The following is a 239,886-nucleotide window of genomic DNA, read 5'->3' on the forward strand; positions in this document are numbered from 1 at the left end:
AGCTCACAGAGAAGAGGCAGATGTTTCTCAGTACTCACAAGGGCCCAATCTCTTCTGCTGGCCAATCTTGAGAAGTGGCTGCTGGTTCAGAGGCTCCCAGAGTCACTGTATCAGCCAAGTAGATGCCCAGGGGAGCTCCAGTGAAGCCAAGGAGAGCTTTTATCAGCAGCAGGGGCAGGAGGAGAGACCAGCTGAAAAGCAGGAAGCCCAGAACCCACAGGAAACATTAGCTGGAGAAACAGTGTGCTCGGAAAAGCCCAGCCCTGAGTGAGGACTGGAGGCTTGAAGCTTAGAGGCAGGAAAGGGAGCCCCACAAAGAGTTCAAAGTAACTCATTGCTCCAGAGTTATTTCTGTACCATTTTCTCTGACTACCGAAGTAATACATTGGTACTTTACAGAGCTTTATATAATGCAAACAGCAAAAGAGTCCCCTACCAAAGTTTTTAAGTATCCTTTTATTGAAGTTTAATACCTGTAGAGAGATGCACAAATCATACTCAATGAATTTTCTCAAAGTGAGGTGCACGTGGGAAGCCAGTACCTAAATCTTAGAATATAACATTATCAGAACACCAGAAGTTCCCCTATCTTCCCCCTTCCAGTCATTATCAATCCCAATAGTAATCCCTTTCCTAATTTCTTTCCCCATAGATGGGTTTCGCCTGTTTTAAAATTTTAAATAAATGGGATCACACGGAACGTATCCTTTTGTGTCTGGCTTGTTTGACTCAGCAGTATGTTGTGAGATTCATCCATACTGCTATTTAATATTTCATTGTATAGATATACCACAATGTATTTATTCATCTCACCATCAAATACTGATGAGTATTGGGGTAGTTTCCAGTTTTCAGTTATTGCAAATAATGCTAAGATCACTCTTGTACATATCTTTTGGTGAGCATATGTACTAATTTCTCTTGTGTATATCACTGGAAGTGGAATTGCTGGGTTATAGGGTATGCATATGTTCAGCTTTGGACAGTCAAAGTACATGTAAGATCTCTCTGTGGGCTCCCGGAGAAACTTCACAATGTCACAACTCTCAAAGAGAAGAGGATGAGGAGGGGGCATCCAGTAGCACTTGTCTAACGGCCTCCCAGTGGAGGTCTCTGCTTCCACTCTATCCAGGACAACATGACCCGTCCCAAATTCCATTCATCCTGTCATCCCCATCCATCCTCCCCAGCAAATGCCCTTCTTTAAACCCAATCACACTTCCAGGGCAGCACTGCATCACATACCTGTCCACTTGCTGGCCTTGGATTGGATTTTAGTCATTTCTTGTATTCATTCATCCACATAACAAATATTGTGTGCCTACAACTCAATTGCACTCTTTTACCATCTGGGATTGGAGCAATGTACACACCCCTATCTTCATGGAGCTAGCATTCTAGTAGGAAGAGGTAGACAAAAACAAATAAGAATATGTTAGTGGTGATGAGGGCAATGAAGAAAAATAAAGCAGAATAATAAGGAGAGTAAGAGGAGTGGGGTGGGAGAGGAATGTGTTATCGTATAATAAGGTAGTCAGAGAAGGCCTGCAAGATCTGGATTATGTTTTAAATGATCACTGGCTATTATGTTGGAAATGGGCTATATGGGAGTAAGGTGGAAGAAAGGAGACAGGAGGCCACCACAAGAGTCTGGGTAAGAGGGAATTCTCTGGTGGTCCTGTGGTTAGGACTCTGCGCTTTCACAGCTAAGGGCACAGTTTCAATCCCTGGCTGGGGAACTAAGATCCCGCAAGCCACGTGGCGCAGCCGAAAGTTAAAAAAAAAAAAAAAAGTCTGGGTAAGAGATGATGGTGAATTGGACTGGGGTGATGATAGTGACAGTGATGAGAAGTGGCTGCATTCAGCAAATATCCAAAAGGTAGGTCTGACGAGATTTGCTGATAGATGATAGATGGAATGTGGAGCATGAGAGGGGAGTCAAAGGTGACTTGTTTCCTCCAGGAGCAATGCCTGCTTGCACAGACAGCATAGGCCCTGATGCCAGGGTCTGCCCACTGAATGGGCAGATGTCTTTCCCGGTTACAGCCAGCCCAACTTCCTATGTGAAAGATCTATTCTCTCCTGTCTCAGAGATGGTATGATATAAGTACTAAGACAAATGATTAGAATCAGATTACCAGTTGCAGCTCTCTCACTTACCAACTGTGTATCCTCGGGCAAGTTACCTAACCTCTCCAAGCCTCAGTTTCCGATTCTGGAAAAATGGGACAATAGTACCTCCTACATAGGGTTGTTGGGGATACTGAGATAGTTTACATAAATAGGCCTGGGCTATTTATGGGCTTAGAAAATACCTACGTTAAACTAGCTCCCAGTTAAAACAAGCAGACAGAAGGTTATGGAGTAAGGGTTATCTTTATTTGAATTGCAAAGTATAAATATAAACCAGGTTTGGAAATTCAGGTTTGTAACAGTTCAGTAATGGCACCAGAAACTTCCAGAAGGGACCACGACAGCATACCTTTGTAGTTTTGGTTAGGTGGGTGGGTTTACACAAAAGCCCTCCTCACCTCCAACCTTCTCTGTAGCAACTGGTAGGTTATCAATTACTAAGAACAGTCAGCTCCAATGTTTCCTGTTCCTCCTCAGCCTTTTTCTTTGTTAATACCTTTTCTAGATTATCCTCTGCTGCATTGACCCCTGCATGGAGTAGCACCAGAAGAATGGCAGGATAAGAGAAATGTCTTGACACAAAGGACAGTGAGTTCCCACTCTGTGGACCTGGGCCCATGGAGGGTGAGGGGCCAGGAAAGCTGCAGGCATGGAAGCCCAACTTCTTCTGAGACTGGGCAGGGAGAGGACACAGGGGAATACCGATATCTGTTACATCTTGACATCAGCACCTTGGGCTTTCAAAACACAAACGGTAGACACAATCGCCTAGGCAAGACTGCCGTCCAACTCATAGAGTGGATCTGACAAAGTTAGTTCCTACATCACATCCTGACCATACAGAACTCCCCCTGTGGCACTCAGATCGTGGAAGATCTTCCGAAATGTGGACAGACAATAGATTACTACAGATGGATCACAGAGCCATCTCACATTTGCAGCAGAGGAGAGTAATGCTGAGCCAGATGGTGGGGGATGCAGGATGGAGGGCCAGGAAATTGCCAAAGTAACAGTCTAGGCACTTGAAATATTATTGTTAGATTGTTAAAAACTAAATAAATTAACATACATAGAATAAAATAAATATATAATTTAAGAGGCATTTTACAAACAAACAAACAAACAAAAATAGTTGTTATTTTTCCATCTGGGTAGAAGTCCCAAAATTCAGAGTTCTCAGGTTTATGGTATTTCACAGTTAACTCATCAAATCCAGCACTGAAGGGTCCAAATGGCAGATCCCTTGGTGGCCTCTTGAGTACATGGCTTCTCAATCTTTGTTACTTTCTTCCAGTCCCCGAATCTTTTTCTTCCTCTCCTTCTTTTTTTTCAGGCAAAGATCCTGGAGCATATGGAATTTAACTGGCATTTTAATCCAGAAGATAAGTGTTTAAACAAACTTATGGGGGTAAGTAGGGCTTGGTGGAGGAGAATCAGAAGGGCACGAAGGTCCCTCACTTTTGCTTTCTTCTGACCCAGATTCCACTGGACATATTCTGTTTGGCACTTGAAGGCTCTCGTATTTTGGCAAAGCAGTTATGGGAGGCCCAATTTAGATGGCAACTGGGGATGAAGGAATCTTCATGGCTAGTTGTGAAGTCTTTCCCCTCTGCAGAGTCTGTGATCAACTTGTATCTTCTCAGAGGTAGCAGTCCCCAGCTGATTCCTAAAGCACAAGAAGAAGGCATTTAAAGCTGCAGCCAGCTCAAGAGGTCTTAAGAGTCTCCTGGGTCCAGCTTTAAGAAGTGGAAAGATCTTCTGGGAAGGGGTGGGAAGGAGAAGAGACGAGGACGAGAGAAGCTGTCTTCTCAGGCATTGGTCTTGGGTATCTCTCTAGCAACTTCCACCCTAAGTGGAGATGCAGCACCGAGAACTTTTTGAAAACAATTCTGCAGTGGGACCCTGACTCCATAGTAGCCCGCCCCCTAACTCCTAGGTCAAGAGAAGACTTCAGCACGCCTAGAAACAGATCTGGGAAAGCTGGTGATGGTACCATGGGGCAAAGGATGGACCATTACCTTGAGCACAGGTTTCTCTCAGTGGGACGTAGTCATGCCCAATTTCACTTTCTCTTCATTTTCCACATCATAACCTCCTCTCCTGTGGTACCTGAGGAAAGTAAGTTTTCTGAGCAAGCTCTGCCTGCTACAACAGGGTGCAGGCCCCAGAGCTGTCCTTCCAAAAGATTCTGGCCCAGTGATTCTCTCCATACTTGGAAAAGCCCAGAGGATACAGCAGCTCAACAGACCTCTGGCCAAAGGTCCAACTGCCCCAAAGGATGCCTCTCTCTAATGGCAGGCTACAATTTGCTAAGAACCTTCACCTCATTTATACAATCCTCACAACATCTTTATGAGGTAGGGGAACAGAGATTACAATCACTGAAAGATTACAACCCTTAGAAAGACAGGTAACTTGATCCAGGTCTCACAACAGATGAGTTGCACTGCTTGTAAATGGGCACAGAGTGCTTAGTAGGTCTCCTCAGTCTAGAACATAAGCTGGATTGAAAGCATGGCCTGGGGACTAGATGCCTCAGATTTGGAAGGATACACCAATAGCACCACCCATGCCCTGACTACCAAACCACACCCTAATGCCATCAGAGAACAGAGTCAGGAAAACGAACTGTGTGAAGATGTGGCTCCATGGGTAGGTTGCTGAGCCTGCTGTGAGAAGCAGGACCTCCTGTGGCCTGACAATTTTTGCCCTGGGCTCTAGACACTGGACATATGTCATACCAGAGAAGCCAGGTTCTTGGAGAGCCTGTACCCAGGAATGTTAGTCAGACTCCTAGCCCAGGATTTGGGGGTTTAGAGGGCTCATGTGACCATCAGGTAGAAGATCCTGGAGGAGGAGGAATAGAAGTGATTTGCAAAAACAGCCTGTAACACTCACCAAAACATGAGAAGCCCCACGATGACCAGCAGACAGACGGATGACAGCACCACGACCACCACAACCAGGATGGTGGTGTGATCATACGTATATAAACGATTTTTCACTGGGAGGCTCAGCCCATGGCACCTCTCTCCATGGTAACCCGGGTGGCAGCTGGTTCAAAACAGAACAAAGCAGAGATGAAGTTAGTGGTTTGGCTTCACTCTTGGCAATGGGCCACCTACATAAGCCACAGCCCACTCCTCACAGCTTCAGCCTGTCAGTCCCCAACTGTGATGCCTGTCCTTCCTCTAGCCTTCTCTAGTACAAGACTCTTTAGAAGCCCCTCTAAAGGCTCTGTGGCCTTCCTCCTTCACTCCACGCCCTCCCCTTCTTCATTCCCTTTGGTTCTCTGGCACAAAATTCCTGCTCCAGGCAGGGAAAAAGCAAAGGAGGACTTCAGGTCTTGGCTAGATTGTTCCACGCGTGGATGATTAATTACATGTGTGTTAAAATGTTCAGAGGACTTGGGCTAAAGAGCTGGTGGGTTGAACTGAGGGGATTCAGTATCACTCCCTGTAGTGAGGCCCCTCAACGCTCTGACCCAGAAATAAACCCAGCCTTCCCCACCAATGCTTCCAGCGTCCAGTCCCTCTGCCACTGCCCAGCCTATTAATAGGCCCTGTTCCTTTGCCAGAAGTCATTTTTCTCAAGTTTCCTTCATTTAACTCCCAGCTCCCCCTGGGTGCAAGGCCCAACTTGAAAGCTGAATTTTGGCCTTTGGCCTCTGAACGCTGGGCTATCAGGCCTACTTCATCCCAGGACAAAGCAAACAAACCGAGAAAACATCTTCTTGCCTAGCTGTCCTGCCAGTACATTTTAGAATGTCAGAAAAAAACCCTTGGCTTTTCTTACTCAAGAAATAAATCAGATGGCAACCGCCTCTTCTAACACAAAACTTTTCCTGGAAGCCCTTGGGAAGACTGAGAAGTGCCTACAGTTGAACAAGCACATTCACGTCCCTTTCTTTTTTTGCGGGGGAGCTGCACGGCGCGGCTTGTGGGATCTTAGTTCCCCGACCAGGGATTGAACCCAGGCCCTCAGCAGTGAAAGCGCGGTCCTAACCACTGGACTGCCAGGGAATTCCCTCACATCCCTTTCTTTATCTGAGCGTCCCAGAGATCCTTTGATGTAGGCAGGAGCCCATGTTACAGAAAGGCAGAGCTATTTTCTCCACAGTCACACAGCAGGGCAGAGACATAGCCACAGATTGTCTGACGGTGAGCTCAGTGTGCTGCCCACACACATCCATAAATGCCCATTCGGGGATGCAGTGGCACTGTCTGCCTGGGGACTTTAGGCCACTAACTGCTGAAGGAAGCACCGAGAACCCGGTGGCCCTCTAATCTGAACTGCACATCCTCTGGGGAAAAGGTTAGGCATCTGGTTCCTTAGAGCAAGGAATCCCTTCTTCCTGCCGAGAGGTATCAGGAAAGTTCCAACGAGCAGACCTATCAGACCCAGGGGCCGGGCCGCCCCTGCCTTCCTGCCCAGCACCTCTTCCCTTCCCAGCTCCTCCTGGGTGTTTCGGGGAACCATCTCACTGCAGGATAAATGTAGGTCAGGCCCACAGCAGAGCACACAGCTCCTTGCGCAGCCTCTCCATGCATCTGTCCCATTGGCCCAGGTGGACAAAACAATGACCCCTATCCTGCCAGGACATAGAGGATGCTCTTAGGAGCACCCCTGGAAAATCACTTGTTCAAAGCACTTTACAGTTTATAAGACACTATCCTTATCGACTAGCTTAACTGAGACTCATAACACCCTGGTAGCCAGGTATAACCTCTTTTACGTATTGAAAGACTAAGATTAGGGTCAGAGAGAGTAAATGATTTGCGAAACGTTTCACAACTAGGGAGCAGAAGGGCCAAATTCCAAATTCATAATTCTTTCCATTCTGAACAGTGTAGGTTACCCCAAGGAAACACATATCTAATGGGCTTGATGGGTTTCTGGAGCAGAAACAGAGAGCGGTCTAACTCTGCTCTCTCAGTTATTATTACTGTTATCTTGAATGATAAATAACAATTAATAGCACACATTACTTACTTATAGGCTTATACATTACTTACATAGGCTTACTTACATTTTACTTACATAGGCTTACTATGAGCCAAGTACTCTGTGCTAATTGCTTTACAAGGATCATTTCATGTAATCTTAAAAACATCTCTATGAAGTAGGAGTTACTATCCCCATTTTAAAGATGAAGAGACTGAGGCTAAACTTCTATTATATAACCTGCCCAAGATTACACAGGTAGTGAGTGGTAGAGCCAGGATTTGACCCAGCAGTCTGGCTGACTTCAGAGACTGTGCTTTCCTGCGGGGAGGGAAGCTGAAGTTGAGTCTGTTTTTCACTTCCAGCCCATCATTCAAACCCCACAGGTACTTACTCAGATGATAGAAATAAAGCTTGGCCTCAGAGTCCCGCAATTCAGTTACATAATCCCTCCACCCCCACCCTGAGTCAAAAGGATAATAATGTAAACATCCTAATATTACCCACGTCCCCCTCCCTTTGCAGACAACTTCTGGCTCCCCCAGGGAAGGAGCATTCCAAGCATCCCAGGGTGAGGGTAAGATCGTGTGTCTTGCCCAGAGCCAGTGACCCATCAAACCGGGATGTGTTCCTCCTACCCACATCTGTGGCCCATTTCAGAACTTGTATTACAGCAGAAGCAAGGACCCTCTAGAGTACAGAGACATCTTCCAAATTGGATTCCTCCACCCCAGGAGGTGGAGGGGGCACCATTTGGTGGAGGGGACTCAGAATACATGAGTTCCAGACTGGTCCTGCTGCTATTTCTAGCCAGGTGATCTGGAGCAAGTTACGGTCGCGTTTCCAAGCTTCAGTTTTCTCATGTGAAAGGCAGGAATGATAAATGCCTATCTCACTAGAGCTTTGTGAAGATCAAATGAGATAATACAAATAAAAGCACTTAATAAAAGGCCAAGTCCCACATGTGTGGGAGTTACTATATAATCAGATTCCGGAGGATACTGCCCATATCCTGAGGAAGGGAGCACCAAAGTCAGATGGAGCCAAAGAGAAGGGGGCTCGCCATTCCTTCTTGGCATCTGGGCAGTGAGGCCAAGTAGAGCCTTCAGGCCTGTCTCTCTTCCAGCTCTGAGTCCTCGTCAGGCTAACTGTCCCCAGGTTTCCTCCAGCCACAGGAAACTTTGCAGCCAGTTTCTGGGTCAGCAGCTCATCAGGAGCCCCAGGAAACTGCTCTTTGAGGGCAACTTTTGGCTGGTGACACAAAAGGGTTTTCCTGTGGGTGATGGCTGCAGAGGGCGGTTTAGGAAGCTGGCCAGCCTCAAGCTCACCACGGCAGCCTGACACACCCCGGCTGGTGGTTGCTGGGTCTGGAGGCAAGAAGGAGCCACAAAGCGTCCCAGATGTAGGTGCCCAGATGTCACATTCTCCCAAACCAGGAGCTCTGTGTCTTCTTGCTGCCTTCTGCCCTGAGTACCAAGGGCAGGAGGCAGGAGGCAGCCAAGCCAGACACAGAATCCAGCCCCTTGAAAATCTGCCTAGGAAGCAGATACAGAGTCTTCACATCAGATTCCATGCTCTTCAATTAGTAAAAGCCTTCGGAGACCTCTAGTATAATAGCTGCCCTCTGTAAAGTCATGCTCCAACTCTGTAAGAACAGACAGGGAAGAAGGACGCAATCCAACACCCAGTGCAGCCTGGGGGCATGAAAAGCATGTTGGACTGGAAGTCAGGCACCTGAGTGCCTGTCCTGTTTCCACACACTTTATTTAGCTGTTGATCTCAGACAAATCACTTCCTACTTCCGGGCTCCAGTTTCCTCATCTTTTTTTCTTTCTTTTTTTTTTTTTTTTATTTATTTATATTTTTTAATTTTGGCTATGTTGGGTCTTCGTTTCTGTGCGAGGGCTTTCTCCAGTTGCAGCGAGCGGGGGCTACTTTTCATCACGGTGCGCGGGCCTCTCCCGTTGAGGAGCACAGACTCCAGACGCGCAGGCTCTGTAGTTGCGGCTCACGGGCTTAGTCGCTCCGCGGCATGTGGGATCTTCCCAGACCAGGGCTCGAACCCGTGTCCCCTGCATTGGCAGGCAGATTCTTAACCACTGCGCCACCAGGGAAGCCCCATCCTCATCTTTCAAGTACAGACAGCAAGCTCTGCCTACCCAGCAGAGGGCTTTTGAGAATACAGGGCTGTATTTTCCCGTCCCCTAGAATAGCTGGCACCAAGTAGGTGCTCAACAGAGACCTGTTGGGCTCAACTCATATTAAATGTAAACTGTAAAGCTCCAGGGCAAAGGAAGGAAGGCACTGTCACAGTTACCATCACCATCCCTAGGGTCACCTTGACCCTGGACACCACTATCTAGGTTCTCTGGGATTAGGTCGTCAGTCAAGCTCAGCTCTCCAGGAGAGCAGCCTTAAAAGGGTTCTCAGCTGAGCGGTGGAAGTCCGTCCACCAACGCCCTGGACCAGTTCGGCCGAGACAGATTTCTGGCCTCGATCCATCTTGACTACGCTCAGAGTCACTGCCTCCACCCTGTGCTAATGAGGCCAGTTTACAAATTTAGGACAAATATTCCCTACCCTGTCTCAAGACTTCTGGAAGAATAATTTGGGGACTGTCTAGGTCACTCTTTTTTTTTTTTTTAACATCTTTATTGGAGTGTAATTTCTTTACAATATTGTGTTAGTTTCTGCTGTATAACAAAGGGAATCAGCTATATGTATACATATATCCCCATACTTCCTCCCTCTTGCATCTCCCTCCCACTGTCTAGGTCACTCTTAAGCAACCCCCTCCAATACCAAGCTCTTGACACGGATATGAAAGGAGAGGATGCACAAGTGACTGTAGACATGGAGGGGGGTGATGGGTCTGTCTGACAATTGCCAAATACAGGGCAACTCTGCTATATGAGATCAGATGGGACAAGGAAGCTTTAAAAAAACCCCGAAGGAGCTGTACCAATCACGGCAGAAGAGACGCGAGGCAGCCAGCCTTCTTGACAGGCTGGGAAGCGGTGTGCACACAGCAATCTCCTGACTCTGTCCAGAGTCTCCCAGGTCACCGAGGCTGCCACTCCACAGAAACTCAGGCCCAGCAGAAGAGAGTGCATGTTTACAGCCTGATGTGGGTGTTGGTCTCAGGCACAGTGGCGACATTATGCCTGCCACAGAGCATGGCAGTGTCGTCACCCCTGAGGGGTTGCCAAGGCAGCCATTTGCTGGGCTTGGCCTAGCAGAGTGGCTGGGGAACCCATGGCCTCTCCACCCACACCCCTGCCCAGGGAAGGGGTGGTGCTGCCTGACCGGGGGCTGATGCCTACTGAGTTGGGTTCTATTTTCCGTTAATCTTACACAAAGGAAGTGTTCTCCCACCCCCATAGCCAAAGGTCAATACCCACCATGTCCCCCACCTCCTGGCCCTCGCCAGGGTGAGGAAGAAGGGAGGAGGGGCTTCTCCTTGCTCCACAATGATTGCTTTCTCTACAGTCCTGCCATGTCTTAGAATCAACCCACATTTGCTCACTCACATGCACATATGTCTGAGTACACATACCTGCATAGCACATATCCAAATGCACCTCATACCTACCTGCAGGACTTGGGAAAGAAGGCCACGGGAGCTCCACTCCACCCAGGAGCCCCACTCTGCCATGTTTCCTACTGGCTTCTCCCATCTGGAGTAGGGCATGAGGCAGAAATGAAGAACCTGCCTTCAGGTGTCAGCTCTCCTAGCATGTGCTCATTTCTGAGCAAGCAGGAAATGCCCCCAAAGATGAAAGAGCGTCACAAACCCACGCCACAGGAAATTGCATCCTATGCTGGGGGGAGCCTCTTCCGCTGACTAAAAATATTTCCCCTCCTCCCAACTTCCTCCCAGAGGTTGAGAAGAAACTGAGTGGATTTATGAATTCAAGGAACAGTGACAACCAGGAACAGCCACCAGGCTGACAAAGAGTGAGCTGTTAACAGTCAGCCCCGGGGAAGAGACACTTACATGCAGGATGGAGCCCGGAGCTCCTTCACGTATTTGCATTCTCCGTGGATGCAGAAGTCCTTGTATTTCCGAAGACATGGGTCTCTCTTCTTCCCTAACCCCTTGCCTTTCTTCTTTCTTTTCCCACGCTCCTCCTTGCTCGGTGTGGCCAGAGCTTGTGGCTTGGAAGAGAAAGCAGCTGCAGTAGAAAAGTACCCTGTTAAGTCTTTGACTTCCTCAGGGGAAAAAATCAGAACAGCACAGTGTCTGGAAGGACATTTTGATCCTACCTGAAGTCAGAGGCCTGGGAAGGCCTCTCGGCTCAGTGCCTCCCAAGAGCTGAAGGAAGACTGGGCAGACCTCCCAAAAGTGGTGGAGGAAGTAGAGGCTGGGGGGTCCCAAGGAAGGCATTTCATAAACTCAGTTTAAGGACCTCATTCTATGGACTTGAGGACACGGGGAGTGGGATGGGTAAGCTGGGACGAAGTGAGAGAGTGGCATGGACATATACACACTACCAAATGTAAAACAGATAGCTAGTGGGAAGCAGCCACATAGCACAGGGAGATCAGCTCAGTGCTTTGTGTCAACCTAGAGAGGTGGGAGGGAGACGCAAGAGGGAGGGGATAAGAGGATGTATGTATATGTATAGCTGATTCACTTTGTTATACAGCAGAAATTAACACACCATTGTAAAGCAATTATACTCCAGTAAAGATGTTAAAAAAAAAAAAAAAAGACTACTGGGTCCAAGTGACACTAAAAAAAAAAATAGGACCTCATTCTAAGAATGCTAGCTTCTGTTGAGTAACTGCAGCTGATTGGGCAATTCTACTGACCTCATCCCCACCCCACTGTCCATCCTCATCTCCTACTCCCCCACGCCCACTTGGTTCTATTTTGGCCTTAAATCAGCCTCATTTCCTGATGCTGCACTCAGTGACCCATTTGTAGGAAGACAGCGTCAGAGATAAAAAATTGCTTCTGGAGAAGGTACTTGGAGGGTATTTTAGAGGGAAGAGGCTCCTAAAATAAGAACAGTGCCCATGTCCAGGTGGTCCTCTCTGGGGTACCCATTAGCAGCAGCGTACCATGATCCCAGAGCAGAACCAGGCTCAGTGACAGCAAGCAGGCCACCCCTGGTCAGAGATTTGCTGTTTTAGCTTTTTAAATTTTTTTTAATTTTAAAAATATTTTTATTGATCTATAGTTGATTTACAATAGTGTGCTAATTTCAAAGAGCCTTGCTTTTTTGATATCAAGCAAAAATTTACCCTGCTCTGTGTGCTATTTGCAGCTTACCACTTCTCTCAAAGGTCCATTTACATTTATCCCCAGATGTCCTGTTTATAGCTCCCTAGGATGGGGAGTACAGTGCACAAGAAGCAGAAAGATGGAAAGTAAAGAACTATCAGAAGGAACTAGAACAATGATAACTCTCCCCATTCTTTCCACACTTAAAAAGGGAAAAACAACCTCACACAGACATCCAGCTGGGACTGATCATGGGCTATGCCCATCAGCCCAGGGGTCTGACACAAGTCTCCCCTCCCCTGTCCCAGCAGAAAAAATGTGCCTGCTGTCTATGGCTATAGCCACATGTCTGGCAGAAGGATGAGCATCATACATTAGACTGGAGTCCTAGGATCCTCAAGGTGGAATTGACTTCAAAAAATATGGCTTTCCATTTTCAGATGAAAAACTTGAGGTCCCGAAAGGCAGTGACTTGCCCAAGGTCCTACAGTTTGGGGATCTGAAATGTGGTCTCTGGACTCCATATCCAGTGCTCTTTCCCAGCACACCAAGCTGCCTCACACAACCCAGTCCCCTCTTCCAGACAAGCCCAGAGCACCTGGGATGCTGAGCCAGGAATGAGACAATGAATGGGCTCTGAAGTCAGCAGACCCGTGTTCGAATTTCAGCCATGTGATCTTGGGCAAGTCACTTAATCTCTCTGAACCCTGGAGCTCTCAGTAAAAAGTGGAGAACAGGTGTTCCTATCTCAGAGGGTTGCAGCAAGGATTAATTAACCCACAATAACATGTTAAGTGCCTAGAATAGAGGAGGCACTTAATAAATGATAACAGTTATTTATTTCAGGTGATAAGATTCCTAGACCTGAAAATTAGTCTTTGCCCAGCAAACCCAAGAAAAAAGAAGAAGCAGATGCCAGTAGTCCCATAGACTCTTGTTTCCTCTGGTGCAGACCCAGGCCCTTTCAGAACTCAGAAGGTGAGGCAGATGCTCAGAGGAAACCAGTGACCATGGCTGTGGTGAAATTGAGGCAGGAGGGCCCAGCCGATCAGAAGAAGGAGGGAGAGGGACTTCCCTGGTGGTGCAGTGGTTAAGAATTCGCCTGCCTCAAAAAAAAAAAAAAAAAAAGAATTCGCCTGCCAATGCAAGGGAAACGGATTCGAGCCCTGGTCTGGGAAGATCCCACATGCCGCGGAGCAACTAAGCCCGTGCGCCACTACTGAGCCTGCACTCTAGAGCCCACGAGCCACAACTACTGAGCCCGTGTGCCCCAACTACTGAAGCCCACACGCCTAAAGCCCGTGCTCTGCAACAAGAGAAGCCACCGCAATGAGAAGCCCAAGCACCACAATGAAGAGTAGCCCCCGCTCCCTGCAACTAGAAAAAGCCCACGCGCAGCAACGAAGACCCAGCACAGCCAAAAATAAATAAATAAATAAATAAATTTATTTTAAAAAGAAAGAAAAGGGAGGGAGAGAGTGACAGGGTAACAGCCAGGCTCCTGAGGGGAGAGGGAGCAGTGAGTCAGGTCTGCAGAGCTAGGAGGAGCAGCTGTGTGGGTGGAGGGTGAGTCACAGCCCAGCTCTGCCCTGCCTATGAGGAGAGGGCCAGGAGAATCCAGGTTGTTCAGGCCAGGAGTGACCCCCCAGAGGGCCACTGTGAGAGGATGGAAGGTGGGAACCCAGCCTCAGCTTTGGAGCAGACCCTTGATGTATACTAAATAGAGACAGCACCTAAGGGAAGCTCTGGGTAAGGAAGAAGGGTGGCAGAGGAGCAGACGGAGCTAGAACAGGTGGATATCTTTCCAACCAAATATAGTCATTCCGGGGCTCCAGGGCTCAGTCCCTGCTCCACCCTTAAGAATCTCTGCAGGTGACTGGGGGCAAGGAAGCAGGCAATACTGGAGGCTCTGGACTCTGCCCTGTGCTTGTATTTACTTAGCCACAGCACCTCTGCCGGTTGAAGGATCCCATTTGGCCCTTCCTCCCTTGGAGTCTCTCTCAGGGACTCAAGGTGGTCCGGAAGTATCCAGGCTTGTGTAGGATTTGTAGACACCCAGCATATCAATACAGCTCTCTAGGGACCCAGTGCTCAGCATTCACAGCCTCCCGAGGAGGTGCTGGCCTAACCTGGGGGGGACCAAGTGTTCCTCGTTCCCCTGTTTCCCCAACCTGGAGACAGGTGGATGGAGGAGACTAACACTGCACACCTTGTATGTGCCTAGCATCTCCACATCTGTTACCTTATTTTGTACATAATAGTCAGTTGAGGTGGGAATTAGGACTTGTGCACATTTTTTCATAGAAACTCTAAGGAAAGCATCTCAACCATTCCTTGTTCCTATCACCCAGCTTACCTCAGAGGAATGTACCAACCTCACACACCTTGCCTGTTTCAATTTGCCTCAGAGTATCCAGAAAGGCAGCAACGTGGCATGTGAGACCACGTTGGGCAAGAAAGACAACAGGATCTACATTCTAGGACCCCCCAGTGAGTTTGTCAGGCCAAGTGGCTTTTCCTTGAGGTCCTCCATGAAAACCCCCAAACCACAGGTGTGCCCAATCGTTATAAATGCCAGATCCACTTATTCTTCAACTGTCCACCGGGGTCCGAGGATGGGCATCCCTCACACCCACCTCTGAAAAGGTCCAGGTCTGTCTCTTCCAAGTCCAGGACTTCCCGGCCTCGGCCACCTCCCGGGGGCAGCAGCTGGTCCGTAGATTGAGTAGGGGAGTCCAGATTGCTGGTTCCAGCCGCCAGCCCTCTCCGAAGCCGCTCCAGGCTGTCGCCGGTCACCAACACCGAGAGCACTACGGGTGAGGGGCGAGGCCGCTTCAGAACCCCCGCCCAGACCCCCGTCGCCACGTACCGCTGCCGGCGCCCGCCTGCCGGGGAGCACGGGCCCCACCAAGTGGCCCGCGCCGGGGGTGCTGCAGCGATCTTCCTCCGTGTCCCCAACAGAGCGTCCCCATCCCCCCCGACCCCCGGCAGCCCTCTTACCTGCAGCCAGAAAGAGCTTCAGCACCACCGACGGCAGCAGCTTCATGGTCCCGGACTCGGCGGAGGCGGCGAGGCAGCAATCACTTCGGAGGCGGCGGCCACCGGGCGCTGGCACGGGAGCCGGGCGGTAGGAGCGCAGGAGACCCTGCCGGGCACGTTCTGCTGCCGGCCTCTGGGTGCAAGCCTGGCTGGGATCTGCGCGGAGCTCGCGGCCGCTGGGCGTCTCTGTATTCACTCCGTCTGTCCGTCCGCCCGAGCCCTTGAGCCTCACTCAGAATGGCCAGCTGCCTTCCGCGCGGAGCTCCCTCGGTAGACTGAGCGCTCCCGGGCTTGCGGCCGGGAATAAGGCTCCTGGAGGCGCCGAGGCTCCGCCCCGCCCCCTGCCGCCCCGCCCCCACCTCCTCCCGCGCTGGGACTCTCGCCCGGCTCCAGGCGCCTGCCGCCCAGCCCCGGACCCCGTGGGCGCGGCTGGGAAAAGGGGCGGGAGAAGGGGGCGGCGCTCACATATTTCGGGACTAGGCCAGGGCAGCCGCGGCCTGACTGTGGGTAGGGCTGCTGACCGGCAGGTGGCGGGGACCAGCTCCTACCTTTCCCCAGATAAGCTTGTCACGCTGCAGCCTTGGGACTGCTGAGCTGCGCTTCGCCCTTGGACACCCCTCATTCCTTCCCCTCTTCCAGGCCTGGTCCCTCCGGTCATCCCTGCTCTAAACCAGAGATCTCCACCCATGTCATCTTCTGAGCTTCAGAAACCCTCTTCTTTGCCCACCGATAAATCAAGTAGTAAATAATAATTAATTCATTTATCATTTAAAATTAGAAACATGAATGCCAGGAGGTCTCGTGAGCCCAAGGTTACCAGAGTTGCAGTTGCAGGCACCTGGTATCAACCCAGCAAAAGCAAAGGAAGTTAGTAGTAGTCTTCCAGCCACTGGAGTGGCTTCTCCCCATCTTTGTCCCAGAGGACAATGTCTCCATTAGGATTTTTGAACTATTGAGTATAATCCCCAGGCTTCTGGGATTGGAGAGACACAGGCTGTGGAACAAGCCTCCTACTTTTCCTTGCCTTTGAACACCACCTTCTTCTCCAACATAAAAGCTGAGCCCCCTCCCACAGGACCCAGCTGGCTAGCTTAGGTTGCCACGTTCAACAGGTGCTAGGAGATTGATGTGTTTTTCTTCCAACTTATGAATTTTTACAGGGGTCTTCTGGAGTCAATGTCCTGACCCAAAGAAATGACTCTCTCAGTAGGCATTTCAGCTCCCAGGGACACGCTGGGATGGGAGTTGTATGACACAGGGCTGGGTTGGCATTCAGAGCCCTCAGATTGTGCCAGATAGAGCTGCTTGCCTGATTCAGCCCATGTGTAGGGATAAAAACAGGCCTGCTATTTATACATAGTCTATCCCACTCTCCCTCCCCATCCCCACTTCTGCAGGGGTCAGTGGGGCTTTGCCCTCTTAACTTGTCCCTAGCAACTCTCCCCAGGTTTAGGTTTCCATAATGCCCTGGAATCACTACAGATCTAAGCTGGAATCCTAACTTTGCTTCTTACTGTGTGACCTTGGACAAGATATTTAATCTCACTGAGTCTCAGTTTCCACACCTCTCAAATGGGAATAACAATAATAATAATGCCTACTTTGTAGAGAGCTCCGTGAAGATTGAACGAGGGAACACATATAGAGCAGTTAGTACAGGGCCAGACATATTGTCATAACTGTGACCTATTATTATCATTATTATTACTAATCATTCTATACTGACTGTTCCATTTCCTTAGAGACCTCTTTTCTCTCCTTTCCCCACAGGTCTGAGGCTCCATGTGTGGTTGGGCTGGTTTTTAGGAGGAAGCTCACCTGTCACCTATTTGGCCAAGTGCCACTGTGGGATTGCTCCTTTTGGTGATCAGTATTGGGCCTAGGACCTCAGTAGATTGTCACCACCCAGGCCACACCTTTATTCTCCCTCAGCAGCTGCCTGACAACCTGCTTCCCCAAGACGAAGCCACCTTGGGGTCAGGGCTCTCCCCAGGGGAGGGTGGAGGGAAACACTTCCTGACACACAGCCAAGTCACCCTCTTCCCCTCACCACTGCCAGTTTCACACCCTGCTCTCCTGTCCCAGCCTGCCTCTCCCTTCACACACTCTGACCTTCCGCCTTCTCACCCTCACATCAGTCTTAGCCCATTCATGGGGCAACTCCAGGCTTTCATCACACCTGTGAGCCTCACCCCAGCTAGGTTTGTGTGTCAGCCAGGTTTTATGGGAAAGACCTGAAAAAAGAATATAAAGGGCCTGGAATGGTTCTGGGACAGTCACTTCTCTCAGAACTTTGGGTGTCCTCTAATCAGAAAAAGGAATCACGATTCATGCTGGAGCAAAGTCATTAACTCATTTATTCCACAAACAATCACTGAACACTTTTCAGGCACTAGGGACACAGCAATAAATAAGACAGCCAAGGATATGCTTTTATGGAGCTTGCATTCTACCGTAGGGGGAGACAGGCAACACATTAAGTAAATTAAAAAGGAAACTAGATCCTATGATGACAAGTGCTAAGATGAAAGTTAAAATTCAATGATATACTATAGGATGCTGTGTCCCAGTGCTTGGGACAACACGTTAGACTTGGTGACTGATTAGCAAAGGTCTCTCTGAGCCTGTGACCTGTAAGCTGATGCTTCAATAAGTAGAAGGAGCCAGACTTGTGATGATCCATTGCCAAAGTATTCTAAGCCGTGCAAATAGGGCAAAAACTCTGAGATGGGAACAAGCTGGGAGCACTCAGGGAACAGCAAGAGGGCCAGAAAGGAGGGAGGGTTATGAGATAACATTGAAGCAAAGGCTAGTGACAGATAACAGAGAATGTTACAGGCCCAAGGTAGATGCTGGATTTTATTTCCTATCACTGTGAGCATCAAAGGAGAGACGTCAGTGGGAAAACACAGTTATGCAGGATTCTTTCATCTCTTCCCCTTGCTCTACCCAGGCCTCTCTACCCCACCTGCTCTCTGGCAGTCAAGTGCTAGGGACACACTCCTGAGGAAGCAGACAGGCCACTCTTCTTTTCCTGACTATCTGTGGACCATGGGCAGCTGAGGCTTAGAAACCTACTGGCCCTGGGCCACCAGTGAGTCACAACGGGGCAAATCTACAGCAGAAACCTTGGCATCCTGCTTCCCAGCTCTGTGCTGGGTTCCCAGGCCTCTGGAAAGACAGGCTCTTTGGGACACTGTCACTGACTCTGCTAGGCCATACAGACCTTCATTTAGGGAGAGCACTTGCAAGCCAGTGGGGAGGAGGTGCTGGTGGTGACAAGAAAGGGGAGAAGGGGACTTGGAGAGGGGACCCACCTGAGTCCCTTCCCCACTGTGGCTGAGATGTCTATGCTAATAGATTGGTTCTCCCACACCTGGCTGTGCATCAGAATTACCTGGGAATTTATTTAAAATAAAGAGGTCCTCCTAATTCAAAACTTCCTGGGGTGGGTCCCAAGCATTTACACTTTTGGCAGGTAATTCTGACATCAGCCAGTTTCTGAAGCACTGGTCTGCATAATTAGGATAACGAGTTAAGCATCTGAACAAAATCTGAACCTCTGAGGCAGAGGCAGAAGAACTTTAAGTAATGACACTTCCCATGTGCTCATGATCTTGCGTGATCCTCACAACTGCCCTAAGACTAGATACTCCTCCCTATTTTAAAGGGGTAAGGCTAAAAACAGGTAACAGCCCAAGGCCACCCAGTTAGTAAGAATCTCAGCCTCAATTAGAATTCCTCTCTTTTTCCTGGGCCTGTGCTCTAAAGCTCAACACTATTCTGAACAAATGCATGAGACGATGGCCGCCCTCTCTCTGCCTCTACCGACAATAACACCCTCAGCTTTACTGAGGCTCAGTGCTCCATCTTTCTTGGGGGGAGGTGCTAAGAATCTCTGCCTCACAGACTGGAGGGAGGCCTAGGTAAGGGCAGCAGGGCAGCTAGTGAAATGGGTACGCTCTCGGGAGCCAGACTGCCACGGGTTCAAATTCAGGTTCTGCTATTTTTCTAGCTTTCTAACTTGGGACATGTTAGTCAATTTCTCTGATCTACAGTTTGCGTATCTGTAAAATGGGGATAATAATAGTAGCAGAATATGATGCCTGGCCCATAGTAGGTGCTTACTTGGTGACAGCTGCAGTTAGGAAAAATGCTTCCTTCTTTCCTTCTTCCTTTCCCCCTTCCTTCCTTTCTTCCTTCACTTCTCCCTCCCATTCTTTGTTCCTTCCTTCCTTTCTTCCTCCCTCCCTTCCTTCCAGTGGGAATTTAGTAAGGTGCTGCTTTCACCTGGGCCAGTCATCCTCAGTTGAAGTGGTCCCTCTCTGCTGCAAGATGGCCATTCTTACCAATGAGTTGGTGGATCTGCAGGGCCACTCCAAGTTTTAGAAACCGCTACCCAAGAAAGCAGCCCTCATCGCTCAGAGAGAAGCATGTGCCCCCTGGGGGATGGGATTCAGCTGCCTTCTCCTTCCATTCTGACCAGAAAAGTGAGTCCCAAGTAGACCCAGAACTCAGCTGGCTGGGGATAATGGAGGGGCTCCTCCACTGAGGGTACTTCTATCACCAGGTGGCCATGAGCCTGGTTACCCAAACTTGGAAGCTCAGGGTAAGGGGTCATTTCTCTTACCCCAGGCTGATTTCTCTCATCCGCGTCTCTATCCCCATCAGAGCCAGTTGATCAGGCAATTTGGGGGGTGCAGCGGGATTTGAACTCAGGCCTGACCTTTGGAGTCCCCTTGCACCTCCTATGCTGACTGGGGCCCCTGGAGGAAGTGCCAGGTAATACTTCCTGTGCACCTGGGGGTGGAGAGGCTCTTATGTCTTATTGCCTGGGGTCAAGATCCATTTGAATAGGATGATAGATAGGAATGGATGAGGTGGGGGGGGGGATGTGTTAAGGGGACATCTGAAATCCCTGTCATCCCCAGAAGATGTTGAGGAAATGATATTTATGATGTGCTTGGCGAATGCCTGGATTCCAAGCCATCCTCCTCCATTTCTGGGCCCATTTCTGTGGCTTCAAGAGATTTAAATCTCCAGTCCCAGGACTTTACCCCTTCCGTCATCCCCTAGCACAGATGGCTCACTGGAGGGACAGGCAAGTGATTCTCATCCATCGCACAACCCGCCTCCTTCCTCAAGCCTCAGGTTCCTCCATATAAAATGAAGGTTTGAAACAATTGTTCTGTATTCAGGCACTGGCCAGTGATGTCCATAGTGAATTGTTAGCAGTCGTGCTGCTGTGAAAAGTCTTGCTGAGACAATTCTATGACGATCAACAGTGCCTGATCTACAGGGTGTGATAATTTTCTCTCTGTGCCTCAGCTTCTTCATCTTCAGATGGGGGGAGAATAACAATCTACTTAGGGGGTTCTTGTGACAATTGAAGGAGATAGCATCTCTGAAAGTGCTTGGCAAAAGGGAAAGCCCTATATAAATAGGTCAGTACTATTATTAACGTCTCCAGAGCTCAGCCTTGGAACGAGGTCACATCACATCCTGTACCAGGCATGTATAAGTTTGGTTCCTCTTAGAAATGTGGTCACAGAGCTGCAATTTAACAATATCCATTTGCTCTTTTTATATTTATTTTATTTATTTATTTTTTGGCCGCGCCACGTGGCTTGCGGGATCTTAGTTCTCCGACCACGAATCGGGACGTGCTCCCTGCAGTGGAAGTGTGGAGTCCTAACCACTGGACCGCCAGGGAATTCCCATTTGCTCTTTTTTATAACTTAAGGTTGATCTAAGACAATGGTTCACAAAGGAAGAGAAACTACCTCCTAGGGGATATTTTAGGAATCTGTGGGAGAGTTTTTGGTTGTCACCGATTGGGGAGCCCTCAGGCACTTGTGGGGGAAAGACATCAGGCACACACAGTTAAGAATTGCCCCAACTTCCACTGCTTTTGAGTGTCCCGCCAGATACTCATATGGGTGAAACTCTTGATTATAATTACTTGAGCCTAGACTTATCTCTAATTCACACAAAAATGCAAAAAGAGTTTTTGCACTGACTTTTCCAGGAATGAAATTAGCATGAGTTTTCATTTTGGTGTTATTTGAGTTGCCAAACGACAAACCTGTGTCAGTATTTGTAGTTGTCACACTCAAGGTAAGTCTGTGTAGGTGCAAACAATGGGCAACTTCACTGAGATTTCTAGAGTAGTCTGACCAAGCATTTGCCTATTCAAATAATATTATTTTATTTTAAATCACCCCTTTTATATTAATTAGGGTATTCACTTTCTTTAAAGAGTAACTGTGCAGTTAGGATATTATTTGTGAACTTCATTTCAGAATAGTAAAGGGACATTAATGTATTTGTTATAAAAAGGAAATATCGATTCTGAAAGGGTTGAGAACCACTAACATAAGAGATGTTCACATGGAATATGAATATCTGTATCCTTTGTAAAAGCGCTGTTCTAGATATTATTAGATATAAGGTCCCTGGCCAGTGCCTGAATGAGGTGTAATAAACTCCTCTTGTAGTTCAGTGTTAGGAAGTTTGGCTCATCTGGTATCTGGTATAGGTACTTCCTTTTATGAAATAATGCAGGTGTGAAATTCATATGTTCCCTTTTTGCATCCACTGCCAGGAAGCTCAAAGTTAAGTTTTGGTGCTCAGTTGCAGTGATTATCCCCAGTCCAGCATTTTGAAGACAATTATTTCTTACTTCTCCAATCTGATTTCATTATGGGGCTCTTTAATCATTCTTTAAATATTTACTTGTTTCTATGTCTCTTGTTGTCTAAATCTTTTCTGGAAGTAAGGGGAGCACAAGTAATTAGTTTGAAACTCAATAATCACATACCTGCAGTTGCCTTCCCAACACTTCCTGAGTCTGGCAGTCTAGGTCAGAGGCGCCCGGAAAGCCTGAGGTAAAGCGGTTTACTGTGGGCTTGGGTGGTTTTGCTCTACAGACTCAATCTCTCTTTTTCCTCTGCCTCTTCCTTTCAAAGGCTCTCACCCCTCCACTCCAGATGGAGTGTCGGCATTGTGACAAGTGGAAGCAGGCTCCAGCTGTCAGGGTCCACTCCAAATCTTGGCTGGATCTTGGTGTCTGGGGTCAAGGTGGGGTCAGAGAAGGGCCCCCAGCTCCAGGATGAGAGACGCCCAAAGCTCCAGCTGGAGAGACTCTCCCTCCCCAGACACTCTCCTAGCATCTTGTCTGAATCCCTCAGAAAGGAGGCTTTAAGCTTGGGCTGAGGCATGTGACTGACACCTTTCTGATCCCTGGGTCCACCGGCCCCTAGCTCTGACCTTGAGCAAGATATCTATCTGAGCCTCAGTTTCCTCATCCAGAAATGGGAACGTTAGCTACCTCAAAGGGCTACTGTGAAGACTCACTGAGATAACCTGCAAGGTGCTCAGGCAGTGCTCGGAATATAGCAAGTACTCAGAAACCAGCAGTGGCTGTTCATTCCAGTCTGCCCTGGATTGGTATGACTCATAGGCCTGTCTGCTGGCCCCAGCTGTGAGCTCCTGGAGGCAAGAGCGTGCATTCAATCTCAGCTCCTCATTCATAAGTTCAGTGACTGTGGCAAATTGCTCAACCTTTCTGAGTCTCAGTTTTCTTATGATAAAGTAAGAATAATGAAATATACCTCAAATTTGTGGTATGAGTAAAATTAACAGTGGTTATTTTGGGGTAAAAGGGCATTTGAAAATTTATTTTATGTTATTTTTACTCTTATGAGCATTTTCTGTTTTCTCTAGAACAAATGCGAATTATTTATGTATTATAAGTCATTTTTCAAAAATGTGCTTTTTTTCTGGAAAAAAAACTCTTAAATTTATTGAGCACTCACTACATTTTAGGTATTGTTCTAAGAGTTTTACATACATTATTTCATTTAATTCTCACAACAGCTCTCTGAGGAAAATAGTATCTTCACCCCCATTTCTATTTATTTATTTATTTATTTGGTTGTGCCGGGTCTTAGCTGCGGCAGGCATGCTCCTTAGTTGAGGTATGTGAACTCTTAGTTGTGGCATGCATGTGGGATCTAGTTCCCTGACCAGGGATCGAACCCCGGTCCCCTGCATTGGGAGTGCGGAGTCTTAACTGCTGCACCACCAAGGAAGTCCCCACCCCCATTTTATAGATGGGAAAACCAAGGCTTAACGAGGCTGAGCAATTTGCTCAGCTGGTTGTAAGTGAATCTATACATGTGATAAAATTTCATAAAACTATACACCCAAACACACACAGACAAATGAGTGCATATGGAAACAAGTGAAATCTGAATAAGGCCTGCAGTCTAGTTAACAGTGTTGTGCTTATGTCATCATCCTGGTTTTGAATATTATACTATTGTTATGAAGATATTACCATTGGGGGAAGCTGGATGAAAGGTACCAGCCAGAGACCTGCTTTTTTTTACAACTTCTTCTATAGTTCTTCTTCTATGATTAGACTCACATAGTTTTTTTAAAATAAGTTAAATTAAAAGTTTTAAAAAACTGAGTTTTTTAAAAGCTTGTCATAAGGATTGCATGAGATAATGTGCCTAGCACAGTGGTTGGATGCAACTGACATTTCACTATATGATATTTTCTTTCTTCCCCACTCTGGAAGTGGCTATTTTCATAGCTTTTAATTATAACAGCCTCCCTCTATTGTGTTTACTATGTACCAGGACTATTTTACATGCATTGTTTCATTTAATAAAGCCTATGAAGTGGGCACTTTTATTATTCCCCTTCTGCTGTTAGGAAAACTCAGGTTCTGCAAAGGTAAATCTCTTCTCCACTTGCTAGAAAGTGACCAAGCCCGGATTTACACCCAGGCAGCCAGTTGGTGATACCGCTTCCTCCCCCTCAGGGCCAGTTCAGTGTACTGCTAAAGATCTACTTTGAACCTTGGAAATCATCTACTCCAACTGTCTCAGTTTCGGTGGAAGAAAACAGGCTCAGAGGGGGGAGGGGCTTTGCCCAAGGACACCCAACAAGTCTGTGTTTGAGCTAAGATGAGAACCAGGTCTTTGAATTCCTGGGCCAGGGTATTTTCCAGGGTTCATGCCCAGGGCTGCTCTCCCAGACAGCACACCTTCACTGGCCCTGTCTGGGAGACCACTGATGCCCACAGACAGACCCTCACTCACCTCCGTCACCAACCTGTGCAGCTCAGGACACTTGAGACCCAAGAGGGAGAAGGGCCCAGGGAGGGTAGAGGCATGGTGGCCCTCTATTTCAGGCAGCCTGGGGAGCCAGAGTAGTTGGGGCCACAGAGAGGGCAAGGGCAGACCCTCTGAACTTTAGCTGGAATGGGGGAGGGAAGGGAGGCTGTGCCTGTGAGGGGCTATTCATGCCAAATCCAGCGCCTGTCCCCCTCAGGCTCCCTTGAGTCACTTGCCCCTGGGGTTGGGACACATTCTTGAAGGGGTGGTCACAGGGATTCCCCGCCCTCTCAAGCCCTAGGCCAGTTTCTATTCTTCCTGGGACTGAAACCAACTTCCCCATCAGACTCAGCACCCAATTCCCAACCGGTAATATAGTGACTCGCTCCTCTAATTCCTGCCCTGGGAACTCCTTGGACTTGAGATATTTGCCCCAAGTCCAGACCTGGGGTTGGTGAGGAGGGCCAGCCTGAGTCCCATTTTTCAGAGAGGAAATGGGTCCCAGGATCTAGTGGAGAGGTTGACCCGCATTCAGATGAGCCTGATGGGTCTCTCGCCCCATCGCTGTTGCGCTCCCCCGCACCCCATCCCGCCAGGCCAGTCTGCAGTGGCTCAGGGCAAGGCGGAGGATCAAGGACCCCTTCCTGCCATCCCCACCATCTCTGCGCCCTAGTGGGTCCGCTCTGGGAAGCAAACCCAGCCGCTTGGCCCAAGGGAGCGGCCCTAGCGATCGTTTCCGCGGGGAGCAGCGCCCTCATGTGGTCTCAATGAGAAGCTCAGCTCATTTCCCAGCCCCTCCCTTGCTATGACCTCATTGAACAAGTATTTATTGAGTGCCACCAGGTGCTCTAGGGGCAGTGGTGAAGAAGATAGATAAAATACCTGCTCCGTGGATGGTACATTCCTCTGTGTGTGTGTGTGTGTGTGTGTGTGTGTGTGTGTGTGTGTGTGTGTGTGTGTGGAGGGGCAGGCAATAAACGATTGAAAAAATAAATAAACAAGGCAGTTACTAGTAGTGATAATTGCCAGGAAGAAAAACAGAGAAATGTGATGGAGAAACTTAGGACTCCATGAGTAGGTAATATCTAAGATGAGACGTAGGTGACAGGGATCCAGTCCTGTGAAGATCTGGGGTAAAAGCCTTCCGTGCAGAGAGAAGAGCCACTGCAAAGACCCTCAGGCAGGAACAGGCTTCACATAACAGAGGGAGGCCAGTGTGGCTGGAAAGGAGGGAGCAAGGACAGAACGGTATGAGAATCCATCAGGGAGGCAGGAGGGCTGGAGCCAGACTATAGACCAGATCTTATAGACCATGACAGAGTTCGATTATTCTTCTAAGAGTAATGAGAATGTATTGGGTGGGTTTTGAGCAGAAGAGTTGTATGGCTTGATTGCCTTTTAAAAGAACCTCTATGTTTGAGTGAAATGAAAATGTATTTAAAAAAATAAAAATAATAATAATAAAATGAGGGTCCCTATGGCTGCTGTGTGGAGAATGGAAGAGTGGAAGCAGAGAGATCACCGTAAAAGGTTAGAAAGCTATTGAAATAATTCGGGTGAGACATGATCGCAGCCTGGAACAGGGTGACCATGTTGAAGTGGGGAGATGTGGTTGAATTCCGGAACTACTGTGAAGGTAGAGCCAACAGGACTTGCTAATAGACCACGTTCTCCCTTGCTCATCTAGTGCCAGGAACTCCTCCACACACACACCCTAGCTGGCTCCTCCATCCTCACTGGGGGGCTGAGTTAGAGAGGTGGACCCCAGGCACACAGCTAAATTAGGAAGTTTCCAGGTGTTGTTGGACAAAGGAATTTAAGACTCAGGCATCTGTTCTTCATGAACTGCCTCCACTTTCCATCATTAGCCCATTTAGTGGGCAGGGCCTCTGCCTGCTATCTCCCTTCTCCATTAGCCTGCTTGACTTCTATAGACCCAGTTATTTATTAGGTCTCTGTTTGTCCAAATGGGTGCCCTCAGGGTGTGTTGGTGACACTCAAAACAGTCCACGGTATTTGGTGTTTGTATTTGGTACAGAGTAGTGGGTAGTATAATCTGGGGGTCAGTCCTAAGACCCAAGCCAGCGATGTATTCTTGTTAATTTACACAAAATGCAGTGGGGTCAGACTGGATCCCACAGGAAATGCTCACCACCCTTTTGCCCCAGGTTGGGCATTTCTGGAGAGCCTGGGAAACGTCAAGCTAGCCTCACACTCTCAGGCTAGCAGGGAATGGGGAAAACAAGCAGGGGAGGAGGTGACTGGTTGGCTCTGGAGTCAGTAGGCCTTGCTGTTTGTGTTGTGCTACATGCGGGGTGCATTATAACTGCAGCCCCTGGGCCCCTGGGGCTCAGAACCTAGGCCCCTGGCCTCAGAACCTAGGACCACACCAGTCCCTGAGAGTCTGTGCAAGCCTCACCGAGATGAAGCTGCCAGGCCAGGAGGAGTTTGAAGTCTCCAGTGCTTGTGAAAATGTACCCACAGGAGAGCTAGACAGTGGCCCTGGCGGCCCCTTAGACACAGACAGCAGGGAACAGGGGGTACCCAAGGACCCTCTGCCTTTCATTCAGCTGAATGAGCTGCTGGGCTGGCCCCAGGCCCTGGAGTGGAGAGAGACAGGCAGGTGAGTGGGACCCAGGCCAGTTTTATGGGGCCCTTCCCCTTCCCCCACTGGGGCCTCCTCCATGTCTCCCAGCTCTTCCCGTGTGTGGGGTGGTATTCTCACTCCCAATCAGGAGTTCCTTCCTGTGTTCCCCACTTCAGACCCTCACCCTCTATGGTGCTCAGCCTTCTCTGCAGTCTGGTTTTGAGTTCCCCAAGACCCAAGGTGAGGGCTGACTGCCCGGGAGGGGCATACTCTGTACCACTGGGCCTGCACCTTCCCCACCGTCTCACTTTCCCTAGCTCTCCTGTGTCCCCACTCCTGAACCTGGGAGAGAGGCCCTCAGGAACACTGTCCGCCCCTCTTCACCACAGGTGGGTGCTGTTTGAGGAGAAGTTGGAAGTGGGTGCAGGCAGGTGGAGCGCCCCCCCGTGCCCACTGTGGCACTGCCTAGCCTCCAGAAGCTCCACAGCCTGATGGCCAAGGGCCTCGTCCTGCTGGACTGTCCAGCTCAGAGCCTCCTGGAGCTCGCGGGTATGCTGGGACCCTTTGCTGGGAGGGCCTGGACATCCAGGCCATTTCTCTAAGATTTCCCCCACAAAGTTTTGGAATTTTCCAGAGCCCACCCCGCCCCACCCTGGGGGATTACCCATCCCTGTCACAGGGGAGAGATAGAAATGCAGAGTGAAGAGAAAGTTCACTGGCCCCTGCGTTCCCTAGACTCTCAGAAGGGAAAGGGACCTGAGCAGAGGGCAAAGGGGAGAGTTCAGGGGCAGGGAGCTCACAGGAAAGGGTGGGAGCCCCACCTATGTTCTCCAGAGCAGGTGACCAGAGTGGAGTCGCTGAGCCCAGAGCTGAGAGGGCAGCTGAGAGACCCCTGCATCTCATCCAGACCACAGGCACCAGCCCCTGCTGAGGTGAGAGGCCCCTCCCTGGGCCCAAGACCAAAAACCCTGGGGTGGGAGGGTCCCAGATCTCCCCTGCACCTTCCTGGACCAAGAGTGGCCTAGCCTCAGCTTGGACCTCAACCCAGGACTCATGAGTGAGAAGAAGCAGGGGTAGTAGTGAGGGGAGAAGAATGGAGGGGCTAGAATCACAACAGCCAGAGCTCTGTGAAGGGATGTTCTTGGTAGGCACTGTGCCAGAGGTCTACGCACAGTATCTTATTTAATCTTCACAACCACCCTGGGAGGTAATACCACAATTATCCCCATTTTAGTGATGAGAAAACTGAGGAGCAGAGGGGGAAGTTGTGCTCCAGTTTTCACAACTTGGCAAAGCTGGTCAGGGAGCCCTGGTGGATCCACCCCAAAAGCCTGTGCTCTTAATCATCGCATAATCCTGTTTTGTAGGATCTGCTCGTCCAAGAGAGGCTTCTCACGAGGAGGAAGCCCCCCTGAAGGAACAGGTTTGTGGCACTTCCTTGGGCAGGGCTGGGAGAGGAGTTAGGGATTAACAGAGGTCCACCCTCCACTGGACTCCTCCTCAGGCAAGATCCTGCCAACATCCCCTTCCCTGAATAACCTTTCATTCTCTGTGTCTCCTTGAACCCCAACCCAGCATCAGAACCCTCTGAGACAGAAGCTCCCACCAGGGGCTGAAGCAGGGGCTGTGCTGGCAGGAGAGCTGGGCTTCCTGGAACAGCCAGTGGGGGTCTTTGTGCGACTGCGGGATCCAGTGGTGCTGGGGCCCTTTACTGAGGTGCCTCTCCCCAGCAGGTGACGCTGCTGAGTGGGGGTCGGGTATCCTGGAGCCCAGAGAAGGCCTTTACCAGCGAGGGGATTAGGAGGTCTTTGGGTCTAGTTCTCTGGGGGTGGGGATGGGGACTGGTACTCAGGGAGGGGTGGCGGTCAGTGCTGCAAAGAAGGTGTGCACAGGAGCGTGTATATGGGGTTGGTAGTGAGGTCAGAGGCCAGGGCTGCCCTGTGAGATAGCAGCCTCTGTCTCTCTCTGGGACCTGGTTCCTTCCTCAGGTTTTTCGGCCTTCTCCTTGGCCCTCCCACACAGGGAAGGGGCTACCATGAGATGGGCCGGGCAGTGGCCATCCTCCTCAGTGACCCGGTGAGCTGGGCAGGCACGTGTGTGTATGTGTGTGTGCGTATACGTGTGTGCACGCTTGTGTCAGTGAGTATATGGACTCTCCACGTGCGATCAGTACAGCAGTGAAGCAGAGTGTGGTTTCATGTCTGGGAGCATGAGGACTGAAGTTCCCTTGGCTACCACCGCACCTCCACCCCTTACCTAGCACAGGGCTGGCACACAGTAGGCACCCACAGATACTCACTGAATGCATGCATGCGTGAATAAATGCTTGAATGACTCGTCTGCCTATGTGACTTGTGTCTAGTTTTGAAACTGTGAAAATGCATGTAAGGGTGCAGATCTGTATTTAGTGCCCCTCTGTGCCCCTATCCCAAGCAATTCCAGTGGTCAGTTCAGTGGGCCACCAACTTTCATGACCTTCTGGCAGCTCTGGATGCTTTCCTAGAGGAGGTGACAGTGCTCCCTCTAGGTCGATGGGACCCAACAGCTCAGATTCCCCCACCTAAATGTCTGTCCTCTGAGCACAAAAGGTATCTGGGGGTCATCATGCCCTAGAGATCCTTCCCCAAAGGCCTTGGGTCCAGTTCCACTGTTGAGGAGGGGCAGTGGGGTAGGGGAGGGGACAGGAAAGGGGCAGACCTGAGTTCTGCTGGACCACTCTGTCGCTGTGAGACCTTGAACCTTCCCCTGCCGGAGCCTGGCTTTCACTCCTGTTAGAAGGTCAGAATGTGACCTGGACCTTGTTGAAGCGAGGCCCAGGTCTCCGCGGTCAGAGCCGCGCTCCCAGCCAGCAGAGACACGAGCCGCCGCCAGGGGGCAGGGTGCCGCGAACTCCGGCGCCGAGTCGCGATCTGGCCGGGGATCCTCAGCCAACTCGGGTTCCCCTTGTCCTCAGGCTCCCCTCGCAACTGTGGGAGCCCAAGGGCACCTCTGCCCGGCGAAGGACCCCGGCTGAGGACAGGCACGGCCGCGGGCCGCACGCGGCCAGCCCGGAGTTGCGGCGGACTGGCAGGTGAGGCGAGCTGGGGTGGGAGCGAGGGTAGCTGTCCTGGGTGGGGGGAGGAGTCACACAGGCCCCGAGGTGGGCGCTCACTGTGGGGGGCGGGGGAGACTCACCTGGCCCCAGGGACGTGGGATGCGGGAACCTGGATCACTGATGACCCACGGGCGGGAGGCTCCTTGTCCAGGACGTGCGCCGGAAGGCCTCGTGGTACCCCAGCGACTTCTTGGACGCCCTGCGCCCCCAGTGCTTCTCGGCCGTGCTCTGCATTTACCTGGCCACCGTCACTAACGCCATCACTTTCGGAGGTCTGCTGGGAGAAGCCACCGACAGTGCTCAAGTGGGGGGCGGGGGTGGGCGTGTGGGGAGTAGGCGTAGCTTTGGTATTCCACCAGCCATGCCCTTCCCCCTCCTCTGGGTCTATGGCTGGGCTGAGGAGGCTCCTCGGAAGCTTGGCTCCTGGGCTGAGGAATCCAGGGTCCTGTGCTGACAGGGCCCACTGTTGGCTTCTAGGGGGTGCTGGAAAGCTTCCTGGGCACGGCAGTGGCTGGAGCTGCCTTCTTCCTGATGGCTGGCCAGCCCCTCACCATCCTCAGCAGCACCGGGCCAGTGCTAGTCTTTGAACACCTGCTCTTCTCCTTCAGCAGGTAAGAGAACTCCCCCACCTCACCTGACCTCACCTGACTAGCACACCCTCAGCCTGGTCTCAGCTGGGTCAATAGGGGAGGGCGGAAACTGGTTCCAGGGGCACCTGACCCGGATTAGGTTGGGAGCAGAATGGGCACTTCCAAGCCCTGCCTGTCTCTCATCCCCCAGAGATCACAGCCTGGACTACCTCCCCTTCTGCCTGTGGGTGGGCATCTGGGTGGCCCCCTTCTGCCTGGTGCTGGTGGCCACAGAGGCCAGTGTGCTGGTGCGCTACTTTACCCGCTTCACCGAGGAAGGCTTCTGTGCTCTTATCAGCCTCATCTTCATTTATGATGCCGTGGGCAAAATGCTGACATTGACCCGTGCCTATCCCATCCAGAGACCTGGCTCTCCCGCCTATGGCTGCCAGTACTCAGACCCAGGAGGTGGGCGAAGGAAATAGGGAGCTTGGCAAAATAAGGGAGGATGCAGGAAGGGTTGTCCCCGTACTGTCCCCCTTAGTTAAGTTCAGCAAAATGCTGAGTACTTACCCAGTAACCAGCAGCACTCTTCCCTATTGTGGTTCTGAGTCAGATGAAAAATAAGTCAACAGAGCAGGCCCAATATCTTTATTTCTGCCAGTGCTGAGAGAAGAACATGGTTGTATCTATGGGTATATGGGCTTCCTAATGATGAAACCAAAATTGGATCGACTTACCCACCCAGTCGTGGCTGCACCGGAGAGGGACTGTCTCACCCTAGAGGAGCAGAGCTAAATGCACGCAGGGTGCAGGCAGCTTACTCCCTAGAGAGGGAGAGGAAGGGGCAGGGCCAGGCATGCCCAGCTTCTTCTCCCAAACTCACCAATCAAATAAATCACTGCTCTTCTCCTGGGCTGAGTTACTGACTGGGTGGAGAGGAGCGTGGAGTATTACACTTGCACATTTCCCTCCACGTGGACCAGGACTGAGGAAGAGGTGTCCTCTCAAGAGTTCCAGGCTCTGCACTAGGCATGAACAAGACTAATTCTGGCCCTGGTGGAAACACACAGATTTGTGTGCTCATCCATTTGTTGGGCGTCTGCTTTGGCCAGTCCTGTGCCGGGCACCTGGGTTACAGATAGGTAGGGAATTTGAAGGGACAAGGGCATGAGGCAATGTCCTGAGGACAGACTTGGTAGTGATCGGAGTCAGCAGACAGATGAGTCAGAACTAAGAACTCTCTGGTTCAGCTGGACCTGTGAAATTAGGCTCCTGATTTGGGCTGGAGAAGGTTCCCAGGGGAGGAAAAATCACCTGAATTCTTTTTTTATTTTTTTTAATAAATGTATTTATTTTATTTATTTTTTATTTATTTATTTTTGGCTGCGTTGGGTCTTCATTGCTGTGCGCGGGCTTTCTCTAGGTGTGGTGAGCGGGGTCTACTCTTTGTTGCGGTGCACGGGCTTCTCATTGCCGTGGCTTCTCTTGTTGTGGAGCATGGGCTCTAGGCACGCGGGCATCAGTAGTTGTGGCTCACGGGCTCAGTATTTGTGGCTCGCGGGCTGTAGAGCGCAGTTTCAGTAGTTGTGGCACACGGGCTTAGTTGCTCCGCAGCATGTGGGATCTTCCCGGACCAGGGATCAAACCCGGGTCCCCTGCACTGGCAGGCAGATTCTTAACCATTGTGCCACCAGGGAAGTCCCCACCTGAATTCTTCTCTCCTTCCAGGAAATGAGTCTCAGTGGACAAGCACAAAGCCAAAAGACAGAGATGGCATCTTCAGCGTGGTGAGGGCCTGTTCCTGGGAGGGCCTGGGAAAGAAAGGGTGGAGACCAAAGAAGTCAGTAGTACCAGGCTCTTCCCACCCCTCATAGGTCACTGAGGCCCAGCCATTTGCTATGGTTGCAGATCTCCTATCTTGTGTACTCAGTCTCAGTGGACATCAGTGGACATTTATTTCACTGCCCATAACCCCATCCTGGACCACCTCTCCACACAAGACCTAGGCCTAGTCAATGCATCCTTGCTGCCCCCACCTGAGTGTACCCGGCAGGGAGGCCATCCTCGTGGGCCTGGCTGTCATACAGTCCCAGACATTGCCTTCTTCTCCATTCTCCTCTTCGTTACTTCCTTCCTCTTTGCCATGGCCCTCAAGCACGTAAAGACCAGCTGCTTCTTCCCTTCCATGGTGAGTGTCACCTCTCTTTCTGTGGGAGAGAACTGGCTCTTGGCCTTGGGCCCTGTCTGCAAATGGGAAAGGGGGCAGAAGGAAGGGGATGGTGGCCTGAACCTGACTGAGTGTCTGCTGGGTGGCCAGGTGTGCAAGATGCTGGGTGACTTCTTCTCAGTCCTGGCCATCCTGCTGGGCTGTGGCCTCGATGCCTTCCTGGGCCTAGCCACGCTGAAGCTCACGGTGCCCAGAGAGTTCAAGGTGAGAGCTGGGAGTGGAGGGCAGAGGGCAAAGCAGGGCCAACAGAAAGGACCCTAGAGGAGGAAGATGAATAGATCCCATACTTCTTCTCTAGTCTTCTGTTTTCTCACTCATAAAATAGAAATAGTATAATAATGGTCTCACAGAGTTGTTGTGAGGACACATCGTGTGCCAGATACATAGCAAGCACAGAGTAGGTAGCTACTATTATAGGTAAGGGGTTAAAAGAATGGGTTCTGGTCAGCCAGCCCTAGGTCTGAGTTCCACTTCTGTCACTTCCTAGCTGTGTGACTTAGGGAAGTTAACCCGCATTCTGAGCCTCAATTTCTTCATCTATAAAATGGAAATAATAAATTACCATAGTTTCTACCTCACAGGTTGTTTTGAGGTTCACAGAAGATCATAGTGCAAAGCACTATCACATTTCTGGGACTGGCACATACCAAGACCTCAATACATGCTAGCTATTGTTGTTATATGTTCTCCCTACTCTTGGCATGGCCCTACCCACTACACTACTCCCCAAACTCTTCTGGGCACCCACGATTGCCTGCTCTGATCCAGTAAAGCTGGAGCTCCCTGCCCAGGGCATGACAGTGCACAGGACAAGGCTCAGCACTGACTTAGCACCTAAACTTTGCCTGTGCATTTGGAGACCTCCCCTCCAGCTTCCCTCAGGGCAGGAGAGCACGGGGGCTCCAACTGAGGCAGCCTCAGGGGCTCAGAACCCAAGGCAGCAACTGGAGCCCTGCCCCCCACAGACGCTTGTAATCAGAGCAGACGCAGACACACCCAGCCCTGCCCCTGCCCCAGATCAAGGCAGGTCTGAACCTGAGTTGCCCAGCGCTGGATGGGGGTGTGGGGTGCCTAGGGAGAAGCTCTCTGTACATCAGGAAGTGTGGGCGGGCCTAATCCACCACCTCCTCCTCTTGCAGGGAGGGAAGGACCCTGAGAACCAAAGTCCAGAGCCCCCAGCTCCAGCCCAACCCCCAGGCTGGTCCCCCTCCTTCTGCCCTCTGCCATCCTTGCACTGGGATGCTTTGAACCAGCTGTGCACATACAGACTGCTCCCACCTAGCATTCAGTGTCTTAGAGCATGCGGGGGGGGTGGGGGGGATGAGGGGGGGCGTTGTGGAAGAGTGCCAAGGCTGGAGTGTGCAGGTGAGGTGCTCTTGAGATACCCTCTCCAACCTGTCCACGGACTGCCCTTCCCTAGCCCACACTCCCTGGACGTGGCTGGCTGGTGTCACCTTTTGGAGCCAACCCCTGGTGGCTGAGTGTGGCAGCCGCCCTGCCTGCCCTGCTATTGTCTATCCTCATCTTCATGGACCAGCAGATCGCAGGGGTCATCCCCAACTGCACCGAATATAGACTGCGGGTAAGGCCTGCTGGGTAAGACCCTAGGTCCCTAGCCCAAGGGACAGGAGCTCCAGGGTGGGGTCCAGGCTCCCCCTCTCCCACCCCAGAGGACAGAGGGCTCAGATCTGGGCTAGCTTCATCCTCATTGCCCCACCGCTACCTGCAGAAGGGAGCTGGCTTCCAGCTGGACCTCCTCTGTGTGGCCGTGCTGATGCGGCTCACATCAGCTCTTGGGCTGCCCTGGTGTGTCTCATCCACTGTCATCTCCCTGGCCCACATGGACAGTCTTCGGAGAGCGAGCAGAGCCTGTGCCCCAGGGGAGGCTCCCAGCTTCCTGGGCATCAGGTGAGGCCAGTATTCAGGAGGCTGGAATGAGACGTGGGCAGCAAGGTGGGGTATTGGGTACAGGGCAGAGTTATTTGGGCAGCTTAAATTGTAAGCTGGCGACTCCAGAGGGCTCTCTCACTGCCCCATGAGCACTGCTGTGGGGCGAATGGGTGGGTTCTGGGCTCTGAGGTGGGTGAGTCAGGTCTTCCCCTCTCCTCCTTCAGCCATGAGACTGGGAGGGGCCTCCAGAGGAGCATCATGGATATGAGTGTGGAGGCAGCTGGGGCTGAGCAAGGATGAGGTGGTACCTAATCATCCCCACTCAGTGTAGAAGCACCTCATTGATATTACAAAGTAACCATCACAAAAACAATTTTGTTGGAAACACAGTCTAACTGTCGAAAGTATGTGAAATCAACTTTGCAAATTATGAAGCAGAAGTTTTTATGGTAGTGTAAAATGCTAATTTTCCATCAAAATAAAAGATAAAAACAAAGAGCAGCTCTGAGCTTGAGCTGCTGAAGAGGACTGGGACCCCCGTATTGAAGTGACCTGTCCCTTCCTCTCTGCCAATTTTTCACACCAAGCTAAGGTCCCCTCCCTGCCAGGTAACTCTCAGGGGATCCCTCTGCTTCCCTCCTGCCAGGGTCTGTTGTGATGTTTGGCCAGTGTGCCCAGCCTGGGCACCCCAGGGGCTCTCCCAGACCCTAGCTAACTCCTCCTTTCCCCACAGAGAGCAGAGGCCGACGGGCCTGGCGGTGTTCATCCTCACAGGAATCTCCATCTTCCTGGCACCTGTACTCAACTTACCTTAGTCAGACAAGCCAGCATCAGGGGCAGGGCAGTAATAATAATAAATGTAGGAAGAACTGACATTGGCTGAACATTTACCGCATGCTGGGCACTGTGTTAAGTTTTCTCCATACATAGTCTCATTTAATCCTCACATTACCACTGAGAGGCATATGCACTTTAAAAATGAGGAACCTGAAGATTAAAGAGGTTAAGGAGCTTACAAGAGACCACCAAGAGGGCTTCCCTGGTGGCGCAGTGGTTGAGAATCTGCCTGCCAGTGCAGGGGACACGGGTTCGAGCCCTGGTCTGGGAAGATCCCACATGCCGCGGAGCAGCTGGGCCCGTGAGCCACAACTACTGAGCCTGCGTGTCTGGAGCCTGTGCTCCGCAACAAGAGAGGTCGCGATAGTGAGAGGCCCGCGCACTGCGATGAAGAGTGGCCCCCGCTTGCCACAACTAGAGAAAGCCCTCGCACAGAAACGAAGACCCAATAAAATAAATAAAAAGTTTAAAAAAAAAGAGACCACCAAGAGACCTAGTTTCTCAGACCTATCTGAGAACCCAAACTCTGACCCAGTAGGCTTTCTACCCAGTGGAGCAGGGTGCAGACATGCCACCATCCCCAGGGCCCAAGTACTACCCTTGCTCCAGACTCTCAATGAGCCTTAGACTAAGAGTGTGATCATCACAACCCAGAAAAACTTTGAGGCAAAACCCCTTCACTTCTCCCTCACCAGATGTTTATAAACACCTACTGTGTGCAAGGCTCTGCGAGGCACCTGGGAGAAAGGGGTGGGGAGGGGAGTAATATTGAAGAAGAATATGGAACCAAGCCCCTGTCAGCAACACATACACATGAATAAAAATTAAGCAACAAGTAACAGCAGAAAGGTTCAACAAGCCAAGACAGCAAAGCAGTCAAGGAGGATGTGGAGAATGGTACACAAATTCACAGGCAGGACGACAAGAGGTTAGCGGAGGGAAAGGTCATGGAGGCTGGGTGAGAGTAGAGTAGTTGAAAGAGTCAGATGGACCGGATCAGCCGCTGACTAACTAGGTGACTCTCATTCAGCAGATTTTTACCGAGCATAAGCCATGTGCCAAGCACTCTTGCAGGGACTGGGGATATAGCGGTGATCAAAACAGATCATCCACATCTTGCATTCTGGTGAGAGGAGACACATAAAAACAATTAAAACAATAAACTAGGATAATTTCAGATAGTGATAACTTCTACGAAAAATAAAAGAGGGCAAGGTGATTAAGAGCACCAGGGGTCTACTTTATTTATTTATTTATTTATTTATAAATTTATTTATTTATTTTTGGCTGCATTGGGTCTTCATTGCTGCGTGCAGGTTTTCTCTAGTTGCAGCAAGCAGAGGCTACTCTTCATTGTGGTATGCGGGCTTCTCATTGCAGTGGCTTCACTTGTTGTGGAGCACGGGCTCTAGGCACGCGGGCTTCAGTAGTTGTGGCACATGGGCTCGTAGTTGTGGCTCACGGGCTCTAGAGCGCAGGCTCAGTAGTTGTGGTGCACAGGCTTAGTTGCTCTGTGGCATGTGGGATCTTCCCGGACCAGGGCTCGAACCCATGTCCCCTTCATTGGCAGGCGGATTCTTAACCACTCAACCACCAGGGAAGTCCCCAGGGGCCTACTTTAGATTGGCTGGTCAATGAAGGCCTTTCTGGGGTGTTATGACATGAGTAGTGAGAAGCATGAGTAGTGAGAGGGATGTTAGGGAAGAGCATTTTAGGTGGAGGGAATAGGGAATTCTCTGGCAGCCCAGGTTTAATCCCTGGTCGGGCGGAAAAAAAGAGAAACATAAGTGGAGGGAATAGCAAAGCAAAAGGCCTTGCAAGGGGTAGAAGTAAACTTGGACATAGTGAGGAAAGGAAAGGGGGCCAGTATAGCAGGAACAGAGAGAGCAGAGAGGAATGTGAGAGAGAAGAGTGGTAAGAGAGGTAATGGGCAAGTTACTTAGCCTCTCTGAAATCCAATTTCTCCATCTGTAAAATGGAGAAAATTATAGAATTTACTGCATCTGATTGACGTGAAGATTCAATGAAATCAGGCAATACAAAGTGGGTATGCTTACATGCTGGAGGCTGGAGGCTGGGGGTGGAGCCTGGGGGGGTGGGTATCTGGGCAGCTGGCAGAGGTGAACTACTTTGCCAGCTCTCCACTTCTCTCTACCAGTTCATCCCAATGCCTCTGCTCTATGGCATCTTCCTATACATGGGGGTGACAGCAATTAGCAGCATCCAGGTGAGTCCATTAAAATCACCAAGTAACCCCACTCTTCTCCTTTTCTTTCCCGCTGGTACTTCCTGCCTGCATTTGCCAATTCCCCTCCTCTCCTCTTTTCCTGCTTCTCCTGGCCACAGGGACTCTGCTGCCACGCTGTGGTTGGGGAGGGGACCAAGGGAGCCTTCTGACCGTTCCCAACGCTGGGCTTGGATAGCTAACAGTGACACCCTCCAGGCTACCTGAGCACCCTGCTTTCCTCCTCCTCTTGTTCCCCCAGTTCACGAAGAGGGTGCAGCTATTATTGATGCCAGCAAAGCACCAGCCGGACCTTCTGCTCTTGTGGCATGTGCCTCTGAGGAGGGTCCACTTCTTCACAGCCATCCAGCTTGCCTGCCTGGGTCTGCTTTGGATAGTCAAGTCTACCCCTGCAGCCATCATCTTCCCCCTCATGGTGACTCGGGGCAGAGTTGGGTGGTGTCCTGATGGCCCCCAGGAGACTCAGCCTGGGAGGGTGGCCAAGGCCTGAACGAGAGGGAGAATCTACCCTCTGTCACTTGCCTTGGCTCTGCCTGGTTGGGAATCCTAGGACAAAGAAAGATGGCCAAGGGATGACTACAGATGGGCTAGACCTGGGATACCTGGTTCAATTCCTTTCCCAATCTCTTTGGGCTGATCAGCCACAGGTAGGGATATAAAGCCCAGAAGAAAAGTGAAGACCTGGGAGAGGCAAGGCTGGCACTTTTGTTACTCAGTAAGCTGATAATGTAAGTGGCTTCTGGCTTTGTTCTTACTGAGGAAGTTAAGAGCCATGGGCTTTGCACTGGAACCAATCTGGTTACTACATCCCAGCTCTGTGACCTCTGAGAAGTTACTAAACTCTCAGGGCCTCAGTTTCTTTCTCTGTACAGTGGGAATAATTATGTCTACCTCATATGAATGTGTTAGCATTCAGTGAAACTACACACAATGCCTTGCACATAGGAAGTGCTCAATAAATGTTACTGTTGTTAATGTTCCTGCTGCTATTGCTGGCAGCCCTTGGCTTTGTTTCTATCCCTGCAGTTGCTAGACCTGGTGGGGGTCCGAAAGGCATTGGAGTGGGTCTTCTCACCACAGGAACTCCTCTGGCTGGATGAGCCGATGCCAGAGAAGGAGAGAAGCATCACTGAGAAGGGGCTGGAGCCAGAGTACTCGTTCAGTGGAAGTGACAATGAAGATGTGAGCTCCAGGATGGGCCCTCTCAGGAGAACAGGGCAGGGGTTGGGGAGAGAGGTCTTCTCCAGGAGTTGCCCCTAAAGTGTAATATCTCTGTTAAGTCTGAAGATCTGATCAACACAATCATTCCTCTTTGTTCTGTATTAACATAGGCACACTGAAGGAGCGAGGGAAATTTTTTCTTCATATGAGCCCAGGGTGGGTGGAAAGGCCTGTGGACAAAGTCCTGATCTTTGTCTTTGTCTTAATGTGGGTTTATATCCTTTCACTCTCTGGGTTCCTTTCTCTCTGCTGTCTGTCTCAGTCTTTTGTCTTTCTGTTCCCAACTCATCTTCGGATCTCCGTTCCATAGTCAGAGCTGATGTATCAGCCATAGGCTCCGGAAATCAACATCTCTGTGAATTAAGTGGTATGGAGTTGGGGCTCCAGGAAACTGAGCGTGAGGTAAGGGTGTGAGGAAAATGCTCCAGGTGTTGAGGATGGGGAGGTGCGGGCTCAGACCTTGGAAAGCTCCAGTGTGCTGAACAGCCCTGTTTTCTCTACATGCTCCAGTCCCTCCTGAACCCCCTAGTGGGGGAGGGGGTAGCAGAGTCTCTCCAGAGGAAAGAAGGAAACAAGCGAGGGTTCCTGGGCTTGGCTCCCTGTGGCACTGAAGTCTGGCCAGTAGAGGGAGCTCAAGCTCACACCAAACTGGAAGGGATGGGGGGTGGGGGAGGGAAGGGCACAATGATAAAAGAATGGGAAGGAGCAGGGAGGAGAGGAAGGGAGCATAAAGCCTCCAGCAGTTTTCCTTGCCTTGGAGGCTCCTCCCATAGGCTGCTTAGAACCACACTCCAGACAAGTGGAAGGATTCTTTGTCACTTGCCCTCTCTGCCTTTCCTTCATTTTATTCATCCATTTATCAAAACATTTTCTGAGTACTTTTGGAGTATCCAGGTACTAGAGATACACAGTGGTAAGACAGTCATGGTCCCGGACCTCAGGAAGTTAAAATTCCAGTGGGAAAGACAACTGTTAGAGTGGGATAGTGCTGGCTAAGGGAGGGAGAGGCTGTGGCAGCAGAGAGGCCTCCGATCTCTTCTTGGAGGGTGGTGAAGCTACAGTGGTGGGAGTTGGGTAGGGCTTCCAAGAGGAAGTGGTCCATAATTTGAAATCTGAAGAATGAACAGAAGCTAGCCAGGATAAGATGGAGGGAAAACGTTCTAGACAAAGGGTACAGTACATGCAAAAGCCTGGAATTTTTCCCCCTTGATAAAATGAACTCTCTGGGGCTCCGCCTCGCCATGGCTCTCCAGGCCGAAGAGCCCGAGTCCCCACCAGTTGCAATGGAAAATTCTGGGGGCTGGAGGGAGACAGGGCAAATCACGGGATGGCGCAGAACAAGATCTCCTGAGCTCTCCTTATCCCCTATCACTGCTTGGCTCTGTTCTTTGCCTTGTTGTGTAGTCCTTGCTCTGACCCCACTATGTCTTCTCTCTGTTCACAGGTATTTACTCAGGAAGTCAGGACATTGTTGGCCTTTGGCTAACTGCCAGATGCTCAGTCGGCTGGGAACCTGGAACGTTGGGGCAGGACGGGAAGGCAGCTGGCCAAGACCTCTTTCACCCTCCTGAGCCGGGAGTGGAGAATGGCAGGGGACAAGCAGGTTTGCTTTGTGGTTGGGAAAGTCTGGTAAGCCAGAGGGACTGACCAGACCCCACTCACTCTTTACCCCATTGAAGGAACCTAAGTCTAGAAGCCCTTCCCATTTTGAAACATCTGTCCTCACAAATTCTCTTTTGTACAGTCAGGGGGTTGTCAGGGAACTCTTTTCAGTTTGCAAAAGGGAAAAAAAGTCCCTCTTTCCAGAAAAGTATTTCTCTATTTTAAACAGTTTTTTTACACATATAAAAATAAACTTTAGTTTTTTGACCACAAAGGTGAATGAGATTATTGCAAAATATTGGAACACTCCAGAAATGTATAATTTTGAAATGGAAATCATCCCAGAGATAACCAGTGTTTCATTTTAGTGTATATTGTTCAGATTTATTGAGTTCTATAACATGCTTGATACTTAATATATGTTGGATGTTTTCCCCATGTTGGTACTACATACATATCCAACATTCCTCTTGCATAGAATAAATAACTTTATAAATTGAAAAAGATATCATATATACAAAAGAGTATATAAAATGTCTTCTGCAAGTGCAAGAATTTCTCCAGAGTATATGCCTAGGAATGAAATTAAAGAGTAACAATAAAAAGAACACCTGTGTATCCAACACTCAGGTTAAGAGATATCCTAGTGCCTCAGAAATCCTTCTGTATGTTCCTCTCATACTGCACCCCTAACTCCCCATAAACACATCTGAATTTTATGGTAATTATTTTCTTGCTTTTCTTTATAGTTTTAACATCTATTTATGTATACTTATGTATTTATTATTTGGCCTATTTTTGAATGTTATATAAGTGGAATCACAGTATATGAGTTCTCTGCTTCTTTCACTCAGCATTGTTTTGAGAATTATTCATATGGACCTCTGCAGCTGTAGTTTGCTTATTTTCATTGCTGTTTAGCACTCCACTGTATGACAATACCACAATTCAATTATCCATTTTACTGTTGACTCAAAGAATTCACTGCTGAAGCCATCTGGACCTGGTGCTTGCTTTGAGGAAAGTTAAGTTCATTCAAATTTGTTAATGGTTATAAGATTTTTTTAAAAAATTATAGACTATATATTTTTAGAATGGAGAAAATCAAGGTTAAGTTTAAGTTATAATTAACAAAGGTAAAATGAAGTTTTGTTTTTGTTTTGTTTTTTTTTCTTTTTTGGCCGCTTGGCTTGCAGGATCTTAGTTCCCTGACCAGGGATTGAAACCGGGCTCCCAGCAGTGGAAGCGCCAAGTCCTAACCACTGCACTGCCATGGAATTCCCAAAATGAAGGTTTTTATTGAATTATTTAACAGCCTAAAGTTTTTTCCCCAAAACATGAAGATCCAAAACGTCCCATAAACAATAAACTGTGATTCCAAAGCACACAGCCTTTCAATTACTGAAAATGTTATCTTTATCTTATTTCAGTTGGTCCAGGGTGGGTTTTAGCAGCATTTTTTGGTAATTTTGGCTTCATGTTGTCTGGAGAGAATTTACAGGTGGTGACTAATAGGCAAATAATTTGAGAAGTTCCTCCCTTAAATGTTTTATAGGGACTTCCATGGTGGTCCAGTGATTAAGACTCCGTGCTTCCACTGAAGGGGACACGGGTTCGATCCCTGGTCGGGGAACTAAGATCCTGCATGCCACGCAGTGTGGCCAAAAATCAAAAAAAAAAATTGTTTTATAGACTTGAGCCTCCTCTTTCTATAATATTATGGCTGTTTCAGCCCCTGGCAAAAAAGCATTTGCTCAATAAATGTTTTGAGAAAGAGTGTTTGAATAAATGATGCAGAAATGTTATGAATGCAACAGATGATTGTTAAATATTCAGTGAACATCAGTGAGACGAGAAAATCATACTTTCTATCCTAAAAAATGAAAAGTGCCGTCTCTTTTGCCACGCTTTCCCAAAATGATTTAAGAAATCTGCTTCACAGTTTGTAGCACTAGTTGAGAGTAACTTTTGGGGAAGGTACATAATGAAAAAGACAGTACATAGTCTATTAATATAAATTAATGATCCCAAATAAGGATTTAAATAATGGGGGCCTAAATCAGTAGTGTGTTTTTTTCACTGGTGATGGAATATACTAAAACAGTGATATCTATATCAGTAAGAGAAAGGAAATATGAAGTATCAAGTTCTTAAATATAATTTTAAATTTTTTTATTTTTACTTATTTCTTTTTCTGGCCATGTTGTGCAGCATGCAGAATCTTAGTTTCCCAACCAGGGACTGAACCCCTGCCCTCTGCATTGGGAGTGCAGAGTCTTAACCACTGGACTGCCAGGGAAGTTACCCTTAAATGTAATTTTTTTAAATTGAAGAGTCCTAGTCTTCCTCTTCATCACATAGGCAGCACCTTTGAAGTAAACAAATCTGTAACTTGACCAATTTTTTGGAATGCAGGTCACAGTATGACCCGACCCAGCCTCTGATGGTTAGCTTCATCATAAGCTCCATGGCCTCAACTCTGGGAAAAACTGTATTTTTTTAGCACCATTTTAGGTTCAGGATATAGGATTTTTAGGCTCTTTATTTCTTCTTTAGCCAGTTTTGGTGAATTGAATTTTTCTAGGAATCTATTCATCTTATCTAAGTTTTCATATTTATTGGCATAAAGTTATTAAAACCTTTATCTGTTTAGTCTATGTAGCACATTTAGCTATAGTCCCTTATCATTTTTAATATTATTTGTACTCTCTTTTTTTGTTCTGGTTACTCTTGCCAGAAGTTAGTCTATTTTATTAGTCTTTTTTTTTAAAATAAATTTATTTATTTTTATGATTTTTGGCTGTGTTGTGTCTTCGTTGCTGTTCACGGGCTTTCTCTAGTTGTGGCGAGCAGGGGCTACTCTTCGTTTGCTGTGCGTGGGCTTCTCATTGCGGTGGCTTCTCTTGTTGTGGAGCATGGGCTCTAGAGTGTGCGAGCTTCAGTAGATGCGGCGCGTGGGCTCAGTAGTTGTGGCTCGTGGGCTCTAGAGCGCAGGCTCAGTAGTTGTGGTGCACGGGCTTAATTGCTCCGCGGCATGTGGGATCTTCCTGGACCAGGGCTTGAACCTGTGTCCCCTGCATTGGCAGGCGGATTCTTAACCACTGCGCCACCAGGGAAGCCCTATTAGTCTTTTTAAATAATTAACTTCTGGCTTTGCTGATCTTCTCTATTAAATATTTTTTTACTTCATTAATTTCTACTCTTTATTATTTCCTTCCATTTTCTTTAGGTTTATTCTGTTAATTTTCTAAGTTCTTAGCTCATTATTTTGAGCCTCAGTTATTTCCTGATGTAAGCACTACTGCTATAGATTTCCTTCATAGTACCACTTTAGCTTCATCCCACAGTTCTGATATAGTATTCTCATTACCATTTATTTCTAAGTATTTTCTAATTTCTACTATGAATTCCTCTTTGACACACAAGTTGTTGAGAAGTACATTTAAAAATTTTCCAGACTTATGATTTTTTCCCCTCAATTAATTATCTTTTTATAACGGATTTCTAACTTAACTGCATTTAGACATTTGTGAGGCTAACTTCATGGCCTGGCGTGTGGTCAGTTTTTATAAATATTCCATGTGTGCTTGAAAAGAATGTTTACTCTCCAATTTTGGGGAGCAATTTCCTACCTATTTCTATTAAGACAGCCAGCTAGTTGTGCTGTTCAAAATATTCTATATATTTCATAAGTTCTTTTTGGGTCTGTTTGAACTATCAAGTACTAGAGGAGGTATGTTAATATACCTACTATGATAATGATTTTGTCAATATCTCCTTGTGGATATGTCAAATTTTGCTTTTATATATTTTTAAAAGCTGTGTTATTGGGTGCTTTCCAGTTTAGAATTGTTATATCTTCCTGGTTAAATGATCCATTTACTATTTTGTTATGGTCTTATTTTGTGATGACTAGGAATGCTTTTGCTTAAAAGTATTCTGTCTGCTAGAAATATAGTTATATCAGCTGTCTTTTGGTTAGAATTTACCTATATTGTATATTTACATTCTTTGAATTTTAGTCTGTGTTTTTATATTTTAGGTGTATTTATTAATACCAGCACATAGCGAGATATGGTTGTTGTTGTTTTTAATCCAATTTGACAATCTGTCTTTTAGCTAGAGAACTCAGTCCATTTACATTTAGAATAATTACTAATATGTTTGGGTTTTTTTTTTGGTTTTCTATTCTGTTTTTCTGTGTCTTTTCCCTTTTCTCATCTTATTTTGGATTGATTGAGCTTTCTTGTCTTTTAATTTTCTTTTCCATTTTCCTCCCTCTATGCATTTGGGATATAAAAAAAAGGGAAGTCAAGGATGACTCCAATGTTTCTGGCATAAGTAACAGGAAGAATGGAATTGCCATTGACTGAGTTCATATTTGGGCGTTTTAAGTGTGATGCTTTTTAGATAATAAGGCAGAGATGTCAAATAAGTAGCTGGACATGCAAGTCTGAAGTTCAGGGGAGAGGTCTGAGTCAGAGATAAAAATTTATAAGTTTATTAGTATATAAATTATATTTAAAATGGACTAGGTGAGATTGCCAAGGGAATGGACTTGGAGAAGAGATCCAAGGACCAAATCTTGGAACATTCCAGTGTTAAGAGGTAGGAGGTTGAGGAGCAACCAGGAAAGGAGAAGACTGAGGAGAGGCTGGTGACATGGAAGCAAAACCAGAAGAATATGGTATCATTCTTGAAGTAAGAAAATGTTTCGCAGAGAAGTGTTTCTGGTTAAAATTTGTTTTAGGATCATGCTAACTCATTACTTTTGTGCCAGTTCGTCTATGATTTTTAAAGTTAAAAATTATATCTAACCTAGCATTTTAGTTGCTTAACCTAGCATTTAGTTATTTAGGTTGTTCAGAAATTTTAATCCATACAATGCCAGAAATGGAAATTCTGATGGCTCTTTTTAATGTTATAAAGAAGGATCCTAACATTATAGTCTAAGTATCTATTGATTGAGAGAAATATATATCAAAAGTATCATTTAAACTTAGATAATTGTATATTTTGTTCATTTTAACAGCATCTACATATTGTTGAAAATGTCTTCATTTAGACTTATTTAAATATTCAGCAAATACTTACTGAACATCGACAGTATCCTGTCAGATAAGGTTTCTGATTTCATGGAGTTTACATTATAGTGAAGGATAGAAGTAACAAACAATGAATAAGATCATCTCAGATAATGGTAAATACTCTGAAGAAAATCAAACAGGGTAATATGATAAGGACTGGGAGAAGACATTACTTAAGATGGATGTTCAGGGAAGGCTTCTCAGAGGAGGTGACCTTAAGGTAAGACCTGAGTGACAAGGAACCAGCCAAATTATCATCTGCCTGCAGTCAAGGAGTGGTAAACATACACATGAATTTTTTTTTTAAGATTTATTATTTATTTATTTAATTTATTTTTGGCTGCATAGGGTCTTAGTTGCGGCACGCGGGATCTTCATTGAGGTATGCAGGATATTTTGTTGCAGCGCACAGGCTTCTCTAGTTGTGCATGCGGATTTTCTCTTCTCTAGTTGCAGCGTGTGGTCTCTGTAGTTGTGGCGTGTGGGTTCCAGAGTGCGTGGGCTCTGTAGTTTGCGGCACATGGACTCTCTAGTTGAGGTGCACGAGCTCAGTAGTTGTGGCCTGTGGGCTTAGTTGCCCCACGGCATGTGGGATCTTAGTTCCCTGACTGGGGATCAAACCCGTGTCCCCTGCATTGTAAGGCGGATTCTTTACCGCTGGACCACCAGGGAAGTCCCCCATACACATGAATTTAAGAGCTCTATAGTCTTTTTTTTTTTTTTTGGCTGCTCCAGGGAGACACGTGAGATCTTAGTTCCTCGACCAGGGATTGAACCCGTGCCCCCTGCAGTGGAAGCACAGAGTCCTAACCACTGGACTGCCAGGGAATTCCCAAGAGCTCTATACTCTTTAGATTGGGAACCACTGTCATATGGGAAAGATTTTGAAGTACTGGCTTCAGACTTAGCCCTTAGCTTGGTCAGTCCAGACCATATGGGCCTGAGATATTCCTTTCCAGGCTCGAACCCATAGACTTCAGTTTTCTGTCAGTAAAATGGGGACAAGAGCCTGGATTCTAGGGTGCTGCAAGGGTTAATTAATGCCTATAACATTCTTTAAGATCTTTAATGTATGTGCTGCCGAAGTGAGCACTCTTTAAGATCTTTAGATGAAAGACCTAGTGCTGCATAGATGGTTATTAGAGCCTCCCAAGCCCCAGGGAAAATCTCTCCATATCAGTAACCTAGGTTGTCTCCTCTCCAGTCTGTAGCTGTGGAACAATGGTTCTCAAACTTTCATGGGAATTGGAATCAAACGTTGTTATAATGTGAATTTCTGGGTTCTCTACTTGAAGTTCTTGTTTGTTTTTGTTTGTTGTTATTGTTGTTTGTCTACTTGAAGTTCTGATTCTCCCTAAGGTTCTGGGTTCTCATCTTCTTAGTTCTGTGTTCTTCTGTCCTCTTGTCCAGTGCCTCATGCTTCCCAACACTCTAGATTTTTGTCTTTGCAAATGGACCTGAGTGTGCATTTGTCTATATATACTAAGGTCAGAGACATCTTTGGTCATTTTTCCTGAGAGCAATTCACAGCAGATATTGGGGAAGGCAGGAATGTGTCTGTATCTACTTCTCAAATTAGTCACATGTTAGAAGGAGGATTTCAGGGAAACTTTCGAATAAAAGGAGGGAGAAATTGCTGACTGGTACAAAATGGGAGATGAATACATGGAAAGTAATTAATCCTGGTTTGAGGACCAGTTCACTGCTTCTTACCTCTCTTCTTGGTGATGAATCCCAGTATAGGGGCTGTCCAGGGCTTGATAGATCACTTCATTCATTTACTCATTCATTCATTCAACAAATATGTATGTATTAAATATTTATTATGTGTCAGGCAGTGTTTATATGTTGGAATTCAGTGTTAAATAAGACAAGATCTCTATTCTCCTGGAGTATCCATTCTAATAGGGGGAGACAGAAAATAAATAAATATATAAAGATACATACATAAGACTGTTTCAGACACTGATAAGTACAATACACAAGCTAATGTGATAAAGAAGGTGGGTGACTACCTTAGATTAACATTTGAGCAGAGACCTGAATGACAAAAATAAGTCAGCCTTGAGAATACGGAGGAGGGGATGGAGGGGAAGCATTTTTGGCAAAGGGAATATCAGTGCAAAGCCCTTCAGGCAGGAAGGACCTCAGAATGTTTGAGAAAACGAGAAAAGGCCCACATAACTAGAGTGGAGGAGTGAGGGAGAGAAAATTTCAGGATGAGGCTGGAGAGTCTGAGGATTAGGGTTGTAGGCGACCATAATGTATACCTTGGAAGAAGCGGTGTGGGTGAGGCCTTGTCCCTTGGGGTAAGAATAGTAGAGGCCAACTCAGAATTGCCAGAACAATCTTGAAAATGAAGAACTGTGTTGGAGGACTCACACTTCCCAATTTCAAAACTTAATTCAAAGGTATGGTAATCAAGACAATGTAGTACTGGCATAAGGAAAGACATATAGAATTGACAGTCTGGAACAAACCCTCACACTTATGGTCAATTAATTTTTGATGAGGGTGCCAAGACAATTTAATGGTGAAAGAATAGTCTTTTCAACAAGTGGTGCTGAGAAAACTGGATATCTATATGCAAAAGAATAAAGTTGGACCCCTACCTCATGCCATATGCAAAAATTAACTCAAAATGGATCAAAAACCTAAATGCAAGAGCTAAACCACCTCTTAGAAGAAAACATAGGTATAAATCTTCATGACCTTGGATTTGGCAATGGTTTCTTAGATATGACACCAAAAGCACAAATAACAAAATAAAAAAATAAATTGGGCACCATCAAAATTTAAAACTTCTGTGCTCCAAATGATACTATCTAGAAAGTGAAAAGACAACCCACAGAATGAGAGAAATATTTGCAATCATATATCTTATAAGGGACTTTTATCTAGTTTACAACTCAATAATAAAAGGGACAAATAACCCAATTTAAAAATGGACAAGGGATCTAAATAAACATTTATTTAGATATATAAATGGCCAATAAGCACATGAAAAGATGCTCAACATCATTAGCCAAAAGAGAAACACAAATCAAAACCACAGTGAAATACCATTGATACTCACTAGGATGGCTATAAATAACAAGTATTGGTAAGGATGTGGAGAAACTAGAAACCTCACACATCATTGGTGGGAACGTAAAATGGTACAGCAGCCCTGGAAAACAGTTTGTGTTCCTCAAAAAGTTAAACACAGGACTTCTCTGGTGGCACAGTGGTTAAGAATCCGCCTGCCTGTGCAGGGGACACGGATTTGAGCCCTGGTCCGGGAAGATCCCACATGCTGCGGAGCAACTAAGCCCATGCGCCACAACTACTGAGCCTGCGCTCTAGAGCCCGCGAGCCACAACTACTGACCAGTGTGCCACAACTACTGACCAGTGTGCCACAACTACTGAAGCCCGCGCGCCTAGAGCCCATGCTCTGCAACAAGAGAAGCCACTGCAATGAGAAGCCCATGCACCACAACAAAGAGTAGCCCCTGCTCACTGCAACTAGAGAAAGCCCGCATGCAGCAACGAAGACCCAATGCAGCCAAAAATAAATATATAATTTTTTTAAAAAAAGTTAAACACAAAATTAATATATGACCTAGCAATTATACTCCTAGGTATATACCCAAAAGAATTGAAACCAAGTACTCAGACACTTGTACACCAACGTTCATAACAGTATTATTCACAATAGCCAAAAGGTGGAAACAACCCCAAATGACCCAACAACCCAAACTCATGAATAGATAAACAAAATGTGTTATACCTATGCAATGTGATGTTATTCAGCAATAAAATGGAACAAAGCACTGATACATGCTACAACATTGATGAACCTTGAAAACATCATTCTAAGTGAAAGAAGCTAGTCACAAAGGACCACATGTTGTATGATTCCATTTATATGAACTATCTAGCATAGGTAAATCTATAAAGACAAAAGGTATACAAGTGGTTGCCTAGGGCTGGGGACCTGGGGTGTTGAGAGATAATGGCTAATGGGTTTAGGATTTCTTTTTCAGGGTGATGAAAATGTTCTAAAATAGATATGATAGTTGTACAACTCTGTGAATATAATAAAAGTCACTGAAATATACACTTTGGAAGAACTGTGTGGCATGTGAATTATATTTCAATAAAGGTGTTAAACAAATAAAAAGAACTGTAGAGGCCAGAGCCCGATATCTAATTAGAAGAGTCACAACAGGGAGGTTGAAAGCCTCTAGGGCCTCCAAGACCAAAGGAATTACCACTGCTGGGCAAGAACTGGGGAATTCTCCAATACCAACTCTAGGGACATACTAGCTAAGTGAACCCAAGGGAAGAATCATGGCCTTGGGAGGTTTCTCCAGTTTGTTTTCAGAGACCTGTGTTTGTTCATCTCCCATGAATATATCTATGTCCAAAGGGGATAATGTGTAATGATGCAAACTAGAGCTTTGTTCCCTCTCTAGATTCTCTGCTCTTTTCAATGACATTTATTTCAGAGTCCTTAGCTCCAGCCTGGACATATCTCCTGTTCATTAATAACTATAGGATCACAGAGCTGGAAGATCATCTCATCTGAAAGATGCAGAAACTGAGGGTCCAGAGAAGGAGAGTGATCTGCATGATCACACAGCCAGTAAATGGCACAAAGGAGGATCAAATCATGGTGAAATGCCTTATGCCTAAATTCCCCATCCTAGTGACTATATCCCTAATGAATCAGCAATAGCCTAAGGAGAGAAGGGCTCAGGCCAGGGGAGGGGTGGATGGTAGGAGGAAAGTAGAAGCTTAGGTGAATGTGGAGGTGGAACGGGAGGTATATGGGAAAGTAGCAGTTGTTATTATGCCGGTTTACATTTTTTTCTCTTTTAACTTGATTTCTTTTCATGTTGATCTATTCTAATTAACCAGGTGGTACTGTGGCCTAGAAGAATTGCTGGTTCTTAAAGGCCATTGAAGGGTTTAGGCCATTTTAAGAAATGGGCCAGAGCAGGAGGAAGGGAATGCGAGTATTCCTGCTTTAGGGGATGTCCCTGGCTCCTTCCTGTTCATGCTGTTGAGCCCAAGTGGACCAGACGTGGCCCCTGAAAGTTTGTCTTTACCAGCTAGCTTTGGGGTTTCTAAACGCCTTAATAGCTGTGCACGTGCCTCACTCTCATCTTCCCTTTCCTAGTCTCTCTCTTTACCCAGCACAACCCATAAGTCTTATCTGGAGACTTAGACAGGGAGAAGAAGGGAAAGAAGTGCCTTTTCCCTTTCATAAACTCACATCAGAGATACCCAGAGCACAGTTCAGAGCTCTTGTTCCCATGCTTTGACTGCTGGGCTAAAGATGAGCGGTGGCTGAGTGGGAAAAGACTGAAAACACAGCAGAGTCTCCCTAGGTCATCTCCTCCATTCTTCTGCCACTGCTGGAACCGCTATACTATAGTACTGCAGCAGCTCTGAAACTTTTTGATCTCAGAACCCCTTTATACTCTGAAAACTTATTACAGACCCAAAGAGCTCTTGTTTATATATGTAGGCTTTGTCTATTGATATTTTATCTACCAATATTTACTGTAACAGAAATTTAAACTGAGGAATTTTTAAAAATCCATAATTTCATTACATAAATGTGAACACAAGTTACATATTTTTAAAAATTAATTAATTTATTTATTTTTGGCTGTGTTGGGTGTTCGTTGCTGCGGCGACTGGGGTCTATTCTTCGTTGCGGTGCACGGGCTTCTTATTGCAGTGGCTTCTCTTGTTGCGGAGCACGGGCTCTAGGCGTGCTTGCTTCAGTAGTTGTGGCTCACGGGCTCAGTAATTGTGGCTCGCAAGCTCTAGAGCGCAGTCTCAGTAGTTGTGGCACATGGACTTAGTTGCTCTGCGGCATGTGGGATCTTCCCAGACCAGGGCTCGAACCCATGTCCCCTGCATTGGCAGGAGGATTCTTAACCACTGTGCCACCAGGGAAGTCCATGATCTTTCAAAACAAAAATAATTTAATGAGAAGAGTGGAATTTTTAATGTCTGGCTTAATAAAAGACGGATGGATTCTCCTATCTGCTTCCACATTCAGTCAATTGCAATATAGTATTTTGGTTGAATAACATGAAGCAAATCTGGACTCACACAGATATGTAGTTGGAAAAGGGAAAAATATTTTAATGGCTTTTCCAGATAATTGTGGTTATTTCCTTTAATACCACACCAAAATTAAACGACTGTTAGTTTTGTAAAGGTTGAAAACATAACTATAAACTTTTCATACTCTGTTACATTAAAATTCATTGGTCTATCTTTGGATGGTTGTTTTACTCATATATGGGTTTGTAACATCAACCATTGGTCATTTGGGAAATATTGGTCCACTGAGTTATGTAGGTCTTGCAAATACTGACACATTTAATTATATAATATCGAAAACCACATTTGTTAATATTATCACTATCTCAGGACTTCCCTGGTGGTCCAGTGGTTAAGACTCCACACTCCCAATGCAGGGGGCCCGAGTTCTATCCCCGGTCAGGGAACTAGATCCCACATGCCGTAACTAAGAGTTCGCATGCTGCAACTAAAAGATCCCGCACGCTGCAACGAAGGTCCCACATGCGGCAACTAAGACCCAGCGCAGCCAAATAAATAAATAAATATTTTAAAAAGTATTATCACTATCTCTTCAGAAAAGTCTTTTAAGTTTTGGGAAACTGTAAACCAATGGTAGTGGGTACAATTTTGCAAAATCCTCATTTTTGCCCCAAAGCCTGAATTTTATAACTGGTAACAAATACTGTCAGCCGTTTCCCTTCAGATGGCAGGCTCCAGAAAATGTCTGCCAAATACACAAGTCTGAATTGCCAAAACTTATCTGTCAGTCACACTTTCATGTAAAAATGGTATTCCATGAAAAAGTGGTTAGTTCAGCTTTGCAACTGGAATTGCTGCCTAAGTGTTTTTCCTTGAGGCAATCATGTACTTGAGACAAGCAATGTATAGCAGAAGTGCTTTATGTATACTTCCCATTTCCTCACATAGAATATTTAAAATATATGTACTCAAGGGTTGAGTTTTGTTTTCTGTTTTTAATATTTATTTATTTATTTGGCTGCGCTGGGTCTTAGTTGTGGCACACGGATCTTCGTTGCTGTGTGCAGGATCTTCGTTGCGGCATGCAGGATCCTTAAGTTGTGGCACATGGGATCCTTCAGCTGCGGCATGCGGGCTCTTAGTTTTGGCTTGCACGTCGGATCTAGTTCCCTGACCAGAGACTGAACCTGGGCCCCCTGTATTTAGAACGTGGCGTCTTAACCACTGGACCACCACGGAAGTCCCAAGGGTTGAGTTTTAATAAAATTAATTTTACCTGCTCCATTAAGGATATTCATATTAAATTTGGCTTTTTTCCCCCCTTTGCGTGCTGAGTGGAGAAGACTACATTAACTACTAGTACAGTTTGATACCATTGCCTTGAATCGTGCTGAGGAACCAGCAATTTTTACCCACCATTACTTTTTTTTTTTAATATTTATTTTGCTGCCCCGGGTCTTAGTTGCAGTATGTGGGATCTAGTTCCCTGATCAGGGATCAAACCTGGGCCCCCTGCATTGGGAGCATGGAGTTTTAAGCACTGGACCACCAGGGAAATCTCTACCCACCATTGCTTTCGTACTGTCAAAAAGTCAATACAGTGAAGAGTTGTATCTTAGAATTATAATGAAAACAGTTTTGATTCCACAGCCCTGAAAAGGCCTTGGGGTCTCCAGGAGTCTATAAACCATACTGTGAGAACTGTGGCAATATATGTGTGTGTGTATGTGCGTGTATATTAAAATATATGTAAAATAGTTCTCCCCTAAGTTCACATTTCTCTGAGTTAAATATAATTCCCTATATCTGACCTTAAAAAGTACATTCTAAATTTTAATTAATTTGCTTTTTCCTCCCAATTTTAATTTATTGGACAAGTAACATTACAACAATAGAGCTATTTTAAAATTTAAAAAAATCATCTACCAACTTCTACAGTTTAGTTTAAAGGTAATAATGGGGGGTGCTTTTGGAAATCTATTATTGCAAAAGTGTTATATGCTCATTGTAAACAAATTCAAACAATAAGTGTACAAATAAAATATTTTTACTTAAAAACAGAAATTAAAAAAAAAAAAAAATAATAAAAAAAAAAAACAGAAATAATTGCATATACTTTTTTGCTCAGCAGTTTACCATGAACATTTTACTTAGAGTTTTCATTCATTCTTTTTAACAAGTGTATATCAGGTCGTTTTATAGCTGTACTGCAACTTAGCCACTTTCTTATTGATGGACAAGCAAGGTTTCAATGAATTTCCTTGTACAAATATTTTTGAGCTCATGTGTGAGTGTCTCTGGGCACTATTCCCCCAGAATTGGAAGTGGATTTGCTAATCAAAGGGTGTGCACATTTAAAAATTTGAAGGCTGGGCTTCCCTGGTGGCACAATGGTTAAGAATCCGCCTGCCAATGCAGGGGACACAGGTTCGAGCCCTGGTCCGGGAAGATCCCACATGCCACGGAGCAACTAAGCCCGCATGCCGCACAACTACTGAAGCCTGCGTGACTAGAGCCCGTGCTCTGCAACAAGAGAAGCCACCACAATAAGCCTGTGCACCGCAACGAACAGTAGCCCCTGCTCGCGGCAACCAGAGAAAAAGCCTGTGCGAAGCAACGAAGACCCAACACAGCCAAAAATAAATAAATAAATAAAATAGAATAAATGTACTTTTAAAAAAATTTTTTTAAAAAATTGAAGGCACCTCCAAGCTGATTTCCCTAAAGACTGTATCAATTTTCACTCCTGCTAAAGGTATATGAGAGAGCAACATGGGACTTGTTTAGTGTAACTGCTGGGCAGGAGATGATCAGGGTCTGAATAGTGGTCTCACCATTGCTCTTGAAGGTTTTTTAATATTTCTGAATCCTTTGGTCACTCTCCAGGAATCCTAGTATTCCTCTAAAATCCCTAGTAGATAGAGCAATATTGCTGCTTTCTTAGGACTCTCTATTACAGCTCAGTCGCAGATAAAAACGCTGCCAGCTTATGGGCAGAGGCATTGGGACAGTCTAGGACTTTAGCCAAACCGCAGAGGCCACTGACAGGCTTGCCCACTTCTCAGACATTTGTCCTACATAATTCTTGTACTGGTGAAGCAGTCTTCTTCAACTGACAAACCTTTTGCATCCACTAGATCTCTGCTGGAAAAGTCCAACCCTGTCTGTTTTTTTCTTCCTTGTCACCAGTGGTGCCAATGCCAGGATTTAAGAGGGCCCTCTAGGTGAGAAGTTTCAAGTTAGAGTCCTGACCACAATTTTCCTTACAGCTTCTGCGAACTTGTACCAGACTCATGTCTCAACTAGACTATCTATGGGTATACTTTCGGGGCCATAGTAGACACCATGTCACTTCTTTGGGGCAGAACATCTGGGAGGCGGCACTGTTACCTGCCCTGCAGGTGAATGCCATGCTGTGTCTCCTGATTTATGAGCCTGCCTTGATGAGCAAGGGGTGTGGTAAACTGAATTGAGTTCAAACACTCCATTAGAGTCTCCAAGATCAACCTTCAGAATGACTCAGTTCTCACACATAAGCCAAAATTCCTCCCCGAGCTGGAATCCTGGGCTTGTTCGCTCCTGACTTTGGTAAACAATGATGTACTTCTGATTCTTACAGAAAACATCAGAGGGTTAGATAGACAGGGTCATATAGGAACCTCAGAGATTTTCCTGCAAGGTATTGACCCTAATGCCCATTCCTCCAGTGCCTCCTTTATTAAAAGGAGGGAGTGTTTATTTTTTTATAAATTTATTTATTTATTTTTATTTATTTATTTTTGGCTGCACTGGGTCTTTGTTGCTGCGCGAGGGCTTTCTCTAGTTGCGGCGAGCAGGGTCTACTCTTCGTTGCAGTGCACGGGCTTCTCATTGCAGTGTCTTCTCTTGTTGTGGAGCACAGGCTCTAGGCACGCGGGCCTCAGTAGTTGCAGCACGCAGGCTCAGTAGTTGTGGCTCACGGGCTCTAGAGCGCAGGCTCAGTAGCTGTGACTCACAGGCTTAGTTGCTCTGCGGCATGTGGGATCTTCCCAGACCAGGGCTCGAACCCGTGTCCCCTGCATTGGCAGGCGGATTCTTAACCACTGCGCACCAGGGAAGCCCCAGGAGTGTTTATTAAAAGGACTAAAGGACTCCTTAAGAGCCCTTCTGATTCAAAAGTGATTTACTAGGTGCCAGACCACCATGACCTTAAAGATAAGCTGATTCTTGCTGTGGGGTCTACTATTTAACTGTTCTCCCATCAGTTTCCAAACCATGAGATTCCATGCCAGCCGTGGGACCTTCTAAAGTCTATGGCAGAATGCCGTGGTACCAGCCAAGAAGAGCTTCTACAGAAGATGGGTGTGGCTGCCCAAGTTGTAGGGCACAAGAGGATGTTTGGAGTGGTTAGCCTCAGGTTTCCCAACTGTGGAATAGGAGAGGTGGGGGCTTCATTGCGATGCACATGGTAGGGTTCTGTGTTTCTCCAAGGGATCTACTGATTGCAGGCTCTTTGAACCCTATTCTTGTCAAAGTGCTCTTACAACTGTGACCAGTGCATCTGGGCTGAACCCTTATATACTTGCTGGTACTTACTCCTCAGTGTGATTCTTGACCTTCCCTTTTAATTAGTACTGAGGGATGGCGGGAAGCTCAGAGAATTGCTGCTAGTACTCATATTTTCAGTACGCATCTTTCAGTGGAGGCAATACCCAAAATATATTCACCAAGGACTCACCTGGGGGGAAAGTGACTTCACCTTCATTGCTAACCACACGACCTTTCTGCATAGAGATGTTACTTTTTGTGGAAAGCAAAGCTACAACTTGACATCGTTTAAAAATTTGTTTCCAGTTACAGTAAAAACATTTACCTGTTTCTTTTTTTTAAAATTTATTTATTTATGTATTTATTTTTGGCTGTGCTGGCTCTTCCTTGCAGCGCGTGGGCTCTACAGCATGCGGGCTCAGTAGCTGGGGCACGCAGGCATAGTTGCGGTATGTGGGATCTAACTTCCGTGACCAGGGATTGAACTCGGGCCCCCTGCATTGGGAGCATGGAGTCCCAACCACTGGACCACCAGGGAAGTCCCCCTTTATCTGTTTCTGTTCAGTATGTTTCTCTTGAGGGTTTCTTGCGGACTTACCATGTAATGTTCTATATTGGCTAAGTTCCCCCCTTTGCTGTCTGAAACCAAACACATAGGGTGAACTCACCATCATCTTCTTTATCTGAAAAAGAATTGTTCCTGCTTAATTTTTCTAACACTGCCAATAAATATCCCATTTGATCAGTTCCCTGATTTTATACCTAAAGTGATTTTTTTCTTACAAACTATATTAAATTTATTTTCCTGATCACCAGAGTACTATATGATGTATAGAAAAATTGAAAACATAAATAAATAAAATAAATAAAAACACCCATTATCCCACCATCCACAGATAATCTGTCTGGTGTATGTCATTTTGACGTATGGGAATATTCTATCCATTCTAGTGTATTGGGAATACTATATACCCTTTGTTTTATAATTTTATCTTTTATTTAATATAATGTGAACTTCATTTTTAATGACTATAGAATCAAATTGTATACCAAAATTGAGTTAACATCAATTAATTCCTGTTAGATATTTAGGTTGTATTGATTTTTTTTTTTTTTACTATATGATATTTTGTGCCATGTCTGATTAACTCTTAAAGATAAATTCTTAGAAGTCCAAGAAATAAACATTTTTTAAAATGAACTTTTATAAGAGTGGATCTTAAAAGTTCTCATCACAAGAAAAAAAACTAACTGAGGTGACATATGTTAACTAAATTTACTGTGGTTAATCATTTTGCAATATATACATGTATCAAATCATTATGTTGTATACCTTAAACTAATACAATTAGTGACAATAATTATATGTCAATTATATCTCAATAAAACTGGAAAAATAAAAATAAAATAAATAAATGTAAGCATAAAAATAAAATAACTTAATTAAAAGTAAAAACTTTAAATTTTGGAATAGTTTTAGATTTAAAGAAAAGTTGCAAAGATAGTACAGAGTTCCTAAATAGCCCATCCCCAGTTTCCTCTGTAACTAACATCTTAACATTAGTATGGTACATTTGTCACAATTAATGAGCCAACACTGATACATTATTATTAGCTGATTGATACATTATTATTAACTAAGGTCCATACTTTATTCAGATTTCCTTCATGTTTACCTCATGTCCTTTTTCTGTTCCAGAATCCCATTCAGGATATCATATTACATTTAGTCATCATGTCTCCTTAGGCTCCTCTTGACAATGACAGTTCTCAGACTGCTTGCACATATCAAGGATACATACTATTAACATGATTTATCCCTGTTGATGTTAATCTTGACACCTGTCTGAGGTAGTGTTTGTCAGGTTTCTCCACTATAAAGTTACCCTTCCCCCTCCCTTTTCCATACTGTACTCTTTGGAAGGATGTCACTAAGCACAACCTACACTTAAGGAAAAGGGAGTTATGCTTCACCTCCTTGAGGGCAAAGTATCTACATAAATTTGGAATTCTTGTGCATGGAAGACTTATCTATTCTCTCCATTCATTTATTTATTCAATCATTTACTTATATACATATGAACTTGTGGATATTTATTTTATACTTTGGGTTATAATCCAATACTAATTATTTGCTCAAATTGTCCCAGCTTTGGCCACTGGGAGCTCTTTCAGTTAGCACCTGTATCTCTCTGAGATACCCTCATTATTTTGTGTATGTGTGTATGTTTAGTACTTTCTTACTTTCTGGCACTATAAGATGATCCAGGCTCATCTTGTACAATATATTTACTGCCCCAGTCCTAGAATCAGTCATTTCTCTAAGCAGCCATGGTTCCTTTTTTTTTTTTTTTTAATTAATTTATTTGTTTTTGGCTGTGTTGGGTCTTCGTTTCTGTGCAAGGGCTTTCTCTAGTTGTGGCAAGCGGGGCCACTCTTCATCGCGGTGCGCGGGCCTCTCACTATCGCGGCCTCTCTTGTTGCGGAGCACAGGCTCCAGATGCGCAGGCTCAGTAGTTGTGGCTCACGGGCCTAGCTGCTCCGTGGCATGTGGGACCTTCCCAGGCCAGGGCTTGAACCCGTGTCCCCTGCACTGGCAGGCAGACTCTCAACCACTGCGCCACCAGGGAAGCCCAGCCATGGTTCCTTTTATTGAAGAATGATATTAAAAACCAGGAGTATAAGGTGTGCATGTTGCTACTGGAATGTCATTTCTAGCTGACAGAACAAAAAAAAATATGTGTGTATACTAATTTGTGTATATATACATACCTATACATATTTCTACATATATCCACTTGTAACTATAGTAAACTAAATATGAGTTCATACTCATGTTTCCAGCTCTAACCCATCACCTCACAGATCATTCTAGCCTATTCCCCTTGCTTATCTGTAGTCTCCCATTCTAACAGTGAGAAAGTAGGCTCCTACAATCTGTCATCCATTTACATAATTGTTCAGTTCCAGTACACATACATAGTGGTTTCAGAACTGTTAATGCATATCTCCATGGGAAACAACTTGATCAAGCATAGTACAGTGCTTATGTGCTGTTCCTTTTGTCTTTAGTCTTAGGGCCACCACTCATTTCCAAAGTTACGTAGGTCAGTATATTTTTCCTTCACTCCCTTCAGTGAGGTTGTTTCACACATTTTTTAAAAAAAATAAACTTATATATTTATTTATTTTTGGCTGCATTGGGTCTTCATTGCTGCGCACGGGCTTTCTCTAGTTGCGGCGAGCGGGGGCTACTCTTCGTTGCAGTGAGTGGGCTTCTCATTGTGGTGGCTTCTCTTGTTGTGGAGCATGGGCTCTAGGCGTGCAGGCTTCAGTAGTTGTGGCACTTGGGCTCAGTAGTTGTGGCTTGCAGGCTCTAGAGCTCAGGCTCAGTAGTTGTGGTAAATGGGCTTAGTTGCTCCACAGCATGTGGGATCTTCTTGGACCAGGGCTTGAACCTGTGTCCCCGGCACTGGCAGGCGGATTCTTAACCACTGTGCTACCAGGGAAGTCCTGTTCTGTACATTTGTGATACAATTAGATTCCTTTGCCATAGTCTGCATTCCATTCTGGGATCCCCTGGACTACTAAACGATTAAAAAAATTTTTTTTCATACGTTAAATTTCACTCTTTGTGCTGTAAAGTTCTATAGGTTTGACGAATGCATAGTGTCATGTATCTACTATTACAGTATCATACAGAATACAATATCATACAGAACTTTACCACCCTAAAAAATCCTCTGTGCTTCACCTATTCAACTCTTCCCCCACCTCAACCCCTGGCACATTGATCTGTTTACTATCTCCATAGTTTTGCCTTTTCCAGAATGTCATATAAATAGAATCATACAATACGTGGCCTTTTCAAACTGGCTTCTTTCACTTCACAATATGCATTTAAAATTCATCTTTGTCTTTGCATGGTTTGACAGCTCATTCCTTTTTATAGTATTCCATTGTATGGCTATAACACACTTTGTTTACCCATTCATTTATTGAAGGACACCATGGTTGCTTCCAGAAGCAATGATTATGAAGAAAGCTGCTATAAACATCCCCATGCAGGATTTTATGTGGATATAAGTTTTCAAATCAATGGGTAAATACTTAGAAGTGCAATTGTGCATTGTATGGTAAGACCATGTTTAGCATTGTAGGAACCTTCCAAACTCTTTTCCAGAATGGCTGTACCATTTTGCATTCTCATCAGCAATGAATGAGAGCTGCTGTTGTTTTGCATCCTCACCAGCAATTGGTACTGTCAGTTCGTTGGATTTTAGCCATTCTAGTAGGAGGAAATAAAAATTTAAAGAAAGGATCTTGATACATAATGCCACATTTCGCTTCAGAAAGTTTGTATTGATTTCTCTCGAGTAACTTCTGTTCCTAACTCTACTGTTCCCCGCATTTCATCAGGCACCAAGTCATGCTGATTCTTATGCTTGCTGACAGTTCCATTCTCTCATTTTGATAGCCACTCCCCTGATTCAGGCTTTCATTACCTCACACCTGGCCTAAGCACAACAGCAAGACTGCTTGTTTCCTAGACTCCAGTACCTCCTTGTTCCATATCCCAACTCATACAATGCAGCCCAAACAAAACAAAACAAAACAAAAAGTTGTAATCTCCCTTTGACAATTTTTATCTTGGTAATTTTGCTTTTCAATAACTACGAACCGAAATTTAAAGCGCTCAGTCCAGTATTCAACATTTCTTTAACCAAATTTCTCTTTAATCCTCTTTCTGATTTCTCTGCACTGACCAAGTTATTCTTTTAACCATTCCTTTCCATTTGGAAGGCTTTACCTCTTCTATTTCCCTCAGTTAGTTCCTAGTTCAAAATGATAATAATCAAAGCTTTTTCCTAAATAAACTTACTCTATTTTGATTTCTCTTTTACTTTCTACCTACTCAATGCTGCAAAATAGTTTATTATACTGTCTTGAATTTGTCTTTCTGTTAAGACTGTTCTCTATTATCCCCACGTGCATTTTATCTACCTAATCATCAGTCAATAAGTATATGCATCAGTGTAACTGAAAAGAAGTACATTATCTTCTGCTTCTTTTATGTTTTCTCTAAAGACTTGGCAAAGTGCCATGCACGCAGCAGGAATTAAGTCAATGTTGGTTGAATGTACATGTGAAAAAATTGCAAAACTAACCTGAAATATTTGAAAAAATTTTTATTACACAAAAAGTATATGTTCACTGGGGAAAAGAAAAAAGAAAAGCCTAGAAAATATAAATATTCAAAAAAGAAAAATATAATTTTATAAATCTCTGTACGAATCTATTACCCCAAAGATAATTACTATTAACATCTTGGTTTTACATGTAACCTACCATACTTTTTCCATACATGTATGATATTTGATTTAAAGTGATGACTATGTTTTGTGGTATGGAATGTCTCTTAAGTTATGTACCTTTAAAGTGTACCTCAAAAGGTCAACTGGACACACAAACTTTCTTGGTCAAGGAGCACAGCATCACGCACAGAAGTATACTAGTCACTTGAAGTAGATTTGGTATTTCTGATTCTCAACTCAGAGACCCTCCCACCAAATCCTACTTCCTCTCAACCCTATTGCATATTCTCCTTGACATGCTGTCCTCTGTTAAACAATTCAAGGACTAAGGAATCCTGACAGAACCCCAAGGAAGAAAATGAATATGGGTATTAATTGTTCTCTCCTCTCTCCATTGTTGAGAACCTGAGTGATTCTACCACAAGAGGTATTTATATACTTGTTAGTTTTAGAAGTTATATATATATATATATATATATATATATATATATATATATATATATATATTTATATATTTATATATTTTTATATATATATATATATATATTTATATATATATATATATATATACACTTTTCCCATTTTCAGGTAGGCTCAGTAAATTTTCTGAATAATTTGGTATAATTTTCTTAGGCTATGTGGTGGGGTAGTCCAGCTGCAGGCATAGCTCCTTGTTTTTTAAAACATGCCCACTTCCTACATCTTGCAGGTATATTCAAATATAGCTCAAATAAGTGGTAGCCTTCAGCCTGGTTGCAATTTTATGGTTTTTCAATTGAACTAAGTTGTGCCCAGAACTTCCTGGAGGATAGAGAGTAGGTTAGAAAGTTAGACATCTGTAGCACTGTTTGTTTTACAAAAAAAAAAACTGAAACAATCTAAATGTTCAACATTATAGTACTGGATAAATAAATTATAGTATGCCTGGTTAACAGAATACTATGAAGGAGTAAACAAGAATTACAGAGCTCTTTATATACTGACATGGAATATCTCTAGAATATATTAGGTGAAAAAAGCAAGATACAGAAGTGTGTATAGTATGCTGCCATTTGTGTTAAAAAGGGAAAAAGTAGACAGGTACGAAATTGCTTATATATGTATAAACATTCCTAGAAGGAGACTTAGAAACCTGATAACGTGGTTTGCTTATAAGAGGGGATCTGGGTGTTTAATGGACAAAGTAAAAGGACTACTTTCATCGTATTTTTAAAATTCTTTTTGAAATGTGAACCATGTGAATATATTAAGTATTCAGATTTTTTAATGTGAAATTACATGGTGTAAGAAACTAACAATATAGTTGGAGAAACCAGGAGATAAGTTTTAAGTTAAATGTTTCCAACTGTTACAAAAGAGAGAGATATCAAATTTGGTGGCAGTCAGGGATAATTTACCTAGAGTCCTAATTAGCAGGTTTATAAAGATATAATGGTTGAAGTATTATATCAGTTTACCTGATTGATTAAATTCCTCTACCTTTGAGGGTACCATGGAATCAACGTGATATAGTGGGAAGAGCATGGGTTTGGGGATCAGGCAGAAATAAATTCAAATCCTAGCCTTTTAATATACTGGCCTTATATGTTTGGGCAAGTTATATAACCTTTTTGGAGTTTCAATTTCCTTATCTGTAAAATGGGTGAAATCTTGATAGGGCTATTATAAAGGTTAAATGACATAACATCCAAGTGCAACAAATTTGTTGGTTTACTTATCCTTCTTTCCTTATATAGATGGGCTGAACTGAGATGGACTGACACGTAGAAATTAAATGTCTTGAGAAAATGCAGGTTGCATGTAAAAGAACTACATGTAGCTAAATTCCCTGTATCTACAATTTAGTTGTCAATCTCATATTTCTTATGAGGAATAAAGCCTTTTATTACCCCAAAGTTTAAAAAATCCTTGGACTATACAGTTTCCCTTTTTCCTTCCCTGTCTGAAAGATGATCAGAAGGAAGAGTGTGCTTTGAAACACGTTAAATTAGACCCTAATAAATATTCCCACTGGTTTTCTGTGGGAAAACATTTTATTCTAATGTTAATTTCCAACAAATATACTTTTAAGAGGGATTTTGTGCTCCACTACTTATTCAGCCTTTGAAAAATCAGTGTATTACTTTTCTTTCAGTAGTAAATACCATCTTAATGTATAATATATCAAAACCAAGGTTACCCACTGAATCACATTAGTACTTATTGATATTTTACACTGAATACATTGAGTATGACCTTATATATTCATCAAATGTATTACTTGATATGATGATTTCTCAATTAGTTTTCACATTTGTAAAACCACATGAATGAGGCATATATGGAAATATTAAATTATATTTAACATACAATCTATATAGCAGTCACCAAAATCTAGGAGATTGAGAGTTCCTAACTCCAATACTGACTGTCAAACTACTGAAAACAAGTGTCTTAGGTAAAGGTCCTGGTGAAACAAAGATCACTGCTTGATCATTATACTCCCAGTTATACTCAGGGTTGGTTGCTAGGGACTGAGTAGAGAAGTGTATTTTTCTCTCTCAAATATACTGGGGGAAATGTATATATCCAGATTTCCTTTCTCTCTGTCCTTGAGATTCACGTAATGAATTTAGAGTTTTTTCAGGTAGCTGCATCAGAAATTATTTTTGTGATAGTGGTAGAAATGACAAGCAGTTCCTTTGTAATGTTGCACCAGTCAATACCTGTTTTTGCCTAAGGATGTAGCCATACCAATTCTGGATAATCCAGCTCTGAAGTGGGTTGGGCAGTGCTGGGTTTCTTTTGTTGGCGCTACTAGTTTGAGTTGTGACCTAGTCACACATGCCTACTGAAGATATGAGCTAATTAAGTTCCACAAATTCTAACTAAAGCCAGTGTACATGGCATTGACATCAAAGTAGTTTTCTAGAAAAGGTACTTTCCCCGCATTTTCTACAATGTATTATCTAGAAAGAACATTTACCTGAAATGTTCTGCTCATAGAAAACTGTCTCTTTTTGACACGTGAAATGCCAAAATGAGCATTTACCAAGCCAAAGAAATGTTCACAATCTTCGAATTGCTCTTTAAATAAATGCTTGGCAGAATCAATTTTTAAAGTCATTTTAAAAATCATTTTTTGTAGAATTTTCAGATTCCAGTTCAAGGGAGGTGAAATATTAAAAATTATACACTCAAGCTATACAAGGCCCTTTGTTAAAGTTGCAAGAGAGTAGACAATGCCAAAGCTTTTGCTTTTAGCCAATGTCTCTTGGCTAAACTCGTATGGACATTCTCAGGGTCAAAGAACATTTGCCATACAAACTTCCCCAAATGCCTTTCTTGCGATCTTTGATCGTAGGATTAGTTAGAGCATTAGTTCTTTTAAAGCCCTCTTTATTGACAAAGGCGATAGAGAGATAGAGCTAACAGAGGTACAGAGAGCTCCTTTGAGGGGGGAAGACCCCCTTAGCTAGCCTTGTTTTGCATCACAGAGACAACAATTAGTGTGGCTGGCAGGAGCCAGGGGCAGGTGGAGGACTCCTGAAGGAAGACTAACTAAAAAAAGTTAGTCTTTGCTGTAAGTTTGGCACTTTGCTAAGCGCCTGACGTTATTACCATTTATTCATAACAACAACTCAGTGAGGGAGGTATTAATATTACCCCCATTTTACAGACGGGCGAACTGAAAATCACAGAGACTAAACAACTAACGCCCGGAGGTCACACAGTAAATAAGCGGCGGCACCAGAACTCGAAATTGCTCCAGAGCACGCACTCTTAACCACTGCGTTCAGCCCAGCGGTGTGATTCCGCGCGCTGTCCACGGCCTTCCCACCCTCCTTCGTGGGACAGTTCCCGGTACTGAGGCATGGCGCTGTCCAGCCCTCAGGCCCGCCGCCTTCCACAGGCAAGAGAACGCGCCCCCGAGGGGCGACCCCGCCCGCAGGTTGTAGAACTGCCGCGCCCAGCCACGTCCTGGCACACGGGCTGGCCGAATCGCCTCCGGGCGGTCATCCTCAGCAGCTCTCTGGTTCCCTCAGCTCGGGGGGCTACGCTCATCTCGGAAAGGCGGGAGGCACTCAACCGGAACGGCCCCGCTCAATCGTCTCTCCCAGCCCCCTACTCCCGCCCAAAGAGCCAGAAGCAGAGTTTACACAGCCTCCCCTGTCCCAGAGGCGGTGACCTCTCTAGTTACTGACGCGCCGCTCCTCCAACCAGGGACGGGCAGGACGGTGGAGCCTAGCTGAGACTGACAGCTTCTTCCCTCCAATCCGCGTGCAGCAACTCTCCGCGCCTGGCAGAGAGCGACAGGTGGGGACTGCGTTACCTCCGCGCCTCTTGCACCATTGACGTAGGAGTCTCACTAAGCGCTGGGTGAATTCACTCCAAATCTCACCAATTCTTGCAGGTCGTCACCTCAGCCGTCATTTTAATCAACAGTGGAAATTCCCCAACCCTTTCCCGTCACCTCAGATGGGGGCGGGATGAATGGTACACTTACCGGCCAATTGTACCACGCGACGTCCTGTGACCAAGTGACCGACACTTTCTGTCGCCAATGAAGTTTCCCATTGTCAGGGGTCACTATGACTGACCACAAGGCCAACTAATCCACTTTAAGGTCGTGACGCGATAGTCAGAGAGACTGGCCAATAGACATAGAAAAAGACCGGAAGTCGGCACTTGGGGAATAGGAGGCGGGTGTTCGCAACCGCCTAGGCCTGCGCGGGTCAAAGCAGCTTGAGGGCCGCGAGCCAGGGAGCGGCGCGTGACGAAGAGTCTGAGCGACGGCTCGCCTTGGCCAATGATCTGCAGCCACTGGGGAGCTGCAGCCAGTGGCGAGTGTGGGGGCGGGAGGCAGCAGGTTAGGCAGTGAGAAGTTAGTGGCGCTGCTGGGACGGGGGGGAAGGAGACGCTTCTTCCTCCTGCTGGTTCTCTCGTTCCCGGGATTGGCGGCGGCGGTGGCCGCGGCCGCGAGTGACTCGGCAGCGTCTCCGGCTCCGCGTGAGAACCATGCTGACCGACGGCGGAGGCGGCGGCACCTCCTTTGAGGAGGACCTTGACTCAGTGGCTCCGCGATCCGCCCCAGCCGGGGCCTCGGAGCCGCCTCCGCCGGGAGGGGTCGGACTGGGAATCCGCACCGTGAGACTCTTTGGGGAGGCCGGGCCGGCTCCGGGAGTCGGTGGTGGCGGCAGCGGTGCGAGCGGAGGGGACGCGGCGCTGGATTTCAAGTTGGCGGCTGCCGTCCTGAGGACCGGGGGTGGTGCCTCTGGTAGCGACGAGGACGAGGTGTCCGAGGTACGGCTCGGGGACCCCCGCCTCCCACACAGCTTGAGGCACGAATTCTCTCTGGGCCGGCGCAGGGCCGGGGCCACCCTCCCGCTGCCCAGGCGGAGTCGTTCTCTGACAGCGATCGGCTCCATGGCGGCAGTGGCCGCGGTGCGGGCCTAGTGCGCCCTCGGCTTACTCTTCAGCCCGCGGCTTGAGCCGGACTGCTTCCCGTCACCATCCATAGACCCACAATAGGCAATCCTTTGGTCTCTGAGCTTCGCGCGGGAACCGGGACTCCTCGGGCACCTCCCGCCCACCCCGCTTTGGAGATGGGGGGGGCGGGGTCTTGCCAGAGTCCCTGCCCTTGGTACTGAGAGAGCGAGACAGAGGGTCAGGGTGAGAGAGGGAGAGTGAGACAGAGACAGAGAGACAGAGCTGGCTTGCCTAAAGAGCATTGCCACTGTACTGTGTCTCTCCTCAGAGTTGCAGGGTTGGACATTGTTTGCCTTATGCCTTACTTGTGTGTTTAAGGAGGGGTCTTAATTCCCCTGTATAGTTTGAGACAGGTGAGCTCTCTGCTTTTGCGCTGAAAAATCACGTGGGTCTTGCGCCTGGAACTTTGTGTGAAGTTAGACAGGAAAAGAAAGTTCCAGTGCATCTTTGAGCTTCGCAACAGCTGGATAGCTGAACTCTGGAGATTTTTATGCTTGGAGAAGATGAGGCCCTGTATGGACACCTTTTGCAGTGAGGGAAATTTGTTATCAGGCCCTTAGTTTCTTTTAGCTCTTAGGTGTATACTGGGCCTTTTTAGGTCTAGGCAACCTAGAATGGTAGGCATCAACTTTTGGGCTCTAGGGCAAAAGGAGATATTTTATATCTGCACTTTTTTCCCTTGATTTTGGCTTGGTTATAGTACTGTCTTGTGATGACTATTGTTCTAAGTGCTCAGAGTATTCTATTTTGGTTCTAAGGTGCCTGGTTCATCCCCTATGATGTTTTAACCTCCAGTGTAGGTCTTAAAGTACAGGGATTTCTATATATGTACAACTATCCTGGCTTTTGTATTTGAGAGGAATGAGGAGACACTGCATTTGTGGGTTGTAGAATACATTTAGTGCACAGTCTTACCATTCTTGGTCTGAACAGGAATTCCTTTAGATTTAAAACCTTAGTGTATTCTAACCCCAATATTTTGCTTTGGAAAAAACTGTGTGGGTTGTAAAGGAGATAGTTCCTTGAATATCTGTATCTTTGAATTTCACTATAAGAGAAATAACTTCTAAGCCAAGGTGGGACAGGATTTTATTTGAGTAGGCAGTTACGGAGAGACTCTCTGGAGCACTTCCACTCCTGGGCTTGTGGAAGGCTTTCATTTAGACTTTGAATGAAAATTGATGAGAGATGAACCTAGAACACATTTACCTTTTACCTAGGAAATAAAGTGGGAATATCTTTAGGCTCTAAAGATTAGAGTCCATTTTTCTTTGAAACTTCTAAGAGAGACTGAAAAGGTTTGCTTTGGTCTGAATGTGATAGAAGGATGATGTCCTTGATTTTCTGGACCATTTTTGCATAATTGTCATTGATGAGATGAAACATCACACACTTGTTTTTACTCCAGTAGTATTCTTAAATTTCTTCAGCGGTAGAGTGCTAGTGAGCTTCCGAAGTTATGAATCTCTAACTCTATGGGCTCATGTGTTATATCTGGGTAAATAAGCTTTTGAAATAACCATTTATGTGAGGCTTGTTCACGCATCCATATCACATGGAGAAGAAATTCCTGGAATATCTAGTGTCTGTTGTATAGTATGTGTGGTAGGATATAGTCTATACCTTTGTGAGTGAAATGACCTTTTTTTCCCAAGCAAATTTCTTGGATTGTCTTTTCTCTCTGACAAGATGAGTGTCTTCTCCCATATTATTAACTTTGAATTTCCAGTGTGAAAAGACCATAAATAATATTCTTCAAACAACACTCACCTAACTGGCATTTGATGAATAATAATAGAATCTTTATTTTCATCATACCTAGATGTTTTAGAACCAAATATTTAAAATGTAGACATTCAGAGAGATGGGTTGGTTTGTAGTTTGAGAGTGAAGTTTGTCTTGTTCCCCGAATGGGGCAGGACTAGGTGAGAAATGAGTAAGAAATGTGGAGGCCTGGTGCATTTGCTCTAGAGTTAGTTGAAATTCTATACATTTGGTATACAGAAATGTAGATACTTTAAGGACCTCTTTTCTATTCATTATCAGAGCCTACAGCTGAGAAAAAACAAGGTGCTTTCCCTTGCTGGCTAAGTCAAAACACCTTTTAGTTTGAAGAAGGGGCTTGGATCTTTTTGTAAATTTTTTATATTAGAATTGTGCTAGCTTAGGGAATGTCACAATTTGGGGTCTTTGGTTCTTGTTGTTTTAAACATTGGGGTGAATACCTGTTTTGTATTTCTTCAGGCATGCTGAGCATGTTCCTTAGCTGTCCAAGTCCTTGAATAGAAGAGTCAGAACTTGCATTGGATTCTTTTGAAATGTACCCATTTTTCAGAATAGAAGTCAGGTTGAAAATTCTTTAAAAATCTATTTTTAAATGTTAACTTTAGATTTGTAATTTTTTTTTTAAGTAAGGTAAAAGGAAAATAAAATTCCTAAAGAAAGGATTTTGGTGAGGTTTATGATCTTTAATTTTTTGTCTTAATGTATGCATATACTGTATGTATATGTGTGTGACATCTTTTTTTTAAAATTATAAAAGTAATATAGTCCTATGGTAAAAAAGTTCAACAGTGTAGATAGTAGATATAAGATGAAAAGTAAAAGTTCTCCTCACCCGTACTGACCCTTCAAATCCCACTCTTCAGAGATAACCAGTATTGAAATTTTTATTTTAGAAAAATTTCCAGGCCTATATAGGCCTATATGTATATGTATACATGTTCATATACACACTTAAAAGATAGATATCCAATTAGAAAACATTGCTGAGGATTTTTTCTTATCTTGATACAGGTGCTATATTTACAATTAGGTAAAAGCACATGGAAATTGTGTACAACATTTTATAGCAAATTATAACAAAAGCTTTGTAGGGATTTTTTTTTTTCCTGAAGATTATGTTAAAGAGTCAAAAGCACAGGCCATACAGAGGGTCCATTCTGATTTTCTCTAATAGGAGATGGATCATTTCCTTTAGGGTTACTTATGACCTACTATCTAGATAGAGCAAAGTTTCTCAACAGCAACATATCGACATTTGGGGCCAGATAATACTTTGTTGTGAGGGGCTCTCCTGTGCTTTAGCAGCATCCCTGGCGTTTACTCACTAGATGCCAGTAAAACCCACCACCCAGCTGTGACAGCTAAAAATGTCCTTAGACAAAGCCAAATGTCTTGGGGGGCAAAATCACCCCTGGTTGAGAACCACTGGTCTAGAGGCCCACTCTTATCTGGGATGGCAATTTTGTCATGAATACTCTGTATTCAAAGTTCAGGTAAACAAGGTGAGTCACTGCTTTTAATAGCATCTCAGGGCTTATGCTTATAACCTGAACAAGAGAGAAATTGAAAGAGGGTATGGACAGATGTTTTGTTTTTTTTTTAATTTATTTTATTTTATTTTATTTATTTATTTTTGGCTGTGTTGGGTCTTCGTTGCTGCGGGGGCTTTCTCTAGTTGTGTTGAGCAGGTTCTACTCCTCGTTGCGGTGTGCGGGCTTCTCATTGCGGTGGCTTCTCTTGTTGCGGAGCATGGGCTCTAGGCGCGCAGGCTTCAGTAGTTACGGCAGGCGGGCTTAGTTGCTCCGTGACATGTGGGATCTTCCCGGATCAGAGTTCGAACCCGTGTCCCCTGCATTGGCAGGCGTATTCTTAATCACTGTGCTACCAGGGAAGCCCCGAACAGGTTTAATGTTATAAATTTTCCATGGTAAATATATAATTTTAGGAAACTTAAAATGCTATATTGTTTTTGAAAAATTCATTTATTGTCCATGAAAATGAATTTCTAAAAATCCTTTATGGGGACTTTGTTCAAGGTAGAAAGGCTTTACTCCATAAATTATCATCAGTAGTGATAAAATAGGAAATATACCTTTGCATTCTAGTGAGCAAATTTTGGAGACGTGAAAATGTCGATTGAAGGAAAAATTACATGTTATTACTGTAACAATTTTTTTTTAGATTTATTTATTTATTTTATTTTTGGCTGCGTTGGGTCTTCACTGAAGTGAGCGGGCTCTCTCTAGTTGTGGCGAGCAGGAGCCACTCCTTGCTGCGGTGCACAGGCCCTTCATTGCGGTGGGCTCTCCCGTTGCAGAGCTTGGGCTCGAGGCACGCAGGCTTCAGTAGTTGTGGCACATGGGCTCAGTAGTTGTGGTTCATGGGCTCTAGAATGCAGGCTCAGTAGTTGTGGCGCCCGGGCTTAGTTGCTCTGCGGCATCTGGAATCTTCCCGGACCAGGGCTCGAACCTGTGTCCCCTGCAGTGGCAGGCGGACTCTCAACCACTGCGCCACCAGGGAAGCCTGTGTAACAATTTTTTATATTGCATGAGCATCAGCCTTGCACAAGTTTCATTCTATAAAGCCTTAAGACTTTACATAAAATGATTCGTTGGTGAGTTTGGTTATATGAATGGTGGGTCGAAACAGAGTTGATTAGGTATGGGTAGAGGAAAACCTTTTTGTGAAACTCGAAGTATGTAGAGGTTTTCTTTTGGTTATTATTTAGTACATTTTCCCAGGTGATTTACATTTGTACAGTTCATAAGACTAATATAAAGGCAGATACAGTAAAAAGTCTTGACCTTACTCCTGCTCCCAAGGATCCTGCCCTTTACAGTTTTAAATTTTTATTTATTTATTTATTTTCGGCTGCGTTGAGTCTTTGTTGCCGCACAGGGGCTTTCTCTAGTTGCAGAGAGCGGGGTTACTCTTCGTTGCAGTGCGTTGGCTTCTCATTGCAGTGGCTTTTCATTGCAGAGCACAGGTTCTAGGCACATGAGCTTCAGTAGTTGTGGCTTGCAGGCTTGGTAGCTGTGGCTCACGGGCTTGGTAGCTGTGGCTCACAGGCTCTAGAGTGCAGGCTCAGTAGTTGTGGCGCATGGGCTTAGTTGCTCCGCGGCATGTGGGATCTTCCCGGACCAGGACTCAAACCCCTGTCGCCTGCATTGGCAGGGATTCTTAACCACTGCACCACCAGGAAGTCCCCTGCCCTTTACACTTTTAATGTCTTAATGTCCTTTCAGAATTTCTTTACGGAAATACAAATATGTAGTTTTATTTTCCCCATTGTTATACAAAAGATAACATACTATTCATGTGAGATTTTTAAATGGTGAATTTGAGAAGAATTTAGACTTTTTATCTATTCAAAAGTGATAAAACATGTTAAGAATGTAGCATTGGAGATGAGTTTAAGCACATTCTTTTCTGAGCCTATCTGGTAGTACAGTGATGACCTCTGAAAATCAATTCTGGCCTTCTGATTCAATGAGAGTTAAGATAAATAAAATAGCAGTTTTTAAAAAGTATTAGTCTTGAGTTGGCAAGGAAAAAGAAGAGAAATGAGGTGTCTACTTTTTTTTTTTTTGGCCCAAATTTACCTTCCTACAGAACCAAAGTTTTAAGAAATAAAATAAATTCTTTTCTTTCTTTTTCTTTTTTTTTTTTCAATCCACTATAAATGAACTGTTCCAATATATCTATCTTCTTGGACCTTATTATTTACAATTTTCCTCTCCTGTTGCTTGTCTACAAAGTCATAGAATCCTGGTGATAATCCTATTTCATCTCATTTTTAGGTAACTGCTACCATTTATTGAATGCTTATTATATTCCAGTACCATACTATATATTTTGGTTATTTTGTTTAATCACTCAACACCCCTTTGAAGTAGGTATTATCTACATTTCTATAGATGCATAAGTGTAGGTTCAGAGAAATGATGAATCCAAAAAACAAAAAAACAAAAAAATGGTTAAAATGTTATACAGCTAGTAAGTGGTAAAGCTAGGATTTGAATCCAGAACTCATGCTGCTATTTTGCGTCTTCTGATTAAGAACTAGGCAAAGTTTTTGGTTGCCAATGCTGTGTCTCCAATAAATGCTTGCTTAATCCCTGTTGAAGTTTTCATAGATCTATAGTGAAGTGAGAAAAGTAAGGATAATGCAGTGAATTTCTCATAAAGCTGTCTTTTCCCACTTTTTTCTTTTTTTTATAACAATGATTTTTAAAAATTTATTTTATTTATTTATTTATTTTTGCCGGCGTTTGGTCTTCGTTGCTGTGTGCGGGCTTTCTTTAGTTGAGGCCAGCGGGGGCTGCTCTTCGTTGCATTACACGTGCCTCTCATTGCGGTGGCTTGTCTTTGTTAGGGAGCACGGGCTCTAGGTGTGCGGGCTTCAGTAGTTGTGGCACATGGGCTTAGTAGTTGTGGCACATGGGCTTAGTAGTTGTGGCTTGCGGGCTCTAGAGCGCAGGCTCAGTAGTTGTGGCGCAGGGGCTTTGTTGCTCCACGGCATGTGGGATCTTCCTGGACCAGGGCTCGAACCCGTGTGCCCTGCGTTGACAGGTGGATTCTTAACCACTGCGCCACCAGGGAAGTCCTCTCACTTGTTTCTATTTTGAGATAATGCCCTTCCAACTATTATGAAATTAATTTTTTAAATATCCGTGTTTGACAAAATATCAAATTGGAAAGTTCATGTTAGGACTCTGGGTAAAGCCTCAACAGTCTGGGAACCATTGATCTGAATGACTTGCTCAGGATCACACAGCTAATTTATAGTAGAAAGTAGGTTATGTGACTCCCATTATAGTTATCTTAACTGCTATATTGTCCTGCTGACTGTTTCTCTTCTGATTCATGAATTTAATTAGTTGCTTAGGAAATGCCTTCTCAAACTAGCATTTAATCCGTAGTTGACCCTGTTGGAAAACTTTTATATTATGAAATTGGTGACTGCCATGTAGATCAATCAATATATTAAGAAGGCAGTCAGGGACTTCCCTGGCGGTGCAGTGGTTAAGAATCCGCCTGCCAGAGCAGGGGACACGGGTCCGAGCCCTGGTCTGGGAAGATCCCACATGCTACCGAGCAACTAAGCCCGTGCTCCACAACTGCTGAGCCTGCACTCCAGAGTCCGCGAGCCACAACTACTGAGCCTGAGTGCAACAACTACTGAAGCCCACACGCCTAGAGCCCGTGCTCTGCAACAAGAGAAGCCACCCAATGAGAAGCCCACGAACCGCAAGGAAGAGTAGCCCCCGCTCGCGGCAACTAGAGAAAAGCCCGCATGCAGCAACAAAGACCCAAGGCAGCCAAAAATAAAAATAAATAAATAAATTTAAAAAAAATAATTAAAAAAAAAAAAGAAGGCAGTCAAAGGTGTGCCATTGAGTATTGGAGGAACACTACTTTAAGGTAATTTTGTAATTGCACTTAAACTCGGAAAGTTTAGGTCTCATTATTATTCATTTTAAGAGAATTAAGAAATATTAGAAGTACCAATATAGGAAGGCATATACCCAACTTTGCACCTTTGCCACTATGGGAAACATTGATTTTAATTTGTGAAAATTAAAATCTGTGTGCTATTCTATTGGTAGTTACTTACAGTGTATGGTTCCTATGAATAAAGATCATTTGCCTTATGATGATTGACTGGTTTACCATTTTTCTGGTCAACTTTACCTAAATCAGGAGGAAAGTAAAGTTGTATATAAAGCTTTTTTTTATTTGATAAGCTGAGATTTAGCAACAGTTTGTCAAAGAACACATTCTGCTCTTCCTCCCCTATACATCCTTCTGTTCTCACAAAGTTTTTCCCTTAATGGATGATGTTTTCATTAGTAGAAAGAGTTTGTTTGTTTGTTTGTTTTTTTAAAGTAGATGTCCCACTGTATCCTAGTGGTTTGATTCACTGCGTTAGTTTGCAATTTTGAAAAGAAAAAGGCAAGTACACTCCCAGGGATTAGCCCCAAGAACCAAAGAGTTGAACAGGAGAACAGTTTATTAAATTGTCAAGTTTTGATGCTTTGTAATGAGGACAGTTAGGTTGAGAACAATTTTTTTAAATTGTGGTAAAACAAGGATAACAAAATTTTACCATTTTAACCATTTTTTAAAATGTGTTAAAATATACATAACATAAAATTTACCTGTTTTTTTGGCCATGCCATGTGGCATGTGGGATCTTAGTTCCCCGCAAGGGATTGAACCCTCGCCCCCTGCAGTGGAAGTGCAAAGTCTTAACCACTGGACCGCTGGGGAAGTCCAGAATTTACCATTTTAACCATTTTAAAGTGGTTTTAAGTACATTCACATTGTTGTGCAACCATCACCACCAGCCATCTCCAGAACTTTTTCATCTTCCAAAACTGAAACTTTGTACCCATTAAACAGTAATGCCCTGTCCTCCCTTCTTCAGCCCGTTAGCAACCACAGTTCTGCTTTCTTTCTCTATGATTTTGACTACTCTAGGTATCTCAAGTGAAATCATACAGTTTTTCTACTTTTTGTGACTGGCTTATTTTACTTAGCATAATGCCTTCAAGGTTCATCCATGTTTGCAGCATGTGTGATACTTAGCTGAATACTATTCTATTGTATGTGTATACCATATTTTGTTTATTCATTCATCTGTTGATGGACCCTTGGATTGCTTCTCTGCCTTTTGGCTGGTGTGAATATGCTGCTGTGAACATAGGTGTATAAATACCTGTTCAAGTCCCTGCTTTTGCTGCTTTTCTGGTATATACCCAGAAGTGGGATTGCTGGATCATCTGTTAATTCTATTTTTAATTTTTTGAGGAACCACCATACTGTTTTCTGTAGCAGCCGTACCATTTTACATTCCCACTGGCAAAGCACAAGGATTCTGATTTCTCCATATTCTAGCCAATACTTGTTTTCTGTTTTTGAGAATAGCCATCCTAATGGGTGTGGTTATGATGTTGAACATCTTTTTCATGTGCTTATTGGCCATTTGTGTATCGTCTTTGGAGAGATGTCTATTCAAATCCTTTGCCTCTTTTTTTTTTTTTTGGCCACTCTGCCCAGCTTGTGGGATCTTAGTTCCCTGATCAGGGATTGAACCTGGGCCCCTGCAGTGAAAGCGCCAAGTCCTAACCACTGGACCACCAGGGAATTCCCCCTTTGCCCATTTTTAATTGGGTTGTTTTTTCATTGTTTAATTGTAGGAGTTCTTTGGATATTAATCCCTATCATATGTATAATACGTATAATTTGCACGTATTTTCTCACATTCCATTGGTTGCCTTTTTTACTCTGTTGTCCTTTCGTGCTTAAAAGGTTTTAGTTGAGATGAAGTTCAGTTTATATGGTTTTTTCTTTTATTGTCTGTGCTTTTGGTTTCATATCCATAAAGTTGTTGCCAAATCCTATGTCATGAAAATTTTTTCCCAATGTTTTCTTCTAAGAATTTTATCCTTTTAGCTCTTACATTTAGGTCTTTGAGCCATTTTGAGTTAACTTTTGTTTTTGGTGTAAGGTTAGCATCTAACTTCATTCTTTAGCTTGTGGATATCCAGTTTTTCCAGCACCACTTGTTGAAAAGACTGTAATTTCTCCATTGAATGGTCTTGGTATCTTGGTTGAAATTAATTGATCATATATGGGAGGGTTTTTTCTGGGCTCTCTGTTCTATTCCATTGGTCTATATGTCTGACTTTATGCTAGTATCTCACTGTTTTTATTACTGTAGCTTTAGTAGTAAGTTTTGAAGTCAAGCAGTATTAATCCTCCAACTGTGTTCTTCTTTTTCAAGATTGTTTGACTAGCCAGGGTTCCTTGAGATTCCACGTGAATTTTAGGATGGGTCTTTGTATTTCTGTAAAAAATGCTGTGGGATTTTGATAGGGATTGCATTGAATCTATAGATTGCTTTATGAGAACGAGTTTGAATACAAATCTTACATAATTGTTTCACCACAGTAGATATTAGCAAATCAAAAAGCTTGAGACTGACAAAACATTTGAAAGCTTCTATGACAGGAAGAGACTGAGCACTCACTGATGTCCTCCCTGAAGCCATTGAACCCAGTTCACATGGAATACTGTGCTCTAAGTAGATGTTTCTTTTTTCTTTTTTTTTTTAAAGTCTTTATTAGATTTGTTACCATATTGCTTCTGTTTTATGTTTTGGTTTTTTGGCCACGAGACACGTGGGATCTTAGCTCCCTGACCAGGTATCGAACCCGCATCCCCTTCATTGGAAGGCGAAGTCTTAACCACTGAACACCAGGGAAGTCCCTAAGTAGATGTTTCTGTAATATAATCGTTATTTTTTCCCTGTTTGTCCTCATATTGGCTAATTTGTGATTGATCATGATGCTTCACATGTTGATTAAATGCTAGGAAGAATAACTTTTTATCCTTTTTATCACTAGAGATGGGATGAGTGCCATTTTGGAAAAATTGTCTCAATCTGGTATTAGGTCTAGATAAATGAACCTGTAGTATTTTCTTTAATGATGTAGAATTTAAAAGTTTTCACGTAGGCATTTTATGAAATCTGAGTCAGAAAGTAAAGGTTTGGCCGTGTCAGTTGATACTTTGAGTGGTACACTTTGAAAGTACTTCCAGCACTTATCAGCTTCTAATTGATTTTCTCCTGGTGTTTACCTATTCTGCTAAATCTCTACATTTCTATTTTGGCCTTTTAAAAATTGTGCAGTTGATAAATTCAGTAATATATGTGACACAGACTGTCATTATCAAAGAGCAAATCTCCAAAGGGGCAGTAGTCCAATTATATTGGATACATTCTCTCTTTTTTTTGCTACATTTTATTTTGATATAATTTCAAACTTACTGGAAAGTTGCAAGAATAGTACAAAGAACTCCTCCCATATATCCTTTATCTAGACAGACCAATTTTGTTCATTTTGTCCCATTCCTCTCTCTCTCGACAGACAAGTAATTTATTTTCTGAATCATTTGAAAGTAGACTGCATACATCCTGTCTCTTTTACCCTTAAATTCTTTAGTGTATCTTCCCTAACAACAAAGGCATTCTCTTACATAACCACAGTTCATTTATCAAAATAGGAAATTTAATAAATTTCCAAAGTATTTTTCAAATTCAAATTCCCAAAGTTAAAAAAATTGAAATAGAATTCACATAATATAGAATTCACTCTTTAAATTGTACAATTCAGTGGTTTTTTAACACATTCAAAAAGTTGTGCAACCTTCACCGTTATCTATTTAAAAAAATTTTCATCACCCCCAAACAAAACCTGGTACCCATTAGCAGGCATTTCCCATTCTGCTGTCCCTGCAGCCTTTGGTAATCACTATTTTCTGTCTCACTGGATTTGCCTAGTCTGGGCATTTCATATAAATGGAATCATACAATATGTGATCTTTTGTGCCTCACTTCTTTCACTTAGTATATTGTTTTCAAGATTTCTACGTGTTGTATCATGTATCAGTACTAAATTGGATAATATGTTTTGTGGATATACCACATTTTGTTCATTGGTTGATGATATTTGGATTATTTCCACATTTTGACTATTGTAAATAATGATACTATGAACATTTGTGTACAAGTTTTTTATGACGATATCTTTTCAGTTCCCTTGAGTGTATACCTTGGAGTGAAACCTTGATCATATTATAACTGTTTTATTTTCTGAGAAACCACCAGGCTGTTTTCTGTAGCAACTGAATGATTTTACATTCCCAGCAGTGTATGAAGGTTCCAATTTTTCCACATCCTTGCTAACATTTTTTTTTTTAAATAGCCATGCTAGTGGGTATGGAGTTTTTGGTTGTTTTTTGTTTTTGTTTTTGTTTTTAAATAAATTTATTTATTTATTTATTTTTGGCTGCCTTGGGTCTTTGTTGCTGTGTGCGGGATTTCTCTAGTTGCGGCGAGCAGGGGCTACTCTTCGTTGCAGTGCGCAGGCTTCTCATTGTGGTGGCTTCTCTTGTTGCAGAGCATGGGCTCTAGGCGTGCGGGCTTCAGTAGTTGTGGTTTGTGGGCTCTAGAGCGCAGGCTCAGTAGTTGTGGCTCGCGGGCTTAGCTGCTCCACAGCATGTGCTCTGTTCCCAGACCAGGGCAGGGAAGCCCCTGGAGTTTTACCTCATTGTGACTCTGATTTGCATTTCCCCAATGACTAATGAAGTTGAGCATCTTTTCATGTGCTTGTTGTCCATCTGTATGTCTTTGGAGAAATGTTTATTCAGATCTTTCTCCCATTTCTTGGTTGGGTTGTCTTTTTATTGTTGAATCATGTTTGTTGTTTGTTTTTAGGAAAAAACACGTATTCTGGATACCAGTCCCTTATCAGATACATGATTTGGAAATATTTTCTCCCTTTCTGTGGGCCATCTTTTCACTTTCTTGATTGTGCCATTAAATTTTATTTTTTTAAGTCTTTTAATAAATTATTTATTTATTTTTGGCTGTGTTGGGTCTTCATTGCTGCACACGGGCTTTCTCTAGTTGCAGTGAGTAAGGGCTACTCTTCGTTGTGGTGTGTGGGCTTCTCATTGCAGTGGCTTCTCGTTGCAGAGCATGGGCTCTAGGCGCGCGGGCTTCAGTAGTTGTGGCACACGGGCTCAGTAGTTGTGGCTTGCGGGCTCTAGAGCGGAGGCTCAGTAGTTGTGGCGCACGGGCTTAGTTGCTCTGCGGCATGTGGGATCTTCCTGGACCAGGGCTCGAATCCATGTACCCTGCATTGGCAGGCAGATTCTTAACCACTGCACCACCAGGGAAGTCCTGTGCCATTAAATTTTAAATTTTGGTTGGGCCCAATTTTTATGTTTAACTATTTTTTCTTTTGTTGCTTGTGCATTTGGTGTCATGTCTAAGAGACCATTGCGTAATCCAAGGTTATGAAGATTTACACCTGTTTTCTTCTTTTTTTCTAAGAGTTTTATACTTTTAGCTCTTATATTTAGGTCTTTGATCCATTTTGAGATTTTATATAAGATGTGAGGTAGAGATCTAACCTCATTCTTTTGAATGTGGATATCCAATTGTCCCAGCACCATTTGTTGAAAAGATATTTCTTTCTCCATTAAATTGTCTTGACACCCTTTTCAAAAATCAGTTGACTTTAAATGTGATGGTTTATTTCTGGAGTGTTTATTTCTATTTGATTCCACTGTTTTATATGTCTTCTCATGCCAGTTCCATACTGTCTTGATTACTGTAGTTTTTTGTAGTAAGTTTTGAAATTGGGAAGTGTAAGTCTTCCAATTTTGTTTTTTTTTAAGATTCTTTTGGCTATTCTGGGTTACTGGATATGTTCGTGCTCTTCATCTGGTCTTCGGAAGAGGTATAATAGAGGGTATTTTATATGGTACAGAATTTGTGGTCACACACGAAAACCACCCCATCTCCATTAATAATATTCCATTTCTTGAAATTTCTGCCCCTCTTGTATACACTGAAGGTGGATGGTTGGGAACTCTTATGATTTAAACCTGTGTTTGCTAGGCTACCAGAAGAGGAAGTTGTTGTAGTGTTTGTTTGTTTGTTTATGCATCCCCTCCCTGACAAAGCCTGGATACGTGTTTGAGAGGAGACAAAACTGAAGAGGCAGGAGGTGATTCGTTTGGGTAGTTGTAGTCTAAGTACATCTGATGTGGACTATATATAGCTTGCAAGAAGAATATGGACAGAATTTCTTTTTCCAGGATAATGAACAAATGGATAAGTGGAATAAAATATAAAACATAGCAACTAGAGTTTTTGCATCTAGTATCTTCTAACAATTGCTTAGGAGGTGAGAATTCAATATTTGAGTAACACACAATTAGCTTGACACCCAAGCCAGTGTTATCACCTGTGTGATTAAATTGCAAAAACAAATCTTGGATGTTACTGCTCAAATGGTCCCAATTATTTTAATTTACTAGTTATTTTGACTCTGAATAGTGAGAATCTGTACTATATTTTAGTACCTGTTTTGCTTGAGACTTGACTGACAAGTTAACAAAGAAAAGTTTATTTTCTTTTAGGTTGAAGAGACCATTATTTAAGGCTATACTTACATCAGGTGCATGTATTTGACCTATTACCACCCCCCCAACAAAATTTTGAATAATATGATAACAGTATCAAAAGTACTTACTACTATGTATTATCTCCTTGTTAATCTGTTGAAAGCATGCTCTCATTCTCTACAGAGGAAAATCAGTGTTTAGTTTGGGGTAGGGCCTCTTTTTCGTGAACAGACATCTTGCATAATAAAATTATATCTTTCAGAGATTAGAGTCCTTGGCACTCTGTTTAAGAATTCTGATTGGTATCGTAGGGTAGATTCCACAATAATTTAAATAGAATCTACTATTTGTTAAGCTTAGTGCTGGGCTTTGGGATTACAAAGATGAAAAAATGTGGTCCCTGCCCTTAAAGACATTAGGCTTTTCAGGAACGTGAACATTTCAGAGAATGTGAAAACAAGGTAAATTATTTATTCAAATTATATTTGCCCTTCTAAACTAGTTTTACATAATAACAAATTGTATTTGAGTATGTGTTCTAGGCATGTGTACCTTAATTGCATCACCTCATTTAATATTTTCCTAGTCTTGTGACAGTCCAAGATCCTAAACTCAATATATGGATCATTGCCCTGTGTTAGTTGGATAATCACTATAAAGCTTGATGTTTGGATGTCTTACTTCAGGAGTTTGATGGACTTTAAGTGACAGGTTTAAAGGGGCAATGATTTAAAATGAAAGGATACAAAGTTCATCAGCATAAGATATTTGAGCAAAACCACAACTGCTTCATTATGTTCTATAAACTCTCCAAGCATGTCCTGCTCCAGAGCCTTTGGCATTTGCAGTTGGCTCTCACAGGAGCATTCTTCTCTTAGATATGCGTGTGGCTTCCCTCTCTCACTTATTTTAGCAGTCTGCTAAGAGCCCTTCCTACTGCCTACTGTATGTACGTCCATAAACATCTCAGATTCACAATTCTAAAACTGAACTCATCCCTTCCCCTTCTACCCCTATCCCTTCCCCACCCCACCTTTGTAAATTGCATTGCCCTAAAACTAGTCAGTGTAGTCAGAAACCTTGAAGCTTGCATCTGCTATCTCTTACCACACACATCCAAACAGGTACTAAGTCCTGTAGGTTCTTTCTTAGCATCTTGTTTGTCTCTTTCTCTGTATTCTCACTGCTTCTGCTGTAAATCAAGCCATCATCTTTCACCTGAACTTATTGTAGTAATCCCTGGCTCTATCTACTTCTGTGATTATACCTCTAATTCTTCGTTTACCCTGCTATCACGGTCAGTTCTCTAATGCCAGTTCAATCATGTCACTCCTTTGGCAAAAAGGCTTCCCATTCCTTAGATAAAGAATAAATCAAATTCCTTGGTATGGCATACAAGGTTATTTAGGATTTGGCTTCTGTCTATTTCTATCCTTGCTGTATCCTACTTTATTTGCTTTTTATATTCCAGCCATACCAAATTGCTGTAGTTCTCTGAACATATCAAGCTATTAAACGTCCCAAGTAATTTGCTCTCACTGCTTTGGCTTCTAGAATCATGATAATAACTACTACATACTGAGTGTTTATTGTCCACTGGACTAAATGCTTACCTTTATGTTCTTAAATAAACTTTACAACTACCATATGAAGAAAGTGATATTATTCCCAATTTACAGATGAGGAAACTGAAGCTTAGAGACATTGTATAATATGCACAAAGTTGTACATCTAGTGATGAAGCCAGGATTTGAATCAGGTTTCTTGGAATGTAAAACCCATGCTTATAACTACTACTCTACACTGCAGCTGTCACTAATGGCCCCGTTCTCCATCCTGTTGGTTACCTTCTTGTTCCAGATCATCACCTCTGATTTCCTTCATTACTACCCCAACTGGAATTGACCATTTCTTCCTTCCTCTGTGTTCCCATGTTGTCTGTATATAACTCCCTGTTACATAGCATCTGTAGTACTTTATTGCATTTATTTGATTATATGCCTTAATGAGCAGGAATCATGTCTTATTTATTTTTGTGTTTCCCATATACAGTAGAATGTCTGGCACTTAGTAGGTGCTTATTAAATGTTGGGTTTAATAAGCCAATGTATGTTGAATATATGTATAGTGTTTAATATGCTCAGATTACTTGTTAGCCTAAGACAACATAATGGGTTTTATATTTTTGTGGAGTAGAGAGTAAGAGTATAGGAACACAAGGTCCTTAGACAAAATGACCTTAATAATAGTAGTAATGGTAATATTAATAGTAATAATAACTAATATTTGTTGAGTGATTACCATGTATTAAGCACTGTTGGTACAATTTTAGATATAGTATCTTGCTTAATCATCAATAACCCTGTGATGTAGTTACTACTATTATCCTTATCTTATAGCTGAGGAAAATGAGGCTAACAACGGTAAAAAGAGTTAGCTAAGATGGCACTGTGAACAGTGGGCTAGTGTTCTAAGAGTCCTTGCTCTTAGTCATTATGCTCTCCTCCCGTTATTGGTATGAATTGGAGGTTTATGGGTGTTTGAGGCTCTTTTTAACTTATTAAAATTAAGTATTTCTTTGGTGTGTTTGATGCTTATTTTTTTATTTAGGGTAATGAGCAGAAGCCAGGACTTCTTTCTAACCTCAGTCTTACCCATTTATTATGATAGGGCAAATACAGAATAACATTTCAACATTAAGATTTTCTTGGACTTAATTGCCAGGTTCTTCATTCCTTGTGACTTTCCTAATGAATATGTGAGGAGTCTTCTCTTTTTTTAAATGTATTGTGGCACAAATTTTGTTGTATGTATGTTGGTCAGAAATAATGTAGTTGTACTGCCAGAAATTACTATATAAAAGCATGATTTGTCTGTCTCTCTAAGAACTCTGGCAGAGAGGAGTTTGTGGGCTTGATAATCTATTACATTTAATTTAATTTAAAGGTTTTTCCTGACATTGCTGTTATTGTTAAACTGCAACATCATGATGCTTGTAGATTCTCTGTTTACTTCATTGGTTAGTACGCATTTGTTTTAGTCATACTACACTGTTTAGAAGAGTCACTTAATACAGTTTGGTGTGGTGAAAAGGGTGTGAGCTTTGGAGTCTGAAACATGGCTTCAGATACCTGTGTGGTTATGTGATCTTGGGTAAGTCACTTAACTTTTCTGAGTTTCAGTTAAAATGAAGATGTTAATCTACTTCACTGAGTAGTAAAGATGATGGAGTGGAATAATATATGGAAAATGCACTTAATGGTAACTATTATTTTTTTTAAAAAAAGCCTTTCCTTTCTCCCATGTTTAGAAACTTCAAAAAATAATAGATTCTGTATTAAAACTATGGTTTAGAAATGAAGTTTTTGTAGTTGACTAAAGTGGAGGTAATTTTCTCCAGCTTTAACTGAGAATTAGGAAAAGCCTGATGGTTCTCTCTTGTGCTGTTTAAACTAATTAACTTCAGAAATCCCAAGGTAACAGTTATGTTTTTTGAGAAGAGGATTGTGGATCTGAAATTGGGCATACAGTTTCCCTTGTAGAAAGAAACTTGAGCACTTTTTACGATGAGGCATATGGCCTTTGCATTTCATTACTTCCAGATGTTGTTGCTGATTATATTGGGCCTTACAGTATCAGCAAAACTCGTTCCTAAATTTATAATTATTTGGTCTCAAATTGCGTCTGTATTACTTTTTCCTTTTGAGTGGATCTTGGAGCATGTTTGTGGTGGATGCAACTGTTGAAACTTTGGAGTAACACATTTTTTGCAAAAAGGAATTACTATGTCTTTCAGTAATTATCTCTTGGAATGCTGACCCATCCTTTTTGCTGCTCCAAGTAGAAATCAGTAGTAAGCTACCTGCATTCTAAAATTGGTATGATTCTGATTTAAAGACTTTGGGTGGGGAAAGGTAAGACATGTTTATCTCTCCAAATGTTAACTAAGAGAGAAGAAAAATAATAGCAAGTACATTTTAAAAATATATATTTTTTAGATGTTTAAATGTTTTATTTGGCTTTTCCTTTTTAATTATCAAATCTGAATTTCTTGAGGAAGCTTTATTTTTGAAGGTTTATAAGAAGAGGTGGTGAAAAATAAAGATTTAGCCTTCCTCTTGAACTTCTCATAGCTCTAGTTGGAATTCATGGGAGTGATGATGATTCTTTTTTTTCTTTCTGGCTGTGTTGGGTCTTCATTGCTGTGCGCGGGCTTTCTCCAGTTGCGGAGAGAGGGGGCTACTCTTCATTGCGGTGCATGGGCTTCTCATTGCGGTGGCTTCTCGTTGCGGAACATGGGCTCTAGGCGCACAGGCTTCAGTAGTTGTGGCACATGGGCTCAGTAGTTGTGGCTCACAGGCTTTAGAGCACAGGCTCAGTAGTTGTGGTGCACAGGCTTAGTTCCTCCGTGGCATGTGGCATCTTCCCGGACCAGGGCTCGAACCCTTGTCCCTGCATTGGCAGGCAGGTTCTCAACCACTGTGCCACCAGGGAAGCCCCGAAATTTTGGGTTTTTCTGTTGTTGTTTGTTTGTTTGTTTCTTGGTGGAAGTGAGTTTTGGCCAAATCATAGCTAGGTTAATAAATGATGTTTTCCTAATTAGATTTTGGCCAGGGTGACTGAGGTTTTTTTTTTTTTTTTTTTTTTTAGGTGGTAATAGCTGAGTCTGTGGTTATTCTCCCTAGTAACTATTGCCATCCAGTGGTTCATTTTGAAATGTCATATGGGACAAAATGCTTGTTCCCCTTTTCCTCCCTTCTACCTTTGTTTAAATTCTAGTTGAATCTAAAAACCACACATTTTTTTTAGAAGAAAGGAGGGAGAAAAAAGACTTTTGAGGAGGAAGACATAAAGAGTTTGCCTTTAGCGTTTTAGAAGAGATAACCTATAAGGGAAAAAACAGGTAGTTTTTTGTGGGCCAGATTTCCTCTCATTCTTTTTCCTCCATGTTTTATTTTTGTACCTAATCAGAAGTAGGAAAAAAATCTGCCATGTTTAAGACTTGAAATAAACTTTCTTGCCATTGGTTAAAAACAGTACCACTATAGGTTGATGTTTTATGTTTGCTGCTGAATGTAGCTGCTGGATAGAGATGAGCTGTGTAACTACCGTTAAGCAATAAGGAAATTTCTGTGACCCTTTAGTTGTATGTAGGAAACTATGAGCCTTATATATTCATTTGCATGATGAAAACTAATTTCATTAGATATAATATTACTTTGAACTTATCTATTATTTAGACATTTTTTTGGTGTTATATCACTGAGCCTTTATATGAAATGTATGATATTGGTCTTACTATTTCCATGTAGCTATAAATGGTTTCCATCTTGACTGGCCAGATACCTTTTGAGGTAATGCTGTTGCAATCGGCATTGCAACAATATGTGTTTCAGCAGGTTTATCAGGTAAGATAGTTATGAACTGCCAGAAGCAATCCCCCAAATAGTCCCAAAGTAATAGGCATAACTGGATATTTTATCCTTTTATTGAATCCACATTGAGACAGGCTTTTAAAAGTTTATGGAAAGTAGGACAAAAAAGTATGAGAATTGAATGCCTTTTGGCACATCTAATCGACACAAATATATTCAAGTCATTTATGTGTATAGTTATGTATAACTTATTCTGGGAACTTAAGATTTTCCCCACAAGTGTTACAGATATTTCAAATTTGATCTTGTGGGTCAGAACTTAAATATAAAATGCCTAAAACTACATTTGAAAATTCAAGTGATTCTCACAAAGAAAAAAAATTGTAACTATGTGAGGTGATAGATGTTAACTAAACTTATTGTGGTAATAATTTCATAATATATACTGTTAGCAGTCACTCCCATTCTTCCTTTCCTGACTCTTCAGGAGACCATTAATCTTCTTTCTGTCTCTGTGGATTTGCCTGTGCTGGACATTTCATATTAATGGAATCGTACAATATGTGACTTTTTATGTGTTCTTGCATGCTAAGCATGATATTTTCAACGTTTGTCAGTGTTACAGCGTGTGTCAGTACTTGGCTGAATAATATTCCATTGTATGGATATACCACATTTTGTTTATCCATTTACTAATTAACAGACATACGGGTTTTTTCCCACTTTTTGTCTACTATGCATAATGCAGCCATGAACTTCTATGTACAAGTTTTTGTATGAACATGTATGTTTTCAGTCTTCTTAGGTATATACATAGAAGCGGAATTACTGGGTCATATGGTAATTCTGTGTTTAATTTTTGAAGAACTGCCAAACAGTGTCCCACAGTGGCTTCATCATTTATACTTCCACTAGCAATGTACAAAGGACCTTACGTTTTTTAAGAGTGGATCATTCGTCACTTTCTAAGTGCATCTTCAAGCCCATTTTTTATTTCATTCCCTTACTCTCCACCCACATTTCTGACCACCTATTGAAATTCTTTGCATCCTTCAAAGCCTAGCTCAAATGCTACTTCTTGTACAAAGTCTTCTTGGATTACTGGGGCTGGAAGTGATTTCTCTTTAATGCATATAGTTTTACCATTTATTTCTCTTGGAGGCCTTTTGTGATAGTTGTTGGTGTCTTTGACATTTCTCCTACCACATTTTTGTACTGTCTTGGTATTGTACTTTGTATAAAACAGGACTTCAAAAAAAAAAAACAAAAAACAGGACTTCAATAAATATTGGAGAATGAATGGGAGAGAATTGGAAATCCTTAACTTGGATTTTTAAAAAGTTACATAATACATGTAATCTGTATTTGTCTCTGTAATATGTGTAATACTACATCAGACCAGTGCTTCTTATAAAATAGACATATTAACATCTAAATACCATATTTAATAAATTTCAGAATTTGGAATGGTGGTTTTTATTTGTCCTTACAACTGGCAGGTATATGTATCGGCAAATATGTAATAATTTCTTGCACTTGCAACAAACTCTTTGTTGTACAAGCAGTTACCTTTCAAAGCATTTGAAAACTGGTAGTCTACATTTGTCTGCTGGCATTGATCTAGAATGACATCTTTGTCTGTAATTATATATTAAAGCATCTGTATTACAACATAGTACATGGCTCAATGTTACTGGGTCTGAAGTTAAAGATTTATTTTATAAAAATAAAAGTACATCACTAGATAATAAAATATTGTTATATCCACATCATTTTAATTTTACTGTCTTTATTAGGATATCTTTATTTGGTCTCCATTGTGAAAATTGATGACCAACTAGTCAAGTATTCCAAATAATGTAGTCCAAATACTATGGTCCTTTGTTTATGAATTTGTTAGGTAGTATCTGTTGCCTAGTGTTTAAGAGTTATATGGCCTGTGTTTGAAACCTGGCTTTGCCATTTATTAGCTGGCAGAAGTACTTAACCTTTCTGATCCTGTTTTTCTATCTGTCTACAAGTATGTTAACCTCCCTGGTTAGACACTTTTTTTTTAAATATAAATTTACTTTATTTATTTTATTTTTGGCTGCGTTGGGTCTTCGTTGCTGCACACGGGCTTTTCTCTGGTTGCAGCGAGCAGGAGCTATTCTTCGTCGTGGTGTGCAGGCTTCTCATTGTGGTGGCTTCTCTTGTGGCGCACGGGCTCAGTAGTTGTGGCTTGTGGGTTCTAGAGTGCAGGCTCTGTAGTTGTGGTGCATGGGCTTAGTTGTTCCGCGGCATGTGGGATCTTCCCGGGCCAGGGTTCGAACCCATGTCTCCTGCATTGACAGGCGGATTCTTAACCACTGCAGCACCAGGGAAGCCCCAGACATATTTATATACTACAGACATATATAGGTATATAAATATGTACTCATGATTATATATACATGAGTACTCATGTTCATGTTTGCATACATATACATACATACTTTTAGCAAAATAAAGATCATACTGTTTGTTTTTTTTTTTTGCAGTTGACAAGAAAATTAGTTATTTCTGAGATATACATTTTAAAGTAATAACTAGGATTATTACTTATAACATTATACCAGAACATATAAGATTTTTAGAACTTTCATGTAATGTCTGAAACATTTATATTAACATATTTCCATACATATTTCCATACAAGTACAAATATAAGATTTTTAGTAATTTCATGTAATGTCTGAAACATTTATATTAACATATTTCCATACATATTTCCATACAAATACAAATATAAGATTTTTAGAAATTTCATGTAATGTCTGAAACATTTATATTAACATATTTCCATACAAATAACCCAATGAAAGTTTAGTATTAGTTGTTTTGTTTGTTTTTTTATACTGCAGGTTCTTATTAGGCATCAGTTTTATACACATCAGTGTATACATGTCAATCCCATTCGCCCAATTCAGCACACCACCATCCCCACCCCACCGCAGTTTTCCCCCCTTGGTGTCCATATGTCCATTCTCTACATCTGTGTCTCAACTTCTGCCCTACAAACTGGCTCATCTGTACCATTTTTCTAGGTTCTGCATACATGCATTAATATACGATATTTGTTTTTCTCTTTCTGACTTACTTCACTCTGTATGACAGTCTCTAGATCCATCCACGTCTCAACAAATGACTCAATTTCGTTCCTTTTTATGGCTGAGTAATATTCCATTGTATATATGTACCACATCTTCTTTATCCATTCGTCTGTTGATGGGCATTTAGGTTGCTTCCATGACCTGGCTATTGTAAATAGTGCTGCAATGAACATTCGGGTGCATGTGTCTTTTTGAATTACGGTTTTCTCTGGGTATATGCCCAGTAGTGGGATTGCTGGGTCATATGGTAATTCTATTTTTAGTTTTTTAAGGAACCTCCATATTGTTCTCCATAGTGGCTGTATCAATTTACATTCCCACCAACAGTGCAAGAGGGTTCCCTTTTCACCACACCCTCTCCAGCATTTGTTGTTTGTAGATTTTCTGATGATGCCCATTCTAACAGGAGTGAGGTGATACCTCATTGTAGTTTTGATTTGCATTTCTCTAATAATTAGTGATGTTGAGCATCTTTTCATGTGCTTCGTGGCCATCTGTATGTCTTCTTTGGAGAAATGTCTATTTAGGTCTTCTGCCCATTTTTGGATTGGGGTGTTTGTTTCTTTGATATTGAGCTGAATGAGCTGTTTATATATTTTGGAGATTAATCCTTTGTCCGTTGATTCATTTGCAAATATTTTCTCCCATTCTGAGGGTTGTCTTTTCGTCTTGTTTATGGTTTCCTTTGCTGTGCAAAAGCTTTGAAGTTTCATTAGGTCCCACTTGTTTATTTTTGTTTTTATTTCCATTACTCTAGGAGGTGGATCAAAAAAGATCTTGCTGTGATTTATGTCAAAGAGTGTTCTTCCTATGTTTTCCTCTAAGAGTTTTATAGTGTCCAGTCTTATATTTAGGTCTCTAATCCATTTTGAGTTTATTTTTGTGTATGGTGTTAGGGAGTATTCTAATTTCATTCTTTTACATGTAGCTGTCCAGTTTTCCCAGCACCACTTATTGAAGAGACTGTCTTTTCTCCATTGTATATCTTTGCCTCCTTTGTCATAGATTAGTTGACCATAGGTGCGTGGGTTAATGTCTGGGCTTTCTATCTTGTTCCATTGATCTATGTTTCTGTTTTTGTGCCAGTACCATATTGTCTTGATTACTGTAGCTTTGTAGTATAGTCTGAAGTCAGGGAGTCTGATTCCTCCAGCTCCATTTTTTTGCCTCAAGACTGCTTTGCCTATTCGGGGTCTTTTGTGTCTCCATACAAATTTTAAGATGATTTGTTCTAGCTCCGTAAAAAATGCCATTGGTAATTTGATAGGGATTGCATTGAATCTGTAGATTGCTTTGGGTAGTATACTCATTTTCACAATGTTGATTCTTCCAATCCAAGAACATGGTATATCTCTCCATCTGTTGGTATCATCTTTAATTTCTTTCATCAGTGTCTTATAGTTTTCTGCATACAGGTCTTTTGTCTCCCTAGGTAGGTTTATTCCTAGGTATTTTATTCTTTTTGTTGCAATGGTAAATGGGAGTGTTTCCATAATTTCTCTTTCAGATTTTTCATCATTAGTGTATAGGAATGCAAGAGATTTCTGTGCATTAATTTTGTATCCTGCAACTTTACCATATTCATTAATTAGCTCTAGCAGTTTTCTGGTGGCAGTTTTAGGATTCTCTATGTATAGTATCATGTCATCCGCAAACAGTGACAGTTTTACTTCTTCTTTTCCAATTTGGATTCCTTTTATTTCTTTTTCTTCTCTGATTGCCGTGGCTAGGACTTCCAGAACTATGTTGAATAATAGTGGTGAGAGTGGACATCCTTGTCTCGTTCCTGATCTTAGAGGAAATGCTTTCAGTTTTTCACCATTGAGAATGATGTTTGCTGTGGGTTTGTCATATATGGCCTTTATTATGTTGAGGTAGGTTCCCTCTATGCCCACTTTCTGGAGAGTTTTTATCAGAAATGGGTGTTGAATTTTGTCAAAAGCTTTTTCTGCATCTATTGAGATGATCATATGGTTTTTATTCTTCAATTTGTTAATATGGTGTATCACATTGATTGATTTGCGTATATTGAAGAATCCTTGCATCCCTGGGATAAATCCCACTTGATCGTGGTGTATGATCCTTTTAATGTGTTGTTGGATTCTGTTTGCTAGTATTTTGTTGAGGATTTTTGCATCTATATTCATCAGTGATATTGGTCTGTAATTTTCTTTTTTTGTAGTGTCTTTGTCTGGTTTTGGTATCAGGGTGATGGTGGCCTCATAGAATGAGTTTGGGAGTGTTCCTTCCTCCGCAATTTTTTGGAAGAGTTTGAGAAGGATGGGTGTTAGCTCTTCTCTAAATGTTTGATAGAATTCACCTGTGAAACCGTCTGGTCCTGGACTTTTGTTTGTTGGAAGATTTTTAATCACAGTTTCAATTTCATTACTTGTGATTGGTCTGTTCATATTTTCTATTTCTTCCTGGTTCAGTCTTGGAAGGTTATACCTTTCTAAGAATTTGTCCATTTCTTCCAGGTTGTCCATTTTATTGGCGTAAAGTTGCTTGTAGTAGTCTCTTAGGATGCTTTGTATTTCTGCAGTGTCTGTTGTAACTTCTCCTTTTTCATTTCTGATTTTATTGATTTGAGTCCTCTCCCTCTTTTTCTTGATGAGTCTGGCTAATGGCTTATCAATTTTGTTTATCTTCTCAAAGAACCAACTTTTAGTTTTATTGATCTTTGCTATTGTTTTCTTTGTTTCTATTTCATTTATTTCTGCTCTGATCTTTATGATTTCTTTCCTTCTGCTAACTTTGGGTTTTGTTTGTTCTTCTTTCTCTAGCTTCTTTAAGTGTAAGGTTAGATTGTTTACTTGAGCTTTTTCTTGTTTCTTTAGGTAGGCTTGTATAGCTATAAACTTCCCTCTTAGAACTGCTTTTGCTGCATCCCATAGGTTTTGGGTCGTCGTGTTTTCATTGTCATTTGTCTCTAGGTATTTTTTGATTTCCTCTTTGATTTCTTCAGTGATCTCTTGGTTATTTAGTAACGTATTGTTTAGCCTCCATGTGTTTGTCCTTTTTACGTTTTTTTCCCTGTAATTCATTTCTAATCTCATAGCGTTGTGGTCAGAAAAGATGCTTGATATGATTTCAATTTTCTTAAATTTACTGAGGCTTGATTTGTGACCCAAGATGTGATCTATCTTGGAGAATGTTCCGTGTGCACTTGAGAAGAACGTGTAATCTGCTGTTTTTGGATGGAATGTCCGATATATATCAATTAAATCTATCTGGTCTATTGTGTCATTTAAAGCTTCTGTTTCCTTATTTATTTTCATTTTGGATGATCTGTCCATTGGTGTAAGTGAAGTGTTAAAGTCCCCCACTATTATTGTGTTACTGTCGATTTCCTCTTTTATAGCTGTTAGCAGTTGCCTTATGTATTGAGGTGCTCCTATGTTGGGTGCATATATATTTATAATTGTTATATCTTCTTCTTGGATTGATCCCTGGATCATTATGTAGTGTCCTTCCTTGTCTCTTGTAACATTCTTTATTTTAAAGTCTATTTTATCTGATATGAGTATAGCTACTCCAGCTTTCTTTTGATTTCCATTTGCATGGAATATCTTTTTCCATCCCCTCACTTTCAGTCTGTATGTGTCCCTAGGTCTAAAGTGGGTCTCTTGTAGACAGCATATATATGGGTCTTGTTTTTGTATCCATTCAGCCAGTCTATGTCTTTTGGTTGGGGCATTTAATCCATTCACGTTTAAGGTAATAATCGATATGTATGTTCCTATGACCATTTTCTTAATTGTTTTGGGTTTGTTTTTGTAGGTCCTTTTCTTCTCTTGTGTTTCCCACTTAGAGAAGTTCCTTTAGCATTTGTTGTAGAGCTGGTTTGGTGGTGCTGAATTCTCTTAGCTTTTGCTTGTCTGTAAAGCTTTTGATTTCTCCATCAAATCTAAATGAGATCCTTGCCGGGTAGAGTAATCTTGGTTGTAGGTTCTTCCCTTTCATCACTTTAAGTATATCATGCCACTCCCTTCTGGCTTGCAGAGTTTCTGCTGAGAAATCAGCTGTTAACCTTATGGGAGTTCCCTTGTATGTTATTTGTCGGTTTTCCCTTTTTGCTTTCAATAATTTTTCTTTGTCTTTAATTTTTGCCACTTTGATTACTATGTGTCTCGGCGTGTTTCTCCTTGGGTTTATCCTGTATGGGACTCTCTGCGCTTCCTGGACTTGGGTGGCTATTTCCTTTCCCATGTTAGGGAAGTTTTCGACTATAATCTCTTCAAATATTTTCTCTGTTCCTTTCTCTCTCTCTTCTCCTTCTGGGACCCCTATAATGCGAATGTTATTGCGTTTAATGTTGTCCCAGAGGTCTCTTAGGCTGTCTTCATTTCTTTTCATTCTTTTTTCTTTAGTCTGTTCCGCAGCAGTGAATTCCATCATTCTGTCTTCCAGGTCACTTATCCGTTCTTCTGCCTCAGTTATTCTGCTATTGATTCCTTCTAGTGTAGTTTTCATTTCAGTTATTGTATTGGTCATCTCTGTTTGTTTGTTCTTTAATTCTTCTAGGTCTTTGTTAATCATTTCTTGCATCTTCTCAATCTTTGCCTCCATTCTTATTCCAAGGTCCTGGATCATCTTCACTATCATTATTCTGAATTCTTTTTCTGGAAGGTTGCCTATCTCCACTTCATTTAGTTGTTTTTCTGGGGTTTTATCTTGTTCCTTCATCTGGTACATAGCCCTCTGCCTTTTCATCTTCTCTATCTTTCTGTAACTGTGGTTTTTGGTCCACAGGCTGCAGGATTATAGTTTTTCTTGCTTCTGTTGTCTGCCCTCTGGTGGTTGAGGCTATCTAAGAGGCTTGATGGGAGGCTCTGGTGGTGGGTAGAGCTGACTGTTGCTGTGGCGGTCAGAGCTCAGTAAAACTTTAATCCACTTGACTGTTGATGGGTGGGGCTGGGTTCCCTCCCTGTTGCTGTGGCGGTCAGAGCTCAGTAAAACCTTAATCCACTTGACTGTTGATGGGTGGGGCTGGGTTCCCTCCCTGTTGGCTGTTTTGCCTGAGGCAACCCAACACTGGAGCCTACCCGTGCTCTTTGGTGGGGTTAATGGCAGACTCTGGGAGGGCTCACGCCAAGGAGAACTTCCCAGAACCTCTGCTGCCAGTGTCCTTATCCCCACGGTGAAACAGAGCCACCACTCGCCTCTGCAGGAGACCCCCCAACACCAGCAGGTAGGTCTGGTTCAGTCTCCCCCAGGCTCACTGCTCCTTCCCCTGGGTCCTGATGCACACATTACTTTGTGTGTGCCCTCCAAGAGTGGGATCTCTGTTTCCCCCAGTCCCGTCAAAGTCCTGCAATCCAATTCCCACTAGCCTTCAAAGTCTGATTCTCTAGGAATTCCTCCTCCCGTTGCCTGACCCCCAGGTTGGGAAGCCTGACGTGGGGCTCAGAACCTTTACTCCAGTGGGTGGACTTCTGTGGTATAAGTGTTCGCCAGTCTGTGAGTCACCCACCCAGCAGTTATGGGGTTTGATTTTACTCTGATTGCGCCCCTCCTACCGTCTCACTGTGGCTTCTCCTCTGTCCTTGGACGTGGGGTATCCTCCTTGGTGAAGTCCAGGGTCTTCCTGTCAATGATTGTCCAGCAGCCAGTTGTGATTCTGGTGCTCTCGCAAGAGGGAGTCCATACTGTTTTAAATCTTGTGGTTTTCACTTAATTTTATGACTGTTTTCTTATGCCATTAAATATGCTTCAAACACATTGTTCTTAATCACTGCATAGTGGTCCATTCTGTGAATGTACAAAACGTACTTACCAAATCCCCTATTGTAGTTTTTTTCACTTCATTTCTGGAATTTTAATTAATGCTGCAATGAACATTCTTGCACATTTTTGTCTGGCATTCAGATAATTTTTTAAGGATAGATTTTTTTTTTAATGGAATTACTGGGTCAAAGGGCATGTGCTTTTTAAAAATAAATTTATTTATTTATTTATTTATGGCTGCATTGGGTCTTCGTTGCAGCACATGGGCTTTCTCTAGTTGCAGTGAGGGGGGGCTACTCTTCGTTGCAGTGTGCGGGCTTCTCGTTGCAGTGGCTTCTCTTGTTGCGGAGCACAGGCTCTAGGCGTGTGGGCTTCAGTAGTTGTGGCACTCAGACTCAGTAGTTGTGGCTCTCGGGGTCTAGAGCTCAGGCTTAGCAGTTGTGGTGCACGGACTTAGTTGCTCTGCGGCATGTGGGATCTTCCTGGAGCAGGGCTCGAACCCATGTCCCCTGCATTGGCAGGCGGATCCTTAACCGCTGCACCACCAGGGATGTACGGCATGTGCTTTTTAAAGCATTTTGATATACATTTCCAAATTGCTTCCCAGAAAGGTTGTGCATATTTTATTTGGTAAGAAAATTTAGAATTAACTTGATTTGAAATTAGAGGGTTGCATGTTTATTTTCGTAAGTTGATTTTGCTTATAGTATTCATTTCAACAAATATGTATTGAATAACTACTATGTACAAGGTATTCATAGGCTCAGACGATAGAGCAGTGAACAAATGGCTATGATTCCTAACCTAATAGAGTTTTCCTGTCTAGAGCACTTAGGATATTTGACAGTGGATTAAATCTTCTTTAGTTTGTCAGAATTGAATATATTAATTGGAAGAGAGGAGAAACGATACTTTAATGGCCTATTTATGCTATCTAGCCTTTTTGCTATCTACTCCTGCATACATCTTCCTAGGGGCTATGTTGATGTACTTGTTTCATTTTAAAAATGCTGCTTTTCAGGCTCTGTGGTAGGCACAGAAGATTCATTGCTCTCCAGGAAACTTGAATCTGGTGTGTCTGGGTTATATCTGTAGTCGTGTCTGAAGATAAGCAGATAGTCTGGAGGCTCCCTCAAAGTCCCTCCCCATAACCCCCTGTTTCTACAATAATTTATTTGGTTACATTTGAATTCCAAATCAGAAGTCATATTACCTTAAATTGCTGTTATTCTAACAATATTAAGATCAGCTTCATGGATATTGCATCTTTAATTCCTAAACAGGTTGAATCATTTATTTTGGACCAAGAAGATCTGGATAACCCGGTGCTGAAAACAACATCAGAGATATTCTTATCAAGTACTGCAGAAGGAGCAGACTTACGCACTGTGGATCCAGAGACACAGGCACGACTAGAAGCATTGCTGGAAGCAGCAGGTACTTTATATTTTGTTTTCTCTTTTTCATCTTTTTAAAAGACTCCAGGGAATACCCTGGTAGTTCAGTGGTTGGGACTCTGCGCTTTCACTGCCAAGGGCATGGGTTCGATCCCTGGTAGGGGAACTAAGATCCTGCAATCCGCATGGCATGGTTGGAAAAAAAGAAAGACAAAAAAAAAACCCCCAAGACTCCATCTCTATACAAAGTTATAAAAGATTATCCCCAAATTATATATATTATATAAAATTTGAAATCTGTAGAATTTGTTTTTTTTTAAATTTCCTGAAGAAAATGTTCACATTTTATGTTTAAAAAATTCTTGGTTGAAAGTTCTCAGTGAGTGATTTCTAAGCTCAACACTAACTTTTTTTTTTTTAATTGAAGCATAGTTGATTTACAATGTTGTGTTAGTTTCAGGTGTACAGCAAAGTGATTCAGTTTTACACATACATATATTCTTTTCCATTATGGTTTACTACAAGGTATTGAATATAGTTCCCTGCTATACAGTAACATTAACCATTTTTTAAAAATTTATTTACTTAATTTATTTTTAGCTGTGTTGGGTCTTCCTTGCTGTGCGTGGGATTTCTCTAGTTGCGGCGAGTGGGGGCTACTCTTTGTTGAGGCGCGCAGACTTCTCATTGCGGTGGCTTCTCTTCTTGCGGAGCATGGGCTCTAGGCACGCAGGCTTCAGTAGTTGTGGCACGCGGGTTCAGTAGTTGCAGCTCGCGGGCTCTAGAGCGCAGGCTCAGTAGTTGTGGCGCATGGGCTTAGTTGCTCCCTGGCACGTGGGATCTTCCCAGACCAGGGATCGAACCCATGTACCCTACATTGGCAGGTGGATTCTCAACGACTGTGCCACCAGTGAAGTCCCAAGACATATATAGTATGTTAGGAATGTGTTTACTTTGATGATTCTTTTTATTCCTTTAACTTTCTCCTCTTATGAAAAAGCATAGGTAAAATTTATAGCAGATTGACTTTTAGTCCATCTAATGTGTCTTTTTGGAACTGACCGAAACTTAAAATTAGATTGAACAAAACAATTTAAGTATCTAGCAGAAGATGGTTTTAGAGCAGACGGTTTAATTTAAACCTTTTTTAAAAAAAGGTTCCATTGCAGGAGGCAGAGGTTCGATCCCTGGTTGGGGAACTAAGATCCTGAGGGCAGTGCAGTGTGGCCAAAAAAAAAAAAAAAAATCACATTAGTAATTGCTTTGGTGTCCCTCCCTTCTTTGGATTTATTGTGAGTCTCCTACTTGTGATTTAGGGATAGTCTATATAAGATTCCTGAAATAGGAGTGCCATGGCCACCCTATATATATATATATATATTTTTTTTTTTTTTTTTCCCTGTGCTTTAGAACCAGCTTAGAGCAGAGAGAAATGTGGAGAAAAGGCATTTTTCTTCTCCTTGTCTTCTCTGGACTAAGTTACTTTCCTTCCCTAAACCAAGCTTTGTTTATTGGTGATAGTACATCTCCTCTCTAGTTTAGGCTGACATTTCACTCATACTGTGAGTACTACTCCAAGACCCCTAATTAAGGATTTTAAACCTATTTCTCTTTTTTCTGGCCACCTCATGAGTCTCACTCAGGGATGGCTCTTTTCTGGTACATTGAGCATTTTTCTTTAGGTTCATGGTTAAGTATAAGTACTTATATATTTATACCTTATACAAGATACCTTAGAATTGCTTGCTTTTCTTACCTATATACTGTGAGAGAGAAAATAAACCTTGAAAATCATGTCTTCCAGGAGGTGTCAGAAATTACTGAGTTTTAAAATTTTCTGTGTTTTGACAATTTAAACTCCAGGCATTGTTGGATATGATATTTATCTAAAGAAATTGTCAGATGTTTGTTAAAATGATGTACTCCTTTGAAGCCCTGTGCAAGTCAGTTGGCTTAATGAATACTTCTTTTTGTGCATTAGTATTTTCATTTGCTTTTTGGACATTGTGTTGAGCCTGTAACATTTAAGACTTATGCATTGTTTTCAATTATGAGAATGTGTTAGACGTTACTAGGCTTCTTAAGAAGATAGAATTCTTAATGCTATTTTAACCAAAAAAATTGAAGTTGAAAATATTTTTTTCTTTAAGATTCTTTGAGATTTTTAAAGAAAATTAAGAATTAAAGAAAATTAAGAAAATTAAGAAGAATTTTTAAAAAGTCTTTTCTAAATTATAAATAATATATAAAATAGCTAAAACAATATGAAATGTATTAGGTAGATTGTAAAGCCTGCCCATTGTAAAGGTTTACATATACTTCCAGACTTTCCCTTGTAGTTATATAAATACATGTATATGTTTGAATATACATGATTTTTTAAAAAATGAAATTAGATCATATTATAGAAATTATAATTTTCTTTTTTTCACTTAATTTATTGTGGCCATCCTTCCATAACAGGATATGTTGCTCTTTCTCCTTCTTTAAAGGGTAAGATAATATTCTGTTGCTTGGATGCACCACAGTTTATTTTACCAATGGCTTATTGAAGGATTTTTACGTTATTTCCAATTTTTTTGATATCACAAATAATGCTGTAGTTCATATCCATGTATATCTATAACTTTACTTGCTTGTGCAAGCATCTTCATAGGACAGATTCCTAGAAAGTGATATTGCTGGGTCAGAGGACATTTTTGCATTCAAAATTTTGATAACTTTTATCAAAGTGGTCCCTCAAGTTTATGCCAGTATACATTCCTATCAACAGCTTTCCTCAGTCTTCTTTTGGTCAATTTCATAGTTTGTGTTCATTCAATATTATCAATGAGTTGTGCGGTAGCTCTTTATAAATGATATAAATTCATTGGGTGTTAATTTTTCCAGTTTTTATTTTGCCTTAACTTTATTTATGGTGTCTTTAATTATATAGAAGTTTTTATTGGAATTAAAAATGTTTAATATCACATTTACTAATTTTTTACTTTATAGCTTTTGTGATTTGGTCTCATGCTTAGAAAAACCTCCTCTACATCAGCAATAGAAAAAGACTACATAGTATAATAGTACTTTTCAGATTTCACTTAAGTCTACCTGGTATTTATTTTTGTAAATGGTGTGAATTTGAGATCTTACCTAATTTTCAAATAACCAGTTTCTGAACAATATTTATGAAATAAGCCCTCCTATCTCCACTGACTTGAAATGTCACCTTTATCATATATTGAATTCACAAATGATCTAAGTTCTTTTTTTGTTTGCCTCTATTATATATCCTTGATAGAATTATCTTTTTTCTTTGCAAGAATCATACTATCATACTGTTGTAATTGGATAGCATCACAATATATTTTTTATCTTCTTGGGCAAGTTCCCCTTCCTTTTTTTTGTTCTATAAAATTTTATTGACTGTTTCTCATTTTCAGCGGTAACAGGTGGTGATATTATCAACAAAATTTTGTTGCAGTAGTCACTGATTCCTCACTGAATCTAGAGAAAAAGATTTATTGGCAACTTAGACTTACCATATTGTGAGCTCTGTAAGGACAGGAACTATGTCTTATTCCTTTCTGTCCCCCTAATGTCTGGCACATCATAAGCACATAGTAAATACTAAATATGAGAATTAATTTATTTTAATTTACACTCTTGCCCCAGAAAATGGTTCTAGGTGGCTGTTCAATCAAAGGAAGAAACTGTTGGATTGTTTGTTGTAATATTACAGAATAGCCCCTTCATTACTACTGAAAATAGATAGGATCCTATACTAGAGATCTTATGCTGTGATTGTACTTTGATAGAAATCTCATTCATTCATTACAGTAAGCATCATGTTAAGTTACGTTTGGAGTTAGGTAGAGGACAAATTAGTATTATGTGCACTGTAAAGATGAAAAGAGTAAAACATAGGTGTTATGCAATGGCCTTTTGACATTAGTGACAAAATTGAAATTATCAGCCTTGCATAATGGAGATTATGCCATTTTGCCCTAGGGAATAGTGTTTAGAAATGTAATTACAGTTTACACATTTATGCTTTTTCTTTCCCCGAACTGATTGATGCACACTGAAGGAATTGGCAAATTGTCAACTGCTGATGGTAAAGCCTTTGCAGATCCTGAGGTACTCCGAAGACTGACATCTTCAGTAAGTTGTGCTCTGGATGAAGCTGCTGCTGCACTGACACGGATGAGGGCGGAAAACAGCCACAATGCAGGACAAGTAGACACGTATGTGTTTAATGACTTCTGCTGGGTATTCAATTCAATATCTGGTTTTCATTTCTAAGGAAGTTACTTATTCTGAAGGTTATAGTAGGAAACTCTAAACTGACTGCCTGAGTAATAATAAATGAAATGGGTTGTTGATGCAATAATCTAGGTCCTTGTTACTCAGATATGGTCCATGGACTAACAGCGTCAGCATCATAGAAATTCAGAATTTCAGGCCCCATCTTGGATCTACTGAATCAGAATCTACCTTTGAACAAGAAACATGGGCTATTTGTATGCACATTAAAGTTTGAGATTCACTGATTTTGTTAGTCATTCTGCAGTAAAAATTTTACTTAGATTTTTACCTTCTATTTCATCTAGTCACCTCACTGTTATCAAATAAAATTTTAAGACATAGGATTATATCCCAAATGTCTTTGGGAATCATTACATTAGTTTAAAAAATTGTGCATCTAATGCTGTATAAAGTTCATTTAAAATTTAATATGACAGTATGTTAGGACATTTTGAAAGATAAAAATGACAGCTGTTTTCATATTTATTTATTGCCTTTCTGGCTTGGTTCACATACATGAAAAATTAGTATTGCAAACAAATACTCAAATAATTTTCTTCTTACCATATCAGCATTTTTCTATATATGACTAACTGTATATATTTAATGTAATTCGTTATCATAGGACCTTGAGTCTTTTTTTGTTGGTTTTGTTTTCAGTCGCAGTCTGGCGGAAGCTTGTTCAGATGGGGATGTGAATGCTGTTCGTAAATTGCTAGATGAAGGCAGAAGTGTAAATGAACATACAGAAGAAGGAGAAAGCCTGCTGTGTTTGGCTTGTTCAGCCGGGTATTACGAATTAGCACAAGTAAGCAGAAATAATCTTTAGTGATCAAAATTGTGGAAGGGTTTTGATGTTTTGTTTATTTTTATCATTAATAAAAGAAATTATCATTAGAGGCCAAGGTCTTTCCTTTTTGGCAGTAGGTAAAATAGAAACTGATACATAATTAATTTTTGTTGTCTGTACATGCAACTTGGCATGGTCTGTTTTTTTCTGCCGCTTGCTTACTCAAAAATAGTCCTAATGAATAAGAAAAACAGAGAAATAATAATAATAATATTTTAAACTTGCCTTTAGAAATAATATACAAGTATAATGAAAGATATTGACTTATTTTCATTTCATCTAGATTATCCCAACTCTTTTAGTTTGTTTTTTTTTTCCTGTTAGAGCAATTTTGGGAAATAACCATGTGTTTACCAGTTAGTTTCTGTCTTGTGAGTATAGTTTTGCTGTTCTCTTGCTAGATAATCCTGAGCATAACACTAATTCTTTGACAGGAGCAGTTAAATTGTATAATTGGATGGTTAATGTGATTACCTACTTTAAGATTACTAGGTAATGGTATTGTAAAATATAACATCTAATCGGGTGTTTTGAGCAGTGAACATTGGCATATTTTCCCAAAAGGTGATTATTTTTTATTTTTCCTTGCCTCCACTCTAAATATCTTCCCAGATTCAGTATATTCTCTAGAAGTAATATTAATAGTAAGAATTGACAGTTTCTCTCTGTGTGCATATGTGTTTTAAAGGTATTGCTTGCTATGCATGCTAATGTTGAAGACAGAGGGAATAAAGGAGATATAACCCCCCTAATGGCAGCATCCAGTGGAGGTTATTTAGATATTGTGAAATTATTACTTCTTCATGATGCAGATGTCAACTCCCAGTCTGCAACAGGTATGTGGAAAATGATGTGTTAATTTGAGGAAAACAAATTGATATAAATAACTATAACCTGAGAGATAAAAATTTGATTCCTAGGGAAAACTGGTTGTAAACATACAGAAAAATCATAGCCCTTGTTTAGAATCTCTGAGTAAAATATAGATTAATTTGATATCTTTAAAAGTCTTTGAAACACTCTTACATTCTATTTGGTCAAGATTGACAGTTTTTTTGCTGGGGACAATTTCTTTTTTGCCACAATGATATATAATGTACAAAGAGGCAAATTTATGAACTGTATCTTTCACAATTTTTTATCTCATTTAAATACAACTCCCTTATATAGATTAACCTGAGAGTCAAAACCCTATAGAGTTTTTTCTGTCAAGTGTACAGAGTGCATTTACTAATGAGATATTCTGTGGCAGCATGAAAGCTACTCTAGTAAGGTTCTTTATAAGCCTCGGTCATTTGTCTTGAGTTATAGGTGTACATTTAATAATGAGATTCCTTGGATTTAGTGAGGCAGGCACATGGTTTAAAATACAGTTTCAATAATGAAAGCATATCAGTCTTCCATACCATTAAGTATATATTAAATGTAGCCTAATTTATTTTTTAAATGACCATGGCTTCTTAGAAAGGATTGTAGGTTACTTTGCTGACCACTTTGTCTTAGTCATAGTAATATTAATATCCTCCATGTCTGAGACTGTTAAACAGTTGAATTCTGAACAAATTGGGTTTGAAATGATAGTTTTCTTGCTGAACCTTTAAAACAGTCTTCTTCAATCTCATACTGTTGGGATGGTTAAACCATCTCCCTACTCCCTTTAATAAATAAAAGTCCTCAAAACAAAATCAGGAAAGGAATAAGTGGCAAGTCAGGGAATAATGACCTTTTAAATAAATTTTTCTTTTGAAGGAATTATGCTGAGGGGGATTTATATCTGTCTCCCTGGGTCTCATAAATGTAGACTAAACGAATAAATGTGTAAAGATAAAGGAGAGGTAAAAGAAAAGTAAGAAATGAATATACATAGAAAGAAAATGTTAAGTGTTTTCTAAGTTGTACGGTGTTGAAAGAAAAAGCAGTAACTTTGAGTGGTACATTAAAATATTTTATATTAAAATATGTTGAAAGTGATTTTTCAAGATGCCACTTAATCTTATTGTACAAGCTAAGGAAATATGGAGAGAGATGAATTGGTTTGTTTATAATAAGTCTTTTAATTAGCGAAAAAATTAAGATGATGCTTCTAACCAATACAACAAAAAAATGAGATAATAGTTCTAGTGGTTTATGTAAGGTAATTGAAGAGATAGAACTAGAGCAGTAGTATAATCGTAATTATATCAGTTTTATCATAATTTTTAATTTCTTTTTGTTCTTTTTTAGGAAACACTGCACTAACTTATGCCTGTGCTGGAGGATTTGTTGACATTGTGAAAGTGCTACTTAATGAAGGCGCAAATATAGAAGATCATAATGAAAATGGACATACCCCCTTAATGGAAGCAGCCAGTGCAGGTCATGTGGAAGTTGCAAGAGTTCTTCTAGATCATGGAGCAGGCATCAACACTCATTCTAACGAATTCAAAGAAAGTGCTCTTACACTTGCATGCTACAAAGGTACTCTATAAATATATATATGTTTATAGGGTTTTTTTCATAGCAACTTTGAATATTTAAATATTTGAATATTGAGTATTTGAGTTAATTTTATATTTCTTATACTTTTCCTGTGCTATAAAATTATCTAGCTTCTAAGAGATTATACAGAAAGTCCATTTTAGCGTGTATTTCCTAAAGTATAGTTTCATAGTATATGTTTTTTTATTATTTTAATTCAAATTTATTCAACTAGCTATAAGGTCAACCAAAACTCTTAGCACAGACTTAGAGGGTTTCCATTCTTTAATAACTTTTGTTTTATATGATTTTTTCCTACCTTTATTTTAAAAATAATACACACTCAAATAATAATAATCACACTTGATATAGAAAACCTGAAAAACACAGAATAGTGTAAAGAAGTTTTACAATGACATGTAATGCTACCATCTAAAGATTTAAAAAGCATGTAAACAATATTTTAGTATATTTACTTCTAGTTTGTTTTTTAAGTACATTTATAAACAAATATATATACACTTGACTCTTACAACATGGTATTGAACTGCACAGGTTCACTTATACACAGACTTTTTTCAGTAAGTGTGTACTATAGTACTAAACAATCCAAAGTTGGTTGAATCCTCGGATGTGCAACTGTGGATACGGAGGGCCAACGGTGAAGTTATGTATCGATTTTTGACTGCACCCTAACCCCCCACATTGTTCAAGGGTCAACTGTATATATACATTTTTAAAACTAAACAATCATACTCTAACACTATTTTATAGTCTGCTTATTTTACTTAGCAATACATCATGAACATATCCCCATCTCAATAAGTATTTTTGTAATACAACTTTTGATAGACACATGGTATTTCACTATTTCAAAAGGAGTAGATTTGGCTGCATATGTCACAAAACCTAAATTAATAATGATTTGAACAAAAGAGAAGCTTATTCTTGTTTATAGAAAACAATTCTGGGAATTCCCTGGCCATCCAGTTGTTAGGACTCTGCGCTTTCACTGCCGAGGGCCTGGGTTCGATCCCTGGTTGGGGAGCTAGGATCCTGCAAGCAGTGTGGCGTGGTCTAAAAAAATAAAAAATAAAAAAGATTAAAAAAATAAATAAAACAATTCCAAGCATAGGCTATCTAGAGCTAATAAGGCAGTTCCATTGTTATCAAGATCTCAGCATTCTGTTTTTCTGCTCCACCATCTTAGTATGTGGTTTCTATTCTCAAGGTTACCTACTACCTATAATCAAAGATGGTAGCTAGGGCTCCAGCAATCCATATTCTAGGAAGGATGAAGAGGGTAAGGGCAAAATGAGGAATGCCTTCCAACTTAGTAAGCTACCTTTAAGGAGTCTTCCTAGAAGTTCTGCCTTATAAGTCCCTTTTACATCTCATTGGCTCCCAGCAAGGGAGGCTGGAAAATGTAGTCTTTTAGTCAGGAATGTTGCCACTGAGATGAAATCGGGAGTTCTGTTATTAAGGAAAAATAAGAGAATGTATATTGGGTAGGAAACTAGCAATCTCTGCCAAATACATCAAATGGATGCACCATAATTGCCTATTGTTGGACACTCGAATTGTTCCCAGTTTTTCACTATTATTAAAAACACTGTGATAACATCCTTGTGCAGACATCTTTGCCTAATCTCTGGTTATTTCCTTAGGATAAATTCCTGGAAGTGGAATTGCTGGGTCAAAGGGTATGGACATTTTTAAGGCTTTTGATACATATTGCCAAATTGCCTTCTAGAAAGGTTGAACCAATTTACACTCCCACCAACAGTGTTTGAGAGTGCCCTTTACCCCACCCTACACCCTCACCAACACTGGGTATTATCATTCTTTTTAATATTTGCCATTTTGATAGTAAAAAATGGTGTCTTATTTTAATTTGCAGTTTTTTAGTAGGAAGGTTTAATATTTTTTCATCAGTTTAATATTCATTTTCACTTCTTTTTTTGAATTACCATTTCATGTCCTTCATCCACTTTTCTACTGGAGTGTTTGTCTTTTTCTTGTCAACTGTTGTAAGGCTTTTTATATACTAAATGTATCAAGAGGGTTGAAATTATTTTGAATGGAGTTTTCTCTGCCTGCTCATTGCCACAGTGAGTTTATGGTTATTATTTTAAAGCTCTTTTTCTGAAAAATATGATCCAAACATACTTTACCTGGCATTCTATTTGATTTCAGTGTTTTGATTTATATTTTATACAGAGTAAATCAAAGAATACGTATTATTACTTTATTGCTTTACTTGAATTAACGTGCTTTGGACTAATTCAATCTTTAAAACCTAGATAAGACCTTGACGAGAGCCTGCTTATTATTTTGGATTGGCTTTGTAAAATTGTCATTGATTTCTTTATTGAACGCAAAATAAGTTCTCTTGTAAATTTTTGTATAGACACCTGAAAGAAAAAGATTCCCTATTTTAATACTTATATATTAAATCGATAGTTCTTGAGAAATACAGTTTTAAAATTTGTGTTCTTTTTTTTCAAAGGCCATTTGGATATGGTTCGCTTTCTGCTTGATGCTGGTGCAGATCAAGAGCACAAAACAGATGAGATGCACACTGCCTTAATGGAGGCTTGCATGGTAATTTTAAGTTGCACTCACATGAGATTTTATGGGAAAAAAGGGTCATATGTGTTTCAGCTTTTGAAAATTATTTTTATTCTTTTGGAAAAATCATTATTATGAGATGGTAAAGATCTTGAATATTTTGTACATTATCAGAGAGGGAAGGGGAAGTGTATGATGTTTTGTTTATCTTTTGATGGTAAATCTGTTAATGTAGGAAATCATACAAAAGGCAGGCTTGGCTATGTCATTTTCAACACACTGATGTACTTTTATTTTCTTCCCAGTTTTTTCATTATGGTAAAACACACATATCATAAAATTTACCATGTTAACTATTTTTGAGAGATATTAAGTATATTCATAATGTTGTGCAACCATCACTACCATCCATTTTCGGAACTCTTTTCATCTTTATAAAACTGAAACTCTGTATCCATTAAACAGCAACTTTCCATTCCCCACTTCTTCCTATTCCTGATGATCACCATTCCACTTTCTATCTTTATCATTTTGACTACATTAAGTGCCTCATATAAGTGGAATCATACAATATTTGTCTTTTTGTGACTGACTCATTTCAGTTAGCATGATGTCCTCAGGTTCATCCGTGTTGTAGCATATGTCAGAATTTCCTTTGTTTTTTAAGGCTACATAATATTTTATTGTATGTACCACATTTTGCTTATCCATTTATCCACTGATGGACACTTGCATCGCCTCCATGCTTTAGCTATTGTGAATAATGCTGCTGTGAACATGGGTGTACAAATATCTGTTTGAGTCCTGTTTTCAGTTCTTTTGGATATATACCCAGAAGCGAGATGGCTTGATCATATGGTAATTCTATTTTTAATGTTTTGAGGAACCACCACCATACTGTTTTCCACTGCAGTTGTACCATTTTATGTTCCCACCAGTAGTGTACAAGGGTTCCATTTTCTCCACATCCTCACCAACACTTGTTATTTTCTGGGTGTTTTTTCTTTTTTTTTAATTTTTCTTTTTTTGGCTGTGATGGGTCTTTGTTGCTGCGTGCGGGCTTTCTCTAGTTCAGCTGAGCGGGGGCTACTCTTCATTGTGGTGCACAGGCTTCTCATTGCGGTGGCTTCTCTTGTTGCAGAGCACAGGCTCTAGGCGCATGGGCTTCAGTAGTTGTGGCACACGGACTCAGTAGTTGTGGCTTGCGGGCTCTAGAGCGCAGGCTCTGTAGTTGTGGTGCATGGGCTTAGTTGCTCCGTGGCATGTGGGATCTTCCCGGACCAGGGCTCAAACCCGTGTCCCCTGCATTGGCAGGCGGATTCTTATCCACTGTGCCACCAGGGAAGTCTCCTTTTTTTTTTTTTTTTTTTTTTTCTGATAGTAATCATCCTGATGTTTATAGTTTTGATTTTCATTTTCCTCACTGTAGTTTTGATTTGCATTTCCCTAATGATTAGTGATACTGAGCATCTTTTCATGTGCTTATTGGCCATTTGTATATCTTCTGCAGAAATGTCTATTCAAATCATTTACCCATTTTTTAATTAGCCTGTTTTTTGTTGATGAGTTTTAGGAGTTCTTTATATATTCTGGATATTAATCCCTTATCAGATATATGATAAATATTTTCTCCCATTCTGTGGGTTGCCCTTTTACTCTGTTGATAGTGTGCCCGTTTATGCACAAAGTTGTTTGTTGTTTTTGTTTTTCTTATTCAAAAGTTTTTAATTTAAGTTCAATTTATCTATTTTTGTTGTTGTTGTTGCCTGTGCCTTTGATGTCATATCCAAGAAATCATTGCCAAATCCAGTATCATGAAGCATTAGTCCTGTGTTTTCTTCTAAGAGTTTTATAGTTTTAGCTCTTATATTTAGGTCTTTGATCCATTTTGAGTTAATTTTTGTATATGATGTTAGGTAAGGGTTAAATTTCATTCTTTTGCATTTGGATATCCAGTTTTGCCAACATCAGTGTTGGAAAGACTGACTTTTCCCATTTAAATCATCTTGACACTTGCCAAAAATCATCTCACCAATTATTTGACCCAGGTTTATTTCTGGGCTCTATTCTGTTCCATTGGTCTGTATGTTTGTCTTTAAGCCAGAACGACAAAGTTGTGATTATTGTAGCTTTGTGTAAGTTTTGACATCAGGAAGTGTGAGTCCTCCAGCTTTATTTTTCTTTTTCAAGATTGTTTTGGCTATTCAGGGTTCCTTTAAATTGCATATGAATTTTAAGATGGTCCTTTCTATTTCAGCAAAAAACTCCATTGGGCTTTTTATAGAGATTACATTGAATCTGTAGATTGCTTTGGGTAGTACTGACATGTTTTTTTTTGGCAGGGGGTGCTGTGTTGGGTCTCGTTGCTGTGCAGAGGCTTTCTCTAGTTGTGGTGAGCGGGGGCTACCCTTCATTGTGGTGCGTGGGCTTCTCATTGCAGTGGCTTCTCTTGTTGCAGAGCACGGGCTGTAGGCACACGGGCTTCAGTACCTGTGGGACACGGGCTCAGTAGTTTTTTTTAAATGGAACTTTTACAATTTTAAAAAATTAATTAATTAATTTGGCTGAGTCGGGTCTTAGTTGCAGCAAGCGGGCTCTTTGCTGTGGTGTGCGGTCTTCTGTCTAGTTGTGCGGGCTCAGTAGTCGTGGTGCATGGGCTTAGTTGCCCTGCAGCATGTGGGATCTTAGGTCCCTGACCAGGGATCAAACCTGCATCCTCTGCATTGGAAGGTGGATTCTTAACCACTGGACCACCAGGGAAGTCCTGATCATGTGGGTTTTTTCCCTTATTCTGTTAATGTGGTATATTACATCAATCAGTTTTCATATGTTGATCCATCCTTGAACGCCAGGAGTAAATCCCACTTAGTCATGGTGTATAATCCTTTTAACGTGAGTTTAAGTCTTACCTCCTCTTTAATTTTGGGGGGAAAAATTTGAGAAGGATTGGTGCTAATTCTTCCTTAAGTGTTTAGTAGAATTTACCAGTGAAGCTATCAGGTCCAGGGGTTTTCTTTGTTGGGAGACTTTTTATTATTGATTCACTCTCCTTATTAGATATATGTCTATTTACATTTTTTACTTGTTTGTGATGTAGCCTTGGTAGGTTTTGTGTTTCTAGGAATTTGTCCATTTCTTCAAGGTTATTCAATTTGTCAGTATATAGTTGTTCATAGTACTCTTTTATAATCCTTTCTAGTTCTATACTATCGGTAGTAATATCCCCTCTTTCATTTCTGATTTTAGTAATTTGAGTCTCTTTTTCTTAGTTATTCTAGCTTTGTTGATTTTGTTGATCTTTTTAAAGAACGAGTTTTTGGTTTCATTGATTTTTCTCTCTTGTTTCTTATTCTTTATTTTGTTTATCTCTGCACTAATCTTTATTATTTCCTTCCTTCTGCTAGTTTTGGTTTAGTTTGTTCTTTTTTTTCTTTCTTTAATTGGTTTCTGGTTTGTGTGATTTCTTAACCTGATTCTAGATTTAACACAATTATGATTAGGTATGTTTTTGGAAAAGGACAGTAACATGTAACCCTAAAGTAATGTATTTGGCTTTAGAGTTATTACTGATAAAACTCTAGTTTTGGAGATAACAGACATCTTTCTAAAGTTTTTGTAGCTTCATATTAAAACCTTATAAAGCAAATTGACTAATATAATCTATGGATAACGTAGAATGCATTTATTTGCTTCTTTCCAAGATAACCTAGAATTAGATTTATCATGCAAGCACTTATTACCTTTAATGCTGTTAACATAAAACTTTAGGTTAGAACCTTAAGTCAGTCTCTTTATTTCATAACTGAAAGAACTGAGAAACAAAGAAATTGGGTAATCTTGTCCCAAATCATGCAGTTAGATAGTTAGATAGCAGATGTTGGAGTCCTGGGCACACCACAATCAATTGTGTAGGTTGTGCAACAGTACGTGGTAGCCCTTTCTAAGTCTAGGTCTTCTTTCCTCAGCTGAGTGTTTTTGCCACTAACATTACCCTGACTCTTATTTAAACCAAATTTTAAAAATAAGAATATTCGTTAGAAAAATAATAGAAAAAATTTTGACACTAAACATGAAATATTTTACATATGCCAATAATTTTTTACTAACAGTTGCAAAATCTATTTAATGTAAATTTTCTGTTGACAGCACAAATTTTCAAAATAAACATGTTTCAAAGGATATTACTTAGCAAATATATTCTTTTGTTGATAAAACAGTGCTGGATTCCAAAAACATATCCAACGTATTTAGTCATAGATCAGTTCAGGAACCATTTTTCTTCTACATCTGTAAGCACTTAGATATCATAGATATATGTATATCTACGAAGCATACATCAAATTCAAAGAAATCAGAGCAATCTGAGTTTTTAAGACAGGTTTAATGACAAGAAAATTACCTGGAAGTACAAATGTTTTTTGAGATGTGATTAAGTAAAGCACATTTTTGCCTGTGTTCCTTCCAATTGTATATTACTGCATAACAAATCACTCAAAACATAGTGGCTTAATACAACGGCCATTCATTATTTTTTATGATTCTGTGGGTTGATTGGATGGTTATTCTCTTATTCTCTTTCTTTTCTTTTTTTTTTTAAATTTATTCATTTATTTCTTTTTGGCTATGTTGGGTCTTTGTTGCTGCGTACGGGCTATCTCTAGTTGCAGGGTGAGTCGGGGCTACTCTTCGTTGCGGTGCTAGGGCTTCTCATTGCAGTGGCTTCTCTTGTTGCAGAGCAGAGCTCTAGGCGCGCCGGCCTCAGCAGTTGTGGCTCGCGGGCTTTAGAGCGCAGGCTAGGTAGTTGAGGTGCATAGGCTTAGTTGCTCTGTGGCATGTGGGATCCTCCCGGACCAGGGCTCAAACCCGTGTCCCCTGCAGGGGGATTCCCAACCACCGTGCCACCAGGGAAGTGTCCGCTTTTTTTAAATTAATTTTTATTGGAGTATATGTTATTCTCTTTCAATGTGTTGTTTAGTTTTAAACGTTTGAATGTTTGAAAATTTTCCTGTTGTCAATGATTTCTACTTTGATTACATTCTGATCAGAGAACACACTCTGTATGATTTGAGTTCTTTAATTCTTGAGGTTTGATTACCATGAGTAAAATAGATAGCTAGCGGGAACATGCTATAGAGCACAGGAAGCTCAGCTCGGTGCTCTGTGATGACCTAGATGGGTGGGATGGGGGGTAGGGTGGTAGGGAGGTCTAAGAGGGCGGGGATATATGTATACATATAGCTGATTCACTTCATTGTACAGCAGAAACTAACACAACGTTGTAAAGCAGTTACACTCCAATAAAAAAAGAAAGTAAACACCATAAAAAAAATTCTTGAGGTTTGTTTTATATTCAGGATGTGCATATATATTCCATGGGCATTTGAAAAGAATGAATATTCTGCTTTTGGTCAGTGGAGTGTTCTATTAAGACCTGTTGACAGATGGTGGAGTTCTTCTACATCCTTTCTGAATTTCTGTCCAGTTGTTCTAACAGTTGTTGAGAGGGGGTGTTGAAATCTCCAGCTATGCTTGTGGATTTGTCTATTTCTTCTTCTAGTTGCTTCACTTTTCCCCCACATTTTGGAGCTCTGTTGTTTTGGTACATGCCTTTTTTTTTTTTTTTTTCCTCATCCATTTTCTCAATTTTTTCCCTCTATTTTTTGGGATATATCTAGTAGTTATTTTGAAGTTCTTTTCTTCTAACTACTATATTTGATTCGCTTATGGGTCAGCTTTTATTATTTTATATCTTGATGATCAGTTACTTTTTCTTGCCTCTTAATATGCCTAGTAATTTTTTTTTGTAATCCATATGGTGGATGATACCTTTTCAAGGCCCTGGATTATCCTGTATTCCTTTTAAGACTGTTAAATTCTGTTCTAGCAGGCAGTTAAATTACCAGTGAATCACCCTGATCTTATTGAGGCTTAATTCAGCATCACTTTTACTCCTAGGTCCTTACTCTTTGGTCTTAAAGATGTTCACTCTTCGTTTAGGATATATTTCCTTGGGCCATGGTTTGGAAGATGCCCAAAGAGAAAAAGTTAGAGTGAATGGAGGCTAAACAATACACTTCTTAATAACCAAGAGATCACTGAAGAAATCAAAGAGGAAATCAAAAAAATACCTAGAAACAAATGACAATGAAAGCATGACGACCCAAAACCTATGGGATGCAGCAAAAGCAGTTCTAAGAGGGAAGTTTATAGCAATACAATCCTACCTCAAGAAACAAGAAACATCTCAAATAAACAACCTAAACTTACACCTAAAGCAGTTAGAGAAAGAAGAACAAAAAAACCCCAAAGTTAGCAGAAGGAAAGAAATCATAAAAATCAGATCAGAAATGAAGGAAACAGTAGCAAAGATCAATAAAACTAAAAGCTGGTTCTTTGAGAAGATAAACAAAATTGATAAACCATTAGCCAAACTCATCAAGAAAAAAAGGGAGAAGACTCAAATCAACAGAATTAGAAATGAAAAAGGAGAAGTAACAACTGACACTGCAGAAATACAAAGGATCACGAGAGATTACTACAAGCAACTATATGCCAATAAAATAGACAACCTGGAAGAAATGGACACATTCTTAGAAAAGTACAGCCTACTGAGACTGAACCAGGAAGAAATAGAAAATATAAACAGACCAATCACAAGCACTGAAATTGAGACTGTGATTAAAAATTTTCCAACAAACAAAAGCCCAGGACCAGATGGCTTCACAGGTGAATTCTATCAAACATTTTGAGAAGAGCTAATACCTATCTTTCTCAAACTCTTCCAAAATATAGCAGTGGGAGGAATACTCCCAAACTCATTCTACAAGACCACCATCACCCTGATACCAAAACCAGACAAAGATGTCACAAAGAAAGAAAACTATACGCCAATATCGCTGATGAACATAGATGCAAAAATCCTCAACAAAATACTAGCAAACAGAATCCAACAGCACATTAAAAGGATCCTACACCATGATCAAGTGGGGTTTATCCTAGGGATGCAAGGATTCTTCAACGTATGCAAATCAATCAATGTGATACACCATATTAACAAATTGAAGAATAAAAACCATGTGATCATCTCAATAGATGCAGAAAAAGCTTTTGACAAAATTCAACACCCACTTATGATAAAAACCCTCCAGAAAGTAGGCATAGAGGGAACTTACCTCAACATAATAAAGGCCATATATGACAAACCCACAGCCAACATCGTTCTCAATGATGAAAAACTGAAACCATTTTCACTAAGATCAGGAACAAGACAAGGTTGCCCACTCTCACCACTATTAGTCAACATAGTTTTGGAAGTTTTAGCCACAGCAATCAGAGAAGAAAAAGAAATGAATCCAAATCGGAAAAGAAGTAGAGCTGTCACTGTTTGCAGATGACATGATACTATACATAGAGAATCCTAAAGACTCTACCAGAAAACTACTAGAGCTAATGAATGAATTTGGTAAAGTAGCAGGATACAAAATTAATGCACAAAAATCTCTCTTGCATTCCTATACACTAATGATGAAAAATCTGAAAGAGAATTTAAGGAAACACTCCCATTTGCCATTGCAACAAAAAGAATAAAATACCTAGGAATAAACCTACCTAAGGAGACAAAAGACCTGTATGCAGAAAACTATAAGACACTGATGAAAGAAATTAAAGATGATACAAACAGATGGAGAGATATACCATGTTCTTGGATTGGAAGAATCAACATTGTGAAAATGACTATACTACCCAAAGCAATCTACAGATTCAATGCAATCCCTATCAAACTACCACTGGCATTTTTCACAGAACTAGAACAAAAAATTTCACAATTTGTATGGAAACACAAAAGACCCCGAATAGCCAAAGCAATCCTGAGAAAGAAAAATGGATGGAGGAATCAGGCTCCCTGACTTCAGACTATACTACAAAGCTACAGTAATCAAGACAGTATGGTACTGGCACAAAAACAGAAATATAGATCAATGGACCAGGATAGAAAGCCCAGAGGTAAACCCACACACATATCGTCACCTTATCTTTGATAAAGGAAGCAAGAATATACAATGGAGAAAAGACAGCCTCTTCAATAAGTGTTGCTGGGAAAACTGGGCAGCTACATGTAAAAGAATGAAATTAGAACACTTCCTAACACCATACACAAAAATAAACTCAAAATGGATTAAAGACCTAAGTGTAAGGCCAGACACTATCAAACTCTTAGAGGAAAACATAGGCAGAACATTCTATGACATAAATCACAGCAAGATCCTTTTTGACCCACCTCCTAGAGAAATGGAAATAAAAATAAACAAATGGGACCTAATGAAACTTAAAAGCTTTTGCACAGCAAAGGAAACCATAAACAAGACAAAAAGACAACCCTCAGAATGGGAGAAAATATTTGCAAATGAAGCAACTGACAAAGGATTAATCTCCAAAATTTACAAGCAGCTCATGCAGCTCAATATCAAAAAAACAAACAACCCAATCCAAAAATGGGCAGAAGGCCTAAATAAACATTTCTCCAAAGAAGATATACAGATTGCCAACAAACACATGAAAGGATGCTCAACATCACTAATGATTAGAGAAATGCAAATCAAAACTACAATGAGGTATCACCTCACACCAGTCAGAATGGCCATCATCAAAAAATCTACAAACAGTAAATGGTGGAGAGGGTGTGGAGAAAAGGGAACCCTCTTGCACTGTTGGTGGGAATGTAAATTGATACAGCCACTATGGAGAACAGTATGGAGGTTCCTTAAAAAACTAAAAATAGAACTACCATATGACCCAGCAATCCTACTACTGGGCATATACCCCGAGAAAACCATAATTCAAAAAGAGTCATGTACCACAGTGTTCATTGCAGCTCTATTTACAATAGTCAGGACATGGAAGCAACCTAAGTGTCCATTGACAGATGAATGGATAAAGAAGATGTGGCACATATATACAATGGAATATTACTCAGCCATAAAAAGAAACAAAATTGAGTTATTTGTAGTGAAGTAGATGGACCTAGAGTCTGTCATACAGAGTGAAGTAAGTCAGAAAGAGAAAAACAAATACCATATGCTAACACATATATATGGAATCTAAAAAAAAAAAAATTGTTCTGAAGAACCTAAGGGCAGGACAGGAATAAAGATGCAGACGTAGAGAATGGACTTGAGGACACGGGGAGGGGGAAGGGTAAGCTGGGACGAAGTGAGAGAGTGTCATGGACTTATATATACTACCAAATGTAAAATAGATAGCTAGTGGGAAGCAGCCGCATAGTACAGGGAGATCAGCTCAGTGCTTTGTGACCACATAGAGGGGTGGGATAGGGAGGGTGGGAGGGAGATGCAAGAGGGAGGAGATATGGGGATATAAGTATAAGTACAGCTGATTCACTTTGTTATAAAGCAGAAACTAGTGCACCATTGTAAAGCAATTATACTCCAATAAAGATGTTAAAAAAATAAAAATATATTTTATAAAAAAAAAAAAGGGAACATCTCAAATGCTCCCTTCTTTAAGTTATCATAACCCTAGCCCTAGCTTGGTTACTGTCCAGTGCCTCCAGTTGTTTTCTTTTTTCCTCAGTTTTTATAGTTGTTTATGATAGAGAGTAAGTCCAATCCCAGCTACTACTCAAAGGCTAAGACTAAAGTCTTAGAGTTAAAAAAAAATTCTAATAATGATATTAGGCCTTTAAGAGTAGATTATTCTTTTTTTAATTTCTTATTTTGTTATTCTTTTTTCCTTTTTTGGAAATAATATTGTTCATTAACATAAAAAAAGTGCTTAGTACAATTCCTCTCTAAGGTCTGTACTCAAGATATGTTAGAGTATATGTAAAGACTCTTCAAAAATTAAAGTAAATTCAAGCAAAACAGTTTCTTGGGAGCCTAGAGAAGCTGGGCGCAATAATAGTTCCCTGATCTGTGGGCATTCATAAACCCTTATTTTCTTTTCAATTAGATTTGTATATCAAACACCAAGTAACTCAATACAGGAATTTGGTTAAAATATATTTTATCTTACATATATTTGAAGTATTAGTAAAACTAAAATTTTAATGTAAAGTCATTTGTTTTTGACATCATGTCAGAAGTGGTTACAGCTAAGTTAGTCATTTAGTTAAGTATAATGAAACTCTAGATGGATACTGAAACCTAATATTTAATTAAGGTTTCTTTAATTAATTCTTTAGTAAAAGAATTGCCCAACCATATAGAACCTTATTTTTGTACTCAGTCTTTACTTTTCATTAGCAATATTTGGGTCATTTTTGAAATAAAGAACAATACCATTTGTCTTTATATGCACAACAGGAGTTAAGGAGTTACATAAAATTTTGAAGCAGAGAATTTGAAACTAAAGAAATGTATGATGATAGAGGGATAGAATGGATACGCTCTATGAGAATATTTTATTGTTAATTGCCTTACTGTCTATGCACATGGGCTCATGGTAAAATTATTTACAAGTGAATACGACTTATTTTTACATCTTTGTAAAATTCTTTGCCTCATTACAACAAGTTAGTGATGAGAAAAAATATAGGGTAGTATCAGTCCACAGGGATTTACCTTGGTGACATAATCCCAAGTGGTAATGACTTCACAAAATTTGTTGTTATTTTTTGCCAAATCTTTTTTTCTTAAATAGATCTAACACAGTTTCTACACTTAAACATGACACCTAAGTTTGAGGCTATAGCTATATTTGACCTTGGCTATAGTATAAACAGTAATTATTTTATTTTGAGTTACTGTTGACTATGGATTTAACAATTTTTTGAACTTCAAAGAATGTGGAAATTCAAAATTATTTGGAGTTGTAACCGTATCTCACAAGTCTGATTCTTGTGGAAAATTTTGGGCTTGCTCAAAAGTAAGGTAAAATAATTTTAATGGACTTTTGGTAAGACAGATTTCAAAAATTGTTCAGATGGTCATGGTAATATATATGCCTCTAAGCTGCCTCTCCTTTTTTTTCCTCTTGTCTTTCCTCAATCTCTTGCTTTTCTTCTCCCACTTAAAAAATATCAAAACAAAACAAAAATTCCTTTCTTCTTGTTTTACTTCTGAAAATCTGCAGGATGGACATGTAGAGGTGGCACGTTTGCTTTTGGATAGTGGTGCTCAAGTGAATATGCCTGCAGATTCATTTGAGTCTCCGTTAACGCTAGCTGCCTGTGGAGGACACGTTGAACTGGCAGCTCTACTTATTGAAAGGGGCGCAAATCTTGAGGAAGTTAATGATGAAGGATACACTCCCTTGATGGAAGCTGCTCGGGAAGGACATGAAGAGATGGTGGCACTACTCTTAGCACAAGGTAAAATAGTTTTACTTCTTTAATTAAAAAATCCATTTCCTTTGGTTTTTTGTGTCAGTATCCCTGAAGTTTACTACAACTAAGATATTTTTTGCATTGATGATAAAATAAATTATCAACACCCTGGAAAGAACCCCAGAAGCAGAGAAAAGATAATTATCACAAATCAGAACACTTTATTGTAAGTCTTTTGTAACTAGTTTTATCTATTTTCATGCTTTCCTCAGGAGCAAATATAAATGCTCAGACAGAAGAAACCCAAGAAACTGCTCTGACATTGGCTTGCTGTGGAGGATTTTCTGAAGTTGCAGACTTCCTGATTAAGGCAGGGGCTGACATAGAACTTGGCTGCTCCACACCTCTGATGGAGGCTTCTCAGGAGGGACACCTGGAATTGGTTAAATATTTACTGGCTGCCGGTATGTGGCTTTAAAAACACCTTTTAGAAAAAGACTTTTATATTGCTTTCATAACTTTAACAATTAACCATAACTTTTTCAGCTTTCTACAAAAGTTGAAAGACAGCTCCATAATTTAACTCTCTTCTTAGGCTTTTAAATCTCCAAAAATGTCATTTTTTTAAAAGGTTTCTTAGGTTATTAATGTTTGCTTGGTGACTATAAGGCTTTCTGTTGACCTCTTTCCATTGAATGTTTGTGGCTTTTGAGGGGAGAAGTTAGTTCCTCCTAGTGTCTGTTAATAAGAGGAGGTGGGGATGACATAGAGGTTATAATTTGATACCCTTAAGCCTGTTCATTTCTTGACATTTCTGACTTCTCAAAAAATATAAGAAAGAATGAACGAACAGGTGGGAACCTTTTTTTTGGCAGAAGTATTTAGTTTTTTGGGTTTTTTTGTTTATTTGTTTTTAAATATTAATTTATTTGGCTGCATTGGGTCTTAGTTGTGGCATGCGGGCTCTTCATTGCAGCGTGAGGGATCTTTGTTGTGGTGCGGGCTCTTCGTTGCAGCATGCAGGCTTCTCTCTAGTTGTGGCGCGTGGGCTCCAGAGCGTGTGGGCCCAGTAGTTGCGGCACATGGGCTCTCCAGTGTGGCACACGGGCTCTAGAGCACGTGGGCTTAGTTGCCCCGTGGCATGTGGCATCTTAGTTCCCCGACCAGGGATCGAACCCACGTCCCCGCGGAAGGTGGATTCTTAACCACTGGACCACCAGGGAAGTCCCAGAAGTATTTAGTTTTAAAATAATTTGTGCTTTATATATTGTTAACCAGTGGTAAGAAGTAAGTTTTTTTACATAGAATATTTGTAGTTTTATATAGAGCAAGTTAAGGATATATCAGAAAAAATTGATCCAGATGTAAACCTTTATATATCCCTTAGAAATAGTATAAAATTTTTTATCCATATCTAGTAAGTTGTTTAAAACTTGACATATAAAGAAATTAATACATAAAGGAAAATAAAATATTTAGCAAAACTTTATTTATCCTTTACTGTTAATATTAATTTGATTATAGCCCAGCATCAATTATTCCTTTGAATTATTATTGCAATAATTTCTTAATCCAGATCATTAATGGTTTGGCTGATTATTTAGATTTTGAACCAATGCACAAACCAGCCATACAGGCTGACCTCTTCCTTGACTCAAATACTATTATTTGCTGTAGTTAGTAAATGTATGTGCATTATTCAGTCATTTTTCCCACATTATTTTCTGTAACTGTCTGTGTCCCCATTCAGGACTCTTTCTTTACCGGTGCTTATCAGTCTTCATTCTCCCCACATCCCTCTAAGTGTCAAGATATTGTTAAGGGGCTTTTAAAAGAAGGAATAAATAACGTTAACTAAGAAATCACCAGACATTCTGCTCAACTCATGTGTTAACTCTATTAATTACCACTGGCCACTGGTATAGTAAATATTACACACATCTTATAGAAACTGATGTACAGTCATGTTCCATAAGCAAATCAAGCTAATAAGTGACAGGGCCAATATTCAAACTTAGAACTGCTGACATTGTTTTTTCTATTGCGTCACCACTGATTCTCATATTTAGCTACTTTTGCTAATTTGAAGTAGGTAGTTTCTGGAACTGTCTTGGGGGCCTGAGAATCACTTTTTATGTGATCACTACCTAAAACAATTTTTTTCCAGATTAGAGTGTGATTTATTTACATGCATTTCTTCTTATATAGTGTAGTGCTAAAGAAGAATCCAACAGGTCTTTTAATACATTGCCTATACAATTTTTTTAAAAAATTCAAAAACCTTTTGTTACGGCATTTTTTTCAAACATTTAGAAAATATGATGAATCCTAAGAACCCATCACCCAGCTTTAAGAATCTCATTTCATCTATACTCCCTCTATATCCCCCACTTATTTTTATATAATATTTATTAAAAATAATTAAACATTAAATTTTTTTTATTGAGAGATAATTGACATACAACATTATATTAGTTTCAGGTGTACAAAATAATGATTTGATACTTGTGTATATTGTGAAATCACCACCAGAATAAGTCTAGTTAATATCCGTCTCCACACATAGTTATAAAAACATTTTAAAATTAACATTTAAATTTTTTAAATTTGAAAATAAATTTGTTTTTATAAATTATCAATAAATATTTCAGTATGTATCTCTAAAAGACAGTCTTTTAAAAAAGTAACCACAGTACCATTTTCTTACCTAAATTTTTAAAATAATAATTCCTTGGTGTCATTAAATATCCAAGCAGTTTTCATATTTTCCTGATAGTCTTATAAATGTGTATGTGTGCGTTTAATGACTTTTTTGAATTAGGATTCAAATAAGATTCATACAGTAACTCTTGATCAATACATCTCTTAAGTCTCTTTAATTTATGGGCCCTTCATCATCTTTCTTTTCTTTTTTCCCTTGCAAGTTTTGGTTGAAGACATGAAATGTTTATCCTTTAGGCTTCCCAGAGTATGGATTTTGCTAATTGCACCTCCACGATTTCAGTTAACTTGTTTTTCTGTCCCTTGGATTTCCTATAAGTAGTACTTAGATCTAGAGACTTGATTGAATTCAGGTATGATGTATGTTTGTTTTGTTCTGTTTTGTTTTTAAGACTACTTCATAGGTAGTATTTGTGTACTTTCTTCAGGAGGTAGTAAATGTCTGATTGTCTCTCTTTTTGATTATTAGATATTGATGATCATTGCTTAGATCCATTAATTTGTTAGGGGTTACAAAGTGGTAGTATTCTAAATTCTATTATTCCTTCCTTGTTTATTAGCAGGAATATGTCTATAAAGAGAAACTTCCCTTCATCAACTATTTGGTTACTCTTAGGTATAAATCATATAGGACCAGTAGTATAAATGTTTGATTTTTCTCCCCCTTTCCTCTCCCCCCATCACCCCAAATAATGAGGTGGACCCCTAGTATCCTTCACTGGTGACCAATGAAGTGGTTTTTGTTTTTTTTTTTTATTTTTGGGTGTGTTGGGTCTTCATTTCTGTGCGAGGGCCCTCTCCAGCTGCGGCGAGCGGGGGCCACTCTTCATCGCGGTGCGTGGGCCTCTCACTGTCACGGCCTCTCTTGTTGCGGAGCACAGGCTCCAGACGCGCAGGCTTAGTAGTTGTGGCTCATGGGCCCAGTTGCTCCGTGGCGTGTGGGATCTTCCCAGACCAGGGCTCGAACCCGTGTCCCCTGCATTGGCAGGCAGATTCTCAACCACTGTGCCACCAGGGAAGCCCGAAGTGGTTTTTTTGTTTTTGATTTGAACATCATTTTGAACTTCTAGATTTAAACATACATGATGGCTTTTACTCTATCATAGTCCTCATTCTTTTTTATGTAAAAATTGCTGAAAGATGGGACAATTTCACTATCTTTGGTCAATAAGTTTAGCTCCTAAATCCTTTTGGTGTGACCTCATTATAGTCTCTGTTTCCTTGCTTTTTGATATTGCTAGGTGTTTCAGGCCCATCTTATACAGATTCTCCCCCAGTCTTGGAACCAATTATTTCTTTAAGAAGCCCTAATTTCATTTAGTAGGATATGGTACTTCTTAGCTAGAGATGCTATTTCAGCTTGGTCTTTCATTGTCTCTAGGCCTTTTTAGTTGGTCAGAGTGAGGAAATATTTTTCTTACAGATAATAATACAACATGAATTCATGTCAGTACTTCCAATTCAGAACCATACGGTTTTACTTAACTTCAGCAATCTTTTATCTGTGTTTTCTCTCAGCCATGCCCCGAATTTCACTCACCAAAGGATTACTCATTTGATTTTTACCTCAATGTCCATAGAATAGAAACCAAAACTACCATCAATATGATTTCTGAAAACTGATATTTTTTGCTTTAGCAGCCCTTTTATTTCTTAGGGTATATCTTACTGGGGATGTATAGGCAGATTATTATTATTATTTTTAAAATAAATTTATTTATTTATTTATTTTGGCTGTGTTGGGTCTTCGTTCCTGTGCGTGGGTTTTTCTCTGGTCGCGTAGAGCAGGGGCTACTCTTTGTTGTTGTGCGCGGGCTTCCCATTGCGGTAGCTTCTCTCGTTGCAGAGCACAGGCTCTAGGCACGCGGACTTCAGTAGTTGCAGCACGCGGCTCAGTAGTTGTGGGTCGCGGGCTCTGGAGCACAGGCTCAGTCGTTGTGACTCATGGGCTTAGTTGCTCTGTGGCATGTGGGATCTTCCCGGACCAGGGCTCAAACCCGTGTCCCCTGCATTGGCAGGCGGATTCTTAACCACTGTGCCACCAGGGAAGTCCAGATTATTGTATTTTTTAATCGTTTGGTATAGTTCCTTTCTGTGTGGCTAAAAGCATTTTTCCAAAACATTTAAAGGAAAATTAGGATTCTTAAAATCTGATATTTTCATATTTAGAGTTTATGAGTTTCACCAAATTATAAAATTCACAAAGTAAATGTGTAATTTTTTTGTTTGTCAGGTGCTAACGTTCATGCTACAACAGCAACAGGAGACACAGCCTTAACCTACGCTTGTGAAAATGGACATACGGATGTTGCAGATGTTTTACTTCAAGCAGGGGCTGATTTAGTAAGATATTTTTAATTTCAAATATTTTTGTGTGAATGTTAATACTCAATTTATTTTTAACATTTAGAAAACACTAGTAAAGAAGATCAATAGTTTGCATGCTTTGTATAAAATAACTTTTAAAAGTTTAGCTACTTGTTCTAGTTGTTGCATTTATTAAATGTATTTGAAAATAGTTTTTAAAAGGGCATACTGTTTCTTTTCCTAGGTAAAAACATTTGTTTCTTTCTTCCTCTCACCCCAGTCCCATTTGACATTCCTGAACCTTTTTAACGCTCCTTTATTAGACATATAAATTCAACGATATGTTTGTAGCATAGGATAACCTGTTAAATCACTTTGAGTGATTTCTTTTGTTTTTCTAATTAGTTAGACATTTAAAATAAAGCTACTGTCATCTTCCTAACAACATTATTACAGCATTTCATTCTTTTTCTGTTCTTTTAATATCTTCTATTTTGGCTTTTCAAAGTTTCAAATTAGATGGCAGGTTCATATGTGTAATAATCCTTACAACTATGGGAAATTATAAATAATATCCCACTTAAAGGTTTATGCTTCTTGCTGAAATGTTTGCTTTGACTAATTTTTATTTTGTGAGAGTATTTTGAACTGCTTTCTAGAGTTTCTTCCAGAATTCCCTTATGTATTAAAAATCTATGTGAGACACGCATAGTTATAAATGCTGTAGAGAATCAACTCTATTAATTTCAGTTATTTAGAAAAAACTGTGCAAGTATTGTCTTTTAAACCATTTCCAATAACAGACATTCCCCCCAAAATACCTGAGAACATTGTTGGAAAATAATTAGACTATAATAAGTGTATAGTGTAATTATGCTATTTATTTATCATCATTTCTACTACTAATAAATATTGTAGTGATAAGACTAGCATTCATTCTTATTAATTAGGATCTGCCAGTTAGAATTTCTAAGAGGTGTACCTTTTTCGTTTGAAAATTATGACGGATATGTTAAGTAGATCTTAATCTTCTGCCTTCTTTCTTTATCTCATTCCTTTTTTTAAAGTTGCTTTGGGTCATCTAAAAATTAAGAATTGAAGCATTTCATCACTTGGAATAAACAGGGTAGAGCATAAAAGCTTAGATAATATAAGCAAAGTTTAATACTCTTATCCTCTGAATTCTTATCAAAATTCTTCCTTCTTCCATTTTTCCATAGCTAAGTCACTTTCTTGACTAATTTGCTAGTTCTTCTAAAAATATTAAATAGGAAAAGAGGAATTATCTGTTAAATGCACTTTAAAGTATAGCAAAACCTTAGTGATTTTTGACAGAGTTAAAAATTTGTTATGAAATATTTTTAAATGCCCTTTAAAACAAAGGGCATTTAAAAATAGAAAACAAAATAGTTGTTTTTTATTTTTATAGTCTTCTGGAATTAGGTAAATTGTGATTAAAATTCCTTAGAAGAATTTCATTAAATAAGCAGATTGAAAGATTTGAATTTACCATACTGTTTTACATTCAAAATATAAGATTAAAAAATGGCTCAGATAAATATTTATCTTAAGTACAAAGGTAATACTGTTATTCTGACGTAACTGTTTTTCTCTTTTGCAAACCATCTTTGCATTCATATATACATGTAATTATAATCATAGTATAGTACAGTTGTTTTCTATTTTCCAGAATGTGTATTCTGTCATAATCTTTTCCATATTGCTACATATTCTCTATATTTATAACTTGTGCATAATATTCCATCAAGTTGATGAGCCATAATCATTCACTTATTATTGAACTTTTGACTTGCTTTTTATTTTTCACTGTTGTAAATACTGCTAGATTTAATAATTTCATGTGCATAACTTTTTCTTTTTTTCTCCTTTTGAATTATTTCATATATTAATTTTTCACTTTAAAAAATATATTCCTATTTTATGCTTTTGCTATCTGTGGAGAGATATTTCAATTTTAATATTAGTTATTTTCCTGATTGTAAAAGCAATTCTTGTTCTTTATAGAAAATGTGGAAAGTATAGAAAAGCATAGTAAGTTTGATATTTAAAACCTATAAATAATTTCAGGCTTTACTATAAGCCATAGGCAGGAAACAAAAGACCTAGTCAAAAACAAGAAGTGAGTAAAGCAGGCAGATCAGTCCCTGAGTCCTGAGGAAGAAAATGACTGATAATTCTTGCTAGCTGGACCTAAAAGGACAGTAGCACCTTTCTTGTCCTTCATTGTTTTCTGTCACCTCCTAGTATCTGTTTAGGACTGTAGTAATTTCCTCCAGTGGTTTGGAATTGGAAGACTACACTCCCATTGCATGGAGTGGAGATGTATTCCATTTCTGGCATCCCATAGATGTATTCTTGATGTCTAGGTTTGGTGGTTCTTTAAGTTAAATTGTTTGTTTGTTTGTTTTCGTGGGCTAGCTGAGAACCTTCATTTTGGGGGGAACTATTTTTACCTTCGGTTTTAAATAAGAACGCACAAGTCAACCTTTGAAACACGATCTGGGCCATGCTTTGTTAGATTTTTAGAGCTTAACTTTTGCCACAATTTAAGGCTTTGTTATTATATATTTTTTAAAGAGCTTAAAAGTTGTTGTCTCTCATTTTTAAAAATATTCTGTAGAATCAGTTAGGATATTAATTACAATTTTATAAAAATGTAATACAACAATTTGGATTTCTTATATTGTTTCCTGAGATGAAACTGAGAGGTTTTAAGGCTTTTCATTCTACATGTGTAGTAGGTATAGTTTAGAACTTAGTTTTAAAGGAAATCTAGACAGTTTCTTATTTAACGCTTTTTAAAAATCCACAACCAGAACTGTTAGTATACTTGAGCATTTTCAGGTAGATCCTCAAAATATATGTACATGTTCTCATTTGAAACTTAGTTATTTGAAATTTTATTTTTTCTTTTTTTAAAAATATTTAAAATGAAAAAATATTTGATATTTCCAGTAAAAAAAAACCCTGAATATCCATCATATTTAGAAGGTTATGGATTGATATGTAACTTGTCTACCTTTGTAATAATTGCATAACTTTGAATAATCCATTATTAAAAACCTTTGGACTAGATTAGTATTCTTAAATAAGCCACTTAAAATGTTCCTTTTGGAAATCAAAAATTAAATGAAATAAAAAATTGTCCATTAATTCCAGAGGTTTTTTTTTGAAAATTCTTCCTATTTAACATGCAAAATCATTTTAACTACTCAATAAGCAGAGAGCCTTGAACAAATCACCTAATCCATATCTTCCATATAGTTGCACCTCTTGTTACCACTGTAATGGAAATCATTATATATTGAAATAAAGATTATTCCTTTATGTACTTTTTTCTCTGCATAGCATCTTTTGTTTATTGGGCCCAAATTAGTTTTTAGTATTTGGTGTGATTACAGGTATAATATGATGTAAACCCATCATAAGAAAGTTTGTATTAAAACACATTAGCATTCTGTAGTATACTTAAAATCTAAAAGAAATTTTAAAAAAAAGAAAAAAGAAAAAAATAAACCAGCCTTTGGAAACTAATCTTATTTCTCTGAAAAGGAATATACTATGTGTCCTTACAAATTTGTTATTGAACTGCTTGACCAAAAATAACCAATAAACACCATTTAAAAATTGAAGTTGAGTGACTCCCCTGACGGTCCAGTGGTTAAAACTCCATGCTTCCACTGCAGGGGGCATGGGTTCAGTCCCTGGTCCGGGAACTAAGATCCCATATGCCGTGAGGCGCGGCCAAAAAAAATAATAAATAAAAATAAAATTGACATCTGCAATATTAAAAAAAACGAAAACTGAAGTTGATTCAGTTCCATTGTCTTTGAGTCACTGTCCTGGTGTCCTGTATAATTATTACTTTAGGCCATTCTCCCCAGTTACTGGTCTTTAGACCAAAAGGCAGAGTTTTAATATTTCATTCTTATTTGTATCTTGATAGCTTACTTCAGCTAAAGCATTTATATGGCTTGATTTCTTTTACCACAGTCCCCTAGCCCCCTCTTTACTATTACTTTTATGTTCAAGGTGGAGAATTTGCATAGTTAACTATTCAACAGTATAACTTGGATTGTAAAACCCTACTCTGCTTCTTTCTTTTTTTCTCTTGCTTGCTTTTAATTTTGACTTACTTTGTTGTCTATGTTTTCCTGGCTTCCATGCCCAACCATGTTATTGTTATAGAGATGATCCATCTCTATGAAAGATGACTGCATCAGGTCAGAGTTTCCAAAGGCCCTAATGATAGGATGTTTAGGTGGCAACAGTGTTGGTTAACATGTCAGTGTTGTTTTGTTTTTCTGTTTAAAAAAAAAAAAAAAAAATATATATATATATATAGTAGGAGTTTTTGTTGTGTTTTTATTTTATTTTATTTTTTTCTTCCAGGTTTATTAAGATATAATTGACATACAGTACTATATAAGTTTAACTTGTGATTATCACAATAAATTTAAGAACCTCTATCATCTCATATAGATACAAAATTAAAGAAATAGAAAAAAAATTTATTCCTTGTCATGGGATCTCTTAGGATTTGCTCTCTTAACAACTTTCATATTTAACATACAGCAGTATTAATTATATTTATCATGTTGTATAATACATCCCTAGTACTTACTTATAACTTGAAGTTTGTACAGAGTTGCTTTGATTTGGTGGTGTTTCTGGTTTTCAAACCATTTGTAAAGATGATGGAATCTTTCTCTTTTCATCATGACATGTTAATTTCAGCACTAAAATTTGATGCATTTGTTGAGATAAAAGAAATATTTGTCATCTGTGGAATTTCCTTCACATGTATTTGCCAACAAAGCTAAGGTTGGAAAGGGAGAGTGATATATAAATCCCGTAAATTAGTATTCCTTCCTTGTCTACAGCTCCTTGGCCTTTCATTTCTAGAAGAGGAACTCAAGTAGTATTTTCCATAGTAAACAACTGACATAGATATTAGAGAAGGTAAATACATTCTAGTTGTGTTCACATAAAGATTTTTTATGACCCACTTTAGCATGTTACAGGCCTTCATTGCTATTTGAAAGTAAATCTACTAAAAGGAAGAAATACCTGTGGAAGGCATCCTGTAATCCTGTATCTGAATGGAGGGCTAATGAGTGACAAAGGCTACACTTAGTTATTTAGAAAGAACTCAACATTAGAGATGCTACTGAACATTAGACAAGACACCGGAATTTTCATCATAGCCATCAGATCACTGATGTATAAGTAAATAGTTGCCTCAATATTCTCATCTGTAAAATGAAATCTAGTGTTATTTTCTGGACTATTTTACCCAAATCCTGTAAATATTCTTTCTTTGGCTATGCTGGGTGTCCTAGGGCAAATCACTTAGATTCCCTAGCCTTCTTTTGTTTTTCTTTCTCATCTCCCCCCTTTCCTTTATTTTATGAGGGGTTTGGACCAGATCTTTAATGACGTGGCTTAAGAAATCTAATTTTATGATTTTTAAAGAACAGGTTAACTAGCTACCTGTTTGGAGGTATCAGATGGACTAGATGAGTACTTAGCCCAACAGTGTGTAAAGTGCTATGGGATCCTTGAAGAAAATGAAATTTTAAGGTGTGAGTCATAATTAATAATAGTGATGTGTTACACAAATTATTCTATCTCTTAAAATCTTTGGGTATATTAAATGTATCTTAAATTTCTTAATTTTGGGCATTATTTATAATGAATAATTAGCAGATTTAGCTTATTATAAAATATTTTAATAGATAAAAGTTACTAATCCCTAGAAAACACAGTAATGTGGTAAGGCCACCCCAGTAAAGAATAATTTGGCATTATAATGCTAAATCATTCTCTCTCCCACCCTATCTTTTTACTATCAGTATTTTATCCTACTTAAATACTGTCAAAGAAGTAGGAAGAGTTTCCTTAACATGGATTTTTATTGTAAGTAAACTATTTTCTTAAGAATAAAATCTCTCCAGTTATCTTTGGAATTGTTCAATTACGAATTTATTCTTCTTTTCCTTTGGTTAAACTTTATTTTGAGTAGCAGAATAAACTTTTGTTACATCCTCTTCTTCTCATCTTATATGCCTTCAAACTTTTCAAAATTTCCTTTCTTTAGGATTGTTTTTTCAGCTTTGGCTTTCAAGTATACATAGGTAATGCCCAGTGAGAGACAAGGAGTTTAGAAATACCATTTTACTTTGAGATGTTAGCCACCTTGAAAATAGGGGTGGAAGACGGAGAGGTTTTTCCAAGGACAAGATAGGACATGGTTTCTTTCTTTCAGCTCATAATAAATCTGCTTTAGATGCAGTAGATCAAAGAAAATAAATAGAACCAACCTAAAGAAGTGTGGTGGGCACACAGTGTTACTAATCCTGGGTCTTTGCCATATTGAGTAATAGCTGGTCCTATGCAAATCAGTTATATTTTTTCTTATTTTTAAATAGGTAATATGTAACACTTTTACATGGTTCAAAATTCATAGAGTATAAAATGTCCCATGGGCACCCAGTTTCCCTCTCTGTTGGCAATCAGTGTTGTTCATTTCTTGTATCCTTCCAGAGATATTTTATATATGTATGATGAAATTTTACATCTTGAAAGAAACACATATTCTATTTAATGCTTAGTGCTTTGTATAATTCCTTACTGAAATAGAACTTTGATTTTTAGTATACTAATTTTCTCTGTAGAGTTGATCATAACTTTTAAAGGTTTATTATTTTTAATGTTGGAATGAAAATCGAAGCACTTCTGCACTGAGTAAATTGCGCCCCTTGAATATGTTGTACTGGTCTATCACTGATTTTCCTCCCTAACCGTAAAGTAAGCTCTTTGACCCTTGTTGCTTTTCTTAGACTGTGTTCTAGCCAAATGAACTTTGGGGGGCGTTTTCCTAGAATAGTTGAACTAGTGGAAACTGGGTGATTTGGACATGGATACATTAGCACCCTCTGGTTCTTAATCCTGGAAATTAGATTTGATATGGACTTACCTTAAATGAAACAAAAATTCTGAAGGATCAGTTTGTTATCTATATTAAATCTTAGGAAATAGAGGATTTCTATTTCTTTTCTATATCCTCTTTTGTAAGATTTTTTTTTAATTTAAGCAATATGTTGTGTGTCTTTCTGAACATTTCTATACACTCAAGCATATATATATATTCTGTGTATGTGGGCTATATGTCTTTTTTATATGAATAGATTTGTTACCACATATACTGTTCTGAAACTTTTTTCTTTTTAATATAATATTTTTCTGTCAATTCCTAAGATTTCTCATTCTTTTTCACAGGTACCTAGTGTTCTATATAATTTATTAACCATTTATTTATTCATAAACACCTGGGTTATTATAATTTTTAAATACTACAAATGGTACTGCACTAAATATTGTTATGCACATTTACGTATCTTTGCTACTTTTGCGAATATAGGGATAAATTCCTAGAAGTGAAATTGCCGGTTTTCAGAGGGTCCACATCTAAAAGTTTGATAGCTGCTGCGAAACTGTACAAAAATGCTGAACTAGTCTATTCTTCTACTAACAATTGAGGTCTCCTGATTCTTATATTCTCATTAACATGAGTTAGATTTCCCCTTCCTTCCTTCCTTCCTTCCTTCCTCCCTCCCTCCCTCCCTCCCTTCCCTTCCCTTCCCTTCCCTTCCCTTCTTCCTTCCTTCCTTTTTTTATGGTTTAATTTTCTAATCTCTGATCATAGTCCCCATGTTTCTTTTATCTAAAAAAATCCCTGTGTTCCAAGTAGCCCTATGAGCTGCTCACTAATTGCTGAACTAATTGTTGAACTATATAAAACACAGGTATAAAGTTACTTCCTGGAAAAGTATTTATTCAGACATCATTTACAAATGCAAATTTTGAAATATTTTGTTAATTTCTTTAAAAAAAACTGATTTTTTTAAAATCAAATATTTAGACAATGTTTATTGACTCCATTCTGAAGAGGAGATTAATGTGTCTTCCACCATAGGATTTTCATGAGTTATTTTTTTATTACATTATCATGATTTTATAACATTTACATTCTGTTTTATGACCCTATTATTTCTCAAAGTTGTTAAACTTTAACTGTATATTTAGGTGGATTCATGTTTACCTTACTAGTCTTTCATATTATGTAGACTCTGAATTCCTGATTTCCTGAACTTGACTCACCTTTTGGCTGGCTGATACTGGTATTTTGTTTTGAATTTACTTTCCTCAACCAAAAAAAGGAATTCACAGGTGCTTGCATTTTTGATATTACTGTATGTTGTATTTATAAATGAATGTAGCCAAATATAAAATTAATGAATCACGTGTTTTTTCCCCTCAAAATTCTAAGCCCTCTATTCTACTGTTAAATATTGCCAAAGCCTGCTAGAATATTCCCCATTATATGTAAGTGATTTCCTTTCTGCCCGGATTATCATAAGATTCGTTCATTATACTTAAACCTCTATGATTTCCCCAGGATGTGTCTTAGTGTTTATTATTTTATAATAGTTTTTCCTGGAAAACCGTGAGTGCTTTCTATTTAAAGATTTTAGTTCATCCTCTCTCCCCTCTCCTTTTCTTTCTCCTCCTCATCATCCTTCTCCAGTTTTTTTCTATTACAGCCTTGAATACTTCTTTTTCTGTTCTGTTTTCTTCTGGGACGTTTATTATCCATATATTGAATCTCCCTTATTATCTTTATGTCTGATTCTTTTCAGTTCTTTGTCCTTTTCCTCTGTATTGTTTCTTTCTTAAACCCATCCACCAGGTCACTATTTTTTCTGTATACTTGTTGCTGCTTCTAACGTGGTTTTCGTGGTTTCATCATTACTTGGTATCTTTTCCTACTTTTATCTCTCAGCTTCTGATATTCGCAAATCTTTTGATTTAATTATTTTCCTTGGTTAGATATTAAGATACTGCTCTATTTTCCGTGGTTTTAGTTGTATTTGGAGATAAAGGCATGAGTTCAAAAACTTTAGCAGAACTTCTGAGCTCTTCCAACTCACTTTTTTTTCCTGATAAATTTATTTATTTATTTGTTTTTGGCTGTGTTGAGTCTCCATTGCAGTGCACAGGCTTCTTATTGTGGTGGCTTCTCTTGTTGCAGAGCACAGGCTCTAGGTGCGTGGGCTTCAGTAGTTGTGGCTCGCAGCCTCAGTAGTTGTGGTGCACGGGCGTACTTGCTCTGTTGCATGTGGGATCTTCCTGGAGCAGGGCTCGAACCCGTGTCCCCTGCATTGGCAGGCAGATTCTTTTTTTTTTTTTTTTAATCCATTCATCTGTCAATGGACATTTATTTATTTATTTAAAAAATAAATTTATTTAAAAAATAAATTTATTTAAAAAATAAATTTATTTATTTATTTATGGCTGCATTGGGTCTTCGTTGCTGTGTGCGGGCTTTCTTTATTTGCAGTGATCGTGGGCTACTCTTCGTTGCAGTGCACGGGCTTCTCATTGTGGTGGCTTCTCTTTGTTATGGAGCACGGGCTCTAGGTGAGTGGGCTTCAGTAGTTGTGGCACACAGGCTCAGTAACTGTGTCTCATGGGCTCTAGAGTGCAGGCTCAGTAGTTGTGGCGCACGGGCTTAGTTGCTCCGCGGCATGTGGGATCTTCCTGGACCAGGACTGGAACCTGTGTTCCCTGCCTTGCAGGCAGATTCTTAACCACTGCATCACCAGGGAAGTACCCCCAACTCACTTTTAAGTTTCCTCTTGCTGTTATATCACTTTGTTCCACTAGTTAAAGCGTTCATATTCTCTTTAATATTTTTGAAAGTACAAGGGAATATTTGACTAAAATTTTGTTTCTATTTTTGTAGGAACTTCTTAATAGGTTCTGTGTTGGATACTTTGTGCTTATTTATTCTTATTTGAATGGGGCTTGTCTTTGTTGAAAATCATATGGGGATGAGGAAGGGAGAAGTGAGCTTTAACAGTCAGCTTCTTCAAATCATAGAGTTGACTCAGAATACTTTCTCACCAAATCTCTACCATAGGAACATGCATCCCCTTAAGGTAAGCATATCATCCAGGGTAGGAGGTAGGAGTGACTTAGGGTGAAGCCTTCTCTAGGCCACATTTCTTTTATTTGGAGATACAGTTGATCCTGGTCAGTGATTGCAATTCTTATTACTGTTTCTTCAACCATCTCCCTGTCTCATCTTTGAGTACTTTCTCCCTGTCTCGAGACTAGATCTAGAGAAAATACAGATATTCCATCGCAAGTTCTTTCAAGTCTCCTGTTTTAGTTGAAAAGTGTGAGCGCTAAGTGCATTTATAATGGGGGGAGGAGGTACTACAGAACTATTTAATCATCTTACAGTATTTTTCCTACTTTTATCTCTCAGCTTCTGATATTCGCAAATCTTTTGATTTAATTATTTTCCTTGGTTAGATATTAAGATACTGCTCTATTTTCTGTGGTTTTAGTTGTATTTGGAGATAAAGGCATGAGTTCAAAAACTTTAGCAGAATTATGTCTGCATATGTTAAGGTTTATATTGAAGTTATATTGGTAGAGAACCATATTATCATACTTAAAAATCATACTCTGTTCATGAGATTATGGTCTCTACAGATGAGAATCTTTTTAGTTGAAGATCCTGAGTTAATAAAGCCCAGCACCTGAAGTACTGGTCACAAGGTCTTCATGGCCAAATGTGATTTTCATTTTTGGAATAAGATCCGTGAGTTCTTCTTTTTCCTTTCACAGGACAAGCAGGAGGACATGAAGACTATTTTGGAGGGCATAGATCCGGCCAAGCATCAGGTGAGGGTGGCCTTTGATGCTTGTAAGCTACTACATAAAGAATAGATGATGTAGGTAACCAGAACTCTGGATATCTGAATTCCAGCCAAGAAGTTCCAGGACCCTGTTGGGTGACAAAGGAAATCCTCTTCGATTGAAAAAGATTATGAAGTTCCAATAAAAAGAGATTTACATTGCTAGTAGTTTGCTTCCTTAGTATTCTTTTTATGTGGTATTCCTAAAAAAAAAAAAAAATCTCTTAGGTTAAAATAGATTTTCTTATTCAGATAGTTTTTTTGCATTCTCCCTTATTGAGAGAGTTAAGATAACCCAGAGAGAAAGTCTCAGTCATAAAGCCCTTTGTATTCAACTTTGTTCAACAAAAATCTGAAACTCAGATTTAGGGTGATATATTGGATTTTTTTCTATATAATCCTCAAATAAACAACAACAAAAAAACAGTTTAGTGAAACATTTACTATATTGCTCATGCCCTAATTTCTATAAAATTAAAATTTTCTTCTTAAAATCCTTTCATGTAACCTCGTTCTAGGATTGTTTTTTAACAAGGTGAATACTAGTTGATAAACAAACATTTCTTTTGAAAAAAGAAATGTGTGGAATTTGTGCCTGATGCTTTTAGAAGTCAAGCAAATTTAATATCCATTGTAATCCAGAGAGATTTGTTTACACTCAGGAGCAGTGCTTAATTTTTAAATTAGGAATAAGTTGTGATTGCTTCACAATTAATTTAGGCCATCTAAAATAAATTTTTCAGTGTCAAGCCACTCTTAACCATAATGCTTATTAAATATCTTTTTTATTGGCTTTTGGAATGAGAAGTTGTTACATATTCATTCTACTTTGAAGAAAGTAAATAAATTTCTTTCACAAAATACTATGTGAAAATGTAAACTTTTACTCAGTTTATGTAATAGCTGTGGCTCCTATCAAGAATGTAAAGCTGAGTGTTAGTTCAGATAAAGTTAATTTTTTCTCCCTGGATTTGTTAAAGAAAATGTGATTTTAAATCTGTCTCTCTAGCTGTAAGTCTCAAGACTTGGGATACTTTTTAAAATTGAGGTTTGTAGCCCCACTTTTAGAGGTTCAGATTCAGCAGATCTGAAATGGGGAGTCTGCATTTTAAATGATATCCCAAGAGATTCTCATAAGTCCTCTATATTCCACACTTTGAGACATTGCTAGAGTCTGTAGATTATTCTGCATCATTGCTGAGTTGTGTTCTTTTCCAACCTTTGCTTTATTATCATTCTTCCTTCTTCCAAACTGAGTAAGCTTGGTTTTTGTCTTTGTTACTTGTGGTTTTTAGAAACTGAGCTAAACACAAACCCTAAAACAGTGCCTCTTAATCTTTTTCCATCTCAGTTCTGCTGAGGGATATGAATCTGATCAGTAACAGATCACTAAATTAGTGATTAATATACAGTGGTGGGTTGGAAGAACATATCCCCTAGGGGAGAGTGTAAGAATCCTTTAGTTACATATATAGTATAAAACGGCCTCCCTCTCCTCTCCTCTGATTCTGGTCCTTCCCCCTAGACCATGTCCTCCTTCAACTCCAAGAAACACTGGCTCTGTGATATAGTTACAATCTTCGATATATACCTTGGTTGCCCAGGACTGTGGTTTTAAAGGAAATCAATTTATTTTAAAGAAAAAAAGCCTTAATCTAAAATTAAATTTTGTTATCTAAAGCCAAATAGAAAAAAAATGCACCTTTTTTCTCATAATGCTTATGCATCAGAACGAGAACTTTGCAGTGCATTTTTTATGGACAAGATTTTAGCGGGCTTATAAACTCTGATTATCCACTTATCAGTATATTTCAACCGTTGGTGATTAGTTTACCTTAATAAACTAAATAGGACCTCCTGCTTTTTAAATAACTTTTTATTAAGGAGTAGCATATATACATATTTTAAAACTTTACTACTTAAAGCTGGAACACTTTTATCAATTTTTTCTTGATCCTTAAAACTATCTGTGCAATACACAAAACTCCTAATACACTTTTTTTTTAAAGGCCAAGTTCTTTCTTTCTAGGTTATTGTATGTTGAATGAGTCCTATCTCAAAGTTGTTTAAATATAAGTAACAAATGACTTCCAGTCAAGAAAGTAAAGTCACTGTTAGTATATTTTCAAACCTCTCTGCTCTCTGTCATTCAAGTACATAGATCTAATAAATAAAATATGGGAGAAAAGCAAACTAAACTAAAAATATATAGCTATACTCAGAGACAAGACCAATGAACTCTGTGGACTGGAAACGGACCCTGGATCCACAGCTGAAGCTGTAGGCCCAAGGAGAATTAAACCTAAAAAAAAATGGGCGCTGGGGGCTGGAATTTCATCATCTTTAAGGGAATAGGGACTGAATGCATCTCACATGGAACTGGCCAATAGATGTAGTCTTATTGCCCAGCCTGTGAAGCAACATGGAAAAAAAGCTCCAAGCAACTGCCCAGAGTGGCAGTTAGAAATTAGCAAGTTGTTCTTCATAGAGGGAAGCTGCAAAGACAACATTGTAACTAAGAACTTGGAGGGCATCATTATTTGATTTAGTGAGAAGAACAGAAATAACTTCATGGGATAAGAAGCTTAAGTTGCCAAGGAAAGAGCTACTTCTGAAATGGACCAGACTGAGGTAACTTTTAGACCATCTAATGAGAAGGGATAAGTTTGTGGATGGAAATAAAAGAAAAAAAACAACTCGCATGCAAAATGAGCTTTTTCAAATAAAAAAATTATAAAGCTCAGGAGCAAATCTACATGAAGAGAGATAGTCAAAATGCAAGCAAACAAAAAGCAGCAGCACAGGAGAATACAGGCCCAAGGAAATTGAAATAAAAGACTTGAATCAAAGATTTTAAGCATGCTTATTTTAAACTATGAACAATAGCCATAAAACAATGTGAGGCAATGAAACAAAAGCTGATGATTATGAATTAAGAACAGATAGATACGAAATAAAACATTTAAACTTTCAGGAGAGAAAATTGTGGAAATAAAAACTAAATATATAGGATAAACAGTATATTGGACAGTTGAATAAAGAATTAATGAATCAAATGATAAAATAAATAATACAGCACAAAGGTAAAGAGATGGAAAATAGGAAAGAGAAATTGAGAGGCCATATATATTTGACGATATATATATATATGACCATATATATATATATATATATATATATATATATATATATATATATATGAAGTTTCTGAAAGAGAGGCTAGAAATAGAAGGCAGAGGCAAAGCTTGAAGAGAAAATGATGGAGAATTTTCTAGAACTGAAGCCTGACATGAATCCTTGATTGAAAAATAATTGCTAAGGAGAACAAATGATACTGCAGAATTTTAAGGATAAAGAAAAATCTTAAAAGCTATTGGAGGAAAAATGAATTATTCTCAAAGGAACAACAATTAAATTTTTGATGGTAGATTCTCATCAGCAATAATAATCACAGAAAACGATGGAGAGTAATATCCTCAAAATACCAGAAGAGGGACTTCCCTGGTGGCGCAGTGGTTAAGAATCCACCTGCCAACAGAGGGGACACGGGTTTGAGCCCTGGTCCGGGAAGATCCCACATGCTGCAGAGCAACTAAGTCCGTGTGCCACAACTACTGAGCCTGCGCTCTAGAGCCTGTGTGCCACAACTACTGAAGCCCGTGCACCTAGAGCCCATGCTCTGTAACAAGAGAAGCCACCACAATGAGAAGCCTGCACACTGCAACGCAGAGCAGCCCCGCTCGCCACAACTAGAGAAAAAGCCCGTGCGCAGCAACGAAGACCCAACGCAGCCACCCCCCCCCCAAAAAAACAGAAGAAAATAACACAATATAGAATTCTATACTCAACTAACATTCCAAAGAAGGAAAAATAAGCATATTTTCAGATCTACAAAGAATAAGAGTTTACCACCTCAGACCCTTGCCAAAAGAACTACTAAAAGTTATGTACATCAAAAAGGAGAAAAAACCCTGGAGGAAGGCGTGGGATGCAGGAAGCTACGGTAAGCACAGAAATTGGTAAAATATATTATAAATACAAATTTGTGAGTATAAAACCTAAATTTTTATGCTTAAAACCAAAGTAGTACTAAAAATCTAGACAGCAATAGTATGAAATTCAGCAGGATATGTTAGAAAGTTCAAAAGCCACGCTAGAATCCTTGTGTTATTCAGGAGTGAAGAATCAGGTACTGAATAACTTTAAAGATTCTTTTTTACAAAAATATATTATTAATCAGAACAAATATAAACCTATTGAACTCCGTTGTTAAAAGGGCACAGACATGAATTAGATTCAAAATCAAAATCTGGCAAATTCTGTTTTCAGGAGAAAGATCTAAAGCAAAATGACAGGGAAAGGTTGACAAAGTAATGGAAAAAGTTATGTAAGGCAATATTAATATCAGGCAAAATGTAATTTTAAACCAAAATTATTTTTAGAGATAAATAAATGCTCCTCCAGCTAGTATAACAATCAGTTACTAATCAGTAACTAACATCTACCCTCCAATTAAAATAGAAAATTACAAAGTTACAAGAAAATTAGCTCTACATTTGTAATGATAGGATTTTTTCCCACACTTCTCTATGAAACTGATAGATCAAATACATAAAGCGATTGTTAAGAATAGAAAAATCAAGTTTGCTCCTATAAATAGAGAGCTATCATTTTGTTTCCAATAAATATGGAATATGTTATTTTCCAGTGCATTGAATATGTGTAAATCTGGTGCATGTTTTAGGCCACAAAAGAGTCTTTAAAACAAACTTCTTAATCATATGAACTACATTCTCTGATCTCTGTTTTTTTAAAATTACAAATTAACAATAAGACCTTATTTTTTTAAATCCCATATAACTAGAAAATGAGGAAAAATACTTTTACATAATTCATGAGTTAAAAAGGCAATCACAGTAAAAATTGCAAAATAGATGTTATCACCAAAACTACACATCAAAACTTGGGTGAGAGGGTACAGCTAAAGTGGTCCTTAGAAGGAAAATTGTGTGTGTGTGTGTGTGTGTGTAATGAAAGTAAATGAAGCTAGTAAAAGAACAATAGCACAAAGAAGGAAGGACATAACATTTTTAAAAAGTTAATAGAATAGTAAACAACAAAAAAAATGGAGTTAAAAAAAGAAAAAATAAGGATAAACAGCAAAATAAAAGCTGATTTTAAAAAAATTCTGAGATAGATAAAATAAGCCCAGCTTTTTTCAAAAGGGCAAAAGGTATATGATAGAACCTTAAAGGGAGTTATAACTGTATGATATAGTAGAGAACTTTAAAATTCATAAGGCAATATGAACAATCAGTTTGAATACTTAGATGAAATGAATACTGATTTTTTTCTATAAATATAAATTATCAAAAATGATTCAAGGGGATTCCCTGGCGGTCCAGTGGTTAGGACTCTGTGCTTTCACTACCGAGGGCCTAGGTTCAATCCCTGGTGGAGGAACTAAGATCCCGCAAGCCTCGCTGCATGACCTAAAAAAAAAAGATTCTAGAATCGTATACCTCAATAAAACAACCATTTCACAAATTGAGTCAGTAGTTCAAAACCATCCATCTAATGAAGGTAAGAGGATCCCAGATGGATTTATAGGTGAGTTTTACCAAATGTTCAAGGAATAGATAATCCCTATATTATTCTAGCTGTTATCCAAAAAGAAGAAAGAAAAAAGGTCAAACTGCACAATACCTAAGTTTGTAGCCTTGAAAAATAATTTTCTTTGTTAATGAAGGAAATAATCATAATTCGTATCCTAAAATTTTATTGATATTGAACAAATATTGGCTGAAATAATAAATCCAACATTCATAAGTAAGTAGCCAGTTGACCCTTGAACGACGTGGGGGTTGGGACGCCCACCTGTGCAGTGGAAAAACCACATATAACTTCACATCTACCCATGTTGTGCGGGGTTCTGCATCCCTGTGATCGTGTAGTGTAGAACTTAGGTATCAACATATAAATGGACCTACGCAGTTCAAACCCATGTTATTCAAGGGTCAGCTGTATAGACAAATTTGGTTCCTATCCTAAAAGAAGGATTCAGTGGTCAGATATTTTGGGACAAATGGTATGTGTTGTGGGATATACATTATTAATTTTAGGACAAGAAATATTATAAATACATTATAAAGTTGTAGTATTATCGTATCAACTGTTTCCTCAAACATATTGTTCAAAACCAAAGGAATGAATGTATATTTATAGGGAGGAAAATAAAATAGGCAGCTTTTAACACCTTTTATTTCCAAAATTTTATTAGTATGTTGAATTTTGAAATTTCACTTGGAGTGAGCATCTTGGGATTATACTTTCTGATTTCTTATTTTTAACAGCTATGGGAATATTTTAAATATACAGAACTAACAGTTACTTTAAAAGTTTATTCTAAACAGGGCTTTCAGAATCTTTTGTCTTTGCCACTACTAGTTGCATTGATGGGTGTCACTGCCAGGCTAAAGAGATAAGGAAGAAAAAAAAAGGAAAAGTGACATTAGTATTGCCCACCCATGATCTAGTAATAATGTATTATCAAATGAAGGTAATGAATGTCTTACTCTAAGTTTAGCTACCATTCTGAAAATTAACTTCTCTTTCTCTTATTTACCTAGTAGAAAATTTAAACTTCAAACTTCATTTCTATGAAAGGGAAGATTTGAGAGGTCATATATGCTTAGGTTCCTTCTTGGTAAACAGTGTTCAAGTACTTCATTGTTTTAGACATTAGGTATATAATGGTAAGCAAAAATGGACATGATTGCTTTTCTCATGAAGCTTATACTTGAGTGGTGGACATGTTACCCAAATAGTTACACAAACTAATATGTGATTGGAACTTATGAAGGAGCAGTTCGTAGAACTGTAAGTCAATAGTAGGAAAAGTGATCTAGTCAAGAATGTTCAGGAAGTTCTTCCTTGAGGAAATAACACTTAACTTGAGACAGTCAAGGATGAAAAGGAGCTAACAAAGAAGTGTTACAGGGAAGAGAGAGCAGCTTAAGCAAAATGGCCCTGAAACAGGAGGGGAAATAGCAGTTGCTAAAGGAGCAATTTCTTTCCAGTGTGTAGTTGATACAACAACTCCAGCATGTAGTGTGTTGACACAACTTTCTAGGTCTTTCTGAGTAAGCTCTTCATGATGTGTATTCCGTTTTGTTTGAAGTAAATTGCCAGAATATTAGATTTACCTACATTTGAATATAAGTTCAAAATTCATTCTAAAGCCAAATTATGTTGGCATTGTCTATAGTTATTCATCCTCCATACCTTAGAGTTAATAAAGATTGTTGTCTAATCAATATGCATAACAAAAATCAAAACATAAACTAGGAGGTTGAGAATTCTACACTATCAAGATAAAAGAAAAGAACTTCTTTTAGAGTGGAATTCCTGTCACTGCAGTCCAGTTTAAAGTTTCCATTGGGTTGACAATCTATTCTTATTGTTAGTTTGCCAAAGTTGTAGTGACATATAGTTATGTAAGTAGACTAGTTGACTGTGTGGTAGCTAAAGGATTCGCTGAGTTAATTAGAAGAAATCACTGTTCTTTATCAAGTTTTTCTTAGTAACAAAAGAGGACCAGAACAACAGAAATTAATGTTTGCATACATAGTGAGGGGATAGTTGAGAGAACTTTTCGTAAAAGCTGTGTGTCAGCTACATTTTAATACTTAGATGAATGTAGTAAGAGTTCACAGTACTCCCAACAGGCAGTACTACTTACCATACAAGCAAGCTTTTTTTAGTGGCATTTGATATTAGGATGCTTGAGAAGCTGTTTTCTCATTCATTCCTCTTGCTGACAAACTTGCTAGGAAGGATAACAATCTTCCTACTATTGTAAGACTGCTTCTTTTGCCTTTGACTATTCAAGCATTTAATTTCTACTCTAAAAAATAATCAGCTCTTTTGTATTTTTCTTTTTTCCTTTTCCCTTTACTCCTGAAATACCATAGTGTTTTTCTTCAGAGATTGGTTTCTCTCCTTTGATAGATCTCTTATTGGCTTCTGATATGATGAGATCCTCAAAATCACCTCACAAAATTAAGGTTCCTTTTTCATAGTTGAGATGAATAGTTAGGGAAATATCTTTTTAACCTTAGTATTAGAAAGATGCAGTTACTTCTCTTTGGGGATCAAACTAAACATAAGTCTTATCCTTAATGTTTATTGTTTGGTATGTAAAACTGAACTTGCTCTTAGAAAGTTACACCATCTAATGTGGACTGAAATTAATCCTGTATTTTGGAGGAATTGAGGTAGGTAACATAAGTGACTGCGTTGAGTAAGTATTAAATCTTCATTATTTCTTATGTCATTGATACTAAGTGTTAAAAATAGATGGTTAATGAATTGGCACTGATGGATTATTTTATGTTTCTTTACTAGGAACATGAATCTGAAGGTGGAAGAACACCTTTGATGAAAGCTGCGAGAGCTGGCCATTTGTGCACCGTGCAGTTTCTTATTAGCAAAGGTAAAGAAAGTACAAGTGTGCATTTCCAAGAAGGTACAACTTCTGAAAAAAGTTCCTAAACTGTTGCAATTTCTGTTAAAGCTACTTTATCTATAGTATAAGTATTGTATTCCAGTCTTTTGTTGCTGTATTTTATTAGGAGGCAGAGTTCATAAGGTACTTTGCTGGGATCTTTATTAGGTGTTTTTTTTCCTGGCTGCATTGGGTCTTAGTTGTGGCACACAGGATCTTTGTTGAGGCATGCGGGATCTTTCGTTGCCGCGTGTGGGTTTTTTTTTCTCTCTCTCTATTTGTGGCGCACAGGCTCCAGGGCACGTGGGCTCTGTAGTTTGCGGCGCGTGGGCTCTAGTTAAGGCTCGCGAGCTCAGTAGTTGTGGCGCAGGGGCCTAGTTGCCCCGCGGCACGGGGTATCCCAACTCCCTGACCAGGGATCGAACCTGCGTCCCCTGCATTGGAAGGCAGATTCTTAACCACTGGACCACCAGGGAAGTCCTGTTTATTAGTTTTGAGTTTGAAGTTTTCATCAACCAAAGAGTATATGGTTACTCCCCAAAGTTGGAAAAGTCAAAGGTAAAATGTCCAGCTATATTTAGTAGATACAGTATTGTTCAGCACTTAAGGCAGTTCTGCTGGAAATGGGGAAGGGTGGAGGAGAGAAAGTCTGCTACTGTTGTTGATGGTACAGTTAAATCAACCAAGTACACAAGGGTGTTATTTATTATTTTTAGAGATTCTATTATTAGAATATATTTAGGCAAAGAAGTTCAAATGAGGGATAAGAGGTAGTTCAAGACTACTTACTATAGAGAAGTGAAATGCTGCTGAACTCAGTTTATGTTGAACCATATAAAATTGTCATTGTATATGTCAAAGATGGTAATATTAGCAATTTCTTTTGGTTCAGCCTAACTCTGTGTAGTTTTCGAGGTACTCTGGCATCTGATAAAAAAATCTTAGGATGTTAAACTGTAAGGAAGGTCCACTCAAGTGTTGTCACGTTATTCAAATAAACATTTTATATCTATTGTATATTCCAGTAGAATTCTGACATTTTGTACCATTAAGGATGCAGTGTAAGATTTTATCATTTTAAATATACTTGCTTTCTTCTTTAATTGGATAAAACTAGGCCTATTTTCTTCACATCACATTTTGCTACCAAGTAAGGCATATCTTACATAATGTTATAACTTAGTCTGTAAAAGCTATTTACTTCAACCATGCAGAAGTAATAAACAGATGGATAACCTTTAGAGTTCTCTCATGCCCCTTTCCTAAAGAAGTTACCTAATCATACCCAGCAACTACCCTGCTAAGCATATAATCAGGCTTGTCAGGAATAAGAACACATTGATTATAGCCTTTCTAGGCTGTAGTAAGTGCTAAACAATCCCACCAACTAAATTTATTATTAACAACTTTAAAAATAATCTCATGTTGCTAATGTAAGGATGTTTATTGGTGTGCCTTGCCTTTCCCAAAGGTACTTTAATACAAGTTAGGATTAGGTTCAGCTGCGTATTTTTGAAAATTAAATAAATAGTAGTTTCCCCTAGGTTTATTTTTCCCTTCATAAAATATGTCGAATTAAGGAAGAAGGAAGAATGAACATTGCTATAGTCTTTTTTTTTTTTTTTTAATTTATTTGGTTGCACTGGGTCTTAGTTGTGGCAGGCGGGCTCCTTAGTTGCAGCTCACCAGCTCCTTAGTTGTGGCATGTGAACTCTTAGTTGCAGCGTGCATGTGGGATCTAGTTCCCTGACCAGGGGTCAAACCCAGGCCCCCTGCATTGGGAGCATGGAGTCTTATCCACTGTACCACCAGGGAAGTCCCCATTGCTATAGTCTTAACTATCTAGTTGAGTCCTTTTGGGATTGTAAAAGGTAGTTGAACTAAAAATGAGAGGTCTTTTTTTCCGTGAATCAAAATTAATTTACCAAAAAAAGAGGCTAAGAAAAGATTTTGCATTTAGACTTCTTTTAGGTCATATTGTACAAAGCTATTGAACAACTTACTAAATCGCCTTTCTGATAACATATTTGGATAATCTTTTGTCTTCTCTTCATATCCAGGTCTCTCTGACCCTTAAAATACACAATATGAAGAATTACATTTCTCGTAAATACTGTTTAAAAAAATCTGTTTTCTCTACTTTGAGACCTGGCTATACTGCCACATTTTAGAAGTAGATCAAAAATGTCTTTGAAGAGTTACATACAATGGTATTATTTGGTGCTCACATTAACCTGTATGTATTTATTAATCTAGATTTTTCATTTTAGAAGTGATATTGAATGAACGAACTACAACTATGCACAGCAATGTGGATGAATCTCAAAAATATTATATTGAGCGAAAGAAGCCAGGCACAAAAGAGTACACTGTATGATTTCATTCGTATAAAGTTCAAAAACTAAAACCAGTTTGGAAGTCAGGATAGTAGTTACCATTGGAGGGCGGGGTAGTGACTGAAAGGGTGCACAAAGTGGGGCTTCTGGTATGTGGATAATGTTCTGTTTCTTGATCTGGGTGCTGGTCACACAAGTGTGTTCATTTTGTGAAAATTTTTCAAACTATACACTTATGATTTGTGCACTTTTTTGTATCTATGTTGTACTTCAAAAAAGTTTTTAAAATCATATTGTCTGAACTGGCTTTGCTAAGATTGCTGTTTATTTTTCTTTGAAGGTGCCAATGTGAATAGGGCTACAGCCAATAACGATCATACAGTAGTGTCGTTGGCATGTGCAGGAGGTCACCTGGCAGTTGTGGAGCTACTCTTGGCTCATGGGGCTGACCCTACTCATCGTCTCAAGGTATTCTACTTCAAAATAAGTAAATAATATATACATCATTATTAAAATATATTTCAAATATTTTAGTGCTTAATATTTATTAATATTCATTACTGTTTAAATGAGTTTTGATTTTATATGAGCTGCTAAGAAACTAAATGTGTTTAGTAATCATATTATAAAAAGAAATTAATAAATAATTAATTACGGTGTCAATTTTTCTCAGGATGGCTCAACAATGCTCATTGAAGCTGCAAAAGGTGGCCATACTAATGTTGTTTCTTATCTATTGGATTATCCAAACAATGTTCTGTCAGTTCCTACCACAGATGTGTCTCAGCTTACCCCACCTTGTCAAGATCAATCTCAGGTAATGTAAAACAAAGCTTATTTGTAAATATAAATATTCTTCAAATTGGGAGTTTTTGTTTAAAATTAGTCTTTAGTAAAATGGGCTTATTTCTCTCTCTCTCTCTTTTTTTTTTAATAAATTTATTTATTTATTTACGTCTGCCTTGGGTCTTCGTTGCTGTGCGCGGGCTTTCTCTAGTTGCCGCGAGTGGGGGCTACTCTTCGTTGCGGTGCGTGGGCTTCTCATTGCAGTGGCTTCTCTTGTTGCAGAGCACGGACTCTAGGCACACAGGCTTCAGTAGTTGTGGCTCGCAGGCTCTAGAGCACAGGCTCAGTAGCTGTGGCGCACAGGCTTAGTTGCTCTGCGGTATGTGGGATCTTCCTGGACCAGGGCTCAAACCTGTGTCCCCTGCATTGGCAGGCGGATTCTTAACTACTGTGCCACCAGGGAAGTCCGGCTTATTTCTCTTTTAAATTTGAATAAACCTGGTCCTAAATTCTTTAAGATTTTCTTCAAAAGTACATGGAAAGTTTTTTCACTGTCTTATTTACTGTAAATAGTGGTTAAAAAGAAACACTTAATACCAAATATAAATATAAGTATTCCAAGTTGTCCTTTTATTACAGCTAGGTCTTTAAGGTTGTTTGTTTTTTTATGATTACATTAAGCATAATCTTGAACCAAGAGAATGATTTTCCCTTAATACCTCCCAAGACAATATTAATTATCCTATAGATAGTTACTTTTGTCATCCAGGAAAGTATGGGTAAACCAGGATATATGCACCAAAAATTCATTAAAGTAATTTTTAAACCTACCTAAAAATATGGAGAGAATATAGAGAGTATACTAAGTATACAAAGTTCAGTGAAATCTGAAATTCCTTTCTACAAAGTTATCCTGAGAACTACTGAAATACACCAATTCAGGAAATGTGTTGGATTTTTTTCTTTTGACCCATATAGAATTTGAACAAGGGTAAATTGGCCAGTTGAATATGTGACTTGTACTCCTAGCTATAACTGAAACCAGCAAGGATTTCTCCGTAACAAGAGAGTGATATTAATTCCATTTAGCTTATCATTGACTGTTTGTAGAATGCCTGAATTTGCCCAATCACTATTCTCAGAAATTACTGCTTGGTGAATAATGCTGCTGCTGCTGCTTCTCCTTTTCTTCTCCTTCTCCTCCTCCTTCTTCTTCCTCCCCTTCTTCTTCTTCCCCTCCTTCTTCTTCTTCTTGGTTTTTCTCTTAAAGAAACAAAAAAAGTTAATTTGGTGGTATACGAAGAAGATCTAAAACAGGATCTCTTTCATTTATGGACCTTTGTTTTATTCTTTGGTCTGAGATTATTTTTTTCTGAGTTGACTTTTTAGGTTCCACGTGTACCAATGCATACACTCGCCATGGTTGTACCTCCACAGGAACCTGACAGAACTTTACAGGAGAACTCTCCTGCTGTTTTAGGAGTACAAAAAGGTTAGTTCTTGAATTATTTTCCTTAAAATGGGTATGTTATCACCTAAAGTATGAATTCGTAAAGGTACTTTAATGGTACACAGTTACTGTGTATCCAGAATTGAGGTAGGTAATTCTGACAAATGCTAATCATCTTACATACTATTTAAAATAGAAAAGACACAAGTACTAGGAAAAATGATTTCTTAAAATGCTAACATACTTCTAGGTGTAGTTTTCATCTGGCACAGGCAAAAATACTTAAGCATATACCAAGTTCTTCATTATATTAAATAAAGTAGCAAGTTATATTAAAGTAGCAAAAATTTATCAGGCATTCATTTTTCATTTCACAACTCTTTAGCTAAACAGTAATATGAGGAATGAAAATATGTTTGCTGTCAAGTCTTAGTAGCATTGATTCAGTTTGGTGAGTGAGAAGTTTAAGAATTATATTTAGTTTCTTTCATGTAATGCTGAATATATGGCTTAACATCTGTCAGTATGTGAACACGGACAAATAACTATAAAAAAGTATATGAATAATATCCAAGTGAATATCAAGGTGTATACACTATTTAAAGGACTCAAGTTTTTGAGCTCTGTTATTTTTCTGCTGTATTTTCATTTGTAGATATAAAGTACCTTCACTTGGTAATAATGTATGGTTGTCCTACCTGAGTTCTCTGAAATAAAGAAAATAAGTAATATGTAAAGTGTTAAAAACTATTATATGTAAAACAAATGTATAAGCATATTTCATTCATTATATGACAATGAAGTTCTAGATTTTTGAAATCACAGTGAAGTGTGTAAGTATATATTTGTATCTTTAACACAGCTTTAAATGAAGTTGGTAAGGAGTGACTATACAGCAGCAAACAGAAGCTTCTTTCAAATTAATGTCAATTTTAGTAATTTAGAGTATTGTGGGCCTTCACCAAGGATTACTTCATTTCTAAACTATTAATTTCATAGATAAAATACCTGTAGTCTCTCTGACTTAAGCTAATTCTAGCAGTTTTCCATTGGACACCTAGCTATTCAAACTTCAGAAAATGAAGACTGCTATTTTTAGTCTTAAGAAATAAAAAACAAATTAAGCATGTACTTGTTAAGGAATCTGAGCATCCTAACCGGCTAACAGCCTTTAGTAAAATATTTAAACCTAAATGCCTCTGTTTTTGTTGCTCTTTGTTTGACTATATCCTATAGAGGACTGTAGTAACTTTGGCTAGGGAAATTCAGTACTAAATAAGAAATCATTTAAAAAATATTTATTAACACAGAGCCACAAAATAACCAAGAAATAAGCTAGGAAGGACACAGAGTATGTACAGAAAGGAAGTAAAACATTTTAAATTTCGATTTAATATGTAAGTCAACTGAAACGTTTGGGTAGTGACTTTTTAAGTTGATACTCAAGTGAGTAATCATATTTTTGCTTACTGAAATACCTTCTTATACTGAGTAGCTACTTATTTTCTTCACTTTGATGTTTTTTGGGTTTTTTAAAATTTATTTATTTTTGGCTGCGTTGGGTCTTTGTTGCTGCGTGCAGGCTCTCTAGTTGCAGCGAGCAGGGGCCACTCCTCACTGCGGCGCGCGGGCCTCTCATTGTGGCAGCCTCTCCCATTGCAGAGCACGGGCTGTAGGCCCATGGGCTTCAGTAGTTGTGGCACGCAGGCTCAGTAGTTGTGGCTCGCGGGCTCCAGAGCACAGGCTCAGTAGTTGTGGTGCACGGGCCCAGTTGCTCTGCGGCATGTGGGATCCTCCTGGACCAGGGCTCGAACCTGTGTCCCCTGCACTGGCAGGTGGACTCCTAACCAGTGCACCACCAGGGAAGTCCCTGATGTTTTATTACTTACTGAATAGTGTCAAAATGAACTAACCTTTTAAGGAATCTTTCATTTTACTAAATTATTAGGGAAGGAAAAAATTAACACTGGTATCTAGACACTTGGCCCTTGCTGTTGCCAGATGCCAAGTGGTATTGCCAACCCAACATTTATTTATGTGGGAGCAAGCTGTGATAATGCATTGTGTTAAGATTTCATGTTAGTATTGATATAAATCGTGTGCATATTAGAATATCACTATAATTTAGGAAAAATCAATTGATGATGTAAAAGTACGTACACACTGAATCACCTGGGTAGATAGAAAAATCTATCTTAAATTATTAAATATACATTATATTCTCCTTAAAGTGGCTTTTTCTTAAAATTTCTCATTTATATAGCTAGAGAAGTTACTTTGAGTGATGAAATTGCTGTTTGACCGTTTTGCTTTTGTTTTTCCTAAGTCCATAGATTATACCTGCATTGCATATGTGACTAAGGATGGAGGAAGGATTCTTACTCTCTAGGACTCTCTTCCTATTCTAGCAATCATCTTTTCAAGTTTATAACATTTTACTCCTATCTGAAGTCTTTATTCATATCTGCATCCTTTTAAAATATATTCAGGCTCATAAATCTTACCCAGGTGTTTCTTATATATCCTACTATGATATTCTTTTCTTTCATGTGCACCATTCGTCCAGGCTCCGTCCATCTTGACTCATATTCTTCTGATTTAGGCAACTAATCTCACTTATCCATTGTTAGTTTTCAAGGATTTGAGATCCTAGCTGGCATCTGACAGAGGCCTCAGAATCACCTTTATAAACAAAATGTGAAACTAGGTAAGAGTGATATGCTCAGTTTTCTAGCATTGTTTAGCTTTATCATCTATAGTTATGAATATTCACATGGGAAAGGATACATAAGTAATATCAAACCTTTGTCTTTCCAAATTTAATATTGTAAATAAATTTGTTGATTGTAGCCACTTGTTGCATCTAATTCATTTGTAGTAACTGATTCTACAGAGATCCTAAAATAGGATTCTGGTTATTCTCTGTAGTTATATAGCTTAGAACTAACTAATCCATTGCAAAGCATTAAAATGATGTCAAGATAAACAATACACATCTTTTGTGTGCACCTCAAGGCCCTCTTGAGGAGTCATTTCTTTTCTCTGAACTCCTATAGCACTTTATTGGATCTTCCTTCTGGCTGTGGTCACTCCTGCACCTTCACCTTCCCTTTGGACTTCAAGTGTGGAAGGTTGAGTTAATCATACTTAATTCCTGGACTTTGTCATCATGACTCTGCTCTTGTTTTTACTTTGTTCCTTTTTATCCCTCTTTCCATACCCATGCTTCCCCTTAGGCAGTCATTCTAGTGTGTTTGATTTGCAGATTCTTTTGTTCTTACAAGTTCTTATAAAATGTTTACTACTTTATATATTTTTAAATTTACATAAATGGCATTATGCTGTAGATCCTGTTTTGTTTTTTACTTTTTTCACCAACACTGTTTTTAAGATCTATCCATATGTCTACCTCTAGATTGTTTCTACCTGCAGCATACATAGTGTTTCATCCTGTATATCCTCTATTTTTTACTTGTCCTTTCTCTCAATGATGGGTACCCAGATTGTCTCTCATTCCCCACCACCACAGACAATGCTGTGGTGAAAATTCTGGTACAGTCCCCTTATGGATCTGTATGAGAATTTCTATGGGATAAACTCAGGAGCAGAATTGCCTGTCATAGGAGTATGTAATGTTTATCTGACAAAGTACTGTGAATACACTCTTTAGAATGCTACAGCAGTTTACACTCCCAGCAGCAGTGTGTAAGGGTTACTATATTATACGCCCCCATCCCATTTCCGTATCTGCCAACGCTTGGCTTTATCCTTTTATTTGGATTTGTACATTTTTATCTCCCCTTTTAGACTGTAAGCTCCTCGAGGGCAGGGTTTAGATTGCTCGTCTTTGTATGGTCCACTATGGCTTGCTTGTACTAGACGTTAAATATTTGTTGAATAAATTAATAAATGCCAGGCTAAGAATATAGATTATTCTGAAGACAAAAGAAAATTATTAAGAATTTTTAAGAAGAGCGACATTGTGATTAAAGGTGATGTTTAAGAACTTAATCAAGAAATACTATTTTAGACTGCTGGGGAACAGATTGAAAACAGAACTATAAATGTAAAGTAAGTATTAGGTTAACATGATGCTTTATATCCCAGAGTTGTTATTGAAGTAGGTAACATGAAAAGTTCTCATTTTAATATCAAATCATTAAAATTGTATAGAAAAATTATATGTACAGTGAATGAGGTTGAGTGTTCCTCTGGAAATTTTACTACTAATATTCTCTAGTTTAATAGATTTCCATTAGTAATCATGCTTACGTGGATTTATGTATGCCCAAATTTAATAATGTCTTTTAACATATAACTGCTTATGTCCACCTCATTTCCTCACTGCCCATAAAAAAATAAAGGCCATGTTCTAAGCTGTCTCTATATCGTGGTTTCCTGTTGCAAACTTTTTTAATTAATGGAGGAAAAGTGAAAGTTGAGGAAGTAGGGTAGAAACCAAACCAAAGAGATAAGATAGTAACTTTACCTGTGTTCCTAAATATTAATTTATGATATCACTCAGTGCTACCAATGAGTAGAGAATGAATAGATTTATATATTTCTATCTGACAGTGGGCGATATCTGAGGAAGATGGAACTCTTTTACATTCTGGTGTCTTATACTACTACCTTCCTAGAGACTGAAAATTTTGTTGGTAAAAGGACACTTGTTAACATTCTCTGCTTTTCCCCAAAATGAAGGTGTTTCTTCAGCTTCTAGGAATAATTAGGTGACATTTGTTTTTCACCAACATGGCTTAGTCGTGATGTTATAGCTTGTATTAGTGCTTTGATGTGTATCTAGGCAATCCCACTAACTCCATGGATACAGATACTCAGTCATTGTCTATTTGGGGAAGAACTGCTTTTTGTGCATTACTTTCACCATCCTCTGTTCTTCCTGCTACATATATTTTGGGCTTTTTGTCTCTGTGTTCAGTTAAATAAGTTACTCTTTGTAATCTTGTGCTCTAAGCTTTTTGTATTTTATTTGTTAACAAGATACAGCCATTTCTCTCTGTTATTACCCTCAAAATTCTAGCCTTATTTTGGATTATCTTACTATTATAAGATTTAAAATCTGACTGTCCAATGTGGTCATAATTAATTACCAGTCTGATTAGTGTTGAACTCTTACCTAGTTTTCTTAATCTTAAATACAAATTACGAGACGCAAATTACAAAATACAAAAACTATACAGGGGTGTTTTAAAATAATGTTGGAGGAGCATTCAGAACTTCTTTGCAGAACTTCTGAATTTACTCTGCTGATGTCATTGAATTTGTTACACAACTGAAAATTTCCTTGCTGGGCTCGCAGATTCATACATTTCTATTTGTGGCAGTTAAACTCCCTTTTCCTACCAAGGATTGTCATTAGGTACCTTGAACAAGTAGAGCAAACCATTATTTCCTATGTGATCTTGCGGAAATAGTTGTAAAATTATCTCACAAACTAACGGCTTTTGCTCTGAAAGGATAAAGTCTGTTCTCACCACTTTGCTCAGATAGAAGTGTAAAATTGAATGTGGACAATACATTTTGCTGAATTTTGCGTTTAAAAAATAACTGTCTTTAAAGTAATTGCAGTGATTTTGGAACTGTGGTTGTCTGACCTCGTTAAAGACAGTATCTCAGGGAAAACCTGTTAGACTTTTTTTGATAATAACATGTTGCAGATATTTGAGCTGCCTGCAGTTTTGAGTTCTCCTATTCTAGCAAAAAAAGCAGTGAAATCTTTTATTTTTTTGTCTAGTAGTTTTGTCACCCTCTTGCAGTTCTGAGCATTTAAACATCTAATGGATTATTTTTTTCGTTTGGACCTAAGAATCATTTTGAATGCATTGGATGAGCTTATTTTTAAAATTCTGAAGTTACATATATTATTCATATATATTGACTACAGTCCTTAAGAATAGACAACTGTTTTTTACCCAGTTTTTTTTAAATAGCTTTATTGTTGTTTAATTTACACACCATAAAAGTTCACTCATTTTAAATGTACAATACAATGACTTTTAGCAAATTTACATAATTGCATAACCATCACCTCCATCTAGTTTTGGATCCGTCACTCCAAAAAAATCTCTCATGCCTGTTTGTGATCAATCCTCATTCTTACCACTATAATCCAGGCAACCACTATTTTCCTTTCTGTCTCTATAGATTTGCCTTTTCTCTATAGATCTGTTAAAAATGGAATTGTACGACATGTGGTCTTTTGTGTCTGGGTTCTTTCACTTAGCATAATGTTTTCAAGGTTCATCCACGTTGTAGGCTATATCAGTAGTTCCTTTTATTGCTGAATAGTCTCAGTTCTTCCTAAACAAGATTAAGCCTTGAATTTGCCTCTAAGTAGTTATTATATGTTTCCTCCACTTTATGCCCAGATGTTAGGATTGTTAATATTGATAATTATTTTGCCATGAGGGGAGTAAATTAATTTAAGTGTGATCGAAAACCTTAAATTAATGTATAGTTACTTCATTTTTAACATACACTGTCAATATGAGTAATCCTATATAGGAAGTCTGATTTTCTCCTAGGTAATATTCATTGTTTCTCTCATAGACTTTTACGTGAAGAGTTTATTTAAACTCAGAATAATTGTCCTTTGTGATACAAGTTTAATACAGTGTTCAGGTACAGAAGTGTTTAAGACTTAATTACTGAAAAATTTTAGAAGGTTATATCTTAAAAATTGATTTCAAATTATATTTTAATATAATAAAGAAACATTTTGGCAGTTTGAAAGACACTTTTCCCTACTTTGATCTACAAGTTACAGTTTCTTCCAGTAACCTGTACTTGCACAGTTAATATTGTAAAAAGAACAATTGGGCAGTTAAGCCAACATTAATGATACCCTCAACATTATTTTGATACTGCTTTAGATTTGATGTTCTTTAAAAAGTCCAATTAAATAAGCAGAATTTTGAGGTTCTTTCCTCTTTGATTTCCTTTTCTCCCTAATCCTGTCTTGTTTTCCAAAATCATCCAATCCAATAAATATTAGATTTTTTTAATTGAAAAAGTCACATTTTTTGAATTGGCAACATCCCTGTTTGTGCTATGTAAAATAGATGAGTCTGGTCTTTAATCTACCTACAACTGGTGTGAATCTGAACATTCATTCTATAGCATTAGTTATATGGGTTTTGGGAGGGAAGTATGTGGTGGGGGGGCGGAGGGAGGACTGGGATTTTTTTTTTTTTTTTTTTTTTTTTTTTTTAGCATGGCACATTTTCAAACATTTTTCATGTGCTTAGGTACATCCAAGCAGAAGTCCAGTTCCCTGCAGGTAGCAGATCAGGACGTACTGCCACCTTTTCACCCATACCAGCCTTTGGAGTGCATAGTAGAGGAGACTGAAGGAAAACTGAATGAACTGGGACAAAGAATTAGTGCTATTGAAAAAGCACAGCTTAAGTCATTGGAGTTAATTCAAGGTGAACCTCTGAACAAAGATAAGATAGAAGAACTTAAAAAGAACAGAGAAGAGCAAGTCCAGAAGAAGAAGAAAATACTGAAAGAACTGCAGAAAGTGGAAAGGCAGTTGCAGATGAAAACACAGCAGCAATTTACCAAAGAATACTTGGAAACCAAAGGTCAGAAAGACACAGTATCTCCACACCAGCAGTGCTCTCATAGAGGAGTCTTCCCAGAAGGGGAAGGAGATGGTAGTCTCCCAGAGGATCACTTTTCAGAGTTACCTCAGGTTGACACAATCTTATTTAAAGATAATGATGTTGATGATGAGCAACAGTCTCCACCATCGGCAGAACAAATTGATTTTGTCCCAGTCCAGCCTTTATCATCTCCACAGTGTAACTTTTCCAGTGAATTAGGTTCTAATGGGACAAATTCTCTTGAACTTCAGAAAGTATCAGGTAATCATCAGATTATAGGACAGCCTCAGATTGCTATTACTGGACACGATCAGGGGCTGTTAGTGCAAGAACCAGATGGACTAATGGTTGCAACTCCAGCCCAGACGCTTACCGACACTCTTGATGACCTGATAGCAGGTGGGTTAAGAAATATACCTGTAATAATTTCTCTTTAATCTTTGTGCTCAACTTCTTTATATGACTCTCCGAAAACACCAACTTGGTACTTTTCCATTTTAGAACTATCTTTATAAAATTACTCATTTCTTGAGGTGTTTTGGAAGTGAATTTAACTAAACTCAACAACACTAACACACAAAAGTGTGTTTTCCCTCTTCTTTTTTGTTATTTGCAAAAGCAAAGAAATAAAGTTGCCATGATACTTTATTTTAGACCTTTGGTATCAAAATCATCCTGTGTTGTATCTTGGGTAGGAGATCTCAAAATAGAATTTCTTTGTAGGCTTTAGAGATAATCATATAAGGTTAGACATTTAATTTTCCTGCTGGTGATTTTCATATTTGGAAATCAGAATTCTAAATCGCATTGCTTTTTCTTTATTTATAATTTTATTAGATCAATTTAAATATTTCTAATTAAAAGGGATGTTCAGAAAAAAAATATAAGCATTCCATGTTTTTAAAATATTTGTGGTTAGAAGATCATTGTCAACTTGATAACGATTTAGAGATTGGGATTTTTGTATTAACTGTCTTGATGAAAGCAGACAGACACCACACAGACACAGACACACACACACAGACACACACACACAGACACACACACACACACAGCAAAGCAAAAAAGAAACCAGCCGTATAAACTTACAGTATATGTTTCTGTTTATTGTTGTGTGGAAAATTACAACTAGATATGAAATGAGGTGCACAAGTTTACTTTCCGTTTCATTGTCCTTGCAGCAGTGGGAAAACAGTGCAATTAATCATTTACCTTCCTAAAGATGGCTGGTGAATGTATCACCTCCATGAGAGCCCAGTTCAGAAATGCAGCCAGAATGGCTGTTGACAGTGGATGAAGACCAAGAACTAAGATGTAGCTGGAGTGATATTCAAAGGCAGGCCAGTCCTCTGTCTCTTGATTGCAACATTTTTTTTCTTTACTGTTGTCTGTTTCTTCTTGTCATATTCTCCTCCCCTCCTCCCATCCCAGTTATGCTATCCCAGTTTCCTTTCTTCTTTTGTGAGCCTTTAGTCTTCCTAATCTTTACTGAATCTTTTAAAATGTGGAGTAAGATTACTTAATTCAGGAATTTTATTGGGCATGTGTATGACTTCCAGTGGTTATAGAATTGTAATAGTGCCTTTGAGGCTCCTCTGATATGTAATAGGTATTGCTGTGCAGAGGAGGAATGTCTTAGTTTTCATAAAGAAAATAAAAATGCTGAGAAATGTTTTAAGGAGTTAGAGTCTTTATTCTTTAATTTTGTTTTTGTATCTTCAGCCCATAGCCACTTAACTCAAATTGACTTTGTGTCATTAGCATTGCAAGTTGTTATAAATTTTGAATAAACTCTTATAGTTCATTTATGGTTCTGATTTCTAATCTGGTAAAAGCAGATATTGGAGTGTGAAGTATGATTATAAATAATAATGATGAAACTGGTGACCTGAGAGTAACATTTTTAAGACTTAGGGTTCTATAAATATCATTATAATGTTCCTAATTAAGTACTCAGTTTACAGTTATGAAACCCACATTATTGATCAGTTTAGTTTGTTGGAACTTAGGACCTGTCCTTTTTTTTTTTTTTTTAAAGGAGAAACAGCTCTAAAGGGAACTTGTAGGTGTTAACTTTATGGTAGTATTTACTGCTGTTTCTTGTAGAGGAGGTCAAATTCTGGTTATTTCACTGAAGTATTTGTTATATTGAAATGACCTTTTACAAAGTTCACATGAAACTTCAAAAAATTGGTTTAGAAAACATCTTTTAATTACATTTAACATTACTATAAACGAATAAAATTTAATTTCTTTTAGACATTAATGTCTAGTGACAGTTGGCCCACCATATTGTACAATATTCTTTTATTAATATGCTTTAAAGTATAAATCTGTCAATACATTAAAAATTATACATTTTTTTCTCGTTTTTTTTTTTTTTTTGGCTGCTTGGCTTGTGAGATCTAGTTCCCCCACCAGGGATCAAACTCAGGCGCCCAGCAATGACAGTGCCTAGTCCTAACCACTGAACCTCCAGGGAATTCCCTAAAAATTATCTTTGTTTAAAAATACTTTCATTTTGCTGAAGCTTACATTTTAAAATATATAGCAATAATTAGATTTTCTTTGTTCAAAATGATGACTTATCTCAAAATTTAAAACTTTATTGAGTCTAAGTTTCTGTTAATTTCTTAATTGAAGTTGAAATAAATTAAATAAGAATGAATTAGGTAAATACCTAATTCTGTGATTTTATGATATGTTAATATACCAGTAGAATTATAGATCAGAACAAAGATATAATTAATTTTACCTAAATTAAATCTAGTTATCATGCCTCATAGTTAATAAAAGAGAGGAAGAGAGGATACTGTACATCTTACAAGTTTACTTTAGATAATATTCATATATAATAGCAATAAGTGTCACTCTTTAAATATAAGAGTATTTTTCTTTATTGCTGTTCTACTCTCAAAATATTTGTCATGATAATGAGTTGGTTAGATACATAATTTATTAATGTCATAACTTGACTAGCTGACTGACAGCCATAACTATATAGTCTTAAACGTATCATACTTGATATAGTCTCAGCCAGAATATATGTATACTCTTGATTGGAAGCGTGGTTGTTCAGGTCCATTTCTTCTGAAATTAAGTGTCAGTCTTTTAGAAGTTATCGTAATAGCAAGTGATTCTCAGTTCAGATATCTAGAATTAAGGTCTGAAAATAAAAAGCAATTTAAAGAAATTCAAAATAGCTTTGACCATTGAGCAGTTCTAGAAACATCTAGTAAAATTTTCAGTCTTAATATATAAAGAAGCTTGGTTAAAAAATCAACTAATATCACTTTATTTACATTTATTGAGTGCTTACCATGCACCAAGCTCAGTGCTAAATGCTTTTATATACATTATCTCATGGGCTCTTTATAGTAATACTATAAAATAAGTCCATATCCCATCTCTGTTTTTCTGTTGAAAACTGAGGCTATAATGGAAATTAAGTTGCTAGTAAGTGTTAAGATTCAAACTCAGTTCAGCCAGTTTAAGAACCTTAGAAGTAAAATGCATGCATCTGATTCAACTTGAAGTTCTGAGTTTATATTAAAGATATTATTTCCTTAGACTTCTAAATTCTACTAAATAACAATTACCCTTATTATTTTTGTATTAAGATTTGATGTGCGTGTAAGGTTTAATATAGTTTTGTGACTTGAGAACATTGTTACTGTTGTTGACATCTTAATAGGCTCTCTTCAAACAAATTCCAATTCTATAGTATCTTGCTTTAAGTAATCCTGTGATAGTCATTTTAGGCTTAAGAATAAAAAAGTAATTAGGAAATTATCTTTGAGGGAATTTACAGTAAAATATCTTTAAGTAATAATTTCTTCTAATAGATGTTAATATTTTATTTATAGATTGTTATTTATATGGAACTATTTAATAAAGTTACTATTATCTAAAACAGGTTACAGTGATTTAATTTCTTAAGGCCTTGCAACATAGTTTACTTATACCTAATATCTGAGATTTTTATGTAGTAAAGTTTATTACTGTCTTCCATATTGCCTACAAAACTATCTTAAATTGCATAAAGAATTAAGTAAAATATTGCACTTATTTAGTTCTTCTATCACCCCATTTTAGGATAGTGCATAAATTTAATTTGAATTATGTAGTGACTTTTGTGATAGTGATCTGTTTTGGTCATTTTCAGAGACATTTTGTTCAGAAATAGAAAACATTTTAGGATTTATGAAAAAAATTTCATAGTCCTGGTATAATTTTATCTTCATAAAACCTTTATTCCACATGTACTTTAAAAATCTTTGCTACTTTCTAGTTTTATCTTTAGAACTTTTCATATGTAATTAATCCTATTAAAGTCACTTCTGTGGAATGTTTCTGATTGTCATTATTGCAGGGAGGAAAAAATGTCTTGAGGATACTGTTGTACAAAAATGTACAATCAATGTGACAATACATTTTTGATAACAGCTGTTAAATGTACAAAAGTATTTTTTAAAAACCAACTCTGTAAAAAAGTCTTTTATAACGTCACATTCTGGCATAGCACTCTAGTCAACTATTTTAAATTTTTTGAATATCTGTTTTTCATAATAACAGAAAGAGATAACATGAATAAACAAATTTAATGATAGAAAAGTAATTCTTTAGTAAGATATATGTTGATAATTATACGACTACTGTTAAAATCTTACTATTACAAAGGTGCCATATATCAATGTTTAGTGTCTTGTTTCTGGAACTGTTTCCAAACATATCAGCTGTTTTGAGGAGGCATAACAAAATACTATCTGCTTTTAATTCATTCAATGACAAAAATTTTTAAAGCTTTGTTTTCATTGTGCATGTTCTTACAGGCAAAAGAAATATTTATAATAATCATTTTTATTTGTAACCATATAGTTAAATTATGTATATTTATGTGGTGACAGAAGCTGTAGAAATTCATATTATCAAGATGTGATTTTATATATATTTGTTGCGAGGGGGGAGGGACAGCTCATGTAGAAACATATCTGAACATCTTAAAATTTGCTATTATTTAAAGCATACTATTAAATATAGTGTAGTACTATAATAATAGTGTAGTACTATTAGCATACTACACTTATCTTTCATACTTGTGATCAGTATCCTTGATTGGGATCCAGTCATATCAAAATTCTAGAGAGAAAGCATTCTCCAATCCTTGAAATGCTTACATTTTTCTTTAAGACCTGTGTGTTTTTGATTGACTTTTAGTGTGGGTAAGAGGAGGTTATTGCCATCACTGAAACTTTGTTGTCTTTTTCTGTATTATTAATGATTATATGTTTTTTCTGAGTTTTTTCTCTCGAGTGAACTATAATGTTTTTAGTTTTCAATGCAGTGATTAATAGTGCTGAAAATCCTATAAAATACCTGATAATTACATATATTAGGCACTTACCATACCAAACACTTGTGTTAAATACTTTTTGCACATTTCTCGTGGATAATTCACAACATCCCTCTGAGATAGATCCTATTTCCCCCTTCACGGGGCAAACTCCATCTCATGTAAGAAAAGAAATATGCAGAAACATAAAGATATAATTTCCTTTAATTCAGTTTCAAACACCACATTTTGAGGTCCCAAATAAAAGTTCCAATGTTCATTTTTAAAATAGTTTGATTTTCAGACATTGATTCATTTTAGCAAATTTTCAGAGTAAATATTGAATTTTAAAAACACATACTCTCTGCTGTTTATGTGAGAAATATTCTAACTTGTTCTTCCCCTTTTTCTGCTTTGTCTGCTTCTTTTTTCTTTTTTCCTTCTTTTTTTTTAATGCATTGTCCTCAGGATGTTTTTATCTAATTGCCTTTTACAAACTAAGATATAAAATTCCTTTTTTTTTTTATTGGAAACTATTTTCTCCCTATTGACAATATTAAAGGCTACCATTTGTTGTATATGCACTAAATATCAGGTACGATGCTCAATATTTTACTTCATTACCTCAAGGGGTTTTCCCAACAACCTTACAATGGAGGTACTGTAATTATCATCCCATTTTACACATAAGGAAATTGAGGTTCAGAGACATTAAATTACTTGCCCAAGATCAGAAAGTCATTGGTAGAACTGGGATTCAAACATATGTCCATCTGACTCAAGCTTGTGATTTAACTACTACATTATATTACTGCTATAGAACTTTCCATTTTCTGTGTTTTTCTGTACACAAATGTCATTACTCTTTCAAGTAGAATTCAGCAATATGAATATTGTTTTTCAGCTGTGAGTAGCAGAGTGCCCACTGGTTCAAACAGTTCCTCTCAGACGGCAGAATGTCTTACACCTGAGCCCTGTTCACAGTCTCCAAGCAATGTGGCTTCCCAGTCTGTGCCTCCTGTGTATCCTTCAGTTGACATCGATGCACATGTGAGTAGACTGCTTTATTTATTTATTTATTTATTTATTTATTTAATTTATTTGGCTGTGTCGGGTCTTAGTTGCAGCATACGGGGTCTTCGTTGTGGCATGCGGGATCTTTCATTGTGGCGTATGGGCTTCTCTAGCTGTGGCGCGTGGGCTCCAGAGTGCCCAGGCTCAGTAGTTGTGGCATGTGGGCTCTCTTTGTTGTGGCCCATGGGCTCTAGAGCGCAAGGGCTCAGTAGTTGCGGCATGCAGGCTTAGTTGCCCTGCGGCATGTGGGATCTTAATTCCCCGACCAGGGATTGAACCCTTGTCTCCTGCATTGGAAGGTGGATTCTTAACCAGTGGAGCACCAGGGAAGTCCCTAGACTGCTTTATTTAAATTTATTTTGCACATTCTGATTTTCTTTGGAAAGGAAAAGATTCTTTGTACATTAATTGTGAAAATAAATATTATTTGCTCTTCAATCAATAACCCCATTGTAAACAGAAAAAAATCTAAGTTTTTTTTTCCTTTTCCTAGACTGAGAGCAACCATGACACAGCATTAACACTAGCTTGTGCAGGTGGCCATGAAGAACTTGTATCTGTACTCATAGCACGAGATGCTAAAATTGAACACAGAGACAAAAAAGGTAAGAAATGTTAGTGAGAAAGTTGGAGAGTAATTATATCAGAAAACAATTCATTTTTTACTATCAATAAGTGGTTCCTAGACTATTCAGTGAAAAAATGGGTTCACATATTTCAATTAAGAATATCTGGATTTGTTAATCTTCAGAGCCAAATTATTCTTCAAAAATTCAAAAATTAGACTTTAGATCATCAAGGAAGCAAGTTGTGTTTAGCTTTCTCCTTAATCTAAAAGTAGAGCATGCAGAGGTATCAAAGTTTATTATGAATATAAACTTTAATAGTTTTGTTTGACTTAGCATTTTCTTTTTATCAGGTGTTTATGGGGTTTTGTCACTAACAAATTAGGGTTTAAAGCAGTTTTATTTTAAATGATTATAAGTATCTGCCCTAAAGACCTTTTCCTACTAAAATAATAGAGAATTAAAAACAGTGCCTTAATATGTTAAAAAACACAAATTTGACTGAGATTTTTATTTTCTGATTTAGGTTTCACACCACTAATCCTGGCAGCAACAGCAGGACATGTTGGAGTTGTTGAAATCCTTTTGGATAAAGGTGGAGACATAGAAGCACAATCTGAACGAACTAAGGATACTCCGCTTTCATTGGCATGTTCTGGTGGACGTCAGGAAGTATGTTAATGTTAATTTTCATTTCGTAAACATTTTACTTGTATTTTAAATATGCATATGCTTAGTAATTTAGCTACATGAATAAAACTTGCATGTGTTTTGACATGTTCTATATATTAAATTTAATGAGAATAGTAAATACCCTTTTAAAGAATGTTTCTTGCCTTTCAGGCAAAATAAAAATTCTCATCATCCTTACGTTTATTGGGATTCAATAGAGCACAGTCCTAACACATGAAATGCAAATTTATCACTCAATAATTGAGGAATAGAAACAGTAACAACTTGTTATTTCAGTATAATTGGAATTTCATAGCTCTGAATTCCTTGATATGAAATTGACTTCATTTCTGTAGTGCTGATATTTGAATATTTAGGGTCTAATTAAAATGTTAAGTATTTAGACAAGGAAGTTATAGGTCCCATTTCTTTGTGCTTCCTTCATTATAAGATGGACCCTTGGTGTAAACTAGATTTCTCTGTTCATATTTTACTTTGTAGGTAGTAGACTTGCTGCTGGCTCGGGGTGCAAATAAAGAACATAGGAATGTGTCTGATTATACACCACTGAGTCTAGCTGCATCTGGAGGATATGTTAATATCATTAAGATTCTGCTTAATGCTGGGGCAGAAATTAATTCAAGGTATCTATCACCTGTTTATTTTATTACTCATGATTAGTAAATTATTACCTTGGAATTAAGTGTTTTCCCCTAAATATTTAGACAGATACCATTTTTAATTAAGATAGTACTAAAGTTGCAAGGCCAACAATTATTCCTATAATGTGCTTATAAGTAATCAGAGCTTATTTCAGCTAACGTTGCTGTTTTTAAAGAGGTTTCATTTCAGAAAACACTGTTATATATAGTTGGAAATTTATGGCCTCTGAATAGGGATTATGTTTTAAATTGTGAGATTTTCCTATTTCTAATTATTAGTCTAAACAAATAAAATCTATTCATTGGAGTTAGAAACCTTTCTTCTTACTGAAGCTTTTTCATTTTTTATGTTCTCTATGCTTTTTAAGAAAGCAATAGGCAACATATTATTTTAATTTTCTAAGCACATTTCCCCCCTTAGGACTGGGAGTAAACTAGGTATATCTCCCCTGATGTTGGCTGCAATGAATGGACATGTTCCTGCAGTGAAACTGCTACTTGATATGGGTTCAGACATTAATGCCCAAATAGAGACCAATCGGAACACAGCTCTCACCTTGGCCTGTTTCCAAGGACGAGCAGAAGTAGTGAGTTTGCTTCTGGACCGAAAAGCCAATGTTGAACATAGGGCAAAGGTAAGCATTTTATAACTTGTCATCTACTTCAGATATATTTTTAATAGAAAGAGCAACTTAAATTGAATGTACTATTTTAAATTATCATAAGTTAAAACTGATGCCCCAATGCAGAACTGAAGAATAGTTGTAAACAATGTGTCACTGACCATTGGTCAGTGGCAGACTATCACCATTCATGACTTTTATTAAAGACAGTGAAGAAAAATAGAATCAGTACTTTTTTCCACCTTCAGCCTTGAGTGGCTTTTTATTAATCCTCCAGTTTGCAACTTTTGAATGTAGTAAATTCTTCTGTAGTAAGATATGTTTGTAGTAGAATTATTTTGTATAGTCCTTTAATGTAGATTTTTAAAGAACTCCTTTAATGAGGCATGTACTTACCATTGGTAAAAACTCCAATCAAAAAAATTGCTGCAGGGACTTCCCTGGTGGCTCAGTGGTTAAGAATCCACCTGCCAATGCAGGGGACACGGGTTGGATCCCTGGTCCAGGAAGATCCCACATGCCGCAGAGCAACTAAGCCTGTGCACCACAACTACTGAGCCCACGCACCACAACTACCAAGGCCGTGCACCAGAACTACTGAAGCCCACATGCCTAGAGCCCGTGCTCCACAACAAGAGAAGCCACCACAATGAGAAGCCTTCACACCACAACAGAGAGTAGCCCCCACTCGCCACAACTAGAGAAAGCCCACACAGCAACAAAGACCCAATGCAAGGACTTCCCTGGTGGTGCAGTGGTTAAGAATCCACCTGCCAATGCAGGGAACACGGGTTCAAGCCCTGGTCTGGGAAGATCCCACATGTGCGCCACAACTACTGAGCCTGTGCTCTAGAGCCCACAAGCCACAACTACTGAGCCTGTGTGCTGCAACTACTGAAGCCCACGCACCTAGAGTCGGTGCTCCGCAACAAGAGAAGCCACCGCAGTGAGAAGCCCGCACACCGCAACAAAGAGTAGCCCCCGCTGGCCGCAACTAGAGAAAGCCCGTGTGCAGCAACGAAGACCCAACACAGCCAAAAATAAATAAATAAGTTTGTTAAAAAAAAAAAAGCAAAAAACAAAAAAGACCCGATACAGCCATAAATAAATAAATAAATAAAAGCATGACTATTAAAAAAAAAATTGCTGCATAGATTATACAATTAAGACAACTAAAACCTAATCTGACCACGACAGATTACTTTTTGTATTACAAGTATTCAGTGTGACCCATTTATATATTAGAAGTCCTAAAGAAAGCCATATTATTTTGGTAATGATACCAGTAGGAAAAGTCTTCTGGTGAAATGTTGGAGACTAATGAGCAAAGACACATGCATAAAATTTATAAAATGATATTTTAATCTATTTTACCCAAGTTTGAGTAGCATTTAAGGAATTTATCCTGGGTTATTTAGCAGACTGCCTTTTCAGATAGAGTATATTCTAAACAAGATAGAGTATATTCTAAACAAAGTTTTCCCATTGAACATTGTGCCATATTTAATTTTCTTTTTATTCGTTTTAATATTTCTGTTTGTTGTGCAGAGCAGTTATTGTCTCATGTAAATTTATAACAGTAGAGATGTTATGAAATTGTTTATTTTTCTAGCATGAGGGTAGTATAAGAGAAATCATTCTAGCATGTCTAACTGAACCTAACAATTTTCACTTGCTGTTTAGTAAAGCTTAAGAGTGAATGTTGCTTAGCTCTCTTGTGAGAGAAAATCAGAAATAGAATACACATATAAGTCAATTGTTTCAGTCCCTTAAAGAAATTAATATAATTTACTCACATAGTTTTTTGGTTTAAACAGACTGGTCTTACCCCCTTGATGGAAGCTGCTTCTGGAGGATATGCAGAGGTTGGAAGAGTTCTCCTAGATAAAGGAGCAGATGTCAATGCCCCCCCTGTGCCTTCCTCAAGAGATACTGCTTTAACAATAGCAGCGGACAAAGGTCACTACAAATTTTGTGAGCTCCTGATTAATAGGTGGGTAAATTTTATATTTATTTATAGAATTTCTGTGATCCCTTTCACATTTCAGAGCCTTTACAGTTAATAAAATTGTTTTACTTTATTGACATTTTAAAGAACAGATTATTTGTTTGCTGTTTTATAAAAGATGAAAGACAAATTAGAGAAAAATAGAAAAAGTCAGCCTCTTCCCATAGGAAACAAACCATATTAACATTATTTGATTTTTATAGGGGAGCCCATATTGATGTTCGTAACAAGAAGGGAAACACACCACTTTGGTTGGCATCCAATGGTGGTCATTTTGATGTGGTGCAGTTGCTAGTGCAAGCAGGTGCTGACGTGGATGCAGCAGATAACCGGAAAATCACACCTCTTATGTCAGCATTTCGCAAGGTAACTTAATGTGGGGAAAAAGGGTAGAATTTGTTTAAAACTACTAAATTTTAAGTTGAAATCATGTGAGAAAGATAAATTGGTCTTGAGGAATTGACTCTGTTCCTATATACAAACCTTTGCTGTCTTTCCACTTTCTTTGTGGCCAAATCTAAGAGCTATATGGTAGTTCCCTATAAGCAACTTGGTTCTTAAATCACTTGGTGTCTTGACTAGTTTTGTTATGTTTTTGTACATAAAACGTGAGATTTAAGGACAGATATTATATGTAGATGAATGTTTTCTCTACCTAAAGAACAAAAACAAGTGGACTCTCATAAAAATTTATTATACCTCCTGTATATATTAAGGCTTACTTATCTGCTCTATTTTACAAAGCTTTCCCATTGCAATTGTGATAAAATGTAAACTACTTAACGTGGCTTACAAAGCCCTGCATGATATGGCTCATGCTAGCCTCAAACCAATCATTTCTATTCCCCTTCCCCTTTGGTCACTACAGTTCAGCCACTGGCCTAGAATGCACTAAATTTTTAAATTCCTGAGGGCCTTTGCTCACTGGTTTTCTTTTCCTGAAATGTTCTTTCCCTTACTCTTCACCTGGCTCACTTCTCTTCATCCTTTAATATCTACTCATCCTTAAAAATCACTTCTCAGAAAGTCCTTTTCTAAATCCCAATCTGAAAAGTTTCTCTTGTTCTCTTTTATAGTTCACTGTTATTTTCCTTATCTCATTTTGTAATTATACATTCAAACATGTATTACTTTTTTAATGCCCATCTCCCCAGTCAGACTACAAGATCTATGAAGGCTGAAATTCATGACTGTCTTTTTCACCAGTGTTTATACCCAGTTGTTCAGCTCAGTGCCTAACACATACTAGATGGTCAGTAAATAGCTATTGAATGAGAGCAGTGTAAGTTATGAGTCTTAAAAAAAATCTTAAATATTTCCCTTTTTTTTCAATTTTTTTCTTTCCTTTTAATTGAGGTATAATTGATATATAGTAAAAACACAAATCTAAGGTACATGAATTTTGATAAATGCATTCACCTATGTAACCCATACTTCATAAAGATATAAAATACTTCCATAATCCTAGAAAGTTTCATCATGCCCATTCTCAGTTAATTCCCTGCCCCAGAGGCAACCACTTTTCTGATTTTTGTCACCATCAGACTAATTCTTTTTTTTTTTTTTTTTTTTTTTTTTTTGTGCCGCACCATGTGGCGTGTGGGATCTTAATTCCCCAACCAGGGATCGAACCCGTGCCCCTTGCATTGGAAGCATGGAGTCTTAACCACTGGACTGCCAGGGAAGTCCCCCCATCAGACCAATTCTTGAAGATTAAACGAACTTTAGTAGGAGGGGAAACAATGCAAGTTTGGTTATGTTAAAATAGATGTACTTATAATTGATTACAGATCATCCAGCCCCTGATAATGGCATTTAGAAAGTGTTTTACCTAGATTCAAGTCATAGAACTCAAGATAAATATGACAACCTACCTCGTTTAGTTTTGTAAGATAGAGCCAAAATAATGCTTTGAAATCTAGAACATCCTCTTTGTTTTTGGACTAATTTCCCTTTTATATTGAGATTCATTTCACATCACCAATTTTTATTTTACTAATAGATTTATTCTAGGAGATATATTTTTTTTAAAGTTTGTCTATTTTCAATGGGATGTGGGCAGATTAAATTCAGGAGAAATGTCGTTTGGTCCACCATATATTTCCCAGCATGTTGTACTTATCGTTTTCTGATTATAAACTCAACACTGTTTTTACTTTCATAATTTCAATTTTAAGTTTAGTAAACTCTCAAGTGTTACTGTACCTTTTACCCTTAAGTTTTTAAGCATATGGGCCAATTTTCAAAGTATTCTTTTGTGTATTTTTTGTTATACTTCTTACAGGGTCATGTAAAAGTTGTTCAGTATTTGGTGAAAGAGGTCAATCAGTTCCCTTCTGATATAGAATGCATGAGATACATAGCAACAATCACAGATAAGGTAGGTTTAATATGCTGTTGAAGCACATTTTTGTTCTTTGTGGAATTATATGCCAGAGTATATGTTAGCAGACCGTTCTTTTCATCCTCTATGAGACTGATCATCTGATTTTTCTATGCTTTAGTTTCCCCATTTGCAAATGAAGAATGGGTATAATATTCTTTATAAATTATTTTGAGATTTCTTTCCTATTATGGACCATAATTACAGTGACTGCAGCTAAAGTTTATTACTAGACTATTAGCCTGATTAGAAAATTTTCTAAGAACACAAACTTTTTAGAAAATGGTACCTTATTTTGATTTTTCAATCAAAGACTAGACTCAAAGGATAGCTTAATTTGGTTTAGTGAATATTCAGTAATTTGAGGCTTTAAGCCCTGAACTTTGGTATACTTATCAGCTCAAGTTTTATTGGCCTGTTTATGTGTTCCTATATTTATATAATTCCATTTTCCACTATAGGAACTGTTGAAAAAATGTCACCAGTGTGTTGAGACAATTGTGAAGGCTAAAGACCAGCAGGCTGCAGAAGCAAATAAGAATGCAAGTATTCTTTTAAAGGAACTTGATCTGGAAAAGGTGAGTGGGAAAAATAATTTTCCTTATTAGAAATGGTTGAAAATCTAGTAGAATAAATTTGCCACTGATATGACCATAATCTTAACAAAATCTCTTTTTAAAAAATGATTAATAGATTATCAAACTACCATCAATTTTTTGATTCTGACCTATACATAAAAAATATTTTTAACCATGTAAGTGAGGAATTAGTTTTTGAGCAGATCACAATTTTCCAAATGACATTACTGCCTAAGTGGTTTTAATATTAGTCTGGGAAGAAATTTTTTAAAACATTGGAAATCTTTTGTTTATTATAAGATCTGGGCTATAAGTGGTTTATTAGATCCTTAATTAAAGAGTAAGTGTCTAAGTTTCCTAGGATGTGTGGTAGTATAATGGAAAAAGTTAAAAAAAAAAAAAGGTCGCTTTTCTGACACTCAGTGTGCTTACCTTGAAAAGGAGGGTGTTGTTATGAACCCAGAAGTTATATTAAAAGAATAAATAGCATAATCAAGTAGAGTTATTATAGGAATGCAGGAGATAGCTTAACATTAAGATATTTTGTTGATGATAAAAGGAAGGAAAAAGATCATTTTGAGAGACGCGAAAATTTTGACATCAATTTTTAGTTTATTTAAAAAAAAAAAACAAAACTTGTAAGTTAAAAACAGAAGAAAAAATTGCTTACAAATCAATGAGAAAGGGACTTCCCTAGTGGTTCAGTGGTTAAGACTTTGCCTCTAATCCCACATGCCTCGCGGCCAAAAAACCAAAATATAAAACAGAAACAATATTGTACAAATTCAATAAAGACTTTAAAAATGGTCACCAAAAAAAAAAAAAAAAATTGAGAAAAAGATAACTTGCCCAGAATGAAAAATGATCACACAAATGGGCAATTCACAGAAGAAATATAAATGTTCAATAAATAGATGGAGAACGCTCAACTTCATGAATAAACAAAGAAATGCACAGTGAAAGAGTGATTTAAATTTCTTTTACCAGATTAGGAAAACTTAAAATTTAAAGGTTTGATAATAGATATTGATGGCTAGAGTGTGGAGAAATTAACATTCTAGTATGATTTTTGATGTATGGTATAAATTAGTATAACTATTAATGGAGATGATTTGACAAATGCATTAAATTAAAAAGGGTGCATACCTTTACTCCAGTCACTCCTCTTCTAGAAATTTAGCCTAAGGTAAATACTTTGACAAATGCTCAAAGATGTGAATATACAAAAGGACATTCACTGTTAAATTGCTTATAATAGGGGCAAGGGTATAAACCTTAAAGTTTTATCGTTAGGAAATTAAATAAATTTTAATACCTCCATGATAAACTTGATTACAGTTAAAATCAGAAGGGGAAAAATAATATTCATTTTAAAATGAAGTTTGAAGTTTGATGACTACTAAGGTCCCTCCTATGTTCTATAATTTTTATTTTTGTGTAACTACCCAGGGATATGGTCAGCAATTCCTTAAACAGCCATTTTGCTCTTATGCCAACCGAGTGATGAAACTGCATATTCAGTTAATAATTATTTTTTCTCTTAATCCTCAGCCCCTTTTTCATTTACATAGGGTGTTGACAGACTTTTTATTTTTTTATTCTTTATTTTTTTAATTTTAATTTTTAAACTTTTTTGGTTTCGCCTCATGGCTTGTGGGATCTTAGTTCCCCGACGAGGGACTGAACCCAGGCCCTTGGCAGTGAGAGCGCAGAGTCCTAACCACTGGACCACCAGGGAATTCCCAACAGACTTTTTCTATAAAATGCTGAAGAGTAAATATTTTAGGCTTTGTAGGCCCATATGATCTCTGTCATAACTCCTTGACTCTGCTGTTGTAGCACGAAAGCACCCATAGACAATGCCTAAATGAATGTGTTCCAATAGAACTTTATTTATGGACATCAAAATTTTAATTTCATAATATTTTCACATGTCACAAAATATTCTTCTTTTTATTTTTTCAACCATTTAAAATGTAAAAGTTAGTCTTAACATTCAGGCCATAGTTTGCTGACGCCTGATTAGATAAATAAAAATGTCAAAGAGTAACTTACGACTCAGAATGGTAAATTATAGTTTTGAGGAAAATGCTTTACTTAATTACCAGGACAACTGGACTTCATTGACAAATTCTTATGGTGAGCCTTTTTTAGATAATTTCCATACAAATATGAGTAATCTGATGTGTTTTCTGTTTGTTTCGAATTTTCATTATGATGTGAAGCGACCATTACCATGTTCCCCTGTCTGAAAAAAAAATATTTTCTAGTACTAACCAAAGCAAAACTATAAAGTAAGACAAAAGTAATTTCTGTAATGGCCTCCTGTGGATATTTTCATAGTAAAATTTGTTAATACCTCATAAAGAGCATAATAGCTGCATTTTATTTTATTTTTTTTAACGTCTTTATTGGAGTATAATTGCTTTACAGTGGTGGGTTAGTTTCTGCTGTATAACAAAGTGAATCAGCTATACATATACACATATCCCCATATCTCCTCCCTCTTGCTTCTCCCTCCCACTCTCCCTATCCACCCATCTAGGTGGACACAAAGCACCGAGCTGATCTCCCTGTGCTATGTGGCTGCTTCACACTAGCTATCTATCTTACATTTGGTAGTGTATATATGTCCATGCCACTCTCTCACTTTGTCCCAGCTTACCCTTCCCCCTCCCCCCTCCTCATGTCCATTCTCTATGTCTGAGTCTTTATTCCTGTCCTGCCCCTAGGTTCTTCAGAACCTTTTTTTTTTTAGATTCCATATATATGTGTTAGCATATGGTATTTGTTTTTCTCTTTCTGACTTACTTCACTCTGTATTACAGTCTCTAGGTCCATCCATCTCACTACAAGTAACTCAATTTCATTTCTTTTTATGGCTGAGTAATATTCCATTGTATATATGTGCCACACCTTCTTTATCCATTCATCTGTCAGTGGACATTTAGGTTGATTCCATGTCCTGGCTATTGTAAATAGAGCTGCAATGAACATTGTGGTACATGACACTTTTTGAATTATGGTTTTCTCAGGGTATATGCCCTGTAGTGGGATTGCTGGGTTGTATGGTAGTTCTATTTTTAGTTTTTTAAAGAACCTCCATACTGCTCTCCGTAGTGGCTGTATCAATTTACATTTCCACCAACAGTGCAAGAGGGTTCCCTTTTCTCCACACCCTTTCCAGCACTAGCTGCATTTTAGTCAAACAAATGCCACATAAATCTATGGATTTGCCTAATTCTGGACATTTCATATAAATGGAATCAGACAGTATTTGGTCCTCTGTGACTGGCTTCTGGCAATTCATAATGTTTTCAAGGTTCATCCATGTTGTAGCATGTATTAGTACTTCATTTTTTTTTTTTTTTACTGCTGCATAATATCCCATTATATAGGTATACCACATTTTGTTTACCCATTTATTAGTTGATGGACATTTAGGTTGTTTCCATTTCATAGGTATACAGGTTTTTTGTTTGTTTTGTTTTAACTTGGAATGCTTCATGAATTTGTGTTTCATCCTTATGCAGGAGCCCTGCTAATCTTCTCTGTGTTATTTCAATTTTTTTAGTATATATGGTGCTGAAGCAAGCATGGTGTACCAGTTTTTGTATGAATATGTTTTCATTGGGTATATATCTAGGAATGGAATTGCTAGATCATATGGCAGTTCTGTGTTTAACCATTTGAGAAACTTCTAGATTGTTTTCCAAGGTAGCGGCACCATTTTATGATCCTACCAGCAGTATATGAAGGCTTCAATTTCTTCACATCCTCACCATGATTTGTTTTATCTGTCTTTTTGATTATAGCCATCCTAGTGACAGTGAAGTGGGTATCTCATTGTGATTTGATTTGCTTTGCTTTTCCCTGATGGCTTGTGATATTGAGCATCTATCTCTTCATGTGTTTATTGGCCATTTGTATATGTTGTTTGGAGAAACGTCTATTCAGATCCTTTGCCCATTTTTTAATTGAGTTATTTGTCTTTTCATTATTGAGTTATGAGTTCTTTATAAATTCTTGATACAAGGCCCTTACCGGATTAGCAAAATTTTTCACCATTTTATGGGTTGTCTTTTCACTTTATTGATGGTCCCTTTGAAGCACAAAAACTTTTAATTTTGATGATGTCCAGCTTATCTATTTCTTCTTTTGTTGCTTTTATAAATGTATGTTAAGACTGACATCTATGGGAAACCCCATGTATCATAAACAAAAGTATAATTTCATTATTTATTTTAAATTACTGCCTTATTGATAAAATGAGATACCTACTTTATTTGCAGTCAAGAGAGGAGAGCAGAAAGCAGGCTCTTGCAGCTAAAAGAGAGAAAAGAAAAGAAAAGAGAAAAAAGAAAAAAGAGGAGCAGAAAAGGAAGCAGGAAGAAGATGAGGAAAACAAACCTAAGGAGAATTCAGAGCTACCAGAGGATGAAGATGAAGAGGAGAATGATGAAGATGGTGAGAAATGAACCATCTGAAATAGTGATAAAAATTCTTCTGTGTTCATCAACTTCATTTTGAGTGCTTTTTGCTCTCAAAACTCTCAAAACTAATTCTAGTTAAATATTCAGTTACTTTAATCTGAAATAGACAGTTGACTTCCATAGTAAATACTTCTAAATATTTTACATTGTAAAGTGACACAGAGAAACAGAAGGGGGAAGGCAAGCACATAATTTGAAGACATTCAGTTGTAATTTAAGTTCCCCTGTAAAAACATTATGTGTGTCCTAAAAGTGATACAGTAAGAGGTTTGCCAGCTTTTCTTCAGGTTCTTCCCTACCCTCTCCTTCCCCAGATGGAAACTGGGAAGAGGTCCAGTTCCTCAATAGATTTTTAACTAAGGTTCAGTCTTGAAGCTGTATAGGGTTGGGGTCCATTACTCTCAAAGAGTTGTTTATTGTATAGTCTGGCAGTGGTTGTAGTAGGCAAATAATTTTGCTCTATTTGAATTCTAATTCTAAAATGCTATTTGAAAAATTTCTTAAATTCAAACTGTATTGTGATTTTTGGTTAGTTTATGAGACTAGCATTTCAGATCTTAAGAATGTTAATGTTTTATACCAAGTTAAACATCAAAATATGATATAGTATATTTGTTCTCACAACAGTAAAGATTTCTTTATTTACTAGTGAATACTGGTAAAAGGAAAATATGACCTAAGGGTCTGAATTATTAGGTGTATTCTGTCACAATTTGTTTTGAGATCTGTGGCTCTCAGTGTGATTTTTATCCTTTTTCATGATTTCAGTGGAGCAAGAAGTTCCCATAGAACCTCCTAGTGCGACCACCACCACCACAATCGGAATCTCTGCAACATCTGCAACATTCACAAATGTGTTTGGGAAAAAAAGGGCCAATGTTGTGACAACTCCCAGCACCAATCGGAAAAATAAGAAGAACAAAACAAAAGAGACCCCTCCCACTGCACATTTAATATTACCAGAACAACATATATCCTTAGCACAGCAAAAGGCAGATAAGAATAAAATAAATGGAGAACCCAGAGGTGGCGGTGCAGGTGGGAATAGTGATTCAGATAACTTGGACAGCACAGATTGCAACAGTGAGAGTAGTAGTGGTGGTAAAAGCCAAGAGTTAAATTTCACTATGGATGTGAATTCCTCTAGTGATAGGAGATACCCCTCACTGCTACTCCATTCCCAAGAAGAAAAGACAAGTACTGCTGCTTCCAAAACTCAGACACGGTAAAATTTTCTGACTTGTTAACTCTGCACCTACCTTTCCTTTTTCACGCCTGGCACAAGAACTTGAAGTAACATAAGTTGTGTTAAACAACTGAAGTCTACCACATTACCTGTCTTCAACATTTAAAACTGAAATTCACCAGTGTCCTCCTTATCATGTGCTAGTTATGCAATGAGATTGTTAGAACTTTTAACATTCAACTTTGAAGCTGAAAATATTAGCGTTCCTTGATTTTAACTGTCATTTTTATTGATTATATATAGTCCTTCTGGCTTCTGAATCCATTTTAATACTAAAATAAATAATGGACTCTTTGCCCTATTTCTATTTTTCTGATTGTTAATAATTTGATGTGCCAAAATTTTTTTTAACAAGGTTTTTGGTTTTTTTATATAAATTTATTTATTTAATTTTGGCTGCGTTGGGTCTTGGTTGCTGCACACGGGCTTTCTCTAGTTGTGGCGAGCGGGGGCTACTCTTCGTTGCGGTGCGCGGGCTTCTCATTGTGGTGGCTTCTCTCGTTGCAGAGCACGGGCTCTAGGCACGTGGGCTCAGTAGTTGTGGTGCGCAGGCTTAGTTGCTCTGCAGCATGTGGGATCTTCCCGGCTCAGGGCTCGAACCCGTGTCCCCTGCATTGGCAGGCGGATTCTTAACCACTGCGCCACCAGGGAAGCCCTGATGTGCCAAATTTTAATTCAGATACTTCAGCAAATCCCTTTGAGTTTCTATCTTAAAATTTATCGTTTATTGGCCTTGATATTTCTCTTCTCAGACTTGAAGGCGAAGTGAATCCTAATTCCTTATCAACAACCTACAAGTCAGTGTCGTTGCCATTAAGCTCTTCAAACATAAAGCTGAATCTGACCAGCCCTAAAAGGGGGCAAAAAAGAGAGGAAGGGTGGAAAGAAGTTGTTCGAAGGTAAGTAGAATTAGTCTCGTCTTTTTAACTTTTCTCCTCTTGTGAGATGGTTATCCAGTTAATTAATGAATAATTTGAATGTGGTTATTATATTCAATGGCAGTGCCATACTACATCCAGAGTAGGCTAAAGCAAAATTAGAAACAGTATGTAAATTTTGTATGCATATTTTATATGATACAAGAAATGTTGGCTTTAGAATAACAAAAAACATTTTATTAAAACATAAGACATACAGTTTACAGACAAACCATACAAAAAGGTCATAGGCTTCTTAAGGGGAAGATTCACTTGACAGCAAAGTCACAGTGCTATTTGTGAGGGCTATGATGTTTGTTTAATGGTCCCATTTTGATTCAGACAAGTTTGTCCATCTACAGCATTTAAATAAAGTTAGACTTCGCTAGAGAATCTATATCTGCTTTTAACCAATGCAATTAGATCACCATAAAAGTGGGGGGGTGGAAGAGCCCATAAAATTAAAACTACCTTCTCCCTCAAAAAAAAAAAAAAAAAAGACAAATACCAACACCCCTGCAGCTAACTTTGACAACTCCCTTCATTCACACTGCTTTATACTTAAACCATGATGGGGGAAATGAATAAAAGCAGAGAGGAGCCACTGCTTTTAAATGTTTCACACAATCCAGAAGGTATTTCTAGCCTCTGCTCATGCTTTACAACAGGGAATCAGGATAAGACTTACGTTTGCTAATGTGCACTTAATCACCAAAGGACTAAGATGTCTGAGTTTTTATTCTGTAATTTTTGTAAGACTTTGTGTCCATTAAAAGCAAACAAAAAAGGAAGAAGTCTTGGCAGAACAGAAGTGATGCACACTTGATGATCAGATTGATTTAAGTATTATTCATGGCCTAGTCTATGCTCTAGCTTTCAAAATAGCTAAATATATTCTTCCCAATTTGTCTACATTAGGATATTAAATTTTGATCATGAAATGTATTTTAGAGTCTACAATTGGGTATTCTTCTGGAAGGTATAGTTCAAAGTTTGAGGGTCCCTCCCTCAAGGAGGGAATCGTGGCAGCCAGCAGTGACCACATGAAGATAATGGGTGTTGCTCTCATTTGGTTCTGCCATCAAACACTGGGTTTCCGTGATAATCCTGCAGGACACCCAGGCCATCTTGTCAGATCCCAAAATCAGCCTCTTGTGTTTTCTCACACAAGTGGAAGTCCCAGGCTCCACTTGTGGATTGCTTTTTATGTACAAATCTGAGGCTTTATTTTTTATTGCTGAGTAAAGTTGTTGACACTGATAAGCTGCCTTTATTCATTTTCAGTATAGAGTTTAACAATGTGGTATGCATTATTTTAATTTTGAAAGTATCAATATATGATCATTGCAGTTTAGTTAACATGTGATAGTTTATGCAGATTTGAATGCTGAGATCATGAGTGACTTAAATATAATTTTTTTAAATGGCAGTGTGTTTTTTTTACCTTTACTAAATTAAATTCAATATAATAAGAGGTCAGTTTCTAAAATAAAAACTTATAATAATTTCCTCTTTAAGGTTTGAGAAATACTATTCTACAGATGTTCATGAACATACTTACTGAGACATCTTTTTTTTTTTTAATTTATTTATTTTATTTATTTATTTTTGGCTGCGTTGGGTCTTTGTTGCTGTGTGCAGGCTTCTCACTGCGGTGGCTTCTCGTGTTGCCGAGCACGGTCTCTAGGCGCGTGGGCTTCAGTAGTTGTGGCACGCGGGCTTAGTTGCTCCACGGCATGTGGGATCCTCCCAGGCCAGGGATCGAACCCGTATCCCCTGCACTGGCAGGCGGATTCCCAACCACTGCGCCACCAGAAAGCCCGAGACATCTTTTTTAATAGACATTTTGATTTCATAAGCTCATGTGTGGTCTCCATTTTGTAGGTCAAAGAAATTGTCTGTTCCAGCCTCAGTGGTTTCCAGGATAATGGGGAGAGGAGGATGCAACATCACTGCAATACAAGATGTTACTGGTGCCCATATTGATGTGGATAAACAAAAAGATAAGAATGGCGAGAGAATGATCACAATAAGGTAATTGTGAGATATATATATATTGTTAGTTCTATGAGGAAATTAAATTTTATTAGAAGTACATTTTTGTTAGGTATGGTACAATCAATTCTATTTCATGGTAAAGATTACCTAGTTTTGTATATTTTTGATCTTGTTCTGTTTTTTGTTTGTTTTCTCCCCAGGGGTGGTACAGAATCAACAAGATATGCAGTTCAACTTATCAATGCACTTATTCAAGATCCTGCTAAGGAACTGGAAGACTTGATTCCTAAAAACCATATCAGAACACCTGCCAGCACCAAAGCCATCCATGCAAACTTCTCATCTGGAGTAGGCACCACAGCAGCTTCCAGTAAAAATGCATTTCCCTTGGGTGCTCCAAGTCTTGTAACTTCACAGGCAACAACATTATCTACGTTCCAGCCCACTAATAAACTTAATAAGAACGTTCCAGCAAATGTACGTTCTTCTTTCCCAGTTTCTCTACCCTTAGCTTATCCTCACCCTCATTTTGCCCTGCTGGCTGCTCAAACTATGCAACAGATTCGGCATCCTCGTTTACCCATGGCCCAGTTTGGAGGAACATTTTCACCTTCTCCTAACACTTGGGGACCATTCCCAGTGAGACCTGTGAATCCTGGCAACACAAATAGCTCTCCAAAGCATAATAATACAGGCCGTCTACCTAACCAGAACGGGACTGTTTTACCCTCAGAGTCTGCTGGACTAGCTACTGCCAGTTGTCCTATCACTGTCTCTTCTGTAGTTGCTGCCAGTCAGCAACTGTGTGTGACTAATACCCGGACTCCTTCATCAGTCAGAAAGCAGTTGTTTGCCTGTGTGCCTAAGACAAGTCCTCCAGCAGCAGTGATTTCCTCTGTGACAAGCACTTGTAGTTCCCTGCCTTCTGTCTCCTCTGCATCTATCACTAGTGGGCAAGTTCCCACCACATTTCTGCCTGCAAGTACTCCTCAAGCACAGCTTTCTTCACAAAAGACGGAGTCTTTCTCTGCCATGCCAGCCCCCAAAGAGAAAGTGTCCACACAGGACCAGTCCATGGCAAACCTGTGTACCCCCTCTTCAACTGCCAACAGCTGCAGTAGCTCTGCCAGCAACACCCCAGGAGCTCCAGAAACTCACCCATCTGGTAGTCCCACTCCTCCCTCCAATAACACACAGGAGGAAACACAGCCATCCAGTGTGTCTGATTTAAGTCCTATGTCAATGCCTTTTGCGTCTAATTCAGAACCTGCTCCATTGACTTTGGCATCACCTAGATTGGTTGCTGCTGATAATCAGGATACCAGTAATTTACCTCAGTTAGCTGTACCAGCACCTCGAGTTTCTCATCGAATGCAACCCAGAAGTTCTTTTTACTCAGTGGTACCAAATGCAACTATACACCAGGATCCCCAGTCTATTTTTGTGACAAATCCAGTTCCTTTAACACCACCTCAAGGCCCACCAGCTGCAGTGCAGCTTTCTTCAGCCATGAACATTATGAATGGTTCTCAGATGCACATTAACCCAGCAAATAAATCTTTGCCACCTACGTTTGGCCCAGCCACGCTTTTCAATCACTTCAGTAGTCTTTTTGACAGCAGTCAGGTGCCAGCTAACCAGGGTTGGGGAGATGGTCCACTGTCCTCACGAGTTACTGCAGATGCCTCTTTCACTGTTCAGTCAGCATTCCTGGGTAACTCTGTACTTGGACACTTGGAAAACGTGCACCCTGACAACTCCAAGGCACCTGGCTTCAGATCACCTTCCCAGCGAGTTTCTACTAGTCCAGTTGGTAAGTTATTATAACTATCATTACGTCACAGTTTGGGGCTTTAACAACATAATCTAACCTTCCAAAGTAATAAAGCATTTATTTTGTACATAATATTGCATGATCTTTTAAAGAAATGAAGGTGTGTCATAAATAGTAAAGACCCCTTAATGACTGCTGATTGAGTGGCCAAAATGTAGTTGTAGGTAAGTCACATATGAGCTGCTTTATATTCTCTTTTATGATCTCTCTGCACCTCATTTCAAGGAAGTTATATCTTGTGTCAGTCCACTTTCTTAGAATTGGTATAAGATGATATTAATAAAAAAGGACTCATAGGATGCTTCAAGCATTCCAAATTTACAGACATTTTAAAAATCATAGTGATTGCCTGCATTTCTGAGATTAAAAAGTTTGGGTTACGAAGGTGTTTAGGTTACAGTCCATAATCTACATTCTTTGTTTTCAGTCTTGGGTACTCAGAATGAATATTAAATGATGTTGTAACTCTGTATTATTTACAATAGATGGAGCTGTTTGAAGAGATCCTGTGTGTATAGGTTCTTATTTAACAACAACAAAAAAAAAACAATTTTGAATCAGCTGTTTGTTTCTTGAAATTAGAAATTAGCTGCTGAGGCAGTATAAGAAAGATTTAGAAAGATAAGAGTCTAGTGGTGGCTTGGAGATATTTGGAAAACCAGAATCTATTTTCCAGAGTCTAAGGGCCAAACTTTAGTCCAATCTCTTTGCTCTAGTCTGAAAAACAAAATTAGAAATTGTGGCTGACCTAGAAAGGGGGTAAGAAGAACTAGTGCCACTTAGCATTTTTCTTCCAGTTGGAAAACTGTCCCATAGCCCATCTTTCCTTTTTGCTAATTATAAACTGATCTAAGTTGTTTAAAATTTGTGAGTTTATGGATATGGCATAGCCTTAGCTTTTCTATCAGATATGTTTCCATTTACTTATCTTTTCAGGAAAACATAGCTGTTATATCATCTTTTGAATAGAAATAAAGCTTGCATAAGACAGTCTGTGGTCCAAAATATTCTCTTGGATTTTTTTTCTTCTTTTCTATAAATAGGTATCTATTTTAACTTTTCATTTTGGCAGACTAATAAAAAGGTTTTCAAAGGCCCCAGAATGAAAGAAGAGCTCATTGCCAGTGCTCAGACTGTGGTAAAAATTAATTTTTTAATTAATCCTTGACTTGATTGGCACTAACTAATATGTGAATTTAGAATGCCTTAGCTAGAGTTAGACTTCAGATCTCTCATATTCCAGTGTTTGAGCTCTTTGCACTCCACATTCTATATCCCAGAAGATGTGCAGATTATGAATGGCTGGAGAAAAGAAAGTCAAGGAGATCATCCATCTAGTTTGGTAGCAAACAAGGTTTGGGAACCTTAATTATTCAGATCTATAACATCAAAATTATTTATTACTAGTTAAAAAATAATTTTTTAAAAAAGCAAGCATTAATCCTTGACCTTCCTTCCAGGGTCCAGGACTGATTAAGCTTGGCTTCATTTCTTAACTGCCTGGGTAGTTTCTTTTGTTGATGCTCTTCTTTCATGGATATAGTTTAGTTTTCCTAGTTTGCAGGTAAGAAATAGTGATACTTAAAAAGACGGGAAAGCATGTGGAGAAACTGGAACCTTCAAACACTGCTGGTAGAAACTTAAAATGGTACATCATTTGGAAAAACAGTTCAACAGTTCCTCAAAAAGTTAAAAAGAGTTACCATATGATCCAGTAATTCTGCTCCTAGGTATACCCAAGAGAAAACATGTTTCTACACAAAAACTGGTACATAAATGTTCATAGCAACACCATTCCTAAGAGCCAAAAAGTGGAAACAATCAATGTCCATCAACTGATGAATGGAAAAACAAAATGTGGTATATCTATATAAGATATTATTCTTAGTATAATGTATATTCTATATTATGAGATACAGTGAAAGAAATGGAGTACTCATTTGTGCTACAACATGGGTAAACTCTGAAAACATTTTGCTGAGTGAAAGAAGCCAGTCACAAAAGACCACATATTGTATCATTCTTTTTATATAAAATGTCCAGAATAGGCAAATCTAGAGAGACAGAAAATATATTAGTGGTTGCTTAGAGGTTCAGATATGGGGTAAAGGAGGATGGAGAGTGACAGATAATGCATACAGAGTTTCTTTTAGGGTAGACAAAAATGTTCTAAAATTGATTGTGGTGATGGTTGTACAACCCTGTGAATATACTAAAAGCCTTTGAATTATATACTTTATAGATGAATAAGACCTGCTTGAAAAGTTCTGAATTTTTTATGTTGATATTAACTACTTTTTTCTGAAATGAGCACCTATAATCCTTTTCCAGATCCTTGACCTCTTTCCCTAAAAATGTTCTCCAGAGAAAGCAATGGAATTTGAGAATACTGCTAAGTTCAGACTCATGCAAACTAGATAGAAACTTTGATGTAGTTTGCAGCTGTTGATTTTTTTTTTTAATCAGATGGAATACTGAAATTATCTTTAGTTTAATCGTATGCTTTCCTTCCTTGTTAGGAAGCAAACATTGGTAGGTTTTGTTACTCATCTTGCACAGGAAATGACTATAGTTTTATAGATGAACAGCTATATTTCTAAGTGATGGGTACCACAACATGCTCTCATTTCATGTCCCCTCTAATGAAAGCTTTGAGATTTATCTAGAACATACTCCAGGTGACTGCCATTCCTAAACATTGGGCTCACATTTCTATATCTAGTCCTGCTTGGTGATATTCTTCTGGACTGTAAGGAAAAAATGGTTTGGGGGGACATACAGTATGAAATAAATGGATTCTTGTTGCTGTGATCCACAAAATAAACTGCGTTCTTTCTGCTTTTTTAAAGAGGAATTAAGTCAACCTTGGACTTTCATTTTTAAAGCCTTGGCTAATTTGACGTCTTGGACCTGTTTTTATTTCAGGGTTACCGTCCATTGACCCATCAGGCAGCTCCCAATCTTCCTCTTCTGCTCCTCTGACAAGTTTTTCCGGCATACCAGGAACTCGGGTTTTCCTGCAAGGGCCAGCTCCCGTTGGGACTCCCAGTTTCAACAGACAACATTTTTCTCCCCACCCTTGGACAAGCGCCTCAAACTCATGTAGGAATCCTAGAGGAACTCTTCCCAAAGAGTCTTGAATAAGTTATTAAACCATTTGTTTCAGGGAACGTTATATTGTAACTTTAGTAATCTAAATTGTATGCAAATACCCAAGGTTTGTTTTGCAGTCATGTCAAAAATTATCAGTCATTTATAGGATAGAAAACTTGAGAAGGGTCAGGCTATTCTTCCAAGCCAGATTTGAGATTACACTGAGACTTGGATCAAGAAAAGAGGCACTACAAGTAGTTTTATAAGACCGTTTGGGGACAGTATTGTGAAATAATTTCTTAGGTCTGAAAAGAAGTTGAATTTAAGTATCTGGTCAGTTTGGTATGATTCCTCATTTAGTTTTACATTTGAGGAAACTGTATGATTGCCATTTATAAGTGAAAATATTCCTCTGTTCTGACTTATTTCAATATTTAGAACAGATGAAGTTCTAAAAGGATTTGAACAGGATTTGATTTTTTTTAAATGAGCATCATGAGAAAGTCAGTGAGTATTGGCCCTTTGGCAAGGAAAACTACCCATATTACCTGAGAGTCCCATTAAGAAACAAAGCTGTGAATTGAATCCTACAATGCTTCACTAACATTTAACCTTCCTTCCTTATGGGGAAGAATAAGGGGCTGTAGAAAGAGAAAAAAGAAAACAGCTAATAATTATAGAGGACCAGCAGCTATTTTCCAGACAATATGATAGTTACCGTGCAAACATTGCCACATTTAAGTTAATTTAAAATGTGACAATATATGTTTTGAGAAGATTTTTTAGAACTACAGTAAGGGGAATTCCCTGGTGGTCCAGTGGTTAGGACTCTGCGCTTTCACTGCCGAGGGCCTGCGTTCAAACCCTGGTGGGGAAACTAAGATCCCGCAAGCCAGCAGAACTACAATAAGAATAAATACAGCCTTCTTCCCTTCTAGCCTCGTTCAGTTCAATTTGAAAAAATTCTTTAGACTAGTCTATACTTACTATATTTTTAGACTAGTTGTTTATATTTACTACAGGCACAAGTAGTATAGGATAATATTTATAGAACTTATATATTTTCTTTTTTTAATTTACTTATATATTTGGTTGCACCAGGTCTTAGTTGCGGGAGGCAGGCTCCTTAGTTGTGGCATGCGAACTGTTAGTTATGGCATGCATGTGGGATCTTGTTCCCTGAGCAGGAATCGAACCTGGGTCCCCTGCATTGGGAGCATGGAGTCTTAACCACTGCTCCACCAGGGAAGTCCCTATATAGTCTCATCTGAATGACCTTGTAAAATGAAATTTTTTTTCCAGAACCTATGTTGTGGAACAGATCTTTCCAACAAGGTTTCTCATATTCTTATAATTAGTTTTTATATGTAATAAAACAATAGAGAAATATTTTGCCACCAGGTGACTCTCCTATTCCATCTGTTTCTTCGGGATCATCTTCACCTCTTTCAGCCACTTCTGCCCCACCAACTTTGGGCCAACCGAAAGGAGGCAGTGCCAGTCAGGATCGAAAGATACCTCCCCCCATTGGAACAGAGAGACTAGCCCGGATTCGGCAAGGAGGGTCTGTTGCACAAGCCCCTGTGGGGACCAGTTTTGTTGCTCCTGTTGGACACAGTGGAATCTGGTCATTTGGCGTCAATGCCATGTCAGGTACAGTTACAGTGTCCTCTGTCTGGAGGGATATCTTGAGTAAGTTGTGGGATTTTGCCATTTAAACTTAGTTCCTTACCTAAATAAATAAGCTTATTAGTTCCTGCACTTAACCAGTAAGGTTGTTTAAACCTTTGAGGAGTTCAGTCCAGTCTCAAAGTCTGGAATGTTAGTTTGGATTATACATAATAATAGATGTAATATGTATGATAGTAATATATATAAAATAATAAATACAGACTTGATTAGAAGTAAAAGATTCAAAGCATACTTCCTTTCCTTCTTAAGTTTTTCATTGTAGAATAGGACAATCATTTGATTTCTTTCAGAGAGCACTTAATCTTTTGAAGGACAAGGTAGAGTGTTTAGGGTATTCAGAGGACTCCACCCAGTTTTCCAGGAACTTGTATTTTGATTTGCAAAGATTTTCATGAATGTGTCCTGAGCTTCTCAAAGGAATGCTTTTGATTAAATTTAGTATGAAAAAATCCAGTGGTAATGTTTTGTTATTTTATCCAAATAAATATCTAACCTTGATCTCAATTCTTCTTTCTAGAAGGCTTGTCAGGTTGGTCACAGTCTGTGATAGGGAACCATCCAATGCATCAACAATTATCAGACCCAAGCACATTCTCTCAGCATCAACCAATGGAGAGAGATGATTCTGGAATGGTAGCCCCCTCTAACATTTTTCATCAGCCTATGGTAAGCAGTTTTGTGGATTTTTCTAAAGTGAGCTGACAAACATCATTGTAATTTGTTTAACACATTGCCAGCCAGTGTAGTCACATGTTAAGGAGTAATTTGTACTGAAATAATTCTCCCTTTTGGTATAACTAGTTTGTTTCTATGACTTTGCCAGATCTTTTATCCAATTTCAAAAGTGGATTATGTTGTTTACATTAGTTTGTCCTCAAACTATCTTGAAGAAGCCCCCGTCTTCCCTCCAGAACCTGAGAGATTTGGGTTTTGCTGCTTTGCATTTGGCTGCCACAGCTTAGAGGCCTCTTCCTCTCTGAAAAGCTGGCTGTGAGTTCCCCATTGCCCTCTTGTCTCCTCTGAGAGCTTCCAGGCTGCCATAAAGCCAGATTGTGGCTGCAAGCAATCATGTAGAATTCCCCTTTTCTTGGCAGAAGCTTATTAGTAAATCCTAAATATGGGAAAGTTGAGGGTATTATATATGTTCATCAAGTATTGGAAATTTCCTGATGATTTGATATTGGATTTAGTTGTTTTGTTTTTCTATTCTCATTGAAAAGTGTTGCTGACGCAAATAACCACTTTTGGTTTCCCAAGACTGTACAATGGTGCTATACTTACAGGATACTCTGGAGTTCTTTGAATGAAGGGAAATAAGAGAAATCTATGCTGATATTGTGGAATCATCATTTACAATCACTTCATGATTACACCTTTCTGCTGTTTTAGGGTCTACCAATTTCCATGTATGGAGGCACCATAATACCCTCCCATCCTCAGCTTGCTGATGTTCCAGGAGGCCCTCTGTTTAATGGACTTCACAACCCAGATCCTGCTTGGAACCCTATGATAAAAGTTATTCAAAATTCAACTGAATGCACTGATGCCCAACAGGTAAAATGGACTTAATGCTCTTTTATTTTTCAGATTTATGATGTCATTCTTTTAATTCTTTGGGTAGTGCAAGTTCTGAATATATCAAAAGTCATGACATCTGACTATCTTGAACTGAATTAAGTTTTTCAATATCAAGATGATGCTACTTAACATTTTATCTCATGTATGTGTATTCTTCCTAGGCAGAAACAGTGAATTACCATTGCATTTATATATTCATTTTGTAAATGTCTAAAGATTCCTAATTAGAAATTCCAATTTTTCCTCCCCCTTTTCAGATTTGGCCTGGCACGTGGGCACCTCATATTGGAAACATGCATCTCAAATATGTCAACTAAGTTAGAAGGTCTTACTCTTTAGCCTTGTTTGAGAAACTTTTGACCTTGGAAGAACCCTGGGGATTTTTTTTAATGTGCCTAAGAAATATTCTCTGAGGCTTTAGCAATGGAAATTTGATTGCCCATTGTATATGAACAAAGTGATTTCCTATCCATCTGATTATGTTCTCTGGTTAGTTTAGCCATTTTGAAATTAGTGCTTTGGGCTAAACATACTGAATGCTACTTGTATGCAGAAGAGAATTAGATGATTACATGTTTCAACCTTTTAGGGTGGTAAATACATGTACAATTGTTTACATACTTAAAATGAAAAGGTTGAGTAAATTTCTTGTCATATAGTGGCTCTACTTAATGTGGCCTGTATTAATGTGAAATATTTACCAGAATATTCAATAAAAAGATGAACAGTGTTTAGAAGTGGGGTGTGATCCTTTCAGTGGTCATGCAGGTACTACCCAATCCACAATCATACTGAACCAGGTTGTTAATACTATATTTGTGATAGGCTTCTCACATTTTACACTTCAGAGTCCATTCTTAGACTGCCTTGAAAAAGCACTTTTAAGACTAGTTGTATACTTATTCTGTGTTAAACATTCCTTGTTCTTTTGTTCTCTTCCGTATCGTTTTAAAAGTGAGAATGTTTCAAGCCCCTGCAATGTGTCTTATTTGACTTTAGCAGATAGGCCATTAAAAGGTTTAGCTCTTTGTGGATCATGAGTATGTCAATAAGAACAACAGGATTTCAGTCAGATGACACTGAAAAAACTTAGGGACACCCAAATCATCCTTCAGATTCCTTTTGTGCTTCCTGACTTTTTTATCTAAAGATTTATATTGGTTATAGGTGTTTAAGTTTTATTTGGGTTGGGACATAGGAGGGGGGGGTGGGGGTGGGGGTGGGGGTGACTCCTTTAATTCTGTTGTATTGTTGCATCAGCTGAATAATGTTTATAAATATGTGACTAATTCTGGGCTTAGTTCCATGAAGAGCCAATATGGTCAACAAGCTAAACTCATGAACACTGGAATGGATTGCTTTGGCCGAACTATAGGCTATGCCAAGAATCTGACACAATAGAGAAGAAAAAACTAGCCCAATGAAAAGAACAGTCATCAACTTGACTGTTCATGTTTTAATATGGTTGAATTACCTGGTCTTAGATAAAAGCGAGCTAAAAAAGAAAACAAGAAAATGTTTGAGGTGATAGAGGAGCCAAAACACACATTAAGGCAAAGAAGGATGCACAGAAAGATAATAACTAGGGGCAGAACCATACCAGAAGCACTTTTCTACTCTCCTACCAACGGAAGTTCTTAATCTTCTCTGCCTTGCTCCTAGAGCTGCCACTAGATGAGACACGCCATGTTTGTTCTGTGTTAGACATACCTGGTTGTTCTGTCTTCCATATCATTTTACATATGAGAGTGCTTCTGTAAGCTCATTTCTTATTTTCTATTTTGAATGGATTTGGAAATTATCACTGGTGTTGAAGCTAGTGCCTTTGTAGTGCTTAATAACCACATCAAGTAGTCTCAAGAGACCCCCTTGAGGGGGACAGAGGACCCCTGGCATCACCTACATATCTTGCTGTTTCCACTTACCACTAATAACAACCCAAAAAATCACCTAATATTAGTGAAATGAATGAAACTACTCTTGATGAAACATATACTAGAGAGAGAGAATACTACGTAAATTATTCAGTGGGACAAAAAGTGAGTTTTGTTCTATCTTAACTATTTAAAGTACACTTGAATTATTGGAAGAGCTCTTCCAATATCTTCTATACCTTGAGGACAACAGAATGAGAAATTTTATCTCAGATCAGGAGCTAGAACCCATAAGAAGACACAATTATGAGAAACCCCTAGAAGGATTAGGAAAAAACAGGAGCTGTGCAGTTTGTAGCAGTTATTTAGGATACCCTACTTCCTGCCCTCTTGCCACCACTGCCTTCTTTTCTTTCTATTTGAATCCCAGTAGCCTACTCCCCACTCCATTTTGCCTGCTAATCTCTTCCTCTGTCTTGCCTCTTCCTGGCATTACTTTACTGCTATTTTACCAACCTGAACCTTGGATTAAACCTAGCTCAGGTAAGAACTTAATTACTTTCAGAATATACAAGGGATTTGTGGGGAGGCAGAACGGGTAGAGTGGAACAAGAGTCAGAAACCTAAATTCTGTTTTCATTTCTGCCACTTTAAGCTATATGACCATAGGCAAGTCATTTCTTACCTCTGGGCTTCACATTCATCTGTAAATGAAACAATGTAAATGAACTCAAAAGGGTCTCCTAGTTCTAACAGATTCTCTTGTCTTGTGAATGAGAATGTATGGTATGGGACTACTAGAAGCCAATACATTGCTGAGATTTGAGGGCCCCTACCATTTGTTCTTACATGGAATCAAAAGTCTGCTATTGTGAGAGCCATTATTGATTTTGGGAATTTAGTGGAGGCAGAAGAAAACCTTGCATACCCATAGTGAGCCCTCAAGTCATTAAGAAACATCCTGCTGAAAAAAAAAAGAAAAAGAAAAGAAAAGAAACATCCTGCTGAGGCATAGATCAAGCCCTATGAGAATAACAGCTCATTCAAGGAATAAAACTGTATCATCAAGGTTTCTGGACCCACTTATTTCAAGTAGTGTTCAATGTAATAAAATACCACCACCAATAAAATTCTTGATGTTTTTAAGACCCTTTAAACCTATTGTGGCTACAGTGTGCTGACTTGCCCTTTTATAGGCCAGTCTGCTTCCTTCAGTCCCTGCTCTCAAAGGGGAAATCTCATCACCTCAGCTAACGAGACCGAAGAAGAGAGTTGGACAGCCAATGGTGGCCTCTCCTAACCAGAGGTAAGAAATCTCAGGACTTGGAACTGTAGTTTCCATCTTACAGATTCTGGCCAAGTCCTCTTTCCAACCTCAAAGTTAGTACAGGAGGGTACCATCCTTAGTTTGAGGTAGCTTTTAGAAGGGGAAAGGCTGGTCATATTAGAGTTTCAAGCCACATAGAGGAGTTCTTAGTATACATGGTTCTGTCCCACTGTTTAAGACCTTTGTACCACATTGTAAACCCAGGAAGAGGCAAACAAACTGTAGGAAAACAGCTTCTGAACATCTTGTTCTCTAACTAGCCCTAGAGCTCTTCTACTAAGAAGTGTGGATGGTTGTGACGTCTTCCCAGTGGACCCTGTTCTGGGGTGAGGGACTCTGATAATGCTGCATTTTCTATTCCTCAAAGATTTGTCACCGTGTGTCAATGTTATTTGACAGGTTACTTTACCTTCACTCTCTCCTGTAGGAAATGGGTGAGAGAAACTTGAGTGTGTTAAGACCACCTCCAAAAAAGGGCAGGAGCTTGGGCTTGAAGACCTAATTTGGAAAACAAGATCGTGAATCTAATGATCAGATTGCAAACCTATTTTGTGATTACTTTTCACCTCTTCCTGTTTTATCTTAATGGTACTGACGTGAGTTCAAAGTAATTTGCCTGGTGGCAGAGACCTGGTATTCCCCTACAGGTTTAATCAGATCTCTGGGGTTGGGACCTGAGCATAAGTTTTTGGTTTTTTTCTTTTTTGGAAGCTTCTATACTGTAATGGGCAATCAGTGTTGAAAAACCTCTGATTTAAACTCTTGGTCCTTCATCCTGGTTGAATGGATGATGAATCTGGTTTTCTCTCGAAAACCAACTACCTATTCTCTGGTTCCCCAGCCCTTATAGCACACAGTGTCTCAAGAAAAGTACACTTCTAGTAGTACTCTTACAGTAGTAAGACTGCTATAAGTCTGTAACTGCTGCTGTTGTTTTATAATAGAGATTAATAGAAGGATCACTTCCACACTGATCCTTCTTGAAAACCTTTGACACTTCTAGTTCTCCTACTCACTGGTCTTTCTCAGTCTCCTTCCTCCACTACCCCTTAAATAAATGTTGATATGCTCAGGTCTCTTCTTTTGGTGTATCTTCTCCCCAGGTAATCTCATCCCATACTCTTGGATTTTACTCCACCCAGATCTGAATCACTTGCCCAGAGTTCTCCCTCTGTAGCTTCAGACCTGTATATCTGGCTCCTTACTGTGCTTCTCCATCTGAACATTCCACACACATTATATATTCCCCAATATAAGATATGCCCCTCCCCTTGTTTTCCCTATTATATTAGGTGGTACTACTAGCTACCAAGACTCTCAAGTCAGAAGATTGGGAATTATCCTAGCTTATCTCCTCTCCCACCCCACCCTGAAATCAGTCACCTTACCCTTCCTCCTCTGTGTATCTGGATCCCCTCCACTTCTCTCCATCCTCGCAGCAACTGCCTTTTTGCCTACCCTATTTCACTAGGCTGGAGTCTTTACCTCCAGTCTCACTGTCCTCCACCCCATCTCCCCCTCCCCTCACTAGACTACTTACCTTGCTTAAAAGTTGAGTTGTCATAGATGGTTCCTCCACAATCTGATCCCAAGCCTTACCCTCCAGCACTTCATTGCTAAGACACTTTATTTAGGCATACACCACTTTGTAAGAGGCTCAAAAACCTTTTTGGAACAATAAAATATACATATCCTTGCTACCTGAAGCGTGATTCTAAGGACATGCAGACCTAAGGGTCTACATCACCTGGGATTTTATTAAAAACCCAGAATTTCAAGTCCCACCTACTGTATCAGAATCCTCATTTTAACAAAATCTCCAGGTGCTTTATGTGCACATTAAAATTTGAGAAGCAATGACTTGTAAAATAGTCTTTTTAAATGAGTCAAGAAATCAGAGCTGAGGGAAAATCTGATGAAGCCAGTGCTGAAGTAGTACTGATAAATGCATGAAGTCAGGTGGTCTACAATTAATTGGTGGTGGGGTGGCATTGCTGAGGGTATAGTGACTCTGAGGAAGCCAAACAGCAGACAACTGGGTCAAGTCGAGATTTTTTGTGTATACAGGTACTAGACTTAGTACTTACTCTCCCACTACCTCTCTCCTGCCTCCTTTCATGTCACTGTGCCTACATCAAAAAATCTTCTCTTTAAAGGCCAGCCTCTCTGATCTTACTTTCCAGAGGGCTAAAGACCAAGCCCTCCTCACCAGCCCCCAGTCCTTCCTTAGTTTCCTGAGGTTAGCTGTGACAGAGAGATCAAAGAACTGGCCTCTCCTATCTTCCAACCTTTATTCATGCTTTAATCAGTCCAGGTATCACTTCTTCCAGAAAGCCCACTCTCCCTCCCTGACCTACCCTGATGGCTGTGCACCAGGCCATCAAGGCACTTTTACCCTGTACTGAAATTGATTAATGGGAGGCATTACACAGCTGTGCCTAGGGGCACACACTTGAATCAGACACACACAGGTATGAATTCCAGCTCCCCCTCCTACAAAATCCGTGACTTTGAACCATGACCTAACCTCTCTGGACTTTGGTGTCCTCACCTGTAAAATGTGGCTAATAACAGTGCTTTACTGTCCAAAACCGTTGAGAGGAATGGATGGATTAATACATGGCAATAACGTGTGCCATACCTCACCTGTCCCCAGCGCCCGCTGTAAACAGTAAATAGTAAATAGCTGAGTAGCTGCAGCGCTTATAGGTATAGGCAGGCTGGCCAATTTTGGGCCAGGAGGAACTGGAGGCTGGTGAGGCTCCTGGAACTCCTTCCAACTTTTGCTGTTTGGTGCTTCCTCCCGCGAGGGTAGGGCGGGATCATCGGGTTGATTGACAGCCGGCCCGCCCCCGGCTTGACGTTGTCCTGGTGTTGTTGCTGCGGCCGCACGTGGTCAACTGAGTCCGCCTCAGACTCGGCTGCGCCCCGCGTCCTCAACACCAGCACCAGCCGCTGCTTTCCTGCTCGTCCCACCCGCGCTATGTCCACATCCACCAGCTGCCCGATTCCCGGGGGCAGGGACTGGCTGCCTGACTGCTACAGCACCACGCTGGGGGGCACACTATACGCCACTACCCCCGGAGGTCAGCGGCCAGGCCAGCGTGTGCGTGTCGCGGGACGTGGGCGGGGAGGTGCGAGCCTGGACTTGCCTGCAGGCCCCTCTGCAGGTTGTAGCTTTGAGGGGGGTGGGTGCTTGGAGCCGAAGCCCAGTTCCCTAAATTCTCAAAGTGATGCAACACGGCCTTGTGCCTAGTTTCCTAGTGACTGGGCAGAAATCATCACTATGGCCTGGGTTCTGGGCTCCTTGCTCACCCAGCCCTCCTGACTTGCCGCCTGGGAGCAGAAGCCGAGGCCCCAGTTGAGTTTGGCTTCAGCAGGAAGCAACCGGGTCTTGCAAAGCTGCAAATGCAGGACTCTGGCAGTTGGGGGCAGGAGCTTCGGGTCTCTGCGCTGGCTGGCTTGACTAGTGGCAGATTGGTGGAGCAGCCTGGGATCATGCCTATTCAGGGGTTCCTGCCGCGGAGGCGAAGGGGAGGGGTGAGAACAGGGTAGGGCCTTTTGAGGACATGATTGGGGCCAAGTTCCTCTAGGCTGAGCTGAGCCTGACAGGACTTGGGAGGGGTCAGGATAAGAACAGTGTGTCCCTGTATTTCACAGGAGGAACACCGCTCCTCCCTGCAGGATATCAGAGCCCAGGTGGCAGCACCAGCCTTCGTATCTGCTCTTGGCTTCCTCATCCAACTGAGGCTGGAGGGCTAGGCCCTCCCTTGTGAACCAAAGCAATGAAGTTCCAGAGCCAGCAGAGCAGGACAGGAGCCTCCTTAAGTACTTGAGCTCCAAGTTTGGTGCTCCTCCTGGAGCCAAGACCTGAGGCTCCCCTAAACTAAAAGCCCCTGCCTAAACCAGCTGGGATGCCCCACTTGCTCTATGGTGCTTAGACACATCTTGGGTAGGCCCAGGAGACTTTAAGTGCTGTGAAGCCTAGTCAGCTGAGATCCTGGCCGGGCTGCAGAGCAGTAGCCCTTTGAAAAATGGGAAGATGTGACCCCTTGGTCCCTAAAAGGCCTGTGTCTGGGGTCCCAGACAGCTCTGTACCCAAGCTCCTGCCTCTTACCTAGCCCCTACCCCTTGACAGGCACCAGGATCATCTACGACCGAAAGTTCCTGCTGGAGTGCAAGAACTCACCCATTGCCCAGACGCCCCCCTGCTGCCTCCCTCAGATTCCCGGGGTCACAACTCCTCCAACAGCCCCACCCTCCAGGCTCAAGGAGCGGAAGGAGCAGAAGGAGACAGAGGAAGAGATACCTGGTAAGGAAAGCAGGCCCCCAAATTTAAAAATGGCTTTGAGCCCAAATGCCCCAGTTAAGTAGAGTGGGGGTTCGATTCTGAGAGGGGCTTCTTCACTGACACTGAACCTGCAGACCCCAGCCCAGCAACCAGTCCTCCTGCCTTTTCTCTCTCCAGATGATGCACAGTTTGAAATGGACATCTAATCCAGTGAAGATGACCCTGTGTGTGGAGTAAGAGGAATCCCTCACGCTGCTGCTGCTACCTCCTTTTTCTGGGGTATCCAAAGGCCAGCTGGCCTCATCTAATCCAGAATGGGGTGATATGGTGGTTCTGGGCCTCCGTTAGCTCTGAGGCAGCTAGACCGGGGATAGGAATGGGCAACTTGCCAAGCCCTTAGTTCTACTACTCTTTGGTCTGTAGGCACTCCTCCCAACCCCTGGCCCTTGGCTCAGGCTGAGGCTGAGGCTGGGGCTGGGGGATGGAGAATGTCACTGTCTGACTGCTTAGTAAACATTCAAAGAAATGCCTTGGCTCCAGTGTTCTCCTCAATGCTGATCTTCCCATCTCAGCCATAAAACTAAGGGTCCCAGCAAACCTGGTTAGGATCAGAGGTCCCAGGTTCCTTCCCAGCTCCCACTGGGCCCACTTCCAGCAGCACTTAGAGCCTGAGGCAAGCTTTGGGGGCAGGCCATAGGAGCTGCCAAACCATAAACAGCAATAGCCTGACCCCTGCCAAGGGCTGTTGCAGCCTTTCCAGGAAGCAGCCTTCCTGGAATCAGGCCTCTCTACCAGTCCCTCCTTAGCTTTTCCAAAGCAGGAGAAAAGAGGCACTGTCCCAGCCTATAGCCTTCTTTTGTCTCTCCCCATACCTTTTCTGCCTCCCACCTGTAAGTACCAACTATATTCCAACACTGGAAACCTGTACTCTCCCTTCTCACAGCATGATATGAGCCTCCTGGCCCCTTCCACCTGGTTCTGTTGTCCTCAAAGCGTTAGAAGACCTTAGGGCCCAAACAGAGGCAGAAGTTTATTTGGTGAGTCAGATAAAGAGTCATAATCCTACTCTTCCCGTCCCCTGAAAAAAAAAAATCATGATCCCATATGTCAGCAATCTGGTCTTTTTCACCTTCAATTTATACAGCTAGGTTCTAATCTCTGTAGCACTTGCATACCTCAAGGGTGATGCAATGCAAATAGGTCAGTCTCCTTTTTTTGAGGGAAAAAAATCTCCCCGTGCTATTTGAGCCTCTGTTCCCATACTGAAACAAAATCATCCAAACATAGGGTTACTCAGCCCAGCAAGGGATGTATGTTTCTAATTTGGGGGAGAGTGGCAGGCAGTAGTCTACTCACGCCTAGCAAGGCCATTCATGATGAATAGAGGAAGAACAGAGGTGTGCACGGTGCACAGCGAGCAGGGCAGTTAAGGACACCAGAGGAAACCAGTTTGGCAGAGGAAGGGCTCATCTCTCCTACCCAGGTCCCACCACATTGAGATGTTTTTATTGAAATTCATATGGTATGGGTAACAAGCGGCCTCCCTGTGGTCCAGGAGGGACCTCTTCCCCCAGAGATGGGTCAGGCCAAACACCCCAATGGGGCAGACAGTATCCCAAGTGGTAAAAGGGAGCCAAGTTAGGGAAGGCCTCCCATGCCAAGGCATAAGAGATGGTGTGAGATCAGTCTGGGGAACCCACAGATTAAGGATCGTGTTGGATGCCTGGCACGGTCTGGTTCTGCTCAGCTGTGGCTACAGATTTCTCTTCATTGGCCTCCTCCTCTGAAGACAGACTCCTCTTTTCCGCAATTAATCTTTTAACTCCCACCATCCACTGACTGACCTCAGTCACATGGTCAACCATGAGTGAGCGGTGGATGTCATCTGCTGCATCCCACTGGTGGCTTGAAAGCTCTGAGGAGAGAGAGGGGCTGAGCAAGAAACCTGGAGCAAAAAACATAGCTGCAACTCCTCCCCTCCCAACCAGTCAAAATCTCAGCACCTAGTCCAACTTGGACAACCATGGCAGGATGAGGGACTTAGGCTATACCAAGGGACCCAGCCACACCTTGCACCAGCAGAGCCATCCTCTTCTTTACAGGCATTGACAGCTTCCCTCCAGCCCACTGTTCCTGCAGCAGAGCCAGGCGTCGGCTGATGTCATCACATACCTGCTTCTGAGAGACAGAAGCCCCCTCCAAGTCAGTGCTGCCAGCCCAACAGGGGCAGGGAAAGGAGCACCATATAGGAAGCACCTGCTTTGTCTGGCCCAGGAACTTTACACTCTAAGAGTTATGGTTCTTTACGCAAAGATTAGAGGCCCCACTAAGAATCTGATGAAATCTATGGATCTTCTCAAGAAAAATGCATGTATGGCTAGAATTTTTAAATTTCTGGAGTTTCTCATGTGCTCAGAAATTAATTCTATAGTGCTGCTTTACAAATAAGGAAACTAAGGACCAAAGAGGTGAAGATCACTCTGCTACTTTCCTTTTTTTTTTTTATATATATAAACTTATTTATTTTATTTATTTATTTTTGGCTGCGTTGGGTCTTCGTTGCTGGGCACGGGCTTCTCATTGTGGTGGCTTCTCTTGTTGCGGAGCACGGGCTCTAGAGCGCAGGCTCAGTAGTTGTGGTGCACGGGCTTAGTTGCTCTGCAGCATGTGGGATCTTCCCGGACCAGGGCTCGAACCCATGTCCCCTGCATTGGCAGGCGGATTCTTAACCACTGCGCCATCAGGGAAGCCCCTCTGCTACTTTCCTTTAAGACTCCTCAGATCCCTTGCCTCCAGAGAACTTAGGAAACATTATCAATAAAAAAAGGGGCTGTTGTTGGTGGTTTTTTTTTTCCCCTCCCTAAGCATAATATCAGCAGGGTCTGTTCTCAGTGGCCTAGAGGTACGTAAATCAGGCTGTTATTGTCACTAATGGAAGTTGCATTCAATTCTTGTTCCTATAAGCCTCTTCTGAGGCTTGTGAACCCTCCTAAATCCTGTGTTCATTTTTCTAGGAAGTCCTTAGCAAATTCTGAAGGGGTTCATTAACTCAGAAAGGATTAAGAGCCATTGCCCATAGGGTCAGAGGGTCTACCTTTGAGAGTCATACTTGCATCTGGCTGTTGATGGGAGCTTTCCCACTTACCTTTGTGTGGCCACGGCAATCCTCCAATGCCCGTTCCAAAGGTCTCAATACATCTTCCAGCAGAATCTCAGACTCAACGACTGGGAAATTTGTGGGCTCCATGCTGGAGGGAGGACAACTCCCCACAAATGGGGGTCTGGAAGCCTTACTTGACAGAGGTGGAGGCCCCATTGGGGGGGGCCCAGGAGATGTCTCTAAGGTGGGGACTGAAAAGGTAAAGCAGGATCAAGCAAACATGGCTTAAATAGGTACAAAGAAATAAAATGGATGATGTGATAAAGAGGAATAGTAGAGGGACCTACCTAGCCTGAGTGTTCAAGGAAGGCCTTATAAGATGATATCTAAGTTTATCCCAGCTCACACACTATGTGACATATGGCAAGTTACCTTTAACCTCTGAGCTTGGGTTCCTCTTCTGTAAAATGGGGATATTATAGGAATAGTACTTATTTCACAGGGTTGCAATGATGATTAAGTAAGAATATAGGTACAGCTGCTACATTAGTGTGTAGCAAAAAGTGCTCACAAAGTTAAGAACTTGGATGAGATAGATGCAGCCATAAAGAGTTGAAGGAACCATGTACTAGGGCAGAGGTAAGGGAAGGGCCCAAGAGGTGGAAAAAGTCCTGACTTGTTCAAGGAACAGAAACAAGGCCTGTGTGGCTGGAAATGATTAACACTTAAGAAAGTAGTATGAGCTTTCACTGGAGAGGTAAGCAGGGATCCAGACCCTGCAGGGCTTTGGAGGAGTTTAGTCTTGAGCCATTACTCCATTAATGGTAACAGGAAGCCACTGCAGGTTTATAAAAGCAGGGACTGATGTCACTAAACTTGTTTTTTATGACGTTCACACTCTGTATGGTCTGTGAAAAGCTGATGAGAATAGGTAGAGGAGGGCAGGTTAACAATAGTCCAGGAAAGAGAATGCTGGCATGGACTACAGTGAAAGAGTAGATGAGGGGAAATGGAGTGGTCTGAGATATATTTAAGAGGAGGTACAACAGATCTTGATGGAACAGGGGGTGAAGGAGAGAGAAGCCAAGGATGACTCTTGGTTTCTGACTTTAATGATGGGATGGTGGAATCACTATGGAAAATGAGAAAACTGGAGGAGAAAAGTCAAAAATTACTTTTAGGTATCAACATCCACATGGATGATAATTCATCTAATTTGGTCTGTCAATTTGACCTTCTCACCTCCAATAACCATTTTTTCCACCCAACCTCAGCCTCCCATCCCTCTCTGCCTTGTTCTCAGCAACAATGACCACCCCTCCTACCCTTCCAGCTCAGCTACTCAGATTTTCGAGGTGCATTAAACTCACTCCCTTTAAATTCATAGCTACAGATTTTAAAAGGCATTCAACATTGCCTGGAGATCATATACTTTGCCTCATTTTTCCACTCTTCAGAACAACTATTTTCACATCTTATCTCCTCTAAACTCTTCTACCTTCTCCTTTTATTTTCCTTTCCCTGCTGTCTCTCTACTTCTGACCCTACCTCATATTTCACTGAGAAGATAAAGGTCGTTGAACAGGAACACTCTCATCTTCTCACCACCAGTTCTACTAACCCACCTGCATCTGTGGCTGCTTTCCTTCCTCCTCTAATAGATGAAAGGTTCCTGTTCCTATCAGAGGCCATCTCTGCAGCTGTACTCTGCATCCCCGCCTCTCTTGCCTTCTCTAGGCTTCCCTCCTGCAGTTATCCCTTTTCTCCTGTGCCATCAGTTCTCCCTCTCTACTAAACAATCCCATCAGCATACAGAACCATCCCTTACCTCACGCTGCATCCTCAGGCACTGCCCTATTTCTCATCTCTGCTTTACAGGAGAATTTCTTCAGTGAGCTGACTACAGTTACTCTCTCCACTTTTCACATTCTCTCCTCAGCCCATTCCTGCTGGGTTTCTGCTCTCATCACTCCTGACTGCTTTTGTTAGGGTCACTAGTGATTGTTACGTTTGTCAAATCAAGTGGTCCCTTTTCTCCATCTTATTTAACCTCTCAGCAGCATTCATCAGGGTTGAATCAAGATTTTAATCTCTCCCAGAGTAAACGTTACTTTTCTTCTTACTTCTTTTGCTCTTTCTCAGTCTCATTTGCTAATTCCTTCCCTGTTCAACCCTGAAATGCTAGAGCACCTTAGGGCTCTGTCTTGGATCCTCTTTAGGCCTCTATCCACACACACTCTTTATTCAAGCCCATGACCTCAAATACCATCCATGTGACAGTGACACATTTCTGTAATTCTGGCCTAGACCTCTCCCCAGAGTAGCAGCCCAAATTTAACATGGCCAAGACAGAAAGCTTGCTTTTTTCCTCACCCACCAAAACCCAGTTATCCCATATCAATGATCAACACCATCCAGTTCCTCAAGTGAAAAAATGTATGTTACATTGCTTCTTCTTTCACCTCACCTGCTATACCTACTCATTCCTACTGACTTTCTCCATAACATATCTTATATCCATCCAATTCCTACCACCTCTAGTACTCCAACCCTTGTCCAAATCATCATTACATCTTACCTATGTTAGCATAATAGCCTCTTAATTTGTCTTTCCACTTCTTCCCTAAAATCTGTTTTCCACACAGGAGACACAGTGGTCTTTTTAAAGATATAAGTCAGTGTTTCTCAACCTGGGGAGATTTTGCCCCCAGGACAAATGTCTGGAGACACTTTTGGCTGTCACAACTGGGTGGGTGCTACTGACATCTAGTGAGTAGAGGCCAGGGATGCTGCAGACATCTTACAATGTATGGGACAGTCTCTCACAGAAAAGAATTATCTGGCCCAAAATGCCATTAGTGCTAAGGTTAAGAAACTCTGATTTATATTATAACTCTGCAATGTTACGGGTGTGGATAAGAGAGGAGTGAAAAGAGCTGAATTTGAGCTCCCTTTTCAGGGCCACAGATCCACCTATTGGCACGGGAAATGCTCAGGGGAAAAGGACGCCCTCCTCTACTTTAAATTTTTCCATGGCTTCCACTTTACGTAGATTAAAATACAAACTCCTTATCCTGGTTTACAAAAACCCACTATGATCTGGCCCCCTGCGTACTTCTCAGATCTTAATCTCTATCCCTAGCCCACTGTGCTCTAGCCATCAGATATTCCTTCAGTCTCTGAATTTGCCAAACTTATCTCAGGGCTCCTGCAGTAGCTGTTTCCAATGCCCTGAATGCTCTTGCACCTGATCTTTGTGTGGCTAGCTTTTAATCATTCAGATTTCAGCTTAAGTGTCAGCCCCTCAGGTACCTTAGTTACCCCGTCACTCTTACATCACCGTTTTATTTCTCTGCAAAGCCCTTACCACCATTTCATCTATCTCCAAAGCGATAGTGTGGACTCCCAAGAAAACAAAACTTTTGTCTTGTTCACTGCTGTTTAGTTTGCCTTCAAACACAGTAGGTGCTCAGTAGATGATACTGATTAAATGAATAACACGTTAAATCTGAGATGCTTATCATACAGTCAAGTGACGAGGAAGAAGAGACAAATGGGTATACCACGATGGGGTTCTGAGAAAAGATCCAGGTTGGAAATAGGATTTGAAAATAATTTGGAAATTAAAAACTATATTAAAAACCGTATGTCTGGATGAGATCACCTAGGGCGAAAGCACAGAGAGATTCTTTTGAGACCAACGTACCAATTATTTACCTGGGCAACAGGTAAGGAGCTCGGAAAAGGGCCAGAACTGGGCCCCTTTCTGGGGCTCCAACCTCTCTCCTCAGGAAGTCCTCAGAGAGCAAAAAAGGCCCACGGTACAAGCTTATCCCTGGCACCGCCCATTCTCGGCGGCACACAGGGCCCCCACGCACCTCTGGGGGATCCATCCTGGGGAGCGGCGACCCTCTTGGTGAGCGGCGTGCGCTTGGGTCCGCCAGCCTGGGTCTGCAGCCCGTATGAGAATTGCGGCGGATCGTTCCAGCCCCGCTCCTTGTTGCCTGCGAAGGTGAGAGGACGTGTGAAGCGAGCCCGGGGGCGACAGAGGGTCCGCACCCCGCGCGGTAACCGCCCGCAGCCTGGGCCGGCGGTAGACCCAGAGCCCCAGCCCACCCGCCGCGCTCACCCGGTTTCACGTACAGCCCCGCCATCTCCACTTCCGCACGGCCAGCGGGGCATCACGTCACTTCCGGGGCGGCCGCACCCGAGCCGGCTGGGGCACGCCCCCGGCAGGGCCGGTTGCCTGGAGTCCTCCAGGTTGGACAGTTCAGAAACGCTGGGAATCACCGTCGAGGCCCCGCTCCAACTCCCGAAGGAACTCTAAATCTATTCCAGCTAATAACGCACGGGGCCCTAGTAGGGTACCAAGTGGGGCTGTTTTCCAGGGGGTGGCGCTCTAGGAGCCCAAGTGGGTTCTCTCTCTCCAAATCTCACAGTTGCTCTCAGGAGCAAGTTTAAACCACCAGAAGCTCCTGTCCCACACATGCCCCCACTGTGATCTAGCCAGGTGGACTTCCAGAACCTCTGTCCACTTTCCTGAACGTTTACACTCTCTCGGCTGGAACGTATTTATCAGGAAGCCTAGCACACTGAAAGCACCTCAGACCACGTACTTCAGGTGTCTCACCTGAGCTCCCACAACCTTCTGAGATTTCCCAGTTGTACTACATATTATCTTCAGTGCTGTTTATTTGACTCTTGTTTGACAGTTCAGAAGGTGGAACTCCTATTTTATTATACCTCCAGTGCCGACCTTAGTGCCTAGTGCCTATATATACATAAAAACATATTTCTTAAATGAAGTCATTTTTCCAACACTCCCATGCCCTTATGTGACTACCTGCAGCCACCAACACCAAGCACAGATGCAGACACTCATCTCATACAGGTTGTTAACTCCCAACCCAGTCCCAGGCCCAATATACTCACATCCAGTGAGGTCACTGAGGGATTTTTATTTGTACTGATTTTGCTATAAAGTGTTGCTGAGGTAGAGCCAACTGTCCAGGGCTGGACAGGGGCAAGGAACACAGGGACCCAGGGAGAGGAGAGCCCGGGGCCTAGGCTGTGGTACAGGGCCTCTCAATCATCCATATAAACAATAAATTGGGCAATAAATAGAGGGTGGGCAAGGGTCACTGGGGCAGGCAGAGAAGGCTCCAAGGGGCGAGAGGCTGCAGGCCCCTGGGGAATGAAGGGGTACAGAGTCAGGCATGGACCCAGAACCTCCTTCCCCAGTCCTCCCCGATTAATTTAGGGCATGTGGAGCAGAGAGGGTTTCAGCCGGAAGGCATCAAGAAAAGAGAAGACGCCCCGCTTTCGAGGGGCTGCCCCTGCACCCCCAACCCCTCCTTTGAGCAGGGGGAGGGGCAGGGGACCTCCAGGGGAGTCCACAGAGCTGGTCCGCTTGAGCCGCAGGCGGGCACGGGCCTGGGCACCCCAGGCCTTGCCTCGAGCCGCAGAGGCCACAAGACACTTCTGGTACTGAACCTAGGGAGAAGGGGAATGTGAGGATCCAGCTCCTTTCTGCCCCTGGACCCCCTGAAAGCTTCTGCAGGACAGGGACCCGGCCAAGGCTTCAGTAGGAAATGAAGCTGGTAGTCTGCCACGTTTGGAGCCCCTACAGCATTCACAGGTAGCTCAATAACAAAAGCCTAAAACCTGACATTCACTGAGCATTTAAGGAGAGCTTGACACTGTGTTAAGTTCTTTATATATATATATAATCTAATCGATCTAGTTATTTATCGGGTGTTATAATCAACATTTTGCAAATGAGGAAGTGAGATTCAGAGAGAATACATGACTTGCCCAAGGTCACGTAATCAGAAATTGATAGAATTGGAATTCACAACTAGTTCTGATTGCACGGCCTGTGCTCTTAACCATACCTACCACTATGCTAACTCTCCTCCATCTCTCATTGCAGTGGACTGGACCCTGGCAAAGTGGACTCCCTAGTCAAGGGGATGTTCTACAACCCAGTCCCAGGGCAACTGCTCTGCTCCTCTCTCATTTGAATTCAACAGGGTTCTAAATGGTCTTCTTACTTCTCTTGTGTCTTCCAAATCTTCTACCCATACTATAGCTTCAGTGATCTTCCAAATCCACAAACTTGACTTCACTGTCCTGCTCAAAACCTTTCAATGGCTCAAAGTGCCTCAAGATAAAACAAATTCATCACCCTACCCTGTAAGTTCTTCCATGACCTGGATTCTGCCATTCTTTCTGCCCCTATCTCTCACTCCATCCCCCCCTGCACTCCAGATACACTAGATTCTTTCACATACTCTAATCCACTGACATCCCTCTCACCTTCACAGCTGGGGTTCCCTGTACTTGGCACATGTCCTGTCCCATTCCCCTTCACCTGGATAACTTCCCTCCTTGGACCTTCAACTCTCAGTTTTCTATCACCTCTTTCAGGTAGCCTTCTTGAACCTCCGAAGGGGCCATATCCTCCATCATCCTGTGGTGTACAACTTCTTTCTGGCCTGTCTCTGCTCTAACCTAAGTGTTCTGTGAGGGCAAAGGCTATGCCCTCTAAACCACTGAATTCCCAGGGTCAAGTATGGTTGAGTTCCAGCAAGCACTCGTATTTGAGTGAATAAGTGAACTGAACTGAGTGCAAGTGTCCCATACTCAAATGCCCACAGATAACCAGAAAACAATCTAAATGAGAGAAAACAGGAAAGACAATGCTCACCCTTCAAGGCACAGCCCTTACACAATTCCAGCTAAATGCTGAAATGTATACGTGTGGACCCAAGTGTCAGAGCTTCTGATATTTTATGAAAAACACAAATAGCAATTATTATGTGAAATGTCCTGACCTTTAAATATTGGCAACTAATTAAAACCTATTAAAAACAGCATGAGGGTCAAATAAAATACTACTGAACCACAGTCAGCCCTGGCATGGCTGGTTTGTGATCTCTGGAGAGGTTGCCGATCCTGAACCCCAGTCACCGGTACAGAGCAGCTGCAGGGCAATCCCACCCACCCGTTCCCACCCCTAACTCACCATGCAAGCAGCCTGCACAGCTTCGGAGAGTCCCCCTGCATGGGGCTGGCACCAGAAGGCCGCACACTGGAAGCTCTGACGGCCCAGGTCGGCAATGAGGCCAAAGGTGTGTGGGTCACGACCAACACCAATAAAGGTCACGAGGCGCACAGGGCACTGCCACAGTGGCTCCTCCTCTGCACCAGCCTTTGCCTGCCCAAATCAGGCTTAGTCACTAGAGGGCCAGGTACTAGCTGGACCCACTGAGCACTTCCAGTAGCAAGCAGTAACCCCTTGGCATCCCCGCCCACCCCTCCACAGCCCCTAACTTCACCTTCTTCTGGCTGGTACCTGAATGGGATGTGCAGTCATGAGAGAGTCAGATACGCTGAGCATGGCAGGGACCCAGGTGTCCCGGTCCCCATGGGTGGTGAGGGTACCAATGGCCTCGTTCAGCATGTCCATGCCTGGGGGGGGAACAAGCCCACCATGGTGTCTCCCAGGCGTAACAAAAGATCTGCAGGGAGTGTCTAGGCCCCTCTCACTGACTTAGGATTCAGAGAGATGGGAACAGAATAGCTGCAGCCAGGCTTAGACTCCTGAGTTGAGAAGGGTGGTACATCCCAGGCTATAGAGGGCCATGGGAGCACTCTTAGAAATGGTGGTAGATCCTTCCTTTCCCACCTTCCTCTTCTCTTATGCAGCCCACCCCCTCCAGCCCACTCAGTCCTCACCCATGGCTTTGGTGACTGGCAGGGTCCCCATGTACAGTGCCTCGTACTTCTGAGCAGCCTGGCTCACCGCATCCAGTAGCTCCACTGAAATATATACACCAAGTTGGCCTGGGTACTCGCTCAATGACCCTTTTCTCCACGCTTCTAAGGGAACTGGAACTAGCAGAAAACAGGCCATGGATGTTCCTCCAATTTAGAGTTTGGGAATCCCTGGGACAAGGACACCTCAGAAGTTCTCTCTCTCCAGAGAAGTACTAAATAACCAGAACGCCCTTCCCATCTTTCACCAAAGTAGCCTGTTGGTGCAGTGCAGCCCTTCCCTCCCCATACCTTGTCGAGGCAGGTCTTCAGGGGAGATGGGGTCTAGTGAGCAGCAAGGGGAATCACCACTGACCCCTACTCGCTCTGACAAGATCTGAAACACAATGCAGCCAGCATGAGGTGTAGGGAGGGGGAAGTGAGGTAAGGGAGCCAATACCACCCTAACCCAACCACCTTAGCAGCTTCAGACCCAGCTCCATACCCACATTCCCTGCCCCACTCCTGGCCCTTACCTGGGCACAGAGCCCGTGTAGGGCACTGGCAATGGCCTTGGCAGGGACGTCACAGCGAAACACATGGCACTTGAGCATACAGCTGTCTTTGTCACCCGCCACAAAAGCGAAGTCCCTGGCAGGGTCAGAGATGGGACTAGGGCAGGGCCAGGGATGGAGCTGGGGTAGAGGCTAGGTAGGGACAGGGGCCTGTAGTGCCTGCAGGAGGCTGGAAAGTCAGGGTTATGGCAGGGATGGAACAAGGAGATCAGGGCTGGGGCTCCAGGCGCCTGGCTGTCACTCACCTGTCACTGTTCCAGAAGCATGTGGGAGCACAGAAGAGAATCAGCCCAGCCTCTCAGGCTCTCCCCCATCCGTCCCTGATGAGCTGGGCCCACCCTCCCCAACCAGGGCTGTACCAGGCAGGGGAGGCAGAGCTTGGGTACATGTCAGAGGACCTGTGTCCAGGGGTTCAAGTACAGAGGGTCAGTATCAGCGGGGATCACAGCCTGCAAGGGGGAGGGAGGAGCAACTCTCACTTCGAGGGATGTAGGGGTCCTCACCGGCCCTTGGAGCTGCCCACACCCCATACACGAATGTGCACCAGAGGCTGGCGGTGGATCAGACTGTGGTCCAGGGGATTCACCAGGCTCATCACATCCTTCTTCAGGATCATCAGCATGTTCTGGCCCTGCCAAGGAGAGGTCAGCCCGGAGCTCAGGTGAAGGTGGTTGCCATGAGGAACAGGCAATTCAGGGACAACCACCTCTGCTGGATGCTGGGCTGAACCCCTTGAAGGGCCAGCCAGCTTACCTCGCCCCAGGCACCATCCGGGGGCTGGCTCTGGCTACGGGTCTGGGCCAGCTGCTGGATGCAGTTATTGACTGCAATACTGCTCTTCCCTGGTACCAGGTCCTCTTCAGGTACTTCTACCCAGCCCAGAGAGCGGACTGCAAAGCACTGATGGGTTGAGGAAAAGGACAGGAGGACCCTGAGTAAGTAGAGGTGAAGTAGGGTGGGAGGTGCCACAGGCTCCACATATATAAACCCTCTGAGACCTCCCTTCAGCCTTGATCACCTCTGCTCAGCCCAGTCTCACCCCTGACCTTTCCCTTGGGACCCTCCCCAATGCCCTGGGCTGGCCCTCAGGCCCAAGTCACTACCTTAGCCCCTGGCTCCATTCTCTGGATGTAGGATTCTTCACCATACCAGGACAGAGAATTACTGGAATAGAGCAGAGCTCGTAAGAGGACCACAATTCCTATAGAAGGGACAATGGTGAGGACTAGACTACTCGATGGGCACAAGATGTGGGATAAGACCCAGAATATAGTGTCCCAAATATAAAGTCAGAGTGAGACAAGGCCCAGGACATATTACATAAATGTAACATAAAGCATGGCTTAGAATTTGAGGGAAAATTCAACACACAAGACACAGAATAAAACAAACATGGAACAGGGTCCAAAATCTGGACCAGAGCCCCAAATCAGGACAAGAAGACCCTAGAACACAGGATAGGAACCTCCGTGGACAGAACCTAGGGTAGTGACCAAGGCCTAGAACATGAGAGGTCAGGACCCAGAACACATAAAACAACATGTAGCAAAAAACAGTTTGGAACAAGGAACAAAACTCAAAACACTGGGAGAGTCAACAATATGGGACAGAGCCAAGAACACATAACAAAACCCTAAACATGGGACACAGGCCAGAACCTGTGCTGGAAAGCGGACTGTGGGTCCAGCTGCATCTTTGAGTGCCATGGAACCCCAAGCCTTTCATTTTTGCCTGGCCTATCCCTGTTACCTCCGGTCCAGTGAGCTCTCCAGGCTGGAGAAGGATCTCCCCTTGGGGGGCCGAAGTCCCCAAATTCCCTCCGTCTTCTGTAGAGAGGGGGCTAGGTCAGTGTGGCAGCAGGCTTAGATCCACACATGAGCTCAGGCCCCCACCTCACACTCCACCTACCGTGCCTGCGTCCTCTGCATCTCCTGACTCCCAGGTTGGGCGCTGCCACTGGGTGCTACCGCTGGGTACATGCCAATAATAAGTACCTGCAGCATCGCGGATCTTCCTCCAGCCAGGGGGCAAACCTGGCTCCCCCTCCAGACTCTGGTCCCCCCACAAGTCATCTACAGGAACGTGGGATTGGAGAAGGAAGGCATATATGTGCGCTAAGAATAACACTTTGTCATAACCCTTCCTCCAACCCAAAAGGCACAACTTAACGCTGAAGGTTCAGCCTGAGGGTCCAGGCTTCCAACCTTGGATACTGCAGTGCAAAGATCGGGGTTCATTTGTTCCCTGGTCTTCATTCCGAGACGTACGCCCCTCCCTGTCTTTGAGGCTGGGGTAGCCTTTCGCGCTCCCTCGTCCCCCCTCAGCTCCCGATCCTCCCATCGGGACCCTCTGTGCACACCATCGCAGTTGACCAGAATGATGGCCAGCATGTAATCCTTGCCCAGCATAGCCCTGGTCGCGTCCCCAGCTCGCCTCCGGAGCTGCTGCGCCTACAAGTCCAGCCTCTCTGCGCCGGAATCGGCCTGGCCAGCTGGCGCCGCACAAATACGGGGCGGGGCAGGGGCCGGGTCCTGGGGGCGGGAAAGGACCCGCCTGAGCAGCGCCTCCCGTCGAAAGGTGGCGCGTGAAAACAGCCGTCCGGATCCCCCAGTTGCCGCGCGTTGGCGTGCGAAGGTCTGGAGGAGGAGCAAGGTCCGCGGCGCGCACGCTGACATCATAGCTCAATTGTGAGCTCATCAACCGGCGGAAGGTCCGCCAGGCGAACGTGCGCGGAGCGCACACGCGCACGAGTGAGATCATGGCGTTCAGGTAGTCTACGCGCGCGCACACGCAGCCTAGGTCTCAATGGGAGAGGTCACGTGGGAGTATCTGCGAAAAGAAGACCTTCAGGAAAGCGCCTCCACCCGTTCCAGAAATGCCCCGGAAGTGCCTTCGCCCTCAGTAAAGATGGCAGTAGCATTGGCCAGGAGGGAGGCGGTGCTGCGCCTGCGCAACAAGCTCGGCTGGGAAGATGGCGGATGACAAGGTGAGGGAACTGCAGGGTTGTCTGCAGTCTGGGGTGGGCTTCACACTTTTTTAGTCTTGGGGAGAGGCGACAGATGGGGGGGCTTCTGGGTGGGGTTGCCCCTTGTTTCTCCTGGGAGCGGACTTTTACTCCTGTCGACTGCCTCAATAATGGGAAGTGGAGTGGCGGAGCATTGCGCAAGGCAAGCGGAGCCGGGAATCCCCCAGGTGTCTCCCCACCCCCCAACCCCGGACCATCATGATCCTTAGTTACTTGCAGACATTCCTCACTCTGCTCCATTCCCTAACCACCGAAATTTCCCTTCCAGAGACAGGAAGTTTCCAACAGCACAGACACACCCGCATTCGAACACATTCCTTGGGCACACTAATTTCGTCGTTATGTGCGACCAAAATCCTGAATTCATTTACCCACACTCTTGCAGACAGCCACGTTCCCTCCCCCCGCACCAAACCCCAGCTCATCCAGTCACACATTCAGTTTGCGATGGGTTTGGGGAGGAAGGGGGAGAAGCCTAGGCAGAAATCAGGTTTACCCCCAAATTGTCCAAGGAACTGCCTCACCGTTAGTCTGGAAGTTCAGCACCAACCACACATTTGCTAAGTACTTGGAGTCCTTGTGTTAGGCCTCGGGACACAGACGACAAGATAGACTTTCAGGTAGCTTACTACTCACTAGCACTTGCCGGATAAACCTAGGTCCCCTAGCTGCCCCTCTTGTCTTCTCTATTCACCGCTTACTGTATAAAATTTCTGTAAGAGTTGCTGTAAGTTACCGATGCAGGTCCCATCGGTCACCCCCTCCCAGGCCCCCGTGTGAATTCTTTTACTTTTCTTCCTTTACCACTATCATCTCAGGAAGGTTTTATAGGAAGGGGTTTCTTAGGCTCACTGCCTCCTGCCCCCAGCCTCTGATAGACTTGAGCAGAGGATGGGGCTGGGTCAACCTTCTGGAGCCAACCTCTCTTTTGTCCTAGGATTCTCTACCCAAGCTCAAAGACCTGGCATTTCTCAAGAACCAGCTGGAGCGCCTGCAGCAGCGTGTGGAAGACGAAGTCAACAGTGGTGTAGACCAGGTAAAGGTGCACCTGCCCCCTGCCTCCCGCTTAGGCTTCATTGGTCAATATGCTTTTGAGTGGGTGGTAGAGAGTCATTCAGCAAATGGTTGGCTATTGAGGGCGTGTTCTCTGTGACCCCAAGAAAAGTTTCCCTGAGAAAATGGCCTTTGAACTGGGATCTTAAGTAGGGGTTAACTGGGTGAAGGGAGGAGGAGGGAACATTCCAGGCAGATGGAACAGCATAGGCAAAGCCCTTGTGGTCGGAGGTAGCATGATGAACATGCGAGGTGAAAGCAGTTCAGTTTGGCTGCAGTAGTGGGGGAGCATGCTAGGATATGAGACTGGAGAAGTAAGCAGGGGTCAGATTCCTCAGGGACATCTCTCTCAGTGGGATTCTGTGGTTAGAGCCTTCTAACCTCAGGGTTCTGACATTATGTGATCACGACTCCTAGGTTCTTTTTCTGCCCAGGACCTTGAAAAAATCTTTGGTGAGCATACTACGGTTTTCCAGAGTAAGGAGGAGCAGATAGTGGAACATGCTAAGCCCAGCTTGAGTAGCTCCTGGGTAGAGAAGGGGAGAGCCTGGCTGAATTTTCTCCTACATTTTCCTCCACAGGATGGCTCGCTCTTGTCCTCTCCATTCCTCAAGGGCTTCCTGGCTGGCTATGTGGTGGCCAAACTGAGGGCGTCAGCAGTATTAGGCTTTGCCGTGGGCACCTGCACTGGCATATATGCAGCTCAGGCGTATGCTGTGCCCAATGTGGAGAAGACATTGAGGGACTATCTTCGATCACTGCGCAAGGGGCCCGACTAGCTCTGGATCCCATGGGGGAGGCAGGATGAGCAGCTGGGGCCTGCAGGTGGAGGCCTTTCAACCACAGATGCCATATCTGGCCTCCCCGGCTTTCGCCCATTTGCTGTCTCCAGCTTTCCTGCCGCCTTCCTGCAGAGGCTGGACAGTGGCTCATCAGCCAGCACCCTGGACTCCTCGCCTCCATAACCCCATGGCATTGGCCCCAAGACAGTGGCTTCTAGAACCACCAGCCCCTTCCTCTTCTAGCCCTTACTGTGGAGTTTGCAGCTGACTCTGATTCTCAGTATTCTCTCTGGCGGTGTACCAAGGCTCCTCTTCCCTGGGAGCCAGCTCCATCACTTGATTTTCCCCAAACGTGTCACAGTCCCCACTGACCCCCCTTGCTAGCCGCACAGGCCACCCAGGGTCTAGTTTGGGCATGAGTGTAGAGGACGGGGGTGTGCCAGGCCTGGGCCATCCCAGGCAGGCCCGCTGGACCCTGATGCTACTCGTGTCCACTGCCATGTACGGTGCCCATGCCCCATTGCTGGCACTGTGCCACGTGGATGGCCGTGTGCCCTTCCGACCCTCTTCGGCTGTATTGCTGACTGAACTGACCAAGCTGCTGCTGTGCGCCTTCTCCCTCCTGGTGGGCTGGCAAGCATGGCCCCAGGGGACCCCACCCTGGCGCCAGGCCGCCCCATTCGCACTATCAGCCCTACTCTACGGCGCCAGCAACAACCTGGTGATCTACCTTCAACGTTACATGGACCCCAGCACCTACCAGGTGCTGAGCAATCTCAAGATTGGAAGCACAGCCCTGTTCTACTGCCTCTGCCTCCGACACCGCCTCTCTGCACGCCAGGGCTTAGCACTGCTGCTGCTCATGGCAGCAGGAGCCTGCTATGCAGCTGGTGGCCTGCAGGACCCTGGGAACACCCTTCCTGGGCCCCCTTCAGCAGCTGCTGCAGGCCCCATGCCCCTGCATATCAGTCCCCTGGGACTGCTGCTGCTTATCCTGTACTGCCTCATCTCAGGCTTGTCTTCCGTGTACACAGAGCTGCTCATGAAGCGACAGCGGCTGCCCCTGGCACTTCAGAACCTCTTCCTCTACACTTTTGGTGTGCTCCTGAACCTAGGTCTGCATGCAGGTGGCGGCCCCGGCCCAGGGCTCCTGGAGGGTTTCTCAGGATGGGCAGCACTCGTAGTGCTGAGCCAGGCGCTAAATGGGCTGCTCATGTCAGCTGTCATGAAGCATGGCAGCAGCATCACACGCCTCTTCGTTGTGTCCTGCTCGCTAGTGGTCAATGCCGTGCTCTCAGCAGCCCTGCTGCAGCTTCAGCTCACGGCTGCCTTCTTCCTGGCCACGCTGCTCATTGGCCTGGCTGTGCGCCTGTACTATGGCAGTCGCTAGCCCCTCACCACCTCCACCCTGATTCCTGACCTGTAGATTGGGCGCCACCATCGGAGCCACCTCCCAGTGCTGACCCCTCCCCTCAGCAGCCCTGTAACAAGTGCCTTGCGAGAAAAGCTGGGGAAGTGCGAGCAGCCATGTCAGTCTCTGGAGGTAGGTGAATGGAGGGTTGAGCCTGGGAGACTTGAAGCCTGGGTTTGATTAAGGAAACTCTTACACCCCCAGAAGTTCTTCCTGACTAAGGAATTAGGGGAGCATCAGTTCATGGGCCTGAGAAATGATACCGTGCCTGATGGGAGGAGGTGCCCTGCCTCAACCTGCATGAATGCAGTTTCTTAAAGTGGGGTGTGGGCAGCAGTTGGCTTTCCTTGCCTGCTCTGATCACCCCAGCAGACCCACGGCCCCCAGGCCTGGTGCTGGCTGCTCCAGCCCAGCCATGGTGCGTGACTCCCCCGTAACTTACTCACCCCCCACTGTCATGTAGGAAAGCCCAGTTGCTGCATATTATACGCCCATCACCCAGGCCTCTGCCATGCTCCCCTAGCGGCAGCAGCACCTGGAAATAATGCCCCCGCTCTCTCCACATCCAGCCTTTGTTCTGGAAACCTCAGAGAGGACGGGGGCTTGACACATCTCAGGGAATGTTGCCCCTGGGCCCTGGCTTAAGCTACGCTCCTGACCTCTCTGCTCACCCTAAGGACTCTCTCAAAGCCCGCTGCCCCCTCTATAGCTCCTAGGAGGTACCATCCTTCCCACTCTGGGTCTTGCCCTTTCCTAGCAGTGTCCCAGCTCCCAACAGCCTAGGGAAACTCTACACAGAGTGACCTGGGACCAGGCACAGGGAAACTTGTACAGCTCAGTCAGTGTCTGTATAAGCAATAAGGTCTTAATAAAGTGCTCTGGGGTGTAGGTGGTTCCTACAATTGGCCATAATTGTCCTGTGTCTTCTGTGTTGCATAGCTCCTCTCAAACATAATTTCATTCCTCTGGTGCCCTGAGTATCTTAATCCTGGAGTGACTTATGGACTAAGAGAAGAGGCTGTTTTCTCCCAGCTGTTGCCAATAGCATTGTTTCCTTTGCGAATTCCATGGAGCCGAGACTATTTTCTGTCATGGAGCTTTGGAAGTTTCTCTGAAGCATAAAACTTGGGCCCTGGAGAATTTGGAAGGAGTCTTGGGAATAGAAAGTGCTGGGCCCAGCAAGGCAAACTGTAGACTGTAGGCTAGAGAACTCTTAGGACTCAAGGTGGTTTTGTTTCTCATCTCCTCTGGATCCCTCACTGATATTCCTGCCTGTCGTCTCTTCTCATGACCAGAGGAATGTCAGGCCCTGCTCCCGTGGTAGAATACCTGGTAAGCTTGTGGGGAAAAAAAAAAGAGAAATCCCAGTCCTGCTGAAGCAGAATCTTAGGGAGTGAGGTTTGGGAATCTTTTTTTTCTTTATTCCTTTTTTTTTCTTTTCAGTAAGCTTCCTAGGTGATTCTGATGCACACTGCAACTTGTGAACTACTATTGCTGGCAGTGTAGAACTATAGCCAACCAGGCTTGAGTTTTAATTCTGGCTCTGTCACCTATTGGCTGACTGTCCTTGAACAGTTACTTAACCTCTCTTAGCTTTAGTTGGCTTATCTCTGAAATGGGGGCATCAAATGATACCTACTACTATAAAGGAAATGGCTAAATCAAATAAGGGATATTAGTGTGCTCAGCAGGGACTGGCACAATGAGACCTAGTTAGTGGTGTTATTAATTATCCATAATGAAGGTTAGCTTGGCTGTTGTGTCCCAGCTCCTCTCCCTTCTAGGACCTTTACGAATGAGGAGAGAGGAAACTGTCCCTGAAGGATTCCTGATCCCCACATTTCTCCTCAGGGCCGGGATCCAGCATGCCTGCGCCCAGCCTAGTCTGCTGAAGTCGCTGGCTCTGGGCTTGGAGCTCCTGGTTCTGCGTGGCCAGGTTGATGGTGTCTTGCAGGATGCCAGCCAGCAGGCTGCGATAGCGATGCTCTGCAGCCGTGGCCTGTTCCTCCCACAGCCCCCGCCAGGCTCGGAATACCTGTGCGCAGATTCAGAGATCCCCATCAGTCAGCCAGCCTTGGAACCAATTCAAGGCCTGCCCTCTGTCCCCACTGACCTGCAGCGTGTGGCATGTCCAAGCCCGGGCAGCCTGCACGTGCAGGTCATAGAGGGCTGTCAGGTCCTGCTCCGCCGTGTCCCGTTCTACCTGAAGGGCCTCCAGCTGGAGTCTCAGCCCTGTCCACTCCCGGTGCCGTCTCTGCCTCTCCTCGGAAACCTTCAGTGATAATACATACCCTTTGTTGAGTGCAACCTGTATGCCAGGCTCTGTTCTACTTACTTTATATTGTTATTTCGTTTTATCTAATGATAACCTTTGAGGTAATTGCCGTTTTACAGATTTGGAAACAGTGGATCAGAGAAGTGACCTAACCTGACCAAATTCACATGGCTAGTGAGGGACAGAACTGACACATGCAGTTCAATAGTTCACCGTCATCCTTGGGGTAAAGTCCAAATCCAGAGGCGTGGCACACGCTGGTCTCTTTAGCCTTGCCTCTGACCATGCCCCTGCCAGGCTCCAGCCAGATGGACAGTTCGCAACACCCAGAACCTACTTTGCCATTGCTTCCCTTTGGACTTTTGCTCATACAGGATTCTCTCCTAAGAGCATGTCTCCCACCTTCCCCTGATCCGACCTCTGTGCACACAAGTTTTGTTTCTTGTTTAAACAAGCTGTGTTTACTTAGTGCCTCCATGTGATGAGCACAAACTGCCCTGTGGATCTGAGTCTAGTGAATTTCTCTGGCTAATTTGTTTGTCCTTTAAGTCTCAGCTTAGATGCCATCTTCTCTGCTCCACTCCAGCCTGGGCCAGGTACACCTGTTTGTTCCCACGAGTCGCTAGCTCCCTCATTTCCAGCACTTAGCACTGAGAATTGCATCGTCTATCCCCCACAAAGCTGTGAGGGCCATGAGAGAGGCTGTGGTCCAGTCTGCTGTGATTGACGCTAGATCCCAGCACAGTGCCTGGCCAGGTTAGAAGGAGCCTCAAGGGACTTCCCTGGTGGTCCAGCGGTAAAGAATCCGCCTTGCAATGCAGGGGACACAGGTTTGATCCCTGGTCAGGGAACTAAGATCCCACATGCTGCGGCACAATTAAGCCCACGTGCCGCAACTACTGAGCCCGTGCACCTCAACTAGAGAGCCTGCGTGCCGCAAACTACAGAGCCCATGCTCCCTGGAGCCCACATGCCACAAATAGAGAAGAGAAAAACTCGCACGCCACAACTAGAGAGAAGCCCAAGTGCCACAACGAAAGATCCCACATGCCTCAACAAAGATCCCCCGTGCTTCATCTAAGACCTACTTGACCTTCCTCACCTCTTCAGCCACCAGGCCTTTGACCTGGTCCCTTGCCACCACCTCTTCCTGTTGTTCCAAATGCTTCAGTTCCTCTTGGATCCAAATTTGGTGCTGTTCTCGCAGTCTCTGCCTCTGGGCCTGAGCCAGGAAGAACTGCAGGGCCACATCCGGGGCCTGCTGGGCCTAGGTGGCATCATTCTAGGCTCAGCCAGAAGCCCATGTGTGTACACAGCCTTGGGACACAGGGCCCAACTTTTCCAACAGACCCCCATTACCAGGGCAGCTCCTAGAATTACATCCAGGAGACTAGCTGGCCTGAAAGAGCCTGTGGCCTGGCCAGAGACTCAGAGGCCGTGAGGGAAGAGGAGAGGTATTGATTCTGCCAGTAGGTGCCATGGAGGCCCTAGGGACCCCATGCCCCTAAACCAACCCAGTAGGAAAACAGCCCCTTCCCATGCCCCTCCCTGAGGGATCCAGTAACCCTTCAGGCCCTTTATTTGCCAGAACCTCCATATTTCTCCCTGATGTTAGGGCAAGGTAAGCAGGACACACATTATCAGGACTCTGCGACTCTACTCCCCAACAGCTTCCAGTTGTTCTGGGGTACATGAGGTGTTACCTGTTCCTCAGGCTCCCTGAGAGGGTGCATTTGGTGGAGATCAGGTCCTATAGATGCTGTTCTTCCTGCCACTGGAGGAAAATGCAGTTAAGCACACCAAAGGTGGAGAAGACCTCCAGCTCCACCCCAAGCACCAGCCTCACCTTGAGGCTCTTCCTGGAGGCCTGGGCTGGGGCTTGCTGTTGAATCTGTCACCTGCTGAGAATACATTACGAGTGAGAATTCTGTTACCTTTCCTCCCAGGACAGTGTTGGTTTTGAAATCAGATCAGGGTCCCAGCCCTTCCTTTTCTTAGCTGTATGACCTCAGGCAGGTGGCTAGTCTTCTGAGTCTCCATTTTCTCACCCATAAAATGGAGCTGATAAAAGTTGTAGAGAGCATGAAATGAGATAAGGCACCCAAAGCACTAAACAGTGGCCAGCTCTGTTCAATAACGTGGAGTTTACAGGCCTAAATCGCAAGGCCTAGGGCTGTAAAAACAAGTTATAAGTAATTAAGAAAATGAAAGCACCAGGAGAAGCTGGACAGGGGCCACCTTCCAGCCACTCTGTGACAAATCATGGAAGACAGCGCCCCCTTCTGCATAAGGGAGGACATGCATCCTAAGGGGATGAAAGAGTGCTGTACTGAGTCTAAGGACTTGGATGTCTTTGCACCTCTGCTGCCTTTGATTATCCTAGTGACCCTGGTATACTCACATCACTTCTCGGAGCTTCAGTTTGCTGAAGCAATGCTGGGAGCAATGTTGTCTTCCCTGTTTAAAATAAATTGTGGGTTCCCCTTGACCTTCCATACAAACTCCAAACATCTCAATAGATTTACAAAGACCTGCATGACCAGGCCCCTACTTCACTCTCCAATCCTTCTCTCTGGACTTTCTTCCTCAAACTCTATCCTCCAGCAAACTGAGCTGCTTGCAGACCCCCAAAGAGATCAAGGACTCGCTTACCTCTGACACTTCTCCTGTTATTTTCTCTGCCTGGAATGTTCTTCATTCATCTTTGCTAGCCACCTCCTTCAGGTTTCAACTTCCTCCATGAAGTCTTCCTTCCCTCTCTTGCCAAGACTAACTTAGATGCCCACATAGAGCCCTTTGGATAAGCTCTTCAGAGCACTGATCATGGTGTTAATTGTTTCTTTCCAGAGGATTATAAAAAGGCACATAGTGGTCAATAAATGTTTGGGAATCAATACATTAATGAATGAAGGAAGGGCCCCCTCGGGCCCCCTCACAGTGCTCTATAAACAGAGAAAAAGGAGGCAGACATCAATAGGCCTCCCAAGAGTTTGGATGGGAAGACGTACCTGTGGTTCTGGGAGCCCCATAGCCTCAGTTTTGACTGCTTTGAGCATCCAGCTTCCTGAGCGCTGGCTCCAGGCTTTTACCACCTATGGAGAGGGGATTCTGAGTGGGCTCTGGCCATTGCTGGCCCAGGCACCCCCAGGCCTCACCTTGCTCACCTGCAACTCCCGCAGTGCCCTGCCTAGCTGGCTGAGCCCACTATCTGTCAGGGCGTCCCCAAGGAGGCCTGAACGCAGGCTCTTCAGTCCAGCCCGCCGGGCCCGGGCCTCTTCTACTGCATCCCAGAGGGTGGGCCTCACCTGTCTCACCTTCATCCTCCTTCCTGCGGCCCCCAACAGAGCAGCCTGGAGCAAGCTCAGGGAGCTGCCTAGTAAGGGGAGACACAGAGTGAATGCCTCCTTCCTCTGAACTCCAGAGCACACTGCCTGTAAAACTTTTAACTTCTATTAACAGTACTATTCATAAAAATAACTAACACCTGGGCTTCCCTGGTGGCACAGTGGTTGGGAATCCGCCTGCCAATGCAAGGGACCCGGGTTCAAGCCCTGGTCTGGGAAGATCCCACATGCCGCGGAGCAAGTAAGCCCGTGAGCCACAACTACTGAGCCTGCCCTCTAGAGCCCGTGAGCCACAACTACTGAAGCCCGCACGCCTAGAGCCCGTGCTTCGCAACAAGAGAAGCCACTGCAGTGAGAAGCCTGTGCACCGCAACAAAGAGTAGCCCCTACTCGCTGCAACTAGAGAAAGCCCACGCACAGCAACAAAGACCCAACTCAACCAAAAATTGATTAATTTAAAGAAAAATAGCTAACACCTATCTGGCATTTTCCATGTGTTCGACGGTACTGTGCTAAGGCTTCTCATGGATTGTCTCTTTAGCTACACAATACTCCAGTGAGGCAGCAACCCTAATTTACCCTGTCTCCCTCCACATTTTCCAGATGAGGCAACTGAACCTCAGAGAGGTCAAGCAACTTCCTGGTGAGTGGCAGAGCTGAAACTCAAGCCCAGTTCTGTCTGACACTAAAGCCTGTGCCCTTAATCACGATCCCAAACTGGCCTATACATAAACACACTTCCTTCCCTTTCTGCTTTGTCCTTGAGAGTGTGAACTGCCCCAACTTATCTTCCTCATTCCACAGAGCCTGACGTAGGGTGTGGTCTGGGAATATGTTGGCCAAATGAATGTGTGTTTGTTGATTTTGAAGACAGAGGGCCAGACTTTTTCTTTTCTTTTTTTTTTTTTTTTTTTTTTTGTGGCTACGTTGGGTCTTCGTTGCTGCGCGTGGTCTTTCTCTAGTTGGGGGAGCCAGGGCTACTCTTCGTTGTGGTGCGCGGGCTTCTCATTGCGGTGGCTTCTCTTGTTGTGGAGCACAGGCTCTAGGCACATGGGCTTCAGTAGTTGTGGCTCACGGGCTCTAGAGCGCAGGCTCAGTAGTTGTGGCTCACGGGCTTACTTGCTCCGCGGCATGTGGGATCTTCCCAGACCAGGGCTTGAACCCGTGTCTCCTGCATTGGCAGGCGGATTCTTAACCACTGCGCCACCAGGGAAGCCCCACAGACTTTTTTTTTTACTCTTTTATTAGTGGAAAACTTCAAACATATACAAAGTCTAGGAAATTCATCTACTTATCACCTTATCAGCTTCAACAAATAGCAACTCATGGTCATTCTTGTTTGATCTATACCCTCCCCTTGACCTCCCCCAAATCTCTGACATCATATCATTTCACAGAGGCCTGATTTTTAATGAGTGTGTGAAAATAGGAAAGTACCTTCCCTTCTCTGATCCTCCCTTTCCTTGTCTATAAATTAAACCTGCCTCTCTGCCCATAGACTGGATCTGCCTCATGGCATTGTGGTAAGAATCAAAGGTTTTAGTCAGTGTAAAAATGCTTGGTAAACTGTTGAAGGCCTCTGAAAGGGTGAGGGGTTGCTTTTACTGTTGGCCTTACCTTTCCAGACGGTGGGAGCCTGGCAATTCTGGGACCTTTCTGAATCGTGGCCCTCCCAGAGGCTCAGGCTCTCTCTGAGCTCGCTAGGGTTGGGGCTGCCGCTGGTTGGGTGAAGGGGGGGCAGGCCTAAGGCCAGATCCTAGAGCTTCCCAAAGAAACCCACATCCTCCCCCAGGCCACCTTGAGGGTCCAGGCGAAGAAGAAGGCCACTGTAGTTGTTTCCTTCCAGGAGACATGAGACAATCCAGGGCAGAGAGCCCTCCACCTCCTCACCAGCAACTTTACCAGCCAACACCTGCAGCAAGGGACAGTCTCTGCCAGAGGGAGGGAGGGAGGAAGAAAAGAGATGTCCACCGGTAGATGCAGAAAGAAACTTGCCCAAATCACACTCTGATGGAAAGACTGACTATTTCCAGTCACTTTTGTGTACAACCAGACAGATTTGCAACCTTGTATAGATCTTTATTTTATTTTACATTTGATTACTTTTTAAATTATACAAATAATACATTCTCATAGTATAAAAACAATTTAATTGTATATCTGACAAGGGACTTGTATCCAGAATATATAAAGAGCTCCTACACCTCAATAATAAAAATACAACCCAGTTGTAAAATGGCAAAGCAAGGTGACATCAACAAAAATGGCAAAGCTAGGTGACATCAACAAAAATGGCAAAGTAGGGAACTCTGGGAGTCTGTCCCTCCCCAGAAACATCTGGCAAAAAAAAATGGTCAGAATCAACCTTACTGGAACTCTGGGAGATAGTCAAAGGTTGACAGCAATCAAGTGAATGTTTAACCAGGAGGAAGGCAGCTTAAATATGGTAAGAGATCTTTGTGGTGTTTTTAACTTACCCTAGCCCCAACCTTCTCCCCAGCACAGCCCACATTTCTGGTGGGGGTACCTGGTTCTGAAAGGAGCAGAGTAAATCTTGTTCCCAGGGAACTGTGTTTGTCTGTTTTGATTGTCTGGGGTTTCCCACAAAGGACTGACAAAAGCTGCCTCCCTTTGTTTCACTTATCTTGGAATTCTCTTGGAGCAGAGGAGCTATGCCAGAGGACAGTCCCCCAAAGCATTGAGAGATGAAAGAACAAGCAAAAATAACAGTTGGGGCAAACAATAGACACATGGAAAGACTGGGAGAAAAGGTGGGGAGTGAAATTTTGGAGGAATAAGGGTTTTGAAAAGTTCCCATGTGTACTAGGGTACCTAGAAAGCTACACATATGTCCAGGGCAGTGTGTGTGGTCAGAAGAGACATGAGAAGACCATAGGCTTTCACCTCTGGCTGAATTAGGGCTCAGTACAAGCATCAGGTGAGGCTGAGGCAAAGCTGTAAATGATCTTGCTAAGCATTTAAGGAGTGACCCAACACAGAGCCAGTCTGTAGAAACGTGGAGAATTTTTTTCTTCTTTTCTCCCTTTTTTTCCCTTTTCCTCCTCCTTGCCTCCTCCTTCTTCTCCTTCCTCTCTCCTCATTCCCTTTCCCCTACCTCTCCTCCTTCTCCTTTTTCTCCTTTTCCTTTCTTTTTTTTAGGGGGGGGCATTCTCAGAGGTTAGGGAATTCTATGTCAGGTCATTGGCTAATCACTGAGATAATAGAATGAAGACTTCAGTGACTGCAAGGAATACAGTCTTTGCAAAAATTGTTTGGAAAAGTAAGCAAATGGATGGCTGATGCCCACAACAAGCAACAAGGCAAACCCTGGAGAGGAGGGAGAATCCAGCTTTCAGAGTTACCAGATTATCATATCCAAAATGTCAGAGCACTAAGGAAAAAGAATGGAGACTTAAGAGACCAACACAATAAAAAATATAGTCTTTACAAAAAATACTCAAATTGGCCAGTTTCCAACAAAAAATTATTAGGCATGCAAATAAGAAAGTATGGCTCAGGACTTCCCTGGTGGTCCAGTGGCTAAGACTCTGCACTTGCAATGCAGGGGGCCCGGGTTCGATCCCTGGTCAGGGAACTAGATCCCACTTAGATCTCAACTAAGACCCGGCACAGCCAAATAAATAAATTTTTTTTAATTTTAAAAAAAGAAAGTATGGCTCACTCACAGGAAAAAAGAAAAAGAAATTAATAAAAACTGTCCCTGAGGAAGCAGACACTGGATTCAGTAGACAAAGACTTTAAATCAACTGTCTTAGATATTTTCAGAAAACTAAATCAAGAATATGATGTCTCACCAAGGCTGGCTCCTCTGTCAACTCCCAGTTCCCTCTTTCCCACCCAACTTCTAGCTTCACTTCTATCTTGGGAATTTTCCTTAAAATTTTGTGGTGGGAGAAGGGGAATAAAGATAAAGAAAAAAAAAAGAAAGAAAATGATGTCTCAGTGACTATCAGTAGAACAATAGAAATTATAAAAAGGAACCAAGGGCTTCCCTGGTGGCACAGTGGTTAAGAATCCACCTGCCAATGCAGGGGACATGGGTTCAAGCCCTGGTCTAGGAAGATCCCACATGCCGTGGAGCAACTAAGCCCATGCGCCACAACTACTGAGCCTGCACTCTAGAGCCCGCGAGCCACAACTACTGAGCCCATGTGCCACAACTACTGAAGCCCGTGTGCCTAGAGCCCATGCTCCGCAACAAGAGAAGCCATTTCAATGAGAAGCCCGTGCCCCACAATGAAGAGTAACCCCCACTCGCCGCAACTAGAGGAAGCCCGTGCACAGCAATGAAGACCAAAGGCAGCCAAAAATAAATAAATTAAATAAATAAATTTTTTAAAAAAAGGAACCAAGTAGAAATATGGGAGCTGAAAAGTACAATAACTGAAATTAAAAATTCCCTAGAGGGTAGATTTGAGCAGGCACAAGAATCTCAACAAACCTGAAGATAGGTCAAATAAAATTATCCAGTCTGAGGAGCAGAAAGAAAAAAGAATGAAGGAAAATGAGCCTAAGAGACCTGTGGTCTGCCATCAAGTGTACAAACATATGCATAATGGGAGTCCCAGAGGGAGAAGAGAAAGAGAAAAGGACAGAAAGAATATTTGAAGAAATAACGCTCAAAAATTCCCCCAAACTTATGAAAGACATGAATCTACACATCCAAGAAGCTCAACAAATTCCAAGGAAGGTATACTCAAAGAGATCTACACCAGGACAGATTATAATCAAACTGTCAAAATCCAAAGTCAAAGAAAGAATCTTGAAAACAAGAGAGAAGCAGCTTATTATGCACAAGGGATCTTCAGTAAGATTAAAAACCAATTTTTTATCAGAAACTATGGAGGCCAGAAGGCAGTGAGATAACACAGTTAAAGTGTTGAAAGAAAAAAAAACCTGTCAACTAAGACTTCTGTATCTGGCAAGACTATCCTGCAGAAATGTAAGAGAAAGTAAGATATGCCCAGATAAACAAAAATTGAGGGAGTTCATTGCTAGTAGACCTGTCTTACAAGAAATACTAAAGGGAGCAAATCCTTCAGCATGTCAGAGATGAGGAAAGGAGGAGACCCTGATGCTGCCCTGGGCCTCTACATCCATATTTCAGCCACCTACCCAAGCCTTCCCCAAAGCTGTTAAAAGGCTCCATCAGACTTACAGGGCTCCTGGGAGCTGCAGGATCCGCAAGGCTCCTCGCCACATGCCCTGGGTCCCAGGCCCCTCAGGAGGGTCAGGCCGTGGGCAGGACATGGTGACAGTGAGCAGAGAGCAGGCACTGTGGAGGAGATCAAAGGATCAGGCCAAATGGCTAGGGGGTGGGGGTGGGTGAAGGTGCCCGCCTGTCCTCACCTGCCTTCACCACCTGCAGCCTGCAAGTACAGCTCTGAGGCAGCTCTTGAGTCAGACACCTCCACTTCACTGGCATTTTCTACCACCCTGGAGGAAGGGAAGGCTGATCTCAGCTCCTAAGCACAAAGGTTCTGTCCAGCCCCCCAGAATCTCTGCATGGGGAGCCCATGGAGGGCCCAAGAGCCTATAAGAATCATCCCCAAGACTCCACGCTCAGTATATCCCCTAAAAGCCTCTCATCTTCATGATCTTATTTTTTCTCCTATCATCTGCCCAGTGAGGGAAACAGGGTAGTTGGGATTGCTCCCATTTTATAGATGGAGAAACTGAAGTTCTGCTCAGTGAGCTGCTCAGATCACCCGGGATGGTAATGACTGAGTTGAAGAGGTGTAAGTGGATGGGATGGTGAGAAGAGTGAGAGGTTATGGAGATATGGGATGAAGGGAAGACGGTGAGAGGGAGTCCTGGGGGCAAACCCAAAACCTGTAAGCATGACCCCAAGTTCATAACTTCCCTTCCCTGGGGTGGCAGTGGGGAGAAGCCTCCAACGGCTTGGTTTGGGGTGTCAGCCCTGCCTTAAGACAAGCACCCTCAGACCCCGTTGGGCTCTGGACACTCACAAGCCCAGAGGGGCCACATCCAGCACCGACAGGTTCTCTGTCCCTGGAGCAAGCAGGTCCCGAGTCCTCCCACTGGTGCTGAGCTGGGATCACACAAGCACAACATCTGTTACAAACCGAACCTTTCCCCAGCCTTTGGCTCATGTGGTCCTCCCGCTGGGGCCCTGTGAGCCAAGCAGGGCACCAAAATTCAGCCATCTCAGGCAGGAAAAAGGAGACCCCAGCAAGGCAAGCCGACAGTGGTGAGCAGCAGAGACCCAAACTCTTCAGGCAGCCCCTGATCCTTGGGCTCTTTTGCAGCATCACCATGGCCTTGGCTCCCCAGGTTTCCCCTCTCCCCAGGGCCTCACCTGCACCAAGCTAAGAGTACTAAGCACGGCATCAGAGCCCCTGAGGGGCAGAGCTTCAAACAGCATCTGCAGCAGCTAAAGTGGAGAAGGGTGAGTGAGGATTGAGAAAGGATTAACCTGTTTTTCAACATTTCCTGAGGGCTAAGTCTATGCCTGGCCCTGTGCTGGGTGCTATGGACTTGGTGGCCAGGACAAAAATAGCCCCCGGCCTTGTGGTTCACAGCGAGCCAGACAAGTGAGCCGACATTTTCAGTGGGACCTCCTGTTTGCTAGGGTAGGGGCTCATGACAAGGTTTTGAGGCAACTATTTTAGTTTGGGGGCATTTTGATGAAGCCTAAAAACAAAATGTTTATTATCATTATTAGTATTACTAAGAACAGTGAAAAGTAGACTTCCCTGAGTATCTGACCTTTGCACACCACCCCTCCTTGACCCTCACCTCATGGACCCCAGCCTCCCACCTTCCCTGACCTCTCAATAGCTTCGTGATTGACGCTGGCAAAACATCCTGTATGGACCACAGGGTGCTATAGGAACCCCAAGGAGGGGCACCTAGTCCAGCTAGGGTGGGGAGGGGAAAGTTCTCGAAGGTCTCCTGGAGGAGCCAACACTTGAGTCTCATAACAACTATGACTGGTGCATCCTCTGGGACTCACCTGAGGCACAAGCCGGGGTGCCTCTGTTTCTCGACCCCGAAGCAGCAGGGCCACACTGTACCCTCGGCCCACCGAGCCCAGCATGCACTGGACTCTTGCTAGTAACTCCTGCTCTGCCTCCTGCAGGGAGACACAGGCACATCTCGAACTCAGGTGCCTGCCCAGCCTGCCCTGACCAGAGAGCTTGGGAAGCACTCAGCACTCCAGGAACAAGGGTCCTGAGTGCTCCGACCCTCCTCCCATCGCCCTACCAGACCCCCTTACCTGAGGAGCATCAGAACCCAGGACTCTGTCAAAGGTGATGCATTGTTCCTGTGAGCAGGACTGGAGTCAGCAGTGTCACTCCCATCCTCCCTGCACTTACCCACACCCCATCCCAGCCCATCCCATCTCTACCTGACTCTCCAGGATCCCACGCTGATACAGGCGGATGCTCTTGGGCCCCTCCAGGAGGAGCGTGGGGCAACAGGTCTCCTCGGGGCCTGAGACAGGTGGGCTTCATATCAACTCTCATGGGGGAAATTGAACTCCCAGGACTCCTGAGTCCTGCCCTCAACCTTTGCCTCAGTTTCCTAATGTGAGATGGCCTCGCCCTCCCCCTCTCCCAAGAGGCTCTCCCAGGCTGCGTTACCTCTAAGATGAATGTGTGGAGGCTTCTTACCAGATCTTCTCCTTCGCTCTACTTCCACCACCACGGTCAGCCTGGTCTGTGGGTTGTCAGTGAGGACTGAAGGGGCTGAGCTGCCCCGGCCCAAAGCAGCCCCTGTGCTCATCGCCTCTGCACACTCCATGGCTTCTGTGCCTCTCAGATTCCCCTCAATAATTCATCTCCCTGATCTGAGGGCTCTGGGTGGGGCCTGTAAACAATAACTTACCATAGGAGGTGACAGACCTCTCTTTTCTGAGTGAGCCAGACTATTGCATGGAATTTTTCTTTTTTTGCTCTTATGAAAAATTGCAGACATATATAACTGCGGAGAGAATAGCTTAATGAGCTTCCGCGCACTCAGCTTCAGCAGTTATCAACTTATGGCCGGTCTTATTTCTTCTGTTCCCCCTTCCACCCCAGTGGATTCTTTTGAAGCAAATCCCAGACACCTTATATTTCACATATAGCTATTTCAGTATGTATTTATAAAAGATAACTACCTTTTTAAAAAATGACAGCTTTGTTGAGATATAATTCACATACCATACAATTCACCCACTTAAAGTGTATTATTCAATGGTTTTTACTAAGTTTGCAGATATGTGTAACTCTTACCACAGTTAATTTTAGAACGTTTCCATCACTTTATAAAGAAACTTGCTTTCCTTTACTATAACCTCCCTAACCCCCACCCTATCCTGACCCTTAAACAACCACTCATCTACTTGCTGCCTCTATAGATTTGCCTATTCTGGACATTTCATATAAGTGGACTCACATAATATGTGTTCTTTTTGTGACTGGCTTTTTTCTTGTTTTTCAAGGTTCATCCATGATGTAGCATGTATCAGTACTTCTTTCCTTTCTGTGGCTGAATAATGTTCCATGTACGATGAAATTACTTCTGTCACCAACTACCCAGAGTTTGGCCAAACTTCACAGGTAAGAGCACAGTTGCAATAAGACTGCCCTAAATTCAGACGCTAGTCTCAAGCTCAGGGGTCCTCACTTTGACTAGCTATCTACACTCCCAGGTATTCCCACTACTCCTGCAGCTTCCATAATTTGCTGGAATGACTTACAGAACCCAGCAAAGCGTTATAGTTACTGTATCTGACACCAATTCTCTAACACTGACTGGGTGTCCTGCATTTCAATCCAATTCTGATACTAATGTCAACTGAAAAAAACATGCACAACCTGTGAGTTGTGAGTTAAGTTTTATTTGGGGTAAAATTAGGACTATAGTCCAGTAGACTGGACTACTAGCATTTCAGACTGCTCTGAGAAGCTGCTCCAAAGAGGTAGGGGGGGAAGTTCAGTATATATGTGATTTTGGTGCAGGGGGAGTACATGCAATCAAGCACATATTTTTTTGCAGGAGGTTTCTGCTAGTCTCGTGAAGGTTACTGCTAGTCACTAGGAGCAGGTGTCACCATGAAGGGCGATTTTAGTGCTTTTCTAGGTACAAGGAGATGCAACAATTGGACTCATAAAATTGTCTCCTGAAAATATGTATCTGAAGACCTTTTTTGCCAGTTTTTCCCAGAGTGAAATGAGTGCCTCATTCCTCATCTCCACCCTGAACTCCTTTCAGGGGGTGTTGAAGGTCAGCAGTTGCAGCAGCTCATAATTTGATCCTTGTAGAGGTAGATGGCAAGTGCCAATTTGTAGGTGACACTAACTGCCTGTAGTTAGCGCCAGATCCCACAAGTTAAAATGCAAGGTCCTCAAAAAGACCCCTTATTTCAGGTTCCAGCCACAAGTGGGATCCCCAGGTTACTTGTAGTACTGCCTGACTTGGCTAAAGATTCCTGGGTTCCCACAACCAACCCTCAGGTTCAATAATTCACTAGAATGACTCACAGAACTCGGGAAAGTGCTCTATTTATGATTACCTTTTTTAAATTTTAAAGCATGCAAGTGAACAATCAGATGAAGAGTTATGTAGGACAAGGTCTGGAAGGGTCCTGAGTGGCAGGAGCTCCTGTTCCTGTGGAGTGAGGGCATGCCGTCCCAGTACATCAATGTGTTCGCCAACCAGGAAGCTCCCTGAGCCTCATTGTCTAGCGTTTTTCGATGAGATTTCTTTCATTATGTAGGCATGATTAATTAAATCATAGGCTATGTGATTGAATTCAACTCCAGCCCTTCAATCTGCATGTTTTTTTCTTTTTTTGACCGTGCTGCGTGGCATGCAAGATCTTAGTTCCATGGCCAGGGATCAAAACTGTGCCCCCTGCAGTGGAAGCACAGAGTCTTAACCACTGGACCGCCAGGGAAGTCCCTGCATGGTTGTTTTTTTCTAGTGAGTAACCTCTTCCATCCTGAAGCTATCGAGGGGCCCTGCCAGAAGTCACTTCATTAGTATAACAGAGAGACTCCTATTGCTCAGGAAATTCCAAAGGTTTTTGAAGCTTTGTGCCAGTAACTGAAGACAAAGACCAGATAAGTTCTTTATTATATCACAAGCCACTCTCTGGTTTTTCACCAAGGATCCCTTATAGCCAAAAGAATCATACCTGTCTGATCATCTACATTTGGTGTACATCTATATAACAGGTAGGGCAATAGTAACAAGATGAATATGCCTAACATCTGGAGGAATCAGTGTGGGGTAGACATAGGAGGCTTGTATTTTCCCATACATTTGACTATCAGTATTGATATTGTAGTCTTACCAACAATGCCAGTGTTATATCTCATTGTGTAGCTGTTACGTGAAAAATAAGAGTAATTAGTTCAGTCCCTCATTATATCTTACAATCAAAATGTCTCCCACGGCAAGGCCACCCAGGTTTGCAGTCTTCTCCTATATCTCATCAGGTTCCAAAGCAAAAGTGGTCTCAGGATTAGATGGTTTCACCCTGAGACATCTGGTATAACTGAACTAAGGGACATACCATCTTTTTCTCTGAGCCCCTTTGAAACATTAGTGTAATATGGGATTTCCTTCACTGCATAACCTATTTATTCGTTCCTTCACTCTCAGCTTCTGTTCCTCATTCTAAAGTTCATATGGTTTTCAACAAATGCTGAATAGTCAGAACAATCTTATAAGAGAAGAACAAAGTTGGAGGACTCACACTTCCTGATTTCAAAACTTATTGTGAAGCAATAGTAACCAAGACACTGTGGTACTGGCATAAGAACAAACCTAGAGATCAGTGAGAGAGTAGAGCAGTAAGGGTCCAGAAATAAACCCATGTTTCTATGGACAGCTGATTTGACAAGGACATCAAGAACATTCAATGAGGAAAGATTAATCTTTTTAACTAATGGCACTGGGACACCTGGACATCCAGATACAGATGAATGAAGTTGGACCCTTACCTCAGACCATATACAAAAATTAACTCAAATCGATTAATTTCCCAAATTTAAGAGCTAAGACTATAAAACTCATAGAAAATACAGAAATTAATCCTCATGACCTTTAATCTGGCAATGAGTTCTTAGATATGATACCAAAAGCAAGCACAACAGAAGAAAACATGATAAACTGAATTTTATCAAAAATATGAAAAGACAGCCTACAAAATGGGAAAAAATATTTGCAAATTATACACCTGATGATGATCTAGTATCCAGGATATATAGAGAGCTTCTACAACTCAGCAACAAAAAGACAAACAACTCAAGTAAAAAATGAGAGAAAGACTTGATAGCCATTTCTCCAAAGAAGATACACACAGTGCATAAAAAGATGCTCAACATCATTATACATGAGTGAAATGCAAAAAGACAAACAACAATTAAAAACTAGGAAAAAAATTTGAATAGATAGTTCTCCAAAGAAGCTATACAAATGGCCAACAAGCATGTGAAAAGATGCTCAAAATCCTTGGTCATTAAAGAAATGCAAATCAAAAATGTAATGAGGTACCACTTCTTACTCACTAGTATGGCTCTAATAAAAAGAAAAAACTGTGCTCTGATTCAGTTGATACACACAACTGAAAATATAAACTTTCAGGGCATGTATTGCTTTTTTAAAAATATACATTTATTTATTTGTTTGTTTTTATTTTTGGCTATGTTGGGTCGTCATTGCTGTGCACAAGCTTTCTCTAGTTTTGGCGAGCGGGGTCTACTCTTCCTTGTGTTGGGCGGGCTTCTCATTGCGGTGGCTTCTCTCGTTGTGGAGCATGGGCTCTAGGCGCGTGAGCTTCAGTAATTGTGGCACGCAGGCTCAGTAGTTGTGGCTCACGGGCTGTAGAGGGCAGGGTTAGCAGTTGTGGCGCACAGGCTTAGTTGCTCCATGGCATGTGGGATCTTCCCAGACCAGGGCTCGAACCCGTGTCCACTGCATTGGCAGGTGGATTCTTAACCACTGCACCACCAGGGAAGTCCAAACCCTCATACATTGTTGATGGGAATGTAATATGGTGCAGCCGCTGTGGAAAAGAGTTTGGAGGTTCTTCAAAACATTAAACATATAATTACCATATGATCCAGCAATACTTCTCCTAAGTATATATGCAAAAGAATTGAAAAGAGGTACATAAACAGATTTGTGTACTAAAATGTTCATAGTAGCATCATTCACAATAGCCAAAAAGTGTCCATCAATAGATGAATGAATAAACAAAATGTAGTTTATACATACAATGGAGTATCATACAGCCATAAAAAGCAATGAAGTACTGACACATGCTACAACATAGATGAACCTTGAAAACATTATACTAAGTTAAATAAGCCAGACACAAATACTGTATGATCCCACTTATATTAAATATCTAGAATAGGCAAATTCATAGAGATAGAAAGTAGATTAGATGTTCCCAGGCTCTAGGGGGAGGGGAAATGGAGAGTATTTGCTTAACGGGTACAGAGTTTCTCTTGGGGTGACAAAAGAATTCTGGAAATTGCGGTGATGGTTGCACAATACTGTGAATGTAATTAATACCACCGTACCTTACACTTAAAAATGGTTAAAATGGCAAATTTTACTATATATATATTTTTTACCAGAATAAAGAGAAAAAATATATATCTTATTCCTGTCTGCATACAATCATGCTGTTTCCCTCATCTTAATGAAGATTATCTTATGAACATAACATCAATCATACTCCATGGTGAAAGACAAAACTTTCTAAGATCAGGAACAAGACAGGGATGCCCACTTTTGTCACTTCTATTTAACATAGCACTAGAAATCCTAGCCAAAGAAGTTAGGCAGGAAAAAGAAACAAAAGACATCCAAACTGGAAAGGAAGAAGTAAAATTATCTTTGTTCACAGATGACATGATCTTATATGTAGAAAATCCTGAAGTTTCCACACAAAAAAACCTGTTAGAACTGATAAACAAATTCAGCAAAGTTGAAGCATACAAAACCAACAAACAAAATCCAGTGAGTTTTGTAAAAAAATAAACAGAAACCTCAATTAAATAGAGTTGGGAGAGCAGAAGGGACTGCTTCATGCCCTGAGACCTTAGGAGAGCCCAACAGGAAGAAGAAAGACTCCTTTTTTACTGGCGAGGAGCCCTCCCACCTTCCTTTTCCTCTGTATAAAAGTGTTCTCCTACCTTTGCCATACAGAAACTTGCATGTATTGATAGCTCGCCGTGGTTGCAGACCCCTGAATTGCAATTCTCTGCTGATCCCAAAGAAACCTGTCTTTGCAGAACTATCTGACAGTCTATTTGTTTCAGTTCAGCAGTTTCTATACACTAACAATGAACAGTCTGGAAACGAAATTAAGAAAAACAATTCCATTTACAATAGCATCAAAAAATAAAATAAAGTACTTAGAAATTAACTGAAGAGATGAAAGATGTACAATGAAAACTACAAAAATTGCTGAAAGAATTAAAGAAGACACAAGTAAATGGAAAATCATCCCATGTTCATGGATTGGAAGACAATATTATTAGGATATCAACACTCCCCAAGGCAAGCTACAGAATTAATTAAATCCCTGTCGAAATCTAATGGCATGTTTTGCAGAAATAGAAAAATCCATCCTAAGATTCATATGGAATCTCAAGAGACCCCAAAGAGCCAAAACAATCTTGAAAAAAAGAATAAAATTGGAGATCTCACACTTCCTGGTTTCATAACCTATTATAAACCTACAGTAACCACAACAGTGTGGTACTGACATAAAAACGGATATATGGACCAATAGAATTGAATAGAGAGCCCAGAAATAAAACCTCACATATATGGTCAAATGATTTTCGACAAGGGTGCCAAGACCATTCAATGTCTTTTCAAAAAATGGTATTGGAAAAACTGTCTATCCACATGCAAAACTGTTGGGAGGCAGAGATATTGAATAATATCCACCGAACTGAGAAAGAACTTTGAGACCAAAAACAAAGCAGGCAACTCCATAAAGTGCAATTTTGAAGTTTATTGTGGGTACTGACACACAGCCATATTATATAATGCGTATTGTGAACTTACCTACAGCTAGGATCCAGAGGCATTCACAGCTGCGCTCTGCGAAGGGGATACCTTGGATTTAAAGGGGCCAAAGCGAAAAACAGAATTTGACTACCAAGTAAGACGCACATCTGCATCCAAGGGAACCGGGGCTTCTTCCTCCTGGGGGGTCTCATGACCATTAACCATCTGTGTCAACAAAAGGCATTCTTCCAGTTTTCGTATCACATGAAGGCAAGAGTAAAAGTTGTTAGGAAAGTAATCTGGCTTGGGTGCACTCCTTGTGAGTAGACTAAAGCTCAGTTGTGCAGAAAGGGGAGGGGCAAGACTGTGGGCCTAAGATGGAGCTGACAAAAATGGAGTCAGTGTGGTTCAGCCACGTAGATTGGCAGTTTATTTAGCTGTCCCTATGACTCTTTGAGCCCATGGTCTGATAACCTGTGTAACTCTCCCATCAATGTTAATTTGCATTCTCCGTTCCTTTCTGTGTGGTTCTGGACACTGGAGGGAGGCAGGCTGGAGGGCTATGTTTCCATGCCTCCTCCCACTCCTCTTGAGGTCCCCCTCGAGGCAGATACCTAGATCTCTGCTGGGTGTGGCTGCCTCCTTGATGTAATGAAGAAGGAACCCTTAGAAGGAACAGTACTTCTTGGCTGATGTCCTGGGTCGCTGAGATAATGTGGTTCAGAGGACGTATACTATTAATTGCCCTGTGCAGGGGTCCGAGAAGCTGTGAAGGGTCTAAGGTGTTATCCTGTTTGCAAATCAAAGAACGATTATACACACATATACTAACATAGTCACAAGATCTCTGGTTCAGAGACAGGCTGTTAAATGACAGCATCTTGTATCAGTTCCCCAACCCCAAACTGCCGCAGACCAGCTGCAGAAAGCTAGAAGTTCCTGGCGGTGAGGGGTAAGGAACTGAAAAGCACCAGTATGGGATCAGAAGGGCCAAGACAACTGATGGTTGCAAGGCAAGTTTATTCAAAGAGCATGAATGTATATATAGGTTTAGTACGGAACGAATAGCAGACAATAAATCAGTAAACCTTGTTTTCCACATAATTCTGTCGCCACTGTCTATGCGTTAGCATGCTTTATGGGCCATTCTCTGGAGGTACAGACTTCCCCCTTAGGGCAGCACGTCCTTCTTCTGGGGAACAACCAGGGGCTCTTAGATCCAGAGCAGGCACCTGGAACGAAACTGGCCGCAAGCCATTTTCCTTTTTTACGCTCAATACCGCAGCGTCAGGAGTGCATACCAAGAAAGAGACAAGCAGTTCTCCGGAAAGCAGAAAGCTGAATAAGCTTACAGCTTGGGGGCCACCACACCAAACTCCCCATTACATGACACAGTGAAAGCCAATGTACCTGTGTGTGCAGAGGGGCTGTACGCTACAGGAGAGGAACCCTGAAATTATAAAACTCAGAGCTTATGTAGAACAAGTGGCATAGCTGTCTCTCCTCACTGGGGGTTGGAGGAAAAAAAGAGAGTGAGAATAAGCAAATGGCTCTGGGTTTTATTACCTTGGAAAGGGAGAAGCTGACTCTTGGAAAATGCACCAGAGAGGAAACATTCTGTATCCTCCTAGGTATGTTTACCATTCAAACATCCTTTAACACAGGTGCCAGTAAACTGTTCAGAAAGCCCGCATTGGGCAGAAACCCTTGGTTCTCCCACACAGCCCTAGACAGGCGACTTTTCCCTGCCCTTTCTGCCCCAGTAGTTCTTTTCTAAGGAAGGGCAGGTATGGTTTCTAGGGAGTTAGGATGAAGAAAGTTTAAGTATAATGGATTCGCTATCCAGCAATGTGCCCAGTAAACGTCTGTTGAGTGAATGACACGGACCCGCTGTTTAAGATTTTAATGAAGATGGGGCAGAGGGTTGGTTGGTTGAGATGTCCTGACGAGGCTCTCCCAGAGCCAGGGCAATCTGAGCCAATTCATTCCTCCCCCCCCCCCTCCCCTGGGCCTTAGGCAAAGGCCCCGGCTCCCTGAAGCAGTGCCAGGGCTCCTGACACCCCCATGGTCAAGGCGGAACGCGCACAGACTGGGACCACGCCAGAGCTCTTCAGGTCTTCTTGGTGATTGAGGGCTCCAGCGTCCAGAAAGGGATTCCCGTCCAGTGTCAGGTTATTTACCTCGGGCAGCTCGTCTGGCCGCGGCGCCCTGCTTAGCCTGTTGCAGCTGAGATCAAGCACGCTGAGCTTGGGCGGCAGTCCTTTAGGCACTTGCTCCAGCCCCGCGAACGACAAGCTGAGAGAGCTCAGTGAGCTGGGCCAGACACACGAGGTAGCGCCCGGGGCGGTGGCGCGCAGCGAGTTGTGGCTGAGGTCCAGGCGGTGGGGTTGCACGCTCGCCGCCGCCAGCGCAGCGCACACGCTGCTGAGCGTCTCCATCCCCGCGTTGCGTAGCGCTAGACCTTGGAGGGCCGGGAACTTGTGCGGACAGAGAGCCGCAATCAGCCCGCGCTCGCCGAGTCCAGGATTGTCAGACAGGTCTAGGTTGGTGAGGGCCTGGAAGGTGGGGAGCTGTGCGCAGGCAAAGGCAAGCGAGTGTGCTTGCGCGATGTTCAGTACCCTGAGACCAGGCTTGAGCCACTGCTGCAGTTCGCCGAGCCAGGCACCTCCTGTTGCCCACGACACGTTACGGAGACTGAGGGTGGAGAGCGCAGGCCCAGTGGCTTCCAGAGGCGGCGGCGGCATCGGGCCGGTTACCTCCAGGTCCTCAAGCGTCAGTTCCTTGAGGCGGGAGTAACCGAGCGCACGCAGAAGGGCGACCAGAAGCAGAGCAGGAACCTGGGCAGCGCCCAACGTGAGCCGCCGCATTCGCAGAGCCTTGATTGTGTCAGCGTACTGCTTCGGGTCGGCGTCGACGCTCTTTAGAAACTGTTCCAGGCTGCGGCCGCCGCCACGGATCTCCACCTCGACAGCAGCCACACACTGAAAGGCGCTAGACCAGTCAGGCTTCGGATCCGTGAAGTTGCAGACGCAGCGGAAATCTTCTTCGTCCAGCTCGCAGGGCTCTAGTGTGGCCGCAGACACACGCAGCAGTGGCAGCAATAGCAGCAGCAGACAGGGCACGCACACCTGCGGAGACAGCGGAGGTCAGGGCGGATCCTGCCGGTCCCTAAGGTTCCCCGAGTAGCCCTCCTTCGGCCCTAAGAGCATACACTCACCATGGTCGATAGGTCCTCAGAACCTCTGCCTCTCCGCCGGGCTCTGGGATGGGCTGTGGCTTCTTTCCTTTACAGCGGCTCTTGTCGGCTTCCAGGCTCCACAAACCTATCTGTCCTTACTCTTTGGCAGCCTCTGAAAGTTTATGTAACCCTGGGATGTCACTCCGTTCCCTCCTCTTTGAACCCTGTCACTCCCCACTTTTCTTCCTCCTAACCACCCCATCCGCTGTCCTTCTGGGAAATTTTGCAGTGAATGATGTTGCCAGGAGAGGAGCCATAACAGGAAGTATTTTGCAAGGTGTCTAGGGCCCTCTGCCTCAGGCAGTGCCCTGATGACTCAGGTGCCCCCAGCCTTGTCTGGGATGGGGAAAGGAAGATCCCCAGTGCCTCAGGCCAGGACTCTTACGTCCCCTGCCTATAGCCCAGTGACTCAACCCGGGTAGTTTCCTTAACATTTCCCTAGTCTTGGTAGTTACTGTTAACCTCCTGTCACCCAAGTCCAACTCCCTGAATATCCTCAGGTATTTAACTGCGTATCTTGTGGAAGAGACTGCAGACTTCATCTATTGACTCCAAGGGCTAGAATTAGGTTCAAGAGAAGGAAGTTGGTCTGAGGAACAGCTCCCCCCGCCCTCCTTTTTTTTTTTTTTTTTTGCTGACTTGTTCTTTAAATTTGTTTATTAAGAAATAATAGCTTTTTTTTTTTTGGCCGCACGACATGTGGCATCTTAGTTCCCCGACCAGGGATCAAACCCGTGCCCCCTGCATTGGAAGAACAGAATCTTAACCACTGGACCGCCAGGGAAGTCCCCTCACAATTTTTTAAAGTGATAGCTTTCTTAAAAGTAGAAAAGTCTATGTGTTTAACAGAGACACATTGGCCAAGTCCCTCGCTCTCTTAGTTTCCACTTCCCCGCCCTGAAATTTGAGAAATGAAATATTCCTAAATATAATTTTCCCACTTGTACCTAGCTCTCTCCTGCCCTTTCCCCAGCACAATTCCTATGCCCTAGGAATGAAAAGCTGGACCTATATTGAATGAGGATTAATTAGTAACTCACCTGCTTTGTCAAGAAAAAAAAGCAAGTGTCCCAGAGGGTGGGGAATTGTTACCAAACCAGGTTTGTTTGCCCAACAGGCAGTAAGCCAAACACTGAGACGCTTTGGTTTGTAGCAGAGAAAGGGTTTATTCACAAGGCATCTAAGTGAGGAGCAGGGAGAACAAGTCTCAGATTCACCTCCCTGAAGGCAAGGGGCTTGGGATATTTATGGGTGAAGGGTATAGGGTGGTTGGAGGTACTGGGGAAGGCGATTGGGGACAGGAAAAAGGTGAGGTAATCAGTATTCTGCTCAGGTGTATCTGAGTTACATGCTTCTTCATGGGATGCATGTTCAGAAAGTGGTGGCATTAGCATGATCTGAGGGTGAAGTTTTGGCCTTCTGATGTCAAAAGGCCATCCATCCAACACTCGCACAGGCCCAGTTGGAGGGTCAGTGGTTCCAAGCAGTCTTAATCAGCTGGAACACGACCTGGCAAGAGCTGACTCTAAGTTCCTGAAAATCAACTTAAGGAACTGTTACTATAGCAACCCATTTGTCAGAGGTGTTATCCACAGAGGGGCAGTTAAAGGAGTCTTGTGACATATTGTGTAAGCTACATGAGGGTATGTAATTTGCAGGAACAATTAAGGCAAGCTTGATCGGTGAAGGCAGTTTACATGATATTATTTATTAAGCAAGTTACAGTTCAAGGGATCTAATTGATGACTGCCCTCAATTTTAGAAGGGCTATGCTTTTAAAACAGCCCTCACAAGTCTGAACTTCTGGATTTCTGGGCAAAGAGCTACATGAAAAACATTTGAATTTTCACTTCCCTTTTTCCAGAAGTAGCCACATCTGTCAACAATCCAAACAAGGAAGCCCCATCGGACCACACTGCTCCCTGTGTGTCCTGTTGGGCATGTTCTAATACCCTAAGCCATGCCTAAAGGCCAGACCATGTCACTGGGACATCTCTGAGGACCAAGATATGAGTATAGTTCAGTGTGAAATACACTGACTCTGCAGTCAGACAAAAAGGCTTGGAATCCCAGCTCTATGGCTAAGGTTGTAACAACAGCCCTTCATTGTTATTTTCTTCATCAGAGTCTCTGCATTCAGAAGACTCAGGCCACTGAAGCCTGGCTCCTCAGGAAATTCCATCACCTTAACAACAAGAACCTACTGTATAGCACAGGAACTATATTCAGTATCTTATAATAACCTATAATGGAAAAGAATCTGAAAAAGAATATATATATCTATCAGGTTGGCCAAAAAGTGCCTTCAGTTTTTGAATAAAAATAAAAGACACATTTTTTCATTTTCACCAAGAACTTTATTGAACAACATATTCACCCTTTTGTTACACTACCTTCTGCCATTTTTCAGGGAACTTCATAATTCTATCTTCCCAAAACTTTTTATCTTTTTGAGCACAGGACTGTTCCAGGTGTCTTTTACAGTCCTCCAGGGAACTGAAATTTTTTCCATTAAGAGAATTTTGTAAAGACCGAAATTAATGGAAATCCAAAGGTGAATGTGTGGTGAATATGGTGGATGAATCAGAACTTCCCAGCCAAGCTGTAACAGTTTTTGTCTGGTCATCAAACATGCGGTCTTGTTTTATCCTCATGGAAGATTATGCGTTTTCTGTTGACTAGTTCCAGACACTTTTTGTCGAGTGTTGCTTTCAGTTGGTCTAATTGGGAGCAGTACTTGTTGGAATTCATCGTTTGGTTTTCTGGAAGGAGCTCATAATAGAGGACTCCCTTCCAATCCCACCATATATGCAACATCACCTTCTTTGGATGAAGACCGGCCTTTGGTGTGATTGGTGGTGGTTCATTTCGCTTGCCCCACGATCTCTTCCATTCCACGTTGTTGTACAGTATCTGTAAACCCACCTAACATGATTCAAAATGGAGTAACACCTGTCAAGGGCACCTATTAAGTCTCTTTCAGACACCCGAGACCTGGAAAATTACTGAAGACTGCAAGTCTATTCTCCAAAAAAAACACATCCTATAGACACACAGCCAACCCTGGTACTGCTGTGGACCAGAATAGACATGAACCCACCTCCTTTTCCTGCACCTTGCCCTTTGAAGCCCAATAAAAGATTCAAACCCCACGCTTTGGGGCCAGTGCCACCCTATGTGTCTGGCCCCTTTCCTCCCTTGGAAAGTGGAGGAGTAAAAACTTTCTTTTCTTCTCTGGTTAATATTTCTGTGAATTCTTTCACAACCCGCGTCGGCTCACCTAACAGTATCCACTTTTCATCGCCCGTCACAATTTGTTTTAAAAACGGAACGTTTTCATTACGTTTAAGTAGAGAATCGCGTGCGGAAATATGGTCAAGAAGTTTCTTTTCCCCCCCGCTTAACTTATGTGGAACCCAAACATCAAAGTGATTAACATAACCAAGCTGGTGCAAATGATTTTCAACGCTTGAGTTGGGTATTTTGAGTATGTCGGCTATCTCCCGCGTGGTATAACGTTGATTGTTTTTAATTAATGTCTCGATTTGATCGCTATCAACTTCAACTGGTCTACCCGACTCTGGAGCATCGTCCAGTGAGAAATCTCCAGCATGAAACTTCGCACACCACTTTTGACATGTTCAATCAGTCACAGCACCTTCTCCATACACTGCTCAAATCTTTTTTTGCGTTTTGGTTGCGTTTTTACCTTTCTTAAAATAATAAAGCATAATATGCCGAAAATGTTGCTTTTTTCCTTCCATCTTCAATATTAAAATGGCTACACAAAAATTCACCAATTTCGATAACTCTTTTTTAAAATGCATGCTGATATGCCAGCTGTCACATACAATCTAACAAAATCGCTTTGAAGGAAGTTAAAGACAACTAAGTGCTACTAGAGCCATCTTACGGAAAAAAACGAACGAACCTTTTGGCCAACCCAATATATATATATTACACAACATTGTAAGTTAACTATACTTCAATTTTTAAAAAATGGTTAAAAAAATTCCATCACCTTAGGGGAGACACTCTGGATGAGGGGTCCAAGCTAAGAGGGGCAGTAATGTTTCTGCAAAGGTCCCCAACTCACACCTTGATTCAAAAAATATCTATCGTTTGTCTAAACCAAGTGCCAGCGCTAATACCAAGCCCTGGGATGCTGATGTGACCATCACATGGTTCCTCAAGTACTCTAGTAGGTGCGGGAGGCAAATGCAGATGCAGAACTACAGTCCATAGTGAAGAGGACTCTTACAGAGGAGACAAGGACTTGGGGGAGCTCTAGAGAAAGGAACAGCTAGCCTTGTAGTAGAGAGAACATGAGGCTGTTTCTTACAGGACTAACAGAGTTGCCAGGCAGATAAGTGCAAAAAACAAAAACAAAAAACAAACAAACAAACAAACACCCCAAATAAAAAACAATTTGGGCAGCTGTAACTGTTTGAGCAGACACTCTGGGCAGAGCATAGATTTTTCCTGGGGACTTGCCTTAGCTTCCCAACCAGGAGAAAGAAGTAGGTGTTAGAAGCCAGCCTGCCGCATGAGGAAGGGGACAAGACCCAGATCCTATCCCCAGCCAGAGCATGGTGCATTAATAAATGGTGCTCAGGGAATTCCTTGGTGGTCCAGTGGTTAGGGCTCTGTGCTCCCACTGCAAGGGGCACGGGTTCGATCCCTGATGGGGGAACTAAGATTCCTCAAGCTGCACAGCCAAAATAAAAAAAAATAATAATAATAAAGTTAAATAAATAAATGGTGCTCAATAAATGGCTGTCCAGAGGCTTGATGGATGCTGGACCTGGAGAGAAGATATGGAGAACAGGATGATTGTCTGCAGATATTTAACTAGATGTTTTGTGGAAGAAATCAAAGACTTCACCGATTGACTCCAAGAGGTGGAACTAAATTAAAGGGAAGGAAATGGGTTTGAAGAACAGTTCCCATGCCTGGATTTGTTCTTACTTGCACATTTGTCTAAGTAGTAGCTTTCTAAAGATTAGAGGCCTCAGTAAGAATTCTTTTTAACTTTTTTTTTGACCGCACAGCTTGAAGGATCTTTGTTCCCCCAAGAGGGATTGAACGCGGGCCCTTGGCAGTGAAAGCGTGGAGTCCTAACCTCTGGACCGCCAGGGAATTCCCTCAATAAAAGTTCTTAAGTTCTACCAGGACTCTACTCTCTTGGAGCTGTGAAGGCGGTTTGGGAGGAGACAACGTCAAACAGTTACACTGTAACTTAATGTTAGCTGTGAAAAGGGTTATGAAGGAGAAGCGTACGGTGCTATATGCTCTCATAACGGGGGCACTGGTCCAGTAGTTCTGAGTAGGGGACACTGGAGATCTCGAGGACAGTGTTAAATAAGGGAAGAGTGCTGGTTGTAGTGAGGGTGGGGTGGCAGAGACAGGGCTCTAGGCAGTGGAACAGCCTGTGCAAAAGCCCAGAAGAGAAAAAGTGCAGGGCTTATTCAGGGAACAAAGATTCTAGGAGAGATGAGTATGGTAAGGCTAGAGAGGTATGCAGGGATTAGACCATATAGGGCTTAGTTGGCCACAATTCAGATTTTGAGGGTATGGAACACAGTTTTTGTTTGTTTGGCTGCGGCGGGCGGCTTGCGGGATCTAGTTCTCCGACCACGTATTGAACCTGGGGCCATGGCAGTGAAAGTACCGAGTCCTAACCACTGGAAGCCAGGGAATTCCCTGGAGCACGGTTTTTAATTCACCAGTTTCCCCAGTACCTACTAGATTAGTGGCTCTCAAAATTTGACGAAAGAACTACTTTATCCTGAAAATAATTCACTTTTTTAAAGTATTTTTAAAATTTTTATTTATTTAATAAATTTATTTTTGGCTGCGTTGGGCTTTCGTTGCTGTGCACGGGCTTTCTCTAGTTGCAGCGAGCAGGGGCTACTCTTTGTTGCGGTGCGCGGGCTTCTCATTGCAGTGGCTTCTCTTGTTGCGGAGCATGAGCTCTAGGTGCGCAGGCTTCAGTAGCTGTGGCACGTGGGCTCAGTAGTTGTGCCTCTCTGCCTCTAGAGCGCAGGCTCAGTAGTTGTGGTGCACGGGCTTTGTTGCTCCCTGGCATGTGGGATCTTCCTGGCCCAGGGCTCGAATCCGTGTCGCCTGCATTGGCAGGCGGATTCTTAACCACTGCGCCAACAGGGAAGCCCTTGCGGTTCACTTTTATTCAGAACAGTGACACATAATTGAATTTGTTTCCTTTTTCTCACCTGAAAAATGAGGATAATTGTCATGGCGAACATTCAATAAGGTAATGCACTTACAGGGGTTAGCCAGCTTTCATCACTGAGAGCCGTGTTATTGGTGAAATGGAGTTCGACATCTTCCTAGAACTCGGGGTAGTTTTGAATGTTCATTTAGAATCTGTTAGGGATGGGGAGGTTGTGTTTGCTGAGTGGAAGGTGACGCTAGGGGCCTGGGGCTGTCCGAGTCGAGGTTGAGTTACTTCCT

General features: G+C 41.3%; 9 protein-coding genes and 2 non-coding genes across 23 annotated transcripts; 5 read left to right on the forward strand and 6 right to left on the reverse strand.

Annotated features, from left to right (window-relative positions):
- Positions 1-2,357: 2,357 nt before the first annotated feature.
- On the reverse strand, positions 2,358-15,635 carry HBEGF (heparin binding EGF like growth factor). 2 transcript variants are annotated; one of them, XM_059917250.1, is made up of 6 exons: positions 15,308-15,635; positions 14,944-15,117; positions 11,075-11,252; positions 5,032-5,187; positions 4,152-4,242; positions 2,358-3,799 (listed from the first exon to the last, which is right to left on the reverse strand). In XM_059917250.1, exons 1-5 carry the CDS (start codon positions 15,351-15,353, stop codon positions 4,170-4,172), a joined length of 627 nt encoding a protein of 208 aa, XP_059773233.1. In that variant the 5' UTR covers positions 15,354-15,635; the 3' UTR covers positions 2,358-3,799; positions 4,152-4,169. The 2 variants fall into 2 exon arrangements, with proteins under 2 accessions (XP_059773233.1, XP_059773234.1); XM_059917251.1 differs by lacking the exons at positions 2,358-3,799; positions 4,152-4,242; positions 5,032-5,187 and adding an exon at positions 9,464-10,754.
- An 11,262-nt stretch (positions 15,636-26,897) lies between these two features.
- SLC4A9 (solute carrier family 4 member 9) lies at positions 26,898-39,511 on the forward strand. The gene is given in 24 exon segments (XM_059919510.1): positions 26,898-27,097; positions 27,451-27,503; positions 27,506-27,610; positions 27,896-27,943; positions 27,946-27,993; positions 28,429-28,484; positions 28,637-28,794; positions 29,050-29,137; positions 29,495-29,649; positions 30,015-30,131; positions 30,294-30,459; positions 30,633-30,766; positions 30,936-31,192; positions 32,456-32,514; position 32,552; positions 32,728-32,915; positions 33,045-33,158; positions 34,375-34,536; positions 34,684-34,862; positions 35,578-35,648; positions 37,838-37,908; positions 38,168-38,341; positions 38,953-39,108; positions 39,458-39,511. Coding segments are annotated over 24 exon segments (2,814 nt in total).
- Positions 39,512-66,606: 27,095 nt separating this feature from the next.
- On the forward strand, positions 66,607-193,367 carry ANKHD1 (ankyrin repeat and KH domain containing 1). Of its 11 annotated transcripts, none has more exons than XM_059917252.1 (37): positions 66,607-67,029; positions 96,502-96,655; positions 100,691-100,847; positions 101,569-101,716; positions 102,447-102,594; positions 103,982-104,215; positions 106,725-106,819; positions 117,878-118,115; positions 118,343-118,534; positions 123,025-123,134; positions 133,821-133,877; positions 142,298-142,385; positions 145,074-145,201; positions 145,407-145,550; positions 146,909-147,011; positions 154,241-154,999; positions 160,837-160,982; positions 161,500-161,611; positions 162,099-162,244; positions 162,746-162,888; positions 163,328-163,541; positions 165,347-165,522; positions 165,741-165,903; positions 167,822-167,917; positions 168,382-168,498; positions 172,791-172,965; positions 173,760-174,216; positions 174,990-175,136; positions 177,039-177,188; positions 177,353-178,965; positions 181,912-182,088; positions 183,481-183,732; positions 184,289-184,437; positions 185,161-185,325; positions 188,420-188,529; positions 192,689-192,862; positions 193,019-193,367. In XM_059917252.1, coding segments are annotated over exons 1-37 (7,923 nt in total). In that variant the 5' UTR covers positions 66,607-66,744; the 3' UTR covers positions 193,020-193,367. The 11 variants fall into 11 exon arrangements, with proteins under 11 accessions (XP_059773235.1, XP_059773236.1, XP_059773237.1 ...); XM_059917253.1 differs by having other exon boundaries at positions 184,292-184,437; XM_059917254.1 differs by having other exon boundaries at positions 183,532-183,732.
- LOC132364176 (U6 spliceosomal RNA) lies at positions 171,987-172,096 on the reverse strand. The gene has a single exon (XR_009502731.1). It is a non-coding gene; the product is annotated as a U6 spliceosomal RNA (small nuclear RNA).
- Positions 193,368-194,290: 923 nt separating the features above from the next.
- Positions 194,291-200,173, reverse strand: SRA1 (steroid receptor RNA activator 1). The gene is made up of 5 exons (XM_059917273.1): positions 200,071-200,173; positions 199,820-199,945; positions 195,987-196,192; positions 194,911-195,019; positions 194,291-194,756 (listed from the first exon to the last, which is right to left on the reverse strand). The coding sequence occupies exons 1-5, from the start codon at positions 200,093-200,095 to the stop codon at positions 194,545-194,547; spliced, it is 678 nt and encodes a 225-aa protein (XP_059773256.1). The 5' UTR covers positions 200,096-200,173; the 3' UTR covers positions 194,291-194,544.
- Positions 200,174-200,884: 711 nt separating this feature from the next.
- Positions 200,885-207,082, reverse strand: APBB3 (amyloid beta precursor protein binding family B member 3). 2 transcript variants are annotated; one of them, XM_059917268.1, is made up of 12 exons: positions 206,634-207,080; positions 206,183-206,346; positions 206,024-206,100; positions 205,378-205,438; positions 205,028-205,174; positions 204,778-204,905; positions 204,236-204,350; positions 204,012-204,096; positions 203,682-203,765; positions 203,299-203,414; positions 202,969-203,160; positions 200,885-201,434 (listed from the first exon to the last, which is right to left on the reverse strand). In XM_059917268.1, the coding sequence occupies exons 1-12, from the start codon at positions 206,680-206,682 to the stop codon at positions 201,198-201,200; spliced, it is 1,455 nt and encodes a 484-aa protein (XP_059773251.1). In that variant the 5' UTR covers positions 206,683-207,080; the 3' UTR covers positions 200,885-201,197. The 2 variants fall into 2 exon arrangements, with proteins under 2 accessions (XP_059773251.1, XP_059773252.1); XM_059917269.1 differs by lacking the exon at positions 203,682-203,765 and having other exon boundaries at positions 206,634-207,082.
- An 85-nt stretch (positions 207,083-207,167) lies between these two features.
- SLC35A4 (solute carrier family 35 member A4) lies at positions 207,168-209,131 on the forward strand. Its single transcript, XM_059917275.1, has 3 exons — positions 207,168-207,260; positions 208,237-208,335; positions 208,934-209,131. Exons 1-3 carry the CDS (start codon positions 207,246-207,248, stop codon positions 209,129-209,131), a joined length of 312 nt encoding a protein of 103 aa, XP_059773258.1. The 5' UTR covers positions 207,168-207,245.
- A 368-nt stretch (positions 209,132-209,499) lies between these two features.
- Positions 209,500-211,457, forward strand: LOC132362561 (probable UDP-sugar transporter protein SLC35A4). Its single transcript, XM_059917272.1, has one exon. The coding sequence runs from the start codon at positions 209,550-209,552 to the stop codon at positions 210,522-210,524; it is 975 nt and encodes a 324-aa protein (XP_059773255.1). The 5' UTR covers positions 209,500-209,549; the 3' UTR covers positions 210,525-211,457.
- A 529-nt stretch (positions 211,458-211,986) lies between these two features.
- LOC132362559 (uncharacterized) lies at positions 211,987-223,245 on the reverse strand. The gene is made up of 12 exons (XM_059917270.1): positions 223,162-223,245; positions 222,505-222,579; positions 222,155-222,237; positions 221,535-221,621; positions 217,962-218,095; positions 215,985-216,193; positions 215,829-215,912; positions 214,667-214,721; positions 214,524-214,594; positions 213,923-214,087; positions 212,659-212,817; positions 211,987-212,580 (listed from the first exon to the last, which is right to left on the reverse strand). The coding sequence occupies exons 1-12, from the start codon at positions 223,243-223,245 to the stop codon at positions 212,335-212,337; spliced, it is 1,452 nt and encodes a 483-aa protein (XP_059773253.1). The 3' UTR covers positions 211,987-212,334.
- On the forward strand, positions 219,687-219,759 carry TRNAA-UGC (transfer RNA alanine (anticodon UGC)). Its single transcript has one exon. It is a non-coding gene; the product is annotated as a tRNA-Ala (tRNA).
- An 8,817-nt stretch (positions 223,246-232,062) lies between the features above and the next one.
- CD14 (CD14 molecule) lies at positions 232,063-233,660 on the reverse strand. Its single transcript, XM_059917271.1, has 2 exons — positions 233,392-233,660; positions 232,063-233,302 (listed from the first exon to the last, which is right to left on the reverse strand). The coding sequence occupies exons 1-2, from the start codon at positions 233,392-233,394 to the stop codon at positions 232,187-232,189; spliced, it is 1,119 nt and encodes a 372-aa protein (XP_059773254.1). The 5' UTR covers positions 233,395-233,660; the 3' UTR covers positions 232,063-232,186.
- Between the last annotated feature and the right edge of the window lie 6,226 nt (positions 233,661-239,886).

This window comes from Balaenoptera ricei, chromosome 3, assembly GCF_028023285.1.
Source record: "Balaenoptera ricei isolate mBalRic1 chromosome 3, mBalRic1.hap2, whole genome shotgun sequence".
Taxonomy (NCBI): domain Eukaryota; kingdom Metazoa; phylum Chordata; class Mammalia; order Artiodactyla; family Balaenopteridae; genus Balaenoptera; species Balaenoptera ricei.

Bases quoted from the DNA above. Each gene is read 5' to 3' on its own strand.
- HBEGF (XM_059917250.1), bottom strand. From the start codon at position 15,353: ATGAAGCTGCTGCCGTCGGTGGTGCTGAAGCTCTTTCTGGCTGCAG. The intron at 15,118-15,307 runs GTAAGAGGGCTG...CCTCACCCGTAG, and splicing joins GAAGCTCTTTCTGGCTGCAG to TGCTCTCGGTGTTGGTGACC. The intron at 5,188-11,074 runs GTAAGTGTCTCT...GTTTTGAACCAG, and splicing joins CTCCGGGCTCCATCCTGCAT to CTGCCACCCGGGTTACCATG.
- ANKHD1 (XM_059917252.1), top strand. From the start codon at position 66,745: ATGCTGACCGACGGCGGAGGCGGCGGCACCTCCTTTGAGGAGGACCTT. The intron at 163,542-165,346 runs GTAAGCATTTTA...TGGTTTAAACAG, and splicing joins ATGTTGAACATAGGGCAAAG to ACTGGTCTTACCCCCTTGAT. The intron at 185,326-188,419 runs GTAAAATGGACT...GCCCTTTTATAG, and splicing joins AATGCACTGATGCCCAACAG to GCCAGTCTGCTTCCTTCAGT.
- SRA1 (XM_059917273.1), bottom strand. From the start codon at position 200,095: ATGGCGGGGCTGTACGTGAAACCGG. The intron at 199,946-200,070 runs GTGAGCGCGGCG...TCACCTTCGCAG, and splicing joins GGGGCTGTACGTGAAACCGG to GCAACAAGGAGCGGGGCTGG. The intron at 194,757-194,910 runs GTGTGGCTGGGT...CTCTCTCCTCAG, and splicing joins GATGGCTCTGCTGGTGCAAG to AGCTTTCAAGCCACCAGTGG.
- APBB3 (XM_059917268.1), bottom strand. From the start codon at position 206,682: ATGCTGGGCAAGGATTACATGCTGGCCATCATTCTGGTCAACTGCGAT. The intron at 203,766-204,011 runs GTATGGGGAGGG...TATATATTTCAG, and splicing joins TGAAGACCTGCCTCGACAAG to TGGAGCTACTGGATGCGGTG. The intron at 203,415-203,681 runs GTGAGGACTGAG...TTCCCCCCCCAG, and splicing joins GCCAGTCACCAAAGCCATGG to GCATGGACATGCTGAACGAG.
- SLC35A4 (XM_059917275.1), top strand. The intron at 208,336-208,933 runs GTAAAGGTGCAC...TTTCCTCCACAG, and splicing joins TCAACAGTGGTGTAGACCAG to GATGGCTCGCTCTTGTCCTC.
- LOC132362561 (XM_059917272.1), top strand. From the start codon at position 209,550: ATGAGTGTAGAGGACGGGGGTGTGCCAGGCCTGGGCCATCCCAGGCAG.
- LOC132362559 (XM_059917270.1), bottom strand. From the start codon at position 223,245: ATGCTGGGCTCGGTGGGCCGAGGGTACAGTGTGGCCCTGCTGCTTCGG. The intron at 222,580-223,161 runs GTGAGTCCCAGA...TCTCCACTTTAG, and splicing joins CACCCCGGCTTGTGCCTCAG to CTGCTGCAGATGCTGTTTGA. The intron at 221,622-222,154 runs GTGAGTGTCCAG...CCCTTCCTCCAG, and splicing joins GATGTGGCCCCTCTGGGCTT to GGTGGTAGAAAATGCCAGTG.